Raw genomic sequence first — 239,605 nt, 5'->3', positions numbered from 1 at the left:
TAATTCTAGCTACTAATTGTAAGGGTTAGAGACTAGAGGAATGCATTACTAGAGACTCACTGGCAGGATGCACTAAATCAGAGGTGTAGGGGTCACCCCGTCCCGCTCCTCAGAAAGCGCTTTGCGGAAGCCAAGAGCAGATGAATACTGATGGATGGCAGGGACACTGTGAGGAGGCACGCTAAGCTCTCTGGGAATCACAGACACATTGCGACCTTATATCTGTCAAACACTGGCAAAATCCAAAAGCGAGTTCCCAAAAAATTACCTAGGCAACGGGACCAGCCTCAGCATTCTAACTTTCCATCCTGAAATTCTTATTTGAAGTCTCTTTGATTAACTTCAGTAAGAGCTTTTCTGTTGCACTTCAACATGCATGTTTCTTGTTTTAGCTCAGGTTTGGATGCGATCGATCCGCTCCCTCATGTGAAGGAGCCTTTGAAAGTGTTTATTGCATCCCATCATCCACCAAAACTCGCCAAAGTAAAATCTAAACAAATCAGTCCTGCTTAGTCTATTGATTAATGTGGTAACATGTCAAGGTGGATCTGGGGTTTCTCATTACTTTTAGTGCTATCTTTTAAATGCAGGCAAATATGGAAAGCCAAATAAACATAATTCAGTTTTAGATCTTTTACAAACATATATGTAAATGTGAACATTACAATGAAGACTGCAGACAAGACAAGAACTTTTAAGATAAACATAAATATTTATGACTTGTTTTTAGAGAGGATATTTGGTTGCTATGATTCCTTGTTTAATTTTATGTTTCTATTTCTCTCTTTGTTTTCCAGCCTCATGGCAATCATCACAGTTACAACACAAAGTTTATAAAACTGTTTCTTTAAACACAGTGTTTTTAGTGTGATATATTAGTGCTTTATCTTGAATATTTTATCTATTTAAAAAAAGACAGCTGGTAAATGTCTCAACAAATTAGTAAATACCTGTGTTAAATACTAACCAGTGTTGTTTTACTGGCTGTTTTTGAAAAGCTTTGAATGTGGGCTTTTAAAAAAATCATCTTTTTTTAATGCCATTCTGGGATTTAATTAATCTTGTTTCATTTTTATGACAAGTTCAGTCTGTGCCGTCTCTTAATCTTTCATGCAGATATAATAGCACATCATCTTTGTGCGTGCACAGATGAAGAACTTCATCTTCAAGACTTTTGATATGTTCTGTTATCTTTAATCTCCTCAGAAAGCAATTCATCTTTCAGCACAATAAGAAAGTGTCTCGCTTAGTTATAATTTCTGGACAATTTGACTATTTACATGCACATTAAAATTCTCAGACGGCATTCACAACAGGTTGATCATGCACACATTTCAGGTTAAATCTACATTTTTATCATGAACTTAAAAATAAACAAAATTCAGTTTAATATATTGAAGAGCATGATTTCAGCATAAAAACGGTTGTGCACAGATTTTATGCAATATGTGTGCTTAAGATACTATACACTATAGTGAATGAGACCCACGTTTTAAGTAATTTGCACTACGTGTTAATTATACACAAAGAGACGTGTTTAAATTGGTATCTGATTAAGCAGTTACAATCAGCTGGAGGGAAATGGAAAATAAGAAAGTATGGATTTGGCTTTTGCAGTCAAATAATCAAAGGGAGCAAAGAACAGAGAGAGAGAGGGAGAGAGAATGAGATGAATTGGGACTTTTGTGTAGTTACAGTAACATTTTTGTCTGTGTAGCACTTAGGGAACACCTGCTGCAATCATACATCTAGGCATCCAACCATGATGTTGTCTTTTTGTTCACTCACTCCAATTGTTCCTTCTCTTCTTTTGCCGGTTCCCCCTGAACATGTAGGCCTACAGATTTTTTTTACTCGTAATTTTTTTTTTTTTTTTTGTAGGAGTGAATGTCAGAGAGATTGTGTGTAAATCTGAGAGTGTGTGCATACTCCACCACATGACACACTCAGTAGTCCGAGTAATAGCATGGTGACCATGAAAATCTGGACATGACGACATTGACTGAAAAGCCCCTAGAGGCAGCTGATTAACCTCTATGCAGATCATTCTTTTGCAAAACAGAGAAGGCTGGTTAATGCAAACTCAGTGTAAATGGTGGAATGATACAGACTTGAATCCTAATGACAAAGAAGTAAAAGGAGAGACTGAGTACATTTACATCCACACCAATACACTGATAACTAAATCTAAGTCTATTACAACAACCTGTTTACTGGTAAACAACATTTACAACACTTCATTAAAAATCTGGTTATTAACTAGTGATTATGTCAAAGAAAATGTATATGCATCCATGTGTTCCATGCAGAGAATTGTTTATTATGTCAGTTGTGATGTTGAATAAGGCATTAAAAACCCAGAGTATTCCAAGATGTCTGTGAGAAAATTGTACAGACTCATATTCTCCTCTCATGCTTGAAGTTTCAACTGTATCACATTATGGTTGCATGAGATGAGAACACATTTTTTATAATTTCTTGGGTCAAGAAAGAGTCAGAGTGTATAATATATTTCCTCCTTCCCTGCAGTGAAACGCTTGCTCTGGTTGGATGCACTTAAAGAAATAGTTCACCCAAAAAATGCTAATTTGTTGAAAATGTACTAATTCTCAGGTCATCTAAGATGCAGATGAATTTGTTTCTTCATCAGAACAGATTTGAATAAATTTAGCATTACATCACCGGATCCTCTGCCGTGAATGGGTGCTATTAGAATTAGACATAAAACAGCTGAAAAAAGCATCACAGTAATTGACATGATGTTTTGTGAAGCTATAGGCTGCATGTTTGTAATAAAGAAATCCATCATAAAGATGTTTTTAACTTAAAAAGTGTCCTCTTTCCAAAATATTGCTTTCTCCAATGAAGTTGTCTAGCCTGAATACACAGCTCAAGCACTGTTTATGCGGAAAGTGTCTAAAACAGCTCTAAACAAATATGAATTTTGGCCAAATATGGACTTTTTCACTGGAGGAAGAGCTTAATGATGCATTTGTTTCACACAAACACACATATTTTAACTTTACAAAATGTTCATGGACTGGAGTTATGTGGATTATTTGTGGATTATTGTGATGTTTTTATCAACTGTTTGATTTTGACGGCACCTATTCACTGCAGAGGATTGACTAAGTAATGTATTATTCATTGAATAATAGGCCTTTCCTACTTTCATATTAAAATACTTCACGGCTTTTCCCAGGTGTTTCTTGTTTTCAGAAGATTTGATTAACTAACAGCTTTGCTTTCTCATAACTAATGCATATCTCCCTTTTCTTCCTTGGCCCCAAGATCCTCATTAGCTATGGAAGGTCTGCCGTATCCATCCTACCTGACCCCCGGACCACCTGCTTCGTAGCTTGCTCTCACTGCTCATCTGTGTGTTTCCCACCAAGCCTGTCGTTATCATAGTACGCAGACTCCCCATGACAGGCTCTGGCTGACCTCAGTTGTCACCACATCACACTGTGCTGAAGAAGCTACTTTGAAACGGTAACCTTCCAAGATACAAGCTGCTCATAATAGTTCATCTAACAACAGCGAAGGGTTTTTAAATGAATTTTCAATGACAGACTTAAACTTGACAAGATAATTACTTGCTTGAAGAGATAATTGAACAGAATTACTCAAAATACACCTAAAAGAACACAGTTTCAGTCAGTCTTGAAGAGCAGCATTTTCACTGAGTAAAATAGGTTATGAAAACCTATTCGTTTTTTTGAACTGGTTTAATAAACTATCCAAACGAACAGTTTAGAAGAGTGTGTTGGATTATTGTTGACAGTAAAGCCACTACAACAGTGAAGTGTGTTGGTGTATGCTTTCTTACTGAAAACAGCTTCATCCTTCGTAGTCTACTATCATTTAAACTCCTTATAAGGTTGCTTCCTCACTCTGAACAGATTTTTTAGCCACTGTCACTGTTTACTAAAGGTCAAGAATGATTTTTTTTTGTTTAAAAAAAGCTTTGAGATAAATACTACTGCAAAATAATGTGATGCAGTGTATTGAACTTATTTAAATAAATGCACAATGAGAGAGAAACCGTGAGCACATGTTCAAGTGCAGAAAAATGTGTGAATGTGAAAGAAATCTCAAGAACACCAACCGTTCCTCACACATTTGTGTGTGTGTGTGTGTGTGTTTGTTAGTGCGCCACTGACAGATCATGCCTTTGGACTAAAGTTTTAAACAAGCTCTCACTTAGTTGCAGTGGGTGGAAGGTGTTGATTTTATTCCACTACATTAAACTCTATTTTGACAAAATCAAAGACAGCTAGTGGTTAAAGATGTATGGATATACTTTAATGAACATGCTCCATTAAGCAAACAAAAAAAGAGAAGCTTTGAACTTAGCCAACATTTAAAACACTTCGCTCATGAATATGTAGAGAAGACAGAGCAAGATGGAGTGAGGAATATCACTAATAATCACCTTTACCAGTAACATAAATATTAAAGTGTCATTCATTATATTGTGTCTGTGACTTATAAAACCTTAATTATTGCAAATTCTATGAATTTTGTTTTTCAATGATCACACAACTCAGAAAATTAACATGTGCCTTTCACTGAGGTAAAATTGTTTAAAGAAAATAAAATTCTGTAAAGCTAATAGCAGCTTTTTAGGCTACTGTGCATTGCACTCTCACCTTATTTAAATAAAACCCCCTTTTGGAATCATTTGGATTAGTGTTCTGCTAAAAGATCCAAGTGTGACTCAGACTTGCCCCCTGGAAACCATTTTGCTCGTAAATCTCCAGGTATTTACATTATGCCATATTTCCTAACAATAGTTCCAGAAGCATAAAGTCCATAAAGAAATCAGATTCTGTCAGTTAACTTAGTGTTTTATTTTGGTGCTTAGGGCCTCTGGCCAGCCTTCCAAGCTTGTTTGATATGGAGTTTGCATCTAATTGTAATTTCACAGATTTTATTATCTCAGGATCTAACCACATTGAAAGGATCTTATAAGTAGGTTTTGCCTCTCAAATAGTTTCTCTCAATGCACATTACAGTTCAAAAGGTTGGCAGTAAGTAAAAAGTTTCTTTTAAACTTTTGAAGGTTAGTGGGAATAAAAAAACATAAGCAGAAATAAATCAGAGATGTTAAAGTTTTAAGGTCTTCCATAATGTAAAATAAAACAATGAACAGCAAACGAATGCATTATAATATATTCACATTGAAACGTTTTTTTCAGTGTAATGTCAAGTGATAAACAACAAGGACATTTTTCGTTTGCCCTTTAGTAAAGGACAAAATTCAAACAAAATAAAAGTTTGATCCACATTGTTTCCTTTTATGTTTCTATATGACAGGTCATTTCTCACAGAGAGCTGAGAAAATAGGCGCAAACCTGCAAAATGATCACAATAATGGAAAACGATGAGCACACTCCTGCCTAGAGCAAAAAGGCCTCAATGTTTCCATGCATATTTGTGTACGCATGCATGTGCATGCGTATATCTTCGTGAATGTCAAAGTTGTTTTCTGTATGCCGCGTCCAGCTGGCTGGGATCTAGCAATAGTCTTTTAATTCCATTAGTGAAGGAAGGGTGAAATGCACACAGAGAAACAGTCCCTCCATCAATATGTCATATAAACAACCACTGGTTCCCTATACACACTCAATAGGACTCCACCTGTCTTCAAGACCGTTGATCAGATCTTATATTACAACACTTACTGTATTACATTCTCGATATATACTCTAATAGTGGCGGAGATGCAAATGTGCTACACTAGCAATTCATCAGGCGCGTACAAAAATGGCAGCGCTAATGATAGGGTTTATGCAGTATTTGCAGCTTTTAGTTTCCATTATAACAGAACATTTCAATGCGTAAAAGGTACTTGATGCAGTCAATATGGTGTTTATATCTACAGCTGTGGAACAGGACATAATGCACCTGCACCCATCAGTGTGGTAGTTAACACCATTACAGGCTCTCACCGTGTTTCAAGTAATGTATTGAAACAGAGGCTGGTGTATAATGCATAAGTTTTGGAGCTTCTAGAAAACACAGTGTGTTTTTTTTTTTTTTCCTGGCAAACCTCTAGCGGGAAATCCACCCTACTGTATATGGCCTCGCTGGGAGATTTTGGCAAGGAGGTTTCAGCAGGTTGAGGAATTATAATTGGTAGAGGAAGCAGGATGAGGCTAATGCAGGCGTTTCTCATCCTGTGCCCCTCTACTAAGGGTCATGGTCTCGGTGGGGGTTATCCCACCCTCCTCCGGGCTGGAATGTCAACATCCCCTCCTGCAGAGCAAGTGAGAGATAGATAGAAGGGGACAGAAAGAGGATGAATGAGAGGAGAGAATGTCAGCCCCTTACTGCTTTCCATTAGACTAAATAGAGGAGTAGGAGGGTCTTTGTCATGAGCAGGTGAAATCTGTTATCACTGGCTGAGGCTGCCACATTCACTCAAGTCTCAAGTGAGATAATGGTTTAGATAAATGGTTCTGTTAGCACAAAATTTTGGTTAAAACAGTCTATATATACTACCCTTTAAAAGTCTGTAGTCGGTAGGATTTTTTTTTGTAACACTTTACTTAAAGCCTTCATGCATAATGCATTATAAAGGGTTATTAAAGGGTATAATGCATTATAATTAGTCATAATGTGCATTGTAATACATTATATCATGTCGTAAATAATCATAACAATGAATTCATTAGTGTTATAATGTATTGACTGTGGTTACAGTCAATCATGAGATTGTACAATGCATTCTAGGGTGCATTAAAAGGCATAATGAATGCATTAAAACTATAAAGCATTATACATAAAGTGTTTCTGATTTCTTAATGCTCTTATGTTTCTTTTGCTCACCCAGGCTGCATTAATTTATTCAAAAATGCAGTAGAATAGCAATACTGTGAAATTTGAGGTTTACTTCACATTTTAAAATGTCATTTATTCATATGATTTTTAGTGACCATCTGTTCAGTTGCAAGTCTTCAGTGTCTAATAAATTTGCACAAATTAATTGATTGGATAGCATAGAGAGAGTCCACGTCGTATGAACGAGACCGGACACTAAGTGAAGTGAGGTGTGTGCTTATGAAGGAGTCCTGATGAGGGTGTTGATTCCAAACAGGTGCGTGCAGTTACTATTATTATTATTTTATTATTTTTCATTTAGCAGATGCTTTTATACAAATGAGGACAACAGAAGCAATCAATTGTAGTATTACAACAACTAAAAACAGATCCAAAACTAAAAGCTAAAACTTTATAAATACTACCTATACACATTTGAAAAATAAAGAAATTAAATAAAAATAGCAAATGCATACAACAAAATTTCAAAACTTAACATTTAAATGAAAAACAAAGAATAAAGCTAAAAACAATTCAAAATATTAAAGAACAAAAGGTTCTTTACACACACACACACACACACACACACATATATATATATATATATATATATATATATACATACACATTTATAAATTCAATATATATATTATTTCATTATTATATATATTATTTAAGTATTAACTCAAATTAAATCAAACTAAAACTTAATAAAAGACCTATACAGACATAATAAATTCAGACATAATTCAACTCAAATTAAAATAAATAAATTAAAATCAAACGACAGTAGTTTCAGTAATCCTTAAAAATAACACTGCCAAACAAAAAAAAAAAAACACAACTTACTTATACATAGTAAGAAATGGTTATAAAAACTGAAACAGAAGTGAAACAAGTACTATTAGGAAAGATAAGAAATAAAAAGCGATACTTATATCCTTTGTTAGTACTCTGGTGATGGTGTGCGTTGTGATTGGGTGGTGGATGAGCCTCGCCGATCTGTGACAGTACCCCTGTTACCCCTGTGGAGAGCCCGGTGGAGTGGCCATGGAAGCATTGGAGGAGGTAGCTGGATCAGAAGTCCATTGGATGTGGCTTACAATGATTTTCTTGGAGATGATGGGTCAGGTTCAGGTTCCTCACTGACCTCTTCAGGAGCATCTGAAGAGGCGAGAGAGAGCATCTGCTTTCACATTTTTGGGGCCTGGACGATAGGAGATGGGAAAATTGAATCTGGTGAAAAAGAGCGCCCATCGTGCCTGGCGAGGGTTAAGTCTTTTGGCGTCTCGCAGATATTGCAGATTTTTATGGTCAGTGAGGACAAAGAATGGATGCTGTGCACCCTCCAACCAATGCCTCCACTCCTCTAGGGCTGACTTAATAGCCAGGAGTTGCCGATGTCGTAATTTCTCTCCGCCAGGCTGAGTTTGCAAGAGAAGGCGGCACATGGATGGAGTTTACTTGGAGTCCCCTGATGCTACATTTACATTTATTCATTTAGCTGACGCTTTTATCCACTTACAATTGCTATATATGTCAGAGGTCGCACGCCTCTGGAGCAACTAGGGGTTAAGTGTCTTGCTCAGGGACACAATGGTGTCTCACAGTGGATTCGAACCCGGGTCTCTCACACCAAAGGCATGTGTCTTATCCACTGCACCATCACCACCCGGTATTATGCTAAAATAATACCGCTCCTACCCCGGTGGTGGAGGCATCCATCTTCACAATGAAGGGTCTGTTGGGGTCTGGATGGATGAGGAGCGGTGCACCGGTGAAGGCTTTCTTGAGGGTTTCAAAGGCTTCTGTGGCAGCTGGTGACCAGGACAGAGATTTGGGCTTGTTCCTTAACAGATTAGTGAGTGGACTGGTTATGGAGCTGTAGTTGTGGATAAATCTTCTATAAAAGCTCGAGAATCCCAGGAATCTCTGAAGTTCCTTAATGGTAGTTGGAACAGGCCAATTCCTGATGGCCTCTACCTTCCCCTCGTCCATCTGGATGCCACTGTGGTCTATGATGTAACCGAGGAACTGCACTGAGGACTGATGGAAGGAGCATTTTTCGGATTTGAGGAACAGGTGGAATTCTCTCAGGCATTTCAGGACCTCCGCAACATGGTGGCGATGTTCGGCCATGCTCCGGGAGTAGATAAGGATGTCATCAATGTAGAAGAGGACGAGCCGATGTAGATACTCCCAGAAAACCTTATGCATGAAATCCTGGAATACGCAGGGGGCGTTTACTAATCCATGTGGCATGATGAGGTACTCATAGTGGCCAGTAGGGGTAACGAAGGCGGTCTTCCACTCGTCCCCCTCACGTATCCGGATGAGGTTGTATGCGCTGCGGGGTCTAACTTGGTGAAGACAGTGGCTCCGCTGAGATGTTCTAATGCCGCTGGAACGAGGGGAAGTGGATAGCGGAATTTGACTTTAATCTTCAGCGCCCAGTAGTCGATACAAGGCTTCAAACCTCCATCCTTCTTGGCCACGAAGAAAAAGCTCGAAGCAGCAGGGGACGTAGAAGGGCGGATATAGCCTTGATATAAAGCCTCCTCGATATGCTCCTCCATGGCCTTCTGTTCTGGGAGTGATGATGGATAAATCTTACCACGGGGCACTGGCTCACCCAGAATCAGATCTATTGCACAGTCCCATGGCTGGTGCGGAGGTAACTGGGAGGCTTTCTTCATAGGCAGAATACATCACTGAAGGGGGCGTAACAGGTGGGAATATCAACTGACTGTTTCTCAATGGGGCTCTCGATGAAAGTGGACTGCAAGCGTTTCAGACTGAAGAGATGATGGCTGAGGAATGTGAGGGAAACACTTAGGAAAACAGGTACTGCCCCACTTCAGGACCTCACCAGTCCTCCAGGAGATGATGGGGTCATGTTGCACAAACCATTGGTGCCCTAAGATCACATCAGCGGCTGAGTGGTTTACCTGTTACCGATTGGACTTGGTAGGTGGTTTTGGTGGTGGTAGTCGGGAGCTTGAGCTGACAGCAGAGATTCAATCAGAGATTCCGGAGGCAGTAAGTTTCACAATAGAGGTGAGGGGCCGCAGATTGATTATCGATGGCTGAATGACACTCACTATGGGCCTTGGTGGATGAATTGGGCATGCGGCGATAACATGCCCACCAGCTCCAAAGTACAAACATAAGCCCTGGGTCAGACATCTCAGCCGTTCAGCTGAAGAGAAGCGAGTACTAGCCACTTGCATGGGCTCATGACCTGGTTCTGGAGAGCTGATGGAGTCTGGCCGGCGAAGGAGTGGAGTGAATGGTGAAAGTTGATGCTCTTCTATACAAGATTGAATGCGAGTAGCACATCGGATGTATGAAACGTTCCAGACCATAGTATATGAATCTCAACAATGGTGACAGTCAAAAAAATGCTTCATGTTGCAATGCATGCTAGGTACCAGCACAGTGCAAGACTCTCCCATGTATCCCAGCATGCATTGCAGCATGAATAAACAATGCAGCTGAATTGTCTGATTATTTTATTTTATTCTTACTATTTTATTTTACGTTTTCTGTTTTAGTTGTGACTTTTTAGTAGCTTGTTTTGTGATGTTCACAAATTATTTTCTTACCATTGTTCAGATTCATATACTGATTCTTGATGTCTGTGGTCTTTGTATTGCTACAGATGAAAACTTTTTGTTCACAAAGTAATTTGTAAATTATTCAAATGATCTGATATTTACAATACTGCAAGATCTGAAGCTATTGAAAAATCTAAAGCGGTACAACATCCATATAACCAGATATTGGACTTGAAAAAGGTTGGTGGATCATTTGCCCACAACTCTTTTTCAACTCTTGCTTGGCTTTGCTGGCAAAGCGGAGTGTGTTTTATATGCATTATATATGCTTTTTATAACCAGCGTTATACTAACACCAAAATGTCAAGGGTCAAGAGCCCAACAAAAGGAAACAATGGTATCTTTGACTCAAACAAAACAATAAAGCATCTAAACCTCTGTTAATTCTAATTTCTCTAGAAGTCTTACAGAAATAAAGTCAATCTGGTTAGTAATGTGAAGCTGATAAAGCTGTTTGTGGAGTTGTTTAATCAGATCTTGAGAGATTTAATGTCCTATGTTATTTCAGTTGATTCCTTCATCGGCTGTGGCTGAAGTAAGTTGTAGTTCTTGTGTTTCTCTTTCCGTCTGTGATTTTGCTTGATACCAGCAGCTGTTCATCATTAATGGTCAATCATCTTCCTATCTATCTATCTATCTATCTATCTATCTATCTATCTATCTATCTATCTATCTATCTGTCTATCTGTCTATCTGTCTGTCTGTCTGTCTGTCTGTCTGTCTATCTATCTATCTATCTATCTATCTATCTATCTATCTATCTATCTATCTAGCTGTCTGTCTGTCTGTCTGTCTGTCTGTCTATCTATCTATCTGTCTACACACACATAATATTTTATTAAATATATTTCATAAATCCATTTATAATTAACATTATTTCCTATTTTCACAAAGATTAATGCATTGCATTTTGGGATTGCCTTGTTTTCCGAAGAATACATTCCTGCTGCCTTAGATTTTGACCAAAACAGGGTGTCTGAGGATATATTCGGAGCATTATTTTTGTCTTGGCAGTGCATATGATGCCTATGAATGCTGCTCATTAGCAGTTCTAGAACATAAGTATGTGTGAAACTATCTTTGATCTTCAGCAGCTCCATGCTTTGGGAGCATCACATCATTTTAATGAAGTACCCTTAAAATGGCGACAAACCTTCTAAGCCATAATAACTCTAAAATCAGGCTGAATCTGGATCCATTTTTACGAATGGTAAAAAGAAGGTTTGGATGATCTATTCATAAAATGCACTGAGGATGAAAAATTATTGTTTCATTTCTTTTCTAATGTTGAGATTGATTACCAAGCTGCTGTTTGTTGCAGAATTTCAGCTTGACCTTTAAGTTTCCCCGCAACAGGATGTTAGCATTAGATTAAGGACAGAAATGCTGTTTGAATCCAGATGAGTGAGAGATTAATGGTGCAATGCCAAGGGCAGTGCAATGTGGGGCATGACATCTACTACAAATGCAAAAGAAGGATAGAGAGGATAGAGAAACAAATCCACAATATAAAACAGAGAAAGAGCTATTCTTACATGTCTACAACAGAAAAATCACCAGCACACTCCTCCGTATTCCACATGCCCTGTCACCAAGAGGCAATTTAATTTGTCATATCCAATGTGCTTGCTGCAGGCCAAACACATCATTGTTGTTATTATTTAATCACATGTGGAGAGCTTGATGGGAAACTGAAAGAAAAATGATGTCAGGAAGGAGAAACCAGAGGGGCAGCTTGAGTCTTTTTCCGCTTTTCTCCCTCCTACTATTTCCGTTCTGACAAACCGAGTGTCTGGAGGGTTTGAACCACGACTAAGAAGGTTGCTTGGATTTATTTAGATAATAGTATCTTCACCAAAGTAGCATTATAAAATAGCTATAATAACTCAAATGTTAAATATTTTGAATCAATGAGGGTTATTATGAGTTAGTGGGTTAACATACATTACATATACGTTTAAACTGCAATTGCTCAAAGTTTGGACATGCAGTCTTATGTGGGTTTTTAAGCCTGATGCATGTTCACTCCTGACATGGTTGCTGGAGCCTCTAGCATCAGCACTGATTCAGCCTGCCTCAATTTGTAAGAAAGAGAAGAGACAGAAGAGAAAAATGTCAGTATACAAACATAAAACACACCACACACTCATTCATATGATGTTTATAGGCATAACAAACAAAAAGAGGATGGTTTTATGATGGATCTCACTTCTCAGCACACTCTCAAATGCAGTTGAGACTGCAACCTTTGATTTAAAAACAAAACAAAACAAAACAATTCACAGGATTTATTGTTTATTCTTTAAATGCAGGTAACATATTTATACTTTGACTTACAATAGCATTTCTGACTTGACGAAACAACTTAAAGGGGCATAAGCGACTGGTTTTCCAATACAACCATTATAAAATGGCACATTGAGGGAAATAATAACATTATTGTTCAGTGATTAACTGTAACATCTTTTAAATTGAACATATACACTTTTCACCATTTAAGAACTACGAAGACAGGCTTTAGAAAGACAATTTGTATTCAGGCACTGATTTGAAAGTTTGTAATTCAAATGTTTTTAGAATCATTGTACACATATTTTATCTTCAAAAGAGAACAAGTCATTCAAAATGAGGCTTTATCTTGAACGGTGTTGACATGCCTAGACCTGTTCTTCTTAGATTTAAAATCCATATTTTGTCTAGTTAGCATATACAAGGCTTTGAGAGTTGGATAGAGGCACTGACTACCAAAATTCTAGTAGAAGACCACCGTCTTCCAGTCTTGCTATTCCACAAAAGGATCAGGTAAAAGAATGTAAACATTGTTATAATTCAGAACCATCCTTGAAATGGCAACCTCACTGAACTGTAGGAACAAAATCCTTATATAAAGCCCCTGACTTATTTCTAGGTCCTCTGAAGTCTTTGAGTTCATTAGTATTAGCAGGACATCGAATGCATCATCTTGTAGTCTAGCTGTCAGTCATACGCTGTATACATTTTTCCTCAGAGAAATGTTGCTACTGAATCAAAGAGCAAAAGGAGAAATAACTCTTTGCCTTCCATCTTTCTCCCTCATTCACTCAATGATTTGGTCCATTGATTGTTTTATTCAGTCATTTTTTTCCTGTCTGTCAAGTTTGAGTTATTTATTTTGGTTTTCTCAGTTTCATAAACTTATTTCATCCCTAATAATTAGAAAACTTCTTAGCTTAATGCATAAAATTAGCATGGATGCACTGATACTAACATTGTAATAAAGATAAGCTAATGATTATTTTTTTTGCTATATAGCTAAAATGATAATGGGAGATGATAAAAGTAAATAGTTTGTTTTATGTTAGTTAAATTAATAAAAAATCAATAGTTTCAAATACTACAAGTGATTTGTTTCACAACATTATAATATAAGAAAAATCTATATTTATTTTGAGGTTTTCTAAAGATTACATCCGATGTTTATTTCAATTATTAATGTTTTTAAATGATGAAGATACACTGTGTGCATCCCTAAAAAACGGAATAATTCAGTAAACATGTAGAAGCCATTGATTTTCAAGTAAAACTATATTATAACTTTAAAATGTACATTTGAAATTAATACTTTTAGCTCTAAATGCAGAACGCAAAGTCAACTACAGCGCTGAATATATAACAATGAATTCTTTAGAGATTCGCCACAAGTCTCCAAAACCTTCTTAAGAAAAGAGGGCAGCAAAACTGATTGACTTAGAGTAACTCCTTTTGACAGCTTTTGTAGGAGCAACATAGATCAACCCTGCTTCACAGACGGGGCACAACTCAACATCTGACCAGACAAACTGAGTGGAATTTCAACAAGCTCTCGATCATCCGTACCCTTTACTGTGAGACACAGACTTTTGTCTTTCTCTCTGCTTATTAACTTCAATGGCTCATTTCGTGTCACAAATGATTAACTAGCTCAACCTGCTTGATTTGCTTCAAGACTTCTAATGCCAAATGGAGATGTTCAAACTCTTCCCTTCAGAGCACACACAGCCTTGAATACAGATATTTTAGACAAAGCATACAGAAGCATATGCATACAAAATCCTTTACAAAAGCATACATAAATGAGAGCAAGCCAGCACAACATTGAAAGCAAAGAGGATGGCCATTATTTTTTAACTTGGCCCACTGGTTCGGTTTAGTCATATCTGGTTAATTTTGTTGATGTATGTTCATATTATGTTTATATTATAATACAAATACATATTTGGAAAACCACTGCCAAAAGCATATAAGAAATATTTACATACTGTTTAGCTTGGTAAACTCATTAACAGGCAACATAAGCTTACATTTTCAATAATAAGTCAGTTGTTGATGTACTTCCAAATATGAATATACTTATGAAAATATATGAATCAACATATATTTACACAGACATAAAATAATGGTCTGTACACCATTTTGTAATATCTGGTTAAGGGGTCAAATTTTCCTTGATCTATTAAAAAGTTTGATGTAGAAAGTGACTAAAGGTGTAACAAATGAATGATAAAAGACACAAAACGTATGATGAAAGATGTGGGGTGGCATCTGAGACTCTGCATGGCCTTCTAAAGGAACTGAAGTTATATTTTACCAAGGTCCCAATCATTTCAGTCTAACCTTACCTATAAGTGTGCAGATGTTGTTTTGTGAGCCTGTCACATTGTAATGCAGGCTTTGCAAAGAGAGTGTTACTGAAAGATGGAGCAGCGCCAACTCTATTAGACAACAAATCCCCAACACACAAGTAAGCACTGGAAGCATACACAGAAAACCTAAAGGTACAGCAGCAAAATGGCTTGATAAATTCCATGTCAGAGAGAAGGCGGACAACGGTCATGAAAACTAAATTAGGGCTGTGCTTGGTGCAAGAAACCAAAAAACTGACATAAACTGACTTTTAAAATGAGGTCATGACTCATGACCCCTTTAATGTAACTAATGAAAGCATTGCCAAGAATTTTTGTGATCAGAGTCTTATAGGACATTTCAAGTCAGTGAAACCAGCAGTCCAGGCCTCCTGTGCTGGATGGAAATCAAAGCGCATCTTTCTTTCAGAATAACTGATGAAATATACCAGCTGGACTCATGTAGATGTATGTTTAAACATGCACACTCTCACTCTCACGTTTATGTACGAACACGAATAATAACTTTGAGTGAAATTAAGCAGCCACGCAGAATGGCCTTGGGAGGGATGTGAGGAATGCTGGAGGGTGGATGAGTCTGTGTGTGAATGCTTTCATGCACAGCTGTTTTCCTCCCCTCTGTGTTCTCTTCTCTTGGGTAATTACTCTGATTATAGAGAGATAGAGCTGATGAGAGCAAATCCTCTCGTGCTCACACTCACATAGATAAATATGGTCCACAGAGGTGCCACAAAACCCCAACTGGCAGATGAACAAAACTTAAATTACTCTTTTTATGTATGCAATTACCTATATGCCTTTCTCATCAGACATTCCTTATGTTCATCTTAAAGGGATTTACCCAAAAATGAAAGTTCTGTCATTGTTTACTTGCCCTCATGTTGTTCCAAACCTTTACGACTTGCTTTTTGACAAACTAAAAAAAAAAAAAAAAAAACTCTTCAAAATATGTTATTTTACATTCTACAGAAGAAACCATAAGGGTTTCAATTTCATAAATGTTTCGAATGACATGACCATACAAAATAACCAAATTTTCCCTTTTGGGTGCAGATATGGTCATAATTAAGAAAAGACACTGGAATATGATATTTTAATGTTTTGTTTTTTTATTTTAGTCTTCAGTGTCAACTGATCCTTCAGAAATCCAAAATGCTGATTTGGTGCAGCAATTAATCTCAATCAAACTGCAGGTGGGTTATTTGGCTAGGTTAAAAAATAACTAACCCCCCCCAAGATAACTAACACAAAACACAATAAAAACATGGTAACATAATAAAAAACTTATTAAAGTTATCCATTTTTTGCAAATAAACTTCATATATGTAGTGTGAAGGCAGATGCAGCATTAGCATCACAGACAGTTCTGAATTGCTAAAAAAAGATCAGGAACAGAGTGTGGCTCATTTATTCCTGGAATGAGTTGTCAGCACCTGCCAAACAGTCGGGCACATTCTGATCACAATCTTTTACCGTCCGAAATATTCTAAACATATTGCAGCATAACAAGCCTGCTGCCACTGTGTGAACAATGAACGCTCAGGCCCACTAACATGTGAAGAGCCAGTCTGTTACAAATCATACATAAGAACAGCACGGATCTCTGTTTTGGAAAACGGGCACCACTGTCACAATCCCAGTCAAGAACAGCAGCAGGTGGTCACTTCAACCCCCCCCCCATCTCACAACGTCCCCTTTTGTCCCATAATCCTGTGTACCTCAGTATCATATTGCTGTGACTGTATCAAGGGAGGTGCCTGAAGGGCTAATTTTACTCTGGCCTTGTCCAGTGTGAGAGGAATGTGTGCGCGTGAATGCTTGTACAACAAAAGAACTACAGAATTGGCACTTGGCTAAGCTCCGCCTTATGACTAATCATACCTCAGCAGTCAGCAACTGTTGTGTCCATCCAGACATGAAAAAAATTGAGTATGCAGCATAGAAATGGGCTGCCAAAATCACAACTGGTACCTGTAGGCATCGGTCAGCTATCCCACACTCCATTCCCCATCCTCCTGGTTTGACGGAGAAATACATATTATTATTTTGTTGCCAGTGGTCAGGTGACACAAAAAGGTATCTAGAGATTGAAATGGGAGTCAAATCCCCAAAAGAACTGACTCTTTGATTCGTTGTGTATTGAAGGTTGATTCCAAAGTTTGGAGTGGAATTGACTCAGTGGGTATGATTTGGTTAATCCTAATCACTTAAATCTTTACAAAGAAGGCAACTGTTGCGTCTTTCTGAGTATTATAAGTGAGTGTTTGAATCATTCAGGACTACATTTTGTAAAAGCGTCTTAAGTGTAAGTGGATCATAGAGTCTGTTGGTGCCGGTGGTTTATGATCTACTCACTGTTTATTATGCATTTGGAAAACGTAGCCAAGAGTTCTTCACCGCAACACCATAGCAGCGCTAATAGAGATTTTATATGAAAAAATATTACAATAGTTATTAATTGAATTGTAATGGTAATTATTATACTCCATCTCCCTTTTTTTCTTGACAAACAATGTCACTGAGGTGTTCAAAAGTACCACAGTTATTCTAAATATTAGGAATAGTTCTGTTATATACTGATGTTTTCATTTATTCGCTATTGCTTTTCAGCTGACTGAGAAGTGTTTGCAGTCTCTGCAGCTTTTTGTCGCATTACTGAGTGCATATTTTAAAAAAGCAGACAATAAGATGTCATAATTCATTTCAGCCTCTATAAAAATAAGATCTAATCAGTTCTTACCACTTTATGAGCACTTTTCACTAATAATCATGCTGTTCATCTCTAGTTCATTCCAAGGAGTAAGCCACAGTAACCGGGTTGGTAACAGTAACCAAGGGGCGGAGCGTAGCAAAGGGTCAATTATGAAAAAAAAGCAGACAAGGAGAAAAAAGAATAATCGACTGAAGACAAAAAAAAACCTAGTACAAAAATTCTCTGACCATCACATTTTTCCCTCCAGATCTATTCTTCAGAGCACACAAAATCAGGACAGGCATTCAGAGCTTTCACCACCACGCATTTGTGTTTCCAGGCACACCTTGAAAAGTCATTTAATATGGTTCTTTTGTATCTGCCTGTGTTGATATTGGCAACTGACATTGTTCATTTTCATTTCACAGGCTGGATCATTGCTCTAACTGACCGTGAAGCCACCGAGGCATTTTCAGTAGTATAATAATCTCTGCCCTCTGTGTTTTTGTTCAGTCTTAGCCAGTTTAGAGATTTTGAAGGCAGAAAAAATATGCTGTGAAGTCTGCAGTAATCTCCCACTTGCAGATAAAGCACTGAAGAAACATGTGCTCAGGTATCATTTGAACCAGGTGGGCCATTTTTAGAGACTCGAGGGATTAAGGGGGGTACCTTCGTTGATATTTTTTTACTTATTCCTATTCCTCTTATACTCAGGTATAGTCAATAGACCAATATAAATGGTCATATTCAATATTTACAGTATAAGGACTCATTGTTCCACTGCATCACATGTCCATTAATGTAAACCTTTAAAATGTCTTCAGGGATTGCAGGATCAATCAGTCAGGCTCTCATTTAAGCCAGCACAAAGCAACATGTCATTTGTATCACTTTGGTAAGAAAGCATTTCCAAAAAAAAATCAATGTAAATGTTCCTCTGATCATAATTATGAACCTCATGAATAGAATGTGACAAGAATGAAAGATGAAGGATCGTTTGAAATTAAAAACACTTAGCGTGTGTGGACTCAACCAGCTAAAACACACATCTGCACACACTCAAAGTAATCCGCAAGATTTACACGGGGGGGAGGACTGAAGAGGATTCATCAAACGATTACATCTCTGCAAAATTAGTGGCATTCGTTCTCTTTGACTCTTGTGCTTTTGCACTCTCATTCTTGTTGGTTGTTACTGGAGTAAAAGCTGGAGGTCTCCGACACGGTCTTGGAGATGCTACGGGAGGATGAGCCATTGGAGGTGAGCTCCCTGGAGGGGCTGTGAACTGCCGGCCTCCCAGCAGCCCCTCTGATGCTCCCAAAAGTGACCTTCTGGCCATCTTCACACGGCTGCATCACGCAGGACACGGTGGTCTCCATTCGACTGGCCCTGTACAAACTGGTCTGGGTTTGAAAGTACCGGGTGGACTTGAGCTCTAGACCCTCATAGGATCCCTCAGGGACACATGGACAACAGTGGAATGCTTGCTTAAATCCGGCACGGAACCTGAGGAAACATTTAGGCAATGTAGGAGATGAGGATGATGGGTTTAAAGTTGAAAATTGACTAGAAGATATTAAAGCTTTGTTGTCTTTCAAAGGCTTTTGTGATGGATTTCTCAGTGAGGCGGTAAAACCAGGATACATTAGAGAATAATACATCACAGCATTGGACTACATTTTATGGCACAAAAAGATGGATCGTTTTGAACAATAATGATATTATAGCGAATATTACAGGGACTCTGGAAAAAGCTAGACGTGCCTGTGTGTATGTGTGTGCACGTCAATTACTGTGTTTTCACTCCAGGTGAAATTACCTGTCATTGAGGCAGCAGTAGATAATGGGGTTGTACATAGTGGAGCTCATTGCCAGCCACATGATAGTCAGATAGACCTGCTGAATGAAGGGATGCTCAAACAGATGCGGATAGAACTGGTGAATCAGGAAATAGACGTGATAGGGGAGCCAGCAAACAGCAAACGTACATACCACCACAATCATCATCTTCACCACCTGAGGGTTGGCAAGAAGAGAAAATTTCAATATTGGTTATACTGTATGACTATAAATACATGTTCTGTCCTTCAAGCTGATTTCCTGGGCTTTGCTTGCTGCCCATATTGCACAAAAACTGGCAGAATGCTGACAGGCGAAATGTCCCCTAATAATTTTCTTGACAGCTTTTAGGTTCAGTGGCTTTAATATACCACCAGCAAGCAGCATGCAAACGTTTAATTAAAAATTACATTAAAACGTAATAAATATAAAGCTAAACATATGCATTGAGCAGAGCCATTAATCAAAGAGACAAATATATTTTAAAAATAGCTTCAATAACATAAATGCTATTTAAGGCTTATTGTTTCCATAATAAAATATTTTCTTCTCTCCCACCTTACTGCAATGTGAAGAGACAATTGATTTTCCTTCAAAAAAAAAAAAAAGTGTAAACTTTTGTGTCAGCTCAATATAGACACATTGGTTTAAGTAATGCCTTGAGTTTAGGTGGGACTACTTGTTGGTCTGATAACTGGATGACAGTTTGAGTATTTGGGAAACCAAATAATATTTCCATTTCAATTTTCTGCAACTAGTGGCACTAAAATTATATAGCTTTAAAGGCACACTCAGTAATTTTTCCCTCATTAAAACAAGTTTTGCATTTGATTTGCAATTCATAAAAATGAAAATTACTTTTGAAAAAATATGTTTGAAATGAGGTAAACTCACATAGATAGAATCCAGTCATATGTCACATAGAGCAAGTTGCCTCATGAAGGTCAGTATTTCCAAAACTGTGTCAATGGTACATTTAAAGAACACTTTTTAAATCTTGAATAAAATCTGACAACAATGGTATTTAAAACACAAATTGGGCTTCTTTATCTCCAACTACACACACTGGCCTGGCTATTGTCCATGCACATTCATGAGTGAACTAACAGGTATCTGGCTCTTGTAACTAAGACAGGACTCTCCCACTCATTTTTATTCAACTTAATGTCTCATCATCTTATTATCCATATTTTTCTACGCAGAAGTAAGCTATTTTCTGTGAACATGCAAGACTTTTGATTCATTAGCCACAGCAGGTAATAGATATTTGCACTACAATGTGTTCATGGTTATAAAAATAAAGAAAAATAATATTATAAGAGACACCAGTATGCAATATCAAGCAACATAAGTTTTGTACTGTTTTGTACAGCTAAAAAAAAAAAGGTGGCAGATGACAACTGAAGCCTTGCACATTCAAGTTAACAATAGCCACACCTGCACTTAAGTTATAACTAAGGTGGATAATGTCGCTGGAATCATGCATTTCTACAATGGCATTAGTAACTGAAATCTTCTGTGAGATGCCACATTCATGTTGCTTCAGCATATGTCCAAAATGGTACTTATATATATAAAAAAAATACTGAGTGCACCTTCAAATAACATCTTATTTTTCAGCTAATGCATCTTATTATTCACTACTTTGACTTTCTTGTTTTATCATTCTACCATAGAAAAAGCTGCCTGTGGACTAATGTCAATAAGCTGCACATGTCCCAACACCTCTAAGTCTGTGAAAAGTGGGTCAGTTACCCCAAACTACTCTTGTTCTACAACACTAGAATATCCTGATCCTGAAATGTGCCTGAAATCAGCATGAAAACCACAGTGACACACTCTGCCAGAAGTAAGTAGTAGAAAATCACTCAGTCACCAGCAGACTATCAGAGGCTCTTTGATGTTTATGAAGCTCAAACAGAAGACGGGGACATACAGGCGCTCAGAGGTAGTGTGTCACATTGTGTCATCATAAGTACTAATGATGGTTGCTTAAAAATAGATTAAGATATTTTGTGTGAGTTAGAAGAGGAAGATAGTGAGGCATAATGCTATAGCAGTGATATGTAAAGTAGATATTGGAGAGGAGCATATCTTGACTTCATATCCTTCAAGTGTGGTGAATGAGGCAGACACACATACACACAGAGAATACAGATGAAAGAAGCAGACGGACCTTCTCACTGCGTGTGAACTCTGTCTGCTTTGTTAACTCAGGGTTCAGAGTCTGACCTGCACTGTGTGTGTAGGCAAATGTCACAGGCTTAAAAGATGATGAAAAAAGGAGGAGCAAGAGGATCATGTGATGAAGACCTTGCGTTTGGCGTTCAGCTGCTCTTGATAACGGTCAGATGAATCTCCTGGGATCTCACTGGCCCACAGAGTCAAACCCACCACCAGGTAAGCACAGCCCATCACCAGGAGAGGGAGGAAGTAAATCAGCACTGCTACACACACAAAATACCTTCAAAAGGATAGAAAGAAAGAAAGAAAGAAAGAAAGAAAGAAAGAAAGAAAGAAAGTATTTTTCATATTAGCATTATTGTAACTCTAGATAGTAATTTGTAGATGTTGTAATAATTAAATTTGCATGTAATTTTAGCAGTCTTTTTCACTAACACCTGAAATCCTGTTTGCTATTTTAAGTTTCTGGTTTTCATGGGATGGGAAAAACCAACAGGAATGTCCACACTCGTTTTTTTCTATTTAAAGATTTTTTTGTAATTTTATTATGCAAATATGTAGTATTTCATCCATCCTATTGATTTTATTTATCGGTTTAATTTAACTCTCATTCTTGATCTTTTGTTTATTTCATATTATAAGAATGCAAAACAAGGCTTATGAAATAATATACAGCAAAAGAAAAAAAAGCTATTGTAGCTATGAATTAGACATTTGTTACATGATTTTACTAAATTAAAACGAGGGAATGAATTAGTACAATATGGCCACAAGTTAATATGTCTATCGCCATACATTTTTTTATTTCAATTACTAAAATCATCTGAGAAATGCATTCATGTAATTGTAATCATTCCTTTAGTGAATTGGGTGTATAATGCAAACAGCACGTCCGAATAAGGACGTTATCAGCTGGCGCAATTCATTCTTGGTGAAATCTCCTCTCACTGTTCAGACTGTAATGTACAATTCCACTGATTCTTTTCTATTCTCAAAACAGTTTTGCTTTGCCAAATCTCTGTCAGACTTGAGTCATGTTGCCTGTCCAAGAAATCTAGGCCCAGCTCATTTCTTTCCCCTAATGCACTGGGTCTAACAAAGAACTAAGATTATAAATCAAACACAGCGCCACAGACAAGAAGTCATCTATCAAAAATGAATATATTACTTCACATTAATCCCTCAAAAGCAATTAAACCTGTAACAGGGAATCACAGTAACCAAATTGCATCACGTTTCCCTTTAGTTTACAGTCTAAATCTATTAAAATGCACCGCACGTGTTTGAATCACAACGTTGACTTGCAAATCCACAGCCAGGTGACAATACAGTGTTTGCTTTCTTAAAGGAACTGCTCAATAATGTTGAAGTTTTCACATCCCCACCAGAAAAATCACAAATATGATTGAACATTTGTGAATATGTGATATAATAATATTATATTCAGCCCTCATGAATATTAAATAGCCCAGTTTTAAAGTAATCTTTAACCATCCATTCATGTTGTAATTGATATTCATGAGACAAACCAATTTCAGATTGAGTTATGTGACTGCGCTCCTATAAAAATCCCTTTTTCTCCAAATTGAACAAACTGGCGATGTTCTCTAAGAGCTAACAGTAAACACTGCAGGAAATGCCCCAAGGGCCAGACTGAGAGATACTCGTATCAGGAATGCCACTTGCCAATCTGAAGACAACACAAGAGATGAGTTCTCTGTAATATTGTTGCTTCCTGTGATTCCCTCCATGAGGGATTTGAAAAACGACACCATGATTAATTATACTTCCATTTTTTCATATTCCTTAGTGACACAGGTGCACTGCTGTCATCAGGAGAGTTGGACTTGGCTCCATTCATCCGCCCACTTCCTACGCTAACACCTTCTCCATGGCTGATGTTAAAGAATGTGTCCAGGAAAGATGATTGAACCAGGTACAGCATGAAAGAACTCTGATGAGGCAGTTTAGTCACCTCTCGCTGACCACAGCTTATACCTCGCTCACCATTTCACTAACAATTAAGTGCAATCAGGAAAACAGGCATTGAAAGAAAGAAAAGAGAAGGCGAGAGGCTGAGAATGAAAGCTTAACATTTATTTTTATAGTTTCAGGTTCTGATGTTATACTTAAACGAGGTAATGGTGTGTTTTTGGCCCTGCACTAAGAATATACTACTGGCCAAAAGTTTGGAATAATTAAGATCTTTTCAAATGCTGTTGAAAGAAGTCTCTAATCATCTAATGCTTACCAATGCTGCATTTATTTGATCAAAAACAGTAACATGATGAAATATTATTACAAAATAACTTTTCTATTTGAATATATTTTTCCAGTTTTTTTCATATATTTGAATCCAGTTTTCAGTGTCACACGTTCCTTCAGAAATGATTCTCATATGCTGAGTTGGTGCTCTAGAAACATTTCTTATTAAAATCAATGTAGGAAACAATTGCTATTTTTTTGTGGAAATACTTTCGTGGAAACCGTGATAGACTGCCATTAATTATTTCAAACATTTGACTGGTAAAGTGTTGAAAATGTTTTTAATGAGTGAACGAGTGCACTTTTAAAAAGGTGAGGAAATTAGAAAACATGCAGTGCTGAATCTCTGTTTGAATCTCAATTGTAATTGATTAAAAAAGGGTGAAAATCAAATCAATTATTTCAGGAGATCAAATTTACATTTATATTGAAAAATAAGGCAATCGGTGCACTATTGACAGTTTTTTATTATTTCAGGGAAAGTCGTGGCCTAATGGTTAGAGAGTCGGACTTGTAATCCGAAGGTTGCGGGTTCGAGTCTCCGGCCGGCAGGGATTGTAGGTGGGGGGAGTGAATGTACAGCGCTCTCTCCACCCTCAATACCACGACTGAGGTGCCCTTGAGCAAGGCACCGAACCCCCAACTGCTCCCCGGGCGCTTAAAATGGCTGCCCACTGCTCCGGGTGTGTGTTCACAGTGTGTGTGTTCACTGCTGTGTGTGTGCACGTTGGATGGGTTAAATGCAGAGCACGAATTCCGAGTATGGGTCACCATACTTGGCTGAATGTCACTTCATTATTGCATCTTGATGTTAAATTGTTGACAATTTAGTTTTAAGGACAGTTCATTCAAAAATGTCATCAGTTACTGTTATTCTCATCTTGTTCCGAAGTTATATGACTTTCTTTCTTCTGTGGAGCACAAAAGTAGATATTTTGAAAATATTTGTGTTTTTATCTAAATAATGACAGTGGGGTCTAATGTTATTTTGGACACCATTGACTTTCATTGACAAAAACAGTTCATCAAATATTCATCAAAATGCTGTATAATCTAGAGAGTCAGGTAAAAGACAGAATTTTCCTATTTTTATGTATTTCGAATTCCTTTAACTATACAGATTTAATCCATTTATTTCTTAATATTAAAAGTTACTATTGCATCTCTGCATAGAACATCTACACACAGGGCCATACAACTGCAGCACTTATTCACAGAACACCCATTTATGAATAGTGCAAAGGTTTGGCTGACAACATAAAAAGGGAGCTAATTAATATTATAAAGGTTGTGCCAAACAGTGATACCATAACCTAACCATCTTGTCCCGTCCCACTCTTAAACTCATTCTGACGCCACGTACACACTTTCATGCATTCCAGTACATTTAGACAAGCAAAGTAAAATTCCAGAGAGAAAGTGATTTTTCATCTGCGGATGTGGAAATTTCATCAACATTACTGAGAAGTTCCTGTATGAAATATTATAGTAGTTAAGTGGCGAATTGTGGTCTTAATTCATTGAGTATATTAGAATGCCATATGTCAGAACAACCGGTCAATTCACAGTCACAGGTAATGAAGAGATGTAGCAGTATGCCAGCTAGACTAATTGCTTTCAGAGTCAAAGCCGAGACTTTCTACTTGCACTATGACAAATTATCTGACAGAACTGTGTTGTAAAAAAAGGCTGCCAGTTAGAAGCGATGGCTCAGTATCACACTTCCAATTGGTTTACACCTTTCAGATTTGGAGTGTCTGTGTTTACCACGAGCAAACAGTGTGAGGAACTGTCATGCAGCAGTAACTCACTAATGATATCTAAAATACAAGTTACTGTTTCGTTTCAGCAGCACATTTTGGTAAATGGAGCTTAAAGAGCATCACGATACGTCGGTTATTAACTTCCTTCTCGCACAAAAAGAAAAATGAGAGTAATTAATGAAACATGCTAATAGAATGTTTGATTATTGAACGCCTCGCAGATAGGACTAATGAATTAATACCCAAAATAGAACACTTTGGGTGCAAATACAATCTTTATGGCGTTTGTCATCCAAAAAAACACCAAAAAAACCCCAGCAATCAGCTATTAGTGAGGACATTTGCAATAGAGGGAGAAGTAGGCAATTATTTAATTCGAATCAAGACCAAGAATTGGTAAAATTATGCAATGGAACCAGACGGAAGCCTAATTATAAAACAAATAAAGGTTGTTTTTTTCCCTCATTCTCACCTCTTTATGTCCTCTAGCTTCTCTACTAAAACTTCCCTGGATCTCTGAGTCTGAGGCAAACATTTGCATAAACAATCTTTGAATTTGTTCTTTCAGGATTAGGACACGTCAGACAAGTATCAGAATAACAGGAAGGGAGAGAGACTGGGACATCTGATGTGGTTTATATGTGTCGGACAGGGTGATTATTCCTTATTTAGCAATACTTCACATCATATCGCTACCACCAGATGTTTGACCAATTATGGAATTGCCCAAATTGCAACAGTGTTGTGGCCAGTGGTATAGCTAAGGGTTGAGACATTTTTAAGTATAGTTAAGTACAAGTGTAAGGAAATACTCAATTTAAAATTGTTACTGCAATTTAAAATTGTTTATTTGTTCTCTTTAAATGCTATTTTTATGTTACTTTTAGTTAGAAAAATTATGTAAAATAATGGTCAACAATAAATAAGAAAACTGCTAATTAATGAGTTAAAAGTAATTTTAGAGTAATAAAATGTAGATTAATACATTGCTATTTAGAAATGTATTTATTTTGGTGTAACTTGTGTTCTAGGCAAAATTGTTTTATGAATTTTATTCAGTGTTTGTAGGGTGAAAAATCCTAAATCTACACTATTTTTTTTTTTTTTTTTGTTGCTTAGTCTGTTTATTAAACTTTTATAATAATAGAAGAATTAAGATACAAGATAATAGAAACAAATATTTTTCCAAATCTACAATATTTTCATATATATTATCAATCAAAAGTTTGAGGTTATTAAGAAATTATAAGAAATATAAAGAAATTAATACTTTAGCACGGATACATCAAATTAATCAAAAGTGACAGTAAAGACATTTATAATGTTACAAAAGATTTATATTTCACATAAATGCTGTTCTTTTGAACTTTCTATTCATCAAAGATTCCTGAAAAAAATGTAGCATGGCACATTAAATTGATCAAAAGCGAAAAAGATTTTTGTAATGCTACACATATTATATTTATAATGTTTTCTATCTCATAAACATGGGTATTTCTCATTTCAAAAGCATAAAATTGTTATTGACATCTTATTGAAATGTTATTTATTTGACCCCTTTTTGCACACCGGCTCCTCTGCAGATCTATAACAGCTACCAGATGTGTCTTTTGTTGTCTGCATGCATGCGTTGTACTGTCTTCAGACACCTCATTAGAACTAATAATTCATATTAACTTTTCATATTTGTGGAGCATTTTGTCTCTGTAATCTCTGGTAAAAAAAAAACAAAAAAATTGCTAGCTGCACTGCAAGTTCTTCTGGTTGAGTCTCATGGCAATTTGCAGAAATCAGTGCTGCACAGAGTGCACCCTGTCAGAATCCAGATTGAGGAGAGCTCAATTTCCCCCTTTTCTCGCAAGAGCTGAGAAGAAACGGAGGGAGAGAGAGAGAGATGAAGCCTGCAGCAAGCCTGTGGGTCGCCCAAAAAAGACATCTAAGTTTAAGGCTAGGCAAACTGAAACAGACTGGCCACATGCTGTTAGTGAGCTGTCAGTTTTTAGGTAGGGATGACAGAGAATGTGTTATCTGTGAACCACCATCAAACAGAGCCAAAGAACACGATGAAAGGGTCAGAACAGTGGCAGGGTGCTGAGATAACATCATATATCTCTGCACTTTTTGTAGTCATGCTGAATTCAATTCTTAGAAAGTAATTTTTTTGAGGAAAGATAATGTGGTATCTAGCTATTTTAGCTGGACTGCCTGATGTACCGTGTAAGTATATTCATAAGTCAGCGTGTTTACAAATGCTTCTATATAAGTGCGCTTTTGCAGTATCAAGTTTGGCTGTTTATTTAAAGGATGAAAAGTAAAAAGGGGGTAAGATGACATGCAGTATGATGCTGGCTCCTGTTAAAGTATTTGATTTGATCTCTTTTAAATCCCATTTGTTTCTCCTGGACAGCAATGAGATCAAGATGAGACTTTTGCTTCAATTGATAGTTCTGCTATTCTGTCTGAAAATCCGCCCTCATTAAAAACTTAACATTTAAACATTTAAATTCTTAACAAGTCAGCGGGGTAGGACTGTATAGTTTGCAGTTTTACTGATTTCAACTGACTGATGAAAAATAAAAAAAGCTCCAAGTTTGTTGAGATTATTTCTAGGCCAAATATTTTGTGGTTACATATCATTATGACTATTAATAATGTTTATAATGATCTTTATTATTATTGCTATATTATAATTACTACTACTACTACACAAACTATTAAATAATTGAATATTCTATAAAGTATTGAAAAAGAAATCATAACATTTCACTATAAAATAAAAAAGATACTGTATTATACTAAAAAAGTCTACATAACTATAAAGCTACAATACTATTATACTTTATGGCTCTCTTAATTTCTTCATTTTCAAACATTAATCCATTAAGCATTTGTTCTCCCATATTGCGATACTTCAAATAATCATGCAGCCTTATCTTCTTTTGTATTCTGCACAAAGAAAATTATACAGGTTTGGACCTGGACCGACATGATTAAATGTATATAGATTTTTCATTTTTAGGTGAACTATACCTTTAAAGGGGTCATATAATGCCCATTTTCCACAAGTTGATATTATTATTTAGGGTCTTAATGAAAAGTCTGTAACATAGTTTAAAATTTTTCATTGGTAGTGTAAAAACACCTTTTTTTACCCTGTCAAAAACAGCTCTTGTCAGAGCAAGCCGTATTGTGTTATTCTCCTTTAAATGTTAATGAGCTCTGCTGACCCCACCCCTCTCTTCCGAGCCGCTCTCTGGGGGACTGTTTACTTTAGCCGCATTCATCGTGAAACTTGATAATTAGCACATTTTTGGGAAAGGCGATTTGCAAAGATTCATTTAAAAAACCTTGTACTCACTTCTTCTGGAGGTGAAGCTGGATCACGAATGATTTGCGCGAACATAGACGCATTTAGGTAGATCGAGGGCGCATTCCCTTCAGAACCAAACGCAAACCTCTCAGTGGTGGAGCTAGAGTTTTATACATGGGGTGGCCAAGGCTAATTCTGTCATGGTCCATAGACCCCCTTATGGACCATGACAGAAAATCAGTGTATAACTCCAACCTGGCATAAAAAAGCATGAATAAATCCTACAAATGCTGATTACTTCACATTACCACACATTAGCTGTGGTAATGTGGCTTGATGATCTATTGCTGATCGATTGCTTCTGTCTGTCGTGCTACTGAGAGGTTTGCGATTGTAGTTCCGTGAAACTTCACTTTTCTGTTGAATCTTACTTTCATCTCTATCTTACTTTTGTTTAAAACTGCGCGTGCAGCACGTTAGCATTCGTTAGCCCGTTAGCTTGTCACTCACGGTTCCATTCGCGTTTCTATTTGCGCCTATTATTGTTTCATTTTTTCTCCCTCCGTTTTTCACGAGTTCATCAAACAACAGTGGTAAGTGAATCATTCTTCAATCACGGTGAGTAATGGCTTCTTCTCCTGCTATTGTTGTTTGCACTGTTTGCTACATGTACAGTTTATCTCTCTCTGTCGGCGACGAGGGATTCACATGTGATAAATACAGGGAAATAGTTAGGCTGACAGAGAAGATTTCAGAATTAGAGACACGCATCCAAACTTTAGTTGAGGACAGTAAGAATGTGAGGGCTGTAGATACTGCTTTGGATGTGACTAGCTCAGGGAGTCCTGTACATTGTTCGGTTCTGGTAGAGCCCGTGCAGCAGGGCAACTGGGTCGCAGGTCAAAACACCACTCTTCTGTTCCGATCAGAACATCAAACAGGTTCTCCCTACTCAGTGACGCACCCACTGAGAAACCTGATGAAAGTGCTCTAGTTATTGGCGATTCTATTGTACGGAACATGAAAATAGAGACACCAGCCACCATAGTCCAATGTTTACCGGGAGCCAGAGCGCCTGACATCTTGGCAAATTTAAAAGTGCTGGCTAATGCCAAATGTAAATTCAGTAAGATTGTTATTCACGTTGGCGCTAATGATGTTCGACTTTGCCAGTCGGAGATCACTAAAATTTTTTGGGAAGTCGTGGCCTAATGGTTAGAGAGTCGGACTCGTAATCTAAAGGTTGCGGGTTCGAGTCTCGGCCGGCAGGGATTGTAGGTGAGGGGAGTGAATGTCCAGCGCTCTCTCCACCCTCAATACCACGACTGAGGTGCCCTTGAGCAAGGCACCGAACCCCCAACTGCTCCCTGGGCGCTGCAGCATAAATGGCTGCCCACTGCTCCGGGTGTGTGTTCACGATGTGTGTGTGTTCACTGCTGTGTGTGTGCACGTTGGATGGGTTAAATGCAGAGCACGAATTCCGAGTATGGGTCACCATACTTGGCAGTATGTCACTTCACTTCACTTCAATATATTGTTAAAGAGGTGTGTGAACTTGCAAGTACGATGTCAGACACTGTAATATGCTCTGGTCTGCTCCCTGCTTACCGGAGTGATGAGATACATAGCAGACTGTCGTCACTCAATGGCTGGATGTCTAAGTGGTGCCAGCAGAATAACATAGGTTTCATAGACAATTGGAAGAATTTTTGGGGCAGACCTGACCTGTTGAAAAGAGATGGTCTTCATCCCTCCTGGGGTTGTGCCGCTCTTCTCTCTAGAAATATGGCACATAGTCTTAGAGTTCGTACTTGACTAACTGGGGCCCAGGTCAGGAGGCAGACAGACTGGCTAAACCGACCATCTGCTAGCCGCCTCACGTTACAGAAGTCAGTTCATTCTCAGCACATAGAGACTCTTTCACCTAGATATCACACTGTAGAGACTGTGTCTGTTCCCCGAACTAGAAAATACAGAAAACATCCAAACCAAAGTAAGAGTAACAATTTAATTGATGTTCAACAAATAAAAAACAGATATAATACAGATAAACAAATTATACGTAAAGCTTGGCTTATTGAATATAAGATCCCTGTCTACAAAAGCACTTTTTGTAAATGATATTATCACTGACCATAAACTAGATGTGCTTTGTTTGACAGAAACCTGGCTAAAACCAGATGACTACATTACTTTAAACGAGTCTACCCCCCAAGATTACAGTTACAAACATGAACCGCATCCAAAAGGTAAAGGGGGAGGTGTTGCCACAATTTATAACAATTTTTTCAGTATTTCTCAGAGGTCCGGTTTCAAGTATAATTTGTTCAAAGTAACGGTGCTTCATATAACATTATCCAAAGAAACAAGTGTTAATGATAAATCCCCTGCGATGTTTGTACTGGCTACTGTATACAGGCCACCAGGGCACCATACAGACTTTATTAAAGAATTTACTGATTTTCTATCTGAGGTAGTGCTGGCTACCTTAGGTAGTCCTAATTGCTGGTGATTTTAATATCCATGTTGATAATGAAAGAGATTCGTGGGATCAGCATTTATAGGCATTCTAAACTCCATTGGTGTTAAACAACACGTTTCAGGACCTACTCATTGTCGAAATCATACTCTAGATTTAATACTGCCACATGGAATTGATGTCAGTGGCATTGAAATATTGCAGCACAGCGATGATATCTCAGATCATTATCTAGTTTCGTGTATATTCCATATAGCTAAAGCTGTAAAGTCAACTCCTTGTTACAAATATGGTAGAACCATCACTTCTACCACAAAAGACTACTTTATAAATAATCTTCCTGACTTATCTCAATTCCTCAGCATATCCAATAGCTCAGAACAACTTGATGATGTAACAGAAACTATTGACTCTCACTTTTCTAGCACTTTAGATACGGTTGCTCCTTTACGCTTAAGGAAGATTAAAGAAAAGAATCCAACACCGTGGTATAATGAGCACACTCGGGCCCTAAAGAGAGCAGCCCAGAAAATGGAGCGTAGCTGGAGAAAAACAAAATTAGAGGTATTTCGTATTGCTTGGCGGGAAAGTACCCTATCCTACAGAAAAGTATTACAAACTGCTAGATCTGCTTACTTTACGTCTCTTTTAGAAGAAAAAAAACACAACCCCAAGTATTTATTTAATACAGTGGCTAAATTAACAAAAAATATAACATCAGCAGGTGCAGACATTACCCAGCAGCACAGTAGTAATGACTTTATGAAATACTTTACTTCCAAGATCGAAACCATTAGAGATAAAATTGTAACCATGCAGCTGTCAGCCACAGTATCACATCAGATGTAGACTAGAAAATTATGTTGGCATTAGAGGAAGTGCACTGGCATGGTTCAAATCTTACTTATTAGACCGCCATCAATTTGTGGCAGTAAATGAAGAGGTATCATACCAATCACAAGTGCAGTATGGAGTACCTCAAGGCTCAGTTGTTGGCCCCTTACTTTTCACGCTTTACATGTTACCCTTGGGAGATATCATTAGGAAACATGGTGTTAGCTTTCACTGTTATGCTGATGATACCCAGCTCTATATTTCTTCGCGACCTGATGAAACTTACCAATTTCCAAAACTATGTATAGTTGTATGTATAGTTGAATGTATAGTTGTTATCAAAAACTGGATGACTAGCAATTTCTTACTGCTAAATTCTGAAAAAACAGAGGTGTTAATTATTGGACCAAAAACTTTTGCATGTAATAACCTTGATCACTGTCTAATATTTATAATAATAATGATTAAAAAAAATTATAATTCTTGAGCAGCAAATAAGTATATTAGAATGATTTCTGAAGGATCATGTGACACTGAAGACTAGAGTAATGATGCTGAAAATTTTGCTTTGATCACAGGAATAAATTACATTTGAATATATATTCAAATAAAGCAGTTATTTTAAATAGTGAACATATTTCACAATATAACTGATTTTGCTGCATTTTGGATCAAATAAATGCAGGCTTGAAAACAAAAGAGAATTCTTTAAAAACATAAAAAATCTTATTGTTCAAAAACTTTTGACTGGTAATGTACATTTTTTCTAAACTAAACTATTGTTAAGGTTAAAGTAACAATTGGTTTGTATACAAGTTCATATTAGACCATTTCTATAATTACGTTATATCTATTCATTTTTATTAATTATAATTAAAAAAGAGCAATTATGAGTAAATATTTAAATTTAATTTTTACAAAATTCTCTGTTTTTCTCACAAGTTTATGGACACTGGGTGAATTTTTTTGTTGTTATGTGACAATGTTTTGTAGCTGCTGTCTTTCCACGATTGAAACACTCATTGAGTGATTACATGAAACACTATATTCAGTAAGTTGTAGTGTATCTTTCAACGTGGATGGGATGTTCATTCAATGTTTACTTCATGCTAATAAGAATGCACTCCTGCTTCGCTTGAACTTGAAAAGCGGGAGCGCGCATGATCCGTCACGCCAGCCACTAAACAACCCCAAAACTGTTTTTATCGTTTGAAATTCTTAATAAAACTAACAGAATTTGAACGCTGAGACTTTGTTTCATGATATTATAAGTGACCTGTTCTGTCGTGTCCGTCAGCTCGTTGTCTATGTCCTCTCTGCTCTGCGATGTTTTTCACTCTGTAAATAAACGTGTGGCGTGAGAGCATGTGCATGAGAGGCTAGAAATGGACGAGACTAAGCTCGATGCGGAACACCAAACGTGTCACATCCTTGAGTTCGAGGCTAAAATAAACGCTTATTTCAGTACGATTAAACAAAGAAAATGAAATCGTAGCATATTAAACCCTAACCCTAACACCTAACCACCCTGGATACCCCTCTGGCTCCGCCACTGAAACCTCTTCAGCGGCTCAGATGACGGGAGTAAATGACGACTGCTATGTTCATTATTACATCCAACAAAAAAACACCTCAATCGCTTAGGAGTCATTCTTGTCTACATCTGCTCCGGCGGTGAAACAACTGATGACAGCTCACTCAGGGTGGGTCTGAGGTAAGACACCAGTGCAGTCTGTGCTAAAATGCTACTGTCAATCAAACTATCATGGGAGCGGCCTTCGTCCGTGTGACGTCACACAACAGGCATCTGAGATCGGCTCAATTTGAGAAAGGGGTAAAGATTTTAGTAGATTAAAAAAAAAAACACTAGGTGGATTTTTATCATTATAGGGTGGTTGTGTACACACCCTGCCAACACACATTTTAGTTCAAACAACTTGTAAAAGTGCATGTAGCATTATATGACCCCTTTAAATTAAACAACAATAAAGTCTTTATCTCAGTGAAAAAAAAAAAAAATCTGGGTGGTCTGCGTGTGTATGTGAGAACAGAATTATATACGTATACGTGTGTGAAAGTTATCTGAGTAACATACAGATAATTTGTCAGCACTTGAACATAAGCATGAGCTCATGTCAGGTATGTTGCATGTGAGCTTTCATAACACACCGGACTATTTATACTCTGGCATGTGTCTCGAGTCTATCATAACACCCAGCACGGCGAAGCCATGAACAAGAGCTAGATAGTGTGCCGTGCAACACTTCAGACTCAGTTCATGTGCTATAAAACAGACCTTGTGTCATTGCTAATCAGACTCCTCTATTATGTTAACGCGAGACAGGTCTCATCTCGGTTTGGCGCACTTAACCCATCTGTACAAGTTATTACAGCTTCATTATAAAAAATACTAAGTGCTACATCCATTCAGACGTGGACTGTGTGATTGTTAAGCATGCTGACTAGATGACAATGATACTCAAAAGTGGATTTAAAGGGGATTTTTCATTTCATTGAGTGAATTTGTGTGAGTATCACACAGGCTAAGTGCAGACTGGTTCTATTTCTGTGTGTGAAATTAGTGTGAAGCTCTGAAGAAGATTTAGAGATGAACTAAACTACAATATCTAATTTAAGACAATCAAAATAACTGCCGTATTATGAGTAATCTTTAAGCTGATGTTGATGAACAGCTCACCGCTACAGTGCTGAAGACAGTTTGGCTTCCTGCTACGCGCATCCAACCTCATGTGGATCTGAAGATGCTTGTGCTCAGTTTTTACTTCCTGCATGCTTGTCAGAATCGAGATGATGTTAGACGTTACTGGAGTACAGTACACAGCAAATCATTCTTACTCAGTATTTTTGGACTTGGTTTTCAGTTATAATATCTGAACATTCTTAAAACAACAAAGTACTTGAAAAGCAAATTTGTATGGATCTTACTTTTTTGCTGTGGCACTAATACTTTACTCCCACATTTTCTTCATTTCTAATCCTATTTAGGAAGAAAAAGGCTCACTAATTAGAAATTACTACTAATTATTTTATGCTTATTTGCTCTAATTAAGGGTAAGTATATCAAATGATATATTAACATCTCAGAGGAGTCTTCCTGATCAGTGTTGCCCTCATCTTGCTCAATGGAGCTTGTAAAACACTATTCTCTTTCTTTTCTTTTTTTTTTTTTTTTTTTGCAAACTGAAATGAATATAAGCTATTAAATGTTGTTGTTTTTTTGTTTTTTTTATCCCAATGGCAAAAGGTTTTTATAACAAAATTTTGTGAGGTTTAAGAGATGAGGTAAAAAAAATTACAACATATTTTCACTGAAAACAGATTTTAGATTATGTTTACATCTGGTTTTAAGATGGGTTTTCAGTGATCCGATTGCAAGTGGTCAGTCGAGACACATTAACGCTTCCACCTGGAATTAACAAGCGTTCCAAATATGACTACTTGTGTTTGGATTTTGTCGAGACACGCTCCTCTTATTGCAGCACACTCTCCAATACATCACTTTTGCAGAGAACCGAGAGCAGTGCTCAAATACCGTCTGATTCACGGCCCACTGTTTCCGTGTCCAACGGCTCTATCGGATCCCAAAATAAAGCAACAAATGGTGCTAATATACACTCAAGGTGCACTGTAGTACTACTGCAATTCATGATCCTAACTGTTATCTCAATACTAAAATCTCAAATGCCCAGATAGACCATAATCCTTGTGATTTCACACAAGTCTAAATCACTTGTGTGATGGGCGAGTGGTTGCGAACAGGCTACCCTGCGATCTGAGGCACATTCGGGACAAATGAGTTTTTATACTAATGCCAGGTGTAAATATGGTCTTATTATATTATTGTTGTCAAGTAAATTTGTATTATTTTAAGGATATTTTTAGTGTAAAATGAGATAACAATAGAGATTAAGATAAACTAATTAATGTTTCTTGCAGAAAAGTGTGAATTATAAAGAAATATATTGTTCTGTAGAAAATGGATGTGCTAGCTTCCATACCCCCTGGTAGGAACACCAGCAAAAAAGGTTTTATATCACAGCTCAACTGCGGTGTGAAAGACACGGTAATGGAAGAGGGGATTTTGGGGAAAATGTGAGATGAGTTTTAGTGAGTAAGAGAGAGACGGTGGGGTGCTTAAGGGAACATCTCGGGGGCCGTAGAAGTCTGACTCCTTTACTAACTAACAGAGAAGGACTCGCACTTCTCACTCACAGCAGTAAAGACAGACAGAAAGAGGAATATAACAAGTACACCAAAAAACTGTACAAAACAGAATGTGAGTGAGAGGCAGAAACAGGTGATTGAAATATACAAAGGAAAAAAAATAAAACAGAAAGAAGGGAGGGAGAGAAAGAAAATGATTTTTTTACGGCAGGGGGTGATAAATCATAATAACACTACTTTTCGATGGTGTCTTTCTCTACAAAGATAACAGCAGTGATATATGTAATAAAGATGAAGAATGTTGTTGAGCAGAAGTTTTGATTTGGGTTTAGTGTGTTCAAGTGTGTTAATATGTAATAAGTAATATTATAGCACTGGAATTTGTTATTGTTTTGCTAAGTGCTCACTGTAGTTGTTTATTAATAAGCGACAGCAGCAATACCGTCTCCAGCACACAGTTCTCAGACACATGTTTTAATTTCGATAATAAATCAAAATAGTTTTTGGAAATTTCTAATTTTAAAGATTTACATTTATGTTTTAACTTGCAAATGAGCAAATGCTCCACAATAGATACCTGATATCCAGATGAGTGCATCACATGCACTATTAATGGAAACTTTCACTGTTGCTAAACATGCACTGTTTAGCCAAGTTATTTGTGCAAAATCGGATTTCATGATTTAAGCGGTTTTGTGACATCACCACTGGCACATCTGTGCACCCTTCCCCCACAGCTGTCCTCACCGTGTTTCAAAACAAAGTACCGTCCACAAAATTTCTTTGCAGAATGATCTCGGCTTCTATTGGGCTCGATGTTCGATGTCTTTGTGCACCATTTTCACAGCACTTGACATTAGACCTCAGCACTTCAGATTAAAGTTGATCTGCATACAAGCCAACTTTTTGAGAGTATATAACCACAGTACGGAGGAGTAATAATCATTAGCGTCTGCTCTTGTAAAGTCATTGTATTCACCCTTGGGCAAGATTTCCAATTATGTTTGCTTTAATAGTCTTGCACTCTTGTCTTTTCTCTCTCTTAGGACCATGACTTTCCTGTGTTTACTGTTTTCTTTGTAATGAAGCTCCTCTCTGTTGTTATATAAGCAACATGTAGGGAAAAAGCAGCGCTGATTTTTGATTACTCCAAAACTAGAGAGTAATAAAGGTAATATTTCCAGCAACATCCGGAAATGTTGGTGAAATCTGGAAAAGGAATCTGATCTGGAAAAGGAATTATCATGCACCTACAGCCATAAATCTACATTTAAATACATTTCTGAAGCAAATATTCAACCTAAATATTTTCCAATATCAGCAAATGGTGGCATTGGGCAATTAAGCGTGCAGATTAGTTAAAAGTGAGATGTTTACATTGTTTTGAAGTCGAGGACAGTGTACTCAGGCCAGTCGATGTAGCAGACCACCCTGCCGGGCAGCTGGTCTGTGTCGGAGTAGTAGTATTGTGGGAAGGCCAGCAGAAGAGCCAGCACCCAGATGACCCCGATGACCACCTTTGTCTGAGTTGCAGACATCCTCTGCTGCAGGGGATGAATGATGGCCATATATCTGTGGAAGAAACAGACAGATGTGCTGAAAGCTCCACAGCTGTTGTATACTGAGGTGCTTACTGCTTACATTTTTTTCTTTAAGCTTATTTCAAGATGAGCAAAAACAATAAAAATGAAATCTAATTATTAAAAATTGAACAAATACATTTAATATTAAAACTTTTAAAGGAATAGTATAATGCAAATTTGCTGAAAATTTTATCACCCTCAGGCCAACAAAGATGTAGATGAGTTTGTTTATTCATAATAGCAGATTTGGTGAAATTTAACATCACATCACTTGCTCACCAACTGATCCTCTGCAGTGAATGGGTGCCGTCAGAGTGAGAGTCCAAACAGCTGATATAGGGCTGCATGATAAATCGCATGCGATGATCATGCGCATCACGTGCTTTCAGATGGAACGCATTTAGTATACAGAGCCGTAGTTCACTGACAAGCTACGCAATATCGCGTTCATAAGGCGATTCATCTGCGATTATGAACGCGATATTGCGTATCTTGTCAGTGATCTACAGCTCTGTGTATTTAATGCCACTCCATCTGAAAGCACGTGATTTACTACTAATCATACTGACAAGATGCGCACGACAATCACATGTGATTTATCGTGCAGCCCTATAATAATCTTGTGAAGTGAAATGCTGCATGATTGTAAGAAACATCATTCATTAAGGCATTTAACTTTAAACTATTGTTTCCGCCTCAAATACAAGTCCATGGTCCATAATATTTCTTTCTCCATTGAAAAAGTCATCTTGCTGAATTAGGAGAGAAATACAAGTAAAATACAAGTAAGTAAAAACAGTCCAAAACCATTCTAAACAAATATGTTGGTGGATTTTGATGTGAGAGGACAACAGAGGATGGACTTTTTCACTGGATGTTATTATGGACTCACAAACATGCAACTTTTTACTTCTCAAGATGTTCGTTGATGGACTGAAGTGGTGTGAATTACTTGTGGATTACTGTGATGTTTTTATCAGATGTTTGGACTCTCATTCTGACGGCACCCATTCACTGCAGAGGATCCTTTGGTGAGAAAGTGATATAATGCTACAATTCTCCAAATCTGTTCAGATGAAGATACAAAGTCATCTACATATTGGATTGCCTGAGGGTGAGAAAATTTGCTGGAAATTTGGTGAACTATTCTTGCAGAGTACCCCAAGAACGTATTTGACGTAATCAGCGTTGTTTACGTTCAGGGGAAAAGCATGAACGAAAACTGCATAATAAACGTTGTTTATGTGCGTATGCATTGTGATACTCTCTAAAATGGTGGACAACGTAACTCGGGGGAGAAAAATGGTTGAGTAAATAGTTATTTTTGTTGACTTTGTGCAAAAAAATAAGTATTCTCGTAGCGTCGCAAAGCTGAAGTTGAGCCACTGATGTCACATTTACATTTATTCATTTAGCTGACGCTTTTATCCAAAGCGACTTACAATTGCTATATATGTCAGAGGTCGCACGCCTCTGGAGCAACTAGGGGTTAAGTGTCTTGCTCAGGGACACATTGGTGTCTCACAGTGGATTCGAACCCGGGTCTCTCACACCAAAGGCATGTGTCTTATCCACTGCGCCATCACCACCCCACATGGACTGTTTTACAGATGTATTTACAGATGCTTCTGGACCTAGGAACATTTCAGTTGCGTTGCTGTCTATGGAGGTTCAGATAGCTCTCCGATTTCATCAAAAATATCTTAATTTCACTCTCAACACATTCTATTTAAATCACTTATTTTCCCACTGTAATCTTCATTGATACTTTGCAGCTCGGGTTGTGCTTGAAAGCATGAGATATTGTCCTGCTCTGCACTCGCAACAAGTTAATCTGTCAACACATCAGTGACTTCATCACATCCACACAGACACATCACTGTCCAGCACAACGATCTCAGTGTTATCTAAGATAAATCCTCTTAAATCATTTGCTCCAATATGGAGCTGTATCATTATAAAACGGAATGAAAATGCCCAGAGAGTAAATCCCACACACACAGCTTACAAACCTATTGAGCGTCTACAATAGTGGATTTGTACAGTTTTTAGATTTGGGTTTGTGCTTTAGTAACAACAGGTATCATTGTTATAATATGAGCTCTGCAGTAATAAAGAATATCTGTTACAGTTATCGGTTACAGTATATGGACAGTGAATATACACTTGTGGCAGGATTTATTTAAATTAATCATTTGGAGCTGGGAGAAACCTTGCAGAACCTAATGTACCACTTTCAGTTAGTATTCAAAGCCAGGCTATGTCAGCATTTTATCTGAAGAGTAAAACATTGCTTTGTTTCCCTCAGAAGCTGTGTGCGATGTGTGATCTCTACTGAACCAAGATTTTCACGATGTTCGGTTCTGTTAAAGGTTCTCAGCGTGAAACACACAGTGCAACCAGTGAAGTCTTATTTTTGAGTGAATGACTTATGAGCTGTTTCATTTTGGTGAATCACTAATAATTATAAATCATTTGGAACAGTTTCTCAATTAATCTCACTGATTTACTAAACCGCAATTCAGTGGCGAGGCCAGAAATTTTAAAGTGACTGGACCTTGGTGAAATTAGTTTGAGTGCCTACTCTCAAACTAAAGTACATTATTTTATGTAAGATAAAAATAGAGATACAAATTTCAATAGTTGGTTTTTGGCTGACAGAGAAAATGGTCAAAAATGCGAACCAAAATATATGCCTATATTGAAAATAAAAATGTGACTTTACTTGAAAATGTGACTTTACCATTAAGCTTCCTACACAACAGATAGTCTTGTGTCATATATTGTTGAAAAGCATAATTGTTTCATGTAGACCAAACAATATCAAGTACAGCTTTTGGGCCACGTTTTGGTAGCTTCACTAAACATTAGTAAACCCTAGTATATCACATACATTTATTTAAAGCAGGTGTTCTCATTTCAAACAAGCCCAAACTCAACATAACACAATGTATATCTTAAGATAATCATTGTAGTGGCATTACATGATGCTTTGCTAAAGCCAAAGGACATCCGGGATCTGAATGTGTCTCGATGATGATAATTTTTTCAACACCATTTGAAAATGTTGAAAAGTTCAACCAATACACCTTTTTCCCAAAGAGTCTATTGCATTTTAGATTATGGGAGGCACTTCTAATCTTGAAATTTTCTCTCAAAAACAGTGAAATAAATAATTTCAAATACTGAGGTTGCACTACAAATAATCCTTTTCCGTCAGTTTGATTGAATGAGCTGTAAATTTTCCTTCATGTTCTATTTTCAGACGTCAAGAGAATAATGTAATGCTTGATATTTTTTGGTGACATGATATTTCAACAATATCTATGGCAAGAGCTCTTTTGAGTCCGCTGAATTCTTTTCCTCCTGATTATTTTCATGTTTCCTTTGTGTTCCATTGTAACAGTATGAAAAAAGACAGAATACACTGCGCATTTGTGGTCTGCTCTACCAATTTAATATTCAATGAATAATTCACTGGAATGTTCTAAGAATCTCCCAAATGCCTCCAAAAGTCAAGGTTTATTTTCACACGGATGCTTTAAAATGTAATTGCTGGTGCCTATAACCTTGTTTGTTAGAGCACTGACATATAGCACAACTGTGCCTCCGGCTGACCAGTGTTCGAATCTTGACCCAGGGTCTTTTGTCGATTCCTTCCCCCTCTCCTCTCCCAACACTTTTCTGTCAATCTCCACTGTCCTGTCATCTAAAAGCACACACACACACACACACAAAATATATATAAGGAAAGGGAAATGGTGTGTGGCCAAGTATGGTGACCCATACTCGGAATTTGTGCTCTGCATTTAACCCATCCAAGTGTACACACAGTGGTGAACACACACACCTGGAGCAGTGGGCAGCCAATGCTGCAGCGCCCGGGGAGCAGTTGGGGGTTCGGTTTTTCCCCTTTTTGTTTTGTTTAAACTTTTCCATGGACCCTCCCCCCGTAAAACTGCTCTGCCTGGAGCAGGGAGATCGCCCGCTGGAAGCTCACACCCTGCGGTCAAAGGCACGCGTTCCAGCGGGCGGTCTTAAAGAGGATTTTGCCACCTTTGTGGAGAGGGTGCTGGTACACAATGACTCGATGTTCACCGTCGGCCCTGTGGATGATGATTTCGCCACCAACCCCACTCCACAACTGCCAGAGACCAGCCCACCACCAGCGAAAGATGCGATGGAGGTGTCGCACGAGCCCACCGCAGACCGAGGAGTTCAGCGCACCGCGATGGAGGAACTTGGACCAAGGACAAGGTTGGAAGTTACCATCGCCCCAAAGCCTACTACCCCACAATGGTCTGACCAGGTGTGTGAGCCGGCTATACCGCTGAGCACTGAGGGAGTTTTAGTGGAGTTCGGGGATATGGAGGATTGTCCCGCCCACACTCCTCCCGCTGTGAGTGAATACGAACTGGCCTCTGGTGGATATTATGAGGAACTAAAGGACATTTTTTCGGAGGACCTGATTTACTTTTTTGGAGAGGTGAACCCTAAGCTCCCTGTTTTCCCAATACTCATGTGTCTCCACTGGTCCCGTCCAGCCCTGAATCTCCTGTGTCTCCGCTGGTCCCGTCCAGCCCTGAATCTCCTGTGTTTCCTGAATCCCCGCCCAGCCTCCCTCTCCCACCTCCTCACTCAACCAGTCCTTCAGCCCCACCATCACTGATGTCCTTCAGCCCCTCTGCACCTCCCACTGGTCAACTGGATATGCCGAGTGTCTTCGGACCATCAGCTCAATCCTACACAGAGGATCCCCTGTCTCCGCCTCAGAACTCTGTGCCCCCTGCTCCACCTTGGTCCGTCGACACTTCGGCTCCACCTTGGCTCCTCCCTCCCTCAGCTCCACCGGAAACCATTGGCCATACGGCTTCTCCGGGCTCCCTCGTCCATTCGGCTCCACCTTGGTCAGTTGTCGACCTGCCTGCACCTACGGCTGGCTCCTCCTTCCCTCCGACTCCGCCTTTGTCCTTGGTCCACTGGCTCAGCCTCTGACCTCTGGATTTCCGGTTCCTCCTCGGACGCTCGTCGCCGCGGCTCCTCCTCTGTCTCCAGGACCATCGGCTGAGTGTCGCTTCATTGGCTTTTCGGCTCCATCTGGGTCTCCATCTGCGAGGGCTGCATCTCCATCGGTCGTCCCCAGGGTGTCCATGACTGTCAAGGCGTCATTCCCACCTTGGCTCCTCCCGCCTTCGGCTCTGCCCTGGGGCCTCGTCCTGGTTGGTCTCTGGCTCAACACATGGCTCCTCCTGCTCCTGGCTTCCCCTTGGCTCCTTCCAACTTCCACTCCCCCATGGACTTTTATTTTGTTCTGTGTTTGGTCTGCCCTCTCTCCTGCTCCACTCCCTCCTCCAGAGCCCCCACTCTCCATCCTCAGTTTGAACTCTTTACGGCGTGAGGACACGCCTTCCCGGGAGGGGGCGATATCTGTCACATGTCTGTGTTGAGTTTCTGTTTTACCTAGTTTTTGCCTGTGTCTTGTTAAGTTCATTGTCACCACCTGTTTCATTAATTATCCCATTAGCCCCTGGGTTTATAAGTCCTGAATTTTCCCTATTTCAGTTGCCAGTTATTGTCTGTTACACGTTTTTGAGTGGACTGTTATTTTGGATTATCTTTGCCTGATCTCATCTTCCTCCTTGGAGCTCCGTAACAACGACTGCCCTGATTTATATATATATATATATATATATATATTATTGTATCTAAAGTAAATATAAAATATTTAGTAATAGTAATATTAGTATTTAGTAATATTATAGTAAATATAATATTTTCTATCTGTCAAAATTATAAAAAATCACTTTGAAATATCACTAAATATTCCAGTTAATGAACATCTTTAATTAAGGCAACTGTATGTTACATTAATACAGACATATATTAAGCTACTTCAGTGATATCTAAAACACCAGTGATATTGAAAGAAACAAGCTTTCGGGGCTATTCATGGTCTGTTGATAGTAATTCATTAGTTCTTTTAAACTTAAAAACTTCATTTTTGAAAATGCTTATTGTTGCATTAATAGAACAAACCTTTGGTTGATTGTTTACAATTTAACCGAAGTTACAAGTTACTCCCTTCATCCGCAAGTGTTAGGTATGGTGGGTGGATACTGGGAAGGGACAATGAGTAAAGACTAAGTTTTACTGGATTGGACTAAGCAGTCAGATTGACAGCTCTTGCATTGACCATTCACCATAATATAGGCCTAGCACACAACTGGAAGATTAGTGCTCATCCAGGATCGTATTACTTCAATTCAAGTTTATATATAGCGCTTTTCACAATGCAAATCATTGCAAAGCAGCTTTACAGAAGATTAAAGTAACTACATTATATTTAGTAGTATCTTACCAGTGGTGACTATCTGAATTTGATGTCCATATGGTAGAAATGTACAGTAGAATCATGCAGTTAGTTAACAGCAATGATTATATGTTGCGATTAAACTATAGCAAAATTTGCTAGTTTTTTATGTTGTTTCAGGGTTGGCATCATCTGATGTCATCTGAGGTCCTTATTTTACTTATTCTTTACATTTTTACACATGTGAGTAGTTCTTAAGTTCATGAGTTCAAGCGATTATTGTCATTTATGCGGGATTCTTCTTTCCCAAAAAGAAACAATTTTGTCTCATTGTCCCTTATGTTTGTTTAACCATGGAAAAAAATCCCAACAAAAATTGAGTGAGTTTAAATTTTTACCAATTTAAGTGATTTTTAATTAGTCTCTAACTTCCTGGAATGCTCTAGTCTAATATTCACAACTGCCCTTTAGATTCACAACCTGAATAATGATCGATTTATTTTAATAAATCATAGGTTCAGGCCAATTGTTAGGCAGTTGTGTCCTTGTTAAGACAATTGTTTTTCCTCTGTGAAATTTTAGAGCCCCTGCATGGAATGAATATTTATGCATATGGAATATTTCTTCCTTTTTTTTCTTTTTTGGTAAACTATGTGACATTGAAATAAAAATTCTGTCACCATTTACTCACCCTTGTTTTGTTCAAACCCCATATGACTGACTTTCTTCTTTGGAACACAAAAAGTCAATATGAATACAAATGTTTTCCCTTTCACTTTTATTATATGGGAAAGCATGTGCAAGCGGAAAGATTAGCTCCAAAATGACAAAAAAATAGTGCAACTTCTGAAGCAATATGACAGCTTTCAGTGTTATTCACTGAAAATCATCCACTGTAACAAATATTGCACCACTGACAGCATGCTTTTTTTGTTACATGCAAAAATGAATGGTATCTGGCAATTAACTGATTTAATGCACCATTTTTGCAGTCCATATGACTTGAAATAGATTTTGAAATAGATTTTTAGAGCAGAGGGGAACATTACTAGATTATCTTTTATGGGTGTTTGATAGTGTATTCGTCATTTTGAAGTTTGACAGATCAATCCCCATTTTTTATTATTTCTGTTCATACGGGTTTAGAAAAATAAGGTTGAGTACATTATCATAAAATTTTAATTTTAGAGGAAAATATTGCTTAGAATTTCCTTGAAATTCAGTGCCTCAAAGTATAAAAGCAAAACATCAAAGAGAACAAAACGTAAATTTGACATTTGCAATTCAGTAAAATGAGAGAACTTCCACTCCACTGATAATGGGAAAACCTTACAGCTAAACCACCAGCAAGCACACACACACACACACACACACACACACAAGCTTATAAGTGATGGGCAATCAGATTTTTTCCCCATGAATTTGTTTTCAGCCTCTCCAGTCATGCTCACTTAAAGTGACGTCCTGAAAGACAACATGATTACATACAGTGCCAGAAAGATGAGTGAGTAATGAAGAACTGACAATAGACTCATGGCAGAGTCTCCAGCAGGTGAAGAGGTCAGACGCAGCACAGACATACATTCAAGCACATCTATTTGACATAAGTGGAGCTCAGAGCAACTGATCATCGGTCTGAACAGCGGCAGGGCTAAATCAATAACGACAACATGCTAGAGGGAGCAGAGACGGACAGTGCGGTTACACAATGTGATGCTTGCAGTGCTTTTCTTTCAAATTTAGCTTCTGTCTGGTAATTAGATTAGGAATCTTATTCCTGCCACACATGACAGTTTGAACCTCTGAGCCATGCGTCGTTTCACCAGATGCCAAATGCTCTTTAGCATGCCATCACAGCTCGACTTGAGGAGTCTGTGCTTGTCAGCACCTTTGCATGTTTTTAAATGCAAGAAATAAAATAAGTAAAAACAGCTGAGATGATTGAGAATGTGAGATGTTATATTTGGACAGAGAGGCAATCGTTTATTGCTACTAAAGCATGTAACACAATTATGTCACACACTGCAGCTCAACCTAAGTGATCTGTCTGCACAGAGGTGACAGCCTTGCAACTGTTTGTGAATGTACACCCGTCTGCATGTGTTAAAAAGCAACTCTGACTCAACCAGAGCAACAGAGCTGAAATCTGGGGCAAGAAAAACACATCAGCCAAAGTGCCTAGGAGAGTTTGTATTGGAGTAATTATTTTCAACTGGGTTTTACTGGATGATTTTTTTTACTCTTAACACGGTAAGGCAAAATAAAGAGCAATATCCATGTAAATAAATATTAAAATATAAATGTAATGAATATTATACAATATGATTTAAATATAAATAAATAACATAATAAATAAAAATATGTTTTAAATTTTTTTGAACGTCTTTGTTATTATGCTTTCATTTTGCTAATACCTGGACCTTCTTAAAGTGTAAGGGAAGTAGCGACTGATCTTTCTTTTCATATTGTGCTATACATCCTAGTGAAAAGAAAAAAAATGTAGGCAGGTGTTTTGGTTCTATCCAGTTGTTGATTGGATGAAGGCAAATCTGAATGTGAGTTTGCAGTCAATTGCAAGAATGGGGCCGGTTTAAGTAGACTAAATGATTGAAGAAGTATTTAGATATTAGGAAGATCTAGCTATGATATTTGGATTTAAAAATATATAAATAAAGTTAAAAATTAAATGCATGGATGATTTGTTCCCAATATTATACATAGCATGCATTTAGAAAATATGGTGCATTTTCATTTTACACTGACTTTAACTATTTTATCTAAAACGATTTAAGTTTTTTCAGAAACCAAGCATTCTGAAAATGCTAATTAAATGTTATTTCTACATTACATCTTTAGACCTAATTCAATTTTCAATCCTCCTATTGCCCGTTAGTTGATAGTAATCAAATCACTGCCTGACAGAAATCACTTAAAACTGGCAGAAGATAAAACATGCTAAAATTCTACTGAAACATTCTACTCCCAGAACTACTCAGAGTGCTTAATGAAAAGCTCTAGGCTCTGTAAATGTCTTCTTTACAAGAAAATCAAGGCATTTGCTGTGAGTTTTTTGTTTGTAAACCCATGATTAATTTGTTGTGTGCTTCTTGTTTAGATATAATGTAATCTTGGCTTGCTTTTTTTTTTTAAGAATCTTCGTAAGATAAATAACCCTCCAGTATTTCCTCTATAAGGACCTGAACACACACAGTGTAGTCTTCCCTTGACGCCTGCCCTCCATCTACCCAACGGGTCTCTCAGGTAATAGAATTGTAAAGAAGTTCATGTGTCTGCATGTAGATAGATGAAAGCAGGCACTGTTTTTGAGTATTAGCTATGCTGTGTCAAAAGGTTGTAAAAATGGCATATTAGAATTAGAACAGGGTGATGAAAGGTCAGACTTTACCTGAAATCCAGCCCCTCTTGTGAATAATCCCTTTATGCTACACATGATAATTGAATGAAGAAACAAGGCAGACACAGCACTCTTTTTTTCACAAAGTAAAAAAATTAACATTTCTAAACGATATCTATGGAAGTTAATGAGTAGGATTATCATCTATCATATGACATCACATACAAATGACCTCTGCCACCTATGCTCTGATAACTCCTAATATGGACCTGAAAAGAGCTACAACATTATACTTGTGTTTGGATTGTAAAAGAGGTAGTACTAATAATTAAACAATTATTAGTAACAATAACTAGCATTACAATTACTGCATATCCATAGTAACCATAGTTAAGTAGTCAATAGTAATAAGATGCCCCTACCTTAATAAAAAAATCTCAAACAAAATCACATTTATTTTGACATTTCATGTGAATGTCAACATATGTAATACTCTGTGTCTATAGAAAATAGTAATCTGTGGCATTGTATGGACAGATTGGACAGATTGGACCCATTCATGTTTTAAGATTTGTGGAATTAAAAATATAGTTTTTATTTTGAAGTGAAACGATAAAATTAGTCCCTTTGGGGTACAATGGCTTCTTTGAATAATTTTATATTTTAGCATTTTTTTAAGCATATTTTTATTATTTTTTATTTCTTTTAATAGCACATTGGCTGATGCATCATCGTGGTAAACTTATATATAAACTTATATCTAAACATTACAATTTAAAAGTAGGCTATATGCACACTGTTAAGAGGATCATCTTCCCCCATTTTACCCTAGGCTAGTTAAAGTTACTAATGTAAAACCATAATAAATTAATATGGAAACTACTAAGCAGTAAAAGAAGCATCAGGAAATAATGGTGACCATAATGGTGGCCAATACCAAATAGCAGTTATTTTCTAAAGTCGGAAGGAAACCATGGCCATGTAAGGGGCTTCGCTGCTTAAAGAGCGAAACAAACTAATAATTTAAATGTTGTGCGCTTTTATACTTTACATATGCTTACTTTTATGTATTGTGTACATTTTTTAACAACAAAACATGCAAAGAAACCCAACGTTTCCTCACGCGCACTGCTGAGATCCGCGCGTATGTGAATGGAAACGATTGAACTTACCTGTCGAGTGCAATCGCGGTCATTGAATATATAGAAGCGAAGACGGCGGCTATGGGAAAGAAGTTGTGGAATCGGCAGTAATAGAGTCCGAAATACCATTCATTGTGCACGGAGTAGACAAAGTTTATAACGGTGTTGAATGCGGACATTGACGCTTCAGCGAATGCCAAGTTCACGAGGAAATAGTTCGTCACGGTTCTCATGCGTTTGTGCGCCAAAATGATCCATATCACCGTGACATTGCCCACCACGGAGACGATGACAATTGTGCTGTAAGCCACTGCCCAGAGCACTATTCTCCAAACCGGTTGCACAAACTGGTTCCAGTATATCTCGGTTTCATTCTGTGCAGTGGAGTTGGTTGTCCAGTTACTTTGGAAGTCAGTGGAAGTGATGAGCGAATCCATTACTATTAGGGAAAATATATTGGGTTAAATGTGATTAAAATAATACGTTTTTTTGACTGGATTTCGTATTAATATTCAATCGACCATGTCTCTATTTGAGAAAAAAAATTGAATTTCATGACGCAAAAAGAATTCAGATTCGTGTCCCTCAGTTGTATTCAATGAGAAGGCAGAATGAGCCCTGTGGTTTTTCCAAAGAAGACAAGACAACAGACTGTGCTCCTTCACTTTTCCTCATCACGAAACCAATTTTAGCTCTCGGTTACACGCACCTCGCTCCTCTGAGCAGTCACTGCCAAGTGCGCAGCGCGTGCCGAAAGAGAAGTCGCGCGCACAAACGAGCAGATGCTGTGAACACGCGCTTCTGAGAGAAAACGAATGGGACTCGTCCTTTCAAATGCAGTTCTGTTTTTTTGTTTTGTTTAATACGAAATATGAGTAATCTGCATATGTGATTCAGAACGCGCCAGGTGTGCCACCCAGGTTGGAAGATTATTTTTGGTGGCAAAACAAATGAAACAAAAAGAATAGACGTGTCATTGGAAATCCTTTTTTTTTTTTTTTTTTGAATGTGAGGTATCATTAATTCACAGCGCATCTTGTATATTCAAGTTGGAAGATATTGTGTGGTCCTTTCAGATTGGATAGAATATTAGCCTATGAGACTTCAAGATTGATAACGATGTCAGTGATTTGGTATGATGCTTTTTGCAAGTTCCTTTTCACATTAAATCACTTATTTACCTATCCCAACTCATCAATTTGACACAAGTAATTCAGTAAAAGCTCACGGTCTCCACCTAGTGGTTCCATGTCTGTTCTCAATCTGTCGGTGTTTAAGACAATGCACGATAGACAATGCTAAATATGATTTTTATTATTTGCATGATAAGTTGTAGGCGAATTGGGCAGCCTCAGAATCAGTTGGAATACTAACTGCAAGCTAACATTTGCCAAACGCATACCTCACTGAGGCTCTGAATGGGTACAAATCCCTACATTCATGTTCCAACATTTAGTTGCAAGCCTTCCCAGAAGAGTGTAAGCTGAAGGAAGGGATTAATGTGGGGTTTTTGATGGGGGGGGGGATTGGGGGGCATGTTTTATATGTTCAACAAGATGCAGGACCATCAGTAAGGCCAGACCCTGACGTTGTGTGTGTCATGCAGCCTGACATGCTGTTCCATTTCGTCCTAAAGGTTTTTCCTGGGGTTGGGAAAGGCTTTGTGGAGGCCTTTCAAATTATGGACATTGCTTGCTTTGTATAGGGTGTTCTCATTTTTTGGGCATAATTTTCCTGTCATCATTCAGCATACAGAATACACGCATTAGTCAAGTGTATGTGTCCATGTAACAAGGGATGTTTTGATGCTATGATTCAGAGTAAGCCCAGGGAACTGCCCTTTACAGAGCAAATTTTCAGCATTTTAGTGAATCACTCCTTCAACCAACATTACATTGCTATGGGCATTTTTTGTGTGTGTGTGGGGGGGGGGGGGGGGGGTGGATTGCTGTGAGGTGTTGTTAATTGCCTTTTTTCTTTTTGCGTTCTAAGTGACTGTTTTCTGTAGCTCTATAATGATTTGAAATAACCCCCCCTTTTTAGATAATCACACACTAGAGAAAAGATTTATGGTATCTTTATCTTCTTTTCACTATAGTTAGTTTTTTTTCTTCTTGTAAAAAAAACTGAACAAAAGGACTCTGCAGGCATACAAATTATGTTGTTGTGGACCTCTTTTATGATAATCAATTCAGTGGGGTTGGAAAGCACATCACATGCATTACATGAATAGCAGATTCCTTGAAGAACCTTAGAGAAGACTTAGAGAAGCATGTAATTGTGATGTGCTGTGGCAACTCATCAGTGTTAATTAACATGTATCATGACAGCATCTGGGTTGCAGACATCTAATTTCACCTACACATATGGGCATATTTTTATTTCCTTAATAGTTTTTTTTATTATTATTGTTTTGTTGATTGTATAAGATATTTTCTTTTATTAAACCGGTCAAGATTATCTTGAAGAAATTGGTTCACACAAAGGACTGAATGCAATGCAGAAAACATATCTGGGCAATCCTTTAATGCTCTCGTCTTTTGTCAGTCTTGTGTGTACTTTACCTTTAGATCATAGCAACATAATATCCTCTGGCAAGGAGCTCTGCTGAACAAATCAAGATTTGGCTGACCACTGGTTGTCGACAAAAAAGAAATCAGAAATTTAATTTCACACACCAACTGTCATCCACATGGGTCACATTTAATGTACCTTGAGAGAAAAAGAGTAAAAGAGAAGGGCAACAATCTGCCCAATGCTGAAGGACCTTCATTCATAAAAATATCCCAGTTCTTATAAGCTCGGTGTCTCTCGATCCATCTGGACATTCAATACTTGCAATAAAAATGAAGAAGTGGTTTGTTTATTAGTGTCCATCTATCAGTGTTGCAACCGTGAACTGAATTTAATAGAATGTGGAATGGCAGCTTTGTTCCGCAGTAATTGGATGTAAAATAACTGCTAATAGATTTTTAGTTTCATAAGGGAGAGAAAAACGGCTATTCTTCAAAGTTTTTGATTGTTAATTTTCCCCTTATTTTCTCAAACTATGAAACTAATAAATATTGTTTTGTCAATAGACCTTGGAGTAGCACCTTAATTTTAGACAGGAACGAAAATGAGGCTTTGAGGGATAGAAATACATGCATTCATTTGTTTAACAACATATTAATTGTTCAGTTGACAAAAAGTCAATCAGAAAAAAAAAGACAAAAATGTTCAATTCAATAATTTATTTATCCATTAAAATATTGATTGTATCCTTCACAGTGCATTTAGCACGTTCCTTTATTATAAAAAGTCATAACACTGAATATTACACACTTAATAAGAGTGCAGGTCAATAAACATGTCAATGATAAGGCAGAGAATACCTTTATATATTTTTTAAAAAGATCCTCTGAGAGTTTGCCCTGCAGTGAAAAGCTGGAGAGTTTAGGCAGGACTGTGAAGACTTTTGAAAAATGTAATTAACCACAAAGCTACCTGGGAGATAATCAATGTCTGTGAGCATGCTGTGTATGTGAATGGAAAAAATAGGATTTTCTGTGAAACACGGATATAATGCCATAAAAAGTCAACAACAAGTAGGCTACTTCTGATGATTAAAGTTGTTGTGACACATCATACAGAGATATTTTCTTTATTTAAGAGGCTTTAGTTCTTCAAGCCAAACACGTCTCCTTTTATAAAACAGATCATCAACTGGCTGTCGTGGGCATGTAAAGTCAAAGGATGTGTCAAGTCATCGCGTGTTTGATGGGAGTTTTATTTATGTCAGTCTTTAGATATAAATTATGTAATCAGAATTACATTCAAGCATATTTGGATGTCTTTTTTTCAGTCTCTTTGTTGCTTGTTAGAGATAAGAGGAAGGAAGAATTTCATTTTATTAATCTATTAAAGCATAAACATTATTTAATTAGCCTATCTATAGGCCTAAATATAGATAAGCTCCTAACTATCAGATCTGTCTGTCTGTCTGTCTGTCTGTCTGTCTGTCTGTCTGTCTGTCTGTCTGTCTGTCTATCTATCTATCTATCTATCTATCTATCTATCTATCTATCTATCTATCTATCTATCTATCTATCTATCTATCTATCTATCTATCTGTCTGTCTGTCTGTCTGTCTGTCTGTCTGTCTGTCTGTCTGTCTGTCTGTCTGTCTGTCTGTCTGTCTGTCTGTCTGTCTGTCTGTCTGTCTGTCTATCCATCTATCCATATCTCTGTCTGTCTGTCTGTCTGTCTGTCTATCCATCTATCCATCTATCCATCTATCCATATCTCTGTCTGTCTGTCTGTCTGTCTGTCTATCCATCTATCCATCTATCCATCTATCCATATCTCTGTCTGTCTGTCTGTCCGTCCGTCCATCCATCCATCCATCCATCCATCTATCTATCTGTGCTGGCCCTTTAAAAGGTTTGTCCAGCACGTTGTTCGGCGGGACGGAAGTTGTTTTTGGGATATGAGTTAGCCTACACCTTGCAGCTGCTGATGTGCTCTTTAAAACAATTCATAGGAGTCGACAGCTTAGCTGAACATTTGATGAAAATGTTTATCATGCATTCAGACGGGTCTTAGGTTTTTTAAAACAGGCTGCCGTCTCTCTAAGAACAAAGGCTCATTGAGTGTTATAGCGAATGCATGGAAATCTCAGGCTAACTGAAACCAATTAATGCTGTCACCATGCCGTCTTACGAAGAATGGAGAAAAACCATTCACTTCTATTATTTCGTTAAGTTCTCTCTAAATGTCTATTCAATGCTGTTTTCGGTAAGTGTGCGTTTAAAAATGAAAGCTGTCCTAGCATTGGTTTTTTTCTCCCTCGCATACTGTAAACACACTCGCCCTGAATGAGTACGCTCATGTGTTGGTATTATTAATAAATATCATGGTAACTTTAACTATTAATTTAGAGATGCGTGCTAGTTTCACTTTAAAATTTCTCGGACGAGCTTTGTGTCTCAGTAAAAGCAATAGACGCGTCTCTGACAGATTTAAAGGCGCAGGACGTTGTTACTGTTTCTGTAAATGTGTCGCATTGTACTGATGGCAGTGAAGGGATTCTGTATTTACATTGATTTGTTTTTTATGGTTCCTGAAAATTGTTGGAGCCTATAATAATATTGAAATGATATAGACTTGGGCATGGTCCGTTTATTTGATTTCTTTCCTTCCTCATCCTCTTTATCTGTATAGAATAAATATCCATAGATTGTATATAGAACTGTTCATTAGGGATGCAAACTTCATTGGTTATTGGGCCTTTTTTTAAATTTATATATCAAGAAAATATTGGACATTTATTGGCCAACATTAAATATTCAATGTATCCTGCCAATTATAATAATAATAAAAAATCATATAATTATATCTTAATGTAAAGGGATAGTGATAGATTATGGCAAAAATGTATAAAAAATGTAATGCACGTTTATGCACATTTTAAAGTTATATTATTAAAGGTTGCTGTACTTAATTCAAAAGTGTACATTTTGTGCATCATTACATGTGCACATAACACATTCAGATATACTCTTAAAGGGACGAGAGAGAGGACCACCACACCCCTTTTTGGGGGGACGTAAAAAATGAAATGATCTAATTAAAAAATTGTTTTTTTTTTTTTTTACTGTATTTATACAGTGATATGTTGCTTAATAATTAATTAATAATTAATAACTATTACCATTTGTTTATTTTATTTTAATAATGAACGCAGTGTTCTGCTAGACTCACTAGTCTTCTGTTTTCTTACAGGAAATGAAACAAGTCAGTGCCTTATGGGATTATCTTGATTATTAGAGTTTGGGGGTTTTTGGAACATGATGTTACAAGCAGAAAAGCCTCTCAGGATACTCTTCAAATCAGCTTTTCTCTTCCCCTTCTCTACTCTTAAAGGAAAGGTCTACTCAAAAAAAAAAATTCTCATCACTTACTCACCATCGTCTCATTCCAAACCTATATGACTATATGAAGAAAACATTTTGAAGAATGTTGGAAACCGAAACCGAAAGAAAAAACACTATGGAAGTCAATGGGAACCGAAACGGGTTGGTCATTAACATTCTTCAAAATATCTTATTTTGTGATGGAATCTTAATTTTTGGGTGGACTATCCCTTTAAGCTTGACTCATAGCCTTTACACTTTCTTTATTGGGCATCCCTAAAACACTGCCATTTATCAGTGAACAGAAAATAATGGAAGATGTCTGGAATCTGAAATTGACATGACAAAGTTAATCATACAACAAGATTTATTAAATTAATCTTCCAGGAAGAACAGTCAGCGAAGAAAATTGCAAATGAAGTGGCTTCAATTAGTTTGCTGTGTGCTAATATAGTCTTTTGTTTAGATGCAAATTGATATTAAGACGCCTACATCAATCTTCTTTATGATTTGCGTCATTTCATTTACATCAGTTGTGCGTTTTAGCTCGGCACTCTTAAGAATTACGTCTGTTGTCTTATAGGGATTAATGTGAGGAACATAAATGATTCATTGTTTGATTTTACATCACATGACTGATCTGCATGACTTGGTTGTGCATTGAAATATTGATTTCAACTTTATATCTTTGCTGCATTTCTGATTTAATCATGTAAACGTAATGTTATGAAATGATGAAAGCTGACTTGTAGAGATGATTTACCAGACCTGCCCCTGTCCCTTTAGTTGCTCGGTCTGTGCGTGCTCTGTATCGGAGTGTATGCAGAAGTGGAGCGGCAGAAGAATCGCACCCTTGAGGGGGTGTTTTTGGCTCCTGCTGTGGTCCTCATACTGCTGGGTCTCGTCATGTTCACTGTGTCTGTGATGGGTATGGTGGGATCCCTCAGGGACAACAAGACTCTTCTGCACATGGTGAGTGTTTCTTGTCTGGTCATATGTGTGTTTATTCAGGAAACACCTTCTGCCATGTTACTTTTGGATTTTTAATTTATTTTTGTGCTATGACTTAAAGTAAACTTTGTGTGCAGTTCCTGTGTGTTCTGCTGGCTCTCCAGGCTCTTGCCCTCATCATTGCCCTGATCTTTGAAAAGACGGTAAGACGTAAAGAATCATTGAAAGCAGAGGCACTGTTGAGTTGTATGGTCTGTTGTTAATGAGTTTAATATTTCTTTGTCTTTAGACAATCAAATTGTTTCAGAACAGTATACGAGAAGGAATCAAGCACTACTATGATGACCTGGACTTCAAAAACATATTGGACTACGTGCAAGAGAAGGTTGTTTACCAATGTTATTACTGGAATCTAAGTGAATTATACACCCACGCTAATGTGGTCAATGTAAAGTCAGCCATAAATAATATCCATCTTTCAGGCAGAAAAATATAGTTGGTCAATTAAAGTCACATTCGTGCACAAAAATTTCAATTTTTTTCATAACACAGGCACATAAATGCTCAAATGTTTTGAATGGATCCCATCTTTCTACACATTTTAACATGGCAAAAATAAAAATCTCCACAATCATACTCAATAAGGATGCATTAAATGAAGTTTAAATTTTAATAAAATTTAACAATATTACTGTTTTTACTGTATTTTTTAAATAAATGCAGCCTTGGTGAGCATAAGACACTTATGTCAAAAACATAAATTCTTACTGACCAAACTTTGGAATGATAGTGTATTATATATTTATATTTTCAATATTTTGTTGTTTTTTTTTTTATAGAAAAAAATGATGCATAGTCATATTTGTTGTTATTATCATTATTATTCATGCTAAGAAGAATGTATCACTCAAATTATAATTAAAATAATTATATAATTAAATATAATTAAAAATAATTAAATATAAATATAATTAAAATTCCCATTTTAAACTGCTTTTTTATCACAATCTGGCTTTGTCTTTTCAGTTTTCTTGTTGTGGAGGAGATGAGTACAAGGATTGGGAAGTAAACCAGTACCACTTCTGCAATGGAACGAGTCCTTTGGCCTGCGGTGTTCCCTACACCTGCTGTATCCGTCAAAGTGTTAGTCATTCCGTGCACTTCTCCCAGTCATGATACATTAATCAGTGCATACGTCGCCCCTGTACATGGTAGTCTGATGAGAAAAGCCAGGATCACAGGCTGTTTTTTATGAATTCGCCAGTAATCTTTTCTTGCTGAAAAGAATGTGCTTTTCTTTTTGTAATGGAAGCAGTCTGACCCACAGTTCTGTGAGTACAGGGAGCTAATTTCTGAGCTTTTTTCTGTTGGGTTTAGAGAGCTTTCTAGTAAATGCTGTTCCCCATGAGTCAGTGGAGAGTGCATCATGACGGAGAGAATTTAATTTTAAATCTGCTCTACTGTTTATGAGTGCCCCTTTCTCTCTCTCTCTCTCTCTCTCTCTGAGTTAATAAATGTTGATTGGGCACTAATGCACAGTTGGTATAACAGCTCACTACAGTGAGAGAGCACAGACCTTGTCAGGCTAAGAATCAAAGACTGCCAACATGATCAAGGCTTCAGATCATTAATCGTTTTCAGATATTTGACTTCAGGTTTCTTTATTAGCTGCAATTCTGGTAGCACAAACTGCCATAAATGGCACAAGATAGGTCCAGACGTTCAGTAATCTGATGAATTTGTAGCATTTTTCTGCCCATGTTTTGATAGAAAATCTTCAAACACAGTAAAATGTGTTAAAAGGGTGCACTATGCTCTTATTGGTTGCTGAAAGCATAAGGATAGTTCACCCAAAAATGAAAATTCTGTAATTAATTGCTCACCCTCATGTTGTTCCAAACCCGTAAGACCTTTGTTTGTCTTCAGAACACAAATTAAGATATTTTTGATGAAATCCAAGAGCTTCATAAAATTACGGTTGAATGGACTATATGTGGACTATTTTAACAATGTCCTTACTGTCTTTCTGGGCATTGAATGTTTCAGTTGCATTGCTGTCTGTGTATGGTCATAAGGCTCTCAGATTTCATCAAAAGTATCTTGACTTGTGTTCCAAAGATGAATGAAAGTCTAATGGGTTTGGAATGACATGAGGGTGAGTAATTTCTCATTAAAGACAGAATTTTCAGTTTTTTGGTCAGCTATCCCTTTAAAATTCTGGGAAAATCTGTAGAATTTTCTAATGTATCATCTATTTGGGAAGTTGTGGCCTAATGGTTAGAGATTCGGACTCGTGGATGGGATAAATGCAGAGCACGAATTCCGAGTATGTCATGTCATTTGGGTACCTAAAAAAATCACTTTCTTCACCCTTCACTCTTACTACTGAATGCATTCTCCATCTATTTCAGTTCACATCATCTTATAACATGGCATCCATTTTTTTTTTGAAAGCTGATGTAGAATGTACCATGGTATGAAATGTATAAGAGGAATTGGACCAGGCTTTTGGGAGCAGGCAGGTTTACAGTCTATTTGTAATCTGATTAGATGGGCTCTCTGCTCATCAGTCCTATTACACATTCCATCACTGTAATGACACTCTGCTTTAAAGGTTACATCAACATGCTTATAAGTGTGTGCTGGAATTCCAAATGGAATTCTGAAACATGAAATTCATTTTAAGGGTTAAAGGTCATCAGAACACAACATTTACAGTTAGCCAACACTCTTCTGCACCATCAGCATCACATTGACCAAATGTCACTTGAAAAGTTTTTCAAAAACTAGTTTTACTAATGAGTCCTGTGTGTTTATTTATCAGGTCGGAGAAGTTGTGAACACACTCTGCGGCTACAAAACTCTCAACCAGCAGGTAAAATGGAGCTATCTGAAGTCCACCATCTCACAATTGCCTGCAACCAGCCATCATTGACTGATGTTAAATGACATGCGTCATTTTACGTGATACTCGCTCTCATATCCAGCAATGCATTTGGAGAGAATCATTTGCCGGACCTTGACATTTGAGATTATCTTTAAAGGAGAAGCTGTGACAGGAAAACAAAACCTCCGATAGCCATTTCAAGTGCAATCATCTGTAATGGTGGCATCATTCAGTTGTTTGTTCCGTAGATAAAAACCAAGCAAATAACATCAGAGCCATTACAAGCATCACATCTATTATGCCATTACGATGGACTCTTGTTGTGATATTTTAACCTTGTTTCCGTCATAAAATCAGAGCATTACCTGCCACCTGGACTGAATTTGATTTCTTTCTCTCTTCTGTATTACAGCGTGAAACTTTAGATGGCATAATTCATGTGCGTGGCTGTATCCATGCTGTAAACCTGTGGATGGGGGACAACATTGGAGCTACTTTTGGAATTTGCTGTGCGTTTGGACTACCCCAGGTTTTATGATCATCTTTTCCTTCTTGTGCTTACTGTTTATTTATATCATTCTATCCTGAAATATATGTATCTCTTCATCGTGTTCTTTTCCTTCTGCTCTTTATATCTCCCCTGGCATTCCACATTTCCATTTTGATTGCCTACTACCTATTCAGTTTGACTCTTCCCTCATTAGAAAATCCTCTGGCAAACAATAAATTATAGAAAATGGACATCTGCACTGACCAGATGCAAATGCCCAATGAGGGGTGAATGACTCTCGGAGAAGCTGCTGCCCAGTCTTGCTAAAACACAAACTTTGAAACGTTTTTCCAAAATAACTAGCCTGCTCATCTGTCTCGCTCTTTTTCTATCTGCTGAGTTGAGGGAAGAGGTCACATTAAATACAGCCACATGGCCATGCTGGCACATTCCTCCATTAATGCATTAATCCTCTAATTAGAGCAGAGGAACAAATCTTGCACAAATATGATGGACTGTGAGACAAAGATCCAGTCTAGTAAATCAAAGTATGGCTGGATTAATGATCTGCTTCTGTTTATGCACAGTATTACTGTATATTTAATCATATGCTTTACGTAAATTAAGGATTTGTCTTTATAAATGAAAAGGGAAAAGTATAGATTTGGATCTGTGACTCTGCTTTGAAAATTGTTTAGATTAGAATTATGTGAATATTTATGACTATATATATGAATATTAGAATAAAGCAGAAATTTAAATAATACCCTTATGATCCAAAAACTGAAAAGAATAAAAATAAAACTGGTGAGCACGTGTACTGTACATGCACACTGTGACTTCTGTGCTTTGATAAAAAAATAAATATATAAATAAAGTATTTTTGGTAGAAGTACTGTGCAGATCCTTTTTATTTTTTTTTGCACTTTTTGGGTTCAGTGTTTGAATTTTGTGTTTTTTAAGAAAATATCTTAAAAAGGCTGCATTTATTTGATCGAAATACAACAGTATTGGACTATTTTTTACAATTGAACATAACTGTTTCTATTTTAATATATTTCAAAATGTAGTTTATTCCTGTGATTGCAGAGCTGAATTTTCAGCGTCATTACTCCAGTCTTCAGTGTCACATCATCCTTCAGAAATATTTCTAATATGCTGAGTTGGTGCTCAAAATGTCTTATTATTATCAAAGTTTATTACAGAAGCTCTGCTTAATATTTTTTTACTTTTTTGTCAGGATTCTTTAATGGATAGGAAGTTCAAAATAACAGCATTCATTTGAAATAGAAATCTTGTGTAACTTGTAATTAAGTATTGTAAGTACATAAGTATGTAATTAAAGTATTAATTTTGTAAAAAAAAAATACTTACCCCAAACTTTTGAATGGCAGAGTATTTATTTATTTGGTGACTTTTTTGCACTTTATCAGCATATAGTAGTAACAGTAGGTGTAACCAGCATTCTGTCTCACTTGCAGATCAAGTGTAAAGAGTTCTTTATGATCCATCTCCAAAAAACATCTCTTGACACTTTTAATGTTTCTTTTAGCTTCTTGGTATTCTCCTGAGCTGTCTCTTCTGGAATCTTTTGGTGGAGATGAGTGAGTCTGAAGACATGGTGGACTTTAAGATCCTGAAACGTGCCGGTTTCAAGTACAACGACCTGGACTTCTCGGGTGCTGGATGGTGTATGTGTCTACCTCGTGACGGAGGCTACCTGCCTGTTCCTGTAGCAGAGCCTGACAGCTGGGCTCCAGACCCCATTCCTTTTGACCTGGAACAAAAACAGCCCAAAATAGCCTTTGCACATTCACACCTGAAGAGCCAGATAGCAGAATCAGGTATGGGAATGGATGAAGTGGACAATCGAGCTTAAGAACCACAAAGAAAAAGAGGCTGCGTCTTTCATTTTTATTTAATTGTGATTTTTATATAAAAAGTTCACACTGTGTGTTAAGATAAAGTGAGTTAGTTGCACTACATGTTGGTAAAAATGTTTTTTTAGGCATGAACAAGGAGAGGTTTGTATAAAACGTTTGATAATAGATGGAATCCAGGTCAGAGATCTCCACCTGCTTGTATTTATCAAACTTTTAAAAACATATCACTTCAAATGCTGTTTACATAGTCCATTGTTTTTTACAGTTTTAGTTCGTTCTGTGTCTTATGGGATTAAGGGAGTTTGTTTTATTAGTCATTTTGATATATATAATAGTTCGTAAAGTGCATAGAAAGGACTTTATGAATTAATTGTTGGCAATCAATGTTTTTTTTGGGGGGGGGGGGGTGCGAAATTTAGGCTTATATTACGATGACTTCAGGGAAATTGGTAGCTTTGGAATTCGTCAAAGATTATCAATGTTGTGACTGGCAGATGAAGCTGAACGTTCATCTCTAGTAGATACATTGTTTCTAAAAACTTTTATATGCATATTTTAATTGTTTTTACTTTACACTATTGCCATGAGCCCAACTTTCCAAGAAAAAGGGAACATTTGGGATTATTATAGATCTGCTTTCTCTTTTAAAAAGCATGAGGTTTGTGTAATGCTGACATTCTTTCTTAAAGGTAATAAGTACCAATGAAATTTTTATTTATTAAAGTGTTGCCTTAAGTACAACAGAAGCTTTTTCCCTGAGTACCTCAGGCTATTCTACAATAGCCACATTCATTTGCAGGTAATGTATAGGTAGGATTTTTTTTAAATGAAAGGAGACCTGGCCTTGACCACTACTTGAAGTTTCATTTGTCTTCAAGTAATTAAGTTTAAGCTGTCGTAAACCTCTGTTCAGGTTTCATCTTTATTACTGTTTGGGAAGATTGAAAAAAATAAATAAAAATCCTTTAGCTTGAATGTTGTCATAATTACAAATGTCTGCCATTAATGTATAAAACCTGCCTTTTAGTTGTCCGTAGTCATTTTGAAATACCTCACAATCGCACCTCTTTGCTAATTGACCTTTTCAGGATGTTGCTAAAGATGGACTGCTGCGCTCCAGCTAATGTAGCTCTGGTTTTGTAGTAACATTAATGTGACTTTCAATAAATTTTGCTTGAATTAACGTTTTAAGGATGTCTCTCAGGTTTATTCTGCATTGTTGAATAAAGCCCGGAAGTCTCTCAAGCCTTTTAGTGGAGTGATAAGTGGAGCTGTGAAAACTTCTAAGGAGCTGGGGCTTGTGGATTCTTGGAAACTGGCCGCCTGAGCTCTTGAATGCATGAGCCGTTTTCTAGTGCATAATCACACTTTTTAAGTTGTTCTGGAGAGTGAATGTTGCATAATGACGTCCCAGTGGTTATGGAAACTGTGTAGATGATTCTGTAAGGCTAATGTATCTTCCCAAAGAACTCAAATTGCGTTTAAGGACTCTGATAGCAACTTGGCATATTAAAGCGAGTCTTATTGATGCTGCTTTCTGAGCATCATCATAACACATCACTCGCATTAATTCCTGTGCAGAGCAATCTATCTTCAACCTCTCTCCCATTATTTCCTCACTGCTCACACCACTTTCCTCCTCATGGTGATGGCCATCAAGAGGTTGCATGTGGAATAATTATAGCCAGTGTCTCAATGGGAGGAAATGAACTGCAGCACTGAAAATAACACTTCGTGTGCTGAAAGTAGGGAACAAAATGCATCCACACTGGCGTAATTATGATAATAATAACAGCATTAATAACAGTAATTAACAATTGCTGGTTTGAGGGAGGCACAAGGATGGGTTCATGGTTTTGTCAGATGGATGAGTGCATCAAAAGAGGATGAGGCTAGGAGATCAAGTGATGCACTGCAAATGAATTGTCAGTGCTCGAGTAGATTTTTTTTCCTGTCTGGCATCCGAAAAATTTGGAACACTGCAAAAAAATGGCTTATCTTACTTAGTTTCGAGTCAAAATATCTAAACATTCTTAAATCAAGATACTTTTACTAGATAAGCAAAATGACTTAAGATTAGTCTTTTTTTCCAGTGCAAAAAATAAATAAATTAAGTGCATTTTGCTTAAAACAAGTAGAATTATCTGCCAGTGGGGTAAGTGAAATATTCTTAAAACAAGAGTCATTTTGCTTATCTAGTAAAAGTCAAATCAAAGTCAAAATCAAATCTTGATTTAAGAATTTATTTAAGATTTTTTTTAATATTTTGACTAGAAACAAGACAAAAATACTAAGTAAGATAAGACATTTTTTGCAGTGAATGAGAAGAGGGTAAAATCCCAGCATTGATGTTCTTGAGAAGAAGCTAAGAGAACCTGGTTATTTACTGATTTACTCTAGTAATAGGAATAGTTCACCCAAAAATACAAATTTACTTGCACTCAAGAGAAATTTTACATCACTTGACTCTCATTCTGATGGCACCCATTCACTGCAGAGGATCCTGTATTGCTAAATTTTTCAAAACTTGTTCAGCTAAAAAAGCAATACAAAAACAAAATGATCTACATCTTGGATGACCTGAGGGTTAGTATATTTTCAGCGATTTTTCATTTTTGGGTGAACTATTGCTTTAACAGTGAGGCAATGCAGTGAGCCAGCAAGGGCAAAAAGATCAGCTTTGATCGCAATATAGAGAGAAATATTGCTTTGTGCCCTCCCCAAGGTTTTGATGTTGTTCAAATTGACATTTAATTTCAAGCAATTAAGCTTATTGGTGGACAGTTGGTGACTCGAGTATCAACATTTTCACATAATTATTATGCTGCTTCTCTGAAAGTGTAATACAATATTTAAAAGGCCAGAGCTGTTTGTTTGTGTCTAATAGAGGGGGAGTATGGCTTATTGCGGCTGCAGCTTAAAATGCTGTGTCTCTTTATCTAAGTAATGAACCCAGCACATCTATCTCTGTGGGGACTGTGAGGAGAACAATATTTTCTCTACAACAGGGATTTGGAGGTTTTGTTAAATCTGGATTAAGATATATTAGTGTTGACCTGAGACTGGCGTCTTTGAAATAAACAACTTAAATGTCAAGAGAACACATTAAACATTAAAATTCAGTTGTTTGTTTTGTTGCTAAAAACAATAAATAAATAAATATGCCCATTTTTTTATCATCTATTATTCTGTACCCAGAACATTTAATATGTGCAAAGAGCAAACATCAATGAGTAAAAAAGATAATAAGGGTACAATTCGAACCGCAAATGATAGAAAATAGGTTCAAAATTACAGTGCTGGTTTTCTAGCACCTGTGCCCTCCAATTCTCTGTATAGCCAATTTTCTTGTTTTGAAAGGTGTTATAGAAACCTGCATCTTTAAGGTCAAAATATTTGAATCAATCAATGCAAAATTAATTTAAAGTTGGTGCAAACGACATCCAGATTTTTTATGTTTTCATTTTACATTTCAGACTTTGGTTTGCTGGCATTCATTCTTCTGAAGTTTACTAGAAGTGTAATAGCCATGCACTGCGTCTTGCCTTGCTATTATCCCTGAGGTAATGTGCACCTACTCACCTCATCATCTTCTGACAAAAAACCCATATGGTGTTATCACCGAACGAATCAGACTGGGACTGCCGTGCTCTGGACAGCAGAATGAATCCAATCTCGCCAATGAATATCATTTTGTGTCCCTGATTACACACACAAATGCAACGCAAGAATGGAGTGGATTCTGTCCACACAAAGAAAATGGCTTTTCATATGCATCAACGAACCGTTTCTTCTGGAAATATTCTGTTTGCACAGATGATTGAGAGCTGTCGGTTCTGCTGGCAGTTATGGCAGCACACTTTCTGATTTTCTTTGTGGAATATGTCATATCCAGAATTAATGTGTTGTGCTACATCTGTAGTTCCTCTGCTAGGACATCTGTATGCACTGGAGGGCAACTTGATTCAAGTCTATTATTAAAATAATTTGATTAAAAATAATTGGAAAAAATGCTCATAAAAGTGGTGTTAGATCTGAGAAATACTCAGTGTGTTTGCAGATGTCACTTGCTTTGATAATTGGTTTTTAATGCGGTAAAATCAACACATTTGTCTGCCCACATAATTGTTGGGTACTGTTTATAGCTGTAATCAAACTATATGTGTAGAAGAACACCTTAGACGTGGCTTTCTTTTTGGTTCCAGCAGTCTGTTCCAAATTATGTTTAATTCAATGAGTTAAAGGTTCCAAACAGGTGTTTATTGACAAGCTTTTTACAGTCCGAGGACTTAATAATCTTAATAATTATTTATAGGTAATTCTTTATGAACAAGATTCAACAGGAATTTCAAAGCCTGAATCCCGAAAGATGAGGTCATCAACCAATGAATTGTGAGTACACTGTAAAAGAAAAAGAAGTTGAGCCAACTTAAAATTTTAAGGCAACCAGCTTCAGCAGATTTTTGAGTTTAAAATTTTAAGTTGGCTCAACTTTTGTTTTTTTACAGTGTAACACAGGTTATCTTGAGTCTCTATTTGTTATTGATTGTGTGTGTGTGTGTGTGTGTGTGTGTGTGTGTGTTTTGATGGACACAGAGCATTGAGCTTGTGCACTCAGTTCAGCATCTGCTATAAATTGGATTTTTCTTAGTAGTCAATATATGTCAAAGCACATATCCTACCATTATGCTGTCATTTGTGTTCATGAAAAAAAAGAAAAAGCAGCTTGAGGCCACAAAATTGTGTATCCCAGCTATAAGAGAGATGTCACTGAGCAATAAAAAGAAAAACAATTGCGTAAGGATTGCCAGTTATGAGAGTTTTGTAGCAAAGAATGTGATGTTAAATATATTCTTAAAATATTCATGTTTTAAATATATTCTCAAAATGTAATAAGGGGTTATGGCCAGTTCAAACAAAAGACTTGTGTAACACCAATTTAAAATGTTAGGATTTATGCTTGAGGAGTGAATAGTCTGGTTAAATGAACAGATGTGGACATGAGAGTGCACAGTGAGTCAGTAATGTCCCTCAACACAGCTCTCAATGGTCCATTTGCCTGAGTCCCAGTTATCTACTCATCGACCTTGTCACCAGTCCATAGCATTGACTCACAATTTGTGGATGTGTTAGCATGAGTGGGTGTGTCTGTGTGTGTGTGAGGGCTGATTAACTGGGAGAGGGTTACAGATTAATCTCTTAACATGTTCAGTTTTTGTCCCGTGTCCCATAGAGCTGTGCTCCTCAGTGATTTCCTGTATCGATGAGTCCTTTCGATTTGCTTCTTTCCTCTCCATCCGTGCACTGCTACTGAGATCAGGTAGGACTTTTACCAATCATGTATTTTTATTTTTAAAATCAAAACTTGCTCTGTGTAGTAGCTCTTTAAAAAAAAAAGGAAAATGGGGTGATCCATTGAGCAGCATTATGTGACATTGCTGTAACTTATGCATGTTTTTATCGGCATTTGGGTGTCTCCGCTGCCTGTGTAAATCATTGTTTGCACTTTGAGTCTTTATAACTTTGTGTTTTTGAGGTAAAATGGCATTGCTCAAATGTAATTTTACAGATATGGATTACTGTGGCTCAAGATTACAGTGTTACAAAAGATTTGTATTCTGTTTCAAAAAATGTATCACACTTCCCACAAAAATATTAAGTAGCACAACTGTTTTAAACCTTGATAATAAGAGCTGTTTCTTGAGCACCAAATCAGCATATTAGAATGATATGTGACACTGAAGACTAGAGTAATGGTTGCTGAAAATTCAGCTTTGCAGGAAATAAATTGCATTTTTTTTTTTAATAAATTAATTAAATTACTGTATTTTTGATTAAGTAAATGCAGTCATGAAGACTTCTTTTAAAACTATTAAAAATGCTTCAACATTTGAACTGGAGTGTGTGTAGAATAAAAGTTTGAAGTAGGATTAAAAACAATTAAAAATGAGCGATGACATTTCTCTGTATGCATTTTAATGCATGAGATAATATGCAGATTTGATAAGACAAAACACTTATTATTACTGAATCGGATTTCATTTAACATGAATATATTCATGTTTCTTTGCTGATGCTTTTTGCTTTACATCCTATTTAATGTATGCATTTTAATCACTGCAAAGTTTAGTTAGATGTTTATTTTAATAGCTTCATCCAATGAAAAGGAAAATTTTCATGGTGAATTAACGCTGACAGTACTATAAATCTGAGTGTTGCTCCTAAACTAATGAGCTATTTAGAGAGTGTGAAGAAAAATTTCCAATTAACTTTTGTCAGTGTGGGTCTGTTTTTCCCTACTCTCTCTCTCTCTGTTTAGAGAGAGAGAGTAGGGAGGTTAGCAAAAATGCAGGAAGAGAGAGAGGACACTGGGCCAGTGCTGTAAGTGGGTTGAGTACAAATGGGAACCCATTGATCGAGCCTGTGAGGGAGAATGGCCAACAGCATTTCTCTTTTTCCCCCTTTCACCATTGTTCTCTCTCTCTTGCTCTGCTGGCCATCGGGTATGAAGGACACCAATGTGACAACTAATTATCCCGTTTGGAACCCAACAGAGTTAATCAAATGCAGCACCATACCTCCTTATTATGATCTACATGTTTAAGCTTCCTTAAAAACCACAACAAATTCCTTGTGTGTCTGCACACACTTGGCGAATAAAGCTAATTCTGATTCTGATTCTGATTTGTAATATGCTGATTTACACATAACATTATTTAATATGATCAGTGTTGAAATCAGTTGTGCTGCTTAATATTTTGGGTATTTCAGGAGTTATTTTTTATGAATTGAATGATTTTTTATGAATATAAAGTTCAAAAGAACAGCATTTATTTTGAATAAATCTTATGCAATGTTATAAATGAATTTACTGTCACTTTTGATCAGTTTAATGGATCCTTTCTGAATAAAAGTGTTATTTTCAGAGGTTTTGGATGGTTAATCGGTTTTATTTCAAATTGAAGAATAAACAATTTACTCAGTGTAGTGTTCACAAAAACTGTGTGAACATATTGCACATTTATTGAATTGTATTCGCAATATTTGTAAACGCCTGAGTAATAATTTGTAATAAAATCAGAGTAATTGAGCACCTAAATTTAGACGTTTCATTTGTGCTCAATAATATAAGTGTGTATGAAAATCATAACCTGTGAAATTATTCTAGTGGCTTTAAAGTGAAGGGAAGAGACTGGCCTTGCAGTTGGACAGCATGAGTTTTCCTCCTTCTCGTGTAATTATGTATCTTTCCATCGGTCATTTGCTCTGTTAATTATTTCACTATTGATCTGTTATTGGCAGCGATTCAGCAATGCCCAGTGTGTGCCACTGCCGCCAGTCATGCCCCTGACCTTCTGTTATGCATGATCAAAACTCATAACAAGAAAGACTGATGATTTGAAATATTTTCAATATGTTACAGAAATACACCTTTGGTTTGCATTCTTTCTTATTAAATCATCTTTGTATTATCTCAGGATGGACCATGATCGAGGCATGGGCAACAGTCGTTACCGTTATGAGGAGGAGGAGGGTGAGTAGACTTATGAAACCACACACACACACACAAATACGAAGACAAATGTAACGTGAAATATTAAACAAATAACTAAAGAAAAAATAGTTATTATTTCGAAAATAATTATTGTTATCAGATCTTCTAATGAATACATTTTGCCACATTTGATAAAGTAACAAACGAAATGGGGTCATTGAACATTAAAGTAACTTTATTGTAGTTTTGTGTACTTTTGCGAAATTGGAGACAACTAAAGTTAAGTGAATTCCACTTACATAACTTTAGTTGTCTCCAATTTCGCAAAAGTACATTTACTGTTGTAAATATATGACTGTGGATAGCTGTACATGTGCATTTGTTGCAGCTGTAAAGCAATCCGCTCATTTTGAGGAATTTCCTATACATACTAAACAGATGTGTAGGGGGCAGAGTGGGAAAGAAACAGAAGCCATACACAATATTAGAAGTCAGTGTACCATCAGAATGATTTTGAAGCTAATATTTTAATGTAAAAAAAGAAACTTACATACATTCGCTTTAAAGTGACCATCACTCTATTTGAAACTGCAGCAATAGCAAACGATAGTGATCCGATCAAATCCAGATGGACAAAATCCCGCCCTAATGTAGGCTAGTCCCGTCCTATATTTTGAGAAGCCGTTTCACTCGGATATACCTCACTCTTTTTACCACTCGTCATTTCTTTTCATTATCTGTTCACAGTTTGGCAGACACCATTTAGGAAATAAAGTGTCACACATATCCGGGCATTTTGCCACCTCAAAGAGATCGAAAATTAAATATTGCACAAAGCACATTATGTCCAAATTAGTGAAGTTATTGCTGTACCAGCAGCTAAAAATATTTTTCACATTTCCTCTCACTTTCACAATTAACCAGACAGTTTTTTCCTCCTCCACTTCACATCTCATAAAACATACAGTACAGTAAGATGAGGGATAATTGTAGTTAAAATTACAAAAGTAACTGTTCCCTTAGGGAGAAAATAATATATGAAATTTATTGGGGGTGTTCTCCATCCACATTACATATTCTCCATATTACAAAATGTTATTATAATTTTAAATGCATGTTTTCTATTGTTATTTATTTAAGCATTTATTTATTAAAGTAATTTATTCATGCAAAGGCAAAGCTGCATTTTCTGCATCCAATACTCCATTCTTCAGAGTCACATGATCGTTCAGAAATCATTCTAATATGCTGATTTGGTGCATTTCTTCATATTATAAAGGTTATATTTGTGTTTAATTTGTCTTTCCAACAATTTCCTATAATAATTAGATGAATTATCAATTGAGAGTAAACTTAAAGAATATGTTGTGCTTAGGGCTAGATATTCTCTTATATTAAGTGTTTGTACTTTGACAGAACTGGAAGTATGAAGAGTTTATTGCAAATGAATATAGGCCATTTATTGATCCTACAATGTCAGTCAATAGTTGAACCAGATCATGCCACTTTGGTCACTTGATTACGTTTGCTTGAGTGAGCAGAACATTTTCTATGGAGCATGAAATTACTTTCCAAAATCAATGACATCCAAGGCATTGAACAATGTGTTATTAATCTTCTTATCAAAAAGTGTTCTGCCTTCCACAGATCAACAGTCTATTTACATTGGTGTGCCAGTGCCCCCGGGTTACCGGCGCAAACGCAGAAGGAGACGTTCGTCCGTGTTGAGTCGTAATGCAGATCCAGAACGAAGACTTAGACACGACCATCACAGACACGAACACTACGATTGTGATGACAGAGACCGCTACGATCTGGAGGCGGGAGTAGTACTGCCACCAGACAATCTGCCACCAGACATCAACAGAACCAGTGAGTCCTTAATCAGCTCCGAAACAGAGCTTAAGTCATTCAAATTAGTGATTTGTAAGTGTTTCCTGTATATGGTGATACATATGATTGAGCAGGATGTAAACTTCAACCTTTACCAACACAGAACTTTCCACATACTTCTTTATTGCCAATATGGTGATCCAACAGGCTAGTGATCCAAAAAAAAGGTAGAATCATAATGGATTCTATGCATATAGGTGCAAGAGATGGGAAGCAGTTAAATTCAAATACCCTGTGAGGCAATAGACTCAAGGAAATGCATCTGAAAGTTAGAATGCAAATTCAAGGGGACTACAGGGAGCAATACCGCCATACATTTCTTTGTTTGTGTGTGTGAAATGGAGTTGTGCTGAGTTTATCGGATATACCCCGCACCCTCACTCTCAATCTCATGCTGAGCCAAGGGCAGGATAGAGCCGTCACTGCAGAATAGAAGACCATGAAAAACAATTATGGTGATGCATCTCTAAACGCATGAGAATAAACAACTTGCGGTGCATCAGAGATTGCAGTCAGCACACGCTCAGAGAAAATGCACTTTCATTTGTTACTTTTATGCTATATTAGCCTATAATAATAAACTTGTCATCTGTAAAATGGGCCATATTTTAGGTCAAAACAGCATACCATGCTACATTGTATTATTTATGAGTTCTGAATATAAGTTACATTCAGAATAGAGCTGATCAGTAATCCTAAAACCCAGAAGAGATTTAACAATTAGCCATGGATTTTCTAGGGAATTTCCAATGGGTTTTTAGAGAGGATGTTTTTGATTTGTGAGGAAAATAAGCTTTTTTATGGTATACAGTCATACCTCAAACATGAATTTTAATGGCTGTGGCTGTGCTTTTAGATGCAAGCAGATGTTATTTTGATATTATATAGTTGTTCATATTTTCAATGAGCTTTCATTTGTATATTTTCAGTTTGCGTTTTAATTTTAGTTTAAGTTTTAGAATTTTTGTATGTTTGTAAGTCATGTTGAATCAGAAAACTGGAATTCTATGCTACTTGTTAGCAGCTTTTTTTTTTTTAAGATTTTAACATTTGATTAAGATACAAAATTTTATGTCTTGAAACAAAACTTTTTTTTTTTCAAATAACATTGAACATACATCTTTTTTTCATTAATTACAAACCACTGTCATTAAATCCATAGCAAATTAAGGGAACCCATGGCAAATAAGCCTTCATGATTGGCCAACAAATTAACATCATGACTAAGCAGCTCTATTATTGAAAACCTTCCATTTTTTCAGCATTATGAAATGGACTAAAAATGGCCATAAACTCCTTTGCTGCTGACATGAAACTCAAAGTTATCTTCCTTCTCTCACTTATTCTCAGCTGTGAGTAATTACAACTCATCATACACTGAAAAAAAAAAGAAAAAGTAAAATTTACTTAATTTTTATTTTGCAAGATTTGCAAGATTTGCACACATATATTTTAAGTACCATTTAAGTATGGAATTAAGTAAAATCTACTTAACTATGTTATGTAAAAATAGAAAAGGAAATAAGTCAGTTTAACATGGTTAGAGTTTGATGAGTAATTTCTATTTAAGTTTACTCTACAATATTCAGTCACAGTTTGTAAACTTTACTCAAACAATGTGGCACTGAAAAAAAGCATGCTGTTAAAGTATGTGGTTCACTTACAAACATGTAAGTAAGCAACAGCATGTCATCCTTTTTAAGATAATAAGTCTACTCAACATAGTTATTACCCGAATGAACAGAGACCTCAGTACTTGGTACACAATATTTTGAGTAGAAAATGAACTCCAGATTGCTCACAAAACAGCAAGTTACTAAACCATAAAACAACTCAAACATAAACAATTCCAAGTAAAATATACTCATATGTTCAAACTGTAATTTCTACAAGCTTAAATTGAGTACTAATATAGAATTTATTTTTATTCTTGCCTGAATTAAATTATTTAATGTAGAATATATATATATATATATATTTTTTTTTTTCTGTAGTATTTACTTCACTACAAAATCATTTTTGTCAGTGCACTGCAGCTTCAATAGACATACCACCATTTGTTACAGTAAATATTTAAAAAGAAATCTGGATTTATACATTTAATGAACTTTTTAATAGTTTGGCATTCAACTTTAATTTAGTCAACAGCTTCTTAACTAATCACATGTTAAAATTTTATATTGCTTAATTATGATAGTTTCCATGACAGCAGCACAATATGCATCAGTTCCTTTGTCAGCTGTGTTTTCAGTGTTTAATCGAACATGCTTCTCTTCATATATAATCTCTCACATGTAAAGTTTGAGTTTACATGTGAGAGATGTAAAGGCATCTCATTCCACGTGTCTTCTTGAGGCATAAATTTAGTTCTCTGGAAGCCTGTGTGTGGCCTATTTGGAAGGAGGATGAAACAGGCAGAGATGATCAAACCATAGTTGGGAATTAAGATGTACCTAACAGGTGTTAGAGCTGAGAAATGCTGAACATAGAAATGAAAACAAATAAAGAACAGAACGACCCAGACGTTGCCACAAACTCGCTGGCATCACCTCAAACAAGCCCAGAAAAACAAGCACAGTGTGGATTCTCGTGCAGCTTCAGTCACAGCTCACAGTTTTAGTCCTCGCACAGAAAATTAATGAACAATGGCTTACGCTGCGCCGGTGTTCCTCCAGGCACAGTCAGCCATCACAACACCGGATCAAATATACCCAGTGGGTGTCCTTGTTGTTTCTTCTCAACTTTTGGGAACATACTTTCACTGCGTGTGGTGCTGCACTGCAATTTTTATTTATGAAGGCCATCTCTGTCAGGGTTGTGGGGAGAAGGGATGAGGCGAGGACTCAGTACTGCAGAGAATGGGCTTTATTAATAATAAAAATAAACAAAACCAACCAAAACTACCCCGTAGGGGAAAAACAGGACAGCTGGCAGGCTTGGCAAGGCAGGGCAGGACAGGGGAAGTTACGACGACGAACTGGCACAGGACTGCAAACACAAGGAGATTATAAAGGGAGCAAATGAGGAGGGTAATGAGGTAACAGGTGGGGCAAATTAACCAATAATTAGGAAACAAGGTGGGTGGGGTCAAGACAATTGACATGAGAGCACATTGTACATAGAACTAAACAAGACCAGCCATGTGCTCAAACAAAACAAAAACACAAGCACATGGCCAGCAAAACAAATCACTAGCCATGTGCAAAACAGGACATGAACACGCAGCTAATGAGAAGACTCAGAAGCCGCGTGTTCACAAAAACAAACATGAAAGCACGCAAACAAAACACACACACACACAGAGGACAGAGGAGCGCACGGCCCGAGCGAATTCAAAATCGCACGCTCCCCAGCAAGAACAGACCTGGAGCGTGAGTGTCCGAACCCCGACACGAAACCAGAACCGAGTCTGAACAAGACAGGAGTGCCGGGATCCGAACACCACGCCCCAACATGAAACAGAGCACGCAGACAAGAGAAACCAGAAAACAAGACAAGAAGGGAGTGTCAGGGCTCCGTCACAAAACCATGAATAAACTAGACCGAAGTGACAGAACCCTGACAATCTCATTCTGCTATCTGACTGAGTGAAATCCAAACAGGCAAGTTTTCAATCACTTCTCTTCCTGTTCATCTCACAGTGTCCCCAGCTGCAGAGCGACTGCGCTACATTTTGGGGGATGATGAGGAAACCATGCCCACACCCACTCTCTTCACCGAGATGGACACGCTGCAACACGAGGGCGACGAGCTGGAGTGGAGAGAATCAGCTAGGTAGAAAAACACACACAAACGCATCACCTATTGGAAATTAAAAATTTCCCTGCCTCAGTTTAATATGCATCAGAGATTGTTAGTGAACCATTAGTATGATGTTCCTGTCGCTCTGTGGCTCTTTCAAAACATTGCTGAGCTCTGTAGCCATAAAGTTAGGATATTATTGTTGACTAAAATGAAAACTTAAACTGTTATAAACATTTCTGTTAATTGAAATAAGGCTGAAATATAAATATTAAACAAAAAAAACTGTAACTAAATGAAAATTAAAAATGTTGCCTAGGCCACTAACTGAAATAAGTTTAAGAAATAGAATGAAATTAAAACTAAAAAGTGTAAGTAAAAAATAAAACTGAACTACAATTAAAACCAAATTACATATAAACTGAAACCTAAATATAAATATATATATAAAAAATTGCACAAACAAAATTTAAACTAAACATGCAATAAAAAGTAAAAATAAAAGCCTATTTTAAAATATTAATAACACTACATAAATAATAGGCTACTAAAATAACACTAGGCTACTACTAATTAGTTATAGCGAATGTACTGAGCTGTACCAAATGAATAAAAAAGGGAAGAATGTGATATTTATGTTTATTTCATCAGACTGCACAGATATTTGTCATTTTTTTAATTTTTATACAGTACTTTTTGCCCCCAAAATTGTGTATAACAACAGGGACATGCTAACCAGCAACACAATAACCCCATGGCTCATGAAAACACATAAAAAGCAGTTTTTGATGTTATCATTTTCACGAACAAGGACATTTGTTCAGAAATAATCATTATTTTTGTACTACCGTTTGTTTCCTCTATAGTGCATAGATCCTCAAACCAAGGCTGCAGGCTAAAGTTGACCTGTGATATCCTTTGATTTGGGCCGTCATGTCATATCACAAGAGGGCGGCACAAAGTCAATTTTAATTTCTAATTTATCTTAAACGTGACAAAATGTATACATTTGCCTCATAGATAATATAAGTGAATTCAATCTAAAAACATGTCATTTTTTATGTAAAATGGTTGCCATTATTTTCAGCCCATTGCCAAAAATCAGACTCCGATCAAATTTGATTTATGGCCCTTCATACTAAGATGTAGTCACTTCTGCTGTAGTGAGACAGAAATTTCACATTTCACCTCAAAATAAACAGCATTTGGGCCTAAACAACATCAACATCAGAAACTTACAGTTCCTTTTTTTCTCTGCTTGACTTCAACTTTGTGTGTGTGACTGCATATCTGCAGGTGGGTGAAGTTTGAGGAAAAGGTCGAGGAGGGTGGAGAGAGATGGAGCAAACCCCACGTTTCCACGCTCTCCCTGCACAGTCTGTTTGAACTGCGGACATGCCTACAGACAGGCACCGTGCTGCTGGACCTGGAGGGCTATTCACTCCCACAGATAGTCGGTGAGCAACCAGTCTCTTTGTTCAGGGTGCTTGTCCTCTAACGGGGGGCCACTGATGTTTTCTGAACCATCTCAACCTTTGTACAGCACATATCGTCTTGCATACTGAAGTGTTTCTTTTTCATTGTTTTTTATGCATTATAATGTTTTGCTCTCATGCCAGTGTACTTTTCAAAGCAAACCACTTTAACTTTTGTCTCCTGTAGATGACATCATCGAACGTCAGATAGAGGAAGGGCTGATCGGTCCTGAGCTGAGAGACAAAATTAGCTTTGTCCTGTTGAGAAAGCATAGACACCAGACAAAGAAGCCCATCCATCGCTCCTTTGCAGATCTGGGCAAGTCTGGCTCTGGAGGCAGTGAGTGTTCAATCTTTAAAACGGTTCCTGTTTCTCCATCCATCCCTACTCATATTGTGCACAACAGGTTGAAAAATGAAGGAATACGTGAACAATAACTAAACTATAGCACTGCTGTGGAATTGCAGTTTTCTGTTGTCAATGCAGATGTTTTTTTGTGTATCTTCAGGTATTATTAATGTAAGATTTTCAGTGAGTAAAGACCTTGGATTTGTCATACAAAACTGTATGGCTTCAGAAGACAAGACAACTTTTATGTAATGCTTTCATCCTTTTTGGAGCTTGACAGCCATTGGTCAGCATCCACTTTTGTTGTTTATAAAAGACTGACACGGCCTTTGTTAAATTCGACCTGAGCATTGCTGAATAAAATGATATGGGTTTTAGCTGACATAAGGGTGAGTAGATAACAGACTTTTTTGGGGAACAGTCCCAAATCCCATTTCACTTCTTTCAGTGGGTTAATTTATTGCTCTCCTTTTTTCAGTTCATTAGCATCAACTTATTAGAAAAACATTGTCTGCTTAATAGTTAATTAAAAAAGTTGCAATGTGTCTTGTATCTCATAGCTCGGAGCCCAGCCCGATCCCCGGCTGCTGGAGCAAATTTTAACCGCTCAACAGAAGATCTGCAAAGCAAACAAGCCAACTATGGCCAACTACGTGAGTCTAAATGCTCCTTTTCATCCTGTGATCCTTGTCTCCACTTTTAATTATTCTACTCATCTAGAAGGTGTCAGTGATCTGTTAGTTTGGTTGAAACCAGTTGAAGAGATAATTCTGCTTAAGATAGTGTGATTGATCAACATTTCCTGTTTTAAATTGCATTTTATATAAAGCTTTTTCATTAATGCTGCCCAGCAAGAGTTTATAATTAGTGAGTGATGTCAGATTAGTTGTCAAATAGCTAGCTGGTGAAGTAAGACTTAAAGGGATAGTTCACCCAAAAATGAAAATTATGTCATTAATTACTCACCCTTATGTCGTTCCAAACCTGTAAGACCTTCGTTCATTTTCGGAAAACACATATGTTTTTGATGCATTCCGAGAGCTCTCGGACCCTCCCATAGACAGCAAGGATCCTAACACAATCAAGGCTCAGAAACATAGAATGTTTACACTGTTTACGCTTTGATCTGAACATAAACAACATATCCGCGTACATCCGTTGCATATGTTGTATGTGATACTCTCCAAAATGGTGCTAGAGGGTGATGCGGAGGAGACGAATTGTTGAATAAAGTCGTTATTTTTGTTTTCTTTGTGCACAAGAAGTATTCTCGTAGCTTCGTAAAATTACGATTGAACCATTGATGTCACATGGATTATTTTAACGATCTCCTTGCTACGTTTCTGAGCCTTGATCGTGGTAGGATCCTTGTTGTCTATGGGAGGGACTGAGAGCTGTCGGATTTTATCAGAAATATCTTAATTTGTGTTCTGAAGATGAACGAGGATCTTACGGGTTTGGAACGACATGAGGGTAAGCAATTAATAACAGAATTTTCATTTTTGGGTGAAAAATTCCTTTAAATACTCATTTGATGAAATATGTGTAATGACATTTTATTTTAATATTTGTGCATGTGTGTCTGCAGGCCACGCTCAAAGTAGGAGTATGAATGACATTGCAGACACACCAAGCACAGACCAGGTGAGTCACATGGTTTCACAGTGTGTCTGCATCTATACATACAGAAAGAAACCACAATTTGTCAAGGCACAAAAGCATTTGTATAGTTCACAACAGCATCTGCAAGGATCTTTTCTATTTGCTTTGAAGCTATTTTTAGCTGCCGTTACCAGTTTTCCAGACTGACTTCACAGAAAAATCCAAGCAATTCTAGAAATCAAAGTCTCTTTCGCTTTCTTTAACATCATTATATTGGAATGTGATGTATTCATTTAAATACATGAAATTCATGTTTTCTTAATAAAAATGAATAAAGCTAGAACTACTGAAACACTTTTTTTGAGGTCACAAAACTGGATATCACCAAAATGAGAAATTCCCGCCATTCCTTTGTAAGAATACACATCTTACAATTTGAGTCAAGTGTATTGATGTATTTGATGAAATGTTGATTTTGTCGAAACTGTGCTTGCACTAAAAAGAAAACTACTGCATAGTATATTCTTATGAAGAGGTCACTGTGATTATGTGTGGCTCTGCTGATCTGATGTGGCTTGCTTTACTGTGGCCTGGTGTCTGGGTCGGTATTGATCTGCCATTGGGGAAACGTGCCATCTGACTGTGTGGTCCTCGTGCGAGGCTCTCACATGCCGAGGGATACCCGGGAGCTGTGGCCTGATCCCTCTGGAAAATGGTGTCACTGTCTCAGTTTGGTCGATGGATGCACAATGTACAAGGCTATAGCCTCCTGTCACGACACTCGTTTATTACTGTCCTGCTTTTGTTCATGAAGATATTTTATAACAGCAAGTTTTCATGAGCAAAAATCATTTTAGTCCATTAGCTGGACTAAAACAACATGATTTTGTTCCTTAGACTGTATATCAATAGAATCAGAAAACAGTCTTTTTGCCGAATCGAGACTGAACTTAATTTATAAAAACTGAATGAGTATTCGAGTATGATAAACATCTTTATATGAGCATATATAAACTCAACACAAAAATGCTTGATTTTAACATGTAGACTACCGCTCAATAGTAAATAAATTAATATTTTTAATTAGACAAGGATGCATTAAAATGGTCAAAAGTTAATGCTATTTGCTATTTAATTTTCCATTTATCAGCATTCTATATAACAGTTTTTATAGTTAGTTTACAATTATTAAACAGTACTTTTTCATTTTTTATTACGTTTTTTAATTTGTAATTGTATTTGATATTACTATTTTACTGCATTTTTGATCAAATTAATGCAGCCTTGGTAAGCATAAGAGTCTTCCTTAAAAACAACAACAACAACTTTTGAATAATTGTGTAAATCATTGAAACAATAACTGAACATTTATATAGACTTCCCCATTTAAAACCAAGCCTTATTATAGAAGTAGGAATATATAGAGATAGGAAAATGTAAAGCATTGTTTGGAGGAACTGTTATCCAAAGGTTTTTGAAATAGGCAAAAGTAGGAACACATTGAGCTTCGTCTGCCAGATAAACCAGCGTAGCCTTTCAGAAACTCCATTCTTACACATGCCTGACATACAACGTGAAGTTGAGATAAACTCCTTATACATGAACATTGTAACACTGGGGGACTAATGCTTGGTTTACAATTTGTCAGAGGGAGACAGGAGGAAAGCATAGAGATTAATCTAAATCCAGACTGCAACTTGTTCAAGGGCTTCAGATGGAATTGTTCTGTCTTCGAAGTGATAAAGGCTAAAGGCATTTTGTAATAGAGGTTAAAATAGTACAAGTAAACGTGTGTGAGAAGTTTCACAGAGTGTACATAGCAATAAATCAACTTTTGTGTTTAAATATAATATAATGTAATATAATATTATACTATATTATATAGATTCCGTTCTGTAATTGTGCTCTTCATAATAATAAATATAATATTAAATTATTATTTAATATATTATTACATTTTTTATTAGAATCTTCCATTAATAAAAAGCAGCACACAGTTAAGGGTTAAATGACAACATGATGGAACAAAAGGGTTAAATGACAACATAAGGGTTATGTGATGGAGCAGAGGGGTTAAAGGCAACATAAAGGTCCTGTGATGGAACAGAGGGGTTAAAGGCAACATAAGTGTCCTATGATAGAACAGAAGGGTTACATGACAACATAAGTGTCCTATGATGGAACAAAAGGGTTAAATGACAACATAAGGGTTCTGTGATGGAACAGAGGGGTTAAAGGCAACATAAGGGTCCTGTGATGGAACAGAGGGGTTAAAGGCAACATAAGTGTCCTATGATAGAACAGAAGGGTTACATGACAACATAAGTGTCCTATGATAGAACAGAAGGGTTACATGACAACATAAGTGTCCTATGATAGAACAAAAGGGTTACATGACAACATAAGGGTCTTGTAATGGAACAGAGGGGTTAAAGACAACATAAGTGCCCTATAATAGAACAGAAGGGTTACATGACAACATAAGTGTCCTATGATGGAACAAAAGGGTTAAATGACAACATAAGGGTTCTGTGATGGAACAGAGGGGTTAAAGGCAACATAAGTGTCCTATGATAGAACAGAAGGGTTACATGACAACATAAGTGTCCTATGATAGAACAAAAGGGTTACATGACAACATAAGGGTCTTGTAATGGAACAGAGGGGTTAAAGACAACATAAGTGCCCTATTATAGAACAGAAGGGTTACATGACAACATAAGTGTCCTATGATCGAACAAAAGGGTTACATGACAACATAAGGGTCTTGTAATGGAACAGAGGGGTTAAAGACAACATAAGTGTCCTATGATAGAACAGAAGGGTTACATGACAACATAAGTGTCCTATGATAGAACAAAAGGGTTACATGACAACATAAGGGTCTTGTAATGGAACAGAGGGGTTAAAGACAACATAAGTGCCCTATAATGGAACAGAAGGGTTACATGACAACATAAGTGTCCTATGATAGAACAAAAGGGTTACATGACAACATAAGGGTCTTGTAATGGAACAGAGGGGTTAAAGACAACATAAGTGCCCTATAATAGAACAGAAGGGTTACATGACAACATAAATGTCCTATGATCGAACAAAAGGGTTACATGACAACATAAGTGTCCTATGATAGAACAAAAGGGTTACATGACAACATAAGGGTCTTGTAATGGAACAGAGGGGTTAAAGGCAAGATAAGGGTCCTGTGATGGAACAGAAGGGTTAAATGACATCATAAATGTTCTATGATGGAACAGAGTGATTAAATTACAACACAAGTGTCCTGTGATAGAACAAAAGGGTTAAATGTCAACATGAGGGTTCTGTGATGGAACAGAAGGGTTAAAAGCAACAGACAGTAAGGGTCCAGTGATGGAACAGAAGGGTTAAATGACAATATAAGAATGCTGTGGTGTAAAAGAAGAGTTAAATGACATCATCAATGTCCTGTGATAGAACAGAAAGATTTAATTGTAACCAAACGGTCCTGTGATAGAACAAATGGTTAAATGACAACATAAGGGTTCTATGATGGAACATAGGGGTTAAATGACAACACGAGGGTTCTTTTATGGAAGAGAGGGGTTAAAGGAAAACATAAGTGTCTTAGACTACCTTCTAAATCGTTTTGTATTATTTTTTTCTTTGTTCACTTTGATTTTAGCTGAAGAACAAGTTTATGAAAAAAATCCCCAGAGATGCAGAGGCATCAAATGTTCTGGTGGGAGAAGTGGACTTCTTAGAAAAACCCTTTGTTGCCTTCGTTCGGCTGTCTCAGGCCACCACTCTTGGAGGTCTGACGGAAGTCCCAGTGCCCACCAGGTAACAGTTTTGCACATTAAAAACAATATGTCTGCAGAAAGATAATGAAAAATTTTAGTGTACTAAAAGAAAGTTTTGAATGTGTTTTCTCTTAATGGACAGATTTTTGTTTGTGCTACTTGGGCCTCCTGGCAAAGCCAAATCTTACAATGAGATTGGACGGGCCATTGCCACTCTCATGGTGGATGATGTAAGTTTGATTGTTTTGTTTGTTATGCGATTAATATTTTTCATGCAGTCTACTGTAAATTCTTACCATCCTTAATGTGCGATTCTTCCAAATAAACTTGGGAAAGAAGATAAATATTGCCCTTTAAATCGACCAAAGATTGATTGATTTTATCCACAGCTTTTCAGTGATGTAGCATATAAAGCCAGGGACCGAGAAGATCTGATTGCTGGCATTGATGAGTTTCTGGATGAGGTGATTGTGCTTCCACCTGGAGAATGGGACCCCAAAATTCGCATAGAACCCCCCAAACAAATTCCCTCAGCAGACAAAAGGTAAAACTTATTCTTCTTGTACTCATTCTTTGTTCTGCCCATCTGCTTCTATCTTAACATTCGTCTTTATTTCTCTGAGAAGGAAGTCTGTGTTTTCCCTCAATGAGCTGGGTCAGATGAATGGAACAGCAGGTGGCGGAGGGCATGTTGAGGATGAGGTTATGCCTGCTCCACACGAGCTTGGCGAAGAGTTGGCGTTTACGGGGAGGTGGGTCCATCCATGCATACATCCATACATACATACATACCTAACGTTAAATAAGGCCTAAAACTTTTAAGCTTCAATGATTTTTTAACATTTAAAAAAAATGAATTTTTCAAGACAACAAGTTTTCTTAGCAAACTTTACTATTCTAGAATTTTAATTCATTTTAAATCTACTTATTTACATTCACATTTGAATTGCAATTCTGCATCCTGTTTGCCACCTCAATTCAAAATTCAATTTAAATTCAGGAGTTTTATTGAAATTAAAAATGTATTTAAATGATATCCACAATTAAGTTCTGAACAAGGAGGAGCATTCACCTGCTGATCTTCAGTGTCGGGAAGGTTACTTTGGAAATGTAATAGGTTACAGATTAGTTACCCTATTAAGTACTGTAACTATTTCAATTACTTCAAGTAATGTTATGTTACTGATTAAATCTGTATGTGGGTGTATGTGTGAAAAAAATCAGATGTAACCCCCGTTGTTAACATTTTCATAAGTAACTGTAATTTAATTACACTTTTTTTCTTCTCAGTAACTGTAACAGATTACAGTTATACTTATTTTGGGTTACGCTTTATTTCAAGGTGTCGTTGTTCCAGTGTAATTATACATTTAAGTGCTGAGTTATATTAATTAAATACATGTACTTACTATATGGTTACGGTTAGGATTAGAGTTTGGCTTAGGTCTACTTGCATATAATTATGCATAATTTATGTAACGTGTAACACGGACACCTTAAAATAAAGTGTTGCCTTATTTTGTAATTAAATTACCTAATTCCATTACATGTAACTAGTTACTCCCCAACACTGCTGATCTTTAGGACCTGGTGTTCTTGTACTTTGACCTTGCAGAATCTCTTAAACAATTCAGTTGTGAAATAAGAGAGAAAGAGAGAGAAAACGAACTTTTAGGTATAGCTTGAGTTCTAAAGAGCTCAAAGTGTTCTTGCTTTATCTGTTTTTGCAAATAATTGAAAGATACTTCAGAGCTCCGAGGTTCAGGAGAGTTCATATCTTGATCAATATGTCAAAAAAAGGAGAATGTAATGTGCTTTTTGGCACTTGCGCTCGAGGGGTTGTGAGGACTCGTGAGAGATGGAAAATGGGTGCCAGTTCTCTGTGCTAATAATCGAGATAAAGCTCACCTCTGTCTGCCTGTCTAATACAAGCTAAAGGGGACAGGTCCCTGTTGAATAATGGATTAAACATCTATGTTTACGGGACAGGTTCTGTGGCGGCCTTATACTTGACATCAAGAGGAAGCTCCCCTGGTACCCTAGCGACTTTTATGAAGGCTTCCACATTCAGTCCATCTCTGCGGTGCTCTTCATCTACCTGGGCTGCATAACCAATGCAATCACCTTTGGGGGTCTTCTAGGGGATGCCACAGACAATTACCAGGTACAGCTCACACTTTTCTACTTGACACAGAACATGACAGTTTGTTTAAAGTTGCATGTCATCTTCTTTTCTGGAGCATTTTACAAGCACGCTTGTGACCTAGCTTCATCTATAGCTGCCTTCTTTTATGTCCATGTCTTTCTCACCTTGTTTCCCTGTCTCTCTCCCTGTTTAACTCTCTGTCAGGGTGTGATGGAGAGTTTTTTGGGCACCGCTCTAGCAGGAACGGTATTCTGCTTGTTTAGCGGTCAACCCCTCATTATTCTCAGCTCAACGGGCCCTATCCTCATCTTTGAGAAACTGCTTTATGAATTCAGCAAGTGAGAGAGCCATCTGCACAAATCCAACATAAGTCACAGTCTATTATTGAGAACAATGCAGTACAGCTTTGATTGCTCACTTTCATCAACCCTTAAAATACCCTCATAAATCATCTCTCTTCACTGATGCAAATAAGTGACTTCTCTCTTGCTCTCTAGTGTTCATTGCTCTTGTATTTATCTCTCTTTATTGTTTCTTTAAACTTTCTTTTCCTCAGAAATAATGGGATTGATTACATGGAGCTTCGACTGTGGATCGGAATGCACTCCTGCGTACAGTGCTTTTTCCTGGTCGCAACGGATGCCAGCTACATCATAAAGTACATGACGCGCTTCACAGAGGAAGGCTTCTCTAGCCTCATCTCCTTCATCTTCATCTCTGATGCCATCAAGAAGATGGTGGGAGCCTTCAAATACTATCCCATCAACACCGACTTCAAACCAGACTACGTTACGGCCTACAAGTGCGAGTGTTTGGCGCCAGACCCGAGTAAGTCCATTCTTGATGTAGAGCATTGTCAGTCTGACATGGTGGAGAAATAATTGACCCTTTGCAGGGAGTATGATTGATAGGCGATCTGACCAATCATAATGCCGAATCTACAATTTTTGTCCTACAAACTAAGCAGACTGGAGAGTAGATTAACGACGGTGGACTTGAACTTAAAAAATACTGTGCATTGACATCTTTCCGCATTTGAAAATAGATACCTTCTGACGTTAATTCATGTTTATTTTGTGCTATAACTAGTAAAGAAGAAGAGATGATCGGTTCATGTGCTGTTTGAACTGAGGCGCTACAACGATCTGTCGCGACACATTAAAGAGCCCAAACAGCATTTATTGTTAAAATTTCTTAAAAAATGACAAAATTTGGAAGCTGAGACTTTGTTTCATACCAAAAGTTACCTGCTCTGTCTTGTCTGTCGGCACGTTGTCAGTTTCCTCTTTGCTGCACAATGGTTTTTTTTTTTTTTTACTGCATGAGAACATGTGTGGTGTGAGAGCACCATGGCTTCTCAGATGTAGCAACAGTAACTAAGGTGGGCAGGTCTTTGCGAAGGGTCAATTAGATGTAGAGCAAATTAGCATTAATTTAGTTTGTCAGGATTTACATACTAAGAATAAATGGTAACACTTTACAATAAGGTGCAATTAGTTTATGTTAGTTAATGCATTAGGTATCATGAACTAGCAATGACCAACAACATTTGATATAATTTATTAATATAGTCTTAATCTCTGTTGATTTATAGATGTGCTATTTTTCAAACTCATATTTGTCTGTATGTTATTAATACTTACGATTAACTAATGTTAATCGAATTTGTACTTTTTATTTTCAATTTTCAATTTATTAATTTGTCAGATGCTTTTATCCAAAGTGACTTACAGATGAGGAAAACAGAAAGCTTTTTTTTAGGTTGTTTAGTTTTAGTTTTTTAATTTAAAATGGTTCGTTATTTTAAATTGTAATATTTCACAATTTTACAGTTTTACTGTATTTTGGAGCAAATAAATGCAGGCCTTAGAAACGACTTAAAAAAAAACTTACTGTAAAATAAACATTTATCTAGATTAATAAGCTGTTGATGAATGAACCATTATTATTTCATCATTATTTTTTATCTATTAACTTATGTTAATGAGTTAGAGCTTATTGTACAGCGTTCCAGAATACATTTCATTTTGGAGTCACTGCACTGGCAGTATGCATAAATTAACATATCCAGTAGTAATTTCTTGATTAAACCAAGGTCCTTTGGGCGTTTGAATTGGCTGAGTGCATGTGATTACTGTAACTTATTTGTGTCATGTTTGTTTTTGCTGCAAACCCCAACGTGGCCTCCGATTGATGTGAGTACTTTTCAATAAGCATGAGTTTAAATCAGACAAATGGCATTTTATTAGTTTGTATTTAGTTATATGGCTTGCAGCTGTGAATGTAAACTAGCAATGAGGTCCTTTGAAAGTATTTTAGGCATGCTGGATCGTTTCAAAAACCAAATGAACATTTCAGTGGAGCTGCTACACCTGCAGTCATTTTCAATTGTCAAAGCTGGCTTTGATCCTGGATAAATCCTTCTAACAAAGTATTATTCAGATTTCCATTTGCTCTGCTCATTTTCCTCTTTGATTCTCCCTCTCTCTGTTTGTTCAGTGGCACCAATGATCTTCGATGTTGTAGTCCCAGCACCAGATAATTCCTCTGCTCTCTTTGGTGTAAGTGCCTCATGTCTTCACCTCACTCACATCTGTGTTAACATCTGTGTTAGCATGAGCTCAGATTAGATTACAGCACTATCACTGATTTGATAACCCACAATGATACTTTGTGTTTTTGTTTTATATCACTATGAAGGAAATCTCAATCTGATGTAAATCCAATTCATTTATTTCACATGATTTTACTGATCTTGGTCTGCTGTATTGCTGTATATATATTTTTTTGGCCTTGTCCTGTTTTATTCTCTTTTTCTCTCTCTTTTTTGCCATTTATCCACCACACAACCCTTCCATCCTTTGCCTTGTCTACATTCCTCCCTCCTATCCCTGACTTCTACCTTTTTCTCTGTGTTTGTCCCATCTTCTCAGTTGAATGTAACAGCTCTGGACTGGACTCAGCTGAGTAAGAAGGAGTGTGTGAAGTACGGAGGCTCACTGGTGGGAAAATCCTGCAAGTATGTTCCAGATCTTGCTCTCATGTCCTTCATTTTGTTCTTTGGGACCTACACTATGACTGTCTCTCTGAAGAAGTTCAAATTCAGTCGCTACTTTCCCACAAAGGTAAGACCAGTGAAGTTTCTTTTTGACTTTTTCTTACCAAACTCTTGCAGAAACACTTTTTCACACTTGCACCTTTGTCTTTCACTTCGACCTTGTTAGTATCAGGACTTGTCCTTTCCGCTTTTTCTCTGTTATGCCAAAACCCTTGAGACTGACTATAGCTAGGTTAGGATAAAAGTTATCTCTATTCTTTATTCTGCATGATCTTAGTAGCTTCAGTAAGATAAGCAGGATCTTTGATAGTGTTAGAGTAATCAAAAGAGCTTTAGACCTGGAGACTCGTGAAAGGTAAACGATGTCACATGAGAGTAATCATGCATGTGACACACTTTATATTAATATTTATTTAAAGCGTATTTTTTTGCTGTACACTTTTTGATATATGACACAATTTTTAAGAAAATTGTTGAATCATTTGACACTGAATACTGGAATAATGGCAACTTTGCAACCACGGGAATAAATACAATTTTAAAATATATTAAAATAGAAAACTGTCTTATCTTAAATTACAGTGTTATTTAAAAAAACAACAACCTTGAAGAGGAAAGGACATGTCCAAGATTATAACAAGGTCGACGTGAAAGACAGAAAAGTGCAAGTGTGAAAATCTGTTTTTGAGTTTGTTCTTTTGCAAGAGGTTTTTTTTTTTTTTTTTTTTTTTTGCATAATTGATCTCTGTAGTCTTTGTAGTCCTGTAAAGCTGTTTTTAAACAATCTGTATTTTATAAAGCGCAATTCTTTTTATTTATTTTACTGTATTTTCAATCATATAAAAAATGCATCCTTGGTGAGCATAAGAGACTTCTTATAAAAACATTGAGCACAAGATGACTATTTCATATTTCAACATATTTGTTGACATATTTGTTTGGCTATCTCTCACAACTTTGTAGTAATAATTACAGTTAAAATTATATATGAAATAAAACAAGATCATGCAGTATTAAAGCTGTTCCTCATAGATACTGTATTGCACGTATATGGTGTCTTACATACTGGATACAAATGAATTTATTCTATGTGTTTAAAAGTGAATTTGGTTATTCTCTGTAATCTCCCAGAAATTGTGTCACTTGTGTCAGATGCTCACCCCCTGAGTCTGTGCCTGCAAAGAATAAATACATATATAAATAAAAACTTTCCAGTGATCTTGTTTTGATATTCAAAATTTGACAAAAGGTGGCAAGTTTGCAGCCCAGTATATTATAGCTCTCCAATGACATTGTGCTTGATTGTTTTATTCATTCTTTTTCTATCTATATATTTTCTATCTAGCTAAGGAAGTTGATTAGTGACTTCTCCATCTTCATGTCCATCATGACGTTTGTGGGGCTGGACATGCTAATAGGTTTGCAAACACCCAAACTCATTGTGCCTACAGATTTCAAGGTGAGTGTAAATGAAGTTCAACTGGAAAATAAAACTGATCTTGATGTTTTGTGACTTTTCAATAAAGAAGCTCCTTTAGTTCATCTCAGTTGTTGTATTGGTTTTTTCCTTTTCAAATCACGTAGCCCACACGTCCTGACAGAGGTTGGTTTGTGATGCCATTCGGAAAGAATCCGTGGTGGGTTTACCTGGCAAGCTCTGTCCCCGCGCTCCTTGTCACCATCCTCATCTTCATGGATCAGCAGATCAGTGCTGTCATCGTCAACCGCAAGGAAAATAAGTTAAAGGTATCCATGCAGTGAGCAGGTCCTTCATCACCCCTCATTTAATTTCATTTGACTTCCTCACACTCTCGCTCTGTTTGCTACAGAAAGGTTGTGGCTATCACCTGGATCTATTGTGGGTGGGCGTTCTGATGGCAGCCTGCTCTTTTATGGGCCTGCCTTGGTATGTGGCAGCCACTGTCATTTCCATTGCTCACATCGACTCCCTGAGGATGGAGAGTGAGTCTAGTGCTCCAGGGGAACAGCCGCAGTTTCTTGGTGTGAGGTGAGACAGACATAGACAACTTGTTTGTGGTCTCTCGCTGACATCATTTCTGACTGGCTCTGTACACAGTCACAAGTCTTTCCTTTAATAACAGCCATATATTATAAAATGGTTATTGAGAGTGGGCTATTAAGACATATTACAGACTTGATTGTCATAAAGTCTAATTTACATGAGGCGGCAGACCACATTTATATCCGAATCGTAATTAATCTACATGGCACACATGCCAAACCTCAGCAATAAATAATCTGGATACAGTTGAAAATGCTGAAATAAATACATGTATGTACTGTGTTTGGTGTAAATCACGCACTTGCTATCAGTCTTATGTTTAAAAAAAAAAGTAAATCAAGTAAAAGTAATATATATGATCATAAATTGCCACTTTGTTATTGTTCAGTATAGTTAAACACAAATAAATGCAATAAAACTATGGCTGTGCAGTACATATACGAGTTCTCCACTCAGTATTTTTCTATTGTCTTTAATCTCTCTTATTGCTTCTCTTCCAATTACAGAGAACAAAGATTGACAGGAATCCTGGTCTTTGTGCTGACAGGAGTGTCTATCTTCTTGGCCCCCGTCCTGCAGGTGAGCTTGCTGAAATGACAGAGATAATTAATACTGACTCTGACCTATTATTTAGGGTAGATTAGCAATTATTATCATAAAAAATGTTCTGTGATGATGTCTGTGTGATCTACTCAACAATAGCTGTACTATTTCAAATGGGTAAAGAGCAAACAAATGTTATGTACACTGCCGTTCGAAATTTGGGGTCAGTGTGATTTTCTAATGTTTTATGCTCACCTTTATTTGAAAATACAGTAAATCAGTAATATTGTGAAATATTATTACAATCATGGCCTAATGGTTAGAGAGCCAGACTTGTAACCTGAAGGTTGCAAGTTTGATTCCCAGTAAATTAAAATAACTGAATATATAATTGAATGTATTTTAAAATGTATTCATGTGATGGCAAACCTTCACATGAAGTTTTCAGCATTATTATTCCAGTCTTGAATGTCACATGGCCCCTCAGAAATCATTCTAATAGGCTGATCCGGTGCTCAAGAAACATTTATTGTCACAGTTGTAAAAAAATATTTTTGTGGAAATTGTGATAAGAATCAAAGAATCAAATTCTTCTAATAGAAAAAAAGCATTTATTTTAAATCCTTCCATCACTTGTCAGTTTAATGCATCCTTATACTGAATAAAAGTATTAATCTTTTCCCTTTATTTTTAATCTTACTGAGACAAAACTTGTGTATATTTATGTATTTACTAAATAAAATTTCTAAAACTGTTAGTAGCCTGAAACTCATCTTCAATTGGTCAGATGCAATAATGCCTTTTTTATTATTTCTACTCATGGGTTTTTAAATGTAGTTTAAATGTGTTTTTAAAATCAAACATTCTTAGAAAAACTTAATAAAACCAACCACTTTTTCTTTAAAGGTAAGTGACCATGTAGGATGCACACTATTTTGTTAAAAATTAAGGGCAAAAGGAAGATACATCAGCACTTCCAGTTATGTTTTTCTGAAAATTATTTCACTTCCATAATCTGATGAATCTGAAAAAAAAAGGTTAGGTTTTAGCTATCAGTAAATCACCTGTATGGTGAAAAGTCGGTGTTATTTACCAGAATGGAGACTGGGAATGAGTTCATGTTTAGATTAAATAGATTTTTTTATTCATGTTGACTTCAAGTGTGACTGGTGTTGCCTTGGCAGCTGAAGTGTATGTTGTTGGATTTTTTTTCTGTTTATAGTTCATTCCTATGCCGGTCTTGTACGGAGTCTTCCTCTACATGGGTGTTGCTTCTCTTGGTGGCATCCAAGTAAGTGCCTTTAGGGATCTAACCTTTTCCCAAACTGATTGGAACAGCCAATGTACATTTATTGTGTTTGACATTCCTAGGTTTTAATATCATAGTAAACTTTCAAGCTATACAGGGAAACATCACAACCTGCAGTTTGTGTGAGAATGTAAAACTCATTTGCATGCACGCTACAACTGCATTTAGTGATTAGAAATGGATTAGAAATGAGTGATTTCTCCACACTGTGACACTGCAGGGATGGAAGAGCGTGGTGTTGTGGGAATGGATATTTGCAGGCTGGCTGGGTTTACTGAGGCAATTTTGAGCTGCATTTTGATGAGGCTGTCAGACTGCAGTGAGAATCCAGCCTCTTGTGTAGCTTGGCAGTGGCCAGGTGCTGTTTTTCTGTGCTCTAGTTGTCTAGTTTAATGTCAGTTAGAGAACAAGAGGAGGACAAAAGGCAAAATGATGGACCTCAAAAGGAGACCTTTACAATATACTGAATTAATACAAATGTATTTAGGTTCATGCTGCTTTGAGGCTAAATGCTTAAAAGCTGGGATTGACTCTAAATAGCATTGTGCTCTTTTCTATTTGTGAAGCTTTGTCATGTGGATTTGTGATTGTTTTATGTAAGTGAGGGAAAAGAATGTACTAAAAAGGAAGTTAGAAAGAGTCCTATATGACTAAGTCCTATATCAAACCTGTGACGTTCTTGCTTTCAAGCTTCAATAAGTACATGATAGCATCATAAAAACATCATTAAAGTTGTGCATACGACTCTTGTGCTACATTTCAAGACTTCTAAAGCCATCTGAAAGTTTTGTGCGAGGAAAAGTTCAAAATGTATATTGTTATTCACTGATAATCTTCCCTTCAACTAGGTCAGATCACGCAGTCAGTCAAGAAACAGATCAATCCGATTTGTGAACAAATCATTCAGATCGAATCATTGTGAAGTGAATCAGCTCATTCAAATCATTAAAATGAAACCATTTTGTAAATTGAATCAGCTTATTCAATTATTTGAGATTGAACCATTTCGTAAAGAGAGTCCATTTATTCAAATCATTCCAAATGAATCATTTTGTAAAATGAATTCACTTTTATTTGACGGAAAGAGCCATTTGGGTTTGAAATGATGTGAGAGTGAGTAAATAATGATAGATTTGTAATTTTTGTCCACTATGTATCTAATCAAACATTCTGTCTTTTATAGTTCTGGGACAGGATCAAACTGATTATGATGCCAGCCAAACACCAGCCAGATTTTTCATACCTGCGTCACGTTCCGCTGAGAAGAGTCCACCTGTTCACACTGGTGCAGATTGTATGCTTAGCTGTTCTCTGGATCCTCAAATCCACATTCCTTGCTATCATCTTCCCCGTGATGGTATGATAACATTTTATATTGCCGCACAAAAACATCAATGTTTATCATGATTCAAAACTACATCCATTTGCATAAAGCTTTCTGCATATAATCTATCCAGTAAGGGATTAATGTACTTCAGTACTTTGTATGATTGTAATTTGTAGTGAAATCATGCTGTGAACAGGCCATCCTGTTGAATTCAAATGAATTTCCTGTGGTCTGTAATTTAGTATGTAATGCACTTCTCAAGGTTCTTAAGAATAATAAACATTAAGAATGCGCTACGCATACAAAAAAAGTTATTTTTTGCCCTCGATTTCTCAGATTCTTGGTCTCATGGTGGTACGGAAGATGTTGGACATGGTCTTCTCTCAACATGATCTGGCATGGCTGGATGATATCCTGCCTGAGAAAGAAAAGAAGAACACCAAGAAGGACAAAAAGAAAGGCAAAGGAGGAGATGACAGTGAAGACGTAAGTGTTTTAGAAGCGCGACTACTCAAAGAAAGATGTAGGCTGCTGGGATTTAAATAAGTTTTATTTGACTTGACTTTAGTTAAATAAAAATGATCAATTTCAATTGTTTTTGACATCCACACTGTTGTGTTGTGTTTCACTGGTGCCACCTTCTGGTGGAGAAGAGCCTCATGCTTATACCAATAAAGCCTTAAAGACAAACATGACACATTCTACATAAGCATATACTAATCTTCATCCGTTCTTTGGCCCACAGGACAAGTATAACCCCTATACAAACTGCTCCCCCAGTGATTCAGAATTGGATCGCAGGTACTGTGTGCTTAAACTACACGTTCCCTACCGTGACCTCTTACAGGCGCCAGACTCTAACTCAGAGTGGGCGGCACGATGCCAACCAGGCAATTACTACTACTGATACCAACTTTCTTAGTGTTTTTTTTTTTTAATGTGAGCGCACTTCCTCTTAAATACGCATCTCCTCTACATTTAATAATACTAAAGATTGCATTCATACGTACATACAGTAGAAATAGATGACAAATAGATGATAGTTGAGAGGCAGCTCAGAATATTAAATGTGTAACTGCTAAGACCTATAAATAAGGTCATGCAAGACCTTGTATATAGTTTTTTCTATATTCTCATTGCCCTTGCCATGTGCTTTTGAAGCAATGCAGATAGAATTGTTTTCATGCAACCACCAGTATTTTACTCTGCATGCTATTATAGAAAATGTGTAATTATTGTGTTATGCATATGTATTTTTTCTTTTGCTTACATTTTCACACAAAAGAAACAGCACACATAAATAATCATTATTGAACTTCCATAATTAGATGTGGGTACAGTTTCTGTTTATATAAATACTGGGAAAGATGGCAGTGAGAAAAGTGTATATTTGAATTACTTTTTTGCAGGCGTTCTAAAATACATTTTTAGTAGTTATAAAGAGTGTAATGTAACAATGTATATTAGTTCTTTTAAGGAATTTTGGTTGTTTCTTTCCCTTATAATTGTGGTTCCAATAAGAGTGCTAATAGAGAATAACTCTGTGCTTGTACTAGATTTTCTAGGGAACCCCCCCCCCCCCCAGCATGGTTCCTCTCACACTATATTCACAACCCATATTTATCCAAATGTGTGCCTCTGTATCATTCTGATGTAGAAATGATGTAAAATCTGCTGGGTTTCATGTCTGCATTGCTGTTCAGGGGGCATGGTTTGGATGAAGTGTTCACTTTAACAAAGGTTCAATTTGTTAATATTAGTTATTGCATTAGGCATCATTTGGATTATTATCATATTAGATATTATAATATATTTTTTTAATTTCACATACTATTGATTAACTGTTAACAATCATAATACTTTATAATAATACTATCACTATATATTATATTTAATATAAATAGAAAATATATATTGTGTTAGTAAGATTTCATACTTAAGATTTTAAAGTATTAAATGTATAGTAAAGACTTTCACGTTGCTACAAAATACAAAAATATTTCTAAAATGCTGTTCTTTTGAACTTTCTATTTATCAAAGAATCATAAAAAATGTATCACGGTTTCCACAAAACTGTTTAATATTTAAATAAGTAAGCTAATATGATTTCTGAAGGATCAAGGCTGCTAAAAATACAACTTTTCCATCACAGGAATATATTATATTTGAAATAGAAAATTGTTATTTTAAGTTGTAAAAGTACTTCACAATATTAGTCTTTACTGTATTCTGATCAAATAAATTCAGCCTTAATGAGCATTAAAAATAAATATAATAAATTCCTGTTAAAATATATTTTTTTACAGGAATGTTAAAAATATATTATAAATGTCTGATCTAGAAATGAACATTAACCAGAATTATTTCATGATTCCTAATGCATTAACTAATGTCAATGTTGAACCTTGTTGTTAAGGTTTACCATAGTTGCTCTAGTCTTTATCGCATTTAAACACTTTAGTTATCCCCTTAACCTAGGACAAGCATACTGAGCCTTCTTCCTGCTTTGGGTGTCCTGATCCCAAATCTTTCCCCTGGAACACTTGTGCAGTCATCTGCAACTAACATCTTAATACAGACTATTCCTCAGCTGTTCCTCCTTCCTGTCATAGCCCTCTCCTCTTACTCCTCCTCACTCTTGTAACTGGAAGTTGCCATTCCACAGCATCACTCTACACCTGAAGATCTCCTGTCCGTCATCCCCGGCGATGCCAATGACCAGAGGGATGTCCTGCCCCATGCCCCAGGTGAAGATAGAGATGGAGTCGGACTATGACGACACTGATATTAACCCTAGAGGCAGACACAGAGATCACAGGGACATGAGCAGCGAAACAACACTCTAATGTCGGTTCTCCAGTTGTGCAGTGTGGAACATTGCATGCTCCGTCTCAGCTTGTTTGAAGATCCTGTGTGGCTAATACACAAGTTTATGTTCACTTATGGATCAGACAGCACTTTATGGGTACACATAACTGTGACGTGGCATAAGAAGTTAGAGGTTGAATTATTTTAAAGGGCAAACATTGTCAAAATGTAGGATTTATGCAACGGTTGCATTAAGCATCTTTTTGTTTCTTATTTTAAAAGCCAAAACAGCTGAAAATGCAGTCAATTTTATGAATTGAAAAAAAATATAACACTGAGATAATGGGAAGGCAGAAAGATTATTTTCTTACTACAAAAATGAGAATATATTTTAGAAAAAATCTGTTTATATTTATGGAGTGCAAACCTTTTAGAAAGCTAGACCAACTTTATATTCAAGATTCCAGTACATTTGATATGATGGTGACAGGGGTAAACAATTCCGATTTAGTTTTCCTCTGTAACTGCTACCTCTGGGTCTAGTAGTGTTGCCTTTCTCCAAACAGTCATGCTTTTCCTTCCTTTCCCTTTCTTTTCCTGCCTATATCACTCAAAGCTTTGGGAAAAGAAACAACCAAAAACAAGCTTTGAAATAGAAAATGAAAGAGGTTTTGGCCTTGCATTTTGTTTCCTTAAAAGTTTCAGAAGGCTTGTGTGACTTGTGTACGTGAGATGTTTTTTCTGTATATGAATATGTGTACATGGAAAGGTTGCAAATGATGGATATTGGCCGACATAAGATTTAACCTCTGAAGGAAAAAAGAAAACTTTTTAAGATGCAATATTTCAGTTTCCTGGCAACTTGAATTTTGGTAAAGGTTTAGTCTTTGAATCTCTGTGCAGCACTTTGGTCAGCCGTGTGGCTGTTTTATATGTGCTATATAAATAAATTGAACTTGAACTAAAGGAAACGAGGTGGCAGATTAAAAATATTTACTGAAATTGATGTTTTTGTACATTTAAGCCATATACCTTAGAATTCTTATTCTTAATTTATTTTATTGTACATCTCAAATTCCTTGTATATATTTACAGTTTTTTCCTAAGATGAGACATTGACTAACATCAATAGCAGGTTTAAAACCCACTACATTTACAATAAATTGAATATTTAATCAGGTCATTTAGTCAAAATTACTCAAGAACATAAATGAACACTTATACCTTCAGTACTGATTTTGAGGAAGGCACCAAAATCTTTTTATCCTGATTGCTGACTCAATGAGTAAAGCACCATAAATTAGATCCCATATGGACTGAACAACATCAAGTTAAAGAACATGACACATTACTACTAGTGTCGTCAGGGTCCATGGTGAAGCCATCACTGAATCCATCACTCTCCACTAGTGTGGGTCTCCTACCACACATAGGGCAGAGTTTGTTCCTCTCACGTGAAGCTCGCATCCATACGATCAGGTTCCAGCGTGTGCCTGAGGAGATGGGCATAGCTCCGTGCATGTGCTGGCCTCTGTGTAGCAGACCTTCAGTTACGTGATGCTCCACTTCCACACACTCCGTCTCACTCAGAGGCACCTAAAACAAACGTACATGGTCAGGACACTGTAAATACACTTTAAACCTGCATTACTAGGCTGCATGCTTGTGCTGCCCACTGTTTCATCCAAAACTGTCAATGTCTTTGTAAAGTAAACTAAAGTGTTGTATTATTATGAAATAAAATCTCTTCTCGAAGAAAGTGTTTGCTTGTGATTTTAGGGGAGATGAATGGTGAATGTGAAATTATTTCATTTTATTTTATTCGACTGATTGCATGCATTAAGCAGAAGATTATACGTTAAATAGGGTTTTCCAAACTTTCTGATGCAAAGGCATCTTAGTAAGGACTCCTCTCTTCTAAAATAATAATAATAAAAAAACACTTACATAAACTGATTTGTACTGATTTGCATGTGAACATTATTAGGCATGATATTATGCATGTGGTTTCCAAAAGTAAATAACCAACATTTATATTGTCACTTCAAATAATGCCATAACAAATAATTTCTATATCAATTATAAAATCTATTTAAAATGTATTATAAAAACATTAAGTATTGAATCTAGAAAATACTCAGAAAGAAACGATTCAGTTTGTATTAGGCCATAGATGTAGAAACCTGAATATTGAGATATGAAAAATTTGTAAAACGTTAACTTTAGTTAATTTTGACAGGCTAGAGGTGTGTGTGTGTGTGTGTGTGTGTGTGTGTTTGTGTTTGTGTGTGTATATATAGGCCAAATACTGTCTGGGAATTCTTAATAGTTGTCTTCATAATCATCACATAATTTTCAAGCTCTGTTATAAACTATAACTCACAGCACCTGTCTCATGTCTCCAAAGAACAGGTTCCCCTCCGTAAAGTCTTTCCCCAGCGATACATTGAGAGTGACTTCAGCGTTGTCATAATGATAGCTAAGGTCCAAGTCTTCACGCATATCATACTTGACCACAAAAGCCTTGTGACTGTCCAGACAGCTTCCTCCACAGTCACTGTAGAGCAGAGCCGTGAGTGGACGCAGATAGACCTCCCTCAATGGAGTGAAGAAACTCTCATCAAAGCCCAGTTCATTGAGGAGAATCTATTCATTGAGAGAGATGTCAAATTATAATCAAAGAACAACAAGAATACAATTAGTCTGTCTTTTGATGGCAATATAAATCACACAAACTGGATTAAATGCGTATAATAAAAATGTGTACTCCGTAATTGTTCATGGTGTTTGGCCGGCCCTTCGGTGCATCAGACTGTTCAAAATGCTCCAGCTCTTCTATAAAGTCCTTGCAGAATTCCTTTTGGAACACTGGGAATCGGAAGACCCTTGGTGCTGCAAAATACACAATAAACCAAATTCGTTGGCGTGATTTTTCTTTCATAATTTCACAATCAACAGATTTCAACTGAAAACTGTGTAAAGCAGCAGCTCACCTGCCTCTGTCTGGATGAGTTTCATTAGTCCTTCCACGGTTGCATCACTTGAAGTACAGTATTTTACCAACTCTAAAAACTCTGAGGCCAGGTATGACTCCTTGCAAAGGATAGATTATACTGTAGTATATCAGTGAACGAATTTCAATCATAGACTACCTGGACTACTGAATATAAATAAGTACCTGCAGATGATAAACATGCTGATGTAGAGGTGCATAAATCTCCCTAATGGTAGTTGCTCTCTCTGCTGATTTCAATTTATGACTCTGGCGTCTTTCGATTTCTGCATGAATCTACAAATACACAACTGAATAATAAATAACCATCCTCTTACAGCCTTGATCTCCATCGTTATCACAGGAGTGATTTCTGCTCCAGAGCTCACTCACCTTTCCAAGCACGTCTCTGAACTGAGATTCAGACACGCAACCCAGGGACCTGAGGATCTTAAGCAAATGTCACAGGTGTTCAGAAAGAAATGGCGAAGTATTTAACATTAAGAGATTAGCCAGTGTTGCTGTAGATTACTTACATTTTGATAGTCCTTCCTGAACTGGCTCTCTGAGACGAAACGAACGTGAAGTTTATATTCTTCAAGAAAAATATTATCTCTGAAAAAACAGCTGCATGTGTGAAATTTCTCCATGGTTTAACTAATACCGATTTTATAATAACAACTACATAATTGTATATATTTACACAGGTGTAACAGCTATTCATACAACTTTTATAAGCGAACGAGGACAAATTTCGACACTGTTAGACTAGTTTGAGCTGTCCATCTGTTCAGAGCTCCGCCCACTCAATGAATGTTTTGTTTTGGAACAACCAGAAATATGTCCGTATAGAAACAAACAGCGTCGATAAAATCAATACCTAATTTAAATATTTAGATGTAATAATGCTACATTTATCTATGCATATGAGTATAAATATTCGAGACATGTCTTGCATTAGTCCCCATTCAAAAAGAGCGATAAATACCGAGAGTAATAAAAGTAATGTTTACATCCTGGTGGTACGTCACTTAATTCCTTCCGTCCGATTGTTAATGTGTGAGCGTGCACGACTCAAGTTGATCAGAAATGCGTTTCAATTGTCCCATGTGTCGGTGCGCCTGTAGTTTTGAATTTAAAATTGTATGATTTTATAGCTGTGCAATCTGTTGTGTATTTAAAGCATAGGACCGTCTTTTTGCAGCAGAATGTTGAGTGTGGATTCATTGCCCGTTGCCGAAGAGGAGGTGGTGGAGTCCAGCTCAAACAGACTGGGGGACATTTACACGTTTGTTGCAGAGGGCTGTTATCCTCAAACGATGAATCCGATTCGCAAGAAAAATCTCAAAAGATATGCTCAGAAATTTATGATTGACGGTGAGAACAAATCTTGCATATGTTACATTCGGAATCATTTTAATAAATGTCAGTCATAGATTCTTTCAATGTTTTGCCGTACTTCCTGTAAAACAAAGACAGAAAGCTTTTATTATTATTTCTCAAGTTAACATGTTAAATTTGACCGGCCAAAAACCTCTAACCTATATATAAAAACCATCTCTCTCTATATGTATATCAGTATGGTGCTTTATAATTATCACTGGACAATTTTCAAGTTTTTTTAAAACTATATCTCCTCCTAATGTTTGAGGTGCTTTTTTCTCTAATCCAGTCTATTTTAGAATGTAAAACAACGTTTAAAGGCAACATAAGCGGTGTTTTTACACACATCTAGTGGTTTAGCTAACCTTATTGAGTAATTTTTGCTTTGTATTGTTATCTCTAATCTTTCTCTATCTACAGATGGTCGATTGTATTATGTGGGACCAAAGAAAGAAGAAAAGCGAGAAGTAGTGATTGAGGCAGAGCGGAAGAGACAGATATTCCTGGAGTGTCACTTCAATGACATTGGACATCACCTGGGACAGAAGAAGACTGTTCACAGAATTCAGAGTAAATACTACTGGCTTGGCATTGTCAAGGATGTTGTGGATTGGGTATGCAGTGGATGTCATTAATCTGACCCTTTTAGGAATGGATGTGTTTGCTACTGTCACGTTTTTATTCATACCAGCATTCAAAAATCACTGTATCATCTGTTTCAGATTAAAGTGTGCGAAACGTGCCAACACGCAGAGCAGAATAAAAACCTGGTTAGAACGGTACGACCCATCAAGGTGGATGGTCCATGGGACATTTTGGCCGTTGAAATAATTGGTAAAAGCTTGTAAGGGACTTTTAAGAAGTCTAATTTGTTAGCCGGACACATTTCTAAGGCGTAACCAAATGTCTTCACTTGTGTCATTCGAAAACAGGTCCATTCCCAGGCACTGCGCATAGAGGGAATACACACGTTGTTGTTATTACAGATTACTACAGTAAATGGGTAGAGGCCTTTCCTGTACAAAAGAAAGATGGTCTCTGTGTTGCGCGATGCATTTCCTCATCTACTTGCAGGTGAGATAATAATATTGCCCCATTAATAAAGAATAAATATGTTTATTTGCTCAAATGTGACCCCCCCCCCCCAGATTTGGTCCCGCAAAGACAATATTTTGCTCTCAAAGTGCCGACTTCTGTGAGGAGGTAAAACTTTTTTTATCTTTTATGCAAAACAGGTGAGTAATTGTATTTTAACAGCATTATTATTGATTATTTTAGGTTTCAAAGCACCTGTGTGACCGGTGGAACATAGCACAAAGAGTTTTGTCGGTAGACCAGCCGCAGCGGAACGCACTGTATGATCGCAGCAGTAATCTGCTGAGAGATGCCATAAAACAGATGGTAGTGGAGAAACAGGTGGAGTGGGATGATTTTCTCGATCCAGTTTTGGCCACCTTTAGGACATCAGTCAACCCTACGACAAAATTTACACCACACTTTTTAATATTTAACAGAAAAGCCAGCCTATCTAGTGAGGTAAGAGAATTAACTAATTAGATATGATAGTTTTGTGACATGAATTAATGATTTTATGTAATAAGTAGTGTGATTTAGTGTCAAAAGTGGTCCAAAAAAATTAATCGCACATTTTTCTGTAGTTAATCATGATTAATCGCACCTAATGTTAGAATTTGTAATCATAAATATATTTTCACACTGAATCTCCAAATTAATGTAGAAACAAAATAAAGAAGAGTCATTAGGTGGAGATGTTAGATGTCCAGCGCCCCCTCGCTGGACATAATTGGTGGAGGTAGAAACTCCATCCCCACCCATTACCCTATCGCTAAACATAACTCCACCCATTACATAATTTGGCTCTAAAGTGAGCACTACTTTAAATGAAGATGGTATATATGAATGAAGGCAAGTATCATCAATACCAATACTGATACTGGTCACTGTGAAATGGATTTTTAAAGCCAGCTTCACAATCTTTGGATAAACCCATTATAATAACCGTCATATTTAGCTGTGCTGTAATTTAGAGTGTTGTATATAGTAAATAACAGAGTAAATGTTTCTGTCAATGTCAGCTCTTTGTGTTTGAGAACTGAGTTCATTTTTCTCCCACTAAGTTTATTTTATACACAATATATAAGAAAAAGGTTAGATAGAACATTTGGTTTTAATTCATTTTTATGTGAGATGTTGCATATCGTGCCCATCATCTTTAAAAAGAGGAGCGAGTGGAGGTCATATACATGCAGACCACCTTCAGTCTAACCTACCCACGGCACACAGAAAGTAATAAGAAGTTACACTGACTGAATTGCTATTAAAAATCCTTTTCTTTCTTATTTTTTTAAAAACACAGTTTGATCCTCTTGGTTGCCATCAGGACCAAGAGGACGAGACTCTTAATGAAGAGGACACAAACGCTTTTCTTTCCTCCATGCAGGAGCAACAGAATAACATCAAAGAGATGGTAAAGTCTGAGCATTTGTTTTAGTTTAAAAGTTATTTACTAATTGATCAGTTAAATTATAGTGTCATGATATCTAACAACTAGCATTTATTCTAAAAGCATGTCTGAAAACACTGCTTTTAGTGCAGACAAGCTTGTAATTTCACACCATTTTTCTGATAATGTTCTTTATATCTACACAGGTAGTTACAAATATGAATGTTGCATACAGGCAAGAAAAGAAAAATGCAAAACGCAAGGCTAGAAATATGCCTTCCATCACTCTCACTGTGACTGACCCATTGTTCAGCACAGAGGAAACGCCCTCAGCAAAAAAGCTCAAGGAAAGCCTCTACCTGTCTTTTCCAGTAGAGACAGTCTTAACCACAGTCCAGAATGTACCTGAATCCAAGAATAATGGCTTGGAATATCCTCTAACAGACTCGGATGTGCATTGAAAATCTTGTTTGATTTGACTTCATAAAGCACTATCCGCAAAGTGTATTTGCATAGGCTACATCTTGAAGATTTGATATATCTGCAGTAAGTGGTCCACAGAGAGCAGGTCAAGCAGTGTTTCAGCACATAATGTAGCAGATTAAAATATGGTATTTCACCTCAAGGCGTTCATTGACACAGATGATGGTCTTAGTTTTTTGTTTAGTTATCGAACTACACACCCAAAGATTTAGTTTTATATTTATAGTTGTTTTGCTTGGTTGACTCATGTCCCAAAAGACATTTTTATCTGTATTTGCTTTAGATGAGTCATCTGACCTATAGAGATTTAAGTATTATCTGAAAGAATGTTGTAATTATCTGAAACATTGTAATAATCAGTGTTCATTATCACAGAAAATAGTTGAAAATATTTTAATTTCTTCTATAAAAAAGAAACACTTTGGTGTTATATAATAATGATCCCCCCCCCAGATCATTATTATATAACACCAAAGTGTTTCTTTTGTCTTTGACAGCGAGTCTGAATTTGCAAATCAGGAAACATATGTTAATAAATAGTTACTTTTATCTCATAAATACTTTTTGCTCCATTCTGTATTAAATTATGATAAATGCTATCCAACAATGACCTGTTTTAATTTGTAATAAACACTTGTTAATCAATTAAAATCAGTTACTGTTATTAATTACATTTACAGGCCAATGTGACACATCTCGTGCAACTTCCTGTTTGCCTTTGAAATAACGAGGGTCGAACAAAGGTGCAAGAACGTGACCACAGATTGCAGCATATTTCACAATGAGGCTGACCTCACCTTGCTACATGTGTCATGATGATGACAGCCTGCCAAGTGGCAACATGTCTGAAATAAACCGTTTAGTGTTGAAATGCTGTGCTCTGTCATATTTACTAATTCATAAAACGTTTTTGTTAAATTTCTGCTATACTTATATTTAATTATATATAAAACAACCTATTTGAGCTGTAAAAATGTTTTAAACTTTAAACTGCACTGGTACCAAAGTGGTGATTAAAGTTCATTCAAAGCCTCAACTGTGCTTATTAATAACATAAGGACAGACAGTGTTACTTTTTTAGTTATTTTTTTAATAAACAAATGTAGTAATCCTATGAATGCACCATTCCCTATAAATTAAAAGTTATACACTTGTGAGGTTGAATTTAGCATACTTCAAAGACTTGTTACGGAAATAATAAACTTTAAAAGAATGTAGCTACTGCCAGCTGAATGTAATTTTCAGATATTTAATTAATGCACGTTATTTGCAATTAAATAAAATGTATTATAGTGCAAATTCATATGCAATTAGTTAAACTTGAATAGTTTTCTGATCCACTTATGACTCCAGTATGACTGGAGTACATCTTTATATATTGTTTTATATTACAAGTGTACTGCCAATTGTACTGATAATAATTCATAGTAAACTAAAATATACATGGCCTTTTATTTTATTTGTTAGGTTTTAGGTTTTTATCTTATAAATCTGTAGCGCAAATACAAACCATTATATCCATTTTAAAATTTGCCTATATTACTGAAATAAAATGTCCTCACGCCCTCTCCTTCAAAATATGTAAATCATTGTGTATTTCATAATGTGACCGGAGCCCTTTCTGATTGGGCCGCTGTCACGGAGGCGGGGCTTCAGTACTGTATTCTTTTCTCCCTTCCTGTCATTGCACCGCGCCGGTAAGAAGAGGCGATGGATGTTACCTGGAAATTATGGGACTAAGATAAGTTTTGTTGTCGTACCGGGAATATTGATTTACGAAGGAAATAAGGAACTGATTCTTAGACGGAAAATGTATTGTAGACGGAAAATGTATTGTGTACTGCCCCAATGAACGAGTCTGTGATAGCGCCGGTGTGTCGGGTGTCAAGCTGCGCAGGCCAGCGAACCAACTTGACAGACGCTGTATATTCACACAGACCTTGTTTCAGGCGCGCATTTTTTATTACTTCTCCAGACCTGTCAGTCTGGTTTCACGCTGCTGTGTCATTAATATGTTTACTCGCCCTATAGAAATCACTTCCATATAGAATTTTTGCTTCTCACGTTTATCAAGAGCATTTGTTTTTCAGTAGCTTCAAGGCTCTTCAGCAGGTGTAGGAAAATGAGGGTTGCTATGATTATTAGTGGCAACCTGGTTTTCACTCTGGTGGATTTTGTGGTCACCACAGTCTTGTATATTCATGGATCAAGTCTTGATATATTTTCAGATGAATTAGAGGACTTTGACATACACCGCTCAACTGTGGACTTGTGGGGAACTGTTCTCATACGGGCCAGTCTTCTTTTCGGGGCCACCATCGGGGTATTCTATAACAGGACTGATGGTCCACAGAGGGTTTCAAACCTGGGGACGCTGGTTTCTCTTGTATGTCTTACCAATATGACTTATGCTCTTGCCAAGTTGTTGATGCTTTCGGAGGAGGGAGCTCTGATGTATGACCCCTGGTTCCTAAGTTTGTTCTCCTGGACTTGTGCATCAGCAATAGGCGTCATGATCTCATGGAAGCTGCTGTCACAGTCTCCCAATTCTGTTTCTGAAAGAGAAGATAGTGAGGAGACGGAGAGGCTGGTGGATAGTATCGAGACCGAAGATGAGTCCAGTAAGAAGAGCAGAAAATCAAGGAAAGTGCATCCCAATTCAGGAGCCACAATCAGCCTTCTCTTGTCGTACTGTAAGAAGGACTCTGGTTTGCTGGCCATTGCTTTCTTCTTTCTTCTCCTCTCTGCTGTGTGTAAGTTCACTCTCACAGTTGTGACTTAAATATTCTAAGAAATGTAGTGAAGCAAGTAAACATATCATAATTCAAGTGATATTTCATGATATATAGTTAAATATTATTACAATTTAAAATAGCAGTTTCTATTTTAAAATAATTTAAAATGTAATTTATTCCTGTGATGGCAAAGTTGAATTTTCAGCAGCCATTACTTCAGTCTTTGGTGTCACATGATCCTTCAGAAAGGTCTTTACTGCTGCTTTTGATAAATTCAATGCATCCTTGCTTAAAAAAAGTATTCATTGTTTCAGTCAGTCAATCAATCAATCAATCAATCAATAAATATAAAACTCTACTCATTTACTCTAGTCATTACATGCTTGTGAATGCCTTGGTTTGTCACACTTGGATGGTAAGTTTATCAGCTCATAGTGTTAATATTTGATTTTCCTCCCCATAGGTGAAGCTTTCATACCTTTTTACACGGGGCGAGCAATAGATGGCATAGTTATTCAGAAAAGCATGGATAATTTTGCCAAACCACTGATTACTCTCAGTGTTTTGGCTTTGGTCAGGTGAGCAGTTCTGGATTTCACTTTTCTGCAATTTTTATAGACAGAAGATATTTATTTTTTCCATATCATATAATGCCATTTATCTTTCTCTCTTTTTTTTTTTAGCTCCATAGCCACTGGGTTTCGTGGAGGTGTCTTTTCTGTTACGTTTGCCAGGTTGAACATTCGACTCCGGAACCTTCTCTTTAGATCACTAATGCGTCAGGAGATTGGGTTCTTCGATGCAAACCATACAGGTAATTTTATGACTCCAATTATAGCTTATATTTTCTTATATTTATCCTTAGATTTGTGTATGTACATAAATACACACACACACACACACACACATATGTGTGTATATATATGAAGAGTTCATGTGCAAAAACAGTTAACTCCGTTTTTAACAATTCTCAGAAATGTTTTTTCCTTGTGCATTCCAATTAATCTCAATCAAACTGCAGTTGGGTTATTTTGACTGGGTTAAAAAATAACTAAAAAAACAGGTAACTAACACAATAAACCACAATAAAAACATGATAACATTATAAAAAACTTGATTTTTGAAAATTTTCAAGAATAGAGTTATCTGTTTTTGCAAATAAACTCTTCATATATATATATATATATATATATAATTTATTCATTTATTTTTAAGCCATTTAAGATTTGAAAATCTCTCTTTGACCTATATTTATATAATGGTCAGCATTCAAAATGTACTCAACAGCAAATACATCACCATAATATTTGCATACTGAATTGTGATCTGCCTTGTCTTCTTTGCTATTATTTATTGTGTTGATTCCTGTGTGCAGCCAATAGAAGAAAAAAAAGATGTCATGACGCAGCATTTTATTTAGAGAGAAACCAAAGCCTAAAATCTAATACTTTGACCCCCGGTTTCACAGACCAGGCTTAAGCCTAGTCCTAGACTAAAATGTAAGTCTGAGCTGTGTCAACTGAAATAAACTTGCACTGACTGATCATAAAATATATCAGTGCCTTTGTTTTGTCTCAAGATGCACACCAGTAATTGTTTATAAAAATTACTTAAATGTCCTAATTGAACTATGGCCTAATCCTGGCTTAGTTTAAGCCCTGTCTGTGAAACCAGGCCTAATACTATTATTTAGCTGCCTTCAGGAAATGCAAATCAAGTGTTGTTTTTAAGTAGAGAAGACATAAATGATTCAGCTCTCAATGGTTTGCCTTACAGGTGACATTACCTCTAGACTTACCTCAGACACTACTCAGGTGAGCGACCTCATCTCACAAAATGTTAACCTGTTCCTGCGCAGCTTTGTGAAAACTGTGGGCATCTTCATATTCATGTTTGGGATGTCATGGAAACTGTCGGTAGTCACCATCATGGGTTTCCCATATATAGCTGTGGTCTCCAAGCTGTATGGAGAGTATTACAAGGCAAGTTATGCATATGCAAATATACTGCTTGAAAAAAAACAAAAACAAAAAACAATGGCAAATGATGCATTGTAGTTTATAGCAGCATATTCTCTATATTGTTATATATTTCACAAATGCACATTATAATAGCTTTTTTAATGGATTGATGCAAAAATGTACGCATACAAAAAGAAAAGAAAAAAAGATTAACATTCCACATTTTTGATGTTTAACAGAAATTAACCAAAGAAGTTCAGACAGCACTGGCTCAGGCCAATAAAGTGGCAGAGGAGACAATATCAGCCATGAGAACAGTGCGAAGTTTTGCAAATGAGGACCAGGAGGGAGACTCATACTACAGCAGACTGCAGGAGATGTTTGTTCTTAATAAGAAACAAGCAGTTGCCTATGCCTGCTTCATGTGGTCCAGCTATGTAGGTATCTTGCAAGCATACTGAAGCCTTGTTGAATATTTGTTCTAAGAAGATTCTCATTTATAAAATCAATTTTTTTTTAATTTCGTAATTAAATTTCTATTTTGGGGCATGTGAAGTAACTTGTACATCCAATAAATAAAATTCAGCAGTGTCAGTCTGAACAACGATACTAAATTTTGTTCTCTCTCCTTTTAATTTTCATCTTTAGATCTCTGAGCTAGCCTTGCAAGTAGCAGTCCTGTATTATGGAGGCCACCTGGTGGTGACAAATCAGATGAGTGGAGGGACCCTTATTTCCTTTATCATTTATGAGCTGGAGCTCGGAGAGGCCCTGGAGGTATGGCGTTTTTCTTTTAATAGGTGTGTGCGTGATACTCATACGATGAAGCTGAAACACAAAGTCGTACTTTCTGTTCTTTTTACAGAGTATATCGTCAGTGTACACAGGTCTGATGCAAGGCGTTGGCGCTGCAGAGAAAGTGTTCGAATATATTGACAGGAAACCTAAACATATCCTTGATGGTCAAGAAGCTCCAGAGGCATTTGAAGGACAGGTGGATTTCAAAAATGTGACGTTTGCATATCCAACACGGCCAGAGATGGATATATTACAGGTATTCTTTACTGAAAGTAGACTTTAGATATAAGGTTACTAACTAACAGCAAAGTATAACACCATAATAACCTAATCAGACATAATGCAGAAATGCTACAGATTTTTGTTCCAAGTCTATTTTTTTGTTGGTTTCTGACCATATAACATATGTTCTGATTCATTGGCTGTGACTGTGTCACATTGCACCACATTGCCACATTCAGTGTGAACAGACAAATCCCACATATTTATGTGTATGGAGGACTGATTAATGTTAATGATTTGGGCTAAAAACACAGGGGTTAACTACATAATTATTGAGATACTTTATTGTGCCCCTGTGTGTAAAGCTTAAACTAGGTTGCTATGGTTGACATTAGTAGGGAGTAGTGATGGTTATCCTTGCAATTAGTGTATTGCAAGTACCTTTGAATGCTATGTTTATTTGTTTTATTTTAAACTGTTATGTTAGTGAATCAGTAACAGAATTCCTAGACACAGGAAGAAAACTAAACCCACATTTTCTTCTCAGAATGTTTCCTTCAGTCTTCGCCCAGGGCATGTAACTGCACTGGTAGGGCCCTCTGGTGGTGGAAAAAGCTCATGTGTGTGTTTGCTGGAGAATTTCTATGCCCCTCAGCAAGGCCAAGTGCTAGTGGATGGCCGACCTGTGAACAGCTACCAGCACAAATACTATCACTCTAAGGTGGGATATATGTTGAGGCTGATCTGGATACATTATTTTATAAATACAGTTTCTCAGTGCAGCTTGTAGTAAATTCTACAGTCTTAAGAGGGCAGTAGTTACTGATAATGCAAATGAAGTGGCCTAACCAAACGCAAATTAAAGATTTTTTTTTTTTTTTTTTTTTACAGGTTGCACTGGTGAGTCAGGAGCCTGTTCTATTTGCCCGCAGTGTTCAGATGAATATATCCTATGGTGTACCTGAAGCCCCCATGGAGGCAGTCATTAGAGCTGCCTATAATGCCAATGCACATGACTTCATAACAGGCCTCTCCAAAGGCTATGAAACTGGTTAGTTATTTATATTATTATATTATATTATATTTGACACATCTGTTTTGTACCAGAGTTCGGCTGATAATTCATCCTGCTGCTCTGTCCTCTGTTATAGGGGTTGGAGAGAAGGGTGCTCAGCTGTCTGGTGGGCAAAAACAGAGAGTTGCCATTGCTCGGGCTCTTATCAGAAACCCTCGCATTCTCATTTTGGATGAAGCCACAAGTGCACTGGATTCAGAAAGCGAATTCATAGTAAGCAATGACTATTGCTTTGAAAGGATGTGGCTTAAGTGAACATTCATTTCAGACTTAATTTGTGTTGTCACTTTGTTTTAGGTTCAGCAGGCTCTAAACAACTTAATGCGAGAATACACGGTTTTAGTGATTGCCCACAGACTGAGCACAGTGGAGAGAGCAGATAACATCCTAGTCATCGATAAAGGCTGTGTGGCAGAGCAGGGCGCGCATGCTGAACTCATGGCCAGGGGAGGCCTCTACTGCAAGCTGGTGCAGAGGCAGATCCTGGGGACTGACATAGATGCAGATGTTCACAACCCATCGCCAGGCCCACCATGGAAGCTGAAGGAAGGAGATAAGGAGAGTGCAGAGGACTGTAGCGACACTGAGTATGAAGCACGCTACTAAGACAAAGTTGAAATGTGCTTCACTTGACTGTATGAAGGCCTTAACCCTAGATAGATATTTATTTTATTTTATTTATTCTAATCTGGGGATATATCACATATTTTGCATGTCAAACAGTGTGTTACTACTAGACAGGACAAGAGTACTGCACTGAATGAAGCTTTAAGCAATAAATATTTGATATACTTGATGTACTGTACATTTGTTTCAAATATAAATATCTTAAATAGTACAAACATATCATTAAACATATGAATAAAGGCTTTTTAATTTTTTCACACTACTCGAGTGCCTTGAATTTATGAGTTTTTTGATGATACGAAAGAATCCCGCATCCAAAGAGCACTGATTAATGGATTTTTTACACCTCAGCACAGCACTTTTTTGCATAATTGTGAATATCATTAAACTTAATGATAGACATAAAATGAATTGATGGACAAATAAGTGTTTCATTCTTTAAATGTCCCACATGCAACTAGTTAATAGTGTATAGTTCATAGCAGGCATCCTCAAATCTGGCCCACTCCTGCAGAGTTTAGCTCTAACCCTAATCAAACACAGCTGAGCATGCTTCTTCTTCTTCTTTTTAATGTTTAACGGCGGTTGGCATCCAGCGTTATCACCTGAGCAAGCTAATCAGAGTCTTCAAGATCATTAGAAAATCACTGAGTTTGATCAGGGTTGGAGCTAAACTCTGTAGCAGATTGGACCTCCAGGGAAAGATTTGAGGAACCCTGATTTATATTATTAATTAATATTTAGATTTTTGTTATGTGCCTTTGTCAGTGTTATTTTTTTGTTTTTAATTCTATTCTATTTTATTTTATTTTTTGCTCTTCAACGTATTTAATTTTTTAGTTTTCTAATTATTTTTTTTTCATCTGTATTTTATTTCAGCTTTATTTTAATTAAAACAACTTTTAATAGTTTTAGTTTAGTAAACAATAACAACACCGAAGCTTGCAATTTTTTTGCAATTAAAAGATTTTATACAAAATAAGTATGTTATCAGTTGTATGCAGTGTGATGCACAAGTGCATGATTTACATATTTTGAAAGACGAGTAAGAAACGTAATTATGATTTCGGAGAGAGCTCGTGAGCATCAAATGACGGTTTGACGTCACGCATCTCCTCCTGTCGTCTTCCGGCTGAAACTAGCAGCTTTGCCCAGTCCGACCGACCGCGATCCACAGACGGAGTTCAAAGTGTGAAAGACACCGCTGTGCCAGACATGGTTGGCCTTGAGAATAAGTTGAGTTCTTACACCTTAACTCAGTTAAACGAACTGCTCGAGGATGATGAAAAACTCAGCAGATTTATCGACGACTCGGAGGAGGTAAGTTTCTGTTTCTCGTGAAGAGCGTCGCGGAGTTAACGTTACCGTGGCGAGTTGTTGTGTATTTCAATCTGCACCATTTTATACAGAGGTAGGCCGTGTTTATTTTTATTCTTTAAAATGGGTTGTTTGACGCTTATACGAGGTCAGTGCATTTTATTGGGAACGGTTTAAATTTAAACGTTTCTGCGCGCGACTTCAATTTGGTTTGTTTTTGACGTCGCGGAACATGACTAACTGTTAAGTGTAATGATGTCATTCGTTAAACAACATATTTTCAAAGTGACCCGATCACGGAAGCAGAAACTGGTTAACCAACCCTATAAAACAATGCCCATGTGTTAGTAATCTGCGTTTCCTCTGTAGACTCTATAGAGCATATAGAAGTTTGTATTTCACCCATCAGTGATGCTTTTGTAGAAATCATTACTGACGTTGGACTCGTGTATTTTCTATTTTTATTAGTAATGGTTTTTTTTTGTAAAGCTTCACTTTTTGTTACTTATGAAAACACATCTTCTGTCATGTGTTGGAGGAAACCTTGGGAATCAGAGCATGAGCCTTTTTTTATACTAATTTTTATGCCAAGCACTAATAATGCTTACAGGAAACATTTATTGATTGTATGCATTATACATTTTAATTTAAAATAAACTTATTGTATTTTTTTTGTTTTTATTAACAATAACACAATAGTATCTTAGTGTATTATTTTTTATTAAAATAGCATTTTGACAGGTGATTTTAGATCATTTGATTTTTAATCAAAGTTTCATATGAATTATAATTGCTGATGCATAACTGTAAATGCATTCGCATCTCCTGAGACAACGTACTGAGCTTTGCCAATGCACACAATATCAGTACCGCTCAGTTGTGTTTGCACATTATCGAATAGATGGTATTCTGGGCATGTTCACAGTTCTGAGTTGATTTGACCTCCAAATTCAGGGAAAGATGTCAGCCTTGAATCAGTATGTGTCATGAGAGCATGTTTAATCTGGCAGCAATGAAATGTTTATTTACCAGGGCATATACGTTATTTATAACGATTTTTTTTTTTCTTAATAACTGTTTATCTGTTGCTGTTTAAATAATCAACTTTCTCAAATATGTGCAATCTAAAAACTTTCACTGAAAATTGGTGACTGAAAGAAATGGGTTTTTGCTGGCATGGTGCTCCAGAAGCCATATTAACATTTCATATGTAGACTGTAATTATCTGCCACATAAAAAACAATAGATGCGAACTCGTACGCTGGTCTACATGTGTTTTAGAAGGCGATGTGCATGTTGTATGATGAATAGACCTATCCTTGTCAGATTTGGAGAGAATTAGCCTTATATAATCAGTGATGATTATTTTCATTTCTCTAACAAGGGTTGGTGCATTACCAGGAGAATTGGTTTCAGTATTGTCTGTCAACGTTTAGTTGATGTGATATGACTGTGATTTTAGCTCTGTTTGTGTTAGACACTGACTTGTATATTTTGCTTGTTTGGGTATTTATTTTATTTTTGACCCAATGTAATATGTAGGACATCCCGGCACAGACTATGTAAAGAGCAAATGCTTTCTGACGTGCCAGCTGATCTAGACAGGTGTTTGAGAAACATGTGAAATCTCTCAGCTCTTCCTGTTATGCACTGACACATGATCTCTAAACTGAAACTGCAGACGTGCACCTGTTAAAAGGGAGGAGTCAGAACAGTTAAATACGGTTAAATGTTCCTCATCATGGCAGTCATAGGGTTGTGAGTCACTAGAAGTGGCATGTTGCAATATACCGTTTTTGTTTTTGTGAGTTTCTTAAATGGGATGTGATTTCTGAAGACAATTTTTGTGATGTGTTTCTCTGTGTTGTGTACAGCTGGAACCCTTTACCACTGTGCATTAGTAATTCCTCTTTGGGGGCTGTAATGTTGTGCCTCTGTTGCAGCAGTAAGTACATTGTGATCATCCAGGAGAGGAGGAGAGGAGAGGCTTAAGATGGGGTGACCTATTTATCAAAGGCTAGCTGATTCAAATCAATTTGTGCAGAAATAATTTTAAGCCTCTTAACTGATTCTCAATGACGAATCTCTTTTATATGCATATAGGTTTTTAGTCAAACATCCACAATTTATCTAGAACTGTGGTTTTCTAATTTTTTGACTTGAAGAATCCCCACCATAGGCGACTATGGCTGAGCCTACCTAAAGGAGAGGCATGGCAATCTTTTAAAACCTTTGGGATGAATTGAACTGTGAAACAGATCATCCCATCGCCCACCATCGGCACCTGACTTCACTTCTCTCTTGTGTCTGAGTGGGAGAAAAATCTCTCCAACTTTGTTTTAACAAATATTGAAATATCTACCAGCGAGTGGGAGTTTTTACAGAAGCAAAGGGAGGACCAACTCCCTATTAATGCTTGTAGTTTTAAATTTAAATGATTACATATGAGTATGGTGTTTATGTTTCTGCCTTTTTTTTGTTTTGTGGTGTTTTTGGATTGCGTGTTTTTAACTTTTGTAATTATGAGGTACAAACTAGAAATTGCTGATTATCATTTACAAAACCTTGTTACTTTGACATTTGAAAAGTTTAGATATGGGCCCCACAAACATATATGCTGCCCTTTAGTAATTATGAAAGGAATGTACATGGGTTATAGACTTAAACTTCACTTTCCACTGCCCACATACCATGTTGTTTACGCTTATCTAGAAATGTACCTGACAGTTCACTCTGTCACCTGGAAGTGCAACATGATGCTGTGAGACATTTTAAAAACAGTACAACTGTTTCCAACATTGATTAAAAATCAGCATATTAAAATGACTTCTAAAGGATCATGTGACTCTGAAAATACTGCTTTGCTTCACAGGAATTAATTACATTTTAAAGTATATTAAAATAGGGGTGGTGATGGCGCAGTGGATAAGACACATGCCTTTGGTGTGAGAGACCCGGGTTCGAATCCACTGCGAGACACCAATGTGTCCCTGAGCAAGACACTTAACCCCTAGTTGCTCCAGAGGCGTGCGACCTCTGACATATATAGCAATTGTAAGTCACTTTGGATAAAAGTGTCAGCTAAATGAATAAATGTAAGTGTAGAAAACTTTTAAATTTTATTTTAAATTGCAATAATATTTCACAATATTATTTTGTGAAATAATATTCAGTATTTTTATCAAATAGATACAGCCTTGATGAGCATAAGAAACTTCTTAAAAAAAATATATTGATCCAAACCTTTGAACTGCAGTGTATTGTACAGTAGAAATGTTTTCTCAGGTAACCTAAAATGTACATCATTTAGTTACATCAAAGGTCAAATCAAATATAAATAGCACATTAAAGTTAAAAGTTACACAGGTTTTGTGTGTGCGTGCTGTACAGGTCTGGTATAAAGAATGCTTTTGCTCAGGTGACCGAAATGTCCGCCCAATAGAGAAGTTTTGCTCAGCAAGAAAAAACATTAGAGGGAACATTGCTCCCACGGGTCCTTAAATTTGATACAACTAAATTGAAGAGTTTTTAAGGCCTTAGACCGTTTTAAATACGTTAAATGGTATAAGAAATAATGTTTCATATTGCCTTCAATAGATTTTTAAGAATTCTGCAGATACCTTGTAAATAGTAAAATAAAACTCTTTCCTTGATATTCGTTGATATTTGTGTATTGAAAATGTTTTTGATTGACATTTATGGTCTTTATTTTATTTGGGCTAGTTAAATTAATTTTCAGGCTACCAAAATCTGAAGAGTACCTGCCCGAAGGGCTACCAGGGATTTAGAAATTTTGCGAGCCCTGATGTGAAAACATTTACTCTTGTTACAGATATTATAGTGACTCTGCAACTTTTCTTTTTCTTTCACATGTTCATCATAACTGCATTTATTTGATCAAAAATACAGTGAAATCAGAAATATTGTGAAATAGAATTACTATTTAAAATAACTGTTATCTATTTGACATTTTTTAAATGTAATTTATACCTGTGTTTAAGTGTCACATGATCATCCCGAAATTATTCTTATATACTGATTTGGTGATCAAGAAACTTATTATTATTATGTTAGTGTTAAACTTTGCTTAATATTGTTTTGGAAACTAAGATAATTTTTTTGTTTTGCACTTTGAATACAAAGTGCAAAACAACCGCATTTATTTGAAATAGAAATCTTTTGTAACAATGTTAAAACTTAATATTTTTGTAGAAGCAGTGATAATTCTTTTCAGGATTGTTTGAGGAATAGAACGTTAAAAAGAACAGCAAGTTTTTGAAATATATTTTTTGAAACCATGTAAAAGTCTTTACTGTAACTTTTTATCAATGTAATATGTTGTTGTTGAACAAAGGTATTAAATTCTTAAAAAATAAAAAAATCTTACTGATCCAAAGCTTTTAAATGGTAATCTGTTATAATGTGTGTGTATATATGTATACTCTCTGTTTATTGAGTTAACATGTTCCTTGTGTTTTCCTCAGATTAAAGGACTACAGCAGAACAAGGAGATGACCCTGGCTAGTAACCGTCTTCTGGCTGAGCAGAACCTTAAACTGCAACCCAGACTTGACCACCAAAAGAATGAACTGACCAGTCGGTACCAGAGCCTACAGGAGCTGTTTGAGGCCTATCAGCTGCGCAAGTCCACTCTAGGTAAAATACTGGGATTAAAATATAACATCTCTCTGCCTTTCTGTGTAGCATTAGCATATGTCTCTTACAATTACAAACTGGTTTTGTATATCGTGGTTATGGACCTTTATGGACTTGGCACTATTTCTACAATATGTAATTTTGAGAAGCTGCAGTGAAAGCAGTGTAAATGTGTTAAGTGTCCCTCTAGGTTTTTATGTTGCTATAGCATGTGAACATATAAACTTACTCATCTTTTCCAGGTATAAGATAACTCCTTGAAGGGCCAGTTTTTCAGGTTTTACTTGTAATTTTCACAAATGAGTAGGCTTTGTGCACCACTATATACACCACTTCCCCCTGCGTGTCTTTTCCTCATGGAAACAGAGGGCAGAACTAAATGGTAGCAGATGACTGTCACAGCTAAGAAGGATCTGTGACTTTAAAGAGAACAGGGAATGGTATTCAGTGTCCCTCCATGCACCTCTGCGCTGTGTGTGTGCTGATATCATGAATAAAACGCTGTCACTGATTACTCTTTGTGACACGGCGGTTGCCTGGAAGCTGATTCCAAACAGCGGACTAACACACGTTTCATTTTACCTTCTGTACACTCAATGTCATGTGGCTTAGGTTTTGACTTATGGTGTATATTAAAACTAAAGTACGAGTTGGAAACCTTGCTGTCTCCCACTCTCTCTGAGCAGGATCTAGTATTGGATCTGTGGTGTAGAACTGGACTGGGTTATAAATTGAGTATTCATTGTGTATTGTTTAAAAAAATTTATTTTTTTTTTTGCTAATAAAGTAAATATTGCTGTTTGTTAATATATTTATTGTTATTTACATTTAGTCGTTTAGCAGATGTTTTTATCCAAAGCTACTCACAAATGAGGGCAATGGAAGCAATCCAAATCATCAAAAAAGGGCAATGATACTCAAGTGCTATAACGAGTCTCAGTTAGCTTAACGTAGTACATGTAGGAAGTTTTTTTTTTAATAAATAAAAAGAAAACAGAGAATAGATCAAGCTAGTGTTAGAGGTCTTTTTTGCTTTTGTTAATTGTATAAAAAAATAAAAAGAAAAGGAATAGAATACAAAAATAAGTTTATTTTTTAAAGAAAACAAGCAGTAAATGAATAGTGCAAGTCTAAAAGTCTTTTTTTTTTTTAGAAGAGGATTAGAATAGTGCTAGAGTTAATATAACGGCCAAATAAAGATGGAAGAGATGTGTTTTTAGCCGATTCTCGTAGATGGTTAAGGATTCAGCTGCTCCGATTGAGTTATATTGTTATATTGAAATATATATGCAAATAATTCAGAAACATTCTTTCTTAAATTATAATTCATGTCTTTAGTTAATCACCCACATTCATTTTAAGTATAAAAACATAAATATCAAGATGTATATCAAATATTGTTAAAAGGCTAATAAGATTTATTTATATTTAGATAGTAAACAAATATTAATCTAAAATGAAATAGCGTTCCTCTGAATGGGTGGAAATCACTCATATTCAGTATTTTTGTGTAAATAAATACGAAGTTGAATATGAAAGTTGATAGTCAAAAGGCTAAAAAAAGAAAGAAAAAAAAAATAGATACATTTTTGTATGTTTAGTAACTTATTTAAAATATGTGGATCAGTATTCCATAGGGATGCACCGATATGAAAATTGTATAGATAAATCTAAATCCAAGTTTTTATATAATTTGAGCATGATTACAAAAAAAGTCTTGCCATTAAAAGCATTAAACACTTCAACATAAATCAAACATAAAGCAGCCTTACAAATAAATAAAACAATGCTTAAATAATGCAAACAAGTCACTCGACAACATGCATATAAAAAAAAATCTAAAATAATTGATACGGAATATCCCCCTATTGATAATTAAATTATTTTAATTAAACCATATTGTTGATGAAAATAATTGATACGGAATATCCTCCGCACCGATAATTAAATTATTTTAATTAAACCATATTGTTGATGAAAATAAGATAAAAAATAAAAGTGGTGGTTATTAAAATGATTTTGAAAAAGTAGTATCTTAAATGAATAGCCTAGCACTGTTTCAAATAGCAGCATATGCCGTTTTAGCTGTGTGTGCTGCCGAAGAGCTGAATGAACACAGTTAAACTGAAGCGCTTATTTATTCAGCATAAACATATTATAACTTGTATGCGCAAAAAGACGCAAATGTGCAAGTGATCTTGAACTAAGTTATGCACTAATAAGATGTGAGATGCTCTTGGCTCTTCCCGCAACAACACGCTGAAACACGACAAATTAAGCCAAATAATTCACATTTTATTATGATAGTGTTCTCATTATAATATTATATATATGATAGTCCCGATCATTGTTATTAATGTTGTGCATTGCTGTTCGAGCTGTGTGCACTGAAACTTAAGCGCTGTATGAACACTGGAAACTGAAGCGCTTTGCTGGCAGCTTATTTAACTCAAGGAAATGCATCATATAAGAGATTAATCATCTATTTATACAAAAACATAATATTACAACAATTTATATGTACAAAAAGATGCAACTGCACAAGTGAACTCGAACTAAGTTACGTGCTAACCAGAATGTGTAACTTCTGCTGTGGATGCGCTCTTCCTGCAACAACGCGCTGAAACATGACAAATTAAACCAAAGAATTCACAACGTTTTATTATATGTTCTCATCATGATATTATATATATGATAGTCCCAATCATATAGTTATTAATGTTGTGCGCTGCTGTTTGAGCTGCATGAGCGAAAGATGATCACTGAAGCGCTGTATTAACGCTCTATTAGCTTAACCAAACAAATTCTATAGGCCTATGACATAAATCAGATATACATAAAATAAACACTATTACAACCTACAATTGCACAAAAGGCTGCAAATGCACAAGCGAACTTAACACATTAGTCATGAATGTGTAGCTCCGTTGTGGATGCGCTCTTCCCGTAAAAACGTGGTAAAACACGGGCGCACAAAGATTCCATTAATTATTTAACAGTAATGTTCTCATTATAATATGACAGACGTGCCCTACACATGTTGCACTTCACTGTGTTTTCCTTTTTGAAGTCATTCCAATAATATTTCAAGCAATTAAAACCTATCATGGCAAACAGTGTGGATCTGAAGTGCCTCTGCAGGAAATAATGAATTTTTTTTATTGGCTTTAATATATGGGCCAAATTATCTTGTCGGTTTGATAACGATAACAGACAAATTAACATTTATCGGTAGATACCGATATAGTGGCTGATATATCATCCCTAGAATTCCAGCATTACATTTCAGATTGTAATGAGTTAAGATGAGTTTTCCTGTGACACTGGCTTTTGTTTGCATGTATGTTTCACTTTTCACTTCCAGCCCTTCACATCAGAACCCCCCCTCCCCTGTTTGTTATTTTTGCATAGAGGAAATAAACATGATATGCTGTCATCTGTGTACAGATGAAAATAGCGATAGTGGCTTTGGTGAAATGTAAGTTACCCACTTTCCCAGGCTGAGGTGGTTATCTGTCCCAGATAAGGATTTACTGGATCTGAGCTGCAGTGTCAGTGCATCTGGACAGGGATGCCGGCAGGCTGGCCAGTCAGCCATTCACTTGACCCAGATAAACAAAAGCCCTAGTCTTCAGGCTAAATTGTGTGGTGAGGATCCTGTGTACATTAACCTGCCGCCACCCTCACTCCCAAAGCTGAGCCATAACAACTGAGCAGCTCCGTGGGGGTGTTTCAGCGTGACGGCCCATTCTGATGCTGCTGTGGAGCTGATTTCTGCAGTAACAGTGTGGCTTTGTACCCTGTGCAATGTCAGGAACAGGGCTTGGAGGGGGGAAGGAGTATGCCCACACAAACACGGACACACACATTCAGTATTTTCTCTCTTTGTCTGCTCTGTCACACACTTGCATAGAGCACAAAGTAAGCTGAGCTGGCTGTAGACTGATAGCAGTCTCATGATCTGCGGGATGTTTGCAATGAAATACAAAGCAATGCATTGTGGGAGACAGTATTTCAAGCAGTATGCTTTGTATGATGTTTATTTAGGCAAATAAAAAGGGTAATTTGGGTATTTTGAATGTACCAGAAAATTTTAGTTAGTAAGTCAATTGTAGTATGTGCATGTGCACTTCACCAAAGTCTGATTGGGAAAAGACGGGGCAAAATTGAGTCATTTTGCATAAAAATGCATAAAAACTGTTTTATTCTGGGCAGAAGTTTTATTTGCTCTGCAATTCATATTGAAAATTGTAAATAAGGTAGTTGAACAGTAATGAAGTGGGCACTTTTTAACTTGGAAAAAACAGATGTCATTCAGGTGACCACACCTTCCTGTCTCTAAATCAGGCAAAACGTCACAGCCTGTTTCATCCGGAGTTTAATGTGATGTTACTTTATCCCGCATTAATAGCACATTAGTGTATTAAACACAACCCTTTATTTAAAGGCCCTGCTCTTCCTTTCTTTCCTGCTCCATTTTCATCGGTCTCATAAGAGGAACAGTTTTTAGGTCGTGTTTGCAGTCAGTCTCAGTTTGTTGTTGAAGCATGTAGTTCTCTAGTCAAGTATGCTGATTCATACAGTTGATAAGTCTGTGACTGATTCTGTTGTGTGCAAGAGAAACAAGTACAGCTGGCAAAGACTTATCAGCTGGTGATAGTGGCTTTACTTACTGTAGAGTTAACACAACTTATCATGAATATTGTAATGTCTGAAGCAGTGCTGAAAAGAGGCCGGGCTAAGATATTGCTGGTTTTGGGCTGACCTGGAGTCAGTTTAATTAGCAGGATATCAGCTGAATGTTTAAGAACAAGCGATGAGTCAATCATAGCCTGTCATTCAAAAGAAAACAATTGCAATGATAAACAGTAAATGACAGCTTACAGTATTTACTTTTATTTGACTAGTAAAGAAACACAGCATTACTCAGCAAGGTCAAGTGTTGTAGTTTGGTAGTAATGTGGTAAACATGGCAGAAGCAGCCTGTTAAGTGGTTGGATGACATTTAGAAATATGGATGGTCTAATACAACAACAACAACAAAGCATAATGACACTTTTGTAAGTTGACTCTGCCATGCAAATAAATGTAAATAGAGGTAAATCAGCAAAGAGAGCTAGACTGATATGGAATGGCATATGAGGGAAAGTGGCCCTTAGGTAATGAATTACAAGCTGTCAAAATGCAGTTTGAGATGTCCGACAGCTTTATATTATTTAGTCAAAGCTTGCTTACTTGTATGTATTTATGTGTTCCTTATGTATACAATATTGGTTTGTGATCTCAGATCTCTCTTTGGTCTCAAAATAATTTTCCTCATTGTTTTGAGCCATGTCTGTTAAGTAGGGGTGTGCTCAAAATATCGATTCTTAGATACATACCGATATAATAAAAAAAGATACAGTATCGATATTCTAGCCCTTAGTATCGATACTCCGCCCAGCCATTAGGGGGCGCAGCGGCGCCCGCGAGTTTAAAAAAACTCATGGAAAATGTTAAAGCAAGATGTAGCATTTAAGTGATTTCATAGTGAAATATGTTATGGCAGTACATGGTGTCACAAAAAATAATTATAAGAAGATTTAATAAGAAGTTAAGAATAATAAGAAGAAGATTTTGTGCTTGTGTGAGCTCAGACTGTACCCTTGGAAAGTTAAATGTTGACTTGTGGTAATTTCCAGATTAATACAATTTGTGTACAATTAATCAGAGCACTTAAAGTTGCAAATATTTAAGCAAAATGCACTTTGTTATAATGCACTTTTGTCTTCAATAAATTGAAGAAAAATGCAGAGTTCTGTTTGTTGAGTAAATGTGTTCAGCATTAACTAATTGGCTCTGGCCCATGTATTTTTATTGAATCGTATCGAATCGTGTCACATTGTATCAAATCGTATCGAGACAGCTCTGTATCGAGGTACGTATCGAATCGTGACCTGTGTATCGAGGTATGTATCGTATCGCCAGGTTCTCCAAGGTATACAGCCCTACTGTTAAGTGTAGAACATTACACATTTCTCTCTTGATAATGAATTGCTGTTATGTAAGAAGTTGTGTAATTTAAGCATATTAATACATTAAATTAATTTCTGACGCAAATGTCTGTTGACCTCTGAGAATTTCTGACAGGTGTGTCTAGTTGTACTGTGAAATCTGAAGCCATGGCTCCTGAACTGAAAGGTGAAACACACCCTGTTGATGCCTTAACAAATTTACTTAAGGCATGCACTCCAAGTTGGCAGATTTATATTGCTGCCTTTGTTGCACAATGGCTAAAGCTAAAAGGTGCCGTTTTCCTTTATCCTTAACATGTTTAATACCTTTCCAGACTAATACAAGTTTCCTAAATTCCTACATTATTTCAGTATAGGATTATATATTGTTGACATGTACAGTAATGCATTTGGCAGACCCGTTTATCCAAAGCGACTTGCGTTGAACTCCTTTGGGAGTTGAACCCATGACCTTGGCTTTGCCAGCACCATGCTTTACTACTTGAGCTAGGAAGGCAGTATTTTGTCACAATTTTTCAAACATCTTAATTATAATACATTCCGCTTTTCTTTCTGTCCCATCACAGACGACAGATGTGGAAACACTCCCTTGGACACACTCCTCGCACTCCTACAAGCAGAAGGAGCCAAAATCGAGGAAGAAACTGAGGTACCTCCATTACCACGAAGCTTAAACACTTTTTAAAGTTGCACTAGATATCTGCTGGTGATTTTTCATCATCTGATGGACTCATTAGTCAATGATCATGCTATTATTTCTCTCTTTTTCAAATCAGAACATGGCCGATTCGCTCCTCGATGGCATGACCCCCCTGGACACATTCATCGACGAGTATCAGAGTAAAAGGAAGCTGGCGCACATACGGAGAGTCAAGATAGAGAAGCTCCAGGAAATGGTGCTGAAGGGACACCACATGGCCCCAGCTGCACTTCAGCCCTCTCGTTCTCAGGACCTTCCCTCCAGGCCAGCCGCTCTCCATAGAGAGGTCAATGGTTCCCCCATGCCGATGCCCCGGCGGGCTCCTCCTCTTCCCCCACTTAAAGTCACCCAAACTCCTCCTGCTCAGCCCACCGCAGCCGTCTCCTACCCTCCTACCTCTCCGTTCGCTGCGGCCTCTCCATTCCCTCCCACTTCTCCATACCCCCCTATTCCCCCTAGAGTAGCAAACACGCCACCCATTCTTAACCAGGGATACCCCAGCATGTACATGCAGCAATACGCCCCACCCGTGCCCCAGAGACCCCCTCCACGCATGGCACCCCAGCCAGGCTTCATCATGCAGTGAGCGAGGAACGAAATGCACACTGGACATTCATTCAAGCCTTTTGTAGGTCCTTCAAGCTGCATGTTATAAAATATTGTGCGCCAAGATAGTCTTGTCAAGTGTAAAATTAACAAGACTTTTCTGCAATCAAAGGGGCATCTGCAACAGGATCTTCAATTTGCACTTTAGACTACTTTTGTATTTGATCAGTCATGGCTGGTTATGGAGTCATGCTGTTCCCGTTCTGCTCTTCTCAGTAGCGTTATATCAAGTAAAAAAGTTCACATGAGCCTCAGAAGCCTCCATACATAATGAAGATATCAAAGTTCAAGAACAGGCATCTGTTAGGCCATCTATACAGATACGAAGAGCTATGATTTGATGTTTTCATTTAAGTTGTCAAGTTCATGCTAATATGTCAGTTCAACCACGTTAATATCTTCTGACATTTCATACCTGAAAAAGTAAAGCCTATGCAAACAGACAGACCGTACTGTGCTGAGTTTTTTAGGGGGGAAGAAACAAAACCATTTTTGCTCTTCAGGTTTTCTCAGACCTGCAGCCAAAGATGCTATTTGTTTTTCCAGTGGATCCAGTTTTGTGCTGGTAGCAGAAAAACAGGGCGATTTAATACAAAACTGAGTTAAATGTGGGTGAAGTCATTTGGTACTGATGTGGTGGATGAGATTGGGAGATCAGAGCTACCACTACAATGGAGAGGGCCTTATGTCTCAGATACGAGAATTCGTGCTGGAAGGAGATTATTGGCTAGAATTTGAAAGGAGTGTGAGTGAACGGTAGCATGTGTGGGAAAAAATGTGCAAATGAGTTTTAGGCTTTAGTGCGAACATTTGTGAAGCATACATGCTTGTTCTGTCATTACCATGCATACTTAAACTGGCGCTGATGAATAATTTACCATCTTAACGTTTGTATCTAACACCACAATCCTCCTTGTGTTTATTTTTGTCATCTGGTTTGAAGATGATCGGAAATGTGCTTCCTTTCTCTAAGCCCCACATTTTAATTTATTTAATATATTCAAACTAATGTAGCCATACCATTTAACCCAGAAATTTAGTAAAATTGGACTTACCTACACCATCAGGTCTGTTAGATATCATATCTTGTTTTCAGTCCTTAATATATAGTATAACCGTCATTCATGCCTTTTTGTTTTCACCCTGGATCTGTTTTAAATATGTATGTTCTGGTCTCTTCATGTGTCTGCCTCTGAAATAGCCACTTTGTGCCTATGCTGGTTATTAAGATGAAGACTTGTTCACTGTGGTGAGGTGTGTGTGTGCTTCGTATTCCTCCTTGCCTTCCCGTTCTAAAACAGATTTCTATAACAATTAGAAATTTATTTTTCAATATATATGCTGTTTACACAGGTACATCTTTACAAGTGCTCTTTACCTAAATATCTATTGTTTATATTTGACCAGTTAGAGCCATAATTACATTGCCTCAGATTCAGCTTTAATCACTGGTGCTACTACATTAATTTAATGTGCTGAACCAAGATGATGCTAGTATGCAGGCTCTGTTTGAATTAAATCACTCCGTGTTTGTCAGACTTGGGTTGGGTATCTGCTTTATGTTGATGCTGATGAGCACCAGATCGAGAGATGGAATTATATGGGTTCCTTGTGAATCAGGCTGTGCTATGTCTAGACATTGGCCAAATACCTGAGAGAACCATTATGTACTATGACAGGATTGCCAACCATCAGGAAAAACAGCTTCCACCCTTGAAAACTGTTTGTGTGTAAACATGGTCTTTATTTGTCTTAAAAATAATAACGATTGCTAGATTTGTAAAAGTTAACTCGGCTGTATGCTTTTGCTGGCAATAAAATAGTGTTTTGTACTTTCCTAATGTAAAATATGCAGACTAAGTGCTAGGTAATGTCTGTTCAAAGTGGTAGACATGGTAAATGGAACTGACATCTCTATTTTAAAGATAATAAATGATATCCCATCACTTTTCTGAGTTCAACCTTTCCATGTCTTGTATTCAGGAATGAGGGTTATGTTCGTTTTAATTAATTGAAGATAAAATATTACTCTTTGTATAAATCTAATAGGCCCTAACAAAGAATTTGACTCCCCCTGGTGGATTCAAGTGTTAGTACACAAAGTAATGGCATATCCCAGGGGTGGCGAACTCCAGTCCTGGAGAGCTCAGCTCCAACCCTAATAAAAACTCACCTGCCTGTTAGCTTCCTAGTAACCCTTCAGACCTTGATTAGCTTGTTCAGGTATGTTTGATTAGGGTTGAAGCAAAACTCTGCAGGGCCGTGGATGTCCAGAACCGACGTTCGCCACCCCTGCAATATACCCTTGCAATATTTTGAATTTCTGTTGTAATTGACAAAGGCCCTTAGTTAAGCAACTATTTGCACCTCATTTTGCAGTTAAAGTAAATCTTTCCATTTTATGAATATTTTAATCCTATTAAAAAAATAGCAGTGATGTGATATGCATGCTGATTTTTGCACACATTTGAGAGTTTACAATCATTTACAAATATTTACTTGTTGACAGCATATCTGAGATTAACACTTTTCCACATGAATTGTTTTTTAGAAGCATGAGAAAAATAGAATTAATGCAATTGTTAATTTTGACCAATTTTAGATTTACTTTGAATTGAATTTACTGTAAAAACAAACAAAACCTTAAACGTACTCTGTTTAAGTGCACTTTGACAGCCTAAAAAATACATTTTATAACAATAAATAAATTATATTTAATTAGTATCCAGTAAGAACATCTTTGACAAAAAGTGCCCCTAAAACTTTATCCTTTGTGGAAACAGGCCTACAGTGTGGGTTTAAAACGTATACGTAACACTAACTTTAATGGACTGTTTTCGCCTTGTAGTTTTTCTGCTTTCTTCTGCAGCGCAGCCAGCCACATCCACGCCGAGGGACCTCCAGCACGACCCATTTAACCACAATCTGCATCGCACGTGTCAAATTTTACGTGCTACGTCACGCCTACGCCAGCGCGTCGAGAGCCACAGCTCCGCCATATTGCAGGAAATCCGTCTGAGGTTTAGAGATTAGCGTTTAATCTGAGGAGCTGGGAACGAGAGAGTGATTGGAAATTACTGCTAGCCATATGGTTAGCTCGAGTGGGCGGGTAGATCGCGCAATCGCTGTTCTCACACGACAGGACATATGTTTATTAAGACAAATCGGCACGGTTCGGCACGTTATTATTATGCCGAACTCTCTTATGAGAGTCTAGCTAAACTGGCGAGTTGACGTTGTGACTCGGAAAATCGGATTAACGTTCAAGATTGCGCATCAAACCCTAATCATTTTGTGTCGCTGGCTCCCGTTGCTACGAGCCCAAGATATCTGATAGAGAATAGCTAGATAACGTAGATAGATAGGTCAATGTCGGCAGGAAAACACCGATTCTACTAACGTTAGTTTATCTGCGACGATCGGTGGTTGTGTTTCTGTCAGCGAGGGCAAGCGATCGAGTCCGTGTGTCTGCTGCTGGCGATGTTATTATGCTGCCCTGTGACCCGTGTACCCAACTGTACTTAGTTCAGTGTTGACTAAATTAGCAGTGTTAGAGCGTTAAACCTGCCCGCTGGTCCGAATTTCAACAGTTCTCGGACCCTTTGGAGTCTCTCCTTCCTCGGACTGGCACCAGCAAACACGGAGGATATCTTTGCTCATTTGCTGGCTAATAAACCCTGACTGATCTGTGAGAAGATGTCGACTAAAGAGCCGAAAGAAAAGCTGTCGACCACCGAACGAATCATTAAAAGTAAGTTGATTTCAGTGTCTAGACAGGTAATTACAGTCGATTCTATTGGATTCCCACTCTGATATTTTGGTGAATCATTTGATTCGCCAGTCATTTGATTCATTTGAATAATTTCTTGACAGTTTGACGGATTTTCCAGGTTTTGTCGATTGATTTCCTGCACTGTAATTCGTGGTAGCGATTTGTGGATTGCCAATCCCAATTTTTCAAACAGCTTTATTTTTTAACTGTGCCACTAAATTGAATTAAAGTTGTTTTATAATCATTGCACGAGTCATTTTTAATTGATCCTGTTGCACCCATTGCATCTAAAAGTAGGGCATACCCATTTATGTTAACAATATAAATATAGACTTTTGCAATACATGTGATTGCTTTTCAATTATTAATCAGTCAAATTTCTCATTACATTTAGTATTTCTAGCAGTTTAAACTGTGTCTGGGTAAAGCTGTGGTTGTTTTGGGGATCAGCCATGCCTGTAACTGAAGGTGGGAGTGATTATTGATTCTGGCACATACATGTAAAATATGAATATTTCTATCTACACACCTGGTATATGAGGTCAGCATCATTACATTTTTTTTTAATCAGTTTTTATCTTTTTTGTCTCGGGTATAAAACAAACCTGATTTCAAAATTCAGCAATGTGCTCCTGTCAGCCAGGCTTTGCAGGGGTTTATCGTTATTTGTGGTATAAATAATATGGAGTAAATTGCTTCACATTACCTGCTTGGATCAGTTTTGAGAGCTTTCCTAGAGAACGCTATGAGAATTAGCATGCAGTAATGGTTTTAAAATGGGGTTCAAGACACACGCCTCCATTATGTCTCAGCATCAGCTAATGCTTCACTGGCAATAGACCTTAGTTAGGGTTATTTAATATGAATATTTATTGCATATTTGGTTTATGTAATATACTTTATAATATAATCATGATACATAGAGTTACTTTACAGCCTGTTGAACAGACTTTACACCTTTACACCGTTGAACACTTTTTAATTCTAAACTGATTTCACACAGTGTTTTCGGGTTAGATTCATATGTGATTACATAAATTTCTGGCTTTCTGGAAAATATCGTAATAGAAAACAAACACGTTTTTGCTTTTGAAGAATAATGAGCTAAATGAGGCTCACTGTGTTCATGCTTCATTCTGACCAGGTAACTAGTTTACCCAATAAGGTCAAACCAGGTAAACCTAGCCAAATTACATTTCATCAGAAATGTAAAATCAGAACTTTCTGTGGCCATATGCTGACATTTGAGTTATTGATCACCAGATGTTACACAAGAATAGTGTCACAGAAGCTGGATTTCTACTCTCCCTGTTATTGCTTTGAGTTTGAAAAGATTATTTTGTTGAGTTGAGAAGCAAGAACAAATTTAGACGCTAATAGCACATTAGTAGGTCAGCACAGGAACCAATTTGCCTTTCAAATATCCAGGTTTTGAGTGAACACTTGTAGCCTGCCTTGTGTCTAGTTGTATGCAGGGCTGGAAAAGCCCAGAATCTGCGTGGCACGAAATGTCATCCTGAAGGCAGAGCCTGTCCTTGGTAACACTGAAATGCAAAGCGTTTGGTTCAGAACTGTGCCGTATGCAAATGTTTAAACTTAGATTGAAGATCTGTGCGTCTAACCCTTCTCGCCTCACATGCGTCTGTGTTTTAGACTCTATCAGCTGTGAAAAAGTGTGTTTGCGTTTAAAAGGTTTAAAGCATCCCACAGAATTTTGTAGCATGAATGTGTTGATGTTTCTCCACATAGGCCTCAACCTTCCATCCTTTCTTTTGAACTTTAGGGTCAGGATCTTGTTTGCAGTGGGAGGAGTCCCTAAATAAACAGACTCTGAACCTGGAATCCCTGGCTAATAAAGGCCTAATCTGTTCTTAGTGCTCGTCACTATTCCCAGCCTGTGTTGTGGACCCAGGGGCTGCTTACTGTTTATTTATACTCCTCAGAAGTCAGAGTATAGATAATGTTCGTTTATGGCCTTATGGCAATGAGCTCATTTTGTACAAATCCTTAACTCAGGTAAGGTGGAGTCGGCCACTCTCACCCCTCCACATATTTTCTTTAGTGTAGATAAGTGTGGCCAACTGAACTCATGTGCATGAGCTGAAAATGGTTCTTGACTGTAAAGTCTGCTGCGTTCTGCTAAGATGAACCCTGTTCAGTCATGCATCATGATAGCACATCTTTTTTTGACTGTCAGAGCTCACTCTTGAGGATATCATAATGATTGAAATGTTTGGGTTATGTCTTCATGCCAAAAGTAAGAGTGTTAGATTGACTTTTACCATAGTCTTCAGTCATCATTTCTTCTCAAATAACATTTGCGATCTCAATTTACAATTATAACTTTCGAATGATCTTGGCTCAGTTATTGCAGAAAAAAAATTCACTTTTATGCAATTATATTTTCATACAGGGGTTTTTAAACTTTGGTGATCGAATTTAGCATAAAGCTTAATGATTGAAATGTTTAACTATTTTTGACGCATAAACTAAATTTTATATTATTATTATTAGGCCTACATGTTAAATGTGGTCATCTTTTTTATTATATACACTACAATTAAAATGTTTTGGGTTTACTTTTTTGATTTTTTTTTAAAGAAATTACTACTTTTATTAGTCCTCTTTTTTCTTAGTTTTTTTTATACTTTCTATTACGTTTACACAAACATATTAGGCAGCAGTTGTTTTCAACATTAATAAGAAATGTTTTTTGAGCACGAGATCAGAATATTCGAATGGTTTCTGAAGGATCATGTGACACTGAAAGATAGAGTAATGGCTGAGTAAAATTGAGCTTTGCCATTACAGGAACAAATGACTTTTTAAAGTATATTAAACAGGGTCATGATTTTTACTTTGTAATAATAGTTCCCAATAATACTGTTTTTGCTGTATTTTTACTGTATACACTTTTGAACAGTATTTATATATCCAACATCAACATTGGGTAGAAAGATATGTCCTTTTCTGTTGATTTTATAAAATTCACCAAATTTCCCCTCACTCTAATAAGCTTAAAAATAAACAGCCACCATTATACACTCACCTAAAGGATTATTAGGAACACCTGTTCAATTTCTCATTAATGCAATTATCTAATCAACCAATCACATGGCAGTTGCTTCAATGCATTTAGGGGTGTGGTCCTGGTCAAGACAATCCCCTGAACTCCAAACTGAATGTCAGAATGGGAAAGAAAGGTGATTTAAGCAATTTTGAGCGTGGCATGGTTGTTGGTGCCAGACGGGCCGGTCTGAGTATTTCACAATCTGCTCAGTTACTGGGATTTTCACGCACAACCATTTCTAGGGTTTACAAAGAATGGTGTGAAAAGGGAAAAACATCCAGTATGCGGCAGTCCTGTGGGCGAAAATGCCTTGTTGATGCTAGAGGTCAGAGGAGAGTGGGCCGACTGATTCAAGCTGATAGAAGAGCAACTTTGACTGAAATAACCACTCGTTACAACCGAGGTATGCAGCAAAGCATTTGTGAAGCCACAACACGCACAACCTTGAGGCGGATGGGCTACAACAGCAGAAGACCCCACCAGGTACCACTCATCTCCCACTACAAATAGGAAAAAGAGGCTACAATTTGCACGAGCTCACCAAAATTGGACGGTTGAAGACTGGAAAAATGTTGCCTGGTCTGATGAGTCTCGATTTCTGTTGAGACATTCAGATGGTAGAGTCAGAATTTGGCGTAAACAGAATGAGAACATGGATCCATCATGCCTTGTTACCACTGTGCAGGCTGCTGGTGGTGGTGTAATGGTGTGGGGGATGTTTTCTTGGCACACTTTAGGTCCCTTAGTGCCAATTGGGCATCGTTTAAATGCCACGGCCTACCTGAGCATTGTTTCTGACCATGTCCATCCCTTTATGACCACCATGTACCCATCCTCTGATGGCTACTTCCAGCAGGATAATGCATCATAGTACAGGCCCCAGGTTGGATTTGTTTGGTTTTGTCAAGTCTAAATCTACTCTTAAACTCAGAGTTTGTTCAGCTAGCTTAATGCAACAGGCCACAGGTGTCAGAAAAGAGGCAAAATCTGTTGTGCAGCTTGCATTGTTTCCATAGTTAATGTAAAAAAAAACAACAGCTGCTCAGAATTGAATTTAACAAGGCAAAAAAAAAAAAAACCTTATCAGAATGTCCTTTTATTTGATTGATCTGTCAACAGTGATGTCTTGAACTGAAGTACTTCATAAATTGACACATGCCTAGGGCGTGGCCTCAGAAATATATATATATATATATATATATATATATATATATATATATATATATATATATATATATATATATATAAAAATAAGTTTGAAACCATGACATCTGTTTAAATGAGACATTGCCTCACTGTTTCAGTCTCCTCATACAGATACGCAGCTGATTGAATCCCTAATGGTTGAGGGCTCAGACATCATTTGCTCTGGCATTCTGGGCACGTTTAGTAGAACCGCCAGATTAACGGGAGCATTGTCAAAGCCTGACTCGGTGCACCTCACGGTGCCGCCAGACAGCTGCTTGTTCCCTCCGAACGCGTTGCAGATGTCTTTAGTTACATGTCCCTCAGCATCAGCAATCACGCCATAGTTTTAAAACCCACTTTCCATAAAATTAAGATCAACCCTGACTTCCTTTGAAACATATGGGCTCTCACTGGCTATCGATCAAGCAGATATTCAGAGCCGGAGGCTGAGCAGCCAAAACACACTATGGAGGATACATGCAAATGAGGTCGCGGTGGAAGCAGCAGCGTCAGCCCTAGCTTTTGTGATAGACTTGGGGGAAAAGACTGTGCCAGGGGCCTTTGCTGTTCACACGGCTTCCTGTTTTCTTCATGGTGTTTGAGAACTTCAGACACACTTTTCACTTCATTCAATAATGAACTCCTCAGAGGATACAGAGACAGAACAGATAGATCATGCTATACTCTTGATAAAGCTATGCTGGTCTTTAAAAACATCTGTTTACATTATCTAGAAGCTCTTATGCGTATCATCATCCAGAATTCTCATTCCTATCATGTCTTGAGCTGCAGCCTTCTCTATGGCAACTTCTGCACTTTCGCTGAGGGATTTGGTGGAGTTAGATTACCTGGCAGTTCAGCGCGAGGTGAGGGATTATTGCGCGACATCTTGGGATCCTTTCACGTCTGTGAAGGTTAAACCTGAGAGCTGAATCAATAGAATCCTCATGATACCATAACTTTTCTTATTAGCCCCAGTAGCTGCAAATGTCATGATGCTCCAGAGAGCAGCACAAACTAATAAAGAGCAGATCTGAAAATACACGTCTGCGACCTTATTTTTTTAAAAGATGCATCCTCGGGAGCGAGAGTCACTGAGCGATGTGAAAATGTGCAATGTTTTTGTAGATGAACCGATAAGTTATTGCTTTGTTGTTATGACTGATAACTTACTGGATGCTGAAAATTTTACTTTGACAGCACAGAAATAAATGACATTTGACAATATATTCAAACAGAAAACAGTTATTTAAATCGTAATGATTTAACTGCTGTTTCACTCAATAAATGCCACCTTTGTAAGCATAAGACACTTTCAGAAACATTAGAAAATCATTCTGACCCCAAACATTTGAAACGTGGTGTATGTCTGTTAATTTGTCCATTTTAAAAAGTGAATTATTTACATTGTTTGAATAATTAAATTGTTTTATTCCTTAAATATTTTCAAATGGCACTTTATCGCTCTTAGTGGCAATGAACCACTTAGGTCCCGTTTACACTAGTACGTGTAAAACGATCCTCGTCTACACTGGCGTTTTCACTGCATTTCAGAAACGATCTCCGTCTACACTACACAACCGAAAACGCATTTCACATGACCATTCATGCAGGTACAACCATAGATATGTATAGAATCAGATCAGAATCAGAAGGAGCTTTGTTGCCAGGTATGTTTACACATACGAGGAATTGGTTTTCATGACAGAAGCTTCCACAGTGCAACAGAATGACAGCGACAGGACAAAAAACACAGATAATAAAAATAGAACAAGTAAATGGGGAATAACAATATACAAATTGACAATTGTATGTACAGGTATGTTACAATAGACCGTTTTGTATGTACAGGTATATTATATGCAAATTCGAAATGTAAACTAAGTGTGTGTGTGTTAGATAAATAAGTGTAAAAGTGTATAAATAGTGTTGTTCGTTCCACGTTTATTTTCAAGTGTTCATGAGATGGATTGCCTGATGGAAGAAACTGTCCCTGTGCCTGGCCGTTCTGTTGCTCAGAGCTTTGTAGCGTCGACCAGACGGTAACAGTTCAAAGAGGGAGTGTGCTGGATGTGGATGTGGGGTCCAGAGTGATTTTGCCAGCCCTTTTGCTCACTCTGGATAAGTACAGTTCTTGGAGAGTAGGGAGGGTTGTACCAATGATTCACTCAGCAGTCCGGACTACCCTCTGTAGTCTTCTGAGGTCAGAATTGGTAGCTGAGCTGAACCAGACAGTTAATGAAGTGCAGAGGATGGATTCAATGATGGCGAAGTAGAACTGTTTCAACAGATCTTGTGGCAGGTTGAACTCCCTCAGTTGGCGTTGTGTGGTGTCTTGTGCAAACTTCAGGAGCTTGACGAGGGTCTTTAGATGTGCTGATTATGCGGTTCCTTAAGAGAATCCTTATGAGAATTTTCCCAGCCTCACTAGCTGCTGCCTCTCTGTCAGGAAGCCGGTGATCCACTGACAGACAGAGGTGGGCACAGAGAGCTGAATTAGTTTGGACAGGAGGAGGTTTGGGATGGTAGTGTTAAAAGTCGAGCTGAAGTCCACAAACAGGATCCTCATGTAAGTCCTTGGTCTGTCTAGATGTTGCAGAACATAATGCAGTCCCATATTAGCTGCATCATCCACAGACCTGAAACATTAAAGTGTGACAAACATGCAAAAAAATTAAAAATCAGGAAGGGAGCCAACACCTTTTCACACCACTGTAGATAACTTAATTTTAATGAAAAATAACAAATGAAAAAATATAATCATAATCTATGACAAAAATACTATTATAAACTTGGTTTATAATACAGCAAAAGATACTCTAGAAAAATCATGGGTGCACATTAATTTTATAAAAACCTAGTGAAACATTTTTATTTACAAATACAAGTGAATAAGTGTAGGACTAAATCTGGTGAAATTATACACATTGCTCTTTGAATTATTGTAAAATACATTAATGAAAAACCAAGCATATACAGGTCCTCCTCAAAAAATTAGCATATTGTGATAAAGTTCATTATTTTCTGTAATGTACTGATAAACATTAGACTTTCATATATTTTAGATTCATTACAACACAACTGAAGTAGTTCAAGCCTTTTATTGTTTTAATATTGATGATTTTGGCATACAGCTCATGAAAACCCAAAATTCCTATCTCAAAAAATTAGCAGATCATGAAAAGGTTCTCTAAACGAGCTATTAACCTAATCATCTGAATCAACTAATTAACTCTAAACACCTGCAAAAGATTCCTGAGGCTTTTAAAAACTCCCAGCCTGGTTCATTACTCAAAACCGCAATCATGGGTAAGACGGCCGACCTGACTGCTGTCCAGAAGGCCATCATTGACACCCTCAAGCAAGAGGGTAAGACACAGAAAGAAATTTCTGAACGAATAGGCTGTTCCCAGAGTGCTGTATCAAGGCACCTCAGTGGGAAGTCTGTGGGAAGGAAAAGGTGTGGCAGGACCGATTCCAGACCTTGGGGGACCTGCGGAAGCAGTGGACTGAGTCTGGAGTAGAAACATCCAGAGCCACCGTGTACAGGTGTGTGCAGGAAATGGGCTACAGGTGCCGCATTCCCCAGGTCAAGCCACTTTTGAACCAGAAACAGCGGCAGAAGCGCCTGACCTGGGCTACAGAGAAGCAGCACTGGACTGTTGCTCAGTGGTCCAAAGTACTTTTTTTCGGATGAAAGCTAATTTTGCATGTCATTCGGAAATCAAGGTGCCAGAGTCTGGAGGAAGACTGGGGAGAGGGAAATGCCAAAATGCCTGAAGTCCAGTGTCAAGTACCCACAGTCAGTGATGCTGGTGTTGGTCCACTGTGTTTTATCAAGGGCAGGGTCAATGCAGCTAGCTATCAGGAGCACTTCACTTTTGGAGCACTTCATGCTTCCATCTGCTGAAAAGCTTTATGGAGATGAAGATTTCATTTTTCAGCACGACCTGGCACCTGCTCACAGTGCCAAAACCACTGGTAAATGGTTTTCTGACCATGGTGTTACTGTGCTCAATTGGCCTGCCAACTCTCCTGACCTGAACCCCATAGAGAATCTGTGTCATATTGTGAAGAGAAAGTTGAGAGACGCAAGACCCAACACTCTGGATGAGCTTAAGGCCGCTATCGAAGCATCCTGGGCCTCCATAACACCTCAGCAGTGCCACAGGCTGATTGCCTCCATGCCACGCCGCATTGAAGCAGTCATTTCTGCAAAAGGATTCCCGACCAAGTATTGAGTGTATAACTGAACATAATTATTTGAAGGTTGACTTTTTTTGTATTAAAACACTTTTCTTTTATTGGTCGGATGAAATATGCTATTTTTTTTTAGATAGGAATTTTGGGTTTTCATGAGCTGTATGCCAAAATCATCAATATTAAAACAATAAAAGGCTTGAACTACTTCAGTTGTGTTGTAATGAATCTAAAATATATGAAATTCGAATGTTTATCAGTACATTACAGAAAATAATGAACTTTATCACAATATGCTAATTTTTTGAGAAGGACCTGTACATTTATATATAAATATATAGGCTGCTATAAAATAAAAAGACATTTCTTTTAAATCTATAGCACAGCAATGAAGGCTGCAACATATGCTAGATAGGACAGAACAAGAAAGACTGTTAATAATCTTTCATTGCGCAAAAGTATTATAATAAGTAAGGCTCCAATATAGAGCAGCAGAAAGTGCTTATGCACATCCCGTGCGCAGAATGATGCGCTTGAAGCGACACGGAGTCACAGCGCGCAGCCCTCTGAGTCCGCATAGAAACGTTCAAAGAGCAAAGTGAAGAGATATTGATGCGTAGTGTATTACATCTGTGCCTAAGTTTATTAAGCCTTTTCTTTTAACAGTTTTAAACCTCAGTAACTGTGCGCTCTTGAAGAGAGTTTGACTGTAGTAACCGAACGCGACACGCAGTTTGATTGTTGAATGGAGGATGACAGCCGCGGCGGAGAGAAGAGTTTAGCTGAACTTGAATTTAAAGACTTAAATATTCATCTGTGCCTCAGATTAAACTATGAAACAGCTTCAGAACACTTGAAATATAGTGCACAAAAACGTTTTGGTGCTTTATAATGTTTTTGTGCCTTTCGTGGGGCTCAACAATAACACAGAATAGTATAAGCACAATATCGGATTTGGATCGGTCTTGTCTGACCGATACCCGATCCGCAGAAAATGACCATATCGGAGCCGATACCGATCCTGAGTATCGGATCGATGCATCCCTAGTTTAGCATTCAGATACGTTACATTGCAAATATGGAAATATTATGGAATATTTGCATTTGTGACGAATAAGAGAGGTAGGATACATGAGCACAATGCCCCATTTCTTAAACTGTTGAGTGCGCACGCCTTTAAAGCATTGGTCTCAAACTCAATTCCTGGAGGGCCACAGCTCTGCACAGTTTAGCTCCAACCCTAATCAAACACACCTGATCCAACTAATCAAGTTCTTCATGATCACTAGAAACTTTCAAGCAGGTGTGAGTTGAAGCTGGTTGGAGCCAAACTCTGCAGAGCTGTGGCCCTCCAGGAATTGAGTTTGAGACCTCTGCTTTAAAGTATACTCATTTGTCAGTCTATGTGAGAGATGCGTTCAGAATCAGCACACGGTTTCGACCTCAAAAACGCCGGAGTAGTGTAAACGATAGGCGTAGCCATAGCAAAAGTTATGCATTTTAAAATGAAAACGCACTAGTGTAAACGGGGCCTCAGTATCTTCTCTTTTACACTGACTGAAGCTTGTTTCCATGCTGCCTTGTGGAGTTGTGCGAATTGTCAGCTGATATTTTGCTCTTGTTGCACCTACAGCAGTGCCACTGCCTCCTCACCAGCAGCTGACAACGAAGGACTTATTTGTGGATGGAAAGCCAAATACCGAGCTACTAAAGAACCATTTGATCAAAGAGGGACGTGTGGCGGAGGATGCTGCACTGCGCATCATAAACGATGGTGCCAACATCCTAAGGCAGGAGAAGTGCATGCTAGAGGTGGAGGCACCAATCACTGGTAAGAAAGCAAGAGCATATCTTTAGTAGGGCTTGAGGGAAATGACCATCTGTCTAGATTACAATGAACTTGTGATTTTGTTCTGCTCAGGTTGAACCTAGCTCCTAAGAAAAAATGTTCCCCCCAAAAAAGGCGTTTTTCCTTATGGAAACTTCATGCAACGTTTCAAATATTCATTATTACACTTCATTGGCATCAGCGTGTGTACCTTTAGCCAACAATAAAATAATAAATCATAAAACGATTTGTTTGGTTGATAAGTAACTATTCAAGTAGGCCCATATTCCATCTGTGAAAGCAGTTTTCATCAGGCACACAAAATTGGCGTTGCTGTTGAGGTTTTTGCAGAGATTACCTGATTTGTTTTACAAACTGTCACGGTGGAGAATCAGCCGCGGCAAACTGACTCATATGGAGATCCGTGTCAGTGCCATTGGTTCGTAATGACAGATACTGTCTGCAGATCAGTGGCTCGCAACACAGGAAACAGTCACAGATTCTGCCATGGAATGTGATCAGTGATGCTTCAGTGAACACTGGGAGGGATGTGCAGAAACTAATCCACTAAATGGAGGGTTGCCTGAATGACAAGTCAACTATTTGCTCTAAAGGAAGACTTTTTGTCTGGTTTTAAATGCAACTGACCGTGATTGAACGATGCTACTTTCCTGTCTACATTTAATTTTATTAAATAAATTAGGGATGCGTGATATTTATTTTTATTTTTTTGGTTTTCTATGGTTTTGTATCAGACAACCAATAGTGGCTATTGCGCTTGCACATTTCCCATATTTTTTAATGCATGTTACGTTTGTTGTCATCAAGTTCATCTTTAAAAATGAATAATTTAAGAACACTGTTAAATATAATCTCAAGATTAATAATTTTTTTTCATCTCAAAAAAATCAGAATATCGTGAAAAAGTTCATTTTTCTTGTAACTTATTTCAAAAAGTGAAGCTTTCATATATTTTAGATTCATTATATATAAAGTAAAACATTTCAAAAGTTTTTTTGTTTTAATTTTGATGATTAGAGCTCATGAAAGTCAAAAAAACAGTATCTCAAAATATTATAATATTTACATTTGAGTTTCAATAAATGACTGTCCCTACAGTATAAATTCCGGGTATCTCTTGTTCTTTGAAACCACAATAATGGGGAAGACTACTGACTTGGCATTGATCCAGAAGACGAACATTGACGCCCTCCACAAAGAGGGTAAGTCACAGAGGGTCATTACTGAAAGGTGTGGGTGTTTACAGAGTGCTGTATCAAAGCATATTAATTGCAAAGTTAACTGGAAGGAAGAATTTGGGTAGGAAAAGGTGCCCAAGCAACAGGGATGACTGCAAGCTTGAGAATACTGTCAAGCAAAGCTGATTCAAACACTTGTGAGAGCTTCACAAGGAGTGGACTGAAGCTGTAGTCAGTGCATCAAGTCACCATCCTCAGACGTCTTCAGGAAAAGGGCTACCAAGCCACTTCTAAACCAGAGAAAACGTCAGAAGTGTCTTACCTGGGCTGTGGAGAAAAAGAACTGGACTGTTGCTCAGTGGTCCAAATTCCTCTTTTCAGATGAAAGTAAATTTTGCATTTCATTTGGAAATCAAGGTCCCAGAGTCTGGAGAGGCACAGAATCCATGTTGCTTGAAGTCCAGTGTGAAGTTTCCACAGTCAGTGATGATTTGGGCTGCCATGTCATCTGCTGGTGTTGGTCCACTGTGTTTTCTGAAGTCCACAGTCAACGCAGCCATCTACCAGGAAATTTTAGAGCACTTCATGCTTCCTTCTGCTGACAAGCTTTATGGAGATGCTGATTTCATTTTCCAGCAGGACTTGGCACCTGCTCACACTGCGAAAGGTACCAAAAGCTGGTTCAATGACCATGGTGTTACTGTGCTTGATTGGCCAGCAAACTCGCCTGACCTATGGGGTATTGTCGAGAGGAAGATGAGACGACACCAGACCCAACAATGCAGATGACCTGAAGGCCGCTATCAAAGCAACCTGGGCTTGCATTACACCTGAGCAGTGCCACAGGCTGATTGCCTCCATGCCACGCCGCACTGATGCAGTAATTCATGCAAAAGGAGGCCCAACCAAGTATTGAGTGCATAGAAATGAACATACTTTCCAGAAGCCTGACATTTCTGTTTAAAATATCCTTTTTTATTGATCTTATGTAATATTCTAATTTTCTGAGTCACTGAATTTTGGGTTTTCATTATCTGTAAGCCATAATCATCAACATTTCAAGAAATAAAGGGTTGAAATATTTCACTCTGTGTAATGAATATATATAATATATGGGTTTCACTTTCTGAAATGAGTGACAAAAAATATTGACCTTTTTCACGATATTCTAATTTTTTGAGATGTACCTGTAATTTTGTACATTTCTAAGGCCTAAATTCACTAAAACGGTTGATTTTTATTTTAATTTTTTTAGGTTTACAGGTGCATCTCAAAAAATTTTAATATTGTGAATAACTGCATTTTTTGTAACTTATTTCAAAAAGTTAAACTTTCATATACATTTTAGATTCATGACTTTGTAAAGTAAAGATTCATGTAAAGTAAGACATTTCAAAAGTTTTTTTTTGTTTTAATTTGGATTAGAGCTTACAGCTCATGAAAGTCAAAATCCAGTATCTCAAAATATTAGAATATTTCCTAAGATCAAACAAAAAAAGGATTTGCAAAGCAGAAAAGTTCAAGTTCTTTAAAGTATGTTAATTTATGCACTCAATACTTTATCAGGGCTCCTTTAGCACGAACTCCAGCATCAGTGAGGAATGGCATGGAAGCGATCAGCCTGGGGCTCTGCTGAGGCACTATTGAGCCGTCAGCTCGTCTGTATTGTTGGATCGACTGTTTCTCATCTTTCTTTTGAAAATATACCATAGATTCCATATTGGGTTCAGGTCAGGCATGTTGGCTGGCCAATCAAGCATAGTAATATCATGGTTAGCAAACCACTTGGAAGGGTTTTTGTCACTGTGGGCAGGTGCTAAAGTCCTGCTGGAAAAGCAAATCAGCATCTCCATAAAGCTTTTCAGCAGATGGAAGCATAAAGTGCTCCAAAATCTCCTGGTAGACGGCTGCATTGACTCTGGACTTGATAAAACACAATGGACCAACACCAGCAGACGTCACGGCACCCCAAATCATCACTAACTCTGGAAACTTCAAACTGGACTTCAAGCAGCTTGGGTTCTGTGCCTCTCCAGTCTTCCTCCAGACTCCAGACATTGATTTCCAAATGAAATGCAAAATTTAAATTTATCTGAAAAGAGGACTTTGGACCACTGAGCAACAGTCCAGTTATTTTTCTCCTTAGCCCAGGTAAGATTCTTCTGACGTTGTTTGTGTTTCAGAAGTGGCTTGGTAGCCCTTTTCCTGAAGACGTCTGAGGATGGTGACTCTTGATGCACTGACTTCAGCTTCAGTCCACTCCTTGTGAAACTCTCCCAAGTGTTTGAATCAGCTTTGCTTGACAGTATTCTCAAGCTTGCGGTCATCCCTGTTGCTTGTGCACCTTTTCCTACCCAATTTCTTCCTTCCAGTCAACTTTGCATTTAATATGCTTTGATACAGCACTCTGTGAACAGCCACCCCTTTCAGTAATGACCTTCTGTGACTTACCCTCTTTGTGGAGGGTGTCAATGATTGTCTTCTGGACCATTGCCAAGTCAGCAGTCTTCCCCGTTATTGTGGTTTCAAAGAACAAGAGAGACCCTGAATTTATACTGTAGAGATGGTTGTTTAATAATGAAACTCAAATATAAATATTCTAGTATATTGAGATACTGGATTTTGACTTTCATGAGCTGTAAGCTCTAATTAAAACAAAAAACTTTTGAAATGTCTTACTTTACATGCTATGAATGTAAAATATATATGAAAGTTTCACTTTTTGAAATGTTACAAAAAAATGTTTTTCACGATATTCAAATTTTTTGAGATGCACCTGTATATTTATATAAATTGTAATATATCAGTCAATTTATTAACTATAACATGCAAATAATTTTCAGTATCTCCCATAAATTTAGTAGTAATAATTTTAAATTCATGACAAATGTAAAAAATATTGAGAGGCTGATTATACAAGCGCACAAAATAATTCAAGTTCAAATACTTTATTGTCATTCTAGCCTTTCAACAAGTGTCAAGCAGAACGAAACTGCGTTAAAAAAATACATAAATAACATACATAAATAAAAAACATAAATAACAAAACCAACATTAAATAAACATAATAAAACAAATAAAATAATACCACTAAAATAAAAAATCCTATATTATAAACTGGTTTACCTCAGTAATTGGTTAGTTAGATGTTGGATGACTTGTCAACATTTTGATCCATCCCTAGTCTAGTTTGTGAGAAAATGCATAATTGTCAATTAGTTATGGGTTTTGCTTCTTTCATTTCACAGATAGATGAAAAAAGTGATGGAAAAATAATATAATAGAAATTTACAGATTATACAGGAGAACCTGTTTAGCATTTGAGTAATCTTAAATTCAGATGGTCCTTATCAGTAACAAACAGAGCTTGTTAAGCTTACTCAATTACTCGATGAAGATGTTGTGCTTCAAGGTTTAATTTTTGCGTGTGTCATGGCACGGTATTTTATGATGCAGATGAATTAGAGCTCATCTGTCCTCTATAGATATCGCTGCCTTTAAGCATGAATTAATAGATGTCACAAACCCCTCTGGCTCTAGATACATTTTGTTTTATAAATGGATCCAGCCTCTGTATCTTCAGATATAGTGCCGTTGTTGCTAAGTGACAGAGCAGTCTTGTACATGTGGCCGTTGCTGGCTGATGCAGGTAGGATGGATTTATATGTAGTGTTTGGTCTCTGTACAATCCAGCACTCCCCTATGGCATTTGTTTTATAATGTGATGTGATACAGAAAACCTTTTATCGCTTTGCTTACAGTTGCCATTGATTTCAACATGAGGCTGACGTTAAGTACCATTCACTGAATGTGATGTGCAATGTTAAGCTTTTATTTTGTTTCTCTTTCACCCCCAGTATGTGGTGATGTTCATGGACAGTTTTTCGACCTCATGAAGCTCTTTGAAGTTGGTGGTTCCCCCGACAACACGCGCTATCTCTTCCTGGGCGATTATGTAGACAGAGGTTACTTCAGTATTGAGGTGAGTGCATGTTCTTCAACTGAAGTAATCCTAGAACAAGAGGCCCACACAGAATCTGCACCTGCAGAAATCTGGTTCACTGGACACTGTAACGCCTGTTATTCACAGATTTCTATTCATCTTCCATCCTTTGTGTGTGTGTGTGTGTTATTTTCCCCCAAAATTTTGGCTAATTTATTTATGGAATGGAATCGTGGAATCCAGTCATAAAAACGGAATTTACTGTGTAACACGGAATGTCATAGAAACTGTGACACAAATATATTACTTAATTGTATTATTAGTAGTAGTACTATCATTACATTATCAAAACATACATTTTAAGGAATATTTACCAGAATTTATTTAGCATAAAAATTTTAATACTGAAAATATTATTTAAAAAGTATTTCTGAAATAAATAAAATTATACATTAATTGTTTTATGAAATCAATTGATTGGAGATGCTTTTGATTTATTAAAATTGAATGAAACCATTAAAATGGAATCTAGAAAAGTAATGGAAAACACAGAATCTGGTAAAAATAAAACTGAATTTGAGAAAAAAATAAATAAAACATTTCACAGGGCCTTATAAATTTAATTTTTGTTAAATGTTTGATAAATTGCTGTTAAATTGTGTACGTTTCATTATTTTGGATAATTAGACATGCTTCTTTATTAATAAAATTTCATTTTATCATTAAAGCAGAGTATAGAAAAATTTAAACTGAAGAAGGAAAAAAAAAAGAATCCAGAACAATTAAAACAGAATTTGGAAAATAATAATAATAATAATTTTTATTTTTTATCTTTTTTTTTTTTTTTTTTTTAAGGATAAGTCAAGTCATGGAGTTTGTAAGACAAGTGTGTTCTTTTTATATACTTTAGACACCTAGAAAAAAAATCCATGTGTTTGTATTGTATGTTTCATGTACAAAACTTTAATATTAGGAACTTGTTCAAGACATTGGCTAATCAATATTTGTCAGTCGGATGCTATTCGGCGTGCAGGATCACAGAATTAAATGGTGACAGCAAACTTTTTTAACTTAAGTGAATAAAAGATAATAATTACCTATATGTAGTTCACTCAAGCCTCTACTTTTTGTGTGATTGATTGGTTTTGGTAAGCGTAGGCTGTGTGAGTTCACTAAATGTCACTCTTAAAAGAGAAAACGTTACTGCGCAGGAGCTCTGGAGATGCTTTAGAATGAAGAACAGAAGTATCAGAGACCTTGTTAAGCTGTACGGTTAAATGACCTCGGTCTGTCTCGTTTGGATGTGTCACTGGAGGGGTTGTCTGAGTGGAGCTATTTGATAACCTGTCAGACACTGTACCCTTTCATAAGAGATGAGTCATAGAGCATTAATGCATGGACCGCTCTGCTTGTCGCGGTCTCCACTGAATGACTGATGACACTGACCGCTCACACTTTGATGATGTGAGGAGTTCATTAGTTGGACATTCTTGAGTGTCTTTCACGAAGTGACTTGCATACACTTGTTCATTTTCAGTGAGTTGGTAATTTCCAGTGACATGAACAGAGCTGAACTTTATTCAGTCCTGACTCATTTGAATAAAGTTGAGCTCTGCTCAACAAAATAATATAACATTTCTTATTTATGTATTAGATCTAGACAACATGACCTAGAATCAAAATCTCAATTAATTGAACATTTTACCTCGATTACAATTCAGTGTTTCCGCTAGGATTTTTTCCAGCTGTGGCGGCAGGCTGTATTTCCACCGGGGGCGGGGGTGTCACAATGATTTTGCCGTGGACCATGCCCCTTTTCTTCTGTCATATATAACAGCATGTGTTTATAGGCAGCTGTCCCTTTAAGACCGAATGCACATATCCAATATAATGATACACATGCTATTTCTTTCTAACTTGTTTTCGTTCACTGAAGATGAGTGACTGCGTTATCGAGAATGATTGTTGAGACGTCCATTTTCACATAATTCTGTATGTATGCGTCTGTTCAAACTCAAGGAAATGCGAATGAAGAATGAACTCGGTGTTCGCGCACGCTTAAAAATCTGTGTCCGGCAGCTGTGGCCACAGAAATCGGCGCACGGACAGTGAAATAAGTTCTATTCGCCTCGTCTTGCGCTGGAATGGCTTAAAATCACTCGAATGTGTAAATTGGCGAGATAAAACGCATACAAATGATAAACGTTCACTCTATGATGGTTCATTTTTGCAATTAGTCTGTTAATCACATGCGAACCGAACCTTGAGGTCTGGTCCGTACGCACCACGGATCAACTGCGATCAGTTTCACAACTACTGTGTAATGTTGGAGGTTGAATCGAATCGTTACACATAACGTACACCACTACTATGATTACACTTAAGTTTGCGCTATATTATACTCACCTTTTAATAATTAGTGTGTGACTAAGGTCTCCTCCACTATAAATTACCAGACTGTAAATGAATCGAGTGACGTCACTGAAAAGCTGCAGCCGTGGCGGGGATGATTTTTGGTGTGGCCGGCCGCCACGGCAGAATGAATGTAGCGGAAACACTGCAATTAATGAAAGATTTTAATTTATTTATTTTGCCTCTTCGTTCACTGAAAAGGTCATTTTGCTCAACTAAGGTGGGATATTTTATCTAATGAAAGTGCATTTATTATCTTTGTGATTTTAAAATAATCGAAGGAAACAAACTATTTATGGTTATTTATTGAAGTTTTCGATCAATTGAAATCAAAGCACAAATTTCTTGGAATGAAAACATCTTATTAAAAAAATCACCTTTCAGTTTGAATATAAAAAGGATATTTTCACATAAAAAAAATGTAAAAAGCATATTTTTATGCTACTTTGTTGCTCAGATGACTCTGTGTTCAGTGTTGCTTCCATGCCGCTGACTGGACAGAGTCACGTGACTACACACGTGGTAGCATGTTTTTAAAGGGAAAGTCAGGGTTGCCAGTTTGGGCTGTGGGTTGTTTTTTAGTCCATTTTTTTTAACTAAAGCAATCACCCTTAACGCGATTTTGATAAAGGGGACATCTGACGGAGGTGAAAACTCCAGTGCAAAAGCGCGACTGGGCTAGTTTTGGTCTAGTTTTGAATAGCAATCGTGCTTGTTTTGTTTCACGGACCAGGCAACCCTAGGGAATGTATTAACAGGATTAGAATACCAAAATAACCGCCGTGGGAAAATTACATTGGTTAGATTTTTTTTATTAATTGTCCAGCCCTATTATGTGTATGTATTATATGTATGTATTTACACTACTATTCAAAATTTGGGGACTGTACAATTTTTGAAATGTTTTTAAGAAGTCTCTTATGCTCATCGAGGCTGAATTTATTAGATAAAAATACACTAGAAATATTATTGTAATTTTTAAATATATTAAAATTAGGGGTGCTCCGATGGCCGATCACAGAAAGCAGTATTTGCCGATCCGATCACCGATACCGATCTTTTTATCATGTAGAATTATTTATAGTGATACTCCAATCAGTATTTTTAGACATTTATTCAGTGCCTGAATTTCAATTTTGAAAATGGGGGGCATTCCCCTCTTAGGTGACTCTTGTGAGAGAGGATTTTTGAATTGGAGGGGTGGAGGGGGGGCATTTTTAGACATTTTTCAAAAATATAAATTTATCTGGCCTAAATGTCTGATCATCCAGTGCTTTTTTGTTTTTACAATTGTGCAATTGTTGCAGAAAAGCTTACACGCAGCACAAGCCTGATTTTACACAGGAGTCCACTACTGAGCCATCTGTTTACCACAAACACAACATTTATCCATTATTTTGATTTTAATCCAAACATTGTTACTGAAAATGATTTTTCATTATGATTCTTTTTTTCTTTTACAGTAATACAATCTTTTTGATGTGTATAAATGCAATAAATAGCCTATAAGAAGCACGGTATTCAGTGCTTTTTACTTTTGCATTTAGGCTACTTCTAGATTTATATATTAAGTTGCTCAAGCAAGTGGCAAAACATTTAAACTACTTTTCTTATGTTATCACAAACATTCTAAATTAACTTCTGACTGGCAGAAAGAGATGAGACTGGCTCTACTGAATTTTCTTTTGCATTTAAATCTTTTACAAGCAATCCGGCGGTTTATAAAGAACTTTGTTTTCCATACTTCCACGAGTGCCATCTATTATTGCCTTATCTAAAAGTGCTCTTTTCCTTTAAACCTAGCCAAAATGCCACATGTGATGACTCTGAAACACAGTAGACTTTAATTATATGCATTATAGTGTAATTACTACATTTTCGTGTCAATCCATGTTCATATTTACTGCAAACAGTGCGCTGTCACTTTAATTCAGTGTGTGCAGTACAGCAAAGATAGACTCGGTGCGGAAAAAAATCGCTGAATGGTTAATCACTGGCAAGAATTAACAAGAAAAGCAAATTATAAACTTTAGTAACGATGCGACACTGTCTCTATTGTGCAAGTGACAATTCCTGTGTCAACTATGCAGCGTGCAGCTCGATTATAATGCAGACGCGATGTGATTTGAAGCCATTTGCGCATTTTGAGACGGAAAGCTCGTGTGGTGATTCACACAGGCTGTTTATGAAATGATGTCTCGCAGAATGTTTCAAATTACTTTATATGTTATTTAATTAATAAATATGAATTGTACCTCACCTTCAGCATTATAATTATTTCACAGGCGCCGGACAGAGACTGAGACGGTGCCGCTGCATGTCCTGCTAAACCTCTCACAGCAGGCGCGTCATCAGCTAGAGATCGTTTTTTTCAGATTGGCATTTTTAGAGACCGCCAATCAAACATCCCAAAGCGATTATCGGTCGATAATGATCGGTACCTGATCAATCAGAGCACCCCTAATTAAACTTGAAAAATGTTCTATTCAGTCAGTCTGAAATCTGAAAAAAATTCTTAGTTTACTACATTCAACCAAGTATTTCTTAAATATTGTGTTGGCTATAACATCTTCTCAGATGAAGTTTACTGTGCTGAAAGTCTAACAGCACGCTGTCAAGATGCTAAAACTCTTGAATAAGTCTCAGAATTCTCTGAATACCTCTCCTTTAAAACACCATAGCATAAAACAAAGCTAAAAAAAAAAAAAGATAATAATAATAATAATAAAACGATAATAGATAAATGAATCAACCTCACTCATTGGTTAATGGATGACCAGGTGACCAATGGATGAAACCAGGCGGTAACCTGAAGGGCCATGTAAATTTTAAAGAAAAAGAAAAAAAAAAGATTCCTCTCTTTGTCTTTTCTCTGTGTTATCTGCCATTCAGCAGTAATAGCCTATGCTCAGGTCCTCTTCTCATGGCCACTATTGCCTGCAATTTTCAGCTCATTATTCCTCTTGCGTAGGCTCAGGTCGCAGCTCTCGGCGCTGTTGCATCCCACCCCCCGCTCGCACCCTCCTCCGTATCTATTATTTCACATGTCATTTAAATGCACACCTGTCGTCCTTGGTTACCTTGGTGTCCTGTTCTCCGCACATTGAGTGGTGTCTGGGATTTTGCATGCAAATTAGATGGCGGGATTAAGAAAAATGGATTTTAATGAGGCTGAAAAGAGTGTGCATGTACTCTGTACTGTACAGAAGATCACTCAAACGATCAGTGTATTGCCAAAGCTTTGTGTTGTTTGCTGCCAAACACGCTCTGTACTTTAGTGTGAATTTTAGATGTATAAATGAACCAAACAAACCTGTTGTTTAGAATAATGCGTCATTAGAATTAATTACCATGTGACCACTCACTCCCACTTTTGCAGTCCTTCATGCACCCAGTTGGCCATCTGTTGAGCACCAAACAGTGAAAGGGCACTTTGTGCCATAATCTTGCCATTGGGCATTGAAAACCTAGGCAAATTGCCTTTTAAATGCAACATAACGATTTTTTATTTTTTTTGTAAATCTTTCCTTACTGTAAAATGTTTCATTAGTGTCCTGCTTTAAATGATACTAGAAAAAAAATTCTTGACCTCAGAAATTACCCTTATCAACATTTTTTAAATGGTTTCTCCTGGGGAAATTATTGGGATTTTTTTATTCTTTTATTTAGTTTGTTTGTAAAGTTAATATTGTGAAATTATTGTATACCATTCACTTAATTATTATTTTTAGGATTAGTTCACCCAAAAATGGAAATTTGCTCAATATTTACTCACCATCAGGCCATCCAATAGGACCAGATTTGGATAAATTAAGCATTACATCACTTGCTCACCAATGGATCCTCTGCAGTGAATAGGTGCAGTCAGAGTTCAAACAGCTGATTAAAAACATCACAGTTATCCACAAATAATCCACTCTAGTCTATCAGTTAACATTTTGTGAAGTGGAAAGCTGCATGTTTGTAAGAAACAGCTCTATCAAATTTGTCCAAATCTGTTACGATGAAGAAACAAACACATCTACATCTTTGATGGCCTGAGTATGTGTATATAGGCTTTCTGTGTATATAGGCTTTGAAACTTATAAGGCATAAAATTAAAAATAAAATCTTCAAATGCAGTAATAATTAAAAATTTTCCTTTGCATAGTTATTTGAATAAAGAGACCTCACTTTTTATTCAAGGCATTAAAAAAATTATTAAAATGGGATGTTTTCCCCTGTTTATTGATGTAAAAAAACTGAAACCGGTCTTCCTATTCCTCTCATAGCAGTGCCGATTGACATTAATAGTCAAGTATCTTCAGGATTGCAAGTCTCTCTTTCTCTCTCTTTTTAGTGTGTGCTGTTCCTGTGGACATTGAAGATCAACCACCCCAACACCCTCTTCCTCCTCCGAGGCAACCATGAGTGTCGGCACCTCACAGAATACTTCACCTTCAAACAGGAATGTGAGTGCTGTGGGAAAAAAAGCATCTAGGAGTGCTAAGAGCTAAGTGATGTGTTGGCTCAAACCGTCCACCATTCTTTTTCCTCAGCTTTCACTGATGTTCTCTCTTTGATGTCTGAAAAGCTGCATTTTCAGCCAACTGTCACCAGCTAGCACTTTCATTTACCGTGCAAACAGTATAACATTTTGCCTGCAGTTAAGGGTTCAAAATTGATTTGCCTTATAGAGCGGACTCTATTTTGTAGTGTTTCGCATTTACTTGATAAGATGTTTAGTTAAAGTTGTTTAAGTGAGAGAACATCTGTAACTTTGTCCAGATTGGGAGAATTGTAAATATTTTTTTACATGTATAGATTTTTGTTTGTATATGCTGTCAATTATAGTTTTTAGAAAAAATCGACACAAAAAAAAAAATCTGAAATCGGTGCATCTCTAGTTTGAATGAGAAGATTTCTGATATTTTGCACATTCCCTTGCACATTTCTACCTCCGGATGCCGTTAAGGTCATTGGCCATATATAAACACATGCTACTTACATACCTCACTTTATAATGCACCTTCTGTTTATGCTTCCTTGCAACCTAAGTTGTATGTACAGTCATTTGCACTGAGCTAGTCTCTCCCCCTCCACCTCATAACTTGCACTATATGTCATAAAACTTAATGTATATACACATTTTTTATATTTATTTATATACTTTGTTATTTGCACTTCTGGTTAGATGCTAACTGCATTTCATTGGCTCTGTACTTGTACTCTGCACAGTGACAAAGTTGAATCTAATCTAATCTATCTAAAAAATATCCATCCATTCACCTAGTGTGGCTTAGGGTGAGTAAATGAGGTAATTTTCATTTTTGAGTGAACTATACCTTTAAGACTCATGTTCCTCACTGTCTGAAATGTTTCTACTCTCACTAAGATCTATAGCAGCCTTTTTAAGACTGAAAGAATATTCTCACTGCTGTGAGAGAGAGAGAGAGTTCATAAAGAGGCGCTGTCTTTGTTTTACAGGCTTTACGTGCTCTGTTTTCTGCAAACAGCACTTTGTCCCTCTGAGAAAACAGGCTAACAGACAGCTCTATTTGAGTAAGGTTTATAGAGCAGCCAGAAAGTGTCCAGGTGTGAGTTATTAGTATGCTGCATAGTGAAGTGGATGGGCTCATCTGGCTCACAAAGAGACAAACCTGATGAGCCGTTATACGCAGCATTACCTCTTCTGATTTATGAGAGAGTAATGTCTTTTCATTGTGAAGTCTCTCGTTAGTATTCTTTTACAATAATTTATTTAAAACCTTAATTCAATGCAGCATGACCAGCCAGGATAGAGACGGAAGAAGCCGTTTAGCTGCTTTTCTGGCTTGGGTTTGTTCATGCTCCTGTTGCTTACAAATACAGAGACATATTTGTTATCCCAAAGAATATTTCTACACAGGGATTTCTTCTCTCTCGTCTGATGTGGTCGAACCGGGCTTGCATCTACTGAGCCCGGAACCCATCTGCCAGGAGGTTATTACAGGGTTTCTAAAGCCACTGCTAGGAGATCACATGACTAACCAGGACTTATTTTCAGCTCTTAACACCTGAAGTGTCCATACCCTTCTGCCCTTTATGTCATAGCAGCAGCAGCCACTTTTTTAATTTAATTTTAAAACACTCGTCATATGGAATATATCAGCTAGTGTGCTAGAATTAAAGGGATAGTTCACCCAAAAAATGAAAATTCTGTCATTAATTACTCACCCTCATGTTGTTCCAAACCCGTAAGACCTCCGTTCACAAATTAAGATATTTTTGATGGAATCTGAGAGCTCTCAGACCCTCCACAGACAGCAAGGGTCCTTACAACATCAAGGTCCATAAATGTAGCAAGGAGATCAATAAAATAATCCATGTGACATCAGGGGTTCAACAGTAATTTTACAAAGCTACGAGAATACTTTTTGTGCGCAAAAGAAAAAAAATGACTTTATTCAAATTCATCTCCTCCACATCACCCTAGCGCCAATTTGGAGAATATCCACTGGATGGTAGGGGTGGGCGTATCGATCCTAATATCGGTAGTATCGATACCAACGTTGGTATTAGTATCGGATCGATACTAGCCTGATAAGGTCGATACAAGATGTGAAAAGAGCGGAATATACACCCACAGACATGTCTACACTTTGTTGAATGTATTAAGCAATGTATTAAGTGTACAGGAGAAACAATTAACCTAGAGTATCGACCTTATCAGGCTAGTATCGATCCGAACATTGCTGCTCCTCCCCTGCTACACTGGTTTGGTTGTCATGCCATCACGTGACTCAGAGACTCCAAGCGCGAGCGGATACTTTTGACTACAGATCGAACGGTAGAACACCGAACTACAAAAGAAATGAAAAGGGGAGGAAGGAAATCCTTCACATAGTGCATGTTGAATATAACTGTATACCAAAATTGTCCTTTTTATGCAGTATCACTGTAAGGGGTATACTGAGTTTGGCCTTTTAATATTATTTCTTAATGCATTGTCACTTTAAATGTTGAGTAAAATGCTGAACATGTAATTTAGCATGTTTGGATATATATTCTGGGCTCAGCTGGTTGCCATACATTATATTTTATTAACAAACTGTATACCGAATTTAGTCTTCATTTATTTGGTCTTTTTCACTGTCTTCCTCCATTGCACCATATTAAATGTTTTTATATTGCAATGAGCGAAAATGAAATTCATCATGTTGCATTCATGTTCTTGGTTCATCTGCTTACCTGTACATGCATTGTAGGCCTACATATTTTTTATAAACTATACCGAATTTGGCCTTTTCATATCACAGATTTTTATTGCAATAATAACGAACAAATATTACAGTATGTATAAAACAAACAGAAAATACAGTACGTATATAACATACGAAAATCCCTTCAATAATAAAGTTATGGCTTTATAGTTCTTTTTCATATCACTGTCTTCATTCAATAAGCCACTTACGTTAAACTTTTCTTTATAATGGTTTTCTATGGAAAATGCATAATGTGAAAACTTTGAGCGTTGCTTTCGTATTCTGGGCACATCTGCTAACTTGTATCTAGTTTGCAACATTAATAAGATGTATACCAAGTTTTGTCTTTTAAATATTACGTTCTTAATTTATTAAGCCACATTAATTATTTTTATAACTCTCTTTTCTATGGGAGGAAAATACTTAACATGAAACTGTGCATGTTCTGGGCTCCTCTGCAATGTCCTTTTAGAAAGGCAAATAATATCCACGTAGCTTTAAGGTGAATATAATATTACTCATATCAACATTAGTATTGTTAATTTTTTTTGAATTGTTGTTGTTCATTTAAATTTTTTTTTTTTTTTTTTTTTTTTTTTTTTTTTTTTTAAATGACAAGTATCGGTATCGGCGATACTGGCCCTGTATTTACTCTGTATCGGATTGATACCTAAATTTGCAGTATCGTACACTCCTACTGGACGGAAACTACGTATGCTCTTCTGTGTCAGCTGCATACCGGATGTACTGTTTTTGTTCAAATCAAAGCGTAAATATACGTAGAAGACGTATCCGCGCGGAGGGGCTGACACAGAAGAGCATACGCAGTTTCCATCCAGCGGATATCATCCAAAAATGGCGCTACGCTGACGTAGCGGAGACAAACTGTTGAATAAAGTTGTTATTTTTGTTTTCTTTGCATACAAAAAGTATTCTCGTAGCTTCGTAAAATTACGGTTGAACCCCTGATGTCACATGGATTATTTTACCGATCTCCTTTTTACGTTTCTGGACCTTGATCGTGTAAGGACCCTTGCTGTCTATGGAGGGTCTGAGAGCTCTCAGATTCCATCAAAAATATCTTAATTTGTGTTCCGAAGATGAACGAAGGTCTCACGGGTTTGAAATGACAATTTAAATTTTTGGGTGAACTAACCCTTTAACTAGTGTTTCTAGTTGTATCTTTGATTTCATTTATTGGTTTGTAGTTAGTAAAATACAGAGTTTCTTATGTATAGCTACGAAATGTAAACCCTGTATTTATTAACATGAGTGTGAAAAAAAAAATTGCTTACAAGTTTTTTTTATTTATTATTATTCAGGTTTTCAGCTAATACCATGACTACGCTTTTGAAAAAGCATGTTTCAGCATGCTTATTTTGTAAATATTAATTTGAAAAGAATGTACTGAAGTGCGATCTGAATGTGATGTTTTCACAAGCCGTAAAATTAAAATGTAATATAGTTTAAATTTATATTAAATGCAGTTAGATGGCCTTTAGAGTGCTTGTTTTGACCCACCTAAGACTTAAGTTCATATGTAATTTCATAATTACTTTTTTTTTTTTAATGTTGTAAAAGTGTACTGAATGTACTGAGAACATTTGTGGTAAACTAAAATATACTTTAATGTCAGTTACAAACATGTTGTCATGTTTAGATACATTTAAAATAGGTTAACTTTCATTTTTACATTTTAAATGTGGTATTGAATGGCACAATATAGATATAAGATTAAAATGTTATATTTTATTGTTAAAACATTATAAATTTGGTTTCATTAATATTGTTATCTGCAAGTATAGTTTTTTTTAAATGTATCTTTAAAAGTACACTACAAGAAACATGTTCAATACTTTTTTCATAAGGTTATCCCGGCCATGTGTATCGTCTTTGCTAATGTAATAGCACTGTGTACTATAGCACATTACATTATTCTATAGTATATTATGCTTTTGCTTCTTGGTAAAATCCAAATGAAATTTAAATGAAGGTTCTTTTGAAGGTCGGTCTGATTAAATCCCTGATTTTGGTTTTGTATGGGTCAGTGGTACTAGTCTATTGTGCTTGAAATGAGCACAGTTTGCTATTAAGCTCGTACAATAGCATTGCTATTGTGCTCTGCATAACAAAGATGGAAGTGGTTTCATGGCTGAATGTTCAGTGGAAGCCCAAGTGCTCTCCATGAGACCTCGCTCGAGGAGCGAATGCGTAATACGGTTTGGTGAATAACCCAGCTGTATTTAGTGGAAACCAGAAGACAAGACTAATGAGACTACTTCAGTCCAGATACTAAAGTATTAATAAGCTTAATCAGCAGCTGAATTAAGGATTCGCATTGCACTAATTAGGCTCATTTGAATTTAATTGAATAGTCCCTACTGCTTTTGTGTCTGGTTGGTGGCAGGTTTTGTCGCTTTAGGTATAGTTATTACTGTCTGCCTGCATACAGACCTGTTGGTTTGTGACATCATGGAATATTATGATGAACAAATAATTTAGCATGGTCTTGATTATGATGACTTTTACTGTTTTACTAAATAAATAGTGTATATACTGATTTGAAGATCAGGTCTGTATTTCAGCAGCACATGGAGTTGCTTGTTTTTATAGTTAAGTCCATAGTTAAAGCTGCAGTCTGTAACTTTGTTCTTCAAAATTGACAATTTTTACCAAGGATGATTTAAATTGATCAAAAAGAAATGTATGATGTTACAAAACATGATTTGAACTTTTATACAGTTCTATAGAATAAAATTTAATTCCACAAACAGCACAACTTTTGTAAAAAAAAAAAGGAGTATTAAAGTTTTAATTTATTTTTAAATAAATAGCCTTTATGAGCATGAGATAAAAAAAAAAAAAAAACATTTGTTTAAATTGAATTGCGTATGGAAATCAAATTGAATCGTTTTGCTTTTGAACTGAATCAAAAACCAGTGAACTGAACATTCAACTCAAATATTCACAGTTTTAATTAGATATTTAGACACATCCTTATCGATATCATAAGTTATTTCATGAAGTGGTTGGGACAAAATCGACCATGGCAATAAGTGGTGGAGATATGAGATGTCCCACCTATCATAAATAGCCTATGATCTCTACCTGTGTTTCTTTAATCAGTTATTTGTTCAAATGTCAAGGTCAACCTTTGATAAACATGATACTAAATGCGGGATATACTGCCATATAAATGACTTTGTAATTTGTTGTTGAAAGGTTTGAGTTCGTGATTGCTTCAGGTTTAAGCTTTGTATCATTATTATTTATTTCATGAAATAAATGCAACGGTGCAGCTCAATGAATCATATCTGATCCTCAGTGATATGCTGAGGAAAGGAGAAATTAGTCTGGGGTTTTCTTGACTTCAGTGTTCTTAACTCTAATATAGTCGTGTTTGTCTGTCTTTTGTTTCCTCACAGGTAAAATAAAGTATTCAGAGAGGGTTTATGACGCATGTATGGAGGCCTTCGACTGCTTGCCTCTTGCAGCTCTTCTTAACCAGCAGTTCCTCTGCGTACACGGTGGCCTCTCACCAGAAATCAACTGCTTAGATGACATTAGGAAAGTAAGCATCTGTTTATGTCCTGTCCTTTCCTTACAGCTTTTTTTTATTATAAAACAAGATGTGTTCATGCCTTTTTCCTTCTTTGTCTGTACACTGTATTTTGCAGTTAGACAGGTTTAAGGAGCCCCCGGCATTTGGGCCTATGTGTGATTTGATCTGGGCCGACCCAGGAGAGGACTACGGCAGTGAGAAAACGGCAGAGCACTTTAACCATAACTCAGTCAGAGGCTGCTCCTATTTCTACAGGTACTGAAGCAAAGCTTTATTCACTGGGTAGATCTCCCAGATTTTTGAGAAAAGGACATTTATTCAACATTATTATAATAATATTATGAAATATTACATTAAAGGTATGTTTACCTTCATTTTTATTTTTATTCACACAACAAATCAGTGTAGTATTTTAAGTTATTATTATCCAAATTGTTTATAATTCTATTATAATTATACTTGTAATAATAACTGTTTTATTCATCATTTGTGTATTCTGTTCTTGTTTATGTCTATACATAAGTCTATTGAAAAGTAGCAAAAATAAGTCATTAAAAAAAGTTTTATTAATTCAAATATTTTTTATTAATGCATATTGTTGTAATTTATGCATACAAAAATCATGGGTTGAATGTAGCTTGTATATAATATATATAATATGTAGCCTATATGCATGTAGATATGTAATGTTTGCATGAGTAATCAGTTACATTTATCGCGTTTATTAATTAGGACTATAAATACTTAGTGTATTGAGCAATGTGCTTCTGTTGCGTATTGAGGAAAAAAGCTGATTTGAATGTTGTTGTAAAACCTTTTTCTTTCTCTTTTTCCTTTAATTTTTTTGTTCTTGCTCATAAACGTCTGAGTCATTCGGGCATCTGTGAGCCGCTGTGGAAATCCTGTCTGATTTGCAGCGACTCCTGGAAATAACCTGATCTGTGTCACCCAGCTGGTTTCGTTCTGGGTGTATATAGAAGTGTGCTTGTTAACTGTTTGCTTGTCCAGCTGGCATTTGTTTGTACCACGCCAACTGAATGTTAACACAGTGCAGGTGGTGGTCTAATATCTTGAGAGTTTACTGTATCGAGACCGAGTGGACTTTAAGAGAACCCCAAAGAGCTGTATTCAGAACCATTCAGTGCATTGGCTCGTGCTTGGTTCAGTATGAGCAAGAGGGGCTGAAATGTTTACAGGGCTGAATAATTGCTTGCGGTCTTTCATTATGAGACCCTCAGAAGTTTGTCTTTCTCTTGTTTGACAGTTATGCAGCAGTTTGTGACTTTCTGACAAACAACAACCTGTTGTCAGTAATCCGAGCACATGAAGCACAAGACGCAGGGTAAGTATTGATTATGATGTTTCATGATAGTGAGACTGAAAAAGCTAAATTGCGCTTTTGCTAGTTTAATCTTGTGATGTCAATGTAGTCCTTCTGTGCAACCGTGGATCATTGGATCATTACTCACTGAATTTGTCAAGAGTACATTATCTAACAATGACAGAGAGAGCTTTGTTTATGGATCTATGCCGGATGCCTTGTTGGCATGCTGAGCTAATCTACAGATTTTGTGTGTTTTTCTGTTTCAGGTACAGGATGTACAGAAAAAGTCAGACAACAGGCTTCCCTTCATTGATTACCATTTTCTCAGCACCAAATTACCTAGATGTCTATAACAACAAAGGTATGTTAGTTTATGTTAAATTATGTTGGTCTGTTCTCAAACTGTTCTCATTACCTGACAAAAAAAACCTAACGTAATTATTACTTTGGAAACTTAAATCGCAGCCCCGTTGCTAAAGCATTACGAGTGACGTAACTGAATTCACAATCAATTTAGCAATCCCACATTCTCGGCAAACAAGAAAAAGTTTTTCTTTCTTTACTTAAATAATTTACAATAGACTTCTGATGTCATATATTTATTGTTGGAGCCTCTAATTTGGACCGTTGAAGGATAATGTAACAATCGCCAGCTGTGCAAAGAAAAAATATACCCTGCAAACCTGCTGTAATTATTACCATATACTGACTCTAAAGTGTCTAGAAATCTAGAATGGCAAAGTATTGGATGACTGTTTGTGAACTTGTGTGGCAGCCTATCAGGTTGCTTCTCTGTTTTGTTTTTTGTTGGTTTTCATGAATGTGCATGATTTCTCCCCTTGTTTTTCCTCCTCAGCGGCTGTATTGAAATATGAAAACAATGTCATGAACATTAGACAGTTCAACTGCTCTCCTCACCCGTACTGGTTGCCCAACTTCATGGATGTGTTTACATGGTCGCTGCCCTTTGTGGGTGAGAAAGGTAAGTGTCCAAACGCGAGGGTTGTGATTTTTAGGGACTGTGAGACTTAGATGGCTGGTAGTATTTTACAGGCCATGTGGAGGAGAGGCAAGAATGACCTTGCTGATGACGGGTCTTTGGTGGCTGACTGTGTCCTCTCAGTGGGAAGAATACAGAAAAATTCAAACCTGATACGTCATATTAACGTCATTCTATTTGTGCCAGTGTATTCAAGGGCACCTTTCACAAAATCATCTGAGACTTGCTGAGTCTTTCAAATCTTTACATGGCTGTAAGCCATTTATATTGTGGTTAAACTTGGAATTCTAGGATCATTGGACCACTCAATAAAGAACTTCAGAGATCTCATGTAAAATAGCAGCTTATATTGTAGATCTAACATTGAAGTTTCACTTTTTACAGTGACTGAGATGTTGGTGAATGTCCTAAACATCTGCTCTGACGATGAACTCATGTCAGAGGGAGACGACTTGTGTGAAGGTAAGGGTGTTCTTGTACACTCATGTATTATACCATTGAGATTGATAATTAATTTAATGCAGAACAGCTTGAATGTGAAGAGTGTGTGTGTGTAAGTGTCTGGTCATCATCAGCTTTCTGAAGCTCTTCAGGCTCACCTTATTGTCTCATTTGAGTAATTCCAAACAGTTTACACCAAGTTATTATACAAAATGTAATAATGCAACTTTTAGGTTTTAAAAATGGTGAAGATGACAGCATTTCCCCTATATTTAGAATGAGAAATATATTAAATTGTCAACTACACAGTGAAGCACTGATATCTTCATTCAGTTTTCTGACGAATAAAAGCTAAAATAATAAATATTAAGCAATTGAATAATAATTAATAATGGTGGTATTACCGTAAAAAGTTTTTTATATTATATAAAAAATTATATAATTGTATAATTAATAAATATTAAGCAATTGAAAATTACATAAAAATTGTGATAATATAAAATAATAATTATTTTTACATTTATGCATTTAGCAGAAACTTTTATCCAAAGCAACTTACTTATTGTTATTGTCCTTATATATATATATATATATATATATATATATATATATATATATATATATATATATATATATATATATAGCATTTTCCAGCGTTCTGATTAAAACTTTTGACAGATAACTGAAGACACTGCAACAGAAATATTACTTGTATTGTAAAATTCTAATAATAATAATAAAAAACAAATATTTAGTAAAATATTTGTTATTGTTTTTTTAGTTATTATTTAATTGATTATTATTATTATTATTATTATTTTAGCTGTATTAAGTTGATAAAGAGTAACTGTTTCAAATGCGGTTCAGTTGTCATAATTTTCCAAATAAACAGTTATTGTTCAGGATGTCTGATTCTCAGCATCTCCACATTTTTGGTTCCCCCTCCTTAGCTGGTTTGGGGGTCAGAGGTCCTATGGGGTGACTGTGTTTGATGCTGATTTTTTTTGTTGTGTTTTGGAGAAGGTGGAATTCCAGCTGTCCGTAAAGAGGTGATCAGAAATAAGATCCGTGCCATTGGGAAAATGGCCAGAGTCTTTTCCGTTCTCAGGTCAGTCTGCATGCAATTATATGTGTGTGTGTGTGTGTGTATTCACTGTGCTTCTTGGGAGATAATTACAGTTATCAAAAAGAAAAAAAGTGTTTGTATAAAGAGCAGGAAAAATGTCCTTGTGCAGTGAAGTTTTGTTTTAATGCCACACGCACACACACACTTTTCCTCCATTAGGATTAATGAGCTGGCGTCAGTGAGTCATCATGCAGAATAGCGGTCTAATTATATTAGACATTATTCCAGATGAACAATGCCATAGATAATGGAGGAACAGAGGACATCTTGAAGTCTTTTGTCTTTGGTTTTCTGAGCAATATTCAGATTATGTTGGCGCTGCAGCAAAGTTTCAAATTACCATACATTTCCTCTTTTTTTCCCCCTACCCCACCCTAACTGATTGTGCCGTTTAGTTCTTTGAACACAACCCTAATACAGTGTGTTTGTGTGTGTGTGTGTGTGTTATGCCTCAGGGAAGAGAGCGAGAGTGTACTGACCCTCAAAGGGCTCACCCCAACCGGAACGCTACCTCTAGGAGTGTTGTCTGGAGGCAAGCAGACTTTACAGAATGGTAAGTGAGCATGTTTTGTAATGGTAGGTTAGTAAAGTGGGTTTTTAGGCCTCTCGCATCCAACCCGGAAGTCATAGTGGATCATCATCGCCACGTGTGATCCAGCACTGCTCTCATCACCCTCTTACAAAAACAGAAAGTACCAGCTTGCAGCAGCTAGAATGAGCTTTGGCTTGCGAGACACTAATGAATATGATATGTCTCTACCCCTCATGCTGAACTGTATCAGAGCTCATAGCGACAGATACTGATGAGGGTTGTGCTCTCCATCTCCACTGCGTGAGCTTTTCTGGGCTGTGTCCAACTGCTTAATGCACTTCTTAGCAACTTCCAGTGCTAGCTACAGAATTACTGCCCACACCCCCAGCCACTCAGATCCGTATTGCTGGGCTTTTAAATGGGTGAATCTCATGAAAATGTCAGGGTCAAAAATCAATGTTTTATACAATAAAAAAGAAAATGTTTTTAGGACCATTAAATTAGAATTTTTTTTACATTGTGACATTATTTTCACAAGTTAAATTTCACTGATTTGGTGAATTTATTTTATATAATAATTATATATATATATTATTCTCACAATTATACAAACACAGTCAAGCCTTTTTTCTGCACTATGAACACCTGTTACATCCTGTTGTCCACCTATGAACTAATGCAATGTTTACACCGATTATTTGCCTGTGTGCTGTGTAAAGCCCTTCCCTGTAGGCTCACATTAAGCCGTGTGATTTAGCCACCTGCACTACAGAGACTCTTGAGATCTCAGAGAATCAATCAGAGGCTGATTGTCATGAGAGCCACATCATGACTCTCTGGATTGACCTGTCCGCTCTTGAGTAGACAAATCTGTTAGCGAGGTGTCCAGGACTAAAGGTCATTAAAGGCCAGTAGCGTAGGGAACTTTGTGCAAGTGAGTAGTGATGGAGTGAGAGAGGAAAATCAGAGGGAGACAGTGGGTGGATGTCACTGTTTGAAGTACATATAGAAAATTCAGTGACCTTTAAGAGGCTGGCTTCATTGTCTGTGCGGGTCAGACATCAAGCCAGCCCGACCTGCAGAACAGAGAGGAATATTAAAGAAACTAAGACGCTGTTGGCCTCATCTTATGAGAAGACAATAGGACATTTCCAGCCATAACTATATAGTCTGAAAATAATATATCTGGAGATGGCTTGGTTTTCTGACTTCCATCCTCTCTCATCAGCCGATACAGAATAGATTAGTTGTGTCTGGCTGAATTTCTTGCCTGTATAAATCTCCAAATCAGAGATCAATTCAAAATAGATATTTAATATAAATCAAACTTTTTATTCAAGATCTCTATATGTAGTAGTATTTTCAAATTGAAGTTCTCTAGTGAGTTTATAGTTTTGGTTCTGTAATTTTATAATTACTGTTTTTTTTTTTTTGTTTTTTTTTGTAGTTAAAAATATACGTACAAATATAGTTAATATAGGATAATATAATTAATTCACTCATATGTGTCAGTGTTTTTTATTAATATTTGACACATTGTGTATCTGGTAGTGTTGACCAATATTGATTGAAAGGCGAGTCCGACACCTAAATGTATGTTAATACAACTGAAAGTGTTTTTCAGTGATGCATAAACCTTTTTTTTTTTTTAAGTTCTGTAGCCTTTTTGTGGCCCAGTATTGATTAATCAGTTTTTTATGTTTTATTTTGGCCAAACAGTCACTCTGGTTGAAAGAACTAATTGCTTTTTTCCTCTCTAACTGCTCTGTGCACTGTTTATATTACTGTTGGATTCTTTAACTACTAATATGACTGCATTGCTGTGGTGTGTGGGGTTAATATGCTTGGGGTGTAATGTAATCACACTGATATAACCTCTCTCTCCATTCATTTTGGGCTACTTCCTGCTGCGCTTGCTAATACAGCCGCCATAGAAGCAAAGGAGGGTGGAGGTACGCTGCCAGTACTGTGTCATATGTACCTGCCCCTATATGCTGTGCTTTCTTCCCCTTTGTGTCTTTTCGTGCCTTGCCGTTCACCTCAGCGTCTGTGTGTGTGTGTGTGTGTGTGTGTGTGCAAATCTCAAACGAATCTTGGAAAATCTGTATTCTTGCACCAACCAATTGAATTGAACGCAGCAGTTCACATTTTTCATAAAGGCATTTCTTTCCTGTATGAGATTCAGAAAAACTACAAAAGAGCCTGAAATGATTTTGGGCCGATATTTATTTATTTATTTATTTATTTATTTATTTTAATGGTAAATGATGGATGCAGACACTTGAAAGCATCCATGCAGTGAGGTAACAAGGCTCTGCTTCACCTCATTAATTAGCTGTTGCCTGTTGACCGGAGGGGTTTGCTGGTTAGTCCCGGGCCCTGGCTAGAGCGTGCTAATTCCCATGCTGCCATGCGATTGGTGGAGAGGCCAAGACCTTCCTCTACCAAGCATTTTCAGATTCTAATCTCGTTACGACTCTGCTCTCCTAAGACTGTCTGTTCCCGTTCACGCGTAACACTCTTGCCCGAGGCCTTTCGCCCGCTGCTGTAATGTACCGAGGCTCTAAGCTATTGTGCAGACAAACACAAACAAACGCTCTGGCGTCAAATATTAAGTGTGCCAGAGCAAGACACTCGAGTTACTGACCTGATTTCTAAGATCAGCTGCATCTCCATATTTACTGGTCTTGAATGGGCGTTTTGTGTTTGCTCTGTCAACTGGAAACGGTCATGATTCACCTCGGCAGTTGCCTGGTGTTTTCAGAAATGCCATAGGATATAATAAGCCTGTTAGTTGTGCAAGAATCAGCTTTCCTGTCTGTGCATGTTGTTTGGTTAAATACGTGTTCTGCTCTTTTTGTGGTATGTGATATGTAACATCATATATCTTCAGAATATTGAAGTGAATTGACACTCCATACCATTTTTTTCAATGCACTTTTTTTCTCTTTTTGCACAATATAAATAAAATGTCTAAAATGTTACATATGACCTGCGATAAACACAATATAAATAAAATGACAAATGATATAAACTAAAGATATATTTTTTTAAAATATTATTATATTTCTGTATATTTTATGAGATATTTTACTGCATCTCATAATTGTAAAATTGCAAGTTACAGCTGTTGCCACCATTTTATACTTCCTGTTTGGTTTTTGAAATTATATTCTTATGTTTATACTAATTTACTGGACATACTGTACACTACTGTTGAAAAGTTTGGGATCAGTAAGATTTATTTAATTTTTTTACTTTAACTCAGCAAAGATGCATTAAATTGATCAGCATCAGACATTTGTTTCAGTAAAGACATTAATAAATATTTATTTTTCAAATAAATGCTGTACTTTTGAACTTTCTATTCATTAAAAAAATTGTTTCCCCCAAACATCGATAATAAGATTTTTTTTTTCTTAAGCACCAAATTCAGCTTTGCCATCGCATCAATGAATTACATTTTAAAATAATACAATTATAGTTATTTTAAGTTATATATTAATATTTCATAATATTAGTGTTTTTGATCAAATAAATGCAGCCTTGGTGAGCATAAGATACTTAAAAACTCTTACCAGTACCAAACCTTTGAACTTTAGTGTACACAGCATGACATGAGGCAAAAATGTGGTGTTGTGTATCATGTGACATGAATGTTTGATTTGAATAATTTAGTCCATTTTAAAAGCGCCACAATTGTATTTTCTCCATGGTTAAATCATTCAATGAATAGACTTTTTGATCACTGCAAATGCCCAAAGGTGAACTTATTTCAGTAAATGGCACACTGTTTGTTAATTGTCTCAAATGTTTTTTTTTTCTCGACCTCATTTTCCTTTTTTTCCCGTGTAGCCATCCAAGGCTTCTCTCCTACACGGAAAATCCGCAACTTCGAAGAAGCTCGTGGCCTGGACCGAATAAACGAACGGATGCCTCCTCGCAAGGACGGCCAGCAACCTGACGGTACCACAGTTAACGCTGCCAATGAGAAAAACGGCACTGACGGGAATGTGTAAGGGGAGGTTTTGCACTTTTCCTCTCCTCCATAGCATTGTCTCTTTCTCTGCCACGATCTCCACAAGACAGACCCCTCAACTGCCGCATCCTGCAGAGGAGGGCCTGGGATGTGGAGAGGAATCATTCCACAGACAGAGAGAGAAATCACTTTCAAACATGAGGTTTTATTTATTAAATGAATTGTATTAGATGTACTTGATAGCAACATTTTAAAGATGAGTGAACATTTGAAAGTGTGCAAAAAACAGGTATACAGTCACAATGTGTCAACCTTTAAACTACAGTTTTGTAACTCGAGAGCAGAGATGTGGATTTAAGATGCTGCACAGATCAGATCTAGTTAATCCCACTTTTATAATATTGTATGTCGCAATGTATTTGGCAAGGGATGGTTTGACTGAATATACTGATGCATGTTATCAATAAGTATGTCTGTAAGGGATTTATTAAGACAAAAAAAAAAAAAAGCTAAGGGAAATAAGTAACTGTAGGTTCATTGAAAAATATTTTATATCTTAATATTATTCAGTTTCAAGCAAGATGAAAATATTAGCTGTTTTGGGTTCCATGTGTCTATTTCTACTTGGAAAAACTAGCATTTTTGTCTAAATACAGCCAGGTGACACATCACATGCAAGCAGCCATAACATTGATTTAAACAAAAGTTGTTTGATTCTAAAACCAAGCATGTCTTATGAAAGCATCACGTAATCTTACTTCTGCATCTGTACTTGAAGCTATTTCAGTTTCTTTAGAAATATTGTTTGACAGTCTTTCAGGCTCTTTCCCTTATTTCTTTCTGCCACACTTCTCTTTTTGCTGTTTCTTAAAAAAGATGATAGATGAGATAGGCATGCAACCAACCAGTTTTATTTGTTAATATATACAGTGAAATCCGTTAGTATGCTTATAAGCTCATGTACACTTGTAACAGCCAATGTGCGACGTGTGAAGTTGTTTTGATCGACTCAAAAGCCAAAGTCTTTTTTTGTGTGTGTGCTGTGACGAGTTTGCTGCCAGAGCTCTAACCAACCCTAATTTAGGGTATGATGGCGAGGTAATGAGGAATATTGCACTAAACGCAAGTCATTGTAAATAGAGAACACCTACACATAATATTGAATATCCTCTTTAAAGAATGTCCTCCAGGCCATCACTTAAAGCAAAGTATTCAGCTTTCGCTCGTACAGACTATCGACTTCATCCAGTTCGTGCTTGAGACATTAGCAAAGCATGCTAAGCTTGATAAACGTGTCACAAACTGACTTGGTGGTTTGAGCTGTAACACTATGTGAGGTAATTGTGGTAAGGTTTTTTATTATATGGCTGCTTGTTTTAACAGGGTTAGGGAATGTTGTGGTATGTCTCCACCTACTGTTGAAATACAGAACTTCAAGAGACTATAGAGGAAGAGCATTAAGCCTTTTAATGCATGTTTTCATTCTTTTGAACAGGAGCAGCAAGTTCATCTGGTTTTAAAGCAAGTTTAATCATGAGTTTGCGATGGTGTTGAATATCTGATGCTATGCACATGAGCAACCCACCCCATTTTCTGGAAGCATTTGAAATGTATATTTTAGACAATAGTTCAATTTGTAGAATGTTTTTTGTGTTTTATTTAGACCAAGTTTTTCACTTTTATTTTTTATTTAAATACAGGACCGGTTCTTCACATAAGACTTTTTTTTTTCTTAAAAATCTAATGATATGACCGATATGTTGTGCTCATCTTTAGGCGTATGAATTCAGCTTTTATGACAAATAAATGTGATTTCAGTGCAACCTTCCAATATACAGCATTTTCTGAAGTGTGTATGTGTTTTGCAGAATCAAATCAGTTCAGTATGTCTGTGGACTCTAAAGGGGACATTTGCTACATTTTTTTTTGCATGTATTTCAAATATATCAATGGAAGTACTGAGATTAAGCAGCTGATCTGGGATCAGTTCTACTGTTTTCCTTGAATGGTTTAACAGGGTGTGAGCTGGCAACATGAACTTCTAACGGAAGGATGAGGAAGTTTCCTGAGTTTCTGTTTGCATTCAAGAGATGAACTGTTGAGTATTAGGCCTTCATAGGCTCAGAGACTCAGTGAAGTCACTGAAACACGTCTGTGGGAATGTGTAAAAATGTTGTTTATGCACAATTATAGCATCATTATAAATACAATATGGGGATTTATTGAACAACCATTTTATCAAGTACTTGTAACGCGAGGCCACCATAAATTTCTTGATATTATGTAGATGTATCGGTTAAGACAAATAAAACTTAAATACTGTGGACTTCATGTTTGGTCATATTTTCTTGATTTTTAATCAGTTGGTTAAAAAACAATCTGAATGTGATTCAACATGCAAATATATTTCAGTCATACATTCACATTGCATTTTACAAAACATATTATTCATAAAATGATTCATTGTACAAAACATTCATAAATATAAATCTAAACAGTAACTACAAAAATGTGAATTATTTAAAGCATTTAAAAGCCATTTTTAAGCATAAAAAGTTGATATTGCAATGAAAAACTAGAACAGAATCACATCTAAAAGAGGTAGTGACTTTACAGAGGGGGCTGTGAAATTTTATAAACTAGAAAATTAGCTTTATAATGTGAGCTTTCTGTGGAAGTGAGTGGGCTATCTTTGCTGACTGAAAATCATAAAAATCATTACTATACAGAAGGCAGGCTCAATTATGCAGAAACAGACTACAAATAAATAAAAGTGAAATTTAAAAATCCCATTTTCAGTTAAAAACCAAAACATGACATAAATTCATCATGACACTCAAGGACAATGTTTTACACTAAAATTCATTTAGTTTTGTTGGTTTACTAATCCTCAGGCTCGTAACACACTTATATCCAATCTGCAGGGTTTTTGGAGGGACTGACTATCCAAAGTACTGGTTCCACTTCTTGAGGTTTGACAGGTGCTAAACATCACACCCTTGGAGGAGGTGGTCTCAGGGCCTGCGAGGGAGAGAATCAACAAGGCTCTAAATATGCAGAAAAATATATTGTGTTTCTAAAGAAATTATAATGTATTCTCTTATTTTCTTATAAATAAGTGAAAGTGATGTGACGTGGGCAAGTATGGTAACATTTATCCTATACAAAGTGAACACACACACACAGTGAACACACACTCGGAGCAGTGGGCAGCCATTTATGCTGCGGCGCCCGGGGAGCAGTTGGAGCACCTGGTAGCACGTGGTATTGAGGGTGGAGAGAGCGCTGGTTATTCACTCCCCTCACCGACAATCCCTGCCGGTCCTGAGATGCAAACCCGCAAACTTTAGGTTACGAGTCTGACTCTCTAACCATTAGGCCACAACTTCCCCTTAATAAATGGCAATGCTAAATGAATGAATGTAAGTTTGTCAAATATAGTATCTTTATCATTTCATAAAACTTTGCTTAGCCTCAGACTGGAAGCATAACAGTATAGTGCAACCAAAATTCGTCCTTGTTTTTAACAAGGTGTGTGACCAATGGTGACCAAGGATGTTTAGCAAAATTTTAAGGCTACATTTTCAGTCAATAAATTAGTCTGTTACAATGTAACATATATATACAGTGCCCTCCAAAAGTATTGGAACAGTAAGGCCAATTCCTTTATTTTTGCTGTAGACTGAAAACATTTGGGTTTGACATCAAAAGATGAATATGAGATGAGAGATTAACATTTCAGCTTTTTTTTTTTACAGATATTTTCATCTGGATCTGATACACAATTTAGCACCTTTTGTTTGAACCCACCCATTTTTCATGTTACCAAAAAGTATTGGAACAGATAGAATTAACACATTAAAGTGAAAAAGACTTCATATTTAGTTGCAAATCCTTTGCTTTCAATAACTGCATAAAGCCTGTGACCCACTGACATCACCAAACTTTTGCATTCTTCTTTTGTGATGCTTTTCCAGGCTTTCACCGCAGCCTCTTTCAGTTTTGGGGGATTACTCCCTTCAGTCTCTTCTTTAGCAGGTAAAATGCATACTCTAGTCTACAGGGTTTAAGTGTGGAGATTGACTTGGCCAGTCTAAAACCTTCCACTTCTTGCCCCTGATGAACTCCTTTGTTGTTTTGGCACTATGTTTTGGGTCATTATCTTGCTGCATGATGAAGGATCTCCCAATCAGTTTGGTTGCATCAGTGGTGTGAAGTAACGAATTACAAATACTCACGTTACAGTAATTAAGTAGTTTTTATCAGTAATTGTACTTTTTTGAGTAGTTTAAAAATTGTGGACTTTTACTTTTACTTGAGTACATTTTAAGTGATGTATCGGTACTTTTACTCCGCTATTTTTATCCGTTTGTGGTCGTTACATGCTTATTTTAATTTTATTTTTATCCATTAATATGATTGGATAGGGAGATAGTGTCTCGTGACTTTCGTCAAATCAAATTTTGCATAGAAAACTTTAATCGCCAACTGCTGTCTATCATGGCTGCTGGAAGTGCATTCCTCAAGCATCAATGCAGTCACAGCTTCCTCTAATAAGGTAAATTTTGGATTTCTGCTTACTAAATGATTTGTATATATGCTTGCCTATCTACACGACCTGAAATTTGGTGTGAGGTTGCGGGTATTGCGTGCAGTGTTAACTCCCGCAAGTGCCACATTCAGTAAATTCACTTAAGAGCCGCGCGATTTGCGCTGCTTCGTCTCTATCACGCGCGTTCAGCTGCAGTCACTTGGATAAGTTTTTGCTTGTTGAACTTGTTGACTTTTGATGAGTTTGAGCGTGTGATGCGCGCTGTGAAAAAGTGTGTTGGAAACACTGTAAAACGGTTTGCAATATTGTACTCCAATTGAGGACCAATCTGCACCTTATTGATGACCTGTGGCGTTAATACTGCATCTGTGTCAGCGCGTGATGTAATAAAACTGCAGCTCATTAATAAACTTTTTTTAATTTCTTTTTTTTAAATCCATTTTATTCAATCCACCTTCATTTAGCATGTGCACTCGCGCATAAACAAATTTCAAGTTCAACACTTTTTGTTGCATTCAGTTGTGCATGCTGCTGATTCACCGAGACCGCCGCGGCTCAGCAAGAGACGTGCGTTTGTGTTCTCTTTTGAAAAAGTTTCCCCAGAAATGCTTTATTTAATGCATATTTCCTTACAAATTGTTTTATCGACATAACAATTCGAGTAATGTATATGTACATGTAATGTACATGATGCCATCCTTCTAGAACAATGGGCATTTGTTAAAATTGTAACATAAATGATCAAGTTTAGTTTTTCTTGTTTCTGTATTGCAAAACGCTACAACTGGCACCGTTTTGGAGAGAAATGGGCTCTCATTTTAACCCATATCATGCTGTGTGATGCTGAACTATGAGTTTCTAATGGTGTTTGTATTTGCACTATTCTAAACATTAATATTTTATGTGCAACAACAGCATGCCCTCAGTGGCTTTACACGTGATTTTAAATCTATTTTTCAAACTTTGATTTAAATGGGGATGAGTGTACTGAGAATAACTTTCATCTCTTCTTCAACTGAATACTGTTTCCGTGCTGTTTTGATGTGTTTTAAAGAGTTGGCAGTCAAAATCAATCAAAACTGCTGGATTATAGATATTCTTCATTCTTTATGACAAACAAGATAATGTGAATTACTGAATGTACAACGTTTTTTAAAGGTGACCCTGGACCACAAAACCATAAGTGTCAATTTTTCAAAACTGAGATCTATATATCATCTATACAAAGCTGAATAAACAATCTTTCCATTGGTGTATGGTTTGTTAGGATATGACAATATTTGGCTGAGATACAACTATTTGAAAATCTGGAATCTGAGGGAGCAAAAAAATCTAAATATTGAGAAAATCTCCTTTAAAGTTGTTCAAATGAAGTTCTTAGCAATGCATATTACTAATCAAAAATGAAGTTTTGATATATTTACAGTAGCACATTTACAAAATATCTTCATGGAACATGATCTTTACTTAATGGCCTAATGATGTTTGGCATAAAAGAAGAATCATTTTTTTTTTACCCATACAATGTATTTTTGGCTATTGCTACAAATATACCTCAGCGACTTAAGACTGGTTTTGTGCTCCAGGGTCACACATGTATAAATTGCAGTGTAGAGCAGTTATTATGACGGGTAGAATCCACAGCTCAGTACTCACTACTCAATACTCATGAGTACTTTTAAATAGGCTACTCTTTTACTCTTACTCAAGTAGTTTTTTGGACAAGTACTTTTACTCTACTCAAAACTACATTTTTTGGAAGGTAATGGTACTTTTACTTGAGTATATATTTTCAGTACTCTTTCCACCACTGCATATATATAGTGAAAATTAAATTTTTGTTCAAGTGGACATTGAATATTTCAAAAGTCACATGGACTACTGGTACTTTTGCAATGCTTTTTCATCATTTTTGGCACTTGACAGTCCCTGATCTCCATCTACTACTGTTGCATGTAAAAAAAAAAAGAAAAGTGCTGCACATATGGGTTCCACAAAAGACAGTAAGTCATAATTGGTTTAAAACAGCATTAGGAATTTTCATTTTAGGTTGAACTATAAGTTTAAATACTGATGTAAACATCAGTCATTACACATTATGTAGAGTTAGCTTTGCTACCTGTCGTGCATTTAGGTAGTCATTATGTAGAGCTCTGGATTGAACTGAAGAGGGTGGAGGTGGAGGAGGTGCTGTAGGCCTTATTCCCTAAGAATAAACAAGAGATCACAAAGTCCTGATAACGCTTTCACATTTCATTGGGTATAGACTGTGTTTGTTGTTAAATGAGATGGTGAAATTTCATCATATGTGACTGCAAGTTACCAGAGATGGCTTCTGAGTTGGTGTCGACTGAAGGCTGTAGTCAGGGATGTCGACTACATGAACTTTCTGCTGCCTTGGATGGCTATTAAGAAAACAGCAGCATTAAATACAATCGATTTATTGACTTCCCCCAGTGTTTAAGTGTTGGTTTCCTATACTCTTACCCGAGTGAATGTGGCGTGCTCTTTCTGCGCTTGTAAAAGAAGACGGCCAGTCCAGTTAGAAGTATCCCAATCAGGACACAGACAACCACAGCAATGGCTATTATCACACCTAGAAATGCAAAGAGGCAAAAAATCTTATTTGTGATCCTCAAAACTAAATCAATATGAGGCTATTTTGAATGCAGTATCTGTGGTACTACCTTTTGAATAACCTTCACTTTCTGCTGGTGTTTCACAATCTGGAGGCAGCCATCCAATTTCACATCTGCACTCCTTTCTGTGGTCACAAACCTGTAGTATATACACTTAAGTTCATTTTTCTAAAATCAAGTTACAACTTCTGATGTACAGTGTGTATAACTTATGAACGAATATTAGGTTAATAGACCTGAAATTAAAAAAATTTAAAATAAACATAACATGGAAATTCCCTAATGTGGGACGATTAAAGGTTTATCTAATCTAATCTATTTGTAATTTTATGAGGAAACGAGAAGTTAGTGTTTGAGAGAGGCATATTTTGGGTCATACCGCATGGCCTCTGCACTTGGCAGAGCAGTTTGTTGCTTTGTAAGCCGTCTCTAGGTCAACACACTCGTTCAGGTTACAAACCTGAGAAAACAAACACATAGTGAGTGGCAAATTATAATGCTTACTGATAGCAAAACTACAAATTTTATTTTATTAGAGGTGACTGAAGGAATTCATTGTTATTGAACTACAAGGAAGTTTGGGAATAACTGGAATGTATCTAGAAACCTTACCAGTCCTTCCCCACATTTGGTGCCAGTGTCGACTTGACCATAATCTTTTTCAGGATCGCTGTAGAATGTGGCTTTACACATTCTGAATTTTACTAGCCGTCCATAATTGGGATTTTCATTGCCATTTTCACAGAACAGTTTTCCACACATCACATCTCTGCAGACAGACAAAAAAAAGATTGGTGTTTGATCAGACAGTGAAGGGATATGTGAAGGGATTAATGGATGGACTGATGAATGTAAAATCCTACTGTCTTTGGCATCCAATATATTTATCGCCATTGCGTTTGCAGAAGGCGTAGTATTCCGCTCTTGTGTTCTGGTTGTAGCAATAGTCCTGAGCCACCACAGCAGCTTTATTTATTTGAATAAAAAGAAAAATTTGGGGCTCAACACTAATTATTTTTCACTATTATTGTGTTGCATCAAAATATTACCGTACTCACTTGGACCCCACATTTTAATGCACTGCTCCTCTCTCTGTGGGCACTGGCCATTGTAGCAATAGCCTTTCCCATTCTTGCAAGGGAGTCCATTGACTGTAAAGACATCTTCAGGACACTCGGCCGATTTTCCAGTGCATGACTCAGGCAAATCACACTCATCATTTCTTGAACGACACACATGTGCGGCTGACATGATCTGATGGGGAGGAAGAAAAACATGCAGGTTATTGGTAGTTAATAGTAGGCCTATAAATGAACGAAATTATTGAAAACAATGACACATTATTTTTAATGTATTCTTTATTAAGATTATATTTTGTCTCATCCGATTTAAAAATTGGTACGAAAACCCATGGAGAAGTGTCATTTGATTCTATTTATTATTTATGAGAGGGAGCGCCCCTCGATTCATTTTCCTCCAATCACTGCCTGATGCAGGAGAGCGGAATTCAAAACCACTAGTATGAGGCAACTTTGAGACAGTTTCAGCGCAGTGCGATAAGTCTAGTCCATTTTTAATCTTTTGTTGTGCTCCAAGAACCAGAGCCCTTTAGTTGCACATATTCCATTTACACAAAGAAGAGCATTTGGGCTGATCATGAAAGCGATTTATTATTAGTGATAAAGATTTTGCCAGATATGGGCGTTCTTTATTTTTGAATTGTTAAAACGTATAGAGCGTACTAAAGCAGCTGTGTTACTCTGATACTCTATTGATTTGATGAATGTTACCGCAAAATGCCCCAACTCTTTGAATCTTACCTTACAATTCCCACAACATTCCCCTGTTGCACATTGTGAGCCCTCTGTCAGTTTGCAGGTGGTGGCATTGCAGCATGGATTTGCACACTCCTACATGTTGTGAAATAAAGACAATGAGTTGGCCTGTGTCTTAAGCTATTTTAGCATTTTAGGTGTGTTTGCTCCGGCCACATAATAAATTGTATTTTAAGTACAAGTTCTAAGAATCTGGAAAAGCTCTCGGAAAGCAATTTACATGTCAAACAATGAATGAATGAACATCCAGTAAAAGTATGCTGTTCATCCTACACAATTTCTGGCCAAAAAGAAGAGATGACTAATGTAGTGCATGTTTAAACAGATTTGCAGTAATTATTACATTCATTTTTGCTCACTGCTGAGAAAGATATATGAGAGGTTGACAATCCCATCTCCTACTGTAGTCACAATAAACACCAAACACAACTCTATTTTAGTGATTCGTGGTCAAATGTAGAGTATAGCCTATTGAATAACATTCCTGTTGAGGATTGTCTGCGCAAGTCTTGACATTATCTTGCTTCTGATAGTATATAGATGTGATTCTAAATTTACATTTTTCAGTACCCTTCAACAAATAAGTTTGTTTGGTGCTTTACTTTGGTATTTTGAGTAATTTACTTGATATAAATTTGACATATAAGACACCCTAGTCCGCTTACCTGCACTGTTCCACAGTCACATTGCTCTCCTATCTCCACAAATCCATTTCCACATACAGGTGGCTGAATCAATTCTTTTGGTTTGGGCATATTCACAAGACATTCTGGGTTTTTGCTGTTCAGGTAGTCTACATAGTTATCAGTACTGCAGCTGCTGAAGTGTTGAGGGATGAAATAGCTGCGGAGATATGGAGCAGTGATATTTGCTCAGAGCTTTTGTTTTAGGCTCTCCAAAAATTTCAAAATAAAACTTTACAGTATAAATTGCAGATTTGTTAAAACAAATACTAAGCTAATGAAGTTCAACTGGTACACGGTAAGTACCTGAGAGCAGCTGTCATAATGCACGTGCCATCAGAACAAACGCAGCTGCTGCCGTCGTGACTCATGCCCAGATTGTGCCCCATCTCATGGGCCAAAGTAGCCCCCACTGCTATAGCCTTAGAGTTGTGATCCTTTGAAGAGGAATAAACAGTTAGTATTCAACTATAGGTCCTGGCTCAACATTAGATTTTTCATTCAAATTTAGTCTATATTATGATGAAGTATTAAGGTTAATTTGGCATGAAGTAAAGAATAAGAGATACACTACAGTCGAGACCATGGTGATTTATCAGTATGCTGTGGTAGAAAATATTTCCTCTTTCTCCATTAATGTGAAGTAATTCTCTTCATGTGAAAAACATGCAAATGTATTTGTTCATATGTTACTTCATGAATTAATAAACCATCTCCATACTGCAGTTCTGCATATATCCCTTTCCTTTATTGTGATCCTACCAGATATTTTGTTCATTTTCATTCATGCAAGTTTCATTACATATTATTGGCAAATATGTTTGTGACTTGTTATGAGTGAGTACCTGCACAATCCCTGTTGAAAGACCTCCACACAGAGTTCCGATGTATGCTAGACCCACAGTTGCTCCATCAAGGTCGATTGCACTGAGAGATGAACAAAAAATCAATGTTTAATCCACTTTCAAATTAACTTGCTGGGTTGCATTTAGTTAGTGGTTAAAGTCTGCGTTCTTCCAGTTTCAGTTCCTAAACCATTTCAAAGTAGAAAACACATAGCGCAGCTTGGAGCAGACAAAGAATTGGAGAAGTTCTGAGCTGATCTGATTAACTATATTATATTTATTTTCCCCATGCAAACTGACCTAAGGAGGTGGGCGTTGTCGTGCTGTTGTCTTTTGACAAGATCACTGTTCCTCCACTTGGTAAAGCTGTCCAAGGTAGCTCCAGCAACAGGCGAAACTATTATCTTATCGCTATCTGTCCAGACTTCAAATCCAGTCAGAGCAACAAATGTGTTGATTTCTTTATATGCCTGCACACCAAGAAAAGAGTGAAAGAGAGAATTGTATGTTATTTTGTGAACAATGGGGTCCAAAAGTCTGAAACCATTAGCGATTTTTTTTTATTTATTTATTTATTTTTTTTTCTGATACCTTTTTTAAATGACAAATTGTATTATTAAAAAAATCAACATAGTACAATAAGCTATTCATCACAGGGTGTTACAATTTGTATTTTATATGCAAAATACTGACACTGAATCACAAGCTTGTGGAAAACTTTGAGCCATGTTATCCTGCATGATTTGCATCTTGTGTGCTTCAGTGGAAGTAAGGACGCCATAGACCTTGTCAAAAATGTGATAAATCTAGAACCTAGAAATGCAGAATCTTACATTTTTCTTACTCATTATTGTGTTCCTTTTTTAAATCACTTTTGAAACAAGTTTTTAAATCTCAGGTTTTTCGATTTTTGGACCGCACTCTATACCTGTTTTGTACTAGTGCGACACTATAAATGGTTTTAACTAAAGTACTAAGCCAGTACTCATCATAAGATGGCAAAGATCTGTATCTAGTCATGTGATTAATTATTAGACATAAGAATCCTTGTTATCACAGGTTGTAGCTGCAATATCCTGGCTGTATGATCCATAAATGTTGGCATGCTGGAATTTTTTGGTAACATATGCGTCATCATCAGTGACTCACATTATTGATGTAATTGATGATTTCAAATATCCTCTTTCTCAGCTTCTGAAGATCGCTGTCCATTTTCTTGTACTGAAGGGGAACAAAAATCGAATGATGAATCCAAGCATTTTTTCACTCAATCACACTTCTATTAGGACACACTTTCTGAAATCTGTTAGCATCAGTGTTTTTAAAAGTACTGTGACAAATTTAGAAACAGTTTGATTCTATAAAAACCACAATGCTGAACAAGCACGAAATACCACGTACGTTGCTTTAACCTAGTGAGAGATCTTTTTTTTTTTTTGTACTAGAACGTCAGATATCATCCAAAAAAAAAAAAGATCTGTGAATCATTTTTTAGATAAGTTATGCTGCATTTTTTCATCAAGGTGCATTGATTCCCACTCTTACTTCTCTGTTGTCTGCCACTAGGAAGAGCTCGATGTATTTCTGTTGCTGGAAAAAGGTTGGCCCCTGATCAAAAGGAAGTAAATAGATGGAAAATAGAGAACAGACAACAGAATAATTACTTCAGTAGCAAAAATATTAACTAATTATGTTAATCTGGGACATTTTTTGCACTTCAGACTTCTGCAATTTATTGCGTTCGTCACCTTAACATGGCAAAACAATGACTAAGACTTTATCACATGACCCGTCTGAATGTGGTTAATCCTTGTGAAACTTTAACTTTGTTTTGCTGCTTTTTACAATGCTAAAGTAAACGAATAGACCGTCTTACTGAGGAACGAGAACGACTTTTGAGAATGCGTGGAGGAGCACCTTCCTCACTCTCGTCCCAAGTAGTGTTGGTGACTCCACACACTCTAGGCGTCTCTTCATTTACATCTTCATACTTAAAGACAGCATAGTCACCATCACCATCCTCGGACAACGGCTCAATCAGAAACCTCTGCTCCTCTGTTTGGAAATAGCCTCTGTGAAGACAATTCACATAATGGGCACAATGTCTTTTGTAGTGTCTCTTGTATGGGGCTTTTGGCCTGGTTACAGAGAGTAATAAGCCTGGTGAAATCAAAGCAATTGGCACAAGAGGTGACTTAATCAGGGGTCCTTGGGAAACCGTGTGAAATTTGCATGTCTCGTTTATCTAAGTAGAAAACGCAAGTCACGCTGTAACTTCCGTTCATTGCAGAAAAGTGAATAACGTGCTTGAGGCAACAAACTGACTGTATGCAGTAATAGTAATAGCAGTAGAGATTGTAGAAAGAAGCTTTTTAAAGATGCATGTGTGTACTTCTGTTAAAGCAAGTTAATATGTGATTGTAAAAGTAAAAAGTATTTTAAAATTGTGTTTCCCTACCGTAATCCATCACAGGTGCTCATGCTAACCGATGATTTACTGTCATTGACTATTTTCCCATGATAATAGCATAAGTCCTGTGGAAGAAAAAGAGTATTAAATAAGTCTCTCACTCTATGGATTGTATGTTATATTTGTCATATGTTAGTAATACTGGTTGTAGAATACCAGATCCTCAGGTGTGGTTGTGACAAGCATCCCATCTTCAGTGTAATAAGTTTCGCTATAGTCTTTCGTCAATAGGCCACTGTTGACCAACACACATTTATTAATGGACAAATCTCAATATGTAATGTGGGAACTGCTGTTTTAAAATGACATGCAATGAGGAACTTTTCTTAATGACAATAAGCGGACATACAAAAATGATGACAAAGGAGTAACTGAGGAGCAGGCTTACTCATTTTTCTGGAGGTGCATTTCAATGTCTCTAGCACCCAGTGTCATAGCGTATTTCACTGTGTCAGGTCTTGACTGCAGGGAATGGAAAGAAATCAAATTTAGTTTGATTAAAATATTGAAACATGAAATTTCGAGGTGGGTAGATGAGAACTCACATTTAAGTCTCTTTTTTGTAGAGCATGTAATCTGATTGGTTGAACAATCTCATACACCATTTTTCCATCTAGTTCAGGAATGTGACCGACTATAGCAGATGGACAAACAGAGGGAATTATAGACACTGAATCATAGATTAGTCATTAAGTACAAACATACAGTAATGCTTTTTTTAATATATATAAATATATAGCCTGTAGATGTAGACTTTTAGATGTCAGAACTATTCCAACTGATCCAAATATTTTAGTAAAAGCACAAGTGTAAACCTGCTGGTGCTGGTTTAAGTGATTCCTGCCAACACATTTACAGGGATCTGTTATTTTAATGTTATGAGCAAAATTGATGGACAATAATCTCTGTCCAAACTTGATCTTCTTTTTTTCCTTAAAGCATGTTTGATTTGCTGTAATAAAATCTGCCCTAATAAAAATGGGTCACACTTTATATTAGGTGGCCTTAACTACTATGTACTTACATCAAAAAATAAGTACAATGTACTTATTGTGGTCATATTGTATTGCCAAACACTTTTGCTGCTATTGACGTTGAATATGAGTAAGGTTAGTCAGAGGTTTGGTGGTATGGGTAGGTTTAAGGGTTGGTTAAGGTGTAAGGGATGGGTCAACAGTGTAATTATAAATGTAATTACAGAAATTAAGTACAGATGTAATTACATATAGGTATTTTAAAAAATATAAGTACAATGTCAAAGCATGTATGTACACAAAAAGTGCATTGTACCAAATGATTAATTTAAATGTAAGTACATGTTAGTTAAGGCCACCTAATATAAAGTGGGACCAAAATTTGTTGTTAATGTTCATTAGGGGGAAACAATAGCTCGTGCTCTTGTTTCAACAGCAGCAAATGTTTCATCAATTTAGCAAATTCAACTCTGCAAAGAATAGATAAGCATGGTACTTTTTTTTAGGGTGTAGCTTCAACATCAGTAATAACACAATCTGTCTCAAATCTGATACGAAGCAAATGCATTAATCAAAGGGTGTGCTGTTATTAAGCCTGAGGCATTTAACTGCACTCAGAAAAAATGATATGAAAGCTGTCAGTGGGGCAGCATCACGTTTTCAAAAGGTTCAAATATGTACCTTACTAATATGTATATATATTAGTCACATATTTAAATGCACTCTTTAGGGGTACAAAGCTGTAATAAAAAAAAAAAAAAAGATAAAGCCCCAGTGACAGCTTGAACTTTTTTTGCAGCCCTTTCATGTAATCAAATAGTCTAATATGCACCAAAACATGACAGGGAGATTAAATAAAACAAAAAGAATTGATAACAGTTTATATTATAGTTAAGTACTAAATTAATATTAATACATAATATGCTTGTGAATGAACCTTTTTAGTATTAATACTATTTATCATACTGTTTTGGTATTGGTTCAGTTGTATTTGGTTATATTTACATGTACGTATACACTACAATCTAATGTGTTACCAGTCATTTGATATGAATTCATTGCTTCATGTTTCCTTGGGAACATTATCTAATATATGCAATAATGATTTGAAATTATGTAAAACAATACAGTTTTAAAATAATATAAACCGAGGGGTGAGAACCAGAAGGGTGTAAGTGACATTTTGGGAGAAATGGATATATATATATATATATATATATATATATATATATATATATATATATATATATATATATATATATATATATATATATATATATATATATATATATATATATATATATATATATATATATATATATATATATATATATATATATATATATATATATATATATATATATATATATATATATATATATATATATATATATATATATAATGAAAGCTCTTAATTTGCTACTGGCAAAAGTACTGTCATCCATGAGTGTACAAATTTATATTATAAACAATTGAAATCAGTACACAATCAAGCTATGGTATTTTTTGTTTTAGCCCTCCTGTAAAGTTGGTGAAATGTCACTTACGCCTTTCTGCTTGTCACCCCTCGAAACAATACATTTGTTATACATAAAGATATATATATATCATGCAGAGCAAATGCTGCATTGTATATCATCCATTGTATGTCAATTCATGAACTCTTTGACTTATTCAGCGCAATTCACTATAACAGCTGAAGAGTCGACAGCAGAGTTAATCAGTCATTGTGAAGCAGAGGCACTGGTGTATCCAGTATCTTACCTGTGGGATCGAGTGAAACACACAGAGTAAAGATCCACAACATCAGATGTCTTCTGCCCATTGTCAGTGTACAGAACAACTGAAACAGGATCGTTTGGTTAAGCAAAGTTTTCTAGTTCAGTTCAAGTGTGGTTTAGGTTGTACATATGCACTTTCAGGAAATGACACAGAGGTATAACAGATTAGTGACATGCTTGGACACGCCCCTGAGAGTGTTAAAAGAATGCAGGAAATATAAAGACAGACCTTGACGTAGTAATACTTGCTCTTAGTGTTGGCAAACACTATATAGAAGCATCATGTACGAGTGTTCAATGGCCTTATTTAACTGCTCCAAAAAAATGACCTATATAAATTGATCACACTGGGGAAATATCTTGCCTTTTTAACATTTGCTAGTCAAAAACAAACAAAAAACTAATAATGAATATAGAAAGATGAATATAGAAAGAAAATTGCCTGCATTTGTAGATACATAAAAGTGTAGGATGAGCAAAATACGTTGCCTTACCTTCACTTTGTTGCTCCTCATGCTGTTTGGCAAGTTTTATTCAAGACTTGCAGATTTATACTTCCTAAAACTGGGTCTGTCTATAGACACTGTCTGATTGTCTTGTGAATTTCCAAACTGCATTTTTCCTTCATGTTTTCTTCACCCTTTGGGCTTTCTTAAAAATGTCAGTTCATGAAAATGTGTAATGTGAGCCAAAAATAGGAAACTCCTGCCCTGTCATCTGTGATTTCCTCTCCCACTGAAATGCATTCTTGCTCAATTCTTCTTATACACAAGGTCAAGTCAAGGACAATAATGCAGTTATTGTGCCTTCTCCTGACGCCTCCAACAATTCCATTGTTCACTTGTTGGAGTGGAGAAAGCAGGCAGTGTCCATTAGGGCTGCATGTGTTGAAAACTGGCCCTTTTCTCTCTTCCCTTGTCTCCTCCTGCTCTCTGTCCTTCTGTGACCTATTGCTCAATTGCCTGTTCTGTCATAGATCTACACTTGTGTGTGAGAGAACTACTCATAGATTGAGATCTGGTAGATGAAGCTGATCATCATCAAAAACCAATATGTGGTCAAACCCTGTTGCTTCTGGTAAATACATGTAAATATCCCAATGAACCTGAAAGGCTTATGTAATGAAACACTATTGACACTGTCAACATTCATATCCTGAGCATAAACGTGTTACATGACAAACGTGTATAAATGCACTACTGTTCAAAAGAGTTAGTACGATTTTTTATGTTTTCAAAGTCTGTTACGATCACTAAGGCTGCATTTATGTGAAAAGGAAATTTAAAATAAAAAAGAAGCACTAACACTGTGAAATATTATTGCAATTTAAAATCACTTTCTAACTGAATATATTTTGAAATGTATATATTTTTTGACCCTGCATGGTAAAGCTGAATTTTCAGCAGCCATTACTCCAGTCTTCAGAGTCACATGATCCTTCAGAAATCATTCTAATATGCTGATTTGGTGCGCACGGAGCACTTATTATTATTATTATTATTATTATTATTATCAGTATTTAACATCTGCATGTTGTGCAATATTTGTGAGAAAAACATGATTATAGAAAATTCAGAAGAACAGCATTTATTTGAAATAGATATGTTTTGTTACAAGTGCATTTCTTTTAATGTTACTTTTGATCAATTCAGTGCATCCTTAAAAGGATAGAGATAGAGAGAGAGAGAGAGAGACATTATAATACTACAAGAAACATGGAATGTAAGAGATTTGTCCACTGGCTGCCCAACTGGGTTTAGAGAAATCATTTTACCATCAACCAAACTGAGAGCGGTGACACAGGGCAGAGACTCAGGGGGAATGCTGATATGGTACAGAACAGAACTCATAGACTCAATCAAATCTATATAAAATCGTACATTTCAGGGGTAGACAATAAGGGAAATTTGCCACTGGCCCTCTGGGCCAGTGTCTTTTGAAGTTCACTGGCCCAGGTCAACGCGTCGGGTATTGATCCCAATAATCACGAAAAAGAACAGTTTGCTTGAACAACATGAATAACATTAATTTTTTTTAAGGTAGGTTTAGTGCAAAGTGCAGCAAAACTGTGCAAAAACATGAAACAAGTGCAAATAAACCTATTGCATAGGATTCATTCTCCGTAGTCACACAGCAATTCATTATATTATGTTCATACCATAGGTTTCATACACGTTAACTTTTCTCTAACTTACTTGTCTGCATATGTGGGCATTGATCTGCAGAGCTCACAGTAAACCTCTTTTTTTTCTTGATCGTAGCCCAGCTAGGGGTGGGCGATATGGGAACAATATCATATCACGATTTTTTTTTAGAAATATCACGATTCACGATTTTATCACGATTCTTTGTCATGTTGGTTTTACAAGCTGTCTGAGCATTACAGCCAAACTAGAAAGACAAAGCCTTTCAAGGTAACAAAAAACAAACAAAAAAGACATGACAGATATTTAGGTCAAAGTGGGCGAAGATAAAAATCTTTGTCATCATTCTATCTTTCTTATTAAAAAATAAGAACAAAGATACACATTACAAATACACATAATATACAAATAAAACAAACTTCTTCATTTTCAGGTACAATAGGTGTATTTAGCAGAGCATTCAATGAAATTGAATGAACAAATATAAAAATAAAACTCTACATAGACTGATTCCTAAAGCAACTGTATTAAAGTTTTTCAGTCAAGAATAGAGTGATTTTTCTCTTTGCGTTTGTTGTTTTGTTAACGTTAAATGAATAGTTCCCCCACAAATTAATATTCTGTCATCTGTCTGTCAATTCTGTCATAATGTTTTATTTTTATACCATCATTTACTCAAAAGTTGTTTTAAACCTGAATGAGTTTCTTTCTTCTGCTGAACATAAATGCTATTTTGAAGAAGGTGGAAAACCAATCAGTTGCTGGTCCTCAGTGACTTCCATAGGATTGTTCTTTCCTGCTATCAAAGTCAATGTGGACCAGCAACTGTTTGGTTACCCTCATTCTTCAAAATATCTTCTTTTGGGTTCAGCACAAGAAATTAATAGAGGTTTGGGACAACATGTGAGTGAGTAAATGATGACAGAAATTAAATTTTAGGGTGAACTATCCCTTTAATGACAAGCGGCAGCATGTTTAGTGTCCTGTCCCTTTAAGAGCTGCATGCATCTAATATACAGGCACGCATCCATTTCTCTCTTAACTATTCACTTTCATTTTAGAGATAACCAACTGAGTCTGTAGGTAAACCTTGTGTGTTTTGACAGTATTAGCGCAGAAGATAAGTTAGTTGAGTAATCAGGCGCTGTTAGACAGGCTTTTTAGCGCGCGTGCTTCAGGTGTATGAGCGCACGTCAGACCAGCGCGTGAATGAAACATTTAACCAGCAAGGCTTGTGTGCAAATAATGTACTTTTGCGATCGCGAATAAGTGCAGTGTCCTGTCAGAGTAACTCTACTGCTGTATGTCGTGTTGTACAGTATATAGAGACCGCGGCGCCAGAACTGTATTTGACATAATGTGTGCTGTAGCACGATACTACCATATTTCTTCAAAAGCAGATCGTGGAGACATTTTTATCGTCCACCCCTAAGCCCAGCCAATTCCAGCGGTCTCGCCACTGGGGCTGAAACTTTCTCTGCCTTTTCTTTTCGTATTCCCTTTCGCTTTCCCTCAATTCCTCTGGTGATTTTCTCTTCCTTGCCTTCTCTTTTTTACCCGGCGTTTGGCCGGGTGATGGGGGTTTCAGAAACATGTAGCCTAGCTTAATAGTAGCTATAGGTAGGTGCTGAGCAGCAGTGTGCAGTTTGCGCGCGTAACCGCGGGAGCGAGCATAAACCCGCTGCATCTGTAAGGCTGTCGGGATCACGTAACCTGCTAGCGGTGGTTACCGAGACGATTTAACAGAAATCAAAACACAGAACCACAGGTAATTAATGTGAAATTAGACTTTTTTTTTAATCGAGGCATTATTTTTACTGGCCCCACCGGGCTAGTGGTTGGAGCGATCTGGTGGCCCTGACGGTTTTAAAAGGTTTTAAAAGTACGTCCGGGCCACCGGGCCAATTATATTGTCGACCCCAGCATTTGTCCACAAAATAAAGTAGGCATAAATCTGGCACTAAAGGACATTACAGATATATTCCACCGATCAACATCCATGTGCAATTTGAAAAAATCATCAAAAAGAAAACCTAAAAACACCAATGAAAAGTGGTTTGACGATGAGTGTAAAAGATTTAGAACGACAGTACGAAATCTCCATCCATCCATCTTCTTCCGCTTATCCGGGGCCGGGTCGTGGGGGCAGCAGTCTAAGCAGAGATGCCCAGACTTCCCTCTCCCTAGACACTTCCTCCAGCTCTTCCGGGGGGACACCGAGGCGTTCCCAGGCCAGCCGGGAGGCATAGTCTCTCCAGCATGTCCTAGGTCTTCCCCGGGGTCTCCTCCCAGTGGGACGCGCCCGGAACACCTTCCCAGGAAGGCGTCCAGGAGGCATCCGGAACAGATGCCCGAGCCACCTCAGCTGACCCCTCTCAATGTGAAGGAGCAGCGGCTCTACTCTGAGCTCCTCCCGAGTGACCGAGCTTCTCACCCTATCTCTAAGGGATCGCCCAGCCACCCTGCGGAGAAAGCTCATTTCAGCCGCCTGTATCCGGGATCTTGTCCTTTCGGTCATGACCCAAAGCTCATGACCATAGGTGAGAGTAGGAACGTAGATTGACCGGTAAATCGAGAGCTTCGCCTTGCGGCTCAGCTCTTTCTTCACCACGACAGACCGGTACATCGACCGCATTACTGCAGAAGATGCACCGATCCGTCTGTCAATCTCCCGTTCCATCCTTCCCTCACTCGTGAACAAAACCCCAAGATACTTAAACTCCTCCACTTGAGGCAGGAACTCTCCACCAACCTGAAGTGGGCAAACCACCCTTTTCCGACTGAGGACCATGGCCTCGGATTTGGAGGTGCTGATTCTCATCCCAGCCGCTTCACACTCGGCTGCAAACCGTCCCAGTGCCTGCTGAAGGTCCTGGCTTGATGAAGCCAACACGACAACGTCATCTGCAAAAAGCAGAGACGAAATCGTGTGGTCACCAAACCTGACACCCTCCGGCCCCTGGCTGCGCCTAGAAATTCTGTCCATAAAACTTATGAACAGAACCGGCGACAAAGGGCAGCCCTGCCGGAGTCCAACATGCACCGGGAACAAGTCTGACTTACTGCCGGCAATGCGAACCAAGCTCCTGCTTCGGTCATACAGGGACCGGACAGCCCTTAGTAAAGGACCCCGGACCCCATACTCCCGGAGCACCCTCCACAGGCCGCCGCGAGGGACACAGTCGAATGCTTTCTCCAAATCCACAAACACATGTGGACTGGTTGGGCAAACTCCCATGAACCCTCCAGCACCCTGTAGAGGGTATAGAGCTGGTCCAGTGTTCCACGGCCCGGACGAAAACCACACTGTTCCTCCTGAATCCGAGGTTCTACTATCGGCCGTATTCTCCTCTCCAGTACCCTGGCATAGACTTTCCCAGGGAGGCTGAGAAGTGTGATCCCCCTGTAGTTGGAACACACCCTCCGGTCCCCCTTCTTAAAAAGAGGGACCACCACCCCGGTCTGCCACCCCAGAGGCACTGTCCCCGACCGCCACGCGATGCTGCAGAGGCGCGTCAGCCAAGACAGCCCCACAACATCCAGAGACTTGAGGTACTCAGGGCGGATCTCATCCACCCCCGGTGCCCTGCCACCTAGGAGTTTCTTGACTACCTCGGTGACTTCAGCTTGGGTGATGGACGAGTCCACCTCTGAGCCCCCAGCCTCTGCTTCCTCAATGGAAGACGTGACGGCGGGATTGAGGAGATCCTCGAAGTATTCCTTCCACCGTCCAACGATATCCCCAGTCGAGGTCAGCAGTTCCCCACCTCTACTGTAAACAGCGTTGGCTGGGCACTGCTTCCCTCTCCTGAGGCGCCGGACGGTTTGCCAGAATCTCTTCGAGGCCAGCCGATAGTCCTTCTCCATGGCCTCACCGAACTCCTCCCAGGCCCGAGTTTTTGCCTCCACAACCACCCGGGCTGCAGTTCGCTTGGCCTGTCGGTACCCGTCAGCTGCCTCAGGAGTCCCACAAGCCAGCCAGGCCCGATAGGACTCCTCCTTCAGCTTGACGGCATCCCTTACTTCCGGTGTCCACCACCTGGTTCGGGGATTGCCGCCTCGACAGGCACCGGAGACCTTACGGCCACAGCTCCGAGCAGCCGCTTCGACAATGGAGGTGGAGAACATGGTCCACTCGGACTCAATATCTCCAGCCTCCCTCGGGATCCGGTCGAAGCTCCGCCGGAGGTGGGAGTTGAAGATCTCTCTGACAGGAGACTAGGCCAAACGTTCCCAGCAGACCCTCACAGTACGCTTGGGTCTGCCGAGTCTGTCCAGCTTCCTCCCCCGCCATCGGATCCAACTCACCACCAGGTGGTGATCAGTTGACAGCTCCGCCCCTCTCTTTACCCGAGTGTCCAAGACATACGGCCGCAGGTCAGATGAAACGACCACAAAGTCGATCATCGACCTACGGCCTAGGGTGTCCTGGTGCCACGTGCACTGATGGACACCCTTATGCTTGAACATGGTGTTCGTTATGGACAAACTGTAACTAGCACAGAAGTCCAATAACTGAACACCACTCGGGTTCAGATCAGGGGGGCCGTTCCTCCCAATCACGCCCCTCCAGGTGTCACTGTCGCTACCCACGTGGGCATTGAAGTCCCCCATTAGAACGACGGAGTCCCTGGTTGGAGCACTTTCCAGCACCCCTCCCAGAGACCCCAAGAAGGCCGGGTACTCTGCACTGCCGTTTGGCCCGTAGGCACACACGACAGTGAGAGACCTATCCCCTACCCGTAGGCGCAGGGAAACGACCCTCTCGTTCACCGGGGTGAACTCCAACACATGACGGCTGAGCTGGGGGGCTATAAGCAAACCCACACCAGCCCGCCGCCTCTCACCATGGGCAACTCCAGAGTAGTGAAGAGTCCAACCTCTCTCGAGGAGTGTGGTTCCAGAGCCCAAGCCGTGCGTAGAGGTGATCCCGACTATCTCTAGTCGGAACCTCTCAACCTCACGCACAATCTCAGGCTCCTTCCCCGCCAGCGAGGTGACATTCCACGTCCCTAGAGCTAGCTTCTGTGTCCAGGGATCAGGTCGTCGAGGCCCCCGCCTTCGACTGCTGCCCGATCCTCTTTGCACCGGCCCCTTACGGTCCCTCCTGCAGGTGGTGAGCCCACGGGAAGGCGGCCCCACGTCGCTCCTTCGGGCTGAGTATACACCCCCCCCCATGGGGGGAGGCCCGGCCACCAGGCGCTCGCATACGAGCCCCAACCCCGGGCCTGGCTCCAGGGTGGGGCCCCGGCTGCGCCATACCGGGCGACTTCACGGTCCTCTTTTTGTTTTCCTTCATAAGGGGTTTTTGAACCGCTCTTAGTCTGACCCGTCGCCTAGGATCTGTTTGCCTTGGGAGACCCTACCAGGGGCATATAGCCCCGGACAACATAGCTCCTAGGTTCATTCGGGTACTCAAACCCCTCCACCACGTTAAGGTGGCAGTTCAAGGAGGAGTACGAAATCTATCAAATAAAAAACACAGATCCTGACAACCAAGAACTCTGCCTTCAATATTATGAAGCTCTTAAAGTATACAAACAAACTCTAAAAGCAAAAAAGGAAGAGCATACAGAACAATTATTTCAAACAATGGAGGAATCAATAAATACCAATAACTTCTGGAACAATTGGAACACTCTCTATAGACCACAAAAGGAAGAATTGGCCATTCAAAATGAAAACATATGGAGGACACACTTTGAAAATCTGTACAAAACAATTAAAACAAATCCTGCTTGAAATGAAACAAAAACCAAATTAGAAATCCTGAAAGAAAAAATGAGAGACAATCAGAATCCCCTGGATTTCCCAATCACAGTAAATGAGCTAAGAGACGGACTACATGCACTGAAACCCAACAAGGCATGTGGCATTGATGGAATATTAAATGAAATGATCAAATACACAAATGACAAATTCAAAACTGCAATAACCAAATTATTCAATATTGTTTTGAGCGTAGGATATTTTCCAGACACCTGGAATCAAGGCCTAATTACACCCATCTTTAAACAAGGAGACAAGTTCGAGCCAAGCAATTACAGAGGCATGTGTGTCAATAGCAACCTGGGGAAAATATTCTGTTTGATTATTAACATACGAATACAAAACTCTCTCAAAACCCACAAAATCTTGGAGAAAAGTCAAATTGGATTTCTGCCCAAACACAGAACATCTGACCACATTTGGTGGTCACCCTCCACACTATCATTGATAAGCATGTACACCAAAACAAAAACAAAATCTTTGCTTGCTTTATTGACTGTGAAAAAGCTTTTGATTCAATCTGGCATGAAGGACTCTTTCTAAAACTACTGGAACATGGGATTGGAGGGAAAACTTTCGATTTATCAGTACCATGTATAAAAACCAGGTCTTCCAACACACCCATGAATACACCTATCTGGGTTAAAATGCAAAGCAAAGGCACTGAAAGTCTTCTACATGATTAAAAATACAATTCAGTGTGAAATTCCAATTCAAACCTGGCTAAAAATCCTAAAAGCAATAATCGAACCAATTGCACTATATGGCAGTGAAATATGGGGACCTCTAAAACCCCAAGATTTCTCTAAATGGGAAAAAGAAGAAATTGAAAATATGCATACCCAAATTTGTAAAAACATCTTAAAAGTTAACAGAGCAACCCCAAACAACTCGTGCAGAGCTGAATTAGGACAATATCCACTACTAATTAATATTCAAAAGAGAGCTGTGAAATTCCACCAGCACCTGAAATACAGTGATCCGAGCAGAACCTGCAGAAGAGTGTACTTTTACAGCTGGTACTCACACTACACCCAAACCAGTAAAAGATCACAAATTAAAAAAGACACTAACGAAATACAGACTGAGTGATCACTGTCTGGCTATAGAGAGAGGACGGCACAGACAAAGATGGAAGCCACGAGAACAGAGACTGTGTTCACTGTGCTCTCAGAAAGAGCTAGAAACAGATGAACATTTCTTACTGCACTGTGATTACGAACACAACATTAGAGCTGCATATTTCACCAAATTCTAACAATTTAAACCAAATTTTATGGCATTACCAAATGCAGAAAAATTAAGTCACATTTTAGGGGAAAATCCCAAAATGATCACAACAGCAGCAAGATAAATATCAGCCTGCCACAAACTAAGACTGTCAGCCAGTGGACAAAACTGAAGCAAGATCATTTCTTGCATGTTGTACAAAATTATTATTATTTTTTTTTAAGCAATGTCTTAAATATTTTTCTTGTTTGTGGAAAAAAAAAGAAGAAAAAAAGAATGTATGTACTTATTTACATAATTATTTTACAGATCTATTCTGTTTTATGTATTATATAATCGTTTGTTCCTTATTCATGTAATGGACAATGCTTTGGCAATACTGTGCAAGTCATGCCAATAAAGCTCATTGGAAAGAGAGCGAGAGAGATAGATAGATAGATAGATAGATAGATAGATAGATAGATAGATAGATAGATAGATAGATAGATAGATAGATTTTTATTTTGAAGTAGTTTAGGTAACAATTAGGTCATTTTTATTAACATTAAATAACATTAAATATTTGATGGGTAATCTGATATTATATTTTTATTATGATACTTTCTGTAAAGTCCACATGAATAGAACAACTTTTTGTACTTCTAAGAACTTGTGCAGGGTAATACCATTTGAGACAAAGTTTTGATTTATGCAGCAAAGATGATTTTTGTGTTAAAGCACATGCAAAGAATTGTTAGTTTCAAGAGGCGTGCATGGACCCGCAGAGACCTACAAAGACCATGTGTCCACATTCTTCCTCTGAGTACCAGTTACAACATGTATTTGAGCTGCTAAATGCATTCACAGATTCATATGCTGTTTTATGCCATGGACCATCTGTACCTCTGTCTTAAGATTTTATGGTTTAGTGGAAGCATAAACACAGAATAACTTAATAATAAAATCTCATTCTGCTGTTCTATGTACGACAAGAGAATATTTACAGAATATCAGTGTATAAGCTTAACTGATAGACTGTTCAGTTTGATAAAAAACAGTTTTGGAATGAAGATTTTCGGTTTTGTGTGAATATTTGAGAGAGAGAGAGAGAGAGAGAGAGAGAGAGAGAGAACTGGGCCCTGGCAGTAAACCTCAAAAAGACCAGCATTATGGTCTATCAGAAAAAGCCCAGATGTCAGGAACACAGATACCAGTTCAGTCTATAGGCAGCACCGCCCTAGAACACACGATGCAGAACACTTACCTCGGCCTGATCATCACTGCATCAGGGAGTTTCAGTATGGCAGTGAATGCTCTCAAAGATAAAGCTCGAAGAGCTCTATATGCAATCAAGAAAAAATTCCAAAATATTGAAATACCACTTCCAATTTGGTGTAAAATCTTTGATAGTGTAATTCAGCCCATAGCGCTGTATGGAAGTGAGGTTTGGGGTCCACTCAGTGATCAGAGCTACACTAGATGGGACAGGCATCCAACAGAAGCCCTACACACAGAATTCTGCAAAATGATTCTAAAATTACAAAGGAGAACACCCAATAATGCATGTAGGGCAGAATTAGGCCGTTTCCCATTGATTATAAATATACAAAAAAGAGCGCTCAAATTCTGGATGCATCTAAAATCAAGTCCCACAGAATCGCTACATTTTAAAGCTCTACAAACCCAAGAACTGAACCCTGAAAAGAGTCCACTCAGTCAGCTGGTTCTGAGACTTACTAACCTGAGTAACTCTACTAACACTAACCAGTCTCAGACCAGCGCTGCTTCTCACCCAAACATCAAAATAAATCAAATTATCAAACAATCTAAAAATATATATCTGGAACATTGGGATCAAGAAACCAAAACATAAAGTAAATTACAACTCTATCGAACTATAAAATTAAAATATGAATTAGAAGAATATCTCCAGAGTGTCAAAGACACAAAGCAGAGACAGATCCTGACCAAGTACAGGCTCAGTGAGCACAGACTAGCCATCGAGACCGGCAGACACAGAAAGAGCTGGTTACCCAGAGAGCAAAGAGTGTGTGTTCACTGTGAGACAGGAGAGATCGAGACAGAGACACACTTCCTACTTCACTGTTACCAATTTAAATCAATCAGAGACATATACATCAACAAATTCACAAACATCATAAATAACTTTACAGCCATGACTGAAGAGGAACAAATAAAGATAATACTAGGAGAGGGACAGACAGCAGCACTGGCTGCGAGATACTTGTGGACGTGCCACAGCCTGAGAGACAGCAGGTGAACGTGTGTGTAATGTGTGTATTACGTTTGACCTCAGTGTGTTTCCCTAATGTCTACCACAGTTACCCTCAGCCTGTGTGTGTTTATATGTTAACACTGTGGTATGAAATGTTCACACAAGTTCGTATTTGTTAAAATGTTTATTTAAGTTTATATTGTTATAATGTTTTTATTCTGTTATTTTGATATTTTCATTGTTATTATATTTCAAGCTTTGGCAATATTGTATTTTTTACAGTCATGCCAATCAAGCAATATTGAATTGAATTGAGAGAGAGAGAGAGAGAGAGAGAGAGAGAGATCTTGTGTAATTATAACTTTTGCCCACTTGGTGGCAATGTCCCCAAACTACTCAATATCAAGTTTTTAAAATTTGAATAAAATGACAACTAAAAGAATTTCAGATCACATGAGCCAATATTTTATTCACAATAGAACATAGAAAACATAACAAATGTTTAAACTGAGAAATTGTAAAATTTTATGCACAAAATGAGCTCATTTCAAATTTGATGCCTGTTACATATCTCAAAATAGTTGGGACAGGGGCATGTTTACCATGGTGTAGCATCTCCTCTTCTTTTCAAAACAGTTTGAAGACGTCTGGGAATCGAATTATGAGTTTCTGGAGTTTTGGTGTTGGAATTTGGTCCCATTCTTGCTTGATGCAGGTTTCCAGCTGCTGAAGAGTTTGTGGTTGTCTTTAACATATTTTTCGTTTAATGATGCACCAAATGTTCTCTATAGGTGAAAGATCTGGACTGCAGGCAGGCCAATTCAGCACCTGGACTCTTCTACTACGAAGCCATGCTGTTGTAATAGCTGCAGTATGTGGTTTTGCATTGTCCTGCTAAAATACACAAGGGCTTCCCTGAAATAGACGTCGTCTAGAGAGGAGCATATGTTGCTCTAAAACCTTTATATACCTTTCAGCATTCATAGTTCTTTCCAAAACATGCAAGCTGCCCATACCGTATGCAATTATGCACCCCCATACCATCAGAGATGCTGGCTTTTGAACTGAACGCTGATAACAGGCTGGAAGGTCTCCCTCCTCTTTAGCCCGGAGGACACGGCATCCGTGATTTCCAACAAGAACGTCAAATTTGGACTCGTCTGATCATAGAACACTTTTCTACTTTGAAACAGTCCATTTTAAATGAGCCTTGGCCCACAGGACACGACGGCACTTCTGGACCATGTTCACATATGGCTTCCTTTTTGCATGATAGAGCTTTAGTTGGCATCTGCAGATAGCATGGCGGATTGTGTTTACCGACAGTGGTTTCTGGAAGTATTCCTGGGCACATTTAGTAATGTCAATGAAGGAATCATGCCGATGAGTGATGCAGTGTCGTCTGAGGGCCCGAAGACCACGGGCATCCAACAAAGGTCTTCGGCCTTGTCCCTTACGCACAGAGATTTCTCCAGTTTCTCTGAATCTTTTGATGATGTCATGCACTGTAGATGATGAGATTTGCAAAGCCTTTGCAATTTGATGTTAAAGAACGTTGTTTTTAAAGTATTTTTAAAGTAAAGTATTTTTACACACTCTTTCACAGATTGGAGAGCCTCTGCCCAACTTTACTTCTGAGAGACGCTGCCTCGCTGAGACATCCCTTTTATAGCTAATCATGTTACAGACCTGATGTCAATTAACTTAATTAGTTGCTAGATGTTCTCCCAGCTGAATCTTTTCAAAATGTCTTGCTTTTTCAGTCCTTTGTTGCCCCACGTGCCAACTTTTTTGAGACCTGTAGCAGGCATCAAATTTGAAATGAGCTCATTTAGTGGATAAAAGTGTAAAAGCTCTCCGTTTGAACATTTGTTATGTTCTCTATGTTCTATTGTGAATAAAATATTGGCTCATGTGATTTGAAAGTCTTTTAGCTTTCATTTTGTTCAAATTTAAAAAATGTCCCAACATTTCCGGTGTTGTGGCCAATTCTGACCCCCTGCCAGATTATTACCCCCCTAGTATTGGTAGGTTTAGGGTTAGGTGTGGGGGAGGGGTTAGGATTAGGCAATCAGATAGCGATTTCAACGAGAGGGGTAATAATTTGGCAGGGGGTCGAAAATGGGCACAACACCGGAATTCAGGTTGTACAGTACATGCATAATAGTCTTTTAGATTTATTTTAAATCAAATTTCTCCTCACAAAGATGTTACCTCCCTTTCAATGATTATGAATTTTTTTATAAGTGTTTACATCACTAATTTTTAAAGGTGCTTGGGAATAATGTGCTCTGTTGCTAAATCCTAAAAACAGAAACCGTTGGGGCCACAAGAGGGCTTTCTATGATAACTAAGTGGATGCAAAAGTTTATGCAAAACTGTAGATGCTTTTTCAATGTACAGTACCCTCCATAAGTATTGGAACAGTAAAGACAAAATTGCTCTGATGACTGTGGAGTCAAGACATTTGCAAATATGATTAAAAGAGGAATATGAGACAAAACTACAGAATGTCACATTTTATTACTAGCCATAATAATAGTTTCAACACACATGTTTTACCAAATAAAAAGAACAGCACTTTTAGAGTTCATCCCACTCATTGATGTGAGCATAAGTATTGGGACAGTTGAACATAAGGCAGATATAAAAGATTAAAAGCTATTATTTAGTTGCAGATCCCTTGCGCACAATCACAGCAGTGAGTCTGTGACCCATAGACATCACCAGACTCTTGGTCTCATCCTTTGAAATGTTTTTCTCAGCCTTTAATGCAGCCAATTCCAATTGTTGCTTGTTTTGGGGAGTTTCTGCCTTCACTCTCCTCTTCAGCAGGTGAAATTCATGTTCAATCGGATTTAAATCTGGAGATTGACTTGGGCAATCTAAGACTTTCCATTACTTTGCCCTAATAAATTCCTTGACTGAACTGGCAGGGTGTTTTGGGTCATTGTCCTGATGCAATATGAAGCACTTCCCAATGAATCTGGTGGCATTTTCTTGAATATTGGTAGGCAAGATGGTTTTGTACCCTTCCAAATTCATTCTGCCACTGTCATCATATATTAAGTCACCAGTAAAGTTGAGAGGGCCTGTTCCAGAGACAGCCATACATGCCCATGCCATGACACCACCTCCACCATGCTTTACAGATGAGGCTGTATGTTTGGGATCATTGCAGTTCCATTTTTTCTCCACATTTTTGCTTTCCTATCACTTAGATAAAGGTTCATCTTTGTCTCATCGGTCCTTAAACACTGTTCCAAAACTTTTCTGGCTCATCTTTTTTGCAAACTCTAATCTTGCCTTTCTATTTTTGGTGCTGGTCAGAGGTTTGCATCTTGCTGTATAGCATCTGTAATTCTGTGTCAAAGTCTCCTGAGGACAGTAGATTGTCAGAGCATCACCCCACCTTTCTGGATTTTACAGACATGTCTTTTAGGGTTCATTTTCACCGCTTTTATGATTTGTCTGTCATCAACTACTGTTGTTTTCTCAGCTGATCAGGTCGTTGTTGGTTGCTGGTGGTTTCCAAACTCTTGATTTCTCCATGCCCTTTGTTTTTGCTTTAGGTCTAATTGACTTCCTCTTTTCTTTTAGCATCCAAATTGCTTGCTTTTCTCTCAAAGTCAGCTCCCTCATCTTCATCCTGGTTTGTGTGTGTCATCATCGAATGCAAGATTCAGAATGCAGAAGTAATGGATATAACTGATATAACAAATTCCCTGCTTTTAATATCTGAAGAATTAATGCAACATGACACAGCTGATCACTTAGAAAGACTGTGAGGCAACTGCTCCAATACTTGTGCTCACATCAGATAGAGGGATGAAACTTTAAAAGTGCTGAACTTCTTAGCCGGTAAAACATCTATGTGTTGAATCACCCAATAATAAAATGTGACATTGTGTAGTTTTGTCTCATATTCATCTTTTAATCATATTTGCAAATGTCTTGACTCCACAGCCAACAGAGCAATTTTGTCTTTGCTGTTCCAATACTTAACCTATGAAATTAATTTCACAATTCTCCAGTGGAAACATTTGTGTTTAATTTCTTGGTCTGTTTTTGTCCTCCTTCATCACCCTCCATAGTCACTGATGAAAGAACTTATATAAAGAGAAAAAGAGACTGGTAGACTTGTTATGTGATTTGTTTAGTCTTCTGCCTTTTAAGTTTTATAGAGATTAAGTGATGGAGATCTCATCTCACAGTTGTCAGCTTTTGGATGATGCAATTGCTTTTAAACTTATTAATATTATGTCTGCGGCTTGTTTTATTCATAATGCAATCCAAATGTCTCATTCACTGTTTTGTGTATATGTGGGAAAAGTGTTGTCATTGTTTAATCTGCGTAATATTATTTGGCTGACCATGTATTTCTCTTTATGGAACGATGGTCATATTTTGATATATAATGCAGTCTATGTTCTGTGTATTATTCCGTTCCTGTCTGTGAGGAAAATGAGTTGGCATTCAAATGTGGCACACTGTACACAGGCAAGATTGTTTGTATATATGAAACAGAACAATCAGCAAAAAATAAAATAGTGCCCTCTTGTATTAGGGATAAATTATCAGATCATGCCACAGCAATAAATTATCAGATCATGCCACAGGGATAAATTATCAGATCATGCCACAGCAATTATCAGATCATGCCACAGGGGGGAAGTCGTGGCCTAATGGTTAGAGAGTCGGACTAGTAATCGAAAGGTTGCGAGTTCGAGCCCCCGGCCGGCAGGAATTGTAGGTGGGGGGAGGGAATGTCCAGCGCTCTCTCCACCCTCAATACCACGACTGAGGTGCCCTTGAGCAAGGCACCGAACCCCCAATTGCTCCCCGGGCGCTGCAGCATGGCTGCCCACTGCTCCGGGTGTGTGTTCACGGTGTGTGTGTGTGTGTGTGTGTGTGGATTTGTTCACTACTCACTGCTGTGTGTGTGCACTTGGATGGGTTAAACGCAGAGCACCAATTTCGAGTATGGGTCACCATACTTGACAATACGTCACGACTTTACTTAAATGGCGACTCTTTTATACCTGTAGTTTGTGTGCAGTAGGTTGTGCTTTCTTTGTTGATTTCAATTTAGGTTTGCAGCCTTTAATTGCATTACTTTGTTGTGTGTATTTCTTACATTGTACTGCTGATATTACCTCAGTGACCTTCTTCTCCCCATTGCCTGTGCTTCTGATGAATATCCAATGCTTTTCTGGTGAGTTAAATAATCTGCAAGACTGATTCCTTTCTTGGTGACTGTTTTAAAGCTGCTGACATGCTCACCAGGCCTTGTTTTCCCCTCACTGCTCCAGGCACACATATTAAACCCAATTAAACCATAATTTCTGAAGCTAATTTGAGCAAGGCACTGAGCAGAAAAGAAAGATTGGATGTTACAGTAGTGCAGTGGAGAGAATAGGGGTTAATTACAGTTAATTTTTCTATCTCTTTTTTTTGGGTTGAGTGAAAGTTAAGGGTCACTAAACTCATATCTGTCTCTCAGACGTACTTAATGCACATTTTTGCATGTGTCTGTGCTTCTTCTTTACGAGCTTCTGCTGATAGATGATATTGAAGTTCCAGTTTCTGTATGACTCCAATGCTGTTTTCTCTCTACCTAAATTCTGTCAAGAAATCTGGAAAAATCTGTTCAGATTTCTTGCATATCCTGTAAATCTGCAAGTGAAATATGAACATGAACAATTACCAGTAAGAAATTAGCCTTTTGCAGCTTTTTTAAAAATTATTTATGACAATGGAATTAATACATTACTGTCAGTCCTCTGTTGTGTGTGTCTTGTGTTTCCACGGGTGCCCTGTGTTTCTATGCCCATATTTGGTTTGTTTCCTGTCCTCGTTTCATGTCATTAGTAGTTTATTCTTGTCCAGCCGTGTTCGTTAATTTACCTGTGTATTTATAGTCCTGTCTGTGCAATGTTATTTCGTCTGGTCTACTCGTTACTCCCCGGTGTTTGATGTCTGTGTTTGCCTTGCCTTGTCCTGTCCTGTCCTGATGTTTAAAGTAAAGTATGTTATTTGAGTTACGACGTGTTCCTTGTTCCTCCCTGCTGTGTGCACCGTGACAATTACTAGGTTGTTGCATCAATTATAATACATTAGTCATTTATTTATTTGAAAGTGTGTAGAGAAAAATAGATGAATATGAGCTAATCCATTTTAGCCTGTAGGCGTTTCAAATTAATAAATACATAAACTAATAAATTTTTTTAATTAATCACAGGATGTTGAATGTGCCACTTTATTACATAGTGTAGCTAAACCCTACCTCCACAGAAGATCAACGCCTGCTTCTACATCACTGTCTGTTTAGCCCCGCCCACCGATTCACACATGCAGTGTAATTAATGAGAGAGACAAACGCAGGTCTATGCAGAGACCAAATGATCAACTTCATTTGATTAACTTTAATTTTAATGAAGTTCCAGACAGCATCAGTAAGAACTTGATCCTTTGTTCACTTCATTTTACCATGGATTCGTTTACAAACAAGGCGCACACAGGATTTTCAGAAAGATTGAAACTAAAAGACAATGCTGTTCTGACTATATTGGATACGATAGTAATGTCTTACCACACAAGTGAGTAATTGTTTTTATTACTATTGCTTTGTCTGTTATACAGATTTATGCGGTTTTAACCTAAATCATAGCAGTGGCCATCTATAAAAGATATAGGCTGTCAATCATGCACAACTTTTAACCAATCATAGCAGTAGGCGTTTACTTCCGAGTCTACAATCCGCCATGCCTATTCAAACAGAGCTTTCTGATGACGGAGGTCAAAAACAGGACAGAAAATGGCCTATTCTAAATTCATGATGTTTTTTGATGTAAAAGTCTTGATAACATTATAAGTGGACCTCAGGGAGCAGTACAAAGTAAAAAAAAAAAAAAAAAAAAAAAAAGGCAGTTCATGACACTTGGTTACACTTGTATAAAATCAAGTCAAACGGATCTAATTTAATTCCTTTCTAGACTTATTATTAAATACATGTAAATCACCTCTGCAAGCTTTTGAGCTGGTACAGGTCTGTAATGAGCATTAAAACAAAGAGCTTTAGGTGAAGCACAACCATTTGACAGGCCCTATTGTCTGTTTGTCCAAACTAGTGTCTTGGCATGGGCCTGTTATTATTAAGTAACATAGGAAATGGCTGAGGGGGCGTGGGTTGTTGGTCAAAGCCTTTTGGCAGGCAGGGAATTGCAGCCTTCCTCGACCTTGTTCCCCAGCCAGCATGAACAATAACATGCCAGCATGCGGGCTCCAGACTCTTCTTTCTCTTTCTTTTTTGGCTATCCTCCACAGAGATCTCGCCTGTCATGGTCAGGTCACAGGAGAGAGACAGACAGAGAGCGACACAGACTGACAGGCTTTGGGAAATCAGCCTTGAGCCACTGAAGAATGCTAATGCTAGTCTATTATAGTTTTTCTTTTACAGTTTTTTTTTTTTTTTTTTTTTTTTTAATGCTTCACCTTTGTTTTATTTTAGTTAAAGCTCTTTAAATTAAGGTATTATGTTATTTCTTTTACTAGCTTTTATCCATTTTAGTTTCAGTTTTAGTAATTATAGTTAAGGAATCCCCTGAGGAATCAACAGAGCAACAGTTTCCATCTAAAATAAGGAAGATCCCACACTTGTGTACACACAGAAATCACAATCTTGGGAAACACAGTATTAGCTCAATGCGTCTGCCACTTGTTGGTTTTTGCAAGCAGACAAAAATAGGTCCGGTAAACTCTACCACAAGGTTTGAAAAGAAATTCTTTGCCCACGCAAATGATTTCCTGTTTGGACAAAAGTATGTGGACACAAACTACTAGGCCCTCAGCGATAGGCTAGTGCTAATCTCACTTTAGCTAACGTGGCTACAGGAGTCACGGTTTACTCATCGCTAATGAGGATCATTTGGAGAATGTTTGTCAATGTGGCGGCGCTATGACGCAGTTTGCTTTCAAAGCACACTGGGCTTATGTTTGTGACTGACAAACTGTTACGTTTCTGTGAGTTTCCCGTTTGTAATTTAAGAGCACAGATTCTGAGTGATTTTCAAGAGTGCGCCAAACTATTTTCAAAGTCAACACATGCGTTAGCTCTGTTGTATTTAGGCAATGCTTCCGCTGTCCCACTTTTACGCTGTCATGGGGACAGTGGCTCACGGAGACCAGATTCTATGGCGACACTCTTTGGTAACCATATACAGTGTAAACACTCCTGGTCGTGTTTACAATGCAGTGAGTCTCCAAAGCAGTGATTAGAAACAGTAACAGCTGTGATGCACCACAGAAGTTTTTTTTTTTTTTTTTGTAATAATAATGAAATAACTCTACCCATCCCACCATTTATAAATAATAAAAAAAACTACAATACATTGCATAAAAAAACAAACAAATAATATACAATTCCATTCAATGGATATGGTGATCAGAATTTATTTATGTATTTATTTAGTTTTAAAGATGAATACTTTTGTTCAACAAGGGCACTTTAACTTGATCAAAAATGACTGTAAAGACAAGTACAATGTATAAAGATTTCTATTTCAAATAAATGCTGTTCTTTTGAACTTTCTATGCTGAGAACGTTCTTGTCAAAGAATTCTAAAAATCAATCAAAGCTGTCTACAATTATATTAAACAGCATAACTGTTTTTAACATTGATAATAACAAAAACATATTAAAATAGAAACATTTAAAGTTGTAATAATATTTTACAATATTAGTATTTTTACTATATTTTTTGATCAATTCAGTGCAGCCTTGTCAAACATAGGAGACTTCTTTATAAAACATTAAAACCAACTGCAACTGATAGTTAATGATAAATAAATGTCATAATTGTTGCTTATAATAATGATTTTAAACTTTATGCTAGGAATGCACAATATATTGGTGCGATATCCGTTTTATGCCTAATACCTAAATTTGTTTAATTTATCTACTTATTTTAAGATTTAAATAATGTAGTATTAATTGTTATTTTCTTTTTTTTTCTTAACTTCATGGTATAGCTTTATAGGTTTTTGGCCATAACATGGAAATAATAATCTGCTATGGGTATCCCTAGTTTATTCTTTTTAATGACTGTCCTACACACACATTGTAACACACTGACTGTTGAAATAATTTTCTGTGGTAATTGACAATGATGTCACAGATGATGTAAATGGAGCATAACCCAGAATATTCCTGTGAGTTTATTGTCATTTGTGAGTATGAACAATTTGCTTCAGGACAGGGTGATGTAATAAACATATACTGTACTATATGTCAACATTGTTGTCCTCCTATAACCACTTCATCAGAAAGGCGATCGGAACGGTCAGTACAGAGCAAGCGGCTCGTGGTGTGAGATATTCAAGCAAGTGAGGGGCTTAGTGGAACAGGACACTGAAACCATCCAGGGAGAAAGAGAGAGTTGTCTGTGCCTGAAAATGTGACCTAAAGCTATAGGTCACGGTGCTAACTCAGATCGGCCGGTGAGGACACATGGGGTCCGGCTGTCATCTGACATCGAGATATCATGCTCAATAAAAAGAGTGGTTGAAAGAATGACAGGGAAAGAGAAACTGAGGGCAAGGCGCTGTCAGTTAGATAGGGAAGGGGTGGTGCTTTATCCGGTTCTGGCTAGTTTAGTGCGTAATGCTGCCTGGGTGCCTGTGTGGGAGCAGTGCTGATGACTCATGTAATACTCATGCTCAGACTTTTCCCTGGAAGCTGAGCCTACATGTGGAAGTGTGGGGAAACACAAGCTGTCGGTCTTGGTAGTGTGCCAGTGGCCACTCTAGTGTGCTCTGTGCCCTTGTTGACCAGTTATACACCCTCTCTGGTTATGTCTAGGTTATGCAAACTCTGAGAAAAGCGGATTAATCAGTTGTTGTTGTTATTATTATAATTGCTTTTTTGTATAAAAACCATTATGAATTATTCCAGAAACATTTGAAGCTTTTTCCAACATATGTCTGTCACTCTGATATTAACAAGGTTCTTTAATGAATCACCATGAAATCATTCATTGTCATTCATTTTATTTCACTAGTGTCTTCAGCTTTTTTTTTTTTTTTTTTTGCGACAACGAGCTGCTGCACACTGATTCAAGACTTTCGCTCGCATTTCGGAACAGTTGACAAAATTGTAACTTGCTTAATCGGGTCATTGTTGCATCGTCACAAATTTTTTTAATTTGCACGTCTTTTTAAGCCAATCGGTACTCGCGCGCTCCAGAGGCTGCTTCAAGGCTGCGCGCTCACAGTCACATCCATAGCCGCCTATCATATTGAGTTATTATACGTAGTTTATTTGTTGTACTTAAGTGGCCAAATACACACAAAATTACGCAAAAATGGCTGTCCTGGCGAGTATCCAGGTTTTTTCTTAAGTAAATGTGAATAGTTGAAAAAAAAAAAAACAGTTATGTTACACAAATGCAGAGGTCTGTGCGACAGACATGGGCGGATACATGGGAAAGTGTGGAGTGAATGCGTCATCTGTGTCAGAAGGTTATGATTAGCCCGGAGTAGAGTCTTACGTCAGCGCGTTCTGAACTCGTACGTGCTCATACCGGTAATTTTGTTTCTGCGTTCACACACAGCAGAATTCTGGCAATTTACTGGTAATGTTACAACTTCTCATACCGGTAAATTGCCGGAACGAATTTACCGGTATTTTTGAAAAGGTCCTGTTCACACATGATCCCTTTACGGCAATTTGCCGGTAATTTTCCGGAAAAGTCTGTATGTGTGAAAAGGCTTACTGAATTGTCTATTGTGTGTATTGTGTTTGTGCTATTTTGCATATTGTCCATTTTGTATATTTGTACATTATTATTATTTATTTATTTAAATTATTATTATTATCTGTGTCCTGTCGCTGTCATTCTGTCGCACTGTTGAGCTACTGTCACTAAAACATATTCCTCGTATGTGCAAACATACCTGGCAATAAAACTAATTCTGATTCTGATATTTGTAGCAATAGCCAACAATACATTGAATGGGTCAAAATGATCAATTTTTCTTTTATGCCAAAAATCTAAGTAAAGATCATGTTACATGAATACATTTAGTAAATTTCCTATCATAAATATATCAAAACTTAATTTTTGATTAGTAATATGCATTGCTAAAGACTTAATTTGGACAACTTTTTTCTCAATATTTTTTTTTCACCCTCAGATTTCAGATTTTCAAACAGTTGTATCTCCACCAAAAAAACCTGTGCATCAATGGAAAGCGTATTTATTCCGCTTTCAGATAATGTATAAATCTAAAAAAAAAAAAAAAAAAAAATTACCCTTATGACTGGTTTTGTGGTCCAGGGTTTATATTTGCCAAATCATAGGCTTTGGTTAATACACATCCTTAATGAGGTTTAGGAATTTTGAATGGGATCAAACAAGTGTGTATGAACCAGTTTATTAAGATATTGTTCATGTATGAGTAATATTGTCTCCAGTGGCTTTTCTCTCCTAATATGGCCCAGGATACTTCCGTTTTTGTTGCGATTTTGGCCTGAATCTCAGCCAGGCAAAAACAACAGAGGAATGGAAATGGTATTTGTGCCAAAATTTAGCAGTACTGGCGAGCTACCAGCCATAGTGCCTTTGGTGTTAGATGCCTGTTTGATTGCTTTTTCTTAAGAAGCTGCCCTCCCGTGCTGATCAAACTCTGGTTTTACTGTTTATGATAGGTCATGGCTGTTTAAAAAACTGTTAGACTCTTTGTCTTTCATTGTGAATGCATGAAGCTCAGTGCCAAAAACTGTGATTGCAAAACAAAGCACTTGAGTCCCGGAATCAAGCTGTCATAAAAGATGATTACCGTTGACCTGACATCTTCCTGTAAACGGCCTCCAGCAGGCATGATTAAAAGGTGCTATTTGTGAGTCTGTGGACTAACAAATGTTGAGCTATTAGATCAAGCTGCATATTTGTGGCTTTGGATGACCTATGGAGGCCTGTGAGTTGTATGGGGTTGAGTTCAGTTCTAATTTTTGTGTAGTATGACCTGAAATCTGTCTTATTTTTAAATAATATCTCTTAAAGTTCACATTTTTTCACTGTCATTTTGGATGCAAGTTCTTGGAAAAAAATCAATACTCTGACTTTGACAGTATGTTCAAATAATACTGAATCTCTACACACTGACGCAAATGATACTTTAAAAACAAGTCAAGTAATTAAACTGGAATCTCCTGCCAAAGACATTCCCCTGTGGGCAGATTTGACTGCAATGCCCTGATGTCATTATACAACTGTTTTTATAGCAACAGTGCTAATGCTTCTGAGAATTGTGCTAAAGGATTCTTCACAATGTGTGTGCTGCTGTGTATGCAGGTTTATGTTTTATATTATAGTTTATTCGGTTACAATTTGAACATTGATTATGCACTCCAAAATAAAAAGACTAGGCCACTTTGTTTGTCTTTCTTGTTTCATACTTTTTTTTTCATGGGCAAAAAATTAAATGATGATGACTGCATTACATCATCTGATCAATAATTAATTGTCAGAGTATAAAAATTAAATGAAGTTTGGTAATGTGCTATGTAGGTCTGCTTTAGCATATCAAGTCATCTGCTCCAGGGACGAATGCTGTCATATCCGACAAGCTGAAGACTCTGGCCTCACGGTGCTTAGTTAAGCAAAGCATTCAGGAAGGGATGAAAACAAAGAACAACATTCTCTACTTCATACAGCACACTGAGGTAAATGCCATTTTTTTTTTAAACATCTTCACAGCTGCTTCCTTCGTTTTTGTACTATTCAGCTGCAGTTACATACAGTGAACATTGTGTCACTGTTTGTTTTGTTGTATGACGTCATTCTCTACAGAAATGAAAGCAGCAAGCAACATTTATAAAATAGTAAATAATGAAGTCATGATTCCAGACACAATAAATCTGTGCAATTCCGCCACACAGAATGTTATTATCTGGTAACATGGCAATCCTGATCTCCAATTTGAACATTTATTGTGCTTGTCTGCGAATCACATAAGGTCAGTGGAAACAGCACAGTAAATAAAATGCCTTCATGTGTAAAACTACTTCATTTTCATCTTCTTTATTGCTCATAGTGTTTGCTTCTCATCTGCTTTGAAGTTTTATGGGCTTCAATATGAACAGCCAATAACAGACTGGCAATGTAATCAGAAAATGATGGCTGTTCATCTCTATGAATTGAGTTTTAGAAGTTTGATCTCTATGGTTTATATTTTATAAGTTAGTTTATTTACATGTTCTATTTATTTATAATTATTTAAATATAAATGTATTTCTTTAAATAGATTTTTACATTTACTAATTGACACTTTGCAAAAATTTAGTTTATTAAAACCACCCTATTTACTGTATGATGTGCACAAATTTGTGTCAAATTCAAAGGAGCACAGTAATGTCTGTGTCATTGGTAGGGAAAACTGGGTACTCTTTTAATCAGCAACTGGCTCCAGGCGTGTACAAGGGAGGGAACTACTACTCCTTCAGGCAGACCAGCTGACGCGACCTTTGACCCGAATTAAATTTAGTTTCCCCATTGTTAGGATTGATAAAGTACACTCAGCTTGTGTTAGAGAGGGCAGGACTAGGCTCTCAATCCAATGTTTCATTTATCCTGTCAAAAGGTCATATTGTGCTCTGTGTGCAAGACTCCGGAGAACTCTCTGCTTATATTTATGCCATGTTCCTGGCATCTCTTTCCACACATTTCCCATCCTCCTTGACTCCAGTCATAACTGTTATGCCAGCCTGAGAAAGACGGGTATCCTGTTTCGCAACACAAACTCAATAGATGCCAAGTAACAGGCATTCCTCAAGATTATTGCAACAATGGCACATTTTTGGGGAGTCTCTGGAGGCCAAATAAAAAGTCACTGCAGAACCTGGTATTTTTTGGGGTAAATTCCTTTGTCTGACTTGCTTGTTTTCCACCATGATGGTTCAAAGGAAATTGCTCTAAAGCAAACCAGACAGAGAATAAACAGTGCACAAGGATGTGTGCTGAGTTTTGTTTATATGGAGTTTCTTAAAGCATGCAAAAATTAGTTCCTTGCTGTGTTATCTAAAAAGCCCCCAGCGATTTAGCAATTATCAGATAAAGTGGAAAAGAGGCTATTTATAATTTTCACTGGAATGCCTTCTCATTTTAAAATTCCCAGTCAGTTTAAACTTACCTTGCAATCAAGTAAAGCAGTTTTGAAGAGCACTACTATAGTTGAAAATACACAATGTTGGGTTCTTCTGTCCATTTATAAGCATAGACAATGTAATAATATAGACTTTTGTTTCACAGACTTGCATAAGTCTTTTTAAATATAGGCCTGTTACATCATCCATGGCATAGTTAGTAAATAATTTGTTATAGAAGGTTTCATCGAGCGCACGAGCCTGGCCCGAAGCTAACTTCCGGTCTGTGTCTGTTTATCGGTCTGGTTAGTGGTGCCGGCTACAAACGCAAATAAAGTTAAAGTGATGAGTAATGAAGTTGGGTTCAGGTTGTTGTGCTGTGGGATGTGTTTCACATACATTTATATATTTGTGGCGACTCGCCATGATATCAAAACTGACCGATTTTCCAAAAGGCTTCGTTGAATAAACATGAGCACGTAATGCACGTTTAGAAATCAAAACGAGGAGCGGGCGTTTTTATATCACTGTATTTATGAGGGAAGATAGTCTTTAGCAAATGTTCGATGTCATTTTCATTTAATCTTGCATGTTATATGCCTGATAAAGCAGCGTTTGTGTAATGTACAGCCCAACAACCGTTTCCGGGGAAACCTCTACTTCTCCCGCTTTAAAGCGCCTCCTGCTGGTAGAGAATGAATTTGCATTTTTAATAAGTCCGTCTGATTTACGCAGCGAACATATTTTACTTGTTATCAAAAAATAATCTATTCTGGATGTTGTTACTGATTCTATTTGGATGTCTACCGGAAGTTAAGTTAGGGCCACAAAAGCGCGCATGCGCAGTAACGTTTATGTTGTTGCCGTTGAAACCGTCTATACAGGTTAATAAATTTAATAACACCTAATTAGAACACAATTGTGATGACACCGTAATTATTCAGAATTCTATGACGAGAGTCAAGTGAGTTTGTGTCACGAAACTACAGTACACTAATTTGTATTGTTTGCAGAAGACAGTCAGTTTATTAAATGACCAATCAAATGATGGGGTCTGTTAGATTTATGACATAACCTATATGAAGGTGTCCTTGCTAAATAAACAAATACAAAAAATTACTGACCCCCAAACTTTTGAATGGTAGTGTATGTTTTCTCTCTCTCTCTCTCTTTCAGGAAGTGAGGTCATCTTGCATAGGGCACCAGAATTTTCACCAGATTTTAAGTTTTCACATCTCCAAAATGACGCATTCCTACAAAATGTGGTAAGATCTAAATTAAAAGCTATTATCTAATATTTCTTAAAGGTAAGATCAGGCTGAAAAAAATAAAAACATAGTTTGCAAATGCACTCTCTATGTGATGAACCTTGCGCACTCGTGTCGTCAGCACTCTCAAACATAATCACTGGCATTTTCAAAGCTAGAGGCATGTTGGCGAAATAGTAGATGGCTGCAAACGGGAAGGCGTTCCTCTGGGGAGGCAGCGCGGATGAAGTCATCTCCGTAAGCGGGACTTGTGCTGTCGCTCTATAAAGAGCTTGCCCTCGCAGTAAACTCCTCACTCGACTCACAGCCACCAAAGCGGCTCAGATCGGTCAAGTTGGCGACTCCAACGCTGCTAAACAACACCAAAGCCGCAAGATGTCGACCGACATGTACTCAGAATCTCGCCGGGTCTGCCCTTCGATCCACGGCAACAAGTTTGACACGGCGAACCGCAAGCGAGCGGTGGCCAACATCTTCGAGAACGTCAACCAGGATGCGCTCATGAGACTCTTCCAGAAAACTGGAGACATGAAAGCCGAGGAGAGAGTGAGAAGCATCTTCTCCTTCGCGCACGACCCCGAAGAGACGGCCAAAGCTCTGATGGCTCTCAAGCAGAGGAAGAAGGACAAGTTCCTGCGGATCGCGGGGATGGTGCGACACTTTCTGAAGCTGCGTTGAGCCGCGGCTGCATGGTCGTTCATTTAAGACTGCCGGTGACATTAACAACCTGGCGATAACAGGACACGTCCAGAGTGGTCGAGAAGGAACCACACCGAGAAGGAAAGCCTCGTAAATGACACGAGCCCTTTCATGAAGGACGGGACGCACGGGATCTGGAGCTGTGGAGGCGCTCAGTGTGCAGGAATCCCACTGCTCGAGCACGCCGAGCCCCTCGTGCATCATAATGTGAAGACGCGCGAAAATGTCTCGTGAACTCTATGCATTTTAAAAATGGACTTTATCACGAACTTCTGCACCTTATAGGTGTATTTGTTGGTGCACAAGAACTATGACTGGAGACAGAAGTTATATTGCCTGAAAACTGCCTATATGCCTTGTCTCTATGCCAGTTTAATATTGTGATGTGTTAACACTCAACAGCCACTTATTTATTTGTCACAATGTTATAACTCCAGTTATGCATTTTTCACAATATTATTTTTCATTGTTTGTATAATAAATTATTAACTAAACATTTGGACTCTCTTCTCTTCCTTGACTTCGTATTTTTAAAAATAAAATGTAGAAATTGTGGGTTCTCCTGGACCCAAGGGTCCCTACAATTGATCCATGTTTCACATTCTCAGAAAAAAAGGGTAAAAGCTGTCACTGGGGCAGTACTCTTTCAAAAGGTACTACTTAAGTTACTAATATGTACGTGCAAGGTACCAATATGTATCCTTAGGGCTAAATAAGGTACAAAGGTGATACTGCCTTGCTTACAGTAGAAATGTTAAGCTAGTATTTCAACAGAGTTTTACATTGCTGTCGTGTTTAATCTAAAAACTAGCTAGTTACAGCAAAGTGTAACCCACAAACCCAGCAGTCATCCTGAGAGTTGTAAAAGATATTATCTTCAACAATAAAACAAAACAATACAAATTTTAGTAGCTCTCAGGGGTATTTGTTTTTTAACTTTCACTTTCTGGGCTGTTTGCAGGATAGTCACACCTGTCACTCGCCACTAGGTCTGGTTAGCTTTTATTCAGGCATGTCTCTTTGCTTTGCAGATTATCAAACCGGAGTGAACCAGTTCCTGGTTGATTCAGCTGTGTTTGTTAAAGGTGTATTACATTACCGTGGTGTGTAAGAAGCTTTACCAATCTATTTAGATCCCCTGTGTCAGTTTTTTGACATATAGCGAGAAGTAATTTTGTACATTCAGGTGTTTTGTCAGACTTTTGGCATGATTTAGGATTAGGGCTTGCAGAGGGAAGATCAGTGGATGCCTGTTAATCTTAATGCTCTGATCGGTCACTGTACTGGCTCAAACCAGTTCTGTTGGGCTGGGAATGCGTCATCTGACATCTGACTACCTGGCGGTCATGTAAGGTCTAGACAACAGAGCTCAACACCTTACCTCTTCTTCATCGCTGTCAAGAGGGAATTTCCTATGTACCTGCCAAAGGTGACTATGGTGGGGAGAGACACACACACACACACTTAAAAGCGATTGCTACAGGTCGTGTGAAGTGTGACCTATTATTGAAACCTCTGAACTAGAGCAGCTGTGGGAGTTCAGTAACACAATGAAATGCAACATGATATTGTTAAGACAGACGCTGCAATATGCTTAATGTTTGAGTTATTCGCTGTCAGCTTGCATCCAATTTTCCGTTCAAGCAAACCACTATTATTTAATTTTTTTAAGTTGTCTGTCAGCTTTCATTTCGGTGTTTTTTTCCTTTTACGGTAACATGCTTGTTTAGGTCTTCTATGGCTAAATATTTAGGCCAATTGTCCTGTCTGTCTTGTGTGCTGTATGATATGCTTGACTCAGGATTATCCACTCTCTCCCACCCTTTTCCTGTCTTTCACTGTGTTCAGGGAAGGGAACTTTGAAGTGAACAGACTGTGTGGAAGCAATATATGTGTGTGTGTGTGTGTGTGTGTGTAAGTTTCTATAGTGACAGAAGGAGCAAGGTAGAACTGACAGCAAAGCTGCTTTTATCAGTTTACACAGGACTCAGGCCTCTCCGGTACAAACCGGTTCAGAACCAAAATTGCTTGTGGTGTTACATCAGAGTTAGCGAGGAGGTCTAATATAAATTTATTTCACATGTTCATTTGGTGTTAACTTGGTTTCCATATTGAAGGCGTGTGGAACATACTTATGTTTATATTAACATACTATATGCATTTAAACCAAATCACATCAAATTCTCAAGTTTATTTGTATAAACCATATTTACAAAACTATAATAATACAATAACATTTTCTGTATCTTTAATTTATAGTTATTAATTTTACTATTTATATCCACTGTTGCTTGGTTATTTTTCTACATCTTCTTTTAAAATAATAGTCACCTAATTTTCAAAAATGGTTTTAATGTAAAAATGTTTTTAATGTTGCATGGTGGTTCTTTAAAAAATGCATCTGATCATCAATTAATTTAAAATTAAATTTTATTTGGACATGATCTAAAATGGTGAATTTTAATTAGTCTGCACAATTCTCACTAGTTTAGTCCATATAATGCATTTGGGGACTGTGTGAAAATAGGTGTTTATTGTCCTTCAGGGTTTAATGTAATTCTGCACACATCATTTTGGAGCAGGTGTTTTTTCATATTATACCTTTAGGCTGAGAAATTAATATCTGGCTGTAATATTAAAATTCATTCTTAACTTGGCATGCTATTGGTTATTTTTTTGTTTTACAATAAAACAAATGTGTAAAAATGTTCATAAATTTTAGTAAATTTCACAATTACAAAAGAAATGGCACAACACACTGAATTAAACATGACATTTTGAAGTATAAAAAAACTGAAATGGTATTTTCTAAAACAAACTTCAATAATCTTTGTTTTATTTATTAACTTAAAAAAATTATCAATAGAAAAGTGATTACACTTAATGTCTGCGGCTGTCACAAAAGCAGAACCAGACAGCTTTTCAACGTCATCACTCAAATGCTTTCCTCAGCTGACTAGTTAGAGGTCTAGTTTCTCTACCAGTCATGTCACCAGTCCAACTCAGCTGCTGACAGACTAACTTCTCTACACGCGAATGCCCATTGTGACCAAGTTCCTCTATTTGCATCAAATAACCTATAATGACAGTGACAGGGAAACATCCACCACACTGTGGCCGTCCAACAGACGTCAGTCAGGATGAGAAATGGCTGTTTTACAGGAAAGAAGGGATTGCAAGTGGGACAGGCGTTAAGTGGTGTGTTCAAACAGCTTTCTGCTACGCATGCGGAAATAACTCTCTGTTTCCTAAATCACATACTTTATTTGAGTCACTTCAAGCCTAGATGGCGCGGGGTGAGAGATGGCTCACAGTGGTGATGAAAAGCCCATTGTTACCAATGGATGAATCGATTCTTTGTGTTTGTTTGTATGTGTATGTCTACATTTGTGCGTATATAGGCCTAGGTGGTACGTCAGTATGGTACATTGCATCTGACCCCTACAGCCCCGGCATCACTTGAGACCAGCTATGCTGACTCAATGACGCAAAGTCCACATCCCAAACAAAATATTTGGGACATTTCAGCCATATTTCTGCAATTTCCTGTACACATATCTCTATCACTAGCGATGATCTGATTATTTTTGCTGTGGATAAATAATAAAAAAAAATGCATACAATTAATCAGTATGACATTAATCAGTATAAAGTTTTGTCTATATCTACACTATACTGTTCAAAACTGGAGTTAGTAAGATTCTTTGAAAAAGTATTGACTTACTTTAATTCTTAACATTTTCTTTTTCAAAATAAATTATGAACCTTCTAACTGTTAAAGAATCCAAAGAAAACTGTTTCCCCCAAAATGTTTCCAACACTGTTAATAATAAGAGAAAATTCTTAAAGGGATAGTTCACCCAAAAATGAAAATTCTGTCATCCTTTACTCACCCTCAAGTAGTTCCAAACCTGTATGGATGTCTTGTTCTGCTGAACACAAAGGAAGATATTCTGAAGAATGTGGGAAACAGAGCAGTTCTGGGGCACCATTGACTTCCATAGTATTTGGAAGTCAATGGTGCCCCAAAACAGCCTGGTTACAAACTTTCTTCAAAATATCTTCCTTTGTGTTTGGCAGAACAAGACATCCATACAGGTTTGGAACTACTTGAGGATGAGTAAATGATGACAGAATTTTCATTTTTGGGTGAACTATCCCTTTAAGCACAAAATCAGCATATCACAATGATTTCTGAAGCATCATGTGACAATGAAGACTGGAGTAATGATGCTGAAAATTCAGCTTTGCCATCTCAGGAAGAAATTAAATTTTAAAATCTAGAAAATTAGAAAACTGCTGTTCTAAACTGTAATAATAATTCATATTATTAAAGTTTTTACTGTATTTTTAAAATGCAATAAATGCAGTCTAAGTGAGGATGAGAGACTTTTAAAAACAAAACAAACACACAAAAAAAATCACTGATCCCATATTTTTGAATTATGAATTTTATAGCATGAGGCATAGATGATGGTAAATACTTACAGTATATTGTTATTTTAGAAAATACTGTATACGCTTTACACACTATTCGACCTTATGTTTTGTAATATTTGTTTACTTATATTTTTTGCACTGTCTGTTATGTTCTCTGAATTGTTTGTAAAAATCCACTGGAGAAAACACCCTTGTCACATCCATACAAACTGCCTCAGAAAATATGATCTGAGACAGAACATATAACAGAAACATTGTTCTCCAGTCTTCTATTAGTTCCTATAATTTTTGTATGAGTTCAATGTTATATCTTCAGGTTGAGAAAAGAAAATCTGCATGTAAAATTGAAATTCATTCTTATCCTGCAAAGTTGTTGCTTTTTTTCTATTATGCAATATAAAATATAAAACTTATTTGACTATAAACAATATAAAATCTAGAAAACAATGACGACTGTGACCCAAAATAATGGATAAAACTTGCAGTTAATTTCCTTGTGAAATTACTACGCCCAACACCCAAAATTCTAAATCTATGCTTAAAATCCTAAATCTAAAACTGATCTAACATGATTTTATTTGTATGTTCCAGGCCAATCTGAAAGAAGGCCATTATTTGCCACATGCAATTACATGTACATATATTGTCCTATATTGCACTTTGCACAATGACCTTGTGTTTCTGTAGGACATCGTATTATAGACTCAGTCATCAAATGCGTTCTCTCTGGAGGGGATCTCCTCTCTATTGTTCTTTGCCTGTCGTGTGTGTTCTGGACAGAGGAGTGAAGCCTCTTCCTGTGTGGCTCTTTTGGCTGGGTGGGGCAGGGCAGCTGTCGCTGCCGGCAGACTCTCTGTCTCGCTGCAGTTCCACTGTCTGGCCTTGCCATTGTTCAAACCCTCCTCTCCTTTGTCCCGCTCCCCTCTCCACCTCTCTCCCCACTCCCAGCGCCCTCCTTTTTCTCTGCAGGTGTTGAGAAGGAAGCCCCCTCGATACCACACAATGGCAGAACAACCCTCCTATTTATATATCCATTTCTCTGCTTATTTATTTATTCGCCTGGGTATTTTTGGAGTGCTGTTGATTGTGATTTACTAATAATGGGCTAAAACTACTTTTTATAGTTTACTTAATATAGAGAGACAGACAACTTTTTGTATACAGACAATATTTTCTATTTATAACCCTTTATTAACTCTTTATTTCTTTTCAATGCCTCTCCCACATAATACTCACTCTTCATTGAGAACTGAAGAAATCACCTGTGATGTAACAGCTCTTTATAATATTATTCATCTATATGGGCTTTACCTTTTTTACACAGAATGAGGGAGTGTAGTTAGATACGTCACAGAGTGTTTCAGTGTTTCATCAGGGTGAATGAGGTCACAGTCTTTTTCAAAACATGACAGGCTGAATGTCGTCAGACTGCTGTTGTGTTACATTTACATTTACATTTATTCATTTAGCTGACGCTTTTATCCAAAGCGACTTACAATTGCTATATATGTCAGAGGTCGCACGCCTCTGGAGCAACTAGGGGGTTAAGTGTCTTGCTCAGGGACACATTGGTGTCTCACAGTGGATGAAGATGTGTGAACTACTGGATTCTTCACTAAGCCTATATTCTGTTGACGGATAGACAGTGTCTCTCGGCTTAGTTAAGGTGTGGATGGTGTTAAATGTAATGGATGGTTTAGATTTTGGACAGACATTTGTGGGAATTTCAGAGCCTCTTAGAGATCTCAGTAACATGCAATAGATTGATTGCTGGTTAAATCACAGATGTCCTCACTCTTACTTCACATCAGCGTTATACAAATTAGAGAGGTTGTCCTTTGGCCCTTGTTGCGTGGCTGTGTTCAGTGACTCATTGAGCGTTCTCTTAGGAACCTGGTAAATACTGGGCTACCACAGTAAATGATTTCATAGTACATCCTGTCTGCAGTCATCTAAATGTCTGAGGATGCAGCTTCAGAAATAACACTAACTTAGGTGACTTATTGTGACCACATCATATGGCATGTCTACATTGTATAACATCTCATGCAAGTGGAAACCAAGAAAAATATACCTGCAATTAATAGTCATTTTGTCCGAACACGAGGCGTTTTTTCTGAAGAGCTTTTTTTTTTTTTTAATAAAGCAAAAATTAAAAATTTTATTTTTGTAAAATGATTTTAGTAATATTTTACAATAAGCTTGTTAACTTTTGATAACTAATACAGAATTGAAATCAAATGTTGTATCTGTAGTTAATGCATTGATTGGTCCTTTTTAATAAAATAGAAAATATTTTCTCTGATATTTTTATAAAGAGGCTCCTCAGAAAAAACAAAAAAAAACACCTCGTACTCATACTAAATGATATGATGATCATTGAGAAACATATTGTCCTCCGGTCTTGATATCTACACACATAATTTCAGTACATGTGTGTTTCCATGTAATGCCTTCAGAAATATCTGGGTGTTACATTCGAATTCTTAACCTGAAATATGTACATGTGAGATATATAATAATTTCCCTTTATGTACTTCAGAATCAAGATCTTGGCTAATACAAAGCTCTTTCATTATTTAAGGTGGGACGTCTGCAGAACATAGCTGCTCTGTAGAGTTTACTACAGGACAACGATAAGGGAAGCAGATGCTGACAAGATCCTTATGTACAGTGTTTGAACCTACCAACGACTGGGCAGGAAGTGAAAGGAGTCTGGCGTTGTCACCTTATTCCAGTTGAGTCTTGCGCCACTCTAAGGCCCTGCAAATGCTCTTAACTTCCTATACATGATGTTATCGCACAGTCATAGGGAGGACTCATTGTTGCAGACTCAGGTGAAGCTATTATGATAACATCAGAAAGAAAAGCTTTCATAAATTATGTCAGCTATTGTGAGCCTGGCTTTGTGAAGTACTCGGCCGTTTCCTCAGTGTGTCTTCGGAAAGATCTAATCAGTGTTGATACTGATTCTGAGTAACTCTTCTCTATAAACTTTCACTCCCTTCAGTTTCCAGAATCTTTTGTCTGTGTTTGCGAGCTGTTTTTGCCATTTATATAACTTGTGATATATTTTAAGAAATATGATGGGGGTCTTTGTATTTTCTTTCTTTGACTCTTTTGCTCATTCCATCCATCTGGGCTTTTTATCGCTGTTTCTGTATTTAGGTCTTAAGAAGAGAGTGGGAGGAGGGAAGAGACAAATCAGTAAGAGCAGGAGAATGAATGCAAAAGATGAGATGGATGCTGTAGTAGTTTGGGTGGTGATGGTTAGGCATCTGGCAGGACAAGGAGGCCACATGATGGGAGTATGACCACTGTAGTGGGGAGGATTAGACTGGGTAACCAATGGGAAGTGAACCAGGTCACATCAGGGGCACTCATAAAACAATGTGACCTAAATTGGCACCAGCTGACAAAATTCTTGTATTTATTACTGGAATAGAACATCTTGAAGCCATAACAGACAGGTCAGATTAGATTACAGTTTCAAACAATACAGACCCACTGTTTGACATTACTGTGAAGGTTAACTTCTGGGAAAAAATAGGAGAGATTAAAACGGTCATATGCATTTTATTCCTCGACTTTGTGTAGCTCAGACAGAAGAGCAGTGCACTGAACAATGCCGAAGTCATGGGTTCATTTCCCATGGAATGCAAGAACTGATAAAATGTATGCTATGAATGCAGTCTGAGTTGCACCGATTTACATGCATCTGTCAAATACATGTAAATTTAGTTTCTGTTGCTAAAACAGTAGATCATGGGGTCGATTCCCAGGGAATGCATCAGCTGAAAATGTTATGTATGTCCCTTTGATTGAAAGCATCTGCACAAATGTCTGTGCTAATATGAAGGAATTTTCTGTATAGGTTTTGACAGGTGTTTTGACTATATTTCTAATTATGTATTGCATTGTGTTTTAGACTTAAAGGAAATGGGAAATGAAGATACTGTATTGTCTTGGTCAAAAATGAGATAACAATACCGAGTGAATGCTCTCCACACATAGTATATGTTCATCAAGTTTCACTTCAAATGTGCTAAATCCCAGCCTCAAACCAATTCAGAAGTACCAGTACTTACATAGAAACCCATACATAGTAGCCAGAAAGAAATGCAAATTTTAAAGAAAAATGTCAGACGTATTTAGAGGCTTTTGCGTCTGAACTCTTCATATATATATATATATATATATACATACAGTAGATGTGAGTAGAATGAGTATGTACTAAAAGTCCTTAAGTGTAAAAATGGAGTTGAGGATTTCACATGTCTTAAATGATATTTTTTAACTAAATAAACAGTGTCGCTCTCTTGTCATTCATAATAACAGCACTGATTACATAAGTCTTCAGCTCCTTGTTTCAGTATACTTTCTGTTTAGTGCTTGGGAGGGGTTCCAGCATTACAAAACTTGTTAACTTCTATTATAATACATAACATCAACAGAAAAGACCACACTGAAATGATGAAAACAACAGACGCAGCCCTAACCACCCAGTGACGCTTCTTGAAGCCTTCTGAGAGCCAAGACATCTGGCTGTGTTTTTCTAAGCAGCAGTCATAGTATAAGTGAGTGCATGCTCTCTGGGCCTGCAAAAGAACCAGTCTCAAACCTGTTCAGCTTAACGATAGCCAGGTCAGTCCGGCAAGAGTAGAAGGGAGAGGACACAGGCTTAATGCTGTGGCCGCCTGGTATCTAAATCCATTAAACAGCTCAGCTGTCCGAGCCGTGCACTGTCAACTCCACTTCACACCCAACCTGTGCTGCACTGTGCACGTTAAATACAGCAGCACACAAACCAGCTGCTTTTCATACTTTTGACAAGCCGGTTTGATGTAACATACCTGAATGAGGAAAATAATTAAATCTGTTACATCTAAATGTAAATTGTGAGACAGTCCAGCTTGTAGATTTCCTCCAATCCCCTCCGTGCTAGGGAAATCAGCTCGTGACTGAAGCTTTAGGTCACCTAAACACTAATCCTTACCTCAGGCTTTCTCCTATTCCTACTGGAATCTGATTAGCTGGTTTGGAATAACCTCTCTGACTTTAAAAGACACTTTAGTAATAATTAGTATTATTATTAATTATTGGATGAGAACAAAACTCGAACTAAATCGAGATGCATGACACTGTCTTCTATAGAGCTGCTTCATAGCTGAATCGGCTTTTTGATTTAGTGAATTTTGCAATTTTGACACTGTTATTGAACTGAACTGAATCAACACTGAATATGCTGGTCCACAGAACTTTAAGATCTTTCTTATCCATTGCAAAAACAACATTAAAAATGTTAATGTGATGAACTGGACTCCACACAAACTTGAGCAAAGTGTATTAAATCACCCCAAGCCCTTCAGAGAGCAAGTAAAGAAAGTTTGTTTAACAAAAGTGTGTGGCTCTGATCCAGTAGGGGCCAAAAATAGTGTCTTCAGATTATTTATCAAACTGTTCAACTGTTTTGTATAACCTATCCATCTGAATGTGCCAAAATCAAAAGTGCTGTTTGTTTATGTAGACTTTGTAGAAGGCCAGCCAGGCACGTGCAGGCATCTGCTAAGAACTTCCAGAATACATGTGTGTCTGTGAGTGTGTGTGTGTGTGTGTGTGTGTGTGTGTGTGTGTGAAGAGGAGAAAGAAAGAATAAGCATACTTAGCTCAGGTTAGGCATGTGCTTCCTAAATGTGTTTTTGTTGACCTGTAAAAGAGTGTACACAAACAGAAGAGAAAGAAGGGAAGTCGTTCATTTTGCAGGCCGTCTAAAATAAGGCTGATCTTTCACCTGATTGGCATGAATCCTTAGTCCTGAATGCTAGTGTTTTTGTGTCGGTCAGTGTTGACCATTGCAGCATTCTGTTCTTTTGTTCTGCTATTCTGTGCAGACTTATATGTTCTGACTGCAAACAAATGAAGGAACACTTGTTGCTTCTTGACTCCTTTTGGCAAATGGTCAGGGGAGCCATCTAGTGGATGATCAGAACAATTTTGCATCAATATAGTATATTATATGAAATAAATGTGCACTTTCAAAAATGATAACTGATAAAAATGCTGCAGAACTGAGGCAGTATTCTCAGTTTGTATTTTTGAAGCTCTTTTATTGTATAAAAGAGGTTTGTGGTTATAAAATAATAATTAAAAAAATCTGAATTAGATGTAAAGTTCCTTTTCACAAGATTTCTGACTAGAATTGATATCAATGCACTTTATTTGATAAACAGGTGTTGATGTGATAGGCTACTACCATCTTGTGGTGAAGTTGTGTCAGATCAAGGGGTCAGGGTTTAGCTGGTAACCATGTTCCAGTTAAATTAAGCTTCACGTTTAGATTATTACAAATATCTGTCCTAAGAAACAGTCTATTTTAAATGGCCATTTCGTGGCAAAACTTTTGAAGGCACCATGGACATATTCTATCCTAAATTTAATGATGATCCCTTAATCATAGAACTGAAATCACTGGTTGCTAAAATAAAATGAAGGCTGATTGACAGGGATGTCAAGGTTTGGCTTGTTAGCATTTCCTTGTTAGCCCATGAAAAAGATTGAAAAAGTCGTGATTGAAAAATAATTTTGCTTATTATAGCGGCACCTAGTGTCTGGAGCATGTGTATGCACCCACTTGCTTTTCAAAGCTTGAGTATGGTATGGGATTTTGGACCATCCTACCCAGTTTGCATCTCTGACTGTGCTTTACATGCTGTGACACCCTCAGTAGTCCACACATCATAGTAACATGAATAGAAGTTTTATCCATCTTTCAGTTTGACCTTAGCTCACTTCCAGCACTGCAGTAATGCAGCTCTTCAACCCCAGTCCATCTGTCTCCTACCATTAACCTCAGCTTTATTTTCCCCTCAGCAAACGAGACATAATTGTACATCCTCCCCCTGGTTCAGGTCACCTAATCAGGGCAGCACTCTAAAACCTCCCACATCTTCACATCTCATTCTCTCTCTGCACAAAATAAGTGAGATGACATGACTGCGTAAGTGGCCAAATTACAATGACTGAACAGCAATGGAAGAATTATGCTGTGACTTTGAAGGGTTGTCTTTTTAGTGCCTCTAGCTCAGACAAGTAAAACCAATGGTTCTCGACAGTTTTGCTTCATGACCCAGTCTTTATATTTTACAAACTATGTTTATCCTTGTTGCAAGAACCTGTATTTAATAATCTGGGTTGTTATATTTTCTTTTTATCTTGCTTATTTTTATTCATGGTTTTTAAGGATCAAGATCATGTCAAACTAGTTTCTAGGTTTGGGATCAGTATGATTTTTTATTTTTTTTTTGGAAAGAAATTAATATTTTTATTCAGCAAGGATGCATTGAACTGATCAAAAGCATGTTACAAAAAATGCTACTTCAAAATAATATCAATAATATTAATAATAAATAAATAAATGCAGCTCTTTTGAACTTTCTATTCATCAAAAAAATCCAGAAAAAGAAAAAAGTGAAGCACAGTTTCCACAAAAAATATTAAAGTAGTCAACATTGACTATAGCAAGAAATCAGCATATTAGAAGGATTTCTGAAGGATCACTGAAGACTCGTTGAAAATTCAGCTTTGTCATCAAAGGGATAATGACATTTTAAAATTGTTATTTTAAGTTGTAATGTTTCAAAATATGATTGTTTTTACTGTATTGTATTGTTGAACAAATAAATGTAGTCTGGGTGCACATAAGAGACTTCTTTCTAAAGCATTAAAAAACTGTACCAATCCCAAAACATTATGTGTAGTATACTGTGACGAGTCGGCTGCCTCCCCCCTGTCCATCATCACCACCCCGTCCCGTATTCGCCGCCCTTCACCAGGCTCCCGACGGGAGTGGGTGTGTGAGAGAGGAGGGGCGCTGAACACCTAGGGCTGGTGGCGTGTGATGAGGCGCACCTGATGTGAATAGAGCCTCATCACCGCCGCCGTTTAAACGCCGAGCGCGCCTCTCCTCGGGAGACCGGTCTCTACCCCGTGCATGCACGCTGGTGTCCTCGTGGGTCCAGGAAGGGAGCGTCGAGGAGGACTGCCGCACCCGTTAGGCGGCTGACGGGCCAGGATGCCGGGCCGCCGAATCCCCCAGAAGCGCCGGGAACCCAGGAGATGGACGAAGCCGCGCAAGAGACGCCGCCGCCACTCGCTCCCGGCCCCGAGAGGGGAGCGCGTGCGGCCACCGGACTCCGCCCCTTCCCTGGACCCTTCCCTGACGAACACTACCCTCCTTCACTAGCCCCGCGGCACAACGAGGACACCAGATTCCCCGTTTATTTGGACACTTTTCCCCCTTTGGACACTTTTGTACATTTTTATTGTTTAATAAAAACCTCTCCGAGGCTTGACGCCACACCCGCTGTGTCTGTCGTTGGCTCCTCCCGCCACAATACATTATAATCATTACAGTAAACATAATAGTGTGGTAATGTGCATTTAACATTGCGTCATCCAGTTAGAACTGATCTGAAACATGAAACTCAATCAAACCTTGCATAGGGACGTGAGGTGAATGTAAAATGGGCTGCATTTAAAGGATCTGTAAATTTATCCATTCACCTCTTCATTAGTGTAACTTCCTTCTTGATCATCACTTCTGCTGGTAAAAAGTGTTTAGGTGGGGAGTTTGCTCTTAGTTTTGAAGGGTAATGTTTCAGATAATAATCGAGTCTCCTGCAGATTAATTATAACAGTAATTAATCTGTACATTAGTTTAATTTTTCTTATTTTCCCTCTTGATCTTCAGTTCTGCCTATTAAAATACCATTGCACAGGCAGGCAGATGAAGACTTTGTTCAGTTTGCATAGTGCTGGGGTATAATGTTTCAGATAATAATCTAGTCTCCTGCTGATTAATTATAAAAATAAGAGGATTTAGTTTCAGACGCAGAATACCAGGATAAGGTCAAAAGGAAGTCTCAAGTTCTTTCTCTGCAGTGTTAATGCTGGGAATAGCTTTTTTTTAAAAAACAAACAAAAAAAACACTGAGAATATGATCGCCTCAAGTTAGACTTAAGCTTGTGGTAATCATGCTTGCATCTTCTGTTTACCGGTAATAATTGAACGAGAATGTTTCATTTTGTATTTTTGATTGATTTTGCGCTAAACAAGTCCAAATTCAGATAGTATCTACTTGTAACCTCTGAAACAGGACAGGAATTAGCTATTGGATTTCTGAGAGCTGAAGAAATGTCAGGTCAGTACATAGTTACTATAGCAGTGTAACATTGTAGATGTCTTCTCATTCCCTTCCTGTATCAGTTTCACACCGTCTCACTATGTATTTCCAAAATGTCTGTGACAGTAGCTGCATTACATCCAAGTCATCATCCCTGGAATAGCAAACAAAGTGTTGACTCAAAATCATTACAGAAACACTGTTTGCTTGTGCCTTGTGCTATCAGTCAGGCAGCCCAGAGGCAACAACAAACAAATAGTCAAGACAGCAAGTCTCAAAGGAAGAGAAAGTAGTTGACTCTAAATGTCTAAAATCATCACCTTTTGCTTGTACACTACTTTTACAGACTGTGTGACAGCCTTGTGCAATATATTATTTATGATCTGTCTGTCTGAGAGATGCCTTGTTTTGTGTGGCATTCATGTAGTGGTACAAACAAATCAGTGCCCTACTATATCATTTATTACTCCTTATTCAGTTTGTGACAGTGAGACACTTTGTTTGGCTGAGAAAATATTCATACTTATTTCAGAAGCATTGCAGACGGTTGTTAAATATGCTGTGCAGTTGTGACTGTTTTATCTTTTGATTTTCTGAAACAACACAGGTGCTGGCGCTAAGTTAATTTAGCACAGATGTCTCAGTTTAATAAAGATGACTTTTTGATAGTAATATTATATGTGGTGGCTGGGTACCTTACATTAGCTTAAATGAACACAGTCTAAACATCTTTTAATTTACTGTGGCATATTAACAAGCATATGCTTGCTCCTTTTTTGGATCATAATGAAAGTTAAGATTAGTATCGCATTCCCTGAAGATCTTGTGGTGCTTACACTGTATGTGGTTGTAAAACAACTCTGTGCCTGGCTTTTGACATGCAACATTTGATTTTCTGTGGTAAAACAGGCTACACTGATGCATGCCAGTATGGCAGTGTCAAAGGTCTTCCATCATAGTTTTTTGACCTCTTGACTGACAGCAGAACTTTTCAGCAGATCAATACTTTGTCATTGTATTTATCCTTGTCACGGCAGAAAATACATTCTATGATGCAGTATGAGTCAGTGACCCACATTTGTATTCAAGCGAATGAAGTGCACATTATGGTCAATTCAAAATGTTGTTAGAAATAAATGTGAGCATCCCAAAAAGGATCATAAACTGTGGAACAGAGAAGAAAGTAATTCAAATAGATTTGAAGGCAAAATATATCTGAATAAATTAGCTCACTGAAGATGTGCTGAAACAGTCTGGGCTGTGTTTCCCAAAAGCATCGTAAGCCTAAGTTGATCGTAGCTCCATTGATTTCAATGGGTCTACGATGTATACTTAAGCTTACGACGCTTTTGGGAAACGCAGCCCTGTTCTGCACGAGATTTATTCTGTACAATTTTAAGGGGTAGGTCACCCGAAAACCAGTTTCTTTCTATTTTATATTATTTATCTCTTCTGCTGAACACACAAAAAGATATTTTGAAGAACGTGGGTTCTGGTCCCATAATATATTTTGACTTATTTACCTACATTGATCAGATTTTATTTTATGTTCAACAGAAGAAAGAAACTCATACAGGTTAATAATAATAATAATAATAATTATTATTATTAACCTGTATGAGTTTCTTTGCATTATATATAATGCAAAGAAACTCATACCTTATATATATTTGCATTATATATAATTTCATTATATATCCCTCCTTCCTTCCCATTTATTTAATTCCATTAACTTTTTTCTATTCTGTATTATATTATTTGATTCCATTCTGTTCTATTTTGTTTTATTTTATTTAATAATCCAAAAAAAATTGAATCACACTGGAAGGAGCAGCTTTTAAAAAAAAAAAATAAAAAATCATATGAATTGAGGGTAACATGAAGGTGGGTGGGTGATGACAGAATTTTTAGTACAAAAATGTTATTGACTGATCAAATTTATTCTTCCTTTCATTTCATTTCATTTAATTTCCTTTCCTTTCCTTTATATATTTTTTTATTTTATATTATTTGATTCTATTCCATTTTATTGTCACGAGTCCGGGTCCTGCGCTTCTCCCTGTCGCCACCGGAGGCCGCCATCTCCCGTCCTCCCGGACTCATCTCCCGTAAATACATACACCTGTCACATCTCACACACCTGTCCCACTCATTACACCCACAGCTGTTCCCAATTGCCACGGACTATTTAGTCTCCCCTCTCCCACCACTCTGCCTGGTTTCATTAGATGTAATTGTTATTTTGTGTGTGTGCGTGTGTGCGTGCGTGCGTGCGTGCGTGCGTGCGTGCGTGCGTGCGTGTGTGTGTGTGTGTTAGGTAAAGGTAGTTGTTTTGTTTTGTGTGCCGTGTTGGCCTTTTTGTTTCTATTAAATACCCTCACCTGCATTTGGACCCAGACCCCGTCTTTTTCGCGGCGCTTCTTCGCCATGACATTTATTTCATTCCATTTTATTTTACTCTATTAAATTTTATTCAGTATTATTGACCGATCAATTCATTTTTTACTTGTAATAAATAATAACATTAGTATAATAATATTACAATAATCATTCAACTTAACTTTGAAATATTTTTGGAAGTTTCATTTAAAATCCACTTGTCTCAAAACTCAGTTTGAAAAGGCATGATGTTCTGGTCAATGGGTTCCACTGAGTATAATGTGCAGAGCAGCCAGATGGGCCCCTACAGCACATAAATCAAGATTAATGGCCATGCACTATTGACTGCCAGATCCATCCATTATTTAAATTTTGAAAAGCCACAAATCAATTGTCTCTATGTTGGGGGAGGGAAGATGCTAACACACCACACAAGCTTTTTATTCCTTTTGGATGTCTAACGTTTCGACAAGATTTATTTACAGGATGCATAACATGACAGGAGTTCTGCTACTTTGCAACAGAAAAATACATAGGAAACACTTTCGCTGCTTGTTAAAATGTCTCTCTCAAACTGTGCAATTGTGCAGGAGCTTTCTCTACTCTAATATTTAGGACTTTTATGAGTGTACATTATTGTAATTAGGTTAATCTAGTCATATTAAAGAATTTTGACATGAATAAAAGGTAAAAAACTAAATATTTTTTACGGTACATACTGAAAATATGAACATTTCAATTACCTTTATATGTGTGTATATATATAGGTATAAATGGATTTATGTATGATATTGTGTATGTGCACCTGTACATTTCTAATGCTGTGCTTGGACCAGTTAATCAGTTATTTTAAAACTAATGATCCTGTGTTATAGATTTTATAGCCCAGCAAACTGCACTTAATCGCTCTCATGGCCATTTAAATCACTAATTCTGACTGCGGTGTGCTGTGTAAAACAAAACCATCTGAAGAGAGAATGTGTTTACCATGCTATCAAAGGCTGAAATTGCTATTCCCAGAACTATGAGTCAAGCAAAAGTGAAAAAAACAAAACAAAACAGTGTGGCCCAACACTTGTGTTTTTGCTCTGCCATCTCATTTAGCACACATTTCCACTTCGCTGCTAGATCATGCTGAATCTTCAAAACTTGATTAGGATGCATGAGACACAACATTTCTCATATTGATCTGCACTGCAGTTGCTCTGCTTTTCTTATTCCCTCTCGCTGCAACCATTAATTTCAAAATCCGAGTAGATAAAAACCCCTAGTACCCACCAGTCATTACGCTTGTGAAGTACTATTTTTGAAATATTGAAATGCTCAAATAAGCAAATAAAATGGCGCATCTCTCCTCTCATGCACTCATAATTTTTGAAGGGGCACATGTGGGGGGGTGAGGGGGTCATGCTTGTCACGTGACACAGCAGCCAGGATAACACTGTATAACTGAGATAGGCTAATGTTTTATTTATTTTTAAATATTTCCAAATGTGTTAACTATATAAGGAAATATCTAAATTCTCAAATATGTGTAAGTAAGTGCGTTTTGCACCTTTATAGATTGTCATTTGATCAATAAATGGTGATGGGCAAAAGTACTAATAGTGTAATAGTGTAAAAATAGTGACAGGGGAAGTCGTGGCCTAATGGTTAGAGAGAGTCGGACTTGTAATCCAAAGGTTGGGTTCGAGACTCGGGCCGGCAGGGATTGTATATGACTGAGGTGCCCTTGAGCAAGGCACCAAACCCCCCGACTGCTCCCCGGGCGCCGCAGCATAAATGCTCCGGGTGTGTGATCACTGCTGTGTGTGTGCACTTCGGATGGGTTAAATGCAGAGCACAAATTCTGAGTATGGGTCATATGTATGCCACTTCACTTTCATCTATTAACTACACACAAAAAACAGACTTTTTACTTAAGTACCAGATATGGGTGTCATGCCATAAAATATTTTTAATACGACTGACTTTGTATTTAATGTGAATTTAATAACAATATAGTAAGTTACTAATTATAACACTTTCATTGTACACAGAGCAAAGAACATTTACATTATCAAAGATCATTTTCATTCAGTCTCGCCAGAGTTCAGGCACTCTCAAAAACTCCCATTAAAATCAGTGAAGCTGAAGTTTCTGATGAGAGAATTCGCCAGATAATTCAGTCAGCCAGCAAGTGAACAAAACACGTGTTTCAGCGATGACTCATCTGAACGTCTCTGATTGGCCATTGCATTAATAAGCTCAACAGAATCGTGTGTGATTGGTTATAATGCAGCGCTGTACAAACGTCTCTGGCTCAGCGCCAGCCAGATTTGAATTTAGCAGCTGATGTGCTGCACTGAAAGATCTAATCGCACTGGTGTGATCCTATCAAATATACAAATATTATACGGCTATTTTTTGTCTTTTGGAAGCTGCATTCAAAATCCACTTGGCTCAAAAATCTTTTTGAAAACTTTGAATGGGCATAACGCCTCTGTCTCCTCTATTCAGTAATGCATGTGACTAGTTAGTGATCAAACACATAGGCTGGAAAGGAAACTGGACTGTTTCTCATTGAATATGCAGTCCTCAGGAATATATAATCAGGGGGGCTACAGGCATCAAAGTGGGATCTGACTGAACATTCTCTTTAATGTCTGTTTGTAATTCGCTTGCATGGACGTTGAAGATTGACTTAATGTCATTAGCTGATGCATGCATAGCCTACGTCTCGCATATCTTGTCAGTGTGTGAAAAGGAAAGTGTGTCCAGTTAAATTCAATTAGTATTTTGATAGATGGGTATAAAAAAAGCGTAGTTTACCGCGGCAGTTGTCGTGTGAAGGCCTCTACGAGCGATTATTTTAATACTTCAACAAACTAAATGGAAATTAAATGAGAGAGATATATATATATATATATATTACATACATACAGTGCCCTCCAAAAGTATTGGAACAGTAAAGACAAAATTGCTCTGTTGGCTGTGGAGTCAAGACATTTACAAATATGATTAAAAGATGAATATGAGACAAAACTACAGAATGTCACATTTTATTATTAGCCGTTTCAACACATACATGTTTTACCAGCTAAGAAGTCCAGCACTTTTAGAGTTTCATCCCTCTATCTGATGTGAGCATAAGTATTGGAACAGTTGCCTCACAGTCTTTCTAAGTGATCAGCTGTGTCCTGTTGCATTAATTTTCATTTAAATGTGAAGTTTTGAAATTTAGTTGTATGCATTTGTCATTGTATTTAATTTCTTTATTTTTCAAATGTGTATAGGTAGTATTTATAAAGTTTTAGCTTTTAGTTTTGAATCTGTTTTTAGTTGTTTAATACTACAATTGATTGCTTCTGTTGTCCTCCTTTGTAAGTCGCTTTGGATAAAAGCGTCTGCTAAATGACTAAATAATAATAAATAATAATTTCCCATTTTGTTTTTTCTTTTTTTTTTTCTGTTGGTGCATGTGGTTTCATCTAACATTGAGAACTGCACTCACTTCAATTTCTTATTCATCTTGCAGATAATATTCAACATTTAAACAGCAAGTTTCTCAAAAAAGACTAGCTTAGACAAGGCTGGCTTGTACTAGTTAATGCTGGTTTTTGGTTTGGTTTATTCATAGCTGGTTGACCAAGGAAGTCTTGCTAGTTAAGCTGATTAAACAGCTTGTGGAGACATCAGCACACCAGCATCCAGTAACAGTGTTTTTCTGAGGGTCATCTGTCTCCTTTGCCTTCATGTTCTTGGGGATTTAAATGCTGTTTCCTTTATTAATTTCCCCCTCAGCATGTATAATTGTATTTCAATTACTTAGACCTTGAGATCAATGGAAAGGTGTTTTAAGTTGCAGCCTTTGACGTGAGAGCTCAGATATGAAGGTATCAGCACAGTCCCGTTAGATTTTAATAACCCCAACCCTTCCTGGAAGAGAGAAATGAGAGAAACATCGGCCTAGAATAATGGAGCACTACTTCAGGGATCTTTGAGACTCAACATACTGTACCCCAAGACTAACAGCACAGCAGAATATGACTTTACATTCAATCTCTCTGAGAAAAACGGATCGTTTCTGCTTTGCCTTACTGGAAATACGGTTTGCTTGCATTTTATTTTGGCCTTAAATGCACTTCATTTAAATTAGATTTAGGCTTTTTTTTTTTCAGTTTTGGCACACTCATTGTTTGTGTGTCTCTTGCATTTCACACTTCAACTTTCCTGTTCTTTGTAAAAAAACAAACAAACAAACAAAAAAAAAACCAATGCTGAATTGTAAAAGAGTTACATTATATAGTACTTTAAAATTCGGTTCTATACATTAACATTAATGCATTAGGTCTCATGAACTGAAAATGAGCAATACTTTTACAGCATTTATTAATCTTGATGTTAATTTTAGCATTAATTAATCATATACTAATATGTTTTCATGTTGTATAAATTAGCATTTTTTATTTATTTATTTATTTTAAATAACTATTGTATTTGAAATTCTGATGGTGTCTGTTTAGTTTATAGTGTCACCTTCCTGGTCTATATAAAACACTGCTGTAAAGCGTCATAGTTTAAAATAAAACATTTTAAGGTTTAAGACTGAAACTGGATGAGGACGTGAGGGTAATGGAACTTTAACGGGACCTCTGCAGGTGTGACATTTTAAAGGTCAGCGCAAGTGCATTGTAAAGTCCCTGAAGATTTTTCATGCTCAGAGACAAAGACAGCCATTTATATTTCTATATACAATTCTGAGAGCATTTGCTTATCTCTAAAAGATGTATTCGTGAAAAACCTGCTCTTGAACCAATAACCAAACCCATGCTCCACCTCACCAATTCATGTTTTCCAAAAGATAACCTTGTCTACAGTTCACAGACAAAATTACATTCACGTAAGCAGGAGGATAGTTCTTTGTACAGCAAAGAAACATTTACGTGAATCAATATCATTTCTGCACACTAATTTAGGAGTTTAGGAGGGTTTTCTCTGCTCTCCACTTGCTGATTTATTAGCACAATATTTGGCTCTGAGGTCACACGGGGAGAGATTTAACCCCAGATCTACTTTTGTTGCATGATGACGAGGATTGTATCACTAACACCTGACAGTTCTGACACAAAGCCTCTTCTTTCCTTTATAGTTTGCGGATTAAATTTGTAGAAAAAGGGGTTTTGTTGTGAAAGGGAAAACTATATAAATTCATAAATTATTTCTAATTTCTTCATGGTGCATAAATTAATGTAGAGAGACTAATACAGGGGTGTCAAGTTCAGTTCCTGGAGAGCCACTGTCCCGTAGAGTTTGGCTCCAAGTTAAAACACACCTGAACCAGCTAATCAAAGTCTTTAGGATTACTAGAAACATCCAGGCAGGTGTTTTAAACCTTCTTATTTACAGTAAAATGCTGTTAAATATACAGTTTGTGGAAGTGAAAAAGAACGTCATCTTAAAATGTACCATTTAAAAAAGGTGATCGCACATTCCCAGAAACTCCTCTGTGACAGCTAATTGTGTTTCTTAGTAGTTATTGTTATCAGTTATGTATGTGAGGATTTTATATTGCAGTTCATGTTGTTTTTTAATTCATGTTTATGGCATTGTTTTAGTGTCATGTATAATGAACTTTGCTTCACCGTGTGGTTTTATCTTTACTAACTGTGTTATTATGGTGGTTGTCAGTATTTGTTAGTTACAAAATGGATTTTTGTAGCAGTGTGGCCTTCCTAAGCAGAAAATGACTGTCGGTTTAACTTTAATTATTATAATTATTATTATTTTACTGTAAAATTTAAAACTTTTGTAAATATCAAACTTTTTGCTGGATTTTAACAGAATTATTCTGGCAACCATAGCTGCCAGCCCCCTAAAAATAAAAATGCCAGTATTTATTTGATAGTGTCCTGTACATTAATTCTTTTTAAATCTTTAAAGCTATTTTGGCATGCTTGTTGAAGATTTTTTTTTTTTTTTTTTTTTTTTTAAAGACAAAAAAAAATCTTTATTATTACTTTATTACTACAAATAATTTGTTTTTGAAGTAATCCATTGTGGCCCAGACTCCTAGTGTGATACTTATAACAAAAACATCAGTGGGCCAGTCTCTCCCTAGGTGTGCTGGTTCCAGCATCCAGCATGAGCGATCTGCATGCTCTGTAAACTAATCCATCACAGTTGCCTCTCAGAGTGGAGTTTAAGTGTGTGGATCAGCTGAGCCATGCCCTCCATGCAGCCGGCTTGTATAGGTCATCATGAATGTTTGATGCAATTATCTGCCAGCTGGAAGGAACTGGGGTGCAGGGAATGGTCAAATGTGATTCCACTGCGAGAAGAGCCTGGACAAGATTCAAGATTCAAGATTCAAGAGTTTTATTTGTCACATACACAATTATACAGAGTATAACCAGCAGTGACATGTAGGTCAGGTCCGCTCCAAGGACAGTGCAATTATAAAGAATACAAATATTAAGAAGAAGTACAAACATAAAATAAAAGATAAGATAAAATAAGATAAGATAGGATAAAAAATATAAATATAAATGTGCAGGTCAGTATGTTGTTGACAAATAGTAATGAGAGGAATGTGCAAAAAATAATGTGCAAAAAGTTGTACAGGGTATTTGAATAGCAGCAATATGAGGTAGAGAAAAATTATGAATAGCTTATTGATATATGATATTTACATGGAGAAAAATTATGAATAGCTTATTGATATATGATATTTACATGGAGAAAAAAATTATGAATAACTTATTGATATGGTGATATTACATGGAGTCAAGTGATATTATGACACAGAGTTAGAGTTTAGGAGCTCCCCTATGAGGCCTCCTGAGAGAACCTGTCACATTTCCAACAAGTTTGAATTCACACCAGAAGTGCAGTTACTGAGAGCAGGAAAAGCAAAGCTAAGAAAGAAAGGTTTGATTATTTACATCACCATATTTGCTTTTTGTGGTATCCTGTGCCACATGCTGACAGTCAGTGAAATCTAGTGCTCAGACAAGATAAAAACATCCAATTTGTTTCATAATGTGTTTTAAAGGGTGATTTATACCGTAGTAATTGCTGAATCACTCAGCTGCTGTCAGCTGATGGGTCTGTGTTCAGCACTGATTGATCTCCGATATGATTAATGGAATTGTCTGCTTTCAAATAAAGTGTCTCTCTAGCTTCATCTCATTTATTATCACTCTTCTTCTAAGCTGCCAGAAGTTGAGAACAGTGCCTGTGAACTCTGTCATAAATCAGTTTGTGTTTACATTGGCCAGATGAGTCATTTTAAATAAGTAGACATTTACTGGAAAAAGAATTGGTTTCGGTCACACCATCACGAAGTAAAATGTGGTGAAAATCATCACAGTGGCATCCATAAAAACAACATTATCTTAATCACTGACAATAAAGTTTAGTACATGGGTGCACTCTGATGATGTAGGACTGATATATATGTAGTAAATTAGCTATAAGTAAATTAATTATAATATTTGGATAAGTTAATAGAATTAGCTTGCTAAAGCAGAATTTGCAGTACAGTCAATTGACCAGGCCATCTAGTGAACGCTCAGTATTGATTATTTATGAATTCAAAGAAATCTTAATTTCCAGGGTAAGAGAAATACCCTTTTTTTTTTAAAGGTACAGTATTACTCAGAGCATGTAACAAGATCGTAATCGTTAAATCGACTTTGTTGCAAGCAGGGAATCAGAAACAAATACTCATATGTATTGTGCACAAAGTTTTATTAACTAAATCACAAACACATAACTAGACTAAACAAACACATACATATATACACACACACACACACACACACACACATCACACATACATGGTACATGGGGAGGATAAGTGAGACTGGATGAATGAAACCGGACAGAAACAGGGGAAATGAGGCTGAGTTGACCATCTGAAAGAACCATCAGTCTCTAATTCAAAGCACAGAATACGATAGCTTACAACAAACCTCTGTGTGGTGCAGGGAACGATACTTGCATTTGGCTACTTGCAACGAGAACGAGAGTCTCGTGAAGCTTCTGAAGAAGGTCTGCATGGTTCCATTCGATGGCCGAAGTTGCAATCTCTTGATACTCTGAGGTTGTTCTTGACTCTGTTGGGGTTGAGAGAGTCCTCTCTCCTAAGTAAGCACATGGCTGGGAGTAAAATAGGGCCTGTTGGCCCTGTGGGCCGCAGTGGAACTGCAGGCCGCAATCCATAGATGAAGATGTAGAGACTGCTGGGAGCGGGGAGAGAGAAATGTCTGAGCGAAGGCCTTTCCATGATGGTGAATTCCAGGGTTGAGTGAAGATGAACTCCAGTGGTATTAAACTCCAGTGGTCAGGAGCCATCTCCCCAGGCTGGGGAGACCGCACACGGCTCTATGTTAGGGCCTGCCGGGCACCCCCTAGGCGCTCCGTGAGTCCAACCACACAGACAGCAATCGGAAGATTTTGCAGAAGAGGGAGGCGGATCTGTGCGTGAGCCCTTTAAAGTCAGGGAAGTGTCACACCTTTCAGGAAGGGCTTGACTAATGAGAAAGGCTGAATTTCCAAGTGGGAGGCTGGAAATATTGGGGGTTTTTATGACCCTTTGTCTGAGAGCATGGTTCGAAAGGCTCTGGCAGTCTATACTTTGATTAAATTACACACACACCTGGCATTCTATGAGAAGGTGGTGTACACCAAAGTTTGCGTCATCAAATGAGCTCCTGTCCTAATTGTTTCTGATCTGTTCTTAATATATGTTTTTTGAGAACAGCAGGTATAATCGTACATTAATGATACATTTTAACTTGACACTGTCTGACAATTTAGCTGAATCTGATATTTTGTTTCAACCGCAATTAGATCCAGCAACAGGTTCCAAATGAACCTGGGCCTCAGCCATGTAATGTAGCAAAGTTAATAAGGGTCAGTGTTCATCTTGTCTCCTCTCACATCTAAAGACCACCTGATACTTGACAGGGCCTGTTCAAAGGGTCCAATAGCTCATATCAGCTATCCAGCATGACAGCCGCTCGACTAGAAGCATGCCAACATGTTCCTTCCACATCACTGCTGGGGACAGTAACACGGCACCAATGGTGAGAGGAATAACTGGGCTAACTTATAACCTCCCTCTCTTTGAATGCAAAAGAGTAACTTTAAAATACTTCTGAAACAAGCAAATAAGAAACAGTTGTAGGCTAAATGATGCAAAAACTTTCTAAATGCTAAAGACAAGCTTGTAGCAACTCATAATGTAATAACTGCACATAATGTAATATTACATTATTATTGTAATAAAATGTAATAATTTTCTCAAAACGTATTAAAATCTTGAGCTCATAATGTAATAAGTATTACATTATAAGAAATGTATTACATTATAAACTCACCAAAAATATTGTCAAATTTCATAATTGTAATTGGCTTTCTAAAAATAAAAACATCAGTGCTTTCAAAATGACATTATACTGTACGTTTCATCATCCATTGCTCAATTTCCATGCCCTTTTACATTGATAAACCAAAGGGTAGAGCACAGTACCAACTACAGTACGGATGCTCTCATGGCTATTATTGTTTTTATTCAAGCATCAAAATATTCTGGGTTCTAGAATTCTGATGTTGTTAGAACACATCAGAGAAAGGAGAAAACTGTGATTATAATTATAAGCAGTTATAGACTGCTTATAATAAAGTATAAGCAGCCCAGTATAAGGCACAGTCAAAATATCTGTGCTGTTATTTAGCCTATGTGTCACAAACAGAGACAGATTGCAGGTGCGGGTGATTAGAACTCAGGTGATTGTGATCTGGTGATTGCTGATGACGGCGGTGACTGTGACTCTATGACACTATGTGTATAATGTGTGTGTGTGTGATATATATATATATATATATATATATATATATATATATATATATATATATATATATATATATATATATATATATATATATATATATATATGAGATAGAGATATTGCGATAAATGTCAAATTGCATCTCAGACATGAACATATTTGCTTTGCTTAATCTTTTCATATACAAATTACTTCTAAAAAGAAATATATATTTCCATTTAGAAATAATTTGTGTGTGTGTGTACACAAATTAATTTTAAAAGGACATATTTATTTTAGAATTAATTTGTACATGAAAAGACTAAGCAAATATGTTCACGTCTGAGATTCATTTTAGCATTTATATAGAATAACTAAACTATAGCTAAACTTTAGTGAGGGGACATCGTTCCTCTTAGCATCATAAAAAAAAATATTATTTTATTTATTTAATTATTTTGAGAGTTACCTTGTTTTTTTAGTTTAGCTCCTTTTATCTCATGCTTTCCGTATGGATTTAATATGGAATGTTACTTAAATATGGGAGCAGTTGGCAATCCTACTTTGCATGTTTTAAACACTTACAGTATATTATGCTCTTTGGCCATGCATTAAATGAAAAGAGCGCAGTTTGCTGACATATTTACTTTAACTTCTCAGGTAATGTCCGTGGTATGATGACAACGACAGTGGTTGCATATAAATATATTTTAATTGTTTGATCAAAATTAAGGCATTGAAGGCATATTCATTTTTGTGAACATATTTGGAAAAAAACAAATAAAATTCCAAAGTCTAATGTAGTAGATTGTGTTATCTGCCTCAGGCAGCACAGAAGACGAGTTAAATGAATATTTCTTCACAATAAAAGTTCACAATGTAGCCTTATAAGCCTAATTCTCTTTTAATGTAATTGCCACACTTCGTAGGAGCCAGGGAATGAGGAGGCGAGGAACTCTTCAAAACATTGACTTTATTAATTCAAACACATGGAACGCTGGCGACACGGAAAGACAAACTCAGAATGACGATTAGACCGGACACAGAGGCAGGGAAGCACAGGACTAATAAACACTGGGGAAATCTAGATAATAAAACATGGCTGGAGACTAATAAACTAATGATGAGAACTAAACGAGAACAGGAAACTGACCAAATAAGGGCACGAGAGGAGGGGAAACACAAGACACAGGAAGACATGACTGACAGTAATAGCTTATTTGACATAAAACGATTATGCTTTGTAGTCGACTCAAATGTATTATATTGAAAGATAATTATAATATTGTAAACAATAATTTTAATTATGTGCTGGTATTACCTTATGAACTGTGATTACAATTATAAATTGCCACAGTGTGTTCATAATGTAATACATTTCTCATACAATAACCTATTACATTATGAGCTCTAGATTTTATTACGTTTTGAGAAAACTATTACATTATGAACATTTTATTACAACAATAATGTAATACTTATTGCATTATGTACAATTTTTACATTATTTGCAGATATTACATTATCATTAATCTATTATTTGTATTATTATTCAATAAATAATATTGTATATAAATAATAGTAGGCTTGTATTTAGTTTTGAGAAACGGTGTGTTCATGATGGTGATTTTAATGACATATTCTGCCATTAGATGGTGACAAGGGTTTTAATGGTGAGTGACATTGGAAGAGACCGAAACAGGGTTGTAAACAAGGAAGTTATTTTTACTTTCAACAACACCTTATAAGACACAGCCAACAAATGCACTGAGCAGCGTTGTGATCAGAAATTACCCTTAAAATATGAAAGTATAGTATGAAAAAGATGTCGCTTTTCTCAGCGGACCATTCAAGAGACTTAGAGCCAGTGGCAAATTCCAGAAGACCTGGTTGAGGTAAGGCTGCTCTCGGTGGGTTCATGAGCACTGAATGGCCTCTGATGCACTGGAGCTCACATCTCCGAAAACATTGAAGCAAATTTTCAAACAAGATGTATACAGACTAAACAACTTTTCTCACCTAAAAAAAACCTCTTAAAACTACTTTCGTGACAAAAACAGTTTAGTACACCAACTAAATGTAAATGAGAAATGTTGCTTTAGAAACTAGCTAAAAGTATTTTCTTTAATGGTTTTAGTTTCAGTTTTAGATCCCTAACCCTCTCTGGCATGGATCCTTTTGAATCTCTTGTGGCTCTGTTTAGTATCTCCTTTACTGGTTTAATTGCACAACCTATTTAACTTATTTAAACTTTTAAGTTAAGTTTTTAAGTTTTTTACATATGATGTTTAGACAAATCTTTCTTTGGGTGTTTGAATGTCAATGTCTTGATTATAACCTTATGACATATTTTAGATTTAGAGGTGTATTTGTTGTAGCTTCTTTTGTTTTTGCCTCTTGACAGAATTAAACAGAGTTAACATTTAAAACGGCTTTGCTTCTTTGTGAAAATTAAGATAAGGAGACGACTCACTATACTGATAAGCAGTCTGATTTAACAGTATTGTCCTGGACTGTGATCATTTTATTTTAATGTTTTCTAAGCAGAAACAGAATAATAAAATCTTTCAGTCACAGACCGAATCAATCACAACTCTAAGTGAAACAAGCCATTATAATAGCCTCCGTCATTTGAACAGATATAAGCTCTTTCCCATAATGGTTCAATATTGTGGTGGGGGAAAAAGAGGGCTGATGTAAAGCTGTAGTCTGGAAAAGAAAGTTGCAGGGAGGACTGAAGTGAGACATGAATGTGAATGGATGTGACCTAAATCCATTACAATAACACGCTGTAATATAAATCTGTATCTCATAACTGTATTTCATGTATCACATAATGTAGCTCCTTAATGGCCCATGTCCTCCCCCTTATTGCTGATGCTGGATCCACTGAAAAAAACCCATTTAGTTCACAAGGAACAGAGACAGTGTACTATCTCACTGTTGAGTGGAAAAGTAACAACCTTTCGAGAGCAATCCCAGCCAAATGCTACCGCCCTCTTTTATGCAATCATAATGCAATTATAGGAGATTTATTTATGTTTGATATGAAACACGTTAATGGGGCCATTATTTGTTATGCATCAGTTAAATGGCTTTTAATAACTGAAGCATGAGCATATGGCATCATAATTTCAGTGAAATTCAGTTTGTGGAATTCATAATCACCCTGCCAACATGACACACTGATAACTTCTTTTTGTGTCACCATATACATTTACAGTATCTGTAGAGTATTGGAGAGAATCCAGATATAAATGAAGGACTGAGAACCGTATGAGTCTCGGAGAGATGGAGCATCTGTCGCTGCAGGGTTATAAATTAATGGTAGTTTTCATATTAATGAAAATAATTTCCTTTTTCTCAGGAGACGTATGTAAAGCTTGCCCTGATATGATAAGGCGCAGGTTTATTCATAGAATATTATATCCTGGGAGTGAAATTACAGCAGGTCAGGTGTGTAGCAGATGTTGAACTACTTCTATTATTTATGAAAATGATTAATTTAAAAAAGTTAACCCTTGTGGGCATTTGAGAGTCCAGCAGGGTTAATTTACAACAAACTGCAAATGTCCTTTACCCATAATTGAGGGTCAAAAGCCCTCTATTGAGAATTCTAAGCCAAATTATTGAAAATTATAATTTTACTGCATTTATATACTGTATGTGCGTGATCTGCCTATCCTATGATACTCTAGGCGTTTCTCAATGTCAAGGAAGGATCCTCGGAAGCCAGAATTTCGAGGATGCTACGTCATCGACATCCGTCGAAGGACTGTTCCAATGTCGAGGATCCTCGGAATTTCAACGAAGGACTGAGTCCTTCGTTCGAAAAATATCCCATACACAGGAAAGGATGCATAAGTGTAGCCTTCGCGCTCTTCGCGCGCTAAAATCACCCACAATCCTATGCGCGCAGCTTTGCTATCTTGCTCAAAAATTCAAAATGTTGGACGTTAGCGGAGTCGGAGCGCCAACGGGGCAATATGCGTTCAAATGTAACTTAAGTATATTTACAAATTACTTAAAAAACATTTTTGTATTAAAAAGTATTACTACCGTATTGATATTATAAATTCTAGAAATTACGTTATTGATAGCTAACTGAACCGGACTAACTTAGTTAAGCTGTCCAGAGTAAAAGCGGACCGTTTCACTGACGTAATGACGCAATAACGTGCACTTGCTAGCCTGTTCCATTTACGTGTTCTCCGAATGCTTAGAGGAGCCTCGCCTAGCCTCTGAAGGAAGTGACTTGGAAGGACCAGTCCTGCCAAGGACGTATCCTTGACATTGAGAAACACCTTCTGTCCTATTTATGTATGTAAAAATACATCCCACACAAATGTTTCATAGCTCTGCCTGGTCTGCCTGCAACCAACCTTTCCAAAGGAGCTGTAGTAAAAAAAGATTGCACACACCGTATCTATTTAAACTTTCATTAAACCAACATTATACCATCATTTTCGGCCAAAATACTCAAAATGAATCTATGATAATGCTTCCTACAGTGAAAAAGTCCATCCTTTGTAGTCCTCTCACATTCAAAATCCACTGACATATTTGTTTATATCTGTTTTGCTTGTAAACGGTGTTTAATCTGTGCATATCTCTCTCCTGATTCAGACGAAACAACTTTACATTGAAGAAAGCAATATTAGTGGACACGTATTTTAGCCAGAAGCAACGATTTGAGTTAGGAACGTCCTAATGATTGATTTGTTTCTTACAAACACACGGTTTTTCATTTCACAAGATGTTAATTGATGGACTGGAGTCATGTGGATTGCTTGTGAATTATTATGATGTTTTTATCAGACTCTTATTTTGACGGCACCCATTCACTGCAGTGATGTGATGATGAATTTCTTTTTTTTCTTTTTTTTTATGACAGTAGAACTAGATGTGGGTGTGATAGATAAGATGCACTAGATATATATGTGCATGAGAGAGTACAGTTTTTGCAGCATACAATATACTAGGATTTGTCTGATGTAAGTAGACCTTCATTTTGCTTGTGAAAGAATGATTTATTGTATCTCAAAGATGCATGACTTAAATAAGGATTATGAGTGAATTATTAAGGTCTGGAGATCATACATAAAACCTTTGTTCTGTTACCCTGTGCTCGATGTTCATCTAAACACATACGGTAGATGCATTAAAGTATAAAAAATACAGTTAAAGTGAAGTGGAATGAAAAATATGGGCTATGATTTTAGATATGTAATGTTCTGAACGCCGGCATGGTACAAGCAGCTCGAGCTGACAGCTGAAATGATGCAGTGCAGAATTATGGCCTTGATAAATTGAAAAATTAAAGGTTGCGATTCTATTTTACCTTTAGGTGAATCTGTTCTTGAATGCTAAGAATGGAATACTCAAGCAGACAAATAGCTTGTCCTTGATTTGAGGCCTCTAGTCCTCTTTTCAGATCTTTTTCTATTATACTCCTGCAATAACAGCTTGTGAGATGTCTTGTGCTCTTCTTCAATTAGACCTGGAATGAACTGGGATATATTATACAGGAGACCCACTGCAGCTTGACTTTGTGTAAAACTGATCCAGCAGGGATGATGGAAAGGGGAATGAGGAGAAGGAAGAGCGGTTGCACTCTGGGGTAGCTGCTGGCCTTTGAACTAATGAATAATGGATGAATGGATATTTATTCTCTGAAGCTTGAAGAAAAGTTTCATAGACTAAGCTGAATGTTTTTCACTTAGTGATTATGAGTGAGTAATGTGAGTTATGAAATCAGTACAGAGGAAGGAACTCTGGATCATTTTAGGGTTTTGCTCTCATGATTTGGTAGTGCTGAACTTCTGTGGACTGCCAGTGTAGTCTGGTTTGCACAGCAATTACATTTTTTGGAACCAGAGTTACTACTTCCGTACGCTAAAATTAAAATTATGAAATCATGTTGACTAAGTTAAAAACATTTTCATAAACTGCAATACTGTAATTCAAAGAAAGAATACCTGCAATAAAATAAAAATAATTAGTAAAATAAACTATTTTAGTTAGCAACACATAGTGGTTTGTTCCAGAATTAATGTTTTGTGTAAATTCATTGAGTGAATGATTCACTCATAAGGACTGGTTGCATCTGAATATGCATGTATCCCTACTACATAGTAGGTAAAAAAAAAAAAAGTTTTGTATTTGTACATCTACCTGGATGACCAACTATCAGCAAGATTCCAAAATGTGCATCCAGTGAACACTTTACTATCCAATGAGGCCACAGGAGAGGTGTTGTGAATGGCAATGAACACTGTAGGTCATGCAATAATGACATCTTGATGGATTACATCTGGATGTCATTTGTACCACATACACATTCATAATATATAACATACATTTGCAAAGTAATAATTTTTAAGTACCTCAGAGAGCATTTGATTTTGGACACAGCCACAAATTTCATTCCTGAATCAATGCATTTGAACAAATCAGTTTGTTGGTGTAACCTGCTGAAATATTTAGGACCGAAACAAATGTATTTATGATATGTGAAGTAATTCAAATAACAAATTTGAAATGCAAATATAACCTTGTTCCATACAGTTACATCTTCACATTTTTCAGACAAGCTTTCTTGTTCTCCATCACAAGTAGCTAAAAGTGAACACATGATTGGTTCTTCATTTACATAATTTAATAATTCTGTTTAATTCAGCTCCATAATGTTGTCATGCAGAGCATTTCATCCTGAATAAACTGTGGTCTGGTGAAGCATTAAAAAGATTAATGCATATTAGAAAGCCACAGAACATAATATCTGTGTTACTCAGGACAAATTTAGCTCCCTGTGCTTCCTCACGTTGGGAAACAACAGTGCCGTGTTGATGGTTTTTGGAGTTACGGACGGTCATGGAAAACCTTGAGGGAACAGGTTAAATTAAGTCTCCTTTCCAGGAAGGCGGCCCCGAGCTGAGGATATGGGTGCCAGGGTGTACGGCTCTGGCGCTCAGGAGCTGTGTGATGCTGACTGACACAACAGCGGCAGA

At 37.2% G+C, this 239,605-nt stretch overlaps 9 protein-coding genes across 16 annotated transcripts; 6 read left to right on the top strand and 3 right to left on the bottom strand.

Moving 5' to 3' along the window:
- Positions 1-18,970: 18,970 nt before the first annotated feature.
- Positions 18,971-49,481, bottom strand: LOC306869257 (substance-P receptor-like; the record flags this gene model as incomplete). Its single annotated transcript, XM_079415943.1, has 5 exons — positions 18,971-19,301; positions 19,615-19,811; positions 21,948-22,098; positions 38,032-38,226; positions 49,075-49,481. The coding sequence occupies 5 exons, from the start codon at positions 49,479-49,481 to the stop codon at positions 18,971-18,973; spliced, it is 1,281 nt and encodes a 426-aa protein (XP_079272069.1).
- A 4,008-nt stretch (positions 49,482-53,489) lies between these two features.
- On the top strand, positions 53,490-62,338 carry LOC306869663 (tetraspanin-15-like). 2 transcript variants are annotated; one of them, XM_079416517.1, is made up of 9 exons: positions 53,490-53,820; positions 54,808-55,100; positions 55,725-55,910; positions 56,027-56,092; positions 56,179-56,274; positions 56,916-57,032; positions 58,714-58,764; positions 59,189-59,305; positions 60,819-62,338. In XM_079416517.1, exons 3-9 carry the CDS (start codon positions 55,845-55,847, stop codon positions 61,143-61,145), a joined length of 840 nt encoding a protein of 279 aa, XP_079272643.1. In that variant the 5' UTR covers positions 53,490-53,820; positions 54,808-55,100; positions 55,725-55,844; the 3' UTR covers positions 61,146-62,338. The 2 variants fall into 2 exon arrangements, with proteins under 2 accessions (XP_079272643.1, XP_079272642.1); XM_079416516.1 differs by lacking the exon at positions 54,808-55,100.
- Positions 62,339-66,249: 3,911 nt separating this feature from the next.
- On the top strand, positions 66,250-94,738 carry LOC306869215 (electrogenic sodium bicarbonate cotransporter 4-like; the record flags this gene model as incomplete). Its single annotated transcript, XM_079415885.1, has 26 exons — positions 66,250-66,469; positions 68,628-68,683; positions 70,292-70,516; positions 74,179-74,311; positions 75,575-75,735; positions 75,941-76,093; positions 76,663-76,755; positions 77,691-77,746; positions 81,369-81,526; positions 81,629-81,716; positions 81,876-82,030; positions 82,113-82,238; positions 83,476-83,650; positions 83,837-83,970; positions 84,189-84,460; positions 86,159-86,193; positions 86,566-86,757; positions 88,036-88,149; positions 88,275-88,436; positions 88,520-88,698; positions 89,220-89,292; positions 90,479-90,547; positions 91,749-91,922; positions 92,229-92,378; positions 92,638-92,693; positions 94,558-94,738. Exons 2-26 carry the CDS (start codon positions 68,629-68,631, stop codon positions 94,736-94,738), a joined length of 3,369 nt encoding a protein of 1,122 aa, XP_079272011.1. The 5' UTR covers positions 66,250-66,469; position 68,628.
- Positions 91,922-98,732, bottom strand: ogfod2 (2-oxoglutarate and iron-dependent oxygenase domain containing 2). Of its 4 annotated transcripts, XM_079415881.1 has the most exons (8): positions 98,229-98,507; positions 98,086-98,142; positions 97,879-97,989; positions 97,694-97,793; positions 97,468-97,592; positions 97,089-97,346; positions 96,053-96,296; positions 91,922-92,310 (listed from the first exon to the last, which is right to left on the bottom strand). In XM_079415881.1, the coding sequence occupies exons 1-8, from the start codon at positions 98,340-98,342 to the stop codon at positions 92,276-92,278; spliced, it is 1,044 nt and encodes a 347-aa protein (XP_079272007.1). In that variant the 5' UTR covers positions 98,343-98,507; the 3' UTR covers positions 91,922-92,275. The 4 variants fall into 4 exon arrangements, with proteins under 4 accessions (XP_079272007.1, XP_079272008.1, XP_079272009.1 ...); XM_079415882.1 differs by lacking the exon at positions 91,922-92,310 and having other exon boundaries at positions 94,195-96,296; positions 98,229-98,732; XM_079415883.1 differs by lacking the exon at positions 91,922-92,310 and having other exon boundaries at positions 95,673-96,296; positions 97,694-97,790.
- A 4,944-nt stretch (positions 98,733-103,676) lies between these two features.
- On the top strand, positions 103,677-109,702 carry LOC306869662 (ABC-type oligopeptide transporter ABCB9-like). The gene is made up of 11 exons (XM_079416515.1): positions 103,677-104,775; positions 105,221-105,335; positions 105,441-105,571; positions 106,534-106,739; positions 106,958-107,155; positions 107,367-107,495; positions 107,584-107,772; positions 108,286-108,459; positions 108,630-108,789; positions 108,890-109,026; positions 109,111-109,702. Exons 1-11 carry the CDS (start codon positions 104,145-104,147, stop codon positions 109,417-109,419), a joined length of 2,379 nt encoding a protein of 792 aa, XP_079272641.1. The 5' UTR covers positions 103,677-104,144; the 3' UTR covers positions 109,420-109,702.
- A 765-nt stretch (positions 109,703-110,467) lies between these two features.
- Positions 110,468-124,692, top strand: LOC306869426 (vacuolar protein sorting-associated protein 37B-like). Its single transcript, XM_079416197.1, has 4 exons — positions 110,468-110,760; positions 115,242-115,413; positions 121,994-122,076; positions 122,204-124,692. Exons 1-4 carry the CDS (start codon positions 110,656-110,658, stop codon positions 122,711-122,713), a joined length of 870 nt encoding a protein of 289 aa, XP_079272323.1. The 5' UTR covers positions 110,468-110,655; the 3' UTR covers positions 122,714-124,692.
- A 1,012-nt stretch (positions 124,693-125,704) lies between these two features.
- Positions 125,705-165,862, top strand: LOC306870124 (serine/threonine-protein phosphatase 2B catalytic subunit gamma isoform-like). Of its 4 annotated transcripts, none has more exons than XM_079417199.1 (14): positions 125,705-126,484; positions 136,597-136,794; positions 141,848-141,972; positions 148,685-148,796; positions 154,994-155,139; positions 155,246-155,385; positions 156,395-156,472; positions 156,721-156,815; positions 157,311-157,436; positions 157,839-157,916; positions 158,916-159,003; positions 159,477-159,574; positions 161,479-161,505; positions 163,409-165,861. In XM_079417199.1, exons 1-14 carry the CDS (start codon positions 126,430-126,432, stop codon positions 163,570-163,572), a joined length of 1,530 nt encoding a protein of 509 aa, XP_079273325.1. In that variant the 5' UTR covers positions 125,705-126,429; the 3' UTR covers positions 163,573-165,861. The 4 variants fall into 4 exon arrangements, with proteins under 4 accessions (XP_079273325.1, XP_079273326.1, XP_079273328.1 ...); XM_079417200.1 differs by having other exon boundaries at positions 158,919-159,003; positions 163,409-165,851; XM_079417202.1 differs by lacking the exon at positions 161,479-161,505 and having other exon boundaries at positions 158,919-159,003; positions 163,409-165,862.
- LOC306870123 (zinc metalloproteinase-disintegrin-like berythractivase) lies at positions 165,862-179,827 on the bottom strand. The gene is made up of 23 exons (XM_079417198.1): positions 179,806-179,827; positions 179,295-179,373; positions 177,102-177,190; positions 176,945-177,018; positions 176,713-176,791; positions 176,545-176,621; positions 175,963-176,158; positions 175,632-175,694; positions 175,236-175,307; positions 174,387-174,556; positions 174,087-174,168; positions 173,548-173,678; positions 173,224-173,401; positions 172,544-172,633; positions 171,782-171,977; positions 171,587-171,689; positions 171,336-171,492; positions 171,103-171,183; positions 170,772-170,862; positions 170,572-170,680; positions 170,408-170,489; positions 170,204-170,290; positions 165,862-166,553 (listed from the first exon to the last, which is right to left on the bottom strand). The coding sequence occupies exons 1-23, from the start codon at positions 179,824-179,826 to the stop codon at positions 166,524-166,526; spliced, it is 2,337 nt and encodes a 778-aa protein (XP_079273324.1). The 5' UTR covers position 179,827; the 3' UTR covers positions 165,862-166,523.
- Positions 179,828-206,242: 26,415 nt separating this feature from the next.
- Positions 206,243-207,264, top strand: LOC306869673 (transcriptional and immune response regulator-like). The gene has a single exon (XM_079416528.1). The coding sequence runs from the start codon at positions 206,456-206,458 to the stop codon at positions 206,756-206,758; it is 303 nt and encodes a 100-aa protein (XP_079272654.1). The 5' UTR covers positions 206,243-206,455; the 3' UTR covers positions 206,759-207,264.
- Positions 207,265-239,605: the final 32,341 nt, after the last annotated feature.

The sequence above is a fragment of the Barbus barbus genome (assembly GCF_936440315.1).
Source record: "Barbus barbus genome assembly, chromosome: 5".
Classification (NCBI taxonomy): Eukaryota; Metazoa; Chordata; class Actinopteri; order Cypriniformes; family Cyprinidae; genus Barbus; species Barbus barbus.
This window is presented reverse-complemented; position numbering and strand designations above follow the sequence as displayed.

Excerpts from the sequence above, each read along its gene's own strand:
- LOC306869663 (XM_079416516.1), top strand. The coding sequence starts at position 53,734 with ATGCCGTCTTACGAAGAATGGAGAAAAACCATTCACTTCTATTATTTC. Across the intron at positions 53,821-55,724 it reads TCTATTCAATGCTGTTTTCG|TTGCTCGGTCTGTGCGTGCT; the intron begins GTAAGTGTGCGT and ends CTGTCCCTTTAG. Across the intron at positions 55,911-56,026 it reads ACAAGACTCTTCTGCACATG|TTCCTGTGTGTTCTGCTGGC; the intron begins GTGAGTGTTTCT and ends CTTTGTGTGCAG.
- ogfod2 (XM_079415884.1), bottom strand. The coding sequence starts at position 98,416 with ATGAATAGCTGTTACACCTGTGTAAATATATACAATTATGTAGTTGTT. Across the intron at positions 97,990-98,085 it reads TCAGAGACGTGCTTGGAAAG|ATTCATGCAGAAATCGAAAG; the intron begins GTGAGTGAGCTC and ends GTGTATTTGTAG. Across the intron at positions 97,593-97,693 it reads ACTCATCCAGACAGAGGCAG|CACCAAGGGTCTTCCGATTC; the intron begins GTGAGCTGCTGC and ends TGTATTTTGCAG.
- LOC306869662 (XM_079416515.1), top strand. The coding sequence starts at position 104,145 with ATGAGGGTTGCTATGATTATTAGTGGCAACCTGGTTTTCACTCTGGTG. Across the intron at positions 104,776-105,220 it reads TCTTCTCCTCTCTGCTGTGT|GTGAAGCTTTCATACCTTTT; the intron begins GTAAGTTCACTC and ends TCCTCCCCATAG. Across the intron at positions 107,773-108,285 it reads CAGAGATGGATATATTACAG|AATGTTTCCTTCAGTCTTCG; the intron begins GTATTCTTTACT and ends TTTTCTTCTCAG.
- LOC306869426 (XM_079416197.1), top strand. The coding sequence starts at position 110,656 with ATGGTTGGCCTTGAGAATAAGTTGAGTTCTTACACCTTAACTCAGTTA. Across the intron at positions 115,414-121,993 it reads GCTGCGCAAGTCCACTCTAG|ACGACAGATGTGGAAACACT; the intron begins GTAAAATACTGG and ends GTCCCATCACAG. Across the intron at positions 122,077-122,203 it reads AAATCGAGGAAGAAACTGAG|AACATGGCCGATTCGCTCCT; the intron begins GTACCTCCATTA and ends TTTTCAAATCAG.
- LOC306870124 (XM_079417199.1), top strand. The coding sequence starts at position 126,430 with ATGTCGACTAAAGAGCCGAAAGAAAAGCTGTCGACCACCGAACGAATC. Across the intron at positions 136,795-141,847 it reads GGTGGAGGCACCAATCACTG|TATGTGGTGATGTTCATGGA; the intron begins GTAAGAAAGCAA and ends TTTCACCCCCAG. Across the intron at positions 157,437-157,838 it reads GCCCTTTGTGGGTGAGAAAG|TGACTGAGATGTTGGTGAAT; the intron begins GTAAGTGTCCAA and ends CACTTTTTACAG.
- LOC306870123 (XM_079417198.1), bottom strand. The coding sequence starts at position 179,826 with ATGAGGAGCAACAAAGTGAAG. Across the intron at positions 177,191-179,294 it reads TGTTTCACTCGATCCCACAG|TCGGTCACATTCCTGAACTA; the intron begins GTAAGATACTGG and ends CATCTGCTATAG. Across the intron at positions 170,681-170,771 it reads AAGTGAAGGTTATTCAAAAG|GTGTGATAATAGCCATTGCT; the intron begins GTAGTACCACAG and ends TTGCATTTCTAG.
- LOC306869673 (XM_079416528.1), top strand. The coding sequence starts at position 206,456 with ATGTCGACCGACATGTACTCAGAATCTCGCCGGGTCTGCCCTTCGATC.